Source organism: Panthera onca, chromosome B4 (genome assembly GCF_046562875.1).
Source record: "Panthera onca isolate mPanOnc1 chromosome B4, mPanOnc1 haplotype 2, whole genome shotgun sequence".
Classification (NCBI taxonomy): Eukaryota; Metazoa; Chordata; class Mammalia; order Carnivora; family Felidae; genus Panthera; species Panthera onca.
This window is the reverse complement of record NC_138345.1, coordinates 134321290-134603420: the sequence shown is the minus strand read 5'-3', so window position 1 is coordinate 134603420 and position 282131 is coordinate 134321290. Positions and strand designations below refer to the sequence as shown.

At 49.2% G+C, this 282131-nt stretch overlaps 9 protein-coding genes, 2 long non-coding RNA genes, 1 other non-coding gene and 1 pseudogene across 30 annotated transcripts; 5 read left to right on the top strand and 8 right to left on the bottom strand.

Annotated features, from left to right (window-relative positions):
- Positions 1 to 2802: 2802 nt before the first annotated feature.
- On the bottom strand, positions 2803 to 33325 carry WBP2NL (WBP2 N-terminal like). Of its 6 annotated transcripts, XM_078449391.2 has the most exons (9): positions 33185 to 33325; positions 23211 to 23319; positions 22825 to 22966; positions 22539 to 22631; positions 17662 to 17772; positions 14838 to 15343; positions 10551 to 10702; positions 4018 to 4088; positions 2803 to 3063 (listed from the first exon to the last, which is right to left on the bottom strand). In XM_078449391.2, exons 1-6 carry the CDS (start codon positions 33244 to 33246, stop codon positions 14904 to 14906), a joined length of 957 nt encoding a protein of 318 aa, XP_078305517.1. In that variant the 5' UTR covers positions 33247 to 33325; the 3' UTR covers positions 2803 to 3063; positions 4018 to 4088; positions 10551 to 10702; positions 14838 to 14903. The 6 variants fall into 6 exon arrangements, with proteins under 6 accessions (XP_078305517.1, XP_060512187.2, XP_078305518.1 ...); XM_060656204.3 differs by lacking the exon at positions 10551 to 10702; XM_078449392.2 differs by lacking the exon at positions 10551 to 10702 and having other exon boundaries at positions 2803 to 3018.
- A 99-nt stretch (positions 33326 to 33424) lies between these two features.
- Positions 33425 to 34141, top strand: LOC132693651 (uncharacterized). Its single transcript, XR_009616914.2, has 2 exons — positions 33425 to 33897; positions 33981 to 34141. It is a non-coding gene; the product is annotated as an uncharacterized LOC132693651 (long non-coding RNA).
- A 1971-nt stretch (positions 34142 to 36112) lies between these two features.
- Positions 36113 to 63241, bottom strand: SEPTIN3 (septin 3). 5 transcript variants are annotated; one of them, XM_060656200.3, is made up of 13 exons: positions 63093 to 63241; positions 58516 to 59848; positions 51669 to 51860; positions 47710 to 47838; positions 47191 to 47272; positions 45965 to 46102; positions 44475 to 44592; positions 43523 to 43618; positions 41821 to 41920; positions 40042 to 40093; positions 39657 to 39750; positions 37899 to 37944; positions 36113 to 37234 (listed from the first exon to the last, which is right to left on the bottom strand). In XM_060656200.3, exons 2-13 carry the CDS (start codon positions 59816 to 59818, stop codon positions 37161 to 37163), a joined length of 2424 nt encoding a protein of 807 aa, XP_060512183.3. In that variant the 5' UTR covers positions 59819 to 59848; positions 63093 to 63241; the 3' UTR covers positions 36113 to 37160. The 5 variants fall into 5 exon arrangements, with proteins under 5 accessions (XP_060512183.3, XP_060512184.3, XP_060512185.3 ...); XM_060656201.3 differs by having other exon boundaries at positions 41821 to 41917; XM_060656202.3 differs by lacking the exon at positions 37899 to 37944.
- An 8827-nt stretch (positions 63242 to 72068) lies between these two features.
- Positions 72069 to 72175, bottom strand: LOC132660426 (U6 spliceosomal RNA). Its single transcript, XR_009601777.1, has one exon. It is a non-coding gene; the product is annotated as a U6 spliceosomal RNA (small nuclear RNA).
- Positions 72176 to 73155: 980 nt separating this feature from the next.
- On the bottom strand, positions 73156 to 77210 carry SMIM45 (small integral membrane protein 45). Its single transcript, XM_060656206.3, has 2 exons — positions 76866 to 77210; positions 73156 to 74382 (listed from the first exon to the last, which is right to left on the bottom strand). The coding sequence occupies exon 2, from the start codon at positions 74366 to 74368 to the stop codon at positions 74162 to 74164; it is 207 nt and encodes a 68-aa protein (XP_060512189.1). The 5' UTR covers positions 74369 to 74382; positions 76866 to 77210; the 3' UTR covers positions 73156 to 74161.
- Positions 77211 to 82993: 5783 nt separating this feature from the next.
- On the top strand, positions 82994 to 94317 carry CENPM (centromere protein M). Of its 4 annotated transcripts, none has more exons than XM_078449394.2 (6): positions 82994 to 83092; positions 84428 to 84507; positions 85797 to 85889; positions 88022 to 88101; positions 89298 to 89389; positions 93489 to 94317. In XM_078449394.2, exons 2-6 carry the CDS (start codon positions 84473 to 84475, stop codon positions 93627 to 93629), a joined length of 441 nt encoding a protein of 146 aa, XP_078305520.1. In that variant the 5' UTR covers positions 82994 to 83092; positions 84428 to 84472; the 3' UTR covers positions 93630 to 94317. The 4 variants fall into 4 exon arrangements, 2 of the variants coding, with proteins under 2 accessions (XP_078305520.1, XP_060512193.1); XR_009616916.3 differs by lacking the exons at positions 82994 to 83092; positions 93489 to 94317 and adding exons at positions 83674 to 83879; positions 88368 to 88569 and having other exon boundaries at positions 89298 to 89380; XR_009616917.3 differs by lacking the exons at positions 82994 to 83092; positions 93489 to 94317 and adding exons at positions 83679 to 83879; positions 88404 to 88569 and having other exon boundaries at positions 89298 to 89380.
- A 6956-nt stretch (positions 94318 to 101273) lies between these two features.
- On the top strand, positions 101274 to 106286 carry TNFRSF13C (TNF receptor superfamily member 13C). Of its 3 annotated transcripts, none has more exons than XM_060656208.3 (4): positions 101274 to 102175; positions 102280 to 102706; positions 103057 to 103302; positions 103708 to 106286. In XM_060656208.3, exons 2-4 carry the CDS (start codon positions 102391 to 102393, stop codon positions 103887 to 103889), a joined length of 744 nt encoding a protein of 247 aa, XP_060512191.1. In that variant the 5' UTR covers positions 101274 to 102175; positions 102280 to 102390; the 3' UTR covers positions 103890 to 106286. The 3 variants fall into 3 exon arrangements, with proteins under 3 accessions (XP_060512191.1, XP_060512192.1, XP_060512190.1); XM_060656209.3 differs by having other exon boundaries at positions 101275 to 102175; positions 103060 to 103302; XM_060656207.3 differs by having other exon boundaries at positions 101275 to 102175; positions 102976 to 103302.
- A 5399-nt stretch (positions 106287 to 111685) lies between these two features.
- On the top strand, positions 111686 to 118648 carry SHISA8 (shisa family member 8). Of its 2 annotated transcripts, none has more exons than XM_060656212.3 (4): positions 111686 to 113673; positions 116290 to 116495; positions 117381 to 117527; positions 117943 to 118648. In XM_060656212.3, exons 1-4 carry the CDS (start codon positions 113153 to 113155, stop codon positions 118335 to 118337), a joined length of 1269 nt encoding a protein of 422 aa, XP_060512195.1. In that variant the 5' UTR covers positions 111686 to 113152; the 3' UTR covers positions 118338 to 118648. The 2 variants fall into 2 exon arrangements, with proteins under 2 accessions (XP_060512195.1, XP_060512196.1); XM_060656213.3 differs by having other exon boundaries at positions 111697 to 113673; positions 116290 to 116420.
- Positions 118649 to 120879: 2231 nt separating this feature from the next.
- SREBF2 (sterol regulatory element binding transcription factor 2) lies at positions 120880 to 178881 on the bottom strand. Of its 2 annotated transcripts, none has more exons than XM_060656211.2 (19): positions 178604 to 178881; positions 154181 to 154618; positions 152974 to 153155; positions 152152 to 152298; positions 150549 to 150770; positions 149134 to 149248; positions 148766 to 148947; positions 147066 to 147258; positions 146292 to 146473; positions 143390 to 143666; positions 141579 to 141748; positions 133467 to 133635; positions 132057 to 132174; positions 131106 to 131215; positions 129814 to 129946; positions 127197 to 127365; positions 124630 to 124815; positions 123037 to 123148; positions 120880 to 122630 (listed from the first exon to the last, which is right to left on the bottom strand). In XM_060656211.2, the coding sequence occupies exons 1-19, from the start codon at positions 178689 to 178691 to the stop codon at positions 122410 to 122412; spliced, it is 3414 nt and encodes a 1137-aa protein (XP_060512194.1). In that variant the 5' UTR covers positions 178692 to 178881; the 3' UTR covers positions 120880 to 122409. The 2 variants fall into 2 exon arrangements, with proteins under 2 accessions (XP_060512194.1, XP_078305521.1); XM_078449395.2 differs by lacking the exon at positions 178604 to 178881 and adding an exon at positions 177884 to 178132.
- A 1171-nt stretch (positions 178882 to 180052) lies between these two features.
- CCDC134 (coiled-coil domain containing 134) lies at positions 180053 to 198464 on the bottom strand. Of its 2 annotated transcripts, none has more exons than XM_060656214.3 (7): positions 198304 to 198464; positions 196352 to 196470; positions 195359 to 195480; positions 195088 to 195172; positions 192650 to 192831; positions 192285 to 192356; positions 180053 to 184080 (listed from the first exon to the last, which is right to left on the bottom strand). In XM_060656214.3, the coding sequence occupies exons 2-7, from the start codon at positions 196452 to 196454 to the stop codon at positions 183955 to 183957; spliced, it is 690 nt and encodes a 229-aa protein (XP_060512197.1). In that variant the 5' UTR covers positions 196455 to 196470; positions 198304 to 198464; the 3' UTR covers positions 180053 to 183954. The 2 variants fall into 2 exon arrangements, with proteins under 2 accessions (XP_060512197.1, XP_060512198.1); XM_060656215.3 differs by lacking the exon at positions 198304 to 198464 and adding an exon at positions 197980 to 198287.
- Positions 198465 to 198971: 507 nt separating this feature from the next.
- LOC132693660 (uncharacterized) lies at positions 198972 to 201481 on the top strand. The gene is made up of 3 exons (XR_009616918.3): positions 198972 to 199820; positions 199967 to 200211; positions 201372 to 201481. It is a non-coding gene; the product is annotated as an uncharacterized LOC132693660 (long non-coding RNA).
- Positions 199864 to 278886, bottom strand: MEI1 (meiotic double-stranded break formation protein 1). 2 transcript variants are annotated; one of them, XM_060656217.3, is made up of 31 exons: positions 278692 to 278886; positions 275542 to 275665; positions 274735 to 274785; positions 272821 to 272894; positions 271134 to 271239; positions 270396 to 270599; positions 268153 to 268283; positions 262295 to 262409; positions 261127 to 261243; positions 259829 to 259928; positions 259585 to 259719; positions 253329 to 253443; positions 252191 to 252282; positions 251215 to 251356; positions 249204 to 249315; positions 245270 to 245330; positions 244215 to 244312; positions 241217 to 241385; positions 235433 to 235580; positions 226543 to 226818; positions 220852 to 221017; positions 219629 to 219733; positions 217765 to 217875; positions 217282 to 217442; positions 214461 to 214542; positions 214098 to 214273; positions 203189 to 203270; positions 202616 to 202722; positions 201182 to 201313; positions 200883 to 200992; positions 199864 to 200053 (listed from the first exon to the last, which is right to left on the bottom strand). In XM_060656217.3, exons 1-31 carry the CDS (start codon positions 278860 to 278862, stop codon positions 200008 to 200010), a joined length of 3819 nt encoding a protein of 1272 aa, XP_060512200.2. In that variant the 5' UTR covers positions 278863 to 278886; the 3' UTR covers positions 199864 to 200007. The 2 variants fall into 2 exon arrangements, with proteins under 2 accessions (XP_060512200.2, XP_060512201.2); XM_060656218.3 differs by lacking the exon at positions 226543 to 226818.
- Positions 229887 to 232024, bottom strand: LOC132660406 (chromobox protein homolog 3 pseudogene; annotated as a pseudogene).
- Positions 278887 to 282131: the final 3245 nt, after the last annotated feature.

Genomic DNA, 282131 nt, shown 5'->3' with positions numbered 1-282131 from the left:
TTCAAAAATTCTTTTGTTTCTATCTTTTTTCTTCTTCTAGTAGTCCCATTACATGTATGCTACCCATTTTGTTTTTTTTAATATCAAATATAATTTATTGTCAAATTGGTTTCCATACAACACTCAGTGCTCATCCCAACAGGTGCCGTCCTCAATGCCCACCACCCCCTTCCCCCTCTCCCACACCCTCCATCAAGCCTCAGTTTGTTGTCAGTATTTAAGAGTCTCTTATGGTTTGCCTCCCTCTCTCTCTGTAACTTTTTTTCCCCCTTTCCCATCCCCCATGGTCTTCTGTTAAGCTTCTCAGGATCCACATATGAGTGAAAACATATGGTATCTGTCTTTCTCTGCCTAACTTATTTCACTTAGCATAATACCCTCCAGTTCCATCCACGTTGATGCAAATGGCCAGATTTCATTCTTTCTCATTGCCAAGTAGCATTCCACTGTATATATAAACCACATCTTCTTTATCCATTTGTCAGTTGATGGATATTCAGGCTCTTTCCATAATTTGGCTATTGTTGAAAGTGCTGCCATAAACATTGGGGTACAAGTGCCCCTATGCATCAGCACTCCTGTATCCCTTGTATGCTACCCATTTTGTAATTGTCCCACAGTTCTTGGATATTTTGTTACATATTTTTCATTCCTTTTTCTCTTTGCATTTCAGTTTTGGAAGTTACTGGTGATATATGTTCAAACTCACTGATTATTTCTTTGGCATGTCCAGTTTACTGATGATCCCATCAAAGGTAATGTTTCATTTCTGTTAAAATGTTTTTGATTTTTAACATTTCCTTTGATTGTTTCTTGAAGTTTCTATCTCTTAGTTTACACTTTCATCTATTCTTAAATGTGGCCCACTTCTTCCATTAGAGCCCTTAGCATATTAATCAGTTGTTCTAAATTCACAGTCTGATAATTCCAACATCTTTACCATTTATGAATCTGGTTCTGATGCTTGTTTTGTCCAAGCTGTGTTTTCTTGTCTTTTGGTATGACTTATAGTTTTATGCTCAAAGCCAAACATGATACACTATGTAAAAGGAATGGAAGACAATAGGCCTTAAGTGTGAGGCTTTATGTTTGATATGGTTAGGAGCTAGACTGTGTTTGCTGTTTGCTTTGGCTGTAGGTATTAAAGGTAAATTTCCTCTAGTGTTCTTGTTTTTATCTCCCCTGTTATCTTTGTATTTATTTCCCTAGAGACTTTCAAAATATGGCCTGAGATATGCAGTTCTTTCATTTGTAGTCCCCTGTTATGATGCAGGGGCCCTACTGATGTGGTAGTAAGGTATTGGGGGAAGGGAAGCATTCTATAGTCCTATGATCAGGTGTCAGTCTTTTTTGTTTTTTAATGTTTATTTTTGAGAGAGAGAGAGACAGAGCATGAGTGGGGAAGGGACAGAGGGAGAGAGACACAGAATCCAAAGCAGGCTCCAGGCTCTGCGCTGTCAGCTTAACTGAGGTGCCACCCTGGGTGCTACCTAAGCGTCCCTAAATTTCAGTCTTTTAAGGAACCCATGGGCTTTGACCACAAGTGCTCCCCAGTTGCTGGTTTTCCCCGCCCCCTTAGTCAAGGCAGAAAGGTTAAAGGACTGGACTTAGGTATTTCCTTTCCCTGGGTCAGTTAGGCTCTGGTTAATTAGTTTCTCTTGAGGGCAGTCCATGTTAAGAAAAACATAATGCTTTGGGTTGCTTTTGATATAGCTAATTTTCTATTCTCCCTGCTGGCAGCACACAAGGATTTTTCTTCACTCTTTACTGTAAGGGACCTGGAGGGCTCCTGGAGGTAAAACTCACAAAAATTTCAGGCTCCTCCTAAAACTAGGCCCTCCTGAAAATTTTAACTCTCAAGTTTGTCTACACAGAGCCTCCAGCAATTCATCAATTACTGTTAAGTCTTCCCACCCAGGTACTGGCTCCATCACTGGGGTTCCTTACCTGAGCTTTTGTTTTGGTAAGTTGTGACTATTTGTGTCCACCTGTCTCTCCAATTTTGCAGGTGGCCCTCTGCCCTAGGACTTCCATTTTCTGATGGAACTAAGAAGATGTGTGGTTTGTTCAGCTTTTTTTGTTGTTGTGAAGGGTCTAATGCCAGCCATAGGTTCAAGGGAGAACCTAAGCTTGAGTAGAAATATTTCTAAAATAGTTCTCAAACTGAGATACATCAAGGCCCACACAGGGGAAAGTAAGACCATCAGAACAAGCTTAGAGATCCAGACAACCTCCCCAGGAGGACCACGCAGAGGGTAGAGTACTTATCTGCTGCTGTCCTGTATTTTAGGGGTGGGTGGGGTCCAGGACAGGGTGGACACTGGCAAAGCATAATAAAACCATCTATCGCTGGAGCAGTCTTAGTGCGCCTCAAGATCAGGACGTGTCAGATTCCTCTGAACACGGGGCTGCATAAAGCAACCTCAATAAGCATGTGGCCTGGACTGATCCTTAGAAAGCCCGGAACCCAAAATTGGGCAGCACGACGAACAAGGGGTCAGCCCACAGCTCTTACATCATTCTATCCCTGTCCCCTTTCCATGGAGAGTCAGAGAGCAGGCTCCCCAGCTTAGGCAAGTACTCCATCAAGGGGATTCAGAGATATCTTCACTAAGACGATCTATCTGTCTTGGAACCAGACAATGTACTGCTGAAGCAGGACAAGCGCAGAGCCCAGCCAGGAAGCTGAGAAGTCTAGGTATGTCCAAGCTGCCTACTGGGGTGGTACCAAGGCCCCAGCGCCAGGCAGTGCATAACTCAGATGCCCTCAGAAACAGAGAGACCAAGGGCGTGCCACAGGTATTGCGACAGCAAGCAGACTTTAATCGGGGGTGTAAAGCCAGGGTGACCCCAGCCTCTTCGGTTACACTAGCTTCTCCTTTCTCCTCAGGACATAGGCAGGAAGGACGCCTGTTTTCTACCGAAAACCTAGAAATCAGTCTCCATCCCCAAGCTGTATGACGTGGGCGGATTCGGATCTCTCTCACTCTGGTTGGCTGTTTTCAAGCATTTTCCTTCCTTGAGAACAGGAGTCTTCTCAGGTTCATCTATGTCTTGAGCCACCTTGGAATTAAGCTGCCTTTTCACTCTTCCACAGAGATCAGAATGGCCAGCTCCCTCACCCCTTTTACCCTTCAAATCTTCACTCGGACATTACCTACTTGACAAGGCTCTGCTACAGTCTTCTCCCTCTGCCAACCCCCCGGCATTCCCAATCTCCTGCACTTTGTTCTGTATGTTTTCGTAACTCTTATCAAGTTCTCTGTTTTTGCTCTTTCTGCAGTTTGTGTATGATATGCCTAGTTACATCACATAACCTATATATTGACTGTATCTTAATATCACTAGAATGTGATCTCCATAAGAGCAGGGACTTTTGTGTGGTCACTGATATCCCAAGTGCACAGAAATAGGACACAAACGGCATTCAGTAAATGAGTGTATGTCGATGAGGAGCGAAACCTAGGCTTATCTCCTGCCCCGTCACTTCTTAGCCCGCTGTGTGCCTTAGGCAGTTTGTTTCCCTCTCTGTCCCAGTTTCTCAATCTATGAGATTGGGGTCCGTGCACTCACCTTGCTGGATTATGCCCGTGAAATGCCTGACAGGGTGCTTGGCATGAGCATATGGTTAACAAATGGGCTGGCCCATTGATGTAATTACTGCCCCTCTCAAACTCTTCACTTTCCGTGTTATAAGGACCCTTTGCTCAGAGGCATCACTAAGGCAGCTGATGTGATGAGGGGTTTGTGATGAGGGCACAAGGCCAAGAAAAACTCAAAGGTCCCAGGATTCCCTCTTTCCTGTACCAGCTTAGCTGACTTGAGGGCAGCTAGCCTCAGGCCCTCCAACCCCCACCCCCAGTTACATGGCAGCAAAGGATCTGGAACCAATCTTCTGGTCCTGTGAGAAATCTGAGCCCTCTTTGACCTACTATACCATATCTGACACAGTTGATTTTCTAAGCCCTCTGACCACCAGGGATCAAGCCCACAACAAGAATGGGACTCAGCGCTCACCAGGACCCCACAGATGTGCAGACAGGATCAGGCCACCACATGCACAGGAAACGCTTCCGACTGCCTGGCACCTGTGGGATGAAAAGAGGATGCTAGGGAGTGGGTTCCTCCGTCAGAGGTTAGGGTCGCAGGCTCTGGAATCAGCCTGAGTTCATGGCCTGCCTCCACCACTCAGTAATTGTGGATTCTGTGGTTTCCTAAGGTCTCCAAGCTTTAGTATGCTTAGCTGTAAAATGAAGGCATTAAAAGTGCCCACTTGACTGGATTGCTATGGAGACTAAGTGAGATATGTTCATAAAGTACCTTAGCACATTGCCTAGCACCCAGCTTTAGTAATGGTGTTTATTCACTTTCAAAGGCCTTTAAACACCAGGTGAGTTCTATGGAACCCCCTTGCCAGTGGTGGCTTTGGCCAGTAGGAACCATGTAAACCATGGCTGTGAGCTAGGTAGAGGTGAAACATAATCATGCCTTCAGGACTGTTCAACTCAACCAGCCAGAGAAGGGGCAGCTTCCTCTAAAATCTGAAATGCGAATCCTCTCTAACAGCCTGCCAAACGAAACTTATTCTGCAAATTATAATCTTCAACTTGTGGCCAGAACTTGGTGGAGTATATATGTGTTATAAGTGTATATCATAAATCAAGAAACACAATGTATTCACATCTTTATTCCCCAACAAATGTTTACTAGACACATGCTCTGTGCAGTGCTTTCTGCTAGGTGTCCTGCAATGGGATACAGTCTCTGTTCTCAAGGAGCTCACAGGCCATGGGGGAGACGGGCACACAAACAATCTCAATAGGTTTGGCACAGTTTTTCACCAGAAACAATACAAGCTCAGTAGAAGGGCAATTACTCTGGAAGGGGAGATGAGAAAAAGCTTCTCAAAAGAAAGAACTTCTGGGCTATTTTGAAAGATGACTAAAACACAGTGGGGAGGAAGGCATAGAGGCAGAGGCCATGCCCAGTTCAGTGTCTGTATTTTGTTCTGCTCAGCTGGATCACATAGCTGGAGAGGTCACTGGAAGGGCCAGACCACGCAGGTCCTTAAATACTAAGGAGCATAATGTGATCCATGTATACAGTAAACCAGGACTTTGGACTTAATCCTGAAGGTTGCAAGGAACCACTGCACAATTTATAAGCAAGGTAGAACCTAGCATATTAATTTATCCTTCACGTTTAAAATGAGAAACACACAGTACACAGGCATGTAGCACAAAATCGAAAGATCCAAAAGGGTTTAGAGTGGGAAAAATTCATCCTCTCTCTCAATCCTTTCCCCCAGCCATGCAGCTCCCTCGCCCTGAGACAACTCCTGCTAACGGGGTCCTGTGGAGACGAGGCTCCATCACTCTGGCGCGTGCGGAAGATGGTGGCAAAGTAAACATGCTGTTTTGTGGCTTTTTTTTTTTCCATTTATTATCTTTTGGAGCTTAATCCCTATTAATACATTTCCAGTTACCACATTTTTTTAAATTGCCCAGTGAGAGATATTTAGATTGTTTTAGGTTAGCATTTCAGAAGGTGCCCGCCCTCGGGCCGGGACCTAGAGAAGGGAAGAGAATCGTAGGTGGCACAGCCCTCTGCCCTCCCCGTCTTCCTCCTTGGAGGCAGGCACAAGACTGGAGGCGGTCAGCTGTCCTGACCATCCTGGCCAACACACTAGGGATATCAGGGTTGGCAGACTAGAAGGTATAAGGAGCTGAGCCTCGAATGATGTGGTTGAGTTGCAGCACCTATCTGGGTCTGCCCGCCTCCTGAAATATTGTTATGTCAGGAAAATTAGCTCCTATTTATTTAAAACAGTGTAGTTGCTTTACCTGTAGCTGACTGCACTCCGAATTGAGAGAGGAGTTTCCTTCCCTCTTCCCTTTCCTTTTTTAATCCTGCTTTTCAGAGATTCCACATAGAGGGGAATCCAATGAGGAAGGCCAGGGACCTAGTTTTATAACTGTATTAATCATATCTTTTATTTTCCATATTCTGATACTAGGACATCTGGGGACTTGCAACCCCTAAAGGGACTGGCCCTTTCAGGGTTAGCCAATTTCTTTCTTCTTTTTTAAAAATTTTTAATTAAAAAAATGTTTTTAATGTTTATTTACTTTTGAGAGAGAGAGAGAGAGAGCAGAGGAGGGGCAGAGAGAGAGAGAGACTCAGAATCTGAAGCAGGCTCCGGGCTGTCAGCACGGAGCCCGACATGGGGTTTGAACTCCCAAACCTTGAGATCACGACCTGAGCTGAAGTCGACGCTTAACCGACTGAGACACCCAGGCACCCCTGGGTTAGCCAACTTCTAAAGATGGTAAGCAACCTGCCAGTGAATGTGTCTTTCAAAAGGAGACCAACCATTCTGGGGCCATTCCCCCAACCACCTCTCTCTCTCTCTCTTTTTTTTTTTTTTTTTTTTTGATATATGGATTGCTCCTTTATTTGTTTGATTCAAGTTTTTATTTAAATTCTAGTTAGTCAACATATAGTGTTATATTGGTTTCAAAAGTAGAATTTAGTGATTCATCACTTACATAGAACACCCAGTGCTCATCATAATAAGTGCCCTCCTTAATGCCCATCACCCATCTAGCCCATCCCCCACCGACCTCCCTCCGTCAACCCTCCATTTCTTCTCTATAGTAAGAGTCTCTTATGGCTTACTTTCTTCTCTTTTTTTCTTCCTTCCCATATGTTCATCTGTTTTGTTTCTTAAATTCCACGTGAATGAAATCATATGGTATTTGTCTTCCTCTGACTTATTTCACTTAGCATAATACATTCCTGCTCCAACCACCTCTTTTATCAGGCTCCACCTGCTCTAATCACCCTCAAGCCAGGTACTAAACAACCAGGGACAGCCTCTATGCCCCCAAGCCCACTGACATTATTCAAACTATGCAATCCTAAACCTGCTTACCCTGCCTCACCTGTTCCTTCCCATGGAGACCACAATAAAGGCTGTGACAGTTTCCCCCTTGTCCCTGGTGCTTCCCTGTGTGGCCCTCATGGCGTGGCACGCCCTTGCCTTCAGATCTATAAGTATAACAAACTACCTTTTCGATGGCAGCTGTCTCCTGATTGGTTGGCCTTACCATACCTGAACAGTAATAAAACCTATATTAAAACCAGGAACTCTTTTCCCTGGATCCTCCAGAAGAGTGGCAGAGTGAGGCAATTACTAACAACGAGTTCCTTTCTTGCCCTAAAGCTCTAAACAGTAAGTTCTTAGAAAACAGGGACTATATTTGAAACAACTCTGTCTCCTCTCTACAGCACTGGAAGTAATGCCTCACATCAAATAATGACCCAATAATGGTCCTCGGAGAACTCACAGTTCCGGGCAAAGACAGACATATAAACCAGCAATGAAAATTACTCTGTAAATGCTCTCTAATGGAGTCGCGCACAAAATAGAGTGGGACAAAGGAAGAAATAACATCTGAATTTGGTTGGGAAATGCAGGAAGGTTTCAAAGAGCATCTGGGTTGGGACTCAGCAGATGACTAGGACTCGGCCAGGAGGCCAAAAGGAGAACAGTATTGCAGTAGGGAGAGGGGTAAATAGAAAGCATTCCAGACACAGACATGGTGAAAGAGGAGAGCAAGATGCATTCTGGTAACTTGTCTCCAAGATGACCGTTACCTCTTTCTGAGATGGAGGATAAAACTGTCCTTGTTTTTTGTCACAACTCAAAAATCTAGCTCCAGGGGCCTCAGCTATGGCACTCAAAGATTTGTCATATGAGTACTTAGAACCTAAATGGAATTTAAGAACTATGTTCAATATTAGTAATTATTTATTAATACCCAGTCCAATTAATACTGTCTTAAGTTTAATAAAAAAAAGCCGATTACTAAATATTACACAAGTTTTTAACTATTAACTATTAAATACATATCGAGACTAATCAAACTGCTGGTCAAATCTCTCCCTTAGACAGAATCCCTTCTTCTGGAGTCATCTGGGGACCTTCAAAAACAAGTTTATTCTCTAAGAGTCCATGGTTGAGTGTGCTACACCAACTCCCCTCTCCTAAAGGTGCTCCAGGTAAAGGTTGGGATGGTTGCCACATGTTTTACTTTCTACTAGATGACTAGGTAACCTGTACAGTGTGAATTTGAATTGGGTGTTTACATTCTATACATAGTCACACATACATAGTTTCAAGCAAGCAACCCGGCAGTGGGCAAGAAAAATCAAGTCAACACGAAGGCAAAGGCTCTCTAGTATCCTCTGTGGAAACCCAGATCCTGAGATTGGGATTAGGATGGTTGCTCAAGAAGTAGAGGGGATGGAGGCAGGAGAATCTGAGAGGTTGGGGAAGGAACTGGCAGTCCTCTCAAGGAGTAGGCATTGGGGTCCTGCTCCCCAGTGCTCAGGGGTGTGGAGTTGGATCTCTGACAGCCAGCTTCCAGGCCCCACCTAAGATTCTGGGGGCATAAGGAAGCAACCCAGCTATCAGACTTGATGTGACTGCCTGGACTGGGCGGTAGCTGTTTCAGAAGTAATCTGATGCCTAGAAGGGCCTTCTTGGCATCTTGATGCCACATAAGATCTGGATAACTTTGCATAATCTTGGGAGTTTGGGGGAGCCCACCAGCAAGGCAGATGGTGGGGGGGGGGCGGTCTGGATAACAGAATTAAAAGAAAACAACGACACGCAGTATTTCCTGCATATATTAATCTATAGGTTGAAAAATCCCACCAACTACACATTTTCCCCTTGATTCCTCAGGACAGTCAAGCCCGAAGTTTCTGCAGGCTGGCAAGCGTCCACCTATCTAGGAAAAAGAGTATTTGGGTGCTTGTTTTGTGGGTCCACTATCAGTCCAGAGATAAAAGGTCTTCTTCCTTTCCTTTCCTATTCCTAATAGGAAATGAGGAGGCAAAGTACAGAAAGCAAGAGCAGATTCTGTATTGCAGCTGGGGAAGAGACAGGAAGAAGATGAATCCACCGGCTCAGGGATGAATCAGGAAGGAAGCATCCAAAATGTCAATGGGGACCCGAATGACCCAGCATTAGTGCTTTCAGCACATAACAGGCTTAGCTGAACTCTCGCTGGATTTGTCCTAAGCAGAGCAAAACCGGATCCCTGTGAGTACACAGGACCCAAAGCTCTCCTTATAGGATGCGCTTGTTATAGAAGGAGTCTGACTCTCTGCATCAGGCAGTGGGAGCTAAGAGTAGGTGTGCCATACAGCCCCCAGCGGGTCCAACCTGGGGCTCTGCTTGGTCCCACCTCTATACAGTTACCACCTTTGGTTGTATTCCAGCAGCCTGGTGAAACAGGTGAACAAGTTCCCTTTGCAGGGGAGTCCACTTTCAGGAGACTTGGACCTGCTTACCCTTCTAGGTTGTTGGACCTCATTTCAAATCTACCTGGTACATGTATGGCTAGAATGAAGAGCAGAAGAGAAAGTCTACTTGCTACCCTTTTAGAATTCCAATCCCAGAATATGCCTGTTAGACGTCAGTTATTTAGAGAACTATTCCAGCATAAAAGAGGCCTCACTCCTTGCCCCTATTCCCAACTCACCATCACATTCCAGCACAAACCGAAAAGCTGAATGAGGGGAACTTTATTCCTGCTCTGGTTTGGAGAATCTCTCCCTCTTCCTCTCCTTGTCACTTCTGCCCATGTAGAGAGGTTTAGAAGTGAGAAAAGAAGAAACTCTTAGAAGAAAAAAAATCCTCATCACTTCCCTCAAAAATTTTTAAGAGAAAGAGATCTGGGGCCTGTGACCCATGTTTAAGATCCATATGGTCTGAGGCACCTGGGTGGCTCAGTTGGTTGAGCATCTGACTCTTGACTTCTGCTCAGGTCACGATCTCACATTCGTGGGATTGAGCCCCACGTCTGGCTCTGCACTGACAGTGAAGAACCCGCTTGGGATTCTCTCTCTCTCCCGCTCTCTCTCTTTCTGCCCCTCCCTCGCGGTCTCTTTCTAAACAAACAAACAAACAAACAAACATTAAAAAAAGATCCATATGGTCTGAATTCTCTGTTTGGAATCTTTAGAAAAGGGTTATACCTATGTTTTCTCTTTTTACTTCTTCCCTGCATGGTTACCTGGACATACCAGCAGTCCCTGTACCACTGACACTCCAGTGTCCCAGACCCATGACTCTGTGCCGGTAATTTCTAATAGGAATCCGTAGCTACTTTCTATATTATCATGTGCCTTCTTCAAGAAGATCTCCTGTTCTCTACACTGGACATGAAGCTCTTTTTCTCGGAAGGGGAAGAAGAATGGTCCTTGACTCGTCTCATTTGGGAAGAGTTTTAAGGGCAGCATACCCCAGATACTTAACAGTTCATTTTAATTCTAATATCCACTCATTCCACAAAGTGTTTCCCGAAGTTTGTTCCACTAAATAATAGTTTTTCCAAAATGTTTAGTGAATAAAATAGACTAAGGTCAAATAATTTTGAAAAAATATGTGTATTTTGAAAATGTCTCCCTCTTAGAGATTTATGTTCACTAGTATATTCAAGGTGCTGAGAAGTCATGAGGTAAAGAAATCTGTTTACCTGGCTTTTTCAAATATATTTGACTCAATAACCACCTTTTCCACATAAGACCCATTAACATCCACCAACTTCCTTAGGAAAAGCTGTCCTTGACAACCTAGGAGCATCTGGTTTCCTAATTGTTACAATGAGGATCAATCAATAACTCTAACCTGTTTCAAGGAAATAATCCAAAATTAAAAAAAAAAAAAAGCTCTATATAAGAGAAGTTAATCACAATGTTGTTTGTAATAGCAAAAACCTGGAAACAACTAAAATATTTTAAAATAGGGATTGAGAAAATATGTAATGGTGCAGCCATGTAGCCACTAACAATATTTATGAATAATTCTTTTTTTTTTAATTGTTTTTAAACGTTTATTTATTTTTGAGACAGAGAGAGACAGAGCATGAACAGGGGAGGGGCAGAGAGAGAGGGAGACACAGAATCAGAAGCAGGCTCCAGGCTCTGAGCCATCAGCCCAGAGCCCAACGCGGGGCTCGAACTCACGGACCACGAGATCGTGACCTGAGCTGAAGTCGGACGCCCAACCGACTGAACCACCCAGGTGCCCCTTTATGAATAATTCTTAAAAACCTATGAAACTCATCTAACTATACATTAAGTATATTCAATTTTTAATATATCAATTATACCTCAAAGCTGTGGGGTTTTTTAATTCTTTTTTTAATGTTTAATTATTTTTGAGAGAGGAAGAGAGACAAAGCATGAGTACGGAAGGGACAAAGAGACAGGGAGACACAGAATCCCAAACAGGCTCCAGGCTCTGAGCTGTCAGCACAGAGCCCGATGGGGGCTCGAACATATGAACCGCGAGATCATGACCTGAGCTGAAGTCAGACGCTTAACTGACTGAGCCACCCAGGCCACCCTACTTCAAAGCTGTTTTAAAAAAAAGCTGGGGCGCCTGGGTGGTTCAGTCAGTTAAGCGTCTGACTTCAGCTCAGGTCATGATCTCGCGGTTCATATGTTCGAGACCCCATCGGGCTCTGTGCTGACAGCTCAGAGCCTGGAGCCTGTTTGGGATTCTGTGTCTCCCTGTCTCTCTCTCTCTGCCCCTCCCCAAGTCATGCTCTGTTTCTCCTAAAAAATAAACATTAAAAATATTGTTTAATTTAATAAATAAATAAATAAATAAATAAATAAATAAAAGTTATGAAAATGTAAAGTGTCAGGTGAAACACTTGTATATACAACATATTCTCAACTACACACAAAATATTCATAGAAAAAATATATGATTTAAATGTCTTCTGGGTCTGGCAATATTATACACTAGAGCTTCTAAAACCTTTTGGTATATAGTATCTAAAAACACTTGATATAATATTTTTAAGGCCTCCTTTTAGGCGGCTTGATGAGCCTGTAAGAAAGCAAGGAAAGGCCAATGAAATTAGGAAGTTGGTCAAGGTAGCAGAATAGTGAGTTTTTAAGAGGCTGACAACCTCAGAATAGTCTAAAGTAGTCCAGAATGATAGTTCTTGGCAGGGAAGGCATTGACCCCCAGGGGGCAATTATGAAATAACTGGGGGCATTTTTGGTTATCACAATCAGAGGCCACTGTTGGTATCTGACAGGTGAGGGGTCAAGGATGCTAGACGTCCCGAAAAGTACAGGGCAGTTCCTCACAACAAAGAATCGTCCTACACTCCTTCATGATTTTCAAATGAATCTCTGGCCATCGATGTAGGTGAAACACATGCTTATAATCATTTGAGCCTAGAGCCTAACCCTGCATTACATGATTTTAATACATGCAGAACTTTTCAGGAATTCAACCACTGTGTAAATCAAGGGAAAACGAAACTTTGTTTTATTTGGAAATTTGTCAAGGATTGTTCATCATTTTGGAAAACGACATTGCCAATAGCATTGCCACTATGGTATTCAAGTCACCAATACAACATACATGGATCATTTCTAGTGTTTATGAATTTGGTGAATCTACATACAGGAGGTGAGCACTTGATTACTTTGTTATGTCTTCTAGTACAGTGGAATTTGAACATTTATATATTAAAATACTTAAAATTTTACTACAAACTAGTTTTATATTATTTCTTTATATCACATTTATGGCATAATTTATTGATTTTGGTTGAAATGGTATGGAATCATATGCAGTTGTCTACAAATTTCATTCTGATGATCTAAAGGAGACATTACAAATTATTTGTTATGGGAGGGGCATGTGGGTGGCTCAGTCCATTGAGCATCCAGCTCTTGGTTTCAGCTCAGGTCATGATCTCACAGTTCATGAGTTCAAGCCCCGTGTTGGACCCCACACGGACAGTGCAGAGCCTGCTTGGAATTCTCTCTCTCCCTCTCTCTCTCTCCCTCTCTCTGCCTTTCCTCTTCTCGCTCTCTCTCGCAAAATAAATAAATAAACTTAAAAAAAAACAAATTATTTGTTATGGGGGCAGTCTGATGGGATTGAAAATCACTGCAGTATATAATCCCTACAACTTGCTTTTCTTATTTTAACAATAAGACAGAATTTTTGCATATTTAGCTTTAAGGCACCATAGTTTATATAAATACTATTAATGACCACATAGCTTATTTCCAATTTTGTGATGTTAGAAACAATGAATGTAATTAAATCTTCCCACACACATCTTTGTGCACAGGTGCAAGCGTTTCTCAGGAATAGATATTGAGAAGTGAAGCTGCTAAATCAAGAGTAGATATCTTTTACCTTTTAAAAGGCACTGCCAGATCTCTTTCTAAAAATGCATTCAACTTACATTCGCACCAATATTGTATAAAATAACCTTTCCCCACATGTGTTCCTTCCTAACACTTAACTTTTTCTATCTTTTTAATATTTATAAATCTTTGGAGATAAAATTGTTTCTCATGTCAAGTTGCCTTTTCCTAATACTAGTGAAGTTGATTGAACATCTTTTGAAATGTTTCTGAGCCACTCTACTGCCTTGGTTAATTGGGATTTCATATCTTTTGTCCATTTTTAATTTTTGGTTGACTTTTAGGAGTTCTTCATATATTCTAATTATAAATTATTTGTTTAACATGTATGTCGGAGATTAACTTTCTCCTATTCTGTTTTCTATCTTTTAATTGTGGTCATACAGATGTTAAAAATTTTGATATAGTCAAACTTATCACCGTTTTCCTTTATTGCATTATTGGGTTTGATTTTCTTTTTTTGGGGGGGGGGGTTGATTTTCTCAAAGAAGGCTTTTCCTAATCTAGATATCATTTTCTTTTTGTTTTAATTTTTTTTTACATTTATTTATTTTTTGAGAGACATAGAAAGACAGAGCACAAGTTGGGGAGGGGCAGAGAGAGAAGGAGACACAGAATCCGAAGCAGGCTCCAGGCTCCGAGCTGTCAGCACAGAGCCTGATGCGGGGCTCGAACTCAACAAACCGTGAGATCATGACCTGAGCCGAAGTCAGATGCCCAAAAATTGAGCCACCCAGGCACCCCTAGATATCATTTTCAATGGACACATAATATTCCATTATATGGATGTACCATGATTTATGAGATTCTCTCTCACTATTGGAAATTTAGTGATGGGCTGGTCCATCCCTTCACTAATATAAACAATGCTGTGAAAAACAACTGAGTATTCTACTTGATATTTCTTTTTAAACATTTTTTTAAGTTTATTTATTTATTTTGAGAGAGAGTTTGAGCAGGGAAGGGGCAGAGAGAGAGGAAGAGAGAGAAAATCCCAAGCAGGCTCTGTGTTGCCAGCAAAGATCCCAATGAGGGGCTTGAACTCATGAACCATGAGATTATGACCTGAGCCAAAACCAAGAGTCCAACTGCTTAACCAACTGAGCCACCCAGGTGCCCCTCAACTTGATATTTTTAACATATTTTCAGGCTTAGCAAACAGCGCAATAAATAATTTCTAGAGGGGGAGGGGAGAAAGGCAGGAAGCCTTTTCCACCCTACATTCAAGGTTTGTTTAAAAATGCAGCCCATCAGGTATCTGAGTGGCTCAGTAGGTTGAGCCTCTGACTTCAGCTCAGGTCATGATCTCACAGCTTCTGAGTTCAAGTCCCCATCTGGCTCTGGATCCTCTGTCTCCCTCTCTCTCTGCCCCTCCCCAGCTCATGTGCATGCTCTCTCTCAATAAATAAACTTTAAAAAAAAAATTACAATGCAGCCCAATGTCAACCAAATTATTGGGGAATTAGCTCTAATCCTACTTCTTCTTTGGCCCATCTAATCAAGAGTTGACTCAGCCTCCCCCTAAGACTGCCCTTCCACAGGGCAACACTACGTCAGACACACCTTTAATCACATACCTGAGTCTACCTTCCTATTCTGACTTTGGTTTTCGGGTGCCACTTTGCTTGGCGAGTCTTCAAGGTTTAATTCCTGGAAGATGGTGAATGGCTCTGAGAAGATGAGGCAGGGGGAAGAGAAGCCTCATACCCAGGAGGTTGGATTGCCACAGATTTGCCAGTCCCAGCTCTAATTCCAGCAGGTGAAACTTCATATCCTGGAGGTGGGGCTTGATTTCCAGCCCCTGGGTTTTCACTTCCAGTCGGTAAGGTTTCGTTTCCGGCTGGGAGGGCTCCGTATCCCACAGGCAGGGCTCTGTATGCTCCTGGTGGGGCTCCAGATCCCACAGGTGGGGGTCCGTATCCTGCTGGTGGGGGTCCGTATCCCCATGGCAGGTGTCCATATTCCACCTGTGGGGGTCCATATCCAGCCTGTGGGGGTCCATATCCTGCCTGTGGGGGTCCATATCCTGCCTGTGGGGGTCCATATCCTGCCTGTGGGGATCCATAGACAACAAATGGGTATGCTGAGAAGGAAAAAAAATCAGTTACTCATTTTTTAGAGTGGACAAGGAATGGGTAAGAAGGAGAAAGACAAAAAAACTATGCTGAAGCAAACTGACACAGGATGAGAACTCAGGCAGAGTAATGCTAAAGCCAGATCCTTCACCAGGTGAAGGCTTTATCATTTCCTGTTGTGGAGGGATTCAAATTAACATGAAAATATCCCTACAGTTATATCTCTACATTACTTATACTTGTGCTCAGATACATATTTTACTTAATAAATTTTATTTGATTATGAAGAAAGTAATACATGCTCAATGAGGAATATGTATTTGGAAAATAGAGAAAAGATGAAATTTAAAAATTACCTATAATTCCACTATCAAAGACAAAAACTTAGTATTTTGGTATATTTCTTTGTAGGATCTGTTAATATTTTTTATACAATCACAATCATAACAACCATACAACTTTTTATCTGGCTCTTTTTACTTGGCATTATAAAAAAGTCTTTACATTATTAACACTTCATAAATTAAAAGCTGAACAACATTTTATCACATGGATAGGTGCTACGTAATTCCCCTGTTCTAGAAGAGTGCGTTGTTTCCAACTTTCTGATTCATATTACAATAATCATGGGTTGTATTTATTTCCTTGGCTACAGTCCCAAAGTGGTTTAATGAGTCAATGAATGGACAACTGTAGAGTTATTTTGCTGTAATCCATTTTTATGTTTGAGCTAATTAGAAAAAACTTTAAAAAAACTGTCTTAAAGATGCTCAAAGACTAAAGGAGAATGTGAAGAAAGTCAAGAAAATGATGTATGCACCAAACAGAAATATCAGTAGATGTGGAAAACTTAACAAGAAACCAAAGCAAAATTCTGGAGCTGAATAGTATGATAGCTGAAAAGAATTCACTAGAGGGGTTCAAATTCAGATTTGAGTAGGCAGATGAATGAATCTGTTAACGTGAAAATAGAACAACAGAAACAGCAGAGATTGAGAAACAGCCAGAAAAAATATTGAAGAAGAGTGAACAGAGCTGAAGGACCTGTGGGATGCCATCAAGCAGACCAACATACACGCTGTGGAAGTCCCAGAAGGAGGAGAGAGAGAAAGGGAGAGAGTAAATATCTAAAGAAATGATGACTGTGCACTTCCCAAACTGGATGAAAAACATGAATATAAACATCCAGGAAGCTCAATGAGCTTCAAGTCAGATGAACTCATACAGATCCAACCGAGATGCATTCTAATTAAACTTCCAAAAACCAAAGATAAAGAGAGAATCGTGAAATCAGCAAGAGAAAAGTGAATCACCCAGATACAAAGGATCCTCAATAAGACAATTAGCAGGTTGCTCATCAGAAACTTTGGAGGCCAGAAATAAACTGTCAAACAAGAGTCCTCTATTTGCCCAAACTCCTTCAAGAGTAAGGGAGAATGAAGATGTTTCCAGATAAACAAAAGCTGAAGGAGTTCATTACCACCAGACTGGCCCTGCAAGAAGTGCCTCAGGGAGTCCTGCAGGGTGACCTGGAAGCACACCAGACAGAAATTTGAAGCCATATGAAGAAATGAAGATCTCAGTAAAGGTAAATCGCTGGACAATTATAAAAGCTAATATTACTGTTAACAATGGCTTATAATTCCATTTTTCGTTTTCTACATAATGCAAGAGACTAATGCATTTAAAAGAATTATTAGATTATGTTTTTAGGCTTACGACATATAAACACGTCATTCTGTGACATCAGTTAGTATACAAAACACAAAGCCAACAGACATGCATGTCATGCTCCAAGGAGAACCCAAGGAAGGGCCGCATTTGGGGGCCCGTCGGCAGCCTGTTAGGAAACCCTTTGTGGCCCACCAGTAGACTGTGGACCACATTTGAGAATCACTGTGGACAGGCACAGCTGTTAGAGGGTACAGAGCATAAAGCCGGAGTCCTCAGTGAGGTTGAAGGGCATGGCATAAGCATGATGGCTATACGTGTGTGAAGCTGGAAAGAGGAAGTGGGCAAGAGCACACATTTTCTGCTCAGGCTATATGCAGGAAGGGACTGCTCCCACTAATGGAAGTTGCCCAGCTATACTCTGTATGTGTACGTTACGGTTAAAAGTAAGCCTGAAACTGAAGCCCAGTCACTTGCTGACATGCCACTGGGTTTCAATCTAGAAACAAAGTCACGGACTTCCCCATTTTCCAATTTCCTAAACCTCTGCTGTTTCTCCTACAGCAGAGTTGGAAGCAAACTAGCAGTGAAAGGATCTTTGAGCCCCTGGCATACTTTTCCACCTCCCAACAAGAACTTCCCTGCCATACCTTACCTGGACAAGGCATCTGTTGAGTGCACATCATGTTCCCCTGCCCAGTAACTACAAGCAGTCCTGGAGGGCTGAACCAGTAACTTGCACTTCCAAGTGGAACTCCTCTGGCAGCTGAGAAGACAAGTTTGGCAAAATAGAGACTCTAATTTGTTCAATGCAGATGTACAGCAGCCACCAACCAATTAATAGGGTATTAACCATCATCTTACACAAGTGTCCAACAATGCTCCCAGGATATAAGATAAAACACATACACCTCCCTTGTCCTGAACTGTATGCTTTTTGAGGGCAGAGACTGTGTCTTATTTGCCTGTGCTTATTCAGGGCCTAGGATAGCACCTACCATAATAAATATTCAGAAAAAATTTCCAACTGAGGCTTCGATCAAGTTGGCAAGATACATCTATTAAAAACCAATGTAATGGCAACGTGATACAGAAGAAAGCACTTCTGTTTGTCTCCCTCTGCATCTCTCTCATAAAGATCCTTGCGATGGCATCTGGGGCGCACCTGGATAATCCAGGGTAATAGCCTCAAGCCCCTTAAATGAATTACATCTGCAAAGATTCTTTTTACAAACAAGGGAACATTCACAGATTCTGAGGACTAGGCAAGGATATATCTTTGGGAGCTATTATCAGTCTACTACACTAATTTCTGGCATCTAGCATCTGACCACAAGTAATAACACTGCTTCCAGGCCTGGCCCATGCAAGCTTTCCAGGTGAAACATTTGTTCTATTTCCCTCTCTGCTGGCTAGCCAGAGAGGCTGTGGAAGCCATGTGTTAAAAATGGCATAGACCCTATTACCCTGAGTCCCTGAAGGGTTATGTAGAACACAGCCCCCTTTTATCCCTGCTGATTGACCTTTATATAAGCAGTAATATCTATTGTCTTAAGCTATTGATAATTTGGGGTTTATCTGTTTCAATAACTAGCATTATCTTAACTAATTCATTCTAAATCTAAAGTTATCTAAATCTAAATCTAAACTTATCTAAATCTAAATCTAAACTTATCTAAATCTAAATCTAAAGTTATCCTCCTTTTCAATATCCTATTAGTATCCTTCCCAGAAATATTATTTTACTAACTTATATGTTTGCGTATTTCTTTTTTTTTTTTAATGTTTATTTATTTTTGAGAGAGAGAGACAGAATGCGAGGGGGTAGGGAAGAAAAAGGGGCAGAAAAAGATGGAGACACAGAATCCGAAGCAGGTTCCAGGCTCTGGGCTGTCAGCACAACTAACAAGCCATGAGATCATGACCTGAGCCGAAGTCCGGTGCTTAACCAGCTGAGCCACCCAGGCACCCCTTTTGTGTATTTCTTATATGACTCTCACTAGACTGTAAATTTAACAAAGGCGGGGGACTATGTATCTCTTGTTCACTATTGTGTTCTCAATCATCTCAATCATACCATAGTGTTTGGTATACAATAAGGGTCAAAGAGTCAAACCATAAAGTATGATGGGTAGTTAACTCCAAAGGCCTCATGGAAGCCCATCTCACAATCCCTGACTCTTCCTGGGAAAGCAGGGGTAGGTTCCCACACCTAAACCATGATATAATCAGACCCAGAGTAGGTTCAGACATTTGGTCAAGTTCACCTAAGTTGCCTAAACCCTTTCCAAGAGGCTATGTAACTGCTAGGACTCTGTACCTAGCTTTGCAAGCCAAGAAGCATATCTTAATAAGAGCACTAAGAAGTTTCCCTCAAGTTGCCCGATCCTTAGCCCATAATCCTAAAAATAAGCTCTCTCTACTGTGAGGCGAAAAATAAGGGCAAATTCAGGACCCAGTATGCAATTATTCTGAGTTTTCCAGACATCTGTAGCAAAGAAGAACTGGACTTCCAAGTATCCCCTGCCTCTGGGTTCCACATGGCCATACTCTGTGAGCCAGGACACCTTGTTATCCAATGTCAGGCTTTAGATGCTGTCTGCCTTCTGGACAGTGAAGAGCTGTTGGCTGGGTTCAGTATGTGAACTCCTTGGTCTTCATATCTTGCACTGTATCATTAAAGGTAATATTAAACATTTTCTTACTCCTCAATTTCCTGTATATGGCTTCTCCACCACCTGTCTTTAGCATTTCTGTCTTGCTAAGACCACCACGAACTCAAATTTCCACATGCAATGCACACTTTTCAGTCTTCATTTTATCAAACATCTCTGCAGCAGCTGACAGATGACCACTCAGTAATGCTTGAAATTTCTCTTTCTTGACTTCTGGGGTAATAAACTCGATTCTCCTCCTACCTCAGTCAGCCCCACGCTACCCATCCCTTCGATGTTGAGGACCTTGGAATACCATCCTTTATTCACTGAATAAGCCTTTCACTCACATGGCTCCAGAGACGACCTGTGTGCTGAGGATCTCCAAATGAGTCTCTAGACACAGTTCATCTTTGTGGTTCTGAGCTGCCGGTCCACTGGCCTCTAGCATTCCAGTGTACCTCACTTCAATATGATCCAGCGGTTAAGGGTATAGGATCAAAAGAGCACAGCATCACTTACATACTATACTTATACAGTATTTCTGCCAAAATGCAGGACCTGCATCTAAGCATGAAGAAACAGATAAACCCAAATCTACAAAACAATAAGCCTGTATTCTTTTAAAAATGTTAATGTTGGGGCGCCTGGGTAGCTCAGCAGGTTAAGGGTCTAACTGTGGCTCAGGTCGTGATCTCATGGTTCATGAGTCTGAGCCCTGCGTCAGGCTCTGCGCTGACAGTGTGACAGTGCAGAGCCTGCTTAGGATTCTCTCTCTCCCTCTCTCTGCCCCTCCCCTACTCACTCTCACTGTCTCTCTCTCACAATAAATAAATAAGTTTTTAAATAAATAAAACTGTCAATGCCAAGAAAGACAAAGAAAGGCTGAGTCCAGACTAAAAGAGACTAAAGAAACAGGACAATTAAATTCAGTGTGTGATCTGGGATTAGATCCTGGATTGGAAAAATAAACAGTGCGCCATAAGAATTAGGAAGAGTGATAGGTTAATCATTTGAATTTGAATATAAGCCAAATATTAAATAATAACATTGTTTCAGTGTTAAATTTTCTGAATTTGATAAGTAGACTTAGGGTAGATAAAAGAATACCCTTGCTCTTAGCAGATACACACTTGAATACTTAGGAATGAATGAAATGAACTTTGTAACTTACTCCCAAATAGTTCAGTAAAAACAAAAACAAACGAAGAGTAAGATAAAGCAAATGTGGGAAAATGTTAATGATGGGTGAATCTAGATGAAGGGTCCATGAGAGTCCACTGTAAATTCTTGCAACTTTTCTAAATACGATTTTTTTTTTGAAATAAAAAGTGTAAAAAGAGAGTGAGAGTATGTTTAGGGTCCAGATTCTAGCTCTATCAGTTTCTACCTGTATAGCCTTGGGAAACTATAGAACCATCACTGACTCAGTTTCCCCAGTTATCAACTGGGGACAATGATTGTACCTACAGCCTAAGTTTTTGTGAGGATTAAAAAAATTGACACATGTAAAGGGCTTGGAACGCTGCCCACTGTATGGTAAGCATTCAATAAATGTTAGTATTATTAGATCTAAAATTGAACCCGTTTCCTCTCCAACTTAGATGGTCTCTTATATTCTTAACTGTGGTTTATAGTATCATGATCCAGTCAGTCTTCTGAGCTGGAAAATTCATTCCACCCTCTGGTGTGTCCCCAGCACTTTGCCCATGCCTCTAGTTTGGAATAAATATTTGCATGTGTGTGTCTCTTCTAGATTGTGTTCATCTCAACTAGATTGGAGTTGGGGTGGAGGCAAGGGAGAAAGAGAAAGCATTCCGGATAGAGCAAATTCCAGGGCACCTGGCTGGCTCAGTCAGTAGAGCACGTGACTCTCGATCTTAGGATCATGAGTTCGAGCCCCATGTTGGGTGTAGAGTTTACTTAAAAAATAAAATTAAACAAACACATTAATAAATAAAGTTATCCAGGTAGAGCGAATAGCATGAAGGCTCGGAGATGAGAGAACAGGGCACAAAGAAGTCCAGCTGGACTGGAGTACAAAAGCTGAGACAGTAGGGGCATGAAATGAGACCAGATTGAATAAAAATGTACCACAAAAAAGATTATTTGTATTCAAAGTCTGAAAGAGTTCTCTGGTACATCTGTTAGATCAGTGCTGTAGGGCTGGATAGTACCTCTTCCCTCTTCTCATGGAAGACGGGGATTAAACCCAACAGAAGCAAAGGCAAAGCCAGAGAGGAAAAAAGACGAAAGGCGTGACAAAGGAAGAAGAACTCAGGCAACTGGGGATTCCTGATCTGAAAATGAGAGTACGCAATGATGTATGAGACCAACATTTAAAAGGATAAAAGAGGGGCGCCTGGGTGGCTCAGTCGGTTAAGCGTCTGACTCTTGGTTTCAGCTCAGGTCGTGATCTCACAGCTTTGTCGGTTCGAGCCCCACATCAAGCTCTGCACAGACAGAGTGGAGCCTGCTTGGGATTTTCCCTCTTTCCCTCTCTCTCTGCCCCTCCCCTTCTCACGCTGTCTCTATCTCTCTCAAAATAAATCAATAAGCTTTAAGAAGTACATTAAAAAAAACATTTAAAAACGGACAAAAGATTATCAGGTATAATTAGTGGTTCAAGTGTCTGAGTATAAACTTCTGCTAGCCTGCAAACTCCTTTAAGACAACGAGGGACTGAATAATCTTGTTCCTGGCACGTAGTATGGTACTTGTGCCATAATAGGAAGGCTCAGAAAATGCCTGCTGCATACGTGTGCAACTACCAGCTGCCTGACGTAGAGACCAAAGTCGTGGCTGGGTAGCGGTCCTACTTCAATTCCGCAGGCCTCCAAACCCCAAAGTGTTTAGTGTCTTTATTAGCATTGCTCACCGGCAGAGGCAGCTTTCACCATCAGCTGGGCAAATTCGATGGCACCTCCTTTTCTGAAGGCTAATTTAAAAGTAGCCTGTCCTTCCCAGCCGCCTGGGGGAAGAAACGGCACACGCTAAGATGCTGGCACCACTGGTCGGAGAAGGACAGCCCCAGACAGAGAGACAAGCACTACCCGACAGAGCAGTGCAGCTTTCTTTGAATTCCAGCATGAGCCAAGTCTGAATCTTAAACCTTCTGGAAGCTTTTGAGGGAAAAAAATACACTTCTGAGGGGGAACACTCACCATCCGGAGCTGCCTGAATAGTCCCTTTAATGTAGTTGGCAGCAAAGACCGGTTGTTCAACGGTGCAGTTACTCATCAGATCAAATGGCATCATGAAAGAAAACATGGGATCACTGACTAAGTGTGAAGTCACGAAGATCACCTAGGAGAGGAAAGAAACTTCGGAGAAGGCATGCAGCTTGTCCACGGACTGAGACATATTAGACCAACCCTAAGGTCGAGGCTGTCTGACATTCCGGCCTGACTGAGAAACATCACCCGTGTTCTTCCATATTCTCCAACATGGAAAATCATAAAATGCCAACTTTGAAAGTCAACGTTAAATCTCTCTCCATTTGAAGGAAAACAAATGTAGCGGTAATAGGTCAAGGTAGAAGTAGAATTACCCGGTATGAAGTGAGAAACAGTGTCCCCCTCTTTGTCCCACTGAAGAGACTGGATCTCTCTGGTTGCTGTGGGAAGGAGAGGTCCACATCCTGAGACTGCATCAAGACACTGCAGAAAAGAAAGGGCAGACACCACACGATGTAGAAGTTATACGAAACGACGCACATAAAGTTCTTAGCACAATTCCAAGCCCAGAGTAAGCACTCAATGTCAGCTGCTGCCGCTACTATCACTATCGTATTGAAATAGAAAGGAATTTAAATCTTATTCTCTGACTTTTCACACTTACTCCTCTCCCTCTTTACCACTGGATTCTTTTTTTCTTATCAAGCCTACCTTCTTCTTAATGTTTATTAAGAATAACAAATGGGGGGGGGCGCCTGGGTGGCTCAGTCGGTTGGGTGTCCGACTTCAGCTCAGGTCACGATCTCACAGTTCGTGAGTTCGAGCCCCGCGTCGGGCTCTGTGCTGACAGCTCAGAGCCTGGAGCCTGCTTCACATTCTGTGTCTCCCTCTCTCTCTGCCCCTTCCCTGCTCATGCTGTATCTCTCTCTGTCTCAAAAATAAATAAACATTAAAAAAAAATTAAAAAAAGAAAAAAAAAGAATAACAAATAAGAGTGTCTGGGTGGCTCAGTCGGTTAAGCATCCGACTTCAGCTCATGTCATTATCTCACTGCTTGTGAGTTCAAGCCCTGCGTCAGGCTCTGTGCTGACAGCTCAGAGCCTGAAGCCTGCTTCCGGTTCTGTGTCTCCGTCTCTCTGCCCCTCCCTTGCTTGAGCTCTGTCTCTCTCTCTCTCTCTCTCTCAAAAATAAATAAACGTTAAAAATTTTTTAAGGAATAATAATAAGAAATGTATTAAAAATAATAAATAATAATAATAATTCTTATTCTTCATATGCAGGAAGTATAAAGCACTGTGCTAATGGAAATGTTTCTTTGACTCTCATAGAAATGGCAAGACACACAGAGTACTCCAGATTCCTCTGACATGTTATTCCCTCTGCCTTTTGTGTTCTCCCCTCACTCTTAACCTGAGAAACTTGGACTCATCCTATTCCCACTCATAGAATCCTATTGGGTTTCTTTTCTTTCTTAGTAATTATTATAATATATATATATATATATATATATATATATATATATATATATATGTTTATGTGTTCAATGTCTTAACTAATGATCCTGCCTTTGCACTGTGGCCCTAGCAAACAGTGGGTGCTATTAAATATTTATTGAAAGAATGAATGAGTGAAAACATGAATAAACATAATAATGCAAGCAGTAATATCACATACATCATGTTAATGGCACAAAAATGTCATAGCAATTTAGTGGAAGGAGGGATTAGCTTTGGTTGAAATGACTAAGAATGACTTTATAGAAAGGTTGAAGTTGATTCTTTCTAAGTTTATTTATTTTGAGAGAGAGAGAGAGAGAGAGAGAGAGAGAGCGCGCGCATGCATGCACAAGTTGGGGAGGGACAGAAAGAGAGAGGGAGAGAGAATCCCAAGCAGGCTCCACTCTCAGCACAGAGCCCAATAGCCCCACATTAACCAATAGAACACGTTAGATTAACCATGAGATCATGACCTGAGCAGAAATCAAGAGTCAGATGCTTAACCAACTGACCCACTGAGGCACCCCTGATTCTTAAGAGAAGAGTAGTGTTTCAGTAGGCAGAGGTGAGGGTAGGGGATGATCCAGATGGGGCGCAAACAGCATGAATGGAGGTGCAAGAGCAGCATTAATGAAGGTATGTGGTGGAAAGCAAATTGCACACTTGGGAGCAGCCCACCTGTGTGGATTCATCAAAGCAGCATGGAGGTGAAGGTGGGAAGAATAGTGAGATATAGCTCGAAATCTATGCTGGAACTAGAGCCTGGAGATATCACTTAATAGGCAAGGAGAATCAATCAAGGAGGTGGTGGTTTATTAGAGGTTAAGAAATCCTAAGGGGCACCTGACTAGTTCAGTCAGTAGAGCAGGCAGCTCTTGATCTCAGGGTCATGAGTTCGAGCCCCACATTGGGTGTGGAGATTACTTAAAAAAAAAAAAAAGAGGGGCACCTGGGTGACTCAGTCAGTTGAGTGCCCAACTTCAGATCAGGTCATGATCTCACGGTTTGTGGGTTCGAGCCCTGCATTGGACTCTGTGCTGACAGCTCAGAGCCTGGGCCTGCTTGGGATTCTGTGTCTTCCTCTCTCTGCCCCTTTCCCACTCACGCTCTGTATCTCTCTCTCTCAAAAATAAATAAACATTAAAAATTAAAAAAAAAAAAGAATCCCTAAAATAGTCTTGATGTAAGGTAGTAAGAATTGGAACTAGGGTGGTGGTATGCTGATAAAAAGGGCTTTTTAAGACAATGAAAATATGATGTCAGCAAAAATAGGGAACTCCAAAAGTCAGTCCAGAAGTTTGGAATCTAATCAAAACCTTATAACAACTAAGGGAATGTTTAGTCAAGAAAAAAATAGCTGAGTCTGATAACAGAGCTTTGTGACACTTACTCCAGTACCATCTTCCAATCCCCAGCTTGGCAATAGCCTTAAAAACAACCCACATTCCTGGTGTAAGTACTGAACACCAAAGGGAGCAGAACAGACCTTATTCTCAAAGAACTCTTGTTTTAAAACTTGTCTGGTGGCTTCCTGAAGGGCAGGCTCCAATGGTGTGTGCCTAATTCAGAACTCTCCCAGGACTGAGGTGACTACTCAGGGTCCATTTGTCAAAAACATTTCAAGGTAAATGTATTAGTTGCTGCTGTCTGGGGCAAAGGATGAATTTAGTGCAAACAAACTGAAAAGTTAGGGAGGAAAGAAAGGCTAGAGAATGAGATACTTTGGGGAATAAAGGCTTTGAATAGCTCTGACGTATTCATGGGAAACTAGAAAGTCACATGCATGCCTTCCGAGGCCTGGGTTCATGCTCAGATGAGAACTGAGAAGGTCCAAAACTTTTACCTCTGGATGACAATGAGGCTCTGTTCAAGTAGGAAGTGAAAGCTAAGACAGAGTTGTAAACTGCCTGGCTGAGTGATAAAGACATGCTCCAAACACACAGGCAGAGCCCATCTACAAAGGCTGGAATTATTTATTTATTTTTTTTTTGTTTCCAGATATATAAGAAAGTTGTCAAATCACTAGTTGGCCACTAAGTTAATATAAAAGAGACTTCAGTGGCTGCACGTGACAAAGACTATAAGCTTTAAAAATTTTATAATTTAGAAAAGTCACTAAACAAACAAAAAATAAGTGCAGCAAGCAGCAACAATGTACCCTGAGGAAGAGAGAAAGCCTGATTTCCAGAGTTGCCATATTATAATCTTCTAAATGTCTAGTTTACAAAATTTTTTAACATTTTATTTTATTTTTTGAGAGACAGAGAGAGAGCATGAGCAGGGGAGGGGCAGAGAGAGAGGGAGACACAAAATCAGAAGCAGGCTCCAGGCTCTGAGCTGTCAGCACAGAGCCCGATGTGGGGCTCAAACCCATGAACATGAGATTGTGACCTGAGCCAAAGTTGGACACTCAACCGACTAAGCCACCCAGGCACCCCAAAATGTCTGCTTTTCCACAACAACAACATCATGAGGCATGCAACAAGAAAGTATGGCCCATATGTTCTTCTGTAAACAGAAAATGAAATTAATAGAAAACTGCCCTTGAGGAAGCCCGCACATTGGATTAACTACACAAAGACTTTATTCTTTTTTTTTTAAAGGAAACCTACCCCCAGTGTGGAACTCAAACTCATGACTCCAAGATCAAGAGTTGCATGCTCTACCTACTGAGCCAGCCAAGGGCCCCATTAGACAAAGATTTTAAATAAACTCTTTTAAACATGTTTAAAGAGTTAAAAGAAACCATGTCTAAATAACCAAAGGAAATAATGAGAGCAATGTCTCAAAAAGTAGAATATCAATAAAGAGATAGAAATTAGAAAACTGAACCAAATAGAAATTCTGAAGTTGGAAACTACAGTAAGTAAAACAAAAAATTCAGTAGTGGTGGGTTTAATGGCAGATTTCAGCAGGCAGAAGAAAGGATCAGTGAATCTGAAGATAGGTCCATTGAGAATACACTACCTAAGTAACAGAAAGAAAAAAGAATGAAGCAAAATGAACAGTCTTAACAGACCTGTGGAACAAAATCAAGCATACAACCATATGCATAATGAGACTGCAAAAAGTAGAGGAGAGAATAAAAGGGGGCATAAAGAAAATTTGAACAAATAATGGCCATAATCTCCCCCAGTTTAATGAGAGACATGAATCTACACATCTAAGCTCGACAAACTCCAAGTAGGATTAACTCAAAGAGATCCACACCAAGACACATAATCAAACTGCTGAAAGCCAAATACAGAGACTCTTGAAAGCAGCAAGAGAAAATAATCATCATGCACAAGGAATCCTTAATAAGACAAATAGCTGACTTCTCATCAAAAACTATGGAGGCAGGAGTAGTAGGATGACATATGCAAAGTGCTTAAAGGAAAAAAATCTGTCAACCAAGAATTCTATATCTGGCAAAACCATCCTTCAAAAATTAAAGAGAAATTAAAACATTACCAAGTAAACATAAACCGAGAGTTCATCACTAGTAGGTCTGAACTATAAGAAATGCGAAAGAAAGTCCTTCAGCCTGAAATAATAAGACACTAGGCAGTAAATCAAACCCATACAAAGAAACAAAGAACATTGGTAAAGATAACTACATAGGTAAACATAAAAGTCTGTATTGATGTATTTTTTGGCTTGGAACTCTTCATTTCTTCCTATATGAATTAAAAGGCAATTGCAAAAACAGTAATTATAAATCTATGGTGATGCATACACAATGTATAAAGATGTAATTTGGGACAATAACAGTATAAGAGGACAGAGTTATATAGGAACAAAATTTGTTCATACAATTAAAACAAAATTGTATTAATTTGACCTAGATTGTTATAAATTAAGATGTTAAATGTAATCTTCAGGGCAACCACAAAGAAAATAACTAAAATACATACAGTAAAAGAAATGAGGAGGGAATCAAGATAGTATGTTAGGAAATATCTATTAAACACAAAGGGAGGCATTAATGGAGGAATTGAGATATAGAAGATAAAGAGCAAAAGAGCAGAAGTTAAGTCCTTCCTTATCAATAATCACATTAAGTGTAAATGAATTAAACTCTCCAATTAAAAATCAGAGATCGGCAAAATATATATTTTTGAAAACATGATGCCACTATATACTGTCTACAAAAGACTTACTTGAGATCCAAAGACACAAACAGGTTTAAAGTGAAAGGATGTAAAAAAGATACTCCATCAAACAGTAGCCAAAAGAGAGCTTCAGGGGTTATACTAATTTCAGAAAAAATAGACTTTAAAACAAAAATTACTATAAAACAATATATCATGATAAAAGGACCAATCATCAAAAACATATTACAAATATAAACATGAATGCATCTAATAAAAGTCAACTAGACCTAACATATAAGGACACTTCACCCACAAAGTACAATACACACTCTTCTCAAATACACATGGCACAGTCTATAAGACAGACCACATATTAGGCAACAAAACAAGTCCTACTAAATTTATGAAGATTGCAGTCATACAGTATCTTTTCTGATCAAAATGGAATGAAATTAGAAATAATAACAGACAAATTAACAAAAATGTGAAAATTAAACAAAATGCTCTTAAATAACTAATGGGTCAACAAAGAAATCACACGTGAAATTTGAAAACAGAATTGAATCACTAGAAATTAGAAATTTTGAGATGAATAAAAATGAAAATACATATACCAAACTTTTGAGATATAACAAAAGTAGTGCTTAAGAGGAAAATTTATGCTTTTAACTGCAAATTTTAAAAAAGAGAGATCTCTGGGCACCTGAGTGGCTCAGTCGGTTAAGCGTCTGACTTCGGCTCAGGTCATGATCTCAGGGTCCATGAGTTTGAGCCCCACGTAGGGCTCTGTGCTGTGCTGCCATCACAGAGCCTGAATCCTGCTTCAGATTCTATGTATCCCTCTCTCTCTACCCCTCCCCTGCTCGTGCTCTGTCTCTCTCTGTCTCTCAAGAAATGGAAAAATGTCAAAAAGAGAGAGAGAAAGATCTCAGGGCACCCAGGTGACTTAGTTGGTTAAGCACCTGATTCTTGATCTCAGCTCAGGTCTTGATTTTAGGGTCATGAGTTCAAGCCCCAAACTGGGCTCTGCATTGGACATGAAGCTTACTTTAAAGAGAGAAAGAGAGAGAGAGAGAGAGAGAGATCTCAAATCAACAATCTAATTTTCCACACAAGGGAACCAGAAAAAACAAGACCAAACTAAACCCAAAGCTAGCAGAAGGAAATAAATAATAAAGATTACAGAGAGAGAGGGAGAGAGAGAATCCCAAGCAAGCTCTGCACTGTCAGAACAGAGCCTGATGCAGGGCTTGAATTCATGAACTGTGAGATCATGATCTGAGCCAAAACCAAGAGTCAGATGCTCAACCAACTGAGCCACCCAGGGGCCCCACCCCTAGAATTTTTAATATTTTTTAAAGTACTTATTTTTTTTGAGAGAGAGAGAGAAAGCAGGAGTGGAGAAGGGCAGAGGAGGAAAGAGGGGGAGAGAGAGAGAGAGAGAGAGAGAGAGAGAGAGAGAGAGAGAGAGAGAGAATCTTAAGCAGGCTCCGTACTCAACATGGCGCCCAACAAGGGGCTCAATCATACAACCCTGGGATCATGACCTAACCCAAAATCAAGAGTCAGATGCTCAACTGACTGAGCCACCCAGGTTCCCCTTAAAATACATTTTAATCTTTTAAAAAAAGTCTATGTCCTCTGATGCCACAATTGCACTTTAAGGAACATATCCCGAGAAACATTTTGACAGGTAGGCAGAGATTAGTTTTCAAAAATGTTCATGAAGCAATGTTTATGGCAATGACAAATTACTACACCCTGAACATCCCGAATAGAGGCTTGAGCAAAGATTCATGCATATTGGAATACCAGTCATTGAAAATAATGATGTAGATATTGATACTGGAGAGTATTCCCAATATATTGGTAAATGAGGAAAACAAATTACAAAGCAGTCTTGAGTGTGGGGGAGTTGCATATATTTCCATGGAGGAAAGTGCAGAAAGACACATACCAAAATGTAAAAAGCACTAGATGTTGGAGTCTGGGGCGATTTAAATTTTTTTCCAATTTTTCTACAATAAACACATATGGTGCTATCTGTACAAGTTTTAGAATATTGGTTAAAAAAAGAAAACTCAACGTCTTCCCTATTTACCAGTAGAGTCCTATCTGTACAATTATGAATTCTCAGCTGGGATTTAAAAATCTCCACAGAACACAGCCAGTGTGATGAGTTTCTCAAATGTGTATTATGAATAGGCAAGAGAAGTCAAAAAACAACCAATCTTCTCCTTCTCAACCTATTTCTTTAAAGTAGTTTCTATCAACACCAAAAGAACCCCAAATAATCCACTTAAAAATGGGCAGGGGAACTGAGTAGACATTTCAACAAAGAAGACCTACAGATGGCCAACAGACCATGAAAAGATGCTCAACATCACTCATCATCAGGGAAATGCAAATCAAAACCGCAACAAGGTATCACCTTACACCTGTCAGAATGGCTAAAATCAAAAAGACGAGAAATATTGGAGAGGATGTGGAGAAAAAAGAACCCCCGTGCACTGTCGGCGGGAATATAAATTGGTACAGCTACTATGGAAAACAGTATGGAAGTTCCTCAAAAAATTAAAACGAGAAAAAAATTAAAAAGAGAAATACCGTGTGATCCAATGACTCCTCTACTGGGCATTTACTTAAAGGAAATGAAAACGCTGATTTGAAAAGATACATGCATCCCTATGTTTATTGCAGCATTATGTACAATAGTCAAGATATGGAAGCAACCTAAGTGTTCACTGGCACTTAGATAAGGCAGATGTGGTATGTACACACACACACACACACACACACACACACACACACACACAAACATACACACACCAGAATATTATGCAGCCATAAAAAAGGATGGGATCTTGCCATTTGCAACAACATGGATGGACCTCGATATTACACTAAATGGAATAAATCAAACTGAGAAAGACAGATACATAATTTCACTCACACGTGGAATCTAAAAAAAGAAAAACAAATGAATAAACCAACAAAAAGCAGATTCAGACCTATAAATACAGAGAACAAATGAGGGTTGTCAGTGGGACGGGGGGTGGGTAAAATCGGGGAAGGGGAGTGGCAGATACAGCCTTCCAGTTATGGAATGAATAAGTCACAGGAATAAAAGGCACAGCATAGGGAACAGTCGGTGACATTGTCACAATAGCACTGTGTGGTGACACTTCTGGTGAGCATAGCATAACTTACAGAGAGATCTAGTCACTATGTTGCACACCTGAAACTAACGTCAATGGTGTGTCAACTACACTCAAATTTTAAAAGTAATAATAAAATAGAAATAGAGGAATACAGCATTTCTACACAGGAAGCGGGCGCCCCCACAGGGTGGGGCATCTCTGAAGAAGAGAAAGCCCAGAAGCCCCTTTTCCTTTCTGCGGGACCGCTGGAGTTGAGCAGTTCAAACCCCCGTCAAAGGTCTTCCACATGCAGGGACCACACGATTGTAAGCAAATTCCTTCTCTTTCTTTCAGTTTCCCCACCTGTGAAATAAGGGGATCCTCACTGTAGACAGAGCAGTTGGAAGTATAAAGCTCTTAAACAGTGGAGACGATTACGTGCTCAAGAGCACAGAACGGACCCCATAAAGATCATTCGAAGGACCATACAGGATCAGCGTTTGTGTTGTAATTTTTTAGAAACAAGCTTCACGCCCCGCCTCCAACGCACGCAGGGAAACAGACAAACCCGTGGCTGAGGGAGAGGACGCCGACACCCCAGATCGGAAGTGGCCCCAGGGCACCCAGGCGGGTGTGCAGGGGACCGGCGGTCAGGGCGGTGGCCGACGCTCTCCTACTACGCAACTACGCACAGCGGCAGAGCACAGGTCCTTCGGGAGCCGGGGAAGACGCACGGCCTCCGCCGCCCGTGGGAACCCGGCAAGGACACTTTCCCGGGGGAGGAAGCAGAGGAAAAAGATCCATCCGGACATCGGCTTTCGGGGCTGTCTTGGTGGATCTTCCCGACAAAGGCGCTGTCTCGCCGCCACACGCGAGCGAAGGAAAACGGGGACAAGTGGGGGCGGAGGCAGCAGCTGGGGGGGGGACCGCGCCGGAGTCTGGAGAGCCGGGCGGGAGGAACCGACGAGAGGGGCCGCGTGGAGCGGAGGCCTGAGGCGGGAAGGCGAGCGAGCGGCGGGCCCCGCAGGCCCCGCGCACGGCCACGGGCGCGGCCCGGCGAGCGTCCTTCTCCCTAGACGGCTCTTCTTTCCGTCCCGATCTTTATTTACAGGGAAGTAAGAGCCATCATCTCCCCGTCGGGGCGAAAAGAAAGGGGGCTTCGGCGAGCGCCCCCCACCCCTCCCGATGGCGCGGGATCCTTCAGAGGGATCCACACCGCCGCCCCTTCCGCGTCCGCGCCCCCGGGAGTAGGGGCGGGGCGCACCCAAGGCCCCCCTGTCGCCGTCACCCCACGGAGGTTTGTGCTCCCAACGGCGCCCCCCCCGGAGGAACGGTGCGACACCCCACCACTGCCAGTGCCCTCCCGCCTTTCTTCTGGGAAGACGCGCGCCTCGCACGGCGCACCCGCCCTTTACCTCAGCGAGGCCACGGGCTCCCGCCTCTGCCCACTCTGTGCGCCGGGAAGCCCGCGGGGTCTCGAGCGCCCCAGTGGAGGGGGCGGGGCTCAGCCGGCCGAGGCCGGAAAAGGCGGGAAAGGCCCTGATTGGCTAAGAGTTTCCAAGCCGCCAGTCCCACCGGTCGTCGGTCTATCCCCGGCTCTGACAGCACCCCTCCCCACCGGCTTCCCCTCGGGCACCTGTCGCTGGAAGGAATGAAAGCCCCGCGGCGGTTCTCGGTATGGCTCTGATTCACCGCCATCTTGCCCCAGGCGCCCTTCTGTCGCCCCTCAGATGGAAAGGGGCGGGGCCTGTGCCGAGCCGGGGGGCGGGGCTTTGAAGGGGAGGTGCGCCAAACCGGGGGGCGGGGCTTTGAAGGTGAGGACGGAGATTATGGCGCAAAGACAAGGGTGGGGGGGGTTGAGTGGGCGAAGGGGCTGGTCACGTGAGGGGCGGTGGTCAGAGAACCAGGTGTGGTGCCGCCTGGGACTCCAGCTGGTGAGGGGGGGGAATTGACCCCGCCCCAGGGTTAGGGGGTGTTGAGTGGTAGGTGAGTGGGTTCCCGGATCCACACCTACCCTCTTGGCCACAGCATGGTAGCTGGTTGCTGGGCTGCCCTCGGGAATGGATTGAATGGGTCAGGAATCAGAAGCAGGATTTTCCTGCGTGCCCCGCTGGCCTGGGTCAGAAGGCTAATGCATTTTGGAGAAAGGATCCAGAAAGATTTCTCGCTTCTCCTAAAGGCAAGCAGAACAACTTTTCCCCACCAGAGAAAGCCTGGAATCTGAGCTGGTTTCTTGTGAGGTTAGCATCCAGGAAAGGGTGAATGAACTGCGTCCGGGGGAGTCTGAGCCGGTTCCAAGACAGAGAGAACCTTTGGCATCCATCATACCAGCCCTGCCTTCTCCAAAGGGTGAGAGTGAGGATCCGGTGGGATACAGCATACTGGAATTGCTTTGAAGACTAACATGTTGTACATCTTCTTGTTTCTTTTAGACTTCACAAAATAGCACCAAAGGGCTTCAAGCAAAGGGATGGTAACGTCTGGATTACCGTATTTCATCAAGTTTAAGATGCTGTCAGTTATAAGATGAACCATTTTTAAATGTACCACGGAGGGGAAAAAAGTTGCCAAATAAAGAGGTCATCAGTTATAAGCTGATTTTTTAAAAGTAATCTCTACACCCAACACGGGGCTTGAACTCATGCCCTGGGGATTGAAAGTTGCATGCTCTACTGCCTGAGCCAGCCAGGTGCCCTAAGCTGATTTTTATTTATTTATTTTTTATTTATTTAAAAGTTTTTTTAAATGTTTATTTATTTTTGAGAGAGAGAGAGAGAGAGACAGAGCTCGAGAGGGGAAGGGCCAGAGAGAGAGGGAGACACAGAATCTGAAGCAGCCTCCAAGCTGTCAGCACAGAGCCTGATGCGAGGCTCAAACTCACAAACCGTGAGATCGTGACCTGAGCCCTGAGCTGAAGTCGGATGCTCAACTGACTGAGCCACCCAGGCACCCCTTAAAAGTTTTTTTTTTAAGGTTTATTCATCTTTCAGAGACAGAAACAGAGTGTGAGTGGGGGAGGGGCAAAGAGAGAGAGGGAGGACAGAATCTGAAGCAGGCTACAGGCTCTGTGCTGATACAGACCCTGACGCCGGGCTCAAACTCGAGAACTACCAGATCATGACCTGAGCTGAATGAAGTCAGCTGCTCAACTGACTGAGCCACCCAGGTGCACCCCCATGATTTTTTTTTTTTTTTAAACCTAAGACTGTTGGAACAAATTAAAAGCAATAGGAATGGTGTGAAGCTATAGAAAGACCACTGAGATAGAGCCCCCGTCTTGCACTGGTAACTAAGTGTGCAACTTTGGGCATCAACCATGCTCTCTGGGCTTCTGTTTCCATATCTGTATGAAAGAACGGGACTAAAAGAACTGTTTTCCCTTAGCTGTGATATTTTAAGTTTGCAAAACTACTCTGTCGTTCAAATCTTCCCACCTCTCCATCTTGATGTGGCAATTGCCCTCTGGTTCTGGTCCTCATCATTTTACCTGAATGACTCCCCCCCCACCACCGCGCCCCACCGTTCTTCTATACCTTGCATTCACCCTACAGAATACCGAGGCTCCAAACAAAATTGTGTATGGTCATCACCTTCAAATGCAGAAAAATAGTGTGTAGTGTTACTTGCTGGCTGCAGAAGAGACCAGGAACCTCAGAGAGGAAGTTTGGTTTAAGTTTGGAAAACACAAGAGAGAAGCTAGTGCTTAAAATTTAAATTCTTTAAAAAAAAATTTGTTTAATGTTTGTTTTTGAGAGAGAGAGAGACAGAGCGTGAGCGGGGGAGGGGCAGAGAGAGAGGGAAACACAGAATCCAGAGCAGGCTCCAGGCTCCGAGCTGTCGGCACAGAGCTCGACGCAGGGCTTGAACTCACAAACCGTGAATCATGACCTGAGCTGAAGCCGGACGCTTAACCAACTGAGCCACCCAGGTGCCCCTTAAATTCTTACTCTTAAAGCATTCACTGTAAAGCAGGCAGGTCTCTAGGCAAGATGGGTCCACTCCTTCCATAGAGTTGGGTTTCTTGACTTCTGGAGAAAGGAGGGAAAAGCTAGGAAATTCATTAAGTGAAAATAAACCCTGTTTACATTGAAGGAGACAGATCACACAGAGCACAGCATCCCTCAAGGTCTAGCATACTAGCTCCATCACCCATGTTGGATACAAAACCCCAGGGAGGGGCGCCTGGGCGGCTCAGTTGGTTGAGCATCCAACTGTTGGTTTCGGCTCAGGTCATGATCTTGCAGTTTGTGGGATTGAGCCCCACATTGGGCTCCACACGCATGGTGCCGAGCCTGCTTGGGATTCTCTCTCTCTCCCCCTCTCTCAGCCCATCCCCTGCTCTCTCTCAAAAGAAATAAACATTAAACATACACATGGAATAATGACCGAAGTCCATCCTCAAGCCAAATGAAGAAAAACTGGACTCACAAAATGTTTTCCATCTATAATTTCTGTGGCTACTTCTTACCAAGATGGTCCCTATCTCACCCTCCGCCCATGGGTGAGATGATGTAATGGCTAATTTGGCCAAGGAGTGAGCACAAATGAGACACAGGCCAGGCAGTTATTGTTCAAACAGCAATGTTTAGTTGTACAACACATAAAGTCTAGCAACATTTACACAACCAGTTTGAGTGTCTGTTGGCTTGCTTTCAATTGGGAAATTTAACCATAATGTCACCAAAAGGTTGGCTGGGACTGGTAACATTTAAGAAATGGGTCGTTCTTGCATCCCCTAGGCTTGGGCCTCTTGCTCCGTCAGGACTTAGTTGTAGATGAATGGCCCACAAGTCACCAGCCTTTGAGAAAGTAGTGTCCAGGTGGAGATGGTCGGGGTGGGTGGGTGGGGGAGGGGATCCCATAAAGACACAGTATGTGGGGCAGTGGCAGCCAACATTCGCAAACATTCATGCATCTGATGGGGGGCTCTGCCCTCCAGTGGGCATTTTCCACTAGCCTACAGTGACCGACTGTGGCCAGGCTAATTCATTCCTCACATTAACAGGGTGGAGGCGGGGATAGGAGTAGTCGGGGTAGGTGGGAAGGGATCCCTCTTATTGCTAAGTGGACAGAAGGGTGGGTTTTTTTTTCTCCCTAGAGTTCCCGTTCTATTGGGTTCTGGAATTTTCTGTTAAGTTCTTTTTTTTTGTTTTTTTGTTTTGTTTTGTTTTGTTTTAAGTTTGAGGATAAGGAAGGCAATTCCAGAAATGTCTCTTCAGGAAAACCACTCTTCCTAAGTGGCTGCATTATGGGGGCAGGTGTGTGTGTGTGTGTGTGTGTGTGTGTGTGTGTGTGTGAGACTGCATCCTGGGCCAGCCACAAGTGGTGATTTTTTTAAGTGACCCTAGCCCTTGCTCCCCCCACATCTGTAGTGACCCATCATTATAAATAAGCTTTAGGCAATGAAGGAGACACCCTTGTCCCACACTGGGGCTCACACAGCTGACATCAACAAACCTGACAAGCAGAAAAGTTGCTTTCTTGACCCTTGAAGGAAGCCAAGAGGAGCTCATGCAGATGAACGGGCAGGGAGCAATGCCATTTCTCTTGGAGATGGTTACAAGTAGCTGGTATGGATTTGCAAGGGCAGAAGGAGCTCCTGATGAGTTCTTTCACCCTACGGATGGGCTGGGACCGGCTGACACGGACGATGGAGGAGGGCAGTGCTGGCGAGAGCTCCGTTCCACTGGGAGGAGAGGGGGTGGTTTGGATAAATGGAGGAAGCCACTGTCCTAAGGAGGCAGCTTGGCCCCTCCAACCTGCTGAGAGCTGAGGGGGGGCTGTGGTGGTGGGCTGGGCAAGCACGGCACTAAAAAGGCCACAGCCCCGCAGCAATAACAGCTGGGAGGGATGGAGGGAGAAGCAGCACTTGGAATGGCCTTCATTCAGCAGTGGGGCAGGGGGTGGCTGGCACGGGTGGAAGGACAGTGCCCAGGAGGCCTTCTCCCTGCAGGGGGGTTGAGAACGGTTGAGGGTGTGGAGACCAGCAGCTGGCAGCAGACACATAAAACGGCTTCTCCGGGGAGGCTGAGATCATGGCTTAGGGGTGGCCAAGCACCATTCCGTACTCAACCTCTCCAACGCCCACCACCCCCGCCAGACCTCCCCCTGCTAGTCCTAGGTGGCCAGTCCCACGTCTGCATTCACGACTGCCTGCTGTATACACCAGGGATCCCTCTTCCATTGACATGGAACCACCTCTGGGCTTTAACCCTGCTGCTGTTCTAGGCTGACAGGTGCTTACCCTGGAAGAATTTTGTGGGTGGGGGAGGACATGTATGGGATTGGTAAAGAGCCTCCAGGAAAGATTGAGACCATAGGTTTTCGGTCACTGGTTTGGGGTCACCCACCTCTTTCTCCTGGTCCACCAAATCTTGGTCTGTGTTTTCCTAGCACCTGAGTGACAAGAGACTATAAATGCTGGGATTTGTAGTGGACCAGTAAAACACCTAGGGCTGGACCAGGAGATGGAACAGGAGGTTGTATGAGGTTATTGTAAACTGTAGCAGTTGGTGTTTTCCCTTACCTAAGGCTACATTGTTTCCCCAGCCCCAAGTTTCAGCCACCTTCCAAACTAAAGGAGAAAGAGTAATTTGTGAACTAAACAGGGGAGATATATGCATTGATAAATACAGGGCTGAGGGCAAGGCAAGAAAAGGCTAACTGTATGTGGGTATGGTTAGGAATGTCTACAGGGGTCAGGAAGGGGAATCAGGGAAAAGCAGAGAAAGACAGACAGACCGACAGACATGCACAGTGCAAGAGAACGGAAAAGAAGTCAAAAGGGAGTCAAGCATATATGGGAAGTGAGTAGCAGAGAAGCCAGCGTTAAGGAGGAAGAATCCTGATGGGGAAAACGGAGGTGCCGTTTAAAATTGGTCTCTGAAGCCAAACCACTGAGAAAGGCAAAGATCGTGTATCGCTCTTAAAACCTGTTGAGGCTCAAGTCTTCTAGAACTTAACGCCTAAGGAAAGACTGTCTCACTTGACCAGCACATGTGCTTTTGAGCCAGATACTGGGAACTACGTAACTCGTTGTTTCCTCCTTTGCCTGGGCCAACACGCAGTCATTGTGCGCGCCAGAAACTTTCTTTCCCACTCCTCCCTGTGGATCTGATTTCTCTCGTAATTTCGGTTTGTACTGTCACGTGCCTTGGCTGTGATTTTATTTTAAGGTGGCCTAAAGTCATTTTTGAAAGTAGACTGGGCATAAATCCTAAATATAGAAATGTAGCTAAAGTGGATTAGACTCAAAGCAATTGAAAGAAGTCAGAGAGGGGCAGGATGAAAGAATGAGGGCAGGGGGAGAAAGGGAGAAAATGGGAGGAGAGGTGAGTGAGGCGAGGCACGTGTGCAAAGCAGCAGTCTGCAACCACGACAGACAGTGACAGGTGGTGGGGTTTGGACAGTGAAGGCAACACAGACTCAAGGGTAGAGCTCTCTTCTCCACCTCTGGGCACTAAATTTTTCTGCAGGAACCCCGCTCCGGTCTACCCTGCTCTCCCTTGACCTTCCCTCCCCTAGGCAGTCCTAGCCTCACCCTAGACTGCCACCCCCCACCCCCCACCCCCGCCAGGTCCAGCTCCGAAGCTGTCCTCAGAGAGTCTCTGCAGTTCCAGTTTGTGGGCGGGTTCAGAGATAAGAAAGAGTTACCTGTGGCTCACCTGCTCCCCATCATTTTTAAATGAAACCTCCCCTAGACCTCTTGAGTGAGGCACACGGCTTTGTTCTGGGACACAAGGAAAGGAGACAGATAATGGACAGCCATGGAGGAACCAAACTTACAAGGGACTTTCCAGGGAGGGCAGTGAAAATACCTCACCCCTGCACATGTATACACACGCGTGCACACACACACACACTCTCTCTCTCTCTCTCTCTCTCTCTCTCTCTCTCTCACACACACACACACACACACACACACACACACACACACACTGTAGACAAACTCCACAAACACCAGACAGGCCTGGGGGACAGAGTAGAAAGGAAGAAGGTGGGTGGTGGTGGTACCGGGATGTGTGTGTGGAGAAGTGGGTATGTGTGATGATATAGAGAAAGGGTCGTCATGGGTTACTGTCGTGGCTTTCCTCTGTGTCCACGCTCACCGGAGGGAGGCCTCCGTTGTCATTAAGCCGCTTGGCCCTGTAGGTCTCATAGTGGATGTTGTGTGTCACTTCCTTGAGGTCCTGGAGGTGGGTCCTGAAGGACAAAGGGTGAGAAGAGAGAGGGATGTGATGAAGGGTGGGAAGAGGAAGAGACTGACCCACATCCGAGGTTAACATGTCACTTCCATGGCCTGGCCCCAGTGACTGGGACCCATGCCAGAGAGCTAATGATACTTCTTCAGCCCCTTTGCTTCATGATGGGAGCTGGAATGGGGGCAGAGAGCTCTGTCAGAGAATCCCGGAGATGGAGGAAGTAGATCTGAACCGATGGCCTCCTGACCCCAAATAAATAAACCTGCCATCCAAGGGAAGGGGTGCATCTCACCTGATGACGAAGTCTCGAAGCAGGGCAAACTCACAGTGGTTGAGGTTTTCCACTGTGAACAAAACAAAACATGTGGTCACTTCACTAATGTAGCAACACCCAGCAGATGAACTTCTGTTCAGATCATGTTGGCATTTAGGAGGGAGCCACAGGACACATAATGTATTGTAAGCCTTCCAGAGGTTTGCTCATCCTGGCACTTCCGTGCATGGGATTTTATTCATTGAACAAATATTTATTTATTTATTTTTAAGTAGGCTTCATGCCCAGCATGGAGCCCAACGTGGGGCCTGAACTCATGACCCTGAGATCAAGACGCAAGCTGAGACCCAGAGTCAGACGCTTAACCCACTGAGCCACCCAGGTGCCCCTGAACAAATATTTATTGAGCAGCTACAATAATACGATACTATTCTAGACTCTGTGAAATAACAGCTAATAGGGACAATTTTATTTCCCACTTTACAGGAAAGGAAACTAACACACAGAGGGTCTAAAAATCTGCCCAAGACCTAAGACACAATTCCTATCCTTAAGGAGCTTATAACCTGATTGGAAGACAGTAACACACACAGCAAATAACTATCGACCCATCTTAAAAAGGTGATGCACTACATGATGAATCTAATTCAATACAGATTGAGTACCTACTACCTGCAAATCACTTGCCAAGGACTATGGGGGCAGAAGGGAATTAAGACATGAACCCTCTAGTCCCACAATCTAATGGACAAGACAGACATTCTCATGAAAAGATTCCAATTCAAAAAAAAAAAAAATAAATAAAATAAAATAAAATAAATAAATAAATAAATAAATAAATAAATAAAAGATTCCAATTCAAGGGGCGCCTGGGTGGCTCAGTCGGTCGAGCATCCGACTTCGGCTCAGGTCATGATCTCATGGTCTGTGAGTTCGAGCCCCGCGTCGGGCTCTGTGCCGACGGCTCGCAGCCTGGAGCCTGCTTCCAATTCTGTGTCTCCCTCTCTCTCTGCCCCTCCCCCGCTCATGCTCTGTCTCTCTCTCTCTGTCAAAGATAAATAAACGTTTAAAAAAAAAAGATTCCAATTCAAGGCAGTGAGAAAATGATATTTAAAAAAAAAAAAAATCCCAACACAGGGCCATAGGCAAATGAGAGACAATGTGGTACAATGAGATGAACTTGGTTTGGAAAATGGAATAAATTCAGTTGTGGAATTGAAATCTGGGTCTGAAGTCCCAGTTTCACCCCTAACAAGTCATGTGATCTTGGCCAAGACCCTTAACCTGTCTGAGACTCAAGGCCCTCAGAAGCTCATGTTCTGAGAACAGTCACATCACCCTGCTCCCTGCAGAAGGTTATCACATTGAAAGAGATCGCTAATGCAATTCTTTGAAAACTTTCAGAATCGCTATTGACCTTCTAGAGGCCCCGTCCATTCATAACAAAATGAAAATGGCCACATCTGAACCACCCTTCAGCAGTCTGTCGGCTCATGTCCCCTTTCATGTGAAAACCTTTCTCTGGCTTTTTCAGTGCTCATTAACCTCTCTATGCTCTCGACTCCTTTGACACACGAGTCAAAGTCAGCGTCTCCCAGTCAGGTGCTAACTTGGCCTTTAATCACTTCCTGCCTCTGAGATTCATCTTCTCAATTAGACAGTAAGCTCCTTACGGCAGGGTCTGGCTGGCATTCAGTTTACATCTTACGTGCCAGGACAGCGCCCTGAACTATAGATGCTTAATAAATAAGCGTAATTGACCAGCAACCAGTTTTTCAAGAAGATGCATTGGATTACCTTCAATGATCCCCCAGGGAGTTTTTCTGCCGAGGACCCGCTTGCCATTCACTTGGTACTCCTTGTCGCTGCCCACCACAGCGAAAGGCATGCTCTCCTGCTGACAAACCACACACATGTGCACGTCAACCTCCTGTGTCGTCTGGGCCTCCAAGGACGGCATAGAGTCTTGGGCCTCTACCCTGGAACTGCACATTTCTGATGCTCATCCAGCGATCCCACTGATGGCAAGGGGCAAGGGCAAGGCTCTTGTCTCCTGAAAAGGAGTCTGAAGTCCTGGGTCCAACCCCTGATTGCACCCCTACCTGGCTGGTTCACCTCGGTAAGTTGGCCTTCCTTCACCAGGAGAACGCTTTGTACTTTTTATTGCTTTAATGCGTTTGGTTTGGCTTGGAACAACTCTGCGAGCTAAGAGAGGATAGAAAGACCTCTCTGAAGTGATACCTACCCATCTGACAACCACGTAACTGATGCTTCACGCTACCTCGCGTGAAACCTACTGGCAGAAGCCCACGTCCGCTGACCTCTCAGAGCTCCAAGGCCACTGTCTGATGTTTGTGGGCCCCTCCGCTCCCCCAGATGGGCTGAATGTTCACCAAGACAGCCGTTTGTTCCCAAATCTGTTTGCCTGATGTGTCCTTGTTACTGGACAAATGAACTATTATGGAAGCTGAGGACGTATGACCGTGGAGAGTTGTTTCTCTGAAACGTGAGTTTCACAAAGACCTGATAAAGGTGAGCTGTGCTTGTCCTAAGATTGAACTTATTCTCAAAGAAGCAGCCTTGTCTCAATATGGAAAGAATGCTTAATGAATGGGACGTATACGTTTTATTTTCACTTAATCATTTAGTGAAATATTTCCTTAAAAACACTGAGGATTTGTAGGCATCGTTTTTTAAATGATTTCTTCACTTTGATGGGCTTTTCCAATTAACCTGTACGTGTCTCAGCTATATCAGGTAAGGGGCTTCTGGTAGATTATTCACCCTTAACCCAGGAGGAGACACAAGACCATAGCAAGTAAATGATCTGTCTTAGGTCACAGTGGTTAGTAGAAAAGCCCAGACGAGAACTCATGATTATGATGTAAAGTCCCAGAATTGTAGAAGTTTGACATTGAAAGGGACCACGGACATCACATGAAGCCTTAGCATCCCCAGGAGACACCCCAGGGACTGCTGAGAAGACAGTGCTCTGTGCCTGTGTCGCTGAGCCAGAGCAGCTCTGTTTTCATGTTTCATATACAGAAGGTCTGTCTGATGTTTCATTTTTTAAAACGGTTCCTCTAGGGGAAAGAAAGCCTCTAAGCCACTCACTTAGCCTGGGCCCTGCACTTTATGGAGGGGACACTGAGGCAGAGCTCTGACTAGAGCATAGACACCTTGGACCCCAGCCTGATGCTCTTCCTGTCCATGCCCTTCCATCAACCACACCCTGGTTTTGCCAGGCCCTCCGGGGAAAGAACTTTTTGGGTGGCCTGGGATGGACACGAACTTTGGCTTTCTGGGAGCAAAGTTCACAGTCCCGGCAAGGGCCCCAGTCCTCATCCTGTCCCATGTCACTTCTGGTCTGGGTCAGGAGAGGTGGGGCAGAGAGTATGAAAGGGGAAAAGCAGGTGGAAAGACAGGAGGGGTACACGGTCCACATCCCACTGGTAACAAGGGGGGCATTTGTGTGATGAACAGAGCCCGAGGCACCCACCCGGATTTTGTCATTCTCCGTCTTGTCCTCCAAATCCTCATCAAATTCCTTCTGTGGGTAGAACTCGATGCCATTTACTTCAAGCTCCTTTCGAACCTAGGGGCAAGGAAGAGAAGCAAGGTAGCCAAGTGTCAGGATAATGCGGGGAGGGGGTGGGGTACGCTCACACAGGTGTGAGTGTGTGTGTGTGTGTGTGTGCACGTGTGTGCTGAAGTCAGAGGGATGAATCAGCCTTTGCTAATCCAGTCATCTTCGAACTCCAAGGCCCTGAGCAGCAGGAAGATCCTAATAAACATGAGCCCCAGTCATACAGCCACTACAGCCCAGCCTGAGCTGAGGAACAGTCTGGGGGTGCAGCTTGCTCATCGCAGGGTCCATAAGATTAGGATTTAGACAAGCTGAGTACAGATTCCACATATTCCTGTTTGCAGGGAAGAGAAGTGGGGCTCCCACCCCAAGCCTATAGGTCTGCCCTCTCCCCAAGCTCGACTTATGTCTCACCTCCTCCAGGAAGCCACCCAGGACTTCTTCAGTGGTCTACCTGATTGTAATTTTTTTGAAGGGAGCAATGTCTTTATACTTCACCCACATGCCCCTACCTCCAACCCCATGCATCCAGCACAGGGAGGAGCTTACAGAAGACACTAATAAACACTAGCGGGAAGTTAATTAGTTTAGCCCTTCAAGCAAGCTAACATCGAGGAGTGGTCTCTCACGTGTATGGTGGTTTATGTATTCAGCGGTCTCTGCCAGTAAGTTTGGTGGCTGGGAAGAAGGCAGCCTGAGGCTGCAAACTTCTCTGTGTCCACAGACACTGTCAGCCCAGCTTCTTTAATGGCTAAACAGGAGCTGGGTGGGAAGGGGGGGTTGTATAATAATCAAGGAGAGGACATGGTTTGGACCAGAGGAGGGGGAAGGGTGGGGACAGGAAAAGGAGGAGGGGCCTTCTCACCCTTTGCTTGAATTCAGACTTCTCCTCCAGGGTCATGGTGTCAGCCTTAGCAATGACAGGGATGATGTTCACAACTTTGCTGAGGTGTTTCATGAACTCCAGATCGAGAGGTCGTAAGCTGGGGCCCAGAGAAGGTGGGGTGTCAGAGCCACCTTGCCCTCCCCCACTCAGCCACTGCCACCACTCCGGGGCCACCCTCGGGACAGAGGGACTGGGCCGGGAAAACTGGCTGAGGCCAAGGGGCTGCTCCCTCTCCTGACAGCCTGCGGAACAGACTCCAAGTCTCTGCCCCCACTTGGACCACCATCTCCCTTTCTCTTCCAGTCCTGCCCTACTCACACTGCTCCTTCAGAACAGCTTGCCTGCCGTGGGGATCTTTTTCTTCTGGGAACAGCTGTGGACTGTCGTCTCTGCCTATGTGTCCTTGGGTCACGGTTACTTGTTTATCTTATTCTGCTAATGGGACAGCACTTTTTTGTTGTTGTTGTTAAGTAATCTCCATGCCCAGTGTGGGGCTGGAAGTCACAGCCCTGAGATCAAGAGTCACGTGTTCCGCCTGGGGCTCCAGGCGCCCCCAGGACCGCACTTTTTCATGGGCCTTCTCCCAGCCCGCACTTAGTCCTGCAGGGGCCCAGCTGGGGACCTTGGCTCTCCTCATTCTGAGGGCCCAGCTCCCCCGAGGCTCTGGGGCCCCAGTCTGGCTCTAGTTCACAGTCTTGGGGACTTACTAAGTCAGGCTGTCTGCTGGCTTGCTCTGACCTTGGGTCCACATTCCAGGGAAGGAGAAAGCAAACCTTTTTATTGAGTCCCTGGGCCCCACCCTCAAACACCTGCTGACTACCTGGTTCCCCCAAACCTGGGGGTCTGCCTTGCCTGTGTCGTCCTCCCAAGAACTGAACTCTGGCCCAGCAGACGGGCTCAGTACTAAGCTATGGAAGGAATGCCTGCGTGCCCACTTGGATCTCTCTATCCCAGGTCCACACTCCTTTATCGTGCTGTCCCATCTGCGACTCACAACTGGACTTCCCAGCATGCTCTGCTCGTTGCCAGCCTTCATCTCTAGACATGCTGGGCTGGCCACCCACCAAATGCCTACAGCGGGGTCCCACACCCACCCCAAACACCCACCCCAATTCAACAACCCTGCCTGCTCCCATCTTACTCGTCTGCTGCCCATCCCCCACCCCCAGCCTTGGGCAAAGCAGAGATCTACTGAATAAGCGAGGAGCCCTCTGTGTTCACATGTCGACCCCTCTCTGCTGGCACAGTTGTGCTAGAACACCAGTGGGCAGCATGGGGGGCTGGTGTTGGTCAGCTTTACTCTCCTGGTAAGAAAGTCAGCCTTCTTGGGGGGAAGTCTAGGGGATCACAGGGCCATGACTACACTGGGGCTCATCCGGGGCCCCAGCTCAATTCAGGGATTAGTTATCCACTGGAGAATGATGCAAACCAGAGCTAGGTGTGGCCATGGGCATGGGACTGGTACATACGAGTGTCCTGTGGGGGAGATAAAGTAGAGGCAGCAGTGGACACGAGTGTCAGGGATGCGTTTCTTCCTGGCGATGTTGACCTCCTCCTTCAGGAACTTCTCATACTGTTCATTGATGTACTTCTCGATGGGCTCCCAGCTGGGGGGTGGGAAGAAAGCAGACGGATGTCCCAGAGAGACAGGACTTGGGGGCTCACCTTAGACATGGTCAGGCAGCAGGGCCCTCACATCCCTCTCGTTTCTACCTCCCCTGGGGGGGGCCTGGGGTGGGTTGCCCACCCTCCCTCAGGCTCCCACGGACGGCTTTCCTCATCAGCAAGGCTAGAACCCCCATGGAGACCCGGTCCTCTGACTGGGCCAGAGGATCCTGCAGAACCCCGTCCCACTCTTTCAGAAAGCAACACACACTCTCCCCACCTCCATTCCTTATTAGCTGGGAGGCTCTGAGGAAGTCTCTACCTTCCCTGAGGCTGTTTGCTCACAAGTAAAATGGGAGGACCCACGGCTGCCTAGAGGCACGCACAAGAACAGAGGTTTGGACCTTAACATAGCAATGGCATACAGAAAATATTCAACGTGGCAACAACTCATTACCCTGACTGCTGCCAATGTTACGATCACCTTTCTCCTTCAAGGAGCATTCAAAACACCAGGAAAGAGGACAATGGGTCACTTTTCCAAGAAGGTTCCAAGCTGTGCTGTCCAGTGGCCCTGCCTATCCATGGCAGAACCCAGCTCCCTCACAGAGGAACAATGGTCTCCATCCCTATCTGGGAGCAAACTTCTGCCTGGAACTTCCCATCTACATTCTGCACAGCCCTCCTTGGCTGCATACGCACTGCAGCTTTGCTCGGTGAAGTCCCAGAAGCTCTCTCCTCATAGACATGGCCCACCCTCCTCTCTTCTTCAGGGCTAAGACATTGCCCACAGGCCAAGCTCTGCCACAGCCTTCAGGTCAACCTACCACCGCTCCCCTTGTTCTGTCCACCCTGCCCTTCGGCCACCTGTAGGTAACCCCATAGCCCAAATTCCTTCTGCACAGGCCTCCCACCAGAGCCTCTTCCCTCGCCTCTTTATAAAGCCCCTCTGCGGTCCGTTAGTAAGCCTTCCCACTTAACCCCTCGGCATGAAGGGTACAGATGGCTCTCGATGGGAATGAATCTGAACCGTGTTCAGCGTCTTCCTTGCAGAGTCTTTAGGGCAGAAATCTCACAGGCAGACATATACCAGTTTTCGTTGTTGATCTGGTCTCCGAAGCCCGGGGTATCGATGACCGTCAGCTTCATTTTGACCCCGCCTTCCTCTATCACTGGGGGGGGGGGGGGGGGGGGGGTGAACAGAGAAGACACCAGGGAGGTCACTCTTCCAGCTGATGCCGGGTACCCTGCTTCCTACCGGTCAGGGAGACCCAGGCTCCTTCCTTCCTTCCTCAGGACCAATTACTGGAAAAGTCGAGTTCTGGGTCTTCCCACCTCCATAGCTCTATTCACGCTGTTCCCTGCACCTGCCGGGCCCTCCCTGCTTCTTTCTGCTTGTCTAAATCCCACCCTCGTTTTATCATCCAGCTCGAGCTCCACCTCTTTCCTTTTTAATCCCCCCCCTCCCTTTTCTAGCCAAGGAGTTGGCTTCACAGACTTCAGACCTCTGTTCTCTTCTGTCTTGAGATTGCCTTTCATTTGCCCGTCTCTCCCTCTCTGGCAGAGACCCTTCTGAACAGCGGCCACAGGGGTCCTGCCCGGTCCTCACCGTGCCCAATAGCTTTGATCTCCACAGTCTTGGGGATCTTCTCCTCCCGGTTCCAGCTGGAGGCCTTGCGGCTCACCTGGGATTTGAAGAGCGTGTTGACCAGCGTTGACTTGCCCAGTCCGCTCTGACCTGCCACAAGACAGGAGGAGGGTGACACGGTGGGGAAGACCCGTGTCCACCTCCTGAGCAGGCCATCTCTCCCATGAGCCTACAGAATTCTAGAGCCTTGATCCAGGCCATGCCCCCAGTTCATCATTCACTGGGGGCAAAGGACTGAGTGGGAGAGAAGGCAGGTGGGAACAGTTCCCTGGTACTGGAGGGGGACTTGGGACATCAGTTGAATTCCACATTCTTTCCTCCTTTCCAGAGTTCCAGGACCACTGGGAAGGGGGAAACCCGCTGTATTTGTCTAGTGTAGTGACATTCTGTTTTGTTTCTGCTCCACTCACGTTTTTAGTCTTTAATAATCTAAATGTCACGGCGGAACTCCTTGGCCCTCTGATACTGCCTCAGTGCATACGTAACATCTGCTAGCAAAATTTGCCTTTGAATCCCACAGCCCTGTGAATCCCATGGCAGAGCTCTCTTTATCCCCAGCTGAAGTGCTCCTAGAGAGATTAGCCCCCACCTAATAAAATATGTGCAAGGTAGGGCACCTGGGTGGCTCAGTCGGTTGAGCGTCCGACTTCAGCTCAGGTCACGATCTCGCGGTTCATGAGTTTGAGCCCTGATCGGGCTCCGTGCTGACAGCTCAGAGCCTGGAGCTTGCTTTAGATTCTGTGTCCCCTCTCTCTGCCCCTCCTCCCAGGCTCGCTCACTCTCTCTCTTTCTCTCTCTCTCTCTCTCTCAAAAATAAATAAACATTAAAAAAATTTTTTTTAAGTCACATGCTCTACTGACTGAGCCAATCAGGCACCCCATTTTGACCTGTTTTACACACATCGTGCAACAGCAGATTTCATTCCAAGGAGGAGTTTTGCAACTAAAGGGTACTTGAAAACCACTGGCCCAAGCCGTGCTCCTCAAACTTTTTTTCTTTTAATTTTTTTTACATTTTTTTTTTTTTTTTTGAGAGACATAGAGAGACAGAGCACAAGTTGGGAAGGGGCAGAGAGAGAAGGAGACACACAGAACCTGAAGCAGGCTCCAGGCTCCAACTTGTCAGCACAGAGCCCGACGCGGGGCTTGAACCCACAAACCATGAGATCATGACCTGAGCCAAAGTCAGACGCCCAACTGACTGAGCCACCCAGGTGCCCCCGTGCTCCTCAAACTTTTACACACACAAGGATCACACAAGCAGGCCCTGCAAACTGCTGAATGGTGTCAGCATCGCCTGGACGCTTGAAATGCAGGGTCCCGGGCCCCGCCCCAGCCCTATGATTCAAAATCTGCACTTAGGCAGGACTTCCAGATGAATCATGTGCACAGTAAAGTCAGAAGTGCCGGCCTGGGGGCCCCCGGGTGGCTCAGTCGGTTATGTGTCTGACTCTTGATTTCGGCTCAGGTCATGATCTCACGGTTTGTGGGTTCGAGACCCGCGTCGGCCCTGTACTGACAGTGCGGAACCTGTTTGGGGATCTTCTCTCTCCCTCTCTCTCTGCCCCTCGCCTGCTCGCACTCAGGTACATGCTCTCTCCCTCAAAAAAATAAATTTTTTTAAAAAATTTTGAAAAGAAGTGCTGATCTAGGGCATCCCTGTGGTATATGCGGAAAAGGACCAGGCTGGGGGGGGAAGAGCCTAAAGCTCCAGACCCAACTGTGTTCCTTCCCTGAACACCTTGGACTGGCCGCGTTTGCTCCCCTGGTTTCTTTACCGACAACGCGGTGGCAAGCGGGGGAGCTGATGAGACCAGAGATAGCAAAGAAGCTGCATTTCTCATTCTAGCTGCTCAATCGGCAGTAGCCACCAAGACCCATATGTTAAAAAGACTACCCGTCAGCTCAGTCCTGAACGTGAGCCATGGCTGATCGGCAGCGTCTCTCCCCACGGCGCGGATGAAGAAGCAGCCCATGTAGCCTGTACGTCTCTCTCATTCCTGGTCTGGTTGTTTTCTGAGGTCTCTTGCTCACTAAGTACTCTTGAGTGCCAAGTGCTGTGCCAGAATTGGAGGTGGAGAGGTGAACAAGACATCATCCTTACCCTCAAGAAGCCATTTAGCATGAGGAAGACCAAAACATAGTAAGCAGGAGGTTACGGTATGTCACAATAATTGCTATGAAAGAGATAGCCCCGGGGCATTATAGCAGCAAACTGGAGGGAATGTAATCCAGTTTTTCTGCAATCGAGGACTTCTAGGTACAAGCAACAACGAAGCTGAAACCTGCAGAGTAACTTTGAAAGACCCAGGAGAAGCTGGAAGGGAGTTCTAAACAGAGGGAAAGGCATAGTCAAAGGCTCAGAGGCAGGGAAGAGCACAGCAGAGTCCAGGAAAACTTTCCTCACAAGCGAGGAGGAGAACGCCAGGCTGGAGGTGGTAACAGATGAGTGGAAAGGTAGCACCCAGACCAGGCTAGGAGTTTAAGTCCTTAAATCTACTGAAGGGTTTTAAGTAGGCTGGGTGACCTGAGGAGTTCTGCAGGTTGGAAAAATTATTCAGTCACTGATGGATAATGGAGTGAAGCAAAAGGAAGACAGAGGACCAGGAGGGTCACTGCCCCTCAAAGTGTGGCCTGGGGGCCGAGGTCCATGAACCATTTGCTACTCATTCTAGAGATAAGAAATTTGCACCAGAAAGTAAATTGACCTTAACACGAAGCACACTGTTTAGTTCAGTTGATGGGGCATTTTTCCATTTTTTTTTAACATTTATTTTTGGGAGACAGAAAGAGACAGAGCACAAGCAGGGGAGGGGCAGAGAGAGAGGGAGACCCAGAATCCGAAGCAGGCTCCAGGCTCCCAGCTGTCAGCACAGAGCCCGATGCGGGCCTCGAACCCACGAACAGCGAGATCATGACCTGAGCCAAAGTCAGACACTTAACCAACTGAGCCACCCAGGCGCCCTTCAGTTGATGTTTTTTATAGCAAGACTTGTCAGATGATTTAAACTCCAGCCAGCCCCTTATCTCTGAGCAGCACTGAGTCCAGTGGCTGTGGCAATCCAGGTGGGAGACCTAGTTCAACAAAGAGTGGTCACAGTGGAGATGGAAAGAAGTCGACAGACCTAAGGGAGATTCACAAGGCAAAACTGACAGGTCTTGATGACCGATTGGACTGGGGGAGAAAGGAGAAAGAAAGATGATGCCCAGGTCCCTGTTTCAGCAACTGAGTGAATGTCCTACTGATATCAGGCAAGGGTCCCTTCCTGCTCTTACATTCTGTGACCCAGCGACACTACTCAGTGACCAATCAATGTCCTGGAAATTCTCTTTAAACCTTAAAGTACTACAAAAGAGCAGAAACAAGACCACCCTCGGGGTGCCTGGGTGGCTTAGTCAATTGAGTGTCTGACTTTGGCTCAGGTCGTGATCTCGTGGTTCGTGAGTTCCAGCCCTGCATGGAGCTCGCTGCTGTCAGCGTAGAGGCTGCTTCGGATCCTCTGTCTCCCTCTCTCTCTGGCTCTCCCCAGCTCATGCCTGCTCTCTCTCACTCTCACTCTCAAAAATAAATAAACACTAAAAAAAAGAGTAAGATCACCCTCTATCTGACACCAGCGGGAAAGGACACTGACGATTTCCCCACGCCACACACCTGAAAACAGGCTGAGCGTGCCTAAGAGGCTGCCTGTGTCCATCCACCCATGACGGGGCCAGGCTGACAATCCCCCCAAAGTTTCCACCCCTGGATCAACTAGTCTTGAGAAGAGGCTTAAGCTTTCGTGATCAGCATCGTGAAATCTTTCCTCCCGGAAAAAGCTCATCCTAAGGAAGCCAGGGCTGAGGCCAATCCTAGGGAAAGAAACAGGATCCTCAGCGCTGCCCGCCACCGTGGCCTCCAGCGACCCCATTGCCTTTCATACCGACCACCATGATGTTGAAGTCGAAACCAGTCTTCATGGTCTTCTTGCGCATCTGCTCGATGATGGTGTCGATGCCAATGTAGCCCAGCAGGTTTGAGTTGATGCTAACGGGTTTCATGGGCACTGCCGGCTTAGGCCTGGGCTCCGGCACCAGCTCTGACATGGCTGCGTCCGTCCTGGCCTCCGGGAGCCCTGCAGAGCCAAGGTGGGAGAAGTGGGCTGGAGGCAAACAGAAGTCGCACAGAAGCTACGGTATTGTTCTGTTGATACAGAATTACAAAGAGTTGGGACTGGAAGGGACCTCAGGTGTCACCCAGTGTGGGCACCTCATTTCACAGAGAGAGCGAGGTCCAGGGGGAAAGGCCTTCCCTAAGACACAGAGCAAGTCAGATGCGAGACTGGGATCAGTGCCCAACCTCTCCAGCCGCTGGGGCACTGTCTTGTGCACTCGCTGCTCCAAAGCATGTCTGTGTGTCCAGTCCTAGGCTTCTCCACCTTGGTCCTGTTGACATTTGGGGCTGGATAATTATTGCGGGGGGCTGTCCCGTGCACTGTAGGGTGTTTGGTGGCATCCCTGACGTCAGGTGTGACAACCAAAAATATCCCTAGACAGTGCCAAACGTCTCCCGGGGGTAGCATAACCCTAGTGGCGAACCACCAGTCTAGAAGATATTTGGGGTTATTCTGACCTGACTCATGCCTCCTCAGATAAAGTGCTAAGACCTTTGAGGATACTGAACCTAACATCTATTAACTGTCCCTGACCTCAGTGGCTCTGTCTTTTAGAAGCAAATAGGGTTACCCCCTCACACCGCAGGAGTACCACCCCTGCCCCCAGCTTCCGTGTCCCCTCTGTTCCATGAGCACCACCGCAAAGTAGGGGTGTCTGTGCCCTGAGGGGTCCCAGACATCATCCTAGCCATAGTTTTAAATCTGTGGAAGGAATAAGTCTCCCCTTTCAACCAGTGGGAAGAGGATGAGACGCAGCCAGATTGGAGCAGTCACTTGCCTAAGATGACGTAGTGTGTTCATGGGATGGTGGGTAGCAAAGAAAGAGGAGGCTGAGGACACAGCCCTTCTCTAGGAGGGAAAGGCCAACATCCCTCCGGGTCTGGCAGATCACAGGTATGTTCACACACAAGAGAAATCTGTGTGTTTCCTTGCAGGACCAATGTCTACCAGGGTAGGCTTCAGTATCGAGCAACTCCATTTTCCCATCCATAAAATGGGTACGTGTGGTACAGCGGAACGAGCCTGGCCCTGCTACTTGCCAGACGTGTGGACTTGGGCAAATCATCCCCTCCCACACCCCCACTGCCCCCGTGAGCCTGCTTCCCCATCTGGAAACTGGACAGGATCATGATTAAGGCTGTGGTGAGCATCGCATGAACCATGATGCCTAGAAGCCCCCAGCACAGTGCCTCACACTCACTCCCAGACCCTCTTGCCCCCTGCCCCTTTCAAGTTCACCAGCTTGTCAGCAGGGCAAAATGAAGTGGGGCGTGTGAAAGCAATGCTAATTACACAGCATAGTTATTGGACTCCACGCTCCCTTAAGGACCTCTTCCAGCTTTGCCCTTCTGGAATCCTGTGGTTCCTGCAGATTTCTCAGGCTCACAGGGAGAACCGACGGAGCAGCAGATGGGCAAGAGGGGGGTGGGGGGACAGGAGTGCCTCCCTCCCCCACCCCCAGACTCAGCCAGGAGTCTGTTCTCGTACCCCCACCACCTGGCCCTTCCACCAGCCCTGGCAAGACTCTCCCTCCCAATGGGAAACTGTTCTTTCCTCGTCACTCCCGGGCGCAGCCAAATCTGACAAAGCCTGGGGACCTCCCCAGGGCCTGGCGTGGCTCCCTCCTACCTCCTGGGAAGCTGTTGCCAGCCAGGCGGCTCCAGGCAGCAGCAAGATTGGTTCAGCCCTGCAGCAGCTGACTCTCACAGCCTGGCCTGCTCCTCCACTCGCTGCACGTGGCTCCCAGGCCCCCATTCCGCACACCTGCACTGGAGGCCATGCCCCACTTTCCCTGCCCAGCTGCTCCCACGGCTGGCCCAGGCCCCTTCCCTCATGCCTCTACAGCTAAGCCCATTCGGTCTCACAACCTATGTTCTGAGACAGATCCATCCGGGGGCGGCTGGGGGTGCGGGTGGGTCTGTTCTACCAACTTGGAAAGTGAGTCTTGTATTTCTTCAAGGGGGATTTTGTTAGTATCCTTGTAAAGTGTGTGCCCTTAACTATGGCCTGCTCTGCTCTGGCCCGTCCATGGCAGCATTCGAAAAGAGCATTCCCAAAAGACAGACCCTGGTGCCAAGAAGGGGCCGCCTACCAGATTCCCGGGCAACTTCTAGGACCACCAAGCACCTACTAGCCCCCGTGGGCACACCGTATAGAGCACCTGATGGCATGTTACCTCTCTCAACCACATGCCAATCACATGCCAGCCACATGCTAACAACAACGCATCTTCCACGAGTACCGCAAACGTGTGGCGGGTCACTATGCCACGACCTTTGCTGGACGACCCTTCCCCACCCCAGCCTGTGGCCGACTCCTACTCTGTCTTCACCATTGTGCTCAAGGGCTACCTCTGGGACAACCTCTGCTTTCCTCCCTGAAATGGGCGCCCCTGTTCAGTGCTTCCTTGTCCCCCCTGAATACCCTGTATTCATCACGTTCATTCTTTCCCTCCATCCCTTCCAGGACATTTCATATGCTGCCAAATGGGAGCCTACTCCAGCCAACCCGAGACTTAATACCAAAGAGAATTTTGGACCCCAAACAAGGACCTTGCCCCTGAGGGTCCATCGTCTGCTGAGGGTGCCCGACAGCTCCCAGGAACAGGACAAACACTGCTCTGGAGTTGAATTCTATAGCTCCATCCTCTGCGTGGACAGCTCCCTTGGTCCCACCATGCCAACCCCAGATGGGCAGCTGGCCCAGGCTTGACTCCCACCTGGATGACCCCTGTGAGCTCAGTTGTCTCCTCAGGAAAATGGGCATAGTACCTACCTTGCTGGGTTGCTGTGAGCGTTATAAAAAGCATGGACATAAATTACCTGGCACTGAACGTAGGTTAGTTCCCACCCTTCTTCAGGGAAGAGGCCATGTCCCACTGATCTCTGTGCCTCATTGAAACTAGCATAACACAGGCACTCAGCAATGAATGAATGAATGAATGCCTCACAGGGAGACACCTGTCATTTCAGAACCATCACCTTTCTTCTCCCTCACATGCTGTTCCCTTCGAAGAGCAGCTGACCCCCCAGCCAGCAAATGGCTCCTGTGTCGGCCACAGTCAAAGGGGTAGACTCTGTTAAGAGAGACCCTCTCCCTCCCCTGCAACAAGGATGGGGGGAGGGGTTCCCCAAAAGTGGGAAGAGCTCAGGATGAAGGTGACAGGACATAGTTCAAGTGCCATCCTGCCTAGATGGTCCCTGGGTTCCTCCTAAGCTCCCAGCTCTCCGGGGGTTTCTGGAGAGGAAGAGGAGCTGTCAGCACCCCCCACCCTCCGACCCCCCTCCAGGAGCCACCTGCCCCATCGATGCTCTGGGAGAGGCATTGTCCACCTGACTCAGCTTTGAGTCCCCCACAGAAACAGCACCCCCCTCCCCAATGCCAAGCAAGGACCCTGGTGCTTTCTTTTACAGACAAACAAATGGCTTTGTCTTTGTCTGGCCCGGGGACCCCACCCCTCTGTTGGGAAGGTGGCAGCAGGGGGAGGGGATCTTTCCAGAACAGCACCTGCCTGGGGGGCGACGGGGTTGAAGGGTCTCTCCCTCCCTTCCTGAACTGGAATCTTCCCCTGTTCCCAGCCCTAGCAGCCTTCAAGACCCCACCCGCACTGGCAGAGGCAATTCCAGACCGCCCCAGCTCCAGCCCCGCTCCCAGAAAACGAATCACAGAAGATATCTTAGTCCTTTCCCATTCACAGTTGCAAAGGGCCCTGGGACACCCCCTTCCCCCATTCCCAGGCCTCTGGAGGCCAATGAGTTCCCTTGGAGACCACCAGCTGTCTCAGTGCCTCTGCCTGTCTCAGTGTGCGCCTGTGTGTGGGGGAAGGGTCTCTGTGTCAGAGTACAGGTCTCCCATCTGGCTGTAGGTGGCCCTGATAACCTGTGCGTGGTGTGCGTGTCTTGGTGTGCTCTAGCGTGGGGCTTTCTGTGTGCGTCTGGGTCCCCGCTTGTGTGTCCGTGGATCTCTGCATCTCCCCGCGATCCCGTGTGTGCATTTCCTCGGGCACGTATATCTCGGGGTGTGTGCCACCGTGTGTGCGTGTGTCCGTGCATATGTCACCGTGCGTGGGCTCCTCGGCGCATCAACCCTCCCTCTGGCAGCACCTCCAGCCGGGCTTTCCGGGGCCGCAGCCTCCTCCCAGCGGGCGCCGGTGGCCCGGCCGGCCGCCCTACCTTTGGACATGAATCCTCCTTTGTCTCTGTTCCTCCCGGGAGATGCTCAGGGCGCGGGGCTGCAAGGCTGAGCGGGGCGCGGGCTCCTCCTGGGCAGAGCGGCCCCCGCAGCCGGGCCTCGCCCCTCCGCGCTCTCCGCCCACCCGCCCGGCCCGCGGCCCGGCCGCGCCGTCCCTGCGCCCCGCGCCGCCGCGCCCGCCCCGGACCTCGCTTCGGCTCGCTCGGCGCCGCGCTGCCCCTGCCCGCGCACACGGATGCCGCCGCCGCCGCCGCCGCCGCTGCCACCCGCACCACGTGACCCGCGCGCCTGTCGGCTCCGCCGAGGGCCCCTCCCCCTCCCACTGCGCCCGCGCCCGCACCCGCGCTCCCCCAGCCCGCACGCGGGAGCGGGTACCGGGTTCCGGCTGCGGGCGACGGGAGGGGGAGAGGGTGGCGCGCGGGTCGCTATGCCTGCAACTCGGGATGCCTGGCCGGGGGACGTGCCCGCATCCCAGTCCCGAGCCCCGCCCGCCCCGCCCCATCCCGCTCCCGGCCTCTTACCCTCCGGGCTGGGGCGGGGCGGGGGGCGCCGGGGACCGGTGGCTGCGGCGAGCGGGCGATGCGCGCGCGAGTCACGCGGTCAGTGGGGATGCTGCGCGGGCTCAGCGCGCTTCTGCCCAGGCGCGGGCGCCTGCGGAGCCCTGAGTCAGGGGCCCGGGTTCCAGGCCCGGCTTGGGGATGGTGAGCCCTGTGACCTTGAACTGGGCAGGAACTTTCCTGAGCCTCCATTTATCCATCAGGAAAAAAAAAAGGTCATGCATTCAGTCACCATTAATGGACAGTGCAGTGCCAGGCCCTGGGGGCCACAGGGACGAAGATGACCATTCTAGTTCCAGCGGGGGAGACAGGAAAGCTGGACTGTCCTAATGGAGAGGGCAGGGGGTACGCATAGGGTACTCCGGTGGGCATCCCGGGGAGAGAGGGATTTTGGAAGAGCTCATGGGGAAGCTGGGGGCCAAGACAGGAAGGCAAATAAATGCTGGTGGGAGGGAAGGGAAGGGCACTCTGTGGATAGGAGCAGCAGACGTGAGCAGACCCAGAGCGGTAAGCAGCATGGTGCCATGGACACCGCCGCTCCTGATGCAGCCAAAGCAGAGAACATTCCAGGTGGAAATATAGAGCTAGAGGCTGGAGAAGTCCGAAGTCTTGGAAGCCAGGCTAAGGAGCTGGACTTTTGAGGGAAGCCAATGAAAGTGCTGCCATCGAATATGTGAGTCCCTATGGCAGTTGCATGGAGGACTGAGAGCCCTGGGGGAGGTGGGGGAGCAGGAGGGAGCTGTGGCATCACAGGGGCAGAGGGTTGGAGCGGAGGGGGTAGACAGCCAAGTACCGAGGAGGTAGATCAACAAACTTGGAAATAGACTGGTTGGGTGAAGGAGAGCAAAAGATAATGAAGAGGAAGAAACCCAGGCTTCTAGGGTGCCGGTGCTTGTAGCTGAGAGAGTGGTATCAGGGAGCAGGGTCCGTTCAGGAAGAAATGGGCCGTCAGGGTTGAGGGGCCCCACTGGAAGACCAGGGCCTGGGAGAGCTGCCCCAGACTGAATGTATGGGGCAAGATGAGGAGGGTCTGGCTTCCCAGAGACCCAGTTAAGGCACTGACGGATGGGATGCTTTCCAAGCTCCAGAATCTGAGCCTGTGCAATGTTGGGAATGTTGGGATGGCCCAAAGAAGAATTCCAAGATCTGGGTTCCCACTAGCTTATTGCCACCAACCAGCTGCATGACTTTGGGCGTGTCACATCCTCTCTGAGACCAAATGATCGTCTAGCCCTTGTGTTGGCCTACTTAAAGCTCTGTGCAGGACTTGCATACGTACAAGTCTCCAGCTTACCTTTTGGACTAAAGGGCTAGGGGTAAGGGATCAAGGAAGAGCATGCCGGGTGAGGCACCTTTCGAGCAACAGATAGCTTCTTGGAAGGCTGAATGTGCATGAGTTAGAAGGTCTCAGGTGAGGTCACTGCTCACATTGAGAGGAGCACTGTAGTGATGGCTTTTGGACAAATCACCACTTCCTGACGTGCTGGTCTGTATTTTCCTGCAGGTGGTTTGCTTTTAAAGCTGGACTCACCTACAGATCACCTGACTCCTCCAGCTCTTCAGGGAACAAAGAAACAACCATGGAAGATACCAAAGGAAGGACCCCGCGTAATTCCTCCTCCACAAGTTACCCCTGTACACTTTTCCTTCTGGTGACTTCGCTCTACCTCACCTCTGATTGGCAGGTTGGGACCCAGCTCAGAGTGCATCCCCTGTGTTCTGCCCGTCAATCTCATTCCCCTTGCCCCCAGCACATTCGTCTCTGACCTTAGTTCCACCTCCTTTTCCTGACGTGTCCACCTCTTGGCCAATAGATCCTGACCCCCTACGGCAGCCCACCGCATCCCCAGCCAAGCTCTTTGCATTACCTTTGGTTTCTCTGGCTAGGTCCAGCATGATGGGCTCTGTGGTCCCATCGGTCACAGCATCCGCAGTAGCACGGTCCGGGGCTGGGTCTGTGCTTCTGCTTGGTATCAGTGGGTAGGTGGCTGATGTGGTCAGGTTAATGACTCTGTCCAGTGTGGTCTCCCCCGTGGCTGTGCCCAGCTTGCTTGTGTCCAAAGCAAAAGAATCTGTAGTTATGTCTAGCTTGGCTGTGTTCGCTCTAGCCAGAGCCATGGCTGTGTCTGTCCTGGTGGTGCCCAGCTTGACTGCACCTGGTACCACCAAATCCATGGCTGCACCCCCTGTGGTTGTATCTGACTTGGCTGTGCCTGCTGTAGCTATGGCTTTGCCCAGCTTCTCTGGGTCTGGGGTTACCAAATCCATGACCGTGCCCGACTCGGTTGTGCCTTCTGTAGCAAAGTCCGCGGCTGTGCCCAGCTTGGTATCCAGAGCAGGGAACTCTGTGCCTGTATCCACTGTGGATGTGCTTGGTGCGGCCAGATTGATAGTCAAACTAGGCTTGTTGGTGACCATTGTAGTGACATGTCTGACTATGCCTGGCCTGGTTGTGTCCAGAGGAGCCAAATCCATGGCTGTCGCAGGACCCATGGTGGAGGTGGCCCTTTGGAGATGCAGCTGGGGTCTCGGGATACCCCTGGACCGGGGCTTGCCTCTTCCTGGAGAAGTTCTGGTAGTCACGTGGGCAGCCACTGGGAGAGGGTGTTTCTGACCCACTGGGCCTGGCCCTGCAGGGCCTGGTGATTTCTGGGCTAACCGGGATTGAAATGGCAGGGCCAGGTAGGAACTCACCAGGGGCTTCTCCACTATGGGCATCCTGCTGGGCTTGGCCAATCCTGGGTTCCCTGGGCCCTCAGAGTGGACTCTGCCCCCTGGCACTAGGGAGACAGATCGTGAGGCTGGGGTGGGCAGCCTCCCTCCTCCATGGGTGGCAGCCTCCCTGCCCGGGGCGGGCAGCTCTTCCCAGTGAGAAGGCAGGGGGCCCAAGGGCCATGCCTGGCTGTTCTGACGGAGTGTTAAGGAGGTGGAGCTGAGTTTCCGGGGCTTGGTCTCCGGTGAGGACACACTCCAGCCTCCGGCTCCCGGGCCCGGTCGGCTGGAAGCCTGTGGGATGTGGCTCTGAGGGAAGGCGTCCAGATGGATCGTTTTCCTGAGGACGGGGATGAGGGGTGACACCCCTCCAGGGAGCTTTGAGGAGCGGGCAGGGCGCCCCAGCAGGTGGCTGCGGGAGAGGGAGTCTCCAGGGCTGGGGGCTCCGTGCTGCTGCATCTCAAAGCTGCGATCCTTGCAGGTCTTCCCCTGAGGCAACCAACAGAGAGAGGAGGCCAAGCAGGGGTGAGGTGCTCAGCTTGCATTTCTTGGATTCCTAGTTAATAAAGAGCATGAAAACTTCTTTGCTAAGTAGCAGGCTAAGTTTTAGTTGCTGGCGTTTGCCAGGGTCTTAGGAAACAAGACGCTATTTTATAATGTAAAATATTTAAGTTAGGTGAAATGTTATAGAGTAATTGTTCGTTAAAACACGATTACCATTTTAATATTATCTAGCCACTAAGGTATGAAATAGTTTCAAAAATTGTTCGGTTTGTAATTGAAAAAAAATGGGCAAATATATATGTATATATATAAAGCGTAACTCTAAATAGAATTTTTAAACAATGAGAAAACAGAAATATATTACAAGAAGTACATTTACAAGAAAACTTGTGGGGTGCCTGGGTGGCTCAGTCGGTTAAGTGTCCGACTTCGGCTCAGGGCATGATCTCACGGTTCGTGAGTTCGAGCGCTGCGTCAGGCTCTGTGCTCACAGCTCAGAATCTGGAGCCTGTTTCAGATTCTGTGTCTCCCTCTCTCTCTGCCCCTCCCCTGCTCACACTCTTGTCTCTCTCTCAAAAGCAAACATTAAAAGAAAGAAAGAGGGGCGCCTGGGTGGCGCAGTCGGTTAAGCGTCCGACTTCAGCCAGGTCACGATCTCGCGGTCCGTGAGTTCGAGCCCCGCGTCAGGCTCTGGGCTGATGGCTCGGAGCCTGGAGCCTGTTTCCGATTCTGTGTCTCCCTCTCTCTCTGCCCCTCCCCCGTTCATGCTCTGTCTCTCTCTGTCCCAAAAATAAATAAAAAACGTTGAAAAAAAAAAATTTAAAAAAAAAAAAAATAAAATAAAAGAAAGAAAGAAAACTTGTAATATATCAAGCTATAAAAATTATGGGATCCTCAGTGGCTTGGGTTTTATACTAATTATCAAAAATACAGATATCTAAAGGTTAAAAAAAAAAAAAGCACTACCAGTCTTGGGGCCTTGGTCTGAAGGGGCCTTGTTCAGGGACCCTGCAGGAGGGCAGTGGTTATTGGGAGCCTGTCTACCTGTCTTTTTCAGGAGGGGCCAGAGTGCTCTGGGTTCCCACCCCTGGCAACCAAAATAGGAGTCCAGGCATCCAGGTAGGAGGCCGAGGGATGACCCATTTGGCTTGGAAACGGAGTCTGCCTCTGGGGCTTCCGCCCAGAACCAGGAAAAAGCCCCTGGCTACTGGAGCCAGAATTTGCTGGAGCTGCAGAGGAGCCTGGTGAAGGTGAGGCTGGGGAGGTGAAGAGGCAAGTGCTCGCGGGAGGAGGCTTGTCCAGTAAACAGGCCACAGTCCCTGGCCCGGGGAGAAACCTACCATCCCCAGCGGTGCCAGGCAGTGAAGCAGGCAGGACTAAGCTGGAGGTGAGCTTTGGACCAAGCATTAGCTCAGTGTTGGGCCTCAGAGGAGGAAGGTTGGACCAAGGGGTTGTTCACACCAAAGACCCAAAGGTGAGGGTGTGGCATCTTCCTGAAAATCCACTGTGGGAGTCCTAGGCTGTAGGGGGTGGGACGGTGGTGCAGGGAATAGAAACCACGGGTGCAGTGAAGACCAAGCCAGGCCACAAGGATGCTCAGCCCTGGAAGATGACCTCGTCAGATCTGCTGGTGGGAACAGTCACTCCCATGCAGTATGACAGAGGGATCAGAGGGGAACAGAAGTGGAGGCCAGGAGAATGGCAGGGACACTGTTGAAACTCCACGTCTGGGGGTGGGGCTGGAGAAGGCTGCCCAGCCCAGGGATGGAAGTGACAAACCACCTGGAGGTGGGGAGAGGTGGAGGTCAAGGACCGTGGCAGGTAGTCTGTGTGGACGAGCCATTCCCCAAGGTGGGCTCCAAGGCCCCCAGATGGCCAGCCTGTACACACCCTGGGCTCCATCCAACTTACCTGTTGTAACAAAGTTGTTTCTATTGCTTTCTTTTTTTTATGTTTTATTTCTTTTTGAGAGCAAGAGAGACAGAGCACGAGCGGGGGCAGGGGCAGAGAGAGAGGGAGACACAGAATCTGAAACAGGCTCCGGGCTCTGAGCGGCCAGCACAGAGCCCAATGCGGGGTTTGAACTCACAGCCCTCCAGATCATGACCTGAGCCGAAGTCAAACGCTTAACCGCTTAACCGACTGAGCCACCCAGGCTCCCCTCTCTTGCTTTCAACACAGCAGGCGGGGCAGGCCGGTGCTGGCAGGAGGAGTTCTCAGGAGCGCGCACTGACCCTAACGCCAGGTCCCTAAAGTCTGCAGCAAGGGATCTTCTCATCCCTCACAGTGACACTCCAGCCCCTCTCCAGCCACATATTTGTACCCAAGACTGTGTCAGCCTCCGTCACTCCCCACTGAGCACGTCCCTCAGGCCTGCTCTCCTTCCCTTGTTCACAACCACACATACCTGGACACACGCACGTATACCCTGCACTTCACCCCAAACGTCTACCCTCAGTGTGCACGCCCACACAGAGACAGCAGGCCTGGGGATCGGATTTCTGAGGTCCATTTAGTCCAGTGTCACCAGATCCCCACCCCTCGCTGAGTCTACACTCCTGTCATCTATCCCTTGGTCCTATGCCACCCACTCCCCCAAACACGCACACATAAATACCCACCTACCTTGATCAGAGGACAAGAAAAGTCCAGTGCTCCTCAGTCTGGGAAGCTGAGGCTGGTACAAGCCTCTCACCTCCCCTGTGCCCAGACTCTGGCCAGTGTGACCAGCTCAGGGGCCTCTTCCCTCTGGCCCCCTCATGGGCCTCCACTCAGCGCCCAGGCCATAGTCCCCAGGCCTAGGGCCCAGCTCTCTCCTGACCTGTCCCACCAGCTACGTCCCAGCGGAGCTGGCTCTGGGGCAGGGAGGGGCTGGTTTCTCAGCAGTGGGCGTCAGTGAATGGCTGCTCTGAGCCTCTGGAATCCTGAAGGGCCATGGGAGGCTCCTAATGGCCAGGCTGGGCTGCCCTGGACTCAAGGCCACCTGCAGGGGGGTGGGAGGGGGTGGGGGGGGGGTGGGGGGATGGCGCCCCGCTGCCTGGCCTCCCCAAACCAATAGTAATGAGGATGATGGTGCTAATAATGCTGCCATTTACTGAACACTTACTATACTCCAAACACTGTGCCAGGGCTGGGCAGGAGCTCACAGTCTGCTTAGGAAGATGGGGACGTAGACAGGTCCTTACGGTAACACCGCAGAGATGGTGGGTGACATCTTTCCAGCACTCACCCTGAGCCAGGAAGTAGGCTAAGCATTCTCCTGGCATCTCCTGTAATCTCCGCCTCGTCACCTGCTTTTTGCTGATGAGCGCACCACAGCCCACACAATGCTGTGAGGTCAGGTCGATTTCCCTGTGTATTGCTCTCCGTAGTGAGTGAGCTTCTGGAGCCGTGCTGGCCAATAGAACATTCTGTGACAATGGAAATGTTCTATATCTGCGCTGTCCATTGTGACAGCCACTAGCCACTGGTGGCTATTGAGCACTTAAATTGTGGCCACAGTGACCGAGGAACTGAATTGTTTATTTTATTTCATTTTAATTTGTGTTGTCGTGTTGGACAGTTCTGAGGAGCCTGAATTCTCTTTTCTCTGGGTCCTAGGGCCTGGCAAGAGTCAGCCTCCTACGTGTCTGTAGAATGAGTGAATGAGTGAATGAATGAATGAGTGAATGAATGAGTGAGTGAATGAATGAATGAGTGAATGAATGAATGAATGAGTGAATGAATGAATGAGTGAATGAATGAATGAGTGAATGGTGAATATGTGGACCTGTGATCTTCCCCTGTTCATCCGTTCTCTCGCTTTCGGCCCTTCTTTTCACACTTGGTTGTTCTCTGGTTACCAGGGCAACACCTGCTGGAGTCCAGTGGATGGGGGAGGGAAGCTGTCTGGAGTTCCTGCCCCGTCCCTTCTTGCTTTGAGGCCTGGGGACCAGCCGAACTTGAGGAAGAACGGAGGTGTTTGGGGAGGGGACAGCGCAGTTCTGCATGGACCGATTGGGCAGGGGGGAGACTTTACTGGTCACCCCCAGTGGATTGCATTATCTCTGAGATGAAGAAACCCTGAGAAGAAGTCAGGAGTCCTGGATTCTCTCCCCACTTTGGCAAATGAGTCATTATACAGCTGCCATCAGGTCACTTGCCTTTCTGGGCCTCAGTTGCCTTTGTAAATAGGTCCCAGGTGCCTGCACGTGATCTCTTCTAGCTTAAATATCTAGAATTCCTCCCTCCGGCTACCTGCCAGGCTGTTAGGGCCTTGAGAGCCAGAAGCGAATCTGGTTCATGTCTGTATTCCCCCCCTGCCCATCGGCCCTGTTCTGTCCTCCAGGGTTGAGGGGGCCAGGAGGACACTGCCTGCCCAGTAATGACAAGCTGCCCTCTAGTGGCCCAATGAGGCAATGACCTCACATCTGTACTGCTGTTCTTTCCCACCAAAGGAAAGATCCACAAACCTGGCAGTAACCTCAGAGGACAGACTTTCACCCAAGCAAAAAAACAAAAACAAAAACAAAAAACCATTGTGGTGGCCTCCCAGACAAGCGGCACAGGCTTTAGAGTATCCAACTCGGGTTTGCTATAGCTGTGTGATTTTGAACAGGTCACAAGCTCTCTGAGCTCTTCATCTGTAGAAATGGGGATTATTATCAGTCAGCATGGGTTAAATTATACTGCAATAACAAGCAATTCCAAAATCCCAATGGCTTATAAAAACAAAGATTTACTTCTCGTTCATTTCTCACGTCCACACTGGTTTGCATCCATGGAGGCTCTGCTCTGAGTCATCTTGACTTTGGGACCCAGGCTGATGGGGCAGCCCTGTGCTGGAGCCTTTCTCCTCATTGTGGGAGAGGGGAGAAGGGAGTGGAGAGCTGTGCACTTGCTATGAAATGCTTTGGCCTGAGGGCGCCTGGCTGGCTCAGTCTGGAGAGTGTGCCGCTCTTGATCTCGGGGTTGTGAGTTCAAAATCCACGTTAGTTGTAGAGAGAACTTAAATAAATTTAAAAAGAAAGAGAGAGAGAGAGAGAGAGAGAGAGAGAAAAGGGAAAGATAGAAAAAGGAAGAAAGAAAGAAAAAGGAAGGAAGGGAGGAAGAGAAATGCTTTGGCCTGGACTCACATCTGATCACAACTCACTGGCGAGAATTAGTCGCATGGCCCCACCCACCACAAGGAGGTAGAGAGGTTAACCCTACTATACATGAGAGTTGAAGAGCCAGAAATATTTGATGAACGGGACTGATGACCCACTTGCATGGTTGTGGGAATACAGTGAGAAGTGCAATGAAATCAATCCACGTTAGCCATTGAAACTGTTACCTTGTAATTCTGTTTTCCTTTTGTATTTACCCTTATGATTTCCTGTGACGTCCACATCAATTCCGCCTGCTTACAGCTGCAGGGAAATGGACTTGCGGAGATTCACACAATGAACCAGTGGCTGGACGGAAGGAAGGAAGGGAGGAAGAGAAATGGAAGGAAGAGAAATGGAATGGAAGAAATGGAAGGAAGGAACCAGTGGCTGGAAGGAAGGGGGGAAGAGCCCCTCCTACTATATGGGGAGGAAGAAATGGGGCTTTGCCCACCTAACGTTCTCTGTGAGTGTGTTGACTGACAGTGTGATGATCTTTTGAGGAAGCCTGAAGCCTCTGCCCTCCTCCCAAAGCTGGTCTCTGGCCTTTCCAAGCCCTTCCCGCCCCGCCAGAGTGGAGAGCCGAGGGCGTGGAACAATGAGAAGCCTGTCCCACCCTCCAGGACCGGAGTCTGAACATTGCAACCATTCCTACGCAGGGACCCTGCACATTCCCGCCTCTTGTCCTCCTGTTCTGGGCCTGGCCCAGACACACCCACCATATCCTGACAGCTCCCAGATGGTGGGAAAGGAAAGCTCTCAGGACTCTGCAAAATCCCCCCAAACATTTAAAAACCTGCACAACAGTTGTTTTTTTTCCCCCCCCCTGGCCCCCAGGAAGGCTCTGAGCCATTCTAAAATCTTAGCATCTAAGCAGATGGGTAGCCCCTGGCAGGACTTCCAGAGACCAGCCCATTCATTCAAAAAGCATGCTTTCATGGAGGCCCTGCCCAGTGCCAGGCAGGGTGTGGTCTGAGATGAAGAGGCACCATTGCTGCTCTCTACAGACGTACGAACAAAATCACACTACGAGATTAGGGCTGTAATGGGGAAAGCTACTCGTGGGGTCAGGGAAGTCTTCCTGGAGGAGGCAAGCAATTGGAGAGTCATCAGGTTCTCTCCTCGGATCTAAACCTTACTTGAAAAACCACCTTCTGCTCATTCAGTCTCCCCTCCCACCACTTACTGACTTACTCACTGACATTCTGTGCTTCAAACACATGATACCACTCACAGGTGTTTTTTGTTTTGTTTTGTTTTTCATGTTTATTCATTTTTGAGAGACAGAACATGCACGAGCAGAGGGAGGGGCAGAGAGAGAGAGAGAGAGAGAGAGAGAATTCCAAGCAGGCTCCACGATGTCAATGTAGAGCCTGATGCGGGGTTCGATCCCACGAACCTAAGCTGAAATCAAGAGTTGGACGCTTAACCGACTGAGCCACCTAGGCACCCCACCACTCACAGTTTCTAGCGAGGACGGGGTTCTTTCAAGCCGTTATGGGTTTGCACTTGCTGACTCCTTTTCCCCTTAGGGAAAACTCTTATTCAGCCTTCAAAACCCAGCTGAGTGGTTATATCCTCCAGGAAGCTTTCCTTGACAAACCCCATCCACGAGAGTAGGCATGTCTTCAGTTGTCTTCAGTTTCTCGTACATACTTCTCTTGCTGCAATCACACTTTTGTAATTCGTTTACACATCTGTCCTCCCCTCCAGTTTGTGAGCTCCTTTAATACAGAGACTTCTTCTTCTTTGTCATTGTATTCTTGGTGCCAGGCCTAGTGCTGGGGTAGAGCAGGTATGTGACATGCCTCTGTAGGGCCTTAACATTTGCCACAACCAGTGGGGCAGGCGAAGCAGGGATAAGGAAATAACTGGCAGGTTCTTTTTCTTTTTTTTTTTTTTAATTTTTTTAACATTTATTTATTTTTGAGACAGAGAGAGAGAGCATGAACAGGGGAGGGTCAGAGAAAGAGGGAGACACAGAATCTGAAACAGGCTCCGGGCTCCGAGCTGTCAGCACAGAGCCCGACGCGGGGCTCGAACCCACGGACCGCGAGATCATGACCTGAGCCGAAGTCGGACGCTTAACCGACTGAGCCACCCAGGCGCCCCGCAGGTTATTTTTCCATGGAGAACCTGCCATGAGCTGAGCACAATGCCAGGCACTGGCAGCGGACATTTATCTGGGCTTTAATCACCTGTGGTTCTCAGTGCCTGGCACACAGAAATGCTCGGTGAATTCACGTGTGTGTCCGAGAGCCAAGGAAGCTTGCCCAAGGACGTGCAATGTAAGTGAGCAGTTTTATAGGATTTAGTATTGTCAGGTCCTGACCTCAAGGTGTTCCCAGTGCAGTCCTCTAGCATGCCCTGGCAGATGAAAAATCTGTCTTCGCGCACTGGCCTCTTTCTGTAGGCTCTGCTATCTGGGTCAACCCTCCCCCTTGTAAAAAATGCTGAGAATGGGGGCGCCTGGGTGGCTCAGTCGGTTAAGCGGTCGACTTCGGCTCGGGTCATGATCTCGTGGTTTGTGAGTTCGAGCCCCGCGTCGGGCTCTGTGCTGACAGCTCAGAGCCTGGAGCCTGTTTCGGATTCTGTGTCTCCCTCTCTCTCTGACCCTCCCCCGTTCATGTTCTGTCTCTCTCTGTCTCAAAAATAAATAAACATTTTTTAAAAAGGCTGAGAATGCAGTTTGTTGTGTCAACAACCCATATGAGACATTTCTTTTTAGTATCTAGAACCAGAAATTTGTCTTTCATGAAGATTCAGTCTCTCCCTTCTGTCACATAAAAAGAATAAAATGACCTCTTTGTGTTTCTTCTTTCCCTCTGGCTGCCAGGAAGCTCAGAGATAAGTAATAGTATGACAGCAGGGGTCAGAGTTGGAATGCTTCCTTCTCACCCCCATGTATGTGTGGCTTCTTTAACAGAAATCTTCTTGTGTTCTTTATGAGAAGAGCAGGTGTAAACAAACATTTATGTAAGAAGCCCTGGGAACCGGGAAAGGGCCCAGGTTTAAGAGCAGAAGACCCTCTCTGAGCCTCGGCCTTCTCCTCGGCAGCCCTTGTACAGAGGCAGACGTCCTATGAGAAGGATTGGCCACTGCCCAAACCTCACGTGGGGTCACAGTCAACGTCCTCCCTGCCGAGGTTATGAGTTTATAACCTTGAACACATTCACTCTTCTGACCCAGTGTGGCCAGAAGTTTTATTATTTATTTTTTTAAGTCTTTTTTTTTTCAAGTTCATTTATTTATTTTGAGAGAGACAGAGACAGTGCAAGTGGGCTGGGCGGGCAGAGAGAGAGGGAGACAGAGAATCCCAAGCAGGCTCCGTGCTGCCAGCGCAGAGCCCAACGCAGGGCTCAAACCCACGAAAACACGAGATCATGACCTGAGCCGAAACCAAGAATCGGATGCTTAACTAACTGAGCCACGCAGGTGCCCCCGAAGTTTTATTTTTGAAGAGGAGTCAGAAAAAGAGATTTTTCACGTGAAATCTCCTGACATAAATGTTGCCAATTGATTTTCTTCCTTTTTTTTTTTTTTTCTCCAAAACACTGTGTTGGGTAACACAACAATCTGGCTGTAGGCCGGGTCTAGCCTGAGGTCCTCCCAGGCCCAGCCAGTCCAGCCCAATCCACGTCCAACAGAGCCTTTTTGGTGTGTTTGGACTGGGGGTCAGGGGACAATTTACATGATTTCTGCTGAACTCTCCCCTCTGCCAACACCCAAGAGAACTGCCTTGTCCTGAGATGACCCCAGCCTGGGGCCATGTTGGTCCAGGTGGGCCCTGACCCAAGCTGGGCCATACACAGGACACTGCCCCAGCCTTGGATGACTGGTTTAAAATAGGCGTCTGACCTAGAATGAGCCAGTGAATCCCTCCCGTGAGATACTTGGGCTTGAGGCCAGAGAGAGGGACAGATAACTGACACCGATGGCTGGAGCAGGTAGGATATCAAACTTGGACAGCAGGTGGCCATGATCAGGGGGTCAGGTGGTGACTCGTGAAATAGGTGTGCAGAAGCAAGAATAAAAAATGGTGTGAGAAATAGGGCACCTGGGTGGCTCAGTTGGTTAAGCGTCCGACTCCTGATTTCACCTCAGGTCATGATCTCACGGTTCATAAGTTCGAGCCGGCATTGGGCTCTGTGTGGACAGTGCAGAGCCTGGTTGGGATTCTCTCTCTCTCCCTCTCTCTGCCCCTCCCCTGCTCATGCTCTCTCTGTTTCTCTCAAAATAAATAAATAAAGTTAAAAAAATTTTTTTTTAATTTTTTTTTTAACGTTTATTTATTTTTGAGACAGAGAGAGACAGAGCATGAACAGGGGAGGGGCAGAGAGAGGGGGAGACACAGAAATGGAAGCAGGCTCCAGGCTCTGAGCCATCAGCCCAGAGCCCGACGCGGGGCTCGAACTCACAGACCGCGAGATCGTGACCTGAGCTGAAGTCGGACTCCCAACCGACTGAGCCACCCAGGCGCCCCCCCAAAAATTTTTTTCTTAATGGTGTGAATCTGAGTGCCTAGTTCTCGTTGTCCTGACGTCTGCTACTTTCCTGTCCTGCAGGGTCTGAACACCCCAGTGTCTTCATGGAAACTTCCCCTTCTTACCCAAGCCAGTGGAGTTGGGATCTATGATGTTTCTTGCACTCATGCACAGGGCATGTGCTTGGGCCCTTTCTGGTCCTGCCTCTGACCAGGGCTGGGAGACAGTTTTCTGATAAATAAGTAGCACTGAGCTTCTAGCCCTGGTGCCCCGGCTCTCAGCCCCAGGCCTCACACCTCTGCTCACTTAGCTCGTGAAATCCAGAGCCTCGGAAGATAAGAAGTTTACCCCCTCAGGGAAGGGAGCCCAGATACATTGGGGCTGGCCCAGCCAGAGAAACTGAGGCAGATAGGGACCGGCTACCCGGTGGGTGGTGCTGGTCCCCCCTCCATTCTTGTGTGGGGTGATCTTTAAGGCCCTGGAAGGGCTCCACCCTCCAGTGGGTCCCCAGAGAGCCCACTCACCCGCCCACCTACTTGTGCCGCACCCTGCCCGCCCTGACAGCCAGACTCAGAGCCCCCACTCATACGCTCACCAGACTCTGGGCTTTCCTGTCTACCCTTCCCCTCCCTCATGCTGCAAACCCAGGTGGTGGAACCCTCTGGATGGCCTGGGTGGGTTCTTTCTCTCTGTACTTATCTCCTCCTCTGTAAAACGTTCTCAGTCCCACTATTTTTCACCTGGCACCCGTTCCCTCTTTTAGGCAACTGCCACTGCCTACCCCTGCCCCCCTCCTCGGACCATGTGATCAGCAGGCTAACTGCCCCTGGCTGCAGTGGTGGGCACCAGAGCTGCCTGGCAATCGGGGCATCCCACGCCCTCAACTCATGTGCCCTGGGGGCCAATGCGAGTTCATCCCCTGAGATTTCACCGCAACAAGATGCATGCCCTCCCCTGAAATCAGGGCGCCAAAGGCTGTGGGAGCCGGGGACTCCCAGGGGAGCCTTACCACCCAGTGGAGAATGCCCGCACAAAGGAAACCAGGACTGAGGGAGACAAAGAGACAGACGGAGAGATGGCATGTCCTGGCGACGTCCTTGAGCCCTAGGGTTCCTGCCAAGTACGAGTCTGGAACCGAACCCTTTTATTTCAGCTGTTTTCACTTTGGTGTCTTGTGCCTGCACAAGGGCTGGGTGGCAGTGAGGGGCAGCCACGTGGTCGGGGAGGGGGTGGGAAAATCTCCCAAGCTGCAGAATGCCCTGCCGGAGGGGCAGGCACAGCAGGGCCAGGCTCGGGTGAAGCCAGAGACGCACCGAGGGCACAGGATTGAAGGGGGCACCTGGGTGTGAGCCCGAGGCGCCTCTCTGGCCTCACCCCAGCCCGGCTCTGCAAGATGGTGTATACAAGACCCGGTTTGCCCCCTGAAGGAAGAGCAGCTCCAGCCCTCGAGGCAACTTTTGCCTTCCTTCGTTCCTTAGATGGGGCCTGTGCAAGAGTGAGCCCTGGTCTGGGGTCAGGATTTCTGGTCCAAATCTCAGCCCACTGCCCTGTGGCCTCAGCAAATCCTTATGACAATAAAATGGTAGTGGTGACCGTGTGTTCTCCCCCTTTCAAGGAGGCAGACGTTTGGGTTTTTGTTTGTTTTGTTTTGAGAGAAAGAGAGAGAGAGAAAGAGCGCGCGCACACGCACACACACACACACACACACACACACACACACACATGAGCAGGGTACAGGCAGAGGGGGAGGGAAAGAGATCTCCAGCAGGCTCCACACCCAGTGCAGAGCCTGATGAGGGGCTTGATCTCAAGACTTAGAGATCATGACGTGAGCTTAAATCAAGAGTTGTGGGACGCTTAACCGACTGAGCCACCCAGGCACCCCAAGGAGGTGGACTTTTTTTTTTAATTTACATCCAAGTTAGTTAGCATATAGTGCAACAATTATTTCAGTAGATTCCTTAATGTCCCTTACCCATTCAGCCCATCCCCCCTCCCACACCTCCTCCAGTAACCCTCTGTTTGTTCTCCATATTTAAGAGTCTCTGGGGCGCCTGGGTGGCTCAGTCGGTTAAGCGTCCGACTTCAGCTCAGGTCACGATCTCGCGGTCCGCGGGTTCGAGCCCCGCGTCAGGCTCTGGGCTGATGGTTCAGAGCCTGGAGCTTGCTCCCGGTTCTGTGTCTCCCTCTCTCTCTGCCCCTGCCCCGTTCATGCTCTGTCTCTCTCTGTCTCAAAAATAAATAAACGTTAAAAAAAAAAAAGAGTCTCTGATGTTTTGTCCCCCTCCCAGTTTTTATATTATTTTTGCTTCCCTTCCCTTATGTTCATCTGTTTTGTATCTTAAAGTCCTCATATGAGTGAAGTCATATGATCTTTGTCTTTCTCTGACTAATTTCGCTTAGCATAATACCCTCCAGTTCCATCCACGTAGTTGCAAATGGAAAGATTTCATTCCTTTTGATTGCCCGGTAATACTCCATTGTATCTATGTACCACATCCTCTTCATCCAATCATCCATCGATGGACATTTGGGCTCTTTCTCTACTTTGGCCATTGTTGATCATGCTGCTATAAACATTGAGGTGCATGTGCCAAAAATAAGGAACACTTTATGAATTTGTGTGTCATCCTTGCACAGGGGCCATGCTAATACTCTCTGTATCGTTCTAATTTTAGTATATGCACTGCCAAAACAAGCACAGGAGGCGGACCTTTTAAATGAACATACAGCCCCCCGGCTAAAGAATATACTTCCTAGCCTCCCTTCCAGCTAGAAGTAACCATATGACTAAGTATTGAGCAGTAGGATGTAAGGGGATGGGAGGGGGACGGCCATCATGGAGTGTCCTCCAAGGAAGGAAGGGGTCACACTTCCCTCCACCTTGCTGCTGGGGGTGCAAGCGAGCCCTCTGGATTTTGCCAACCAAGGCATCATGCCAGGCACGGGGAATAGCCACAGAGAAGCACAGATCCCTGGACATGTGTGGAACCAGCCATCAGACCAGCTCCAGAAAACTTCCCATGAAAGGTGCTGTGAGAAAGAACATTCTATTTGGTTTAAGGCCCCGTTGTTTTCGCGTCTCTGTGCCTGAATTCATATCCTAACTGGTACTCTGCTTCGTGTACTCCAGCTACTGGTTTGGTTGTCCCAAGTAGGGGGAGGGGGTGAGAGCTACTGGTTTCTAGTGGGTGGAAACCAGAGATGCTCATTATCCCACAACACGCAGGGCAGTCTCCCACCACAAAGAATGATCTGGGCTAGGGGCACTTGGGTGCCTCAGTCAGTTAAGCATCTGACTTCGGCTCAGGTCATGATCTCAGGGTTCTTGGGTTAGAGCCTCGAGTTGGGTTCTGCTCTGACAGCTCAGAGCCTGGAGCCTGCTTCGGATTCTGTGTCTCCCTCTCTCTCTGCCCCTCCCCCACTCACACTCTGTCTCTCTCTCTCTCTCACTGAAAATAAATAAAAATAAAAAAAATTTTAATGAAAAAAAAAGAATGATCTGGGCTAAAATGTCAATAGTGCTGCTGCTGAGAAATTACTTTACCTACCCTCTCTGAAATAAGTGTCCCCATCCCTACAAAGGGTTTTATGGCAATATTATGGTTTTTTTTCTTTTATGAAGATCCAGTGAGATGACAGACATGACCCTACCTTCAGGAAAGGAGACAGTCCTGCAGAAATAGTCATGAAGTCTTTATTATTGCAAGAAACTAAGAGGGAAGCCCCAGAGGAGGAGAGTGAGACAGGCTGCTACTCGACATCCCAAATGAGGCAACAGTGTTCCACAAAGGAGGAGGGCTCCCTGGTGGGGTTGGCTGGGCAGGGAGATGGTGCTGGGGGCTGCAGTACAGGGCAGGGGCCTTGGGGAAGGAGAGAGTAGGGAAACCTGGCACAGGGAGGGAGGTGAGAACCGCTGTGGGCAGCCTATCACAGGCTCGCCCCGTCCCCGCCACCTCCCGCCCTGCTTGGGTCCCCCGCTCTCCCTCTTACACATACATACCTGCCTGTCCCCCTCCCCACTCCCCCCTCCCAGACTCTCTCTCTCATCTCTCTGTCTCTCTCTCTTTCACACACACACACCCCTCCGTCCTCTGTGGTCTCACCCCTCTGCATACCCCGTCACACACGCTCACCGCTCACCGTTGCCAAGTCTGAGTCCAGAGGGGTGGGGCTGAACTGGAAGGAGCAGACACCCCTCCAAATAGGGCCTTTCCCTTGGGTCAGCTTTGAAGCCTGCCATGTGAGGCTGCAGGGAGGTTGCCTCCTCGGGTGGAGTGGGCCATTGAGTGTCACCGGGGATTCAGTGGGGAAGTGGGAATCTAGACACTTAGGACAGGCAGGGGCAGCGGCGCCTGACTCCAGGTGAGGGGCGAGAGTGCTGGGCAGCACAAAGGCACTGGAGGCCAGCGGGGGATAAACCCAGAGCTGGGGAGGGCAGGTGTGGAGAGAACTGGCTTGAGGTGGAAAGCAAGCCCTGGGCCAGCAGCAGTGACACCTCAAGATACCCAGGTGCCCCTATCTCACCAGGTGCAGCCAATGTCCACCCGGGGCACCCAGAAGCTTCTGCTGGGAGGGCCCAGCTCCAGAGGGGTGGCCCGGAGGAGCAGACGTTGTCCTCTCTCTGCCTCAGGGTCTCCAGGCTGGGCGAGGCGGGGGAGGGCGCCCGGTGCCCGGCGCCGGTCAGCTCAGACCTCTGGGCCTCCGAAGGCCAAGTTGTCGCGGACCATCAGGGTCTTGCGGAGGTCACGGTCCACCAGGGGGCGCTGCATGCGCCACTTGTGCGCCTCCTGCAGGCCAGGCTCGAAGTAGTAGATGCAGGCGCCGAAGCCCACCAGGATGAGCACGGAGATGACCAGGTACACGGGCACGAACCAGTCCAGGAAGTGCGGCATCGCGGCGGCCTCAGCTGCCGAGACACGGGCGGTGAGTGGTGGCGGAGGCGCCCCTTGGCCCACCTGCCAGCCCGGAGGGAGGCTCGCAGGCCTCGCACAGCCAGGAGGTGTGAGCATCACCTTACAGATGGGACGGCTGAGGCCCAGGAGAGTGGAGGGCAGTGGCTCAGCAGCCTGCCCCCTGCCCCCGCCAAGAACAGAGCTGCACCCATCACAGGGTGGGGTGGGGGGACCAGCTGGCTCCTACCCACCCTTTCAGAAGCGTATATATGACTGAAGGCCAGGCCTGGTTCAATCCCCTCTCAGGCATATGTGTCCTCAGGCAAGTTGCCTAACCTCTCTGGGCCTCAGCATCATTGTCCCCTGTGGAAGGGGACACTAACAGAGCACTCAGTAAAGGACGACATGGGCTATGCCTCCTCCTTGCCACCCCTCCCGGCCCTGACTGTGCGGTCTCAGAGGCTGCTGCTTGCCAAGCCCTCACAGATGAGTGGGTCCCCAGCCACCCGCACATCCTGGCAGGGTGTGGTTTGGTGAACAAACACCCAATCCCCAGGGGATCTCGTTGATATCAACAGGGTCTGCACAGGCTGTCGAATTCAGGCCCATGCCCAAAATCATAATTATAAGACTGTGGACAACAAGCACCGGCCCCAAATCCTTGGGCCTTGGGTTTCCACATCTGGAAAGTGGGAATGAAAATAGCACCCACCTAGACCGTATGGCTGTTGTGACAGTTCAGTGGGTTAATTTATGTAAAATACTCAGATTTAGCGCCTGGCACATAATACGTGCTACCTCGTTGTTTGTTCTTGCTCTCTGAGCCTCAGTTTCCCTAACTGTAAAATGGGGATAAGAAATAGGATCCATTTCTTAGGGTCGCCGCGAATGTTCGACAAGATAACGCCTAAAGAGCTTTTAGCACCAGGCTGCATCAGAACCAGCACTCATGTAACATTACCTATTATTTCCAGTGAACCAGTGGCAGGAAAGCAGGAACATGAAGGGCAACAGGTGCAAGGTGCCTCATAAATGTTACATACACACAGACCCCTTAGAATGACCCAGAGATACCCACATCTGTGCTCTGCCAGCCTCCCCAACCTCATCTCCTGGCCTACCTGGCATCATCTCGAACTGCTTGCCAGCCACCCATGCGCACCTGCGTATCATACAGTCTCTATCTTTCATATGCTTTCATTTTCCCTGGAATCTCCTTTGTACTGTGTTCAGGTGACAAACTTCTATTCGTACTTCAAAAGCCAGATCACAGACCATCTCTTCCAGAGATGGGATAAAGCAGGACCCATTAACTTACCCTCAAACCCTTCCTAAGGTATATAAAAGGAGTAGGGTGAGAAGCCCCACCTCTGCCTGCCCAGGCAGGGAGAACATTCTTAGAATGTGTTCACAAACCTTATACGGGGCCTGTGGGGTAGGTGTTAATGGCTACATTTTACAGATGAAGAAACTGAGGCCCACACGGGTTCACTAACTTGCCCTGGGTTGCCCAATTGGAAGGGAGCTAAGAGCTGGGCCCTAAACCCCCTGAGATGGCCTGAGGTTTGAGTCCTGTGGGGTGGGTAAAGACCCCTGAGCAGAATGAAATGAGCAGAGGTCCCCCGTGGCTTCTGAGGGAGGGAAGAGAGGGGACAGATGGAGCGACCTCCAGGACAGGCTAAAGACAAGCCCTAGCTCCTCAGACCTCTGTCTCCAAACTCCAGCTCCTCTTGTCCCATTACTTCCAGGTGGGTCTTCAAGGCGGGCTGTGACCCCGGGGTGGGGGCGGGGGGGAGAGACGCTGCTTCCCAGGGGTAGCCATCCTGGGGCCCACCCCTGGCCCCCCGGGTCCCCGTTGGCTATTCCGAAGCACAATGTCTCAAGGTGCCCTAGTCATGCCCTCCTAACCATCTGCCTTTCTGGAAAGCCAAAGAGTTCAGAATCGCTTGGCGTTGCCTGTGGAGGGGAAGTTGGGAAAGGGGGCTCCCAAGCAGGAAGGCTGCTCCAAACTAACCTGACTGAGGCCAAAAGATTCGTGTCCCACCCTTGGCTGCAGGCAGGACCCCAGTCCCCTTGCAGCTTAAACATGAGAATGAGGAACTTGGGCAGAGTTGTAGCAATTTTGGCTGCAATGGTGTGAATCTGTGAAGCCCAGCTTAGGGCCCCCCAACCTCTCTAGCCCTGTGATAAAAACCATTCTGGGGCAGACTGAGGACCCCTAGACCTTCTCCTAGTTGAGACAAATCACTCACTGGCTTTCTGTGTGACCTTGGGCTACTCCTCACCCTCTCTGGGCTTCAGGGTTTCCCATGCACAGTGACAAGATGGGAGGGGGGGTTTCCAGATGATCTATAAGGAATTTTCCAGCCCCCACTCTAGCCAAAGTCCCATCCAGGACAGGGTGAGGGTCGTAGAGCCCCTCTTTCTGCCCCCCCCCAAGGCATTGGCACTACTCGGTGCCCCTTTCCCCCCACCCCCTGCTTGTCCGCAGACCCACCTCACGACCTGCAGATGCCTGTTCCAGGGGCTCTGTGCTGAGCGCACCGCCTCGGCCTGAGCAGCTCAATGTCGGCCTGTGGACTCAGTCGTAGCTGCTGTCCCCAGAGACACTGCCATCTGCAGCGGCCCTGGGTGCTGGAGGCAGAGAAAGGGCGAGGCCACTGCCTCCCGTGGGAGACAATGCTTCTCAGGCCCAGGACTCTGACGGGGCTGGGAGGGGGCAGTCCTGGGCTGGCAAGGCACACTGGTAGGTCTCCCTGCCCACCAGGAGACACTTCCCTCTGCCCCCGACCCTCAGGATGGCAGGAGGCGGGACGTGTCTCAGCCAATCAGCAGCCTGGCAGAGCGAGGGCTTTATCCTCCGTTGCCCTGGCAACCAGCCTTCTCTTCTGGATCCCTTGCACTGTGCACGTGGTACAGAAATGACAGGGCAGGGTTGGGAGAATTCGGGGAGGAATGGGAACCACCCGGAAGGCTGTTGAGTCCCGTGGTTGCTGAGCCGGGAGAGGAGGGAACCCCAGCTGAGATAAATGGAAGGGTTTGGAGGCTTGCCGTTTGTGGGTAGGGAGAGACGAGGGTCCCTGGCAAGCGGGTGGGGACACAGAAGTAATGACGAGTAGAGCCAACAAGGGCCATATGTCATAGAGGAGAGAATCAATTCTGAGACAGGGACTCCGGACACATTGGTCCAATGTGGACACTGCTTCGGTGCTTTATTCATATTAATTCATTTATCCATCTTCCACGGTCACACGGCAAGAAAGTCACAATGCCACAGTCAGAGCCTAGCCTGGCCTTCAGGCCCCCACACAGGTTCTGCCTCACCCAGCCCCCCGGATACCCTGGGCTGGGATAGAGCCTCAGATGGCTGTGACTCCCAGGCACTGAGGACCCCCACACATCACTTCATTCTGCTCTCAGTGGTGCTGAGAGCCCATGTGGGGACGAGGCAGCCTCAGCTCGGAGACGTGATGCTGCTTACCGTCTCCTTCATCTAGGTCATTCAGCTTCTCAGTGACAAAGCTGGGGAGTGGGGGTGGGGTAAGGGGTCCATCCCCCAAGCCTGGGCCCTCCCTCCTGTGCTATGGACAGAGTGTCAGCAAAGTGTCAGGGGCCCAGTATGCATCCCATAAACAGCAGTGGTTATTGTCTCAGGAGGACAGAGTGGCCCCAGAGGCCAGAGGCTTCAAGGAACCCCCTCCCCAGAGAGTCCGTTCCCAGAAACCTGAGGACAGGCAGGTGGGGAAGGCTGTGGGGGAGATGCCTTCAGGACCCTGGGTCCCCCACCCCACAGACACCCTGCCAGCTCTGGGCCCATCTGGACCCCTGCAAGGGTCGTAGGTCCTCTCCAGCATATATAGGGCAAAGGGAATGAGTTTGAGTTCACAGAGGGATTTGTATTAAGACAAATTACATGGAGTAAAATACAACTCTTTTTTTTTTAATTTCTTAAGTTTATGTATTAATTTTGAGAGAGAGAGTGCATGCGTGCATACGTGCACAATGTGAGCAGGGAAGGGGCAGAGAGAGAGGGAGAGTCCCAAGCAGGCTCCTCGTTCACCCCAGAGCCCAGTTCAGGGCTCCTCAATATGTAATGTTACATGAGTGCTGGTTCCGATGCAGCCTGGTGCTAAACGCTCTTTAGGCGTTATCTTGTTGAACATTCGCAGCGACCCTAAGAAATGGATCCTATTTCTTGTCCCCATTTTACAGTCAGGGAAACTGAGGCTCAGAGAGCAAGAACAAACGACGAGGTAGCACGTATTATGTGCCAGGCGCTAAATCTGAGTACCCACCATGGTGGGTCCATGTAAATGGACTCAAATACAATACGCACTCTTTTGTGTCTGGGCCTGTCCCTCAGCACAACGCTTTTGCTGCTCACCGATGCTGTTCCATTTATCAGTATACCACAACTTGTTGATCTGTTGACCACTGAAGGACATTTGGGTTGTTTCCAGTATGGGACTATTGTGAGCAAAGCCTCCAAAGCGCTTTTCAACAGTTTGGAGTAGGAGAACAGATCGGAGTTGGGCGAGGGAAGACAAAGGGGCACAGAGAAACCAGCCACAGGATTCTTTATTTACACAAAAATCTATGGGAAGCTTGGGGTGCCTGGGTGGCTCAGTTGGTTAAGCGTCCCACTTTGGCTCAGGTCATGATCTCATGGTTCGTGGGCTCAAGCCCAGCATCAGGCTGCTTTGGATCCCCTGTCCCCCTCTCTCTGTCCCTGTCCCACTTGAGAGTGCATGCGCTCTCTCTCTCTCTCTCTCAAAAATGAACGAGCATTAAAGATATTTTTTCAGAACTAGGGGAAGCTCAATATGCAATAGAGACAAAGCCTGAGCTGCTTCTGTGAAATGACAGGGTGGGCTTTCTGGATTCTACCCACTCAGCTTCTCCTTGTCCCCTCCAGCATCCCTGAGGTATCTCCGCAGAGTTCCACAGAAGCTGATTTCAGAGACAGTATCCCAGAGAGCGTCTGACGGCCCTGCCAGCTCTGGGTGTTCTGGGGGTTGGGGGGGGGGGGGGAGGAATCCCAAGCAGGCTCCACACTGAGCACTGGGATCGTGACCTGAGCCAAAATCAAGATTCAGATGCTCAACTGACTGAGCCACCCACGCACCCCTGGGTGTTCTTGATACAAGAGTTTCCATCCAGGCCTCGGTCTGCTCTTCCTGCCAATCCCCACCCTTCATCACGGTGCGATTCTACTCACGACTATTGTGTATGGCACTGCCCGTGTGACAAGCACCAACTCATCTTAGCACCACAGCCAATAATCACCTCCCCCAGCGAAGTGTAGCCATGGCTCCCCAGGGACCCTTCACGCCTCTGGGCTCCTCCGCTCCCTGGGGCGGCCCTCACCAACCGTGCTGCTTTGGTTGTTGCTATCTGTCCTTCTACCACGGAAGCAGGGGTGACACCTCTGGTGCCTGGGTCGCTAGTGCCCAGCACCAGCATTGGCCTGAGGCAGGCACACAGCACGTGTTGATTGAATGGGTCTCAGCTCAGCCCCTCCTAGAAAGTGCTGACCGGGGCCAGAATCTCTGTGATACTCTAAGGACCTCAGTCACCTCTGAGACCTCATTCTCCCCAGTTTCTCCTCATTCCATCCACTTCAGCCACTGGCCTCGTTGCTGCTCCTCAGAAGTGACAGGGGTGCTCCCCGCCCCCCACCCCCCAGGCTCTCAGCACCTGCTTCTCTTTCTGCCCAGAGCCTCTTCTTCAACGTACTGAACTGGCTCCTCTCTCACTAAATTCAGGCATCTGCTTAAATGTCACCTTCTCTCTTTTTTTTAATTAATTTATTTTTTCAGAGAGAGAGAGAGAGAGAGAGAGAGAGAGGGAGCAGGGGAGGGGCAGAGAGAGAAGGAGAGAGAATCCCAAGCAGGCTCCACACTGTCGGTGCAGAGCCCGATGATGTGGGGCTCGAACTCACGAACTGTGAGATCATGACCTGAGCCGAAATCAAGAGTTGGACGCTTAACCGACTGAGCCACCCAGGGGTCCCTCAAACACCACCTTCTTGGGGCCCCCCGAGTGGCTCAGTCGGTTAAGCATTCAACTCTTGGTTTCGGTTCAGGTCATGATCTCACGGTTCGTGCCTTAAAGCCCCACATTGGGCTCTGCGCTGGTGGCACGGAGCCTGCTTAGGATCCTCTCTCTCCCTCTTTCTCTGTCCCTCCTCTGCCTGTCCTCTCTCTCTCTCTCAACATAAATAAATAAATTTTAAAACAAATTTAATAAAACGACAAAGAAAACACATCACCTTCTTCCAGAGGCCTCCCCTGACCTAACATAGCTTCTTCTTGTCGTGTTTCCGTAGTGTAGTGGTTATCACGTTCGCCTCACATAGCTTCTTCTTGTCTGCCCTGTCCTCCAGCCCACCTTACTTTATGTTCAGAGCACTCATTACTCTCAGACTTTTGGCGAGTCTCTTCCACACCCTCTGCCGGGGGAATCAAAGCCCATCTGTGCTGGGCCAGGGACTCCATGAAGTCATTTATTTCCAGCTCTTTCTAAGCAAAATATAGTTTAGTCCGCAGTGAGGATTTAGGTTAGATGGGAATATGCCTCTGTTGTTCTAGGTATCACAGCAGTGAGCACACTGTGTGATCAGGGTCTGACTCCCCCACCCCAGAGTTGATAATGTCTGATTCATCTGTATTCTCAGGGTGGCGCATTGGGTCTGCCCTAGGAAATGATGAAAGGCTCAATGGATGTAAATCAATCCATTCATTCAACAAATAATTACTGAGCGACTACCATGTACCAGGCACTTTTTAAAGGGCTGGACATGCAAAATGACAAAGTCTCTGCTCTCATGTGTCTTATGCTCTAGCTGGAGAGACAGACAGTGAGCAAGTAATTATATAGCTGTTGGGAGAAGCAATCTGCCATGGGCCCTGGAGCATCCCTGCGGGTTCTTGCTGGGTATGGCAAGGCCCTGAAAGCTCTTTGCCCGGGATTGTCTCAGGGTTGTGTTTGCAGCAACCTTGGAGAATGAGGTGACATCTCCCCCAATCCCCGACAAAGAACAGGCCTGCCTACCACTCACTATAAAAGCAGTGAATCTCTAATCCCCGTGTTCCTCCTCTGGGCTGCCATCCACCAAGCGTATGGGCCTCCATGATGGGTCCTTTGCAGGGCTCGGGGGACATGGGGCACTGGCGCACACAAACATAAAGCCCTAGCTACTGGTTTTACCATGAGTAATGGGAAACATAAGAGACAAATCTTACCCAGGAGTTTCATGTCTTCTGCCAGCATCCATGAAACAGTAATGGACTATTACTAAACAATAATAAACGGTGACAGTTTATTAGTTTGTAAATATTGTAAAATCACACAGGCTGTACAGTTCTTAACTGTATGTGAAGTGGAGATTAGTGCTATTGAGAAAATAGAGCAGAAAAAAGGAAGAGAGGGAATATGGGGGAGACTTGCTATTTTTTTAAAGATAATGGGTTTTTTTTTTTTCAGGGCGCCTGGGTGGCTCAGTCGGTTGAGCGTCTGACTGTTGATTTCAGCTCAGGTCATGATCCCAGGGTTGTGGGATCGAGCCCCACATTGGGCTCTGTGTTGCGCATGGAGCCTGCTTAGGATTCTCTCTCTTTTTCTCTGTCCCTCTCCCCTGCTCGAACACACTTTCTCTCTCTCTCTCTCTCTCTCTCGCTCCCTCTCTCTCGCTCCCTCTCTCTCAAATAAAAATGAAATAAAGATAATGGGGTTTTTTTGTAATTATTATTTTTTTATGTACACCCCTGAACTCACAACCCCAAGATCAACAGGGGCATGCTCTACCAACTGAGCCAACCAGGCTCCCCAAGACTTGCTATTTTTTTTTTTAATATTTATTTATTTCTGGGGCACCTGGGTGGCTCAGTCGGTTGGGCGTTCAACTTCGGCTCAGGTCATGATCTCGTGGTCCGTGAGTTCGAGCCCCGCATTGGGCTCTGGGCTGACAGCTCAGAGCCTGGAGCCTGCTTCGGATTCTGTGTCCCCCTCTCTCTCTGACCCTCCCCTGCTCATGCTCTGTCTCTCTCTGTCTCAAAAATAAATAAATGTTAAAAAATTTTTTTAAAATAAACATTTATTTATTTTTGAGAGAGAGAGAAAGGCAGAGCAAGAGCAGGGGGGGGGCAGAGAGAGAAGGAGACACAGAATCCAAAGCAGGCTCCAGGCTCCAAGCTGTCAGCAAAGAGCCTGACGTGGGGCTCGAACTCACAAACCATGAGATTATGACCTGAGCCAAAGTCGGATGCTTAACCGACCACCCAGGCACCCCACTGAGACTTGCTATTTTACATAGGGTTGTTAAGAATGGCCTCTCTGCTAAAGTAGCCTTGGAGCAGAAACATGGAGGAAGTGAGGAGACGAGCCAAGCGACTATGGGGGAGAAGAACTTTTCAGCCACAGGGAGCCTCAGGGACAAGGCAGGAGGTGGGAGGATACTTGGAATAATTTGAAGAACAGCCTAGTGGCCCATGTGGCTAGAGGAGTGTAAGAGGGAGAAGAGCAGAAGATGGGTCAGGGAGATTGTCAGGGACCAGAACACATAGAGCTTCACAGTCCATGTAAGCCGTTCGGGAACTATTGGTGGGTTTTGATCAGGTTCTGTTTTATAGGGATGACTCAGATTGCTGTGTGGAGAAGAACCGGTAGCCCTGGGGACCAGAGTGGAAGCAGGGAGCCAGTGAGAAGGTTGTTACAATAGTCCAGGTGAGAGATGACAGTGGCTTGTCCTAGTGGTGGTAGTGGAGGCGGTGAGAAGTGGTCAGCTTCTGGATGCATTTTAAGACTAGAACTCGCAGGCTGGCTTATGGGTTGGATGTGGGGGATGAGGAAGAGGAGCCAAGAATGACCTCAAGGTTTTGTTCTGAGCAGCTGCATGGATGAAGTCAAATGAGATGGGGAAGAAGAAATGAGAGGGGCAGGTTGGGAAGGAATCAAGAGTATGATGAAATGGGGTGCCTGGGTGGCTCAGTCCATTAAGCCTCGGACTCTTGATTTCAGCTCGGGTCATGATCTCATGGGACATGAGATTGAGCCCCGAGTCAGAGCCTGCTTGGATTTCTCTCTCTCTCTCTCTCTCTCTCTGGCCCTCCCCCGTCGTGCGCCCCCTCTCAAAATAAAGAACCATGAAAAAAAAAAAAAAGAGCATGATGAATGAGCCTTAGTGAACAAAAATGAACAAATGAATCACTGAACACCTTCTTTTTCTGAGGCAAGGCCTGTCCCATTGACAGCACTTTAAGAGCCTGGGGGCCGCAGCTGGAACGCCCCCATCAAAAAAGGGGGTGTGGATTCCTTTAAGAGAGTTACGCCCTACCACGCGAAGCCCCGCCCAACTATGGTCACGCGACCCTCTGTCTTGCACTTAAGGGCGGGCCTCCGGCATTTTGAAAGATCCGCGCGCACTTCCAGAGCTGCGTTTCACCCGCCGACTGGGATGTCGGTGTTGCGGCCGCTGGACAAGCAGCCTGGCCTGAACACGGCCACCATCTTGGTAGGCGTCAGCTGCTCCGCTTCCCCTCACCGCCTTTCCTCTTTGGCGGGGCCTCCACCGTCTGTCTGGTCCTCTGGGCTCTCTGAGGTTCTGATGCGCGCTTTTCGGGCTGGGGTGTGGTGGGCGGGAGGGCCGCATTCTGAACCAATCGGAGTAGCCGCCCTCTGAGTCTGAAGGACGCCCCCACCAATAGGTGCGCGGAGGGCTCTTTTCCGGTTTCTGATTGGTGGGGCGGCTGGGCGGGCTGGGACCCGGGAAGCTTGTGTTCGGCGCCGGACAGGTAATGGTTTTCCCAGCGTCTCTTGGGTCCGGCCGTCCGAGGCAGAGTCTGGGGCAGTTAAGAAGCGCTGTGCAGACACTACCGGAGCGGGTGCATTCTGGGCCCTCAACTGGGGCCTGGCGGAGCCCTCTCTCGCCAAACGGCGTCCTGCGCGTGGGAGCGGGAATCCTGGGAGTCGAGCGGTCTTGGGTCTGTGGCCTGATCCCCAGGCCCTCCAGCGGGACTGCTGTGCCCAGGCATCAGTAGGCCGCCTTCTCTCCCTGGACAGCTGGTGGGCACGGAAGATGCTCTTTTGCAGCAGCTGGCCGATTCGATGCTCAAGGAGGACTGCGCCTCGGAGCTGAGGGTGTAAGTAGCTGGGGCGGGGGGGGGGGCGGTTTCCCATCGCTCTGCCGTGGCTGAACTGCAGCCTGCTCTTGTAGGCGGGCAGAGGAGCTGCCAGAGAGGCGGGCGCAGGTAGGGCCAGCCCCTCAAGGCGTGATCTGCCTCCAGCTAAGATACCCTCCATCACTCTCTCACACATGTGTTCTGTGTTCCTCTAGCACTTGTCATCATAAGAAATTTCCTTGTTCGCCTGTTTATTTGTTTCCAGCCTGCCACCCCCGTGGACCCCAGGGTCAGCTCCTTGAGGTCAGGGGCTTTGATTTTTGTTCACTAGTGAATCCCCAGTGCTTTGAGCAGTACTTGGCACAGAGTAGTGTTCAGTTACCCCCCTAATTTGGAGAAAAGATGACTAAGCAATTAGGTTTTGTTTTTCTTTTTCTAACTGATGGAGAGTAGAAATAGCTGCTGGTGGGAAGCAAGGGACTGAATGCGTGTGGGTGTCATTGCCCTTCATAGATAAGCTCCAAGGGTCCGTATGGAAGGAGCATGACCCCACTCTAAAGGGTGCTCCTCCGTGGGAACTTGAAACACCCCTTACTAGGAGAATAAACCCCGTTACAGCACTTTAAAGAATCTCCAATGAGGGAACAAGTTCAGGCGAGAGTGATGAAGGTGACTTACGCAAGGTCACATAGCTGGTAATTGGCAGACCTGAGATTTGAGCCGACTTCCATTGCCCTCCAAGGGGCTTCAGTCTTAACCCCTAGTCTTCACAATCTAACGCCCCTCTTCTGGGTCTCATCTCCCTCCCAGCACACAGTGTAGCTGGCTCGCCCCATGCTATCTATAGCCCCAAATCCCTCTTGCCAAGGCAGTTCCCAACTTTGAGGCAGAAGGAGTCAGACAGAAGTCATCTAGAAAGGACCGGCTCTGCCCTGCCCCTATGCTTGCCTGAGGAGTCTTGCCCACAAAAGCATCAGGGGCATAGGGGAGGAGCCCTTGACACCTTCTTACCCTAGGAAGGTCAGTATGTGAATGGTCACTGTGATGTGGGTACATATATCTTTAGTCTTGCAGTTTTTTTTAAACGTTTGTTTATTTTTGAGAGACAGAGAGAAAGCACGAGTGGGGGAGGATCAGAGAGAGAGGGAGACACAGAACCTGAGGCAGGCTCCGGGCTCTGAGCTGTCAGCACAGAGCCCGACACGGGGCTCAAACTCATAGACTGTGAGATCATGACCTGAGACCAAGTCGGACGCTTAACTGACTGAGCCACCCAGGTGCCCCTAGTCTTGCAATTTCTTGTTTTTCAGCCACCTGGCAAGGTCCCTCCCTCTGCCCTCCAGTGTGGATCGGCCCCGAATTGACTTGATCGTGTTTGTGGTCAACCTTCATAGCAAATACAGGTGAGATCCAGAGAATGGGTACCTTCAGGACTCTGGTAGACCTGGGATGGTGACCTCACCTATGCCAGGAAGCAGAAGACACAGGGAGAGGCTGCCTGGGGTTACCCCAGAGGATGAGGATGGGGAGCCAGTGGCAAGTGTATGATATTTTAAAGACACTGATAGGGGCACCTGGGTGGCTCAATCAGTTAAGCATCTGACTCTTGGTTTCAGCTCAGATCATGATCTCATGGTTTGTGAGTTCAAGCCCTGCATCGGCCTCTGTGCTGACATCATGGCGCCTGCTTGAGATTCTCTCTCCCTCCCTCTCTGTCTCTCTCAAAAATAAATTAAAAAAATAAACATTAAAAAAAAAAAAAAGACTGGTAAACCCCAACAGTGCCATCAGTCATTGAGCTAATGTTTTCTGTAGCCTTCTCTGTATCCCTGATGGCAGGCACAGACAGGAATGAAACAGACCCCTGTCCCCAAGGTGTTCCCAGCCCCCTGGGGGAGGAAGCTGGACTCTTGAACACAGAGCTGTAGTAGCTAGCATAGGTACTATAAAAGAAGGATGCATTGGGCTATGAGAGCCCCAACAAGGCCTGTGACTCTCAGGACATAGGGCAGGGTAGACTTTCTGCTGGAGATGACCAGGTTGAGGTACCGAGGTAAAACTGGGAGTGAGCAGAAGGTTCCAGGTGAAGGGTTAATGTAAAAGGTAAGAGGAGCATAATGTGTGCACGGGACTATAAGGCTGGTCCAGGGTCAGGGGCCCAATGTAGCAGCCAGGGAGGCATGAGCGGGTGGTGATACTTGGGGCCCAGCCTGGCCCTCCCCGTGGTGCTGGCAACCTGGGGACAAGACTGCAGCCAACCTGGGGAGCGCAGGAGAAGGTTCGCTCTCTCCCTCTGGGGGCGATGGCTGACTGAGGGGAGGCAGGACGCAGCATCCAGCACAGAAACCAAGGCACACGCCTAGTCGTGTGGTGTGTGTTAAGTGAAGGCTGTAGTGGAAACACCTGGAACCAGGGACAGATCGATACCAGCTGCAGCCAGCAGCAGGATCAAGTCCAGACCCGCTGCCTAGCCAGCTGGAACAGACGAGCAGTGACTTGGGCCCACGGTGGGGCAGAGAAAGGGCCGAGATCTGCCATGATTGCCAGGGGTCCTGACTCAGCAGATCTGTTCTTTGGGTGGGACGCATCACTTCACCAAAACTGACTGGGTGTTTGGGGAGATCCTGCTCTATAGTCAGACTTAGGGGCCGAGAGCCATCCTTTACTGTTTGCCTTAGGCCTTGCTTGTTCAGGCTGAAACCTTGGCCTGGGTCACCTGACTAAGATGGCTTTTTGACCAGGAGATGACAGATTTCTTTATCATTCCTTGGACACCAGTGAATGAAACCCTTGGCCCAGAAGGTTAAAGGGCCCTTTTCCTGGAGGAAAAGAGTGTTTTCACATACTTGATGGAACTGTAAATATCTAACCTTATTAGAGAGCAATATGGCAATACCTAGGTACATTTATTTATATATTTATTTGCCTACCTATTTATTAAGTTTATTTATTTTGAGAGAGAGCATGAGCAGGGGAGGGAGAGAGAGAGAATCCCAAGCAGGCTCCACACTGTCAGCACAGAGTCCAATGTGAAGCTCGAACCCATAAACCACGAGATCATGACCTGAGCTGAAACCAAGAGTCGGACACTCGACTGACTGAGGCACCTGGCGCCCACCTAGGTACATTTTAAAAAGACACAGAGCTGTGACGCAGCCATTCTACATCTAACATCGGTCCCACAGAAACATTTGTCTGCATGTGTGAGAATATATATAAAGGAAAAATTCATACGCAAGAGGAATTCCACCCCAAACTGTCAGCAGCGGTTACCTCGGGGATGTTAAGATAGAAGGGTGGTGCCGGAGAGGAGACTTCCTTTTTACAGAACACCTCCATATTCACTATCGGCTTGTTGTACGGGCTTGAGTCATTTTGTAACTAAAAATACTCCAACAAAATGAAAGATGAAGTATTCCTCTAGGGGTGTTTCCTCTTACCCTCGTCTCCTTCTTTGGCCTCTCTGGGTTGAGGAACGCAGCCCTCCACCTTCTCTGTGGTAAGGTTTGGCCTGTGGTTCGTTTTCTCGCGCCAGCCTCCGGAACGTGGAGGAATCCCTGCGCCATGTGGACGCCACCTTCTTTCTGGGGAAGGCAGCCTTCCTTGCCACCGGCGGTAAGTGCATCCTCCCCCACCCCCCACCGCGGGCGCTGTGTGGCCGGCACTGCGGTGGGGGACTTCTTACTGAGGCCACCCAAGGGACCAAAGAACGTGAGCTTTGGAATCTGACCTGTTGGCGGTGTCTCGGAAAGTGAATCTGAGCAGATCGTTCTGCTGAGATAATTGCTAAGAGTTGCCTGGTGGTTCCCTGTGGCTTTCAGAGGAAAAGCCACGGTCGGTCCTGTAAAGGCACAAGTTTGGCCTTCCACCTTCCTGTCTAGTCTCGTCTCCTGTTCCTGTCCCCTTCTTTGGTTCAGCTTCTCCTTCTCTGAGCAAGGCCTGCCGTTCCTGAGAGACTTTGTAACACTAACGGCGGAAATAGCAATAACTGACCTTTATTGAGCGCTCACTGCGCACCAGACACTGTTCTAAAAGTGCTTCGTTTCTGGATCACTTAATTTCCACTACAAACAACGCTCTGAGGTACATATTGTTAGCTTGGTTTTAGAGCTGAGGAAACTGGAGCCTTGAGGTGAACCAGCTTGTCCAAGGCCCACAACTAAAAAGTGGTAGTGCCAATAGTCATCCCTATATGGTCCTATTCCAGAGCCCATGCCCTTCGTGATTCTATCATAGAGCTTCTCCTGGATGCTTTTTTCTTCTTTGTCTAGCTAACCCCTATTTCCTGTCCCCTCGGAGACACCTCCCTGACCAGCCCTGCAGTCTGGGCCCCGAGGTGTCCATCCCAGGCATGCTTCTGTCGTATAGACTCCCCACCCTTCCACCTACACCGATGGCGTGTCTGAGCTGCCCTCCTCCACCCAGCTGACCTGCAGAGTCCTTGGGGGGAGGGCCTGGCACAGATAATGCTCAATGAGCATTGATGGATAAATGAATGCTGGATCATTTCTATATATTAATTCACCGAATCTCTATAGTAACTCAGTGGAGTGGGGGCTGTTACCATCCTCCTCTTCTAGATGAGGAAACTCACGTTTTTACAGAGCACTCTCTCCAAGCCCTTTCAGCTTTATTTTCTAATTTAATGATCTTGGCTGCCCCAAAAAGAAGGTTGAACAGGACTGTCCCCTCACTGACTAGTAAGCAGCTGAGGCCCAGAGAGAGGTAGTGAATGACTTCGCCCAGTGCTTCCTGGATGACTGCCACGAAGGTAGGGGTGACAGCCTGTAGCACTCACGGCTTCTTTGCAGCTGGGCGAGAGAGTCACTGCAGTGTCCACCGAAACACGGTCGTGAAGCTGGCCCACACCTACCGAAGTCCTCTGTTCTTCTGTGACCTGGAGGTAAGGACAGTAATCGAGGGGGTGCAGGGAAAGGGCAGTCAGCACAGTAGTTGTGTCGAGAATGCTCTTGGAGAGTCAAGTGCCCGAGTGAGGAGGTCCTGATGTGGAGACACAAGATCCTAATTTGGATCTTGGCTTCTCTGCTCACTGGCTGGACCTTGGGTAGGTCTGTCACCCTAAGCGTTGGGGCGCACAGATTAAAGTAGGGCGACAATATGCATTCAGCCTGAGTGCCTCTTTCATGCCGAGTGCAGTCACTTGTTGCCTTCTCTTCTTTTGCTTCGTTTTCTCTCATAACTAAGTTTTATGTGTGTCATGTGGGTCTTTGTTAATATCTCACTCTCCCGCTGGGCTGTAAGGGCTGTGAGGCCAGGCGTCTTGTCTGTTTCATTAACCAGTGCCCCCTCATGCCCGTCCACAGTCAGAATGCCCCTGTTCCCCTTACTCCCCTGGACCCCAGACCTTGTCTAGTCCCAGCCTGGGGCAGGGCATCCAGCAGGCAGCAGGGAAGACGGGTGGGTGGGTGAGTAGAGGGTTGGAGGGACCCATAGGGTGTCCGTTCTGTCCCAACTCACTTCTGTTGGTGTTTCTCATAGGGTGAGTCTAATTATAAGCGTCTCAGAGCAGATTTCTATTTTGCTGATATACTTCGCTCTCCAGCCTCACTTTCTGGAACATGAATCCTGACGTTTTGCTAAAAGTACTCAGCAGCTGTCCCCCTCTGGGAGGCTTGCTGAGGGCTCCCGGGACCTGGGCCACCCCACCCACGTCGCAGGCCTGCTTGGTTTTAGAGTGTGTTTATTGGTTTTGAAGTTCATTTCTGCTGTCTTCTTGGTCTTGCACCTATCCCCAAAGGTAAAGTGATATAATGCAGAGAGAACTGAGTCAGCACACTGTCCCTTACCACCACCCAGACCAGGGATTCTTATTCATGGGTCTGTGGACCCCTCTGGCCTGAGGGTAGAATTCAGGGGATCGGTGAACTTGTATGAGAGAAAAAAAAAAATACTTTTTTTCCCATTAAACTAAGTGAAATTTGGCGGTACGAATACAGGCAAGAGATGTCAGTCTTAGCAGTATTTGCCTGGGGCTGTTACCAGCAGAAAGGGCAGATATTTCCATCTCATAAGAGGATGGGGCAGATCTCCTTGTTCAATGCATCCATGAAGATGCACATACCCCTTGGTCACAAATTCGTTTTTCATGCTTGACGACTATTTTAGTCAGCACTCTGACCTCACAGGACGCTGAGGCCTAGGGCACACGCGAAGTGCCCGCCCTTCCAGACTTTCCCCACAACGTACCCCAGAAACCCAAGACTTCGAGAGGAGAGGCAACTCGCTCAGTCATACAGCTAGTAAGTTAAGCGGTAGAGCCAACAGGATTTGCACGCTGCTGTCTCTTTTCCTTCTTAGGCTGCTAACTGTGGCTTTGAACAGTCACTTCCCCCACGCAGCCTTCGTCTTCCTATCTCTAAAGGGGAATCATCATCTTTGCCCCACAGCTCAGGTACTTTAAACCTTAGGCGGTTCTGGCTGAGAGGCCCCCCAGCCTGGCGCCATGTGGTGTAGTTCTCTTTGTGGTCAGTAGGTGGCAGGCCGTACCAGGTATGGTACGCTCTCAAGGAAAAGGCCTGCGTCCGCCCGTCTAGTTCCAGCCGTAGCAGCTGGCCTGCTGGCAACGCGAACCTGGCATTCCCTCACATGAAGCACCCGGTGGTTGGACAGCCCTCACTCCTCGTACCTGTGCTGTCCTTTTTATTTATTTATTTGTATTTAGTTAATTTTTTTGAGAGAGAGAAGGGGTGGGTACAAGTGAGTGAGGGGTAGAGAGAGAGGGAGGGAGAGAGAAAGAATCCCACGAGGGGCAGAGGGGCAGAGAGAGAGAAACGGGGCTCACCCGAAGTAGTGCTTGAGCTCACCCGCGGGGAGTGGGAGAGGTTCAAACTCATGAACCGTGAGATCATGACCTGAGCCCAAATCCGATGCTTAACTGACTGAGCCACCCAGGCACCCCCTGTGTTGTCCTTTTTGGGGCGCAGTCCTCCACATATCTGAGTTCGAGCTTCGCCATGTTTTAAGGTCTTGGCACGGTAGGAATTATCAGCCCCCTTTTACACGTGAAGAAACACATTCACGGAGCTGTGGGATTGGCCCAGTGAATTCATCTCCTAGCTCTGCTCTCCTAGCTCTGCCAGTGGGGCCCCGCGCTGCTCCCTGAGCACACGAATGAGTCAGGCATGGAGCCTGCCCTCCCAGAACCCGGTGAGGCAGAGACTTCTACCCCCGGCGGCTAGACCCAGCAGTCATGGTGTAGGCGTGAAGGAAGTGCAGAGACCTGGTGGCCTGGCATGGGAAGAAGCCGTTCCTTCCTGTAGGTGACAGGAGCCATCTGATGTAGTCAGGCTTGGGTTTGGGGGCCGCACCTCTGGAGTGTCGTGTGCGGATTGGAGGAGGCTTGGCCGGAGCTGAGGCTTGGGGTCGAGGCTGCTGCAGGAGGCCAGCCGGGGAGCCTGAGTGAGAGCGGCAGCAGCAGCTGGGAGGCCTCTTTCTGAGACCAAGGCCACGGAAGTCAGAGTAAGGATTTAGTCAACAGATATTTTTAGGTACTTACAGTGTGCCAAGCACTGTTCTGGGCCCGAGGGATGCATAGAGCAAAACAGTAAAAAAGGGGGAAAAAAAAAATCTCAGCTCTGTCGTAGCAGAGGAAACATGTAAAGAAGTAAAATGCGTGGGGCACCTGGGTGGCTCAGTCATTTAAGCATCCGACTCTTGGTTTCGGCTCAGGGCATGATCTCACGGTTCGTGAGTTTGAGCCCCACATCGGACTCTGCACTGAGCACGGAGACTGTTTGGGATTTTCTCTCTCCCTCTCTCTCTGCTCCTCCCCCAGTCATGCTGTCTCTGTCTCTCTCAAATAAATAAACTTTAAAAAAAGGACCAAAAAAAAAAAAGTAAAACGCGTTAGAAAATGAGGACATGACGGTCAAGAGGTGGTAAAGCAGTAAGGTTTAGTGTCAGTGGCCGGGGGTGACTGTTAAAGAGATCTGTGAAGGCGGTAGGGAGGCAAGCCGGGGAGACTCCTGGTGGAGGAGCACGTGGGGCCAGAGGAGTGTGGAGACTTGCCTGGTGGGTCCAGGGTCCCCCAGGGAGGGCTCCCTGGAGATGCGTCAGAGTGACAGTGGGGCCAGAGCCGGGGGGCCTCATGGGTCTTAGTAAAGGCAGTGGCTTTCACTCTGAGTAAAACTGGAGCCACAGGGAGGGGTGTGGGGGCAGGGAGGGGTGTGGCCTGACATGGGTTTTACTTATTTTTATTTTCCACTTACGTGATGTGGGTTTAAATGGATCCCTCAGATGTGGCACAGAGGAGGGGGCAGCCTGTGAGGCCAGAGGAGAGGCCAGGGGAGTGTGGGGTCCCGGGGGCAGGTAGAAAAGCATCCCAGGGACGGGGCGTGGCTGTGGCAGGGTCTGCTGAGAGGGCACTCAGGGAGAAGGACAGCTGCCTCTGGATTTGGAAAGAGGAGTCGCAAGTGACAAAGGCGGAAGCAAGAGCAGGAGGGCCGAGGGTGCCCAGTCCCTAGTTTGGGCGACTGGTTGGACGCTCATGTCCCCTTCCCCGGTCAAAGCAGGAGCAGAGGGAGGACGAGCTGGTCCTGCGGCGCCAGCCCCGTTTGGCGGGGGAGGGCGGCTCAGCATCGTTCTTCCTTCACCAGGCACTGATTCCCTGGTGCCAGGCCCTGGAACAGAGTCACCCGCCCTACGTGACCCCACCCCACAGCGCCTCTGGGCCCCTGCCTTCAAAAGCAGGGACTCTTTGTTGATGGCACCTCCCTGTCCCCCTGAGGGCCACTGCCTGTCGGCCCCCCTTTTCCATCCCTCAGCTCCCAGGTAAGGAGCCTTCGGGGCCTCTGCCTCCCGGGCACTGCCTGGAACTAGCCCGGATCCAGATCCCTGTTCTGCGGCCACTAGACGGTTTACCCAACTTCGCCAACCTTGCCTGCTAAGCCCCATATCTCGGCTTCCAGCCCCTTCTGGCAGGCCATGCGGCAGGACCGGTTGCCCCCGACCCGCCTCCCCCATCCTCTCTTCTCCCCCGGCAGATGGAAGGCTTTCGGGCCACCATGGCACAGCGCCTGGTACGCATGCTGCAGATCTGCGCTGGCCACGTGCCCGGTGTCTCAGCCCTGAACCTGCTGTCCCTGCTGAGGAGCTCTGAGACCCTGGCCCCAGAGGACCTGTAAGGGCTGCTGGCCCCCGAGCCGCCGCTCCTCCCGCCTGGTGACTGGTAGACTTCCGCTGTCGCTGAAGACCGGGTCGCGGCTTGGCGGGCCCTGGCTCAGCGGTCAGATGCCCGCACGACCCAACTCGTCCCAACTCGTCCGCGCTCCAGCGGGGAGCCCAGCTGGCGGGCCTGCAGCTCCTTCCCTCCCGCAGAGCCCGTGTCTTCACCCACCTGCCCGGATACATCGCCACTTCAGGCTCCATTTGAACAAAGCGTCCACGGCTCAAAACGATTCAGAAAACCGCTGGCCTCCTCCATCACCTTGATTTTGCAGATGAGGACACGGACTCGGAACAGTGAGGAGGGCCGGGCAGAGGGGGCATTGCACTCTGTGACCCAATCCGACCCACATCCTGGCCTTGCCGTTCTTCAGGAACCTGGTGTTGCCGTTTGGAGCCTGTTTCCCCGGGTGCGGAGTGGAGGTCGTCCTGCTGACCTTGTTGTGAGGACTGAGTGAAGTGACCGAGGGGACAAGGCTGTGGTTGTATTTCTCCCTCCACTTGTTGTGTGCTCTAGGTATTTCATAATCCGTTGTATCAAGGTGCCAGCCAAGTGCTCAGGGAACAGTAACCATTGTTTGAAATCACACAGAACTGGGTTCAAAAGCTGGTGCAAAGCCAGGAATTAAACCGTTTGTGAACTCCTAAGTTGTGGAGAATTATGGGCTGGCTCCCCGCTCGGCAGTGAGAGGTTGTGCCTTGACCGTGGCTCCTCTTCTCCTTTGGGTCTAGTTAGAATTTGCCAAAGTGCCAGGGTCGGAATCCAGAAATGCTGTCAGCCAGGTCAGGGCTCCTGCCGCTCCTCGGTGGCCAGCTGGGCACACAGGAGTTTGGGGGCAAACAGGGGTTGGTGGACGAGACCTCAGGAGGAGAGCCAGGTCTGGGCTCCCTTGGACCGTGCCGGCTCCCCCCACCCCTACCCTGCTTGTCTGTGCTGGGGCCTCCTCGTGCCCCAGCCTGGCACCCCGGGCAGGGCCGGCACTGCCACAGCCCCAGCCCGTGCTCTTTGTGAGATTGGGCCGACTTGAAACTCATGGCGGGCGTCTTGAGGACAGGGCCTGCCCTTCTTTCCATGGGCTTCTGCCAGAGCTTGACCCAGCACCGCACCCCTAGTGCTCAGTAGGGTTTGGCGGCCAAACACCGGGCCGATTTGAGGCCACCCCGTGGGCCCCCCTGAGAACGTCAGCTGCGCAGATTCGGGTCAGGGTCCCCAGTGTCCCCAACACAGCAGGGCACCACACGCTCCAGTCTCCTCGCGCCGCTGCTCCTGTGACCCCCAGCAGATCTGTGAGGTGGACCATGTTTCCCTACTTCAGCTGACAAAGCACTGCTGTCACCAGAGGCGTGTCCTTGTCACACAGCCGTTCGGGCAGCCGACCTCCGGCCCCACCTTCTTTTTCCTTCCAGTTGTTTTCTTACGTGCCTAATGGTTGAACAAAGGTTTGGGCACTTCTGGGCAGGCCCGGACTGGCAACACAGAAGTGGACGCACAGGCCTCATGCCCGAGACAGCAGCTATCGGGAAGGGCAGGCTCTTAGGGAGCCACTCGCTTGGGGCGGGGTCCGCACCTCAGGACAGGACTGCGAGGTGCCAAGGTGGCCATTAGCACAGGGGCAGACCTGCTGGAGGAGGGGGCGGGGAGCAGGGCAGGCGCGCTGCCCGTGCCAGGACAGTCACGGCTTCAAGCACGGGGCTCACAACACGCCCGCGGCCTGCTCGAGGGGCTCCTCAGCGTCGGGGAAGGCAGGCCAGCTTCTGTGCTGAGGTGGACGCATCCAGGGTTGAAGGAAGAGGCCAAGGTGAGAGGTAAAAGTGGTTGTTGATCTCAGAGGAGATGGGCAGGATCGGCAGAGGTCCAGGGAAAGCCAGCCTTCTTGGTAGCCTGGGCCATAAAGGGTGGGGTTTTGCAGGGCAGCGTGGGGAGCAGGTGGAGGGCGGGCAGGTCTTTGGGAGCTAATGGAGCATGGTATCCAAGCAGGGGAGGAAGGCAGTGTGGATACAGCCTGCCTGCCTCTGCTGAGCATGTCCCTTATCGGAGACAAGGGGAAGTCCTCCCATAACCCTTAGCCTCCCCCCAGCCAGCATGGGGCACGTTCTCTCTCTCTCTCTCTCTCTCTAGAGTCTCTGTGCCGTGTTTTCTTTGCCACCTGGTGCCATTTAACAAGAGAAGTGGCATCACACTCCAGCCAAGGACTTGAGAGCTTTCCAAGTGCCGGGGGAACACGATGCTGTCGACTGCTGTCAGCTCCAGCGGGCTTGGCAGGGGCCCGGGAACCAGAGGCTGCCTCTGCCCCACAGCAGAGCTGAGCAATCAGTTCCCAACCAGCAGTTAGTGGCCCTCCCAGGCCTGCTGCCCCCGACCAGGGAGTGTGGCTGCTCGGCCCTGTCTGGAGGCCAGGGATACGGCCTGGGAGGCAGTCCTATCAAGGGAAGTGATGGAAAACCAGTCTTGACGCCCCAGTGGTGCCTGGAATCACCACGGTGGAGGGAGACGGGAGAGGCTGCCCTTGGCTTCTTATGATCTCGTGACCTTGGGCAGGTCACTTACCCTCCCAGAGCCTCAGGTTCCTTATCTGTAGAATGAGATCAGGCTAATTAACACCTTTCTCCCCAGCCGGTGTCAGGACTGAGCATGAGAAACCGTTATTTTAAACACAAGACTTTAAGCAAACGTCAGCACTCTCAGGCTGGCCTTGGTCTCAAGGTGGGCATGTTGGAGGCAGTTACAGGGGGTGGGCTAGCGGTCTGAATGGGTGGGCGGCCTGAGGCTCCCGGAGGAGAGGCCTTCGTGCCGGACCTCGAGCTGCCGCGTCCATGCTGTCTGAGTACGCGGAGGGAAGAGGGGGGGTCGGGCCCCTGCTGTATGGATGAGGTATCTGAGGCTCTCAGAGGGGCGGGGCCTGTTCGGGGTCCCAGGTTCTTTGTTCCTGGAGCCCACCCCAGGGAGCTCGCACCCTCCGTAGGAGATGGCCCAGGCCTGCGTGTTCTGGCCCTGATCTGGTGGTGTTTCCCACCCCTGCCGAGGAGGGGGCTCTGCAACGTGGCACCTGAGCCTCCTTCACCCCACAGTGAGCAAAGGCAGGGGCGGCCCCGGGGCTGGGCTCAGACAGGGGACCCTGGTCACAGAGGGGAAGTGATGCAGTGGGAAAGGACCCAGCCTCCGAGTCTCACTGACTTGGGGTCTGTGGCCAACCTGCAGTGTGACCTGGGGCAGCTCACTTCCTGTCTTCCCGTCCCCACGGCCTCTTGAGGTTCTTGTAAGTCTCAGCCGCACCTGCCCCGTGTGTGCCCTCCACAGGCTGGTTGTGCGCAGGGGTGTGGGCGGCAAGGGGAGCCCTGGGGAGTTCTTGAGATAAAGGCCTGCCACAGCCTGCCCCTCCCCTCACGTACCTGGTGCTGGGCCAGGCCTACCTGACAGGCCCCCGGGCAGAAAGGCACCCTTTGCCCGAGGTACCTGCTGGCTTAACCTCCTTCCCTCAGCCTCCCCTGCTGAGGACCAGCTCTGGAAGGGAGACGGGGTGGGTTGTCCCAGTGCCCCTGACCTGGACGGAAGGCAGCCTTCCTTGGAGGCCGTGCTCTTACATCAGAAGAAATGCCAAAGGCATTTGGGGATCCCTGGGAGCTAACATTTGGCAGATGCCCGGTCTGGCGATATAACGGCCCTGCAGAGCCAGGCCCAGAGGGCTCCCAGAACCTGACCATCCTCTGCCGTGTTCAGCCACAGGCTCCTCAAGGGCTGGACCTGACCTCCTCCCACCTGCTGACCAGGAGAGGCCCCCACAGATGTGTGTGTGCCGTGGTAGCAGTGGTGAGAGCTCAGGACCGGGGGGCTGCCTGGCTCGCCCCTGATCCTTCTGACCCTGCTTTCCTCTTTGTAAAGTGATATTCACGATGCCACTTCCCCTACAGGGTTGAGGCAAGCACTGTGGATTCATGCAGGGCACAGGGCCAGGCAGGTGACTAGTCGGTACTGGCCACTGCCGTTTTCCTGGTTGCTGTGCCGTTCCCTGGGCCTCGTCTGCTCCTCCCTAGACATCCTGGGGGAGTCACTCTCCCCTCCATCCCTGTGTTCCAAGGTCTCAGCAAGCCTTCCCGGCCCCCCCCCCCCCCAGGCCCTCCCTGCCACCCTTCCCTCCTGAAACTGTCTCCCCAGCACTTCCCAGCCCCTTACCCACTGTACGGTTTCACCATTTAGGCTTTGTCCCGGTTGTCCCCCCAGAACGTAGAACAGTGCCTGGTACATAGTGAATCTCAGTAAATATTTGGTGAACGAATGGAGGTGTCTGCTCACGGAGTCGGCCTGTGCATCATTCATATGGGACCAAAAACCTGAAGGAGGTCCAGAGCCAGCGGCCCTTGTCCCCACCTGGTGCCTTGAATGAGGCCTGAGGGAAGGCAGCCGCTGGGGAGGCTCCCTGCTCTCTCACCTCCCCACCCCTGCCTTACAGCAGCCTTCCACCTTCCACCTGCTGACCCGGAGCCCAGGAGATGGGGACTCTACTCCCTGTGGCTGTGATGCTAATGAGCTGGGGTCTCCATTCTGACCTCACTTTGAGGGCCGTGTCCTCTATCTCCGGGCCATGCTGAGAACGGGCTGCCCTGGCCAGCAACCCCGAGGAGCGTTAGACTGCGCGTGTGTGTGTGCACGTGTGCATGTATGGAGGTGGGGATGAGGGCTGGAGGACAGGCAGCTTGGGCGTCTGAAAATCTGGGCAGGGATCTTGTAACTGCTTCCTGGAAGGGCGTAGCCGCCCTTTGCACAGCTTGGAGTCAGGGGGAGAAGGGCCGGGGACTCTCCAGCCCCACAAGGACTTTGTATCCATCCTCTGCCTCTCCCACCCCTTGTCCTAGTGTCCAGAGGCCCAAAGCCACATTCTTCCCGCTGTCCCCAGCGACAGGGACTTTCTGGCAGTGTCCTGTTTGTCAGAGCTAAACACACGAGAAAGGCAAAGGGAGTCTCTACCCCGGGGACCCTGGCCGCTCCTGCTCCTGTGACGAAATCGAAGGGGAGAGCCCACAGGGCCCAGGAGGGCAGGGAAGCCAACAGAACAGCTCACACTGCGGACCCCTGTATGAATCACAATACCCGCTCTTCTGCAGGAACTTACGTGAGAACTTAAAGGCGCAAGGCAGGATAGGAGGAAAAAGTCCACAGGCTCCCTCTGGGGACAGCAGGGAAAGGCCCCTTCTTACTCACGGATTTCTGTATTGTTTGAGGGTTTTTTCATGAGAACGTGTTCAGGTATTACAGAATTACAATGAAAGCAATTTTTACGTCAGGAGCACACGCATCCTGGGTCTCCGCGTACTTTCACAACTAGATCTAGGGGGCCGGGCGTCTCTGTCCCCCAGGGACTGCCCCAGCTTGACACTGAGCTGGCCCAACTGGCAGTTTCCTCATTTCCCCCACCCTGTCCCCGAGGCATGAAGGGCACCGGCCACGCTTCGCAGTCGGGTGGGCACAGACCCTGTCCAGACTCCCCGTTCGCACTGGGTCATCCCTTTGCCCTCGAGAGTCCCTGTTCCCCGTCTGGAAAACGGACATTATAATACTGCCTGTGTCAGAGCCATTGGGAGGGTGTTTCGGGGGGAATTTGAGGGACAAAGATCGTTGGAGACTCCTTTTTCCCTGACCCCAAATTAATTATTTTTTTAAACAATTCATCAGTGAACGAAAACGTGAGAACACTAAGAGACATTCGATTAGGTAGGCTTTTTTCAGCTACAAAGTCCCTTATTTTCTATTCAGTACGTATGAGGTGATGATATCAAATTATTTAAAGTAAAAACTATCAGGGCACCTGGCTGGCTCAGTCAGTGGAGCATGTGACTCTTGATCTCGGGGTTGTGAGTTCAAGCCCCACGTTGGGTGCAGAGATTATTAAATAAGTAAATAAAAAGAAATAAAAATCTTGGGGCACCTGGGTGGCTCAGTCGGCTAAGTGCCCAGCTCGGCCCTTGATTTCGGCTCAGATCATGATCTCATGGTTTGTGAGATTGTGCCCCATGTTGGGCTCTGCACTGACAGCACAGGAGCCTGCTTGGGACTCTCTCTCTGTCTCTCTCTCTCTCTGCCCCCTCCCTGCTTGTGCTCTGTCTCTTTCTCTCTCAAAATAAGTAAACATGAAAAAGATTTTAAATAAAAATCTTAAGTGAGTAAAAATGATCAAAAGAACAAAAATTTGCAAAAACCACATTGATTTGCGAAACTAACTCCTCTCTCGGACACCACGTCTCCGTCAAGAAGTGACATAGAAGACTTGAATAAAGAAATTCCTGATCTTGACTGAAGAGCTGTGTAAACCAAAATAAGGACTACGTTAGGATTTAACCTAATGTTTACCACATTGGTCTGTTGGGGAAATTTCTCTTAACTGCAGAGTCGAGATTCAAGGCCTCCCGCCCCCTCCCCTTTCAGGAGCCACGAGTGAAGAGGTTTGTCCAGGGCCAGGCACCTGCCCATGCCACTGACCTGGATCGCACATGCTTCTCGCTGTTACCCCTTTGTCCTGGGCACGTGCTCCGGGCACACAGGAGGCACCGAGGGAACGGTCGCTGTCCTTCTCTGGCTTGGGCCCCTGAAGACCACCTCCCGTGCTTTCTGCTGGAGCCGGTGCAGCCACAGTGAGACAGACAGAGGCCCACGCGGCCTGTGCAGAAGTGGCTCACGGAAGTGGCCCCAGGCCGGCCCCACCGGCCCACCCTCTCCTAGGGACGGGGTCCTCACGCCAGGTTCCCACAAGACTCCGTCCGCTCGGCCCGAAGGCGTGAGGTTTAAATGAGGCGTCCGGGTCCAATGTAAGGGCTCTGCGGTCCTGAGAGCGAAAGGTAGTAACGGCACCACTGTGATGAGGGTGGGGATTCCGCCCCCACCTCCCTGCCCCCGCTCCCCTCCAGGCCCCTGGCTCCCCCACCCCCTCAGCGCACACCCACACTCGCACCCACACCCACCATCCCGGACCCACTTCTCCTTTGCAGCTGCCCTGCCGCCTACACCTTCCTGCCATGGAGTTGCTGGCCCGTGGGCAGGGGACGGAGAGGCAGTGGGCCAGGGCTCCTGGGGGTCAGCCGACTCGGGTCCGTGAGTCCTCAGGGTCCCCTGAGCCAGAAACCTGGGGACCAGCCTTTCTCGCCTCACTCCACAGCATCACTCTTTGCTCCTAAACAACTTCTATAGTTTTACTGTTTTTAAAATTTGTTTAAAGTTTAATTTATTTTGAGAAGAGAGAGAGCACAGGGGAGGGGCAGAGAGAGAGGGAGAGAATCCCAAACAGGCTCCGTGGGGCTTAATCTCCTGAACCCGTGAGATCATGACCTGAGATCAAGAGTTGGATGCTCGACCGACTGAGCCAACCGGACTCCCAGCTCCTAACAGCTTCCAGATGGTTCCCCTCCCTGGTCCATAGTGTCCTGTCTCCAACTCTGCAGCAGCCAGAGAGAAGGCCCCTTCTAAAGCAGAGTTCAGAGAAGCTCTCCTTTCACTCCAGCACCTCCTGGGGCTCCTCACTGCCCAGGAGCCTGAGGTCTGAGGCCTGGCCCATCTGCCTCCCCCCCCCCCCCACCAGTCCTTCTGCAGCATCCCCTGGGGCAGTGGCCATGCTGTCCCCTCTCACCTCTCTCTGCCTTTGCCCTTGCCAGTCTCTGCCTGGAAGCTTTCCCTATACCCTTGCAGCTGCTAAAGATCTACTCCTGCCCCCAAGCCCTTGCCCTGTCCCCTGGACAGTAATTCCTGCCTCTGTGCCCCCCACCCCAGACCTGAGTGCTTAGGGGTCTGGTATGGCCCACCAAATCCGTGCTGAGGCTCTCTGCCAGCCCCTGCCCCCAGGGAAGGGGCAGCAGGTGTCAAGGAAGGCAGAGGGGGCCTGTGCGTATGTCTGACGCTCAATCTGAGAGAGCTGTGGATGACAGGTGGGGGAACCCAAACACTGGAGAATAGAGACAGACAGAGGGGACCTCCGTGAGACACAGAGGCGAGCAGGCCAGGATACACACAGCCCTGGGGAAAGGAGTTGGGATGGGCAGGCTGCCCATGGGGTCTTGGTCTGTCTGTTCATCTGTCGGTCTGAGTCTCTCTCCTGCCTAGGATCTGGAGACGGAGCTGTCTGTCCTCGAACCCTCGGCTACCCTCCCCCTATCCTGACTGTGCTCTCTACTCCAGCCAGAGGGTCCCCACTATCACGCAGATCTGACTATGACACTCTCTGCTTAAAGTCCTGCACGGTTGGTTCCCCAGTGCCCTCAGCCAAAGCTCCCTTAGCCCTCAGTTGAGGGCCCAGCCTTCTAACCCAGCACTCCCTGGGCCCGTCCACTGTTATGCTCCCCTAGACCCCCCTCCATCTGGCGAACGCCTCCTCCTCATCACCTCCTCTACAAAGCCTCCTCCCTCTCTCTCCATGTCTGCTGCTGCTGCTGCTGCTGCTGCGAGGCGCTGTCTTTCCCTAACATTCGAAGAACTGAACCCGCTCTGCCCTGGAAGAGCAGGAAGTTCCCCCAGAAGAGGAGGCAGGTGAGGTGGGGGGGACATGGGGGTTGGGGATTGTCTGGGGCTGTGGGCTGGCCTTGGGGAGAAGGACAGGGGAGGCCACCCAGAGGTCTGTGTCCTGACTACAGGGGCCCATCCTTTGCCGTCTGAGAGAAGGCCCCCATCTGAGCCCAGCGCGGTCCCAGCGCCCAGCAGAGGGCGGCCCGCCCAGCATCTGGGGGTGATGGTTGAGTGGTTGAATGGAGGAACCACAGGTAGAAGAGAAGGTGTGGGGTGCAGGGCCTCGGGGCCCTGGCGGAGAGTGGTCCCACCCCAGCAGGCGGGAGGGCGGGGCACAGTGGGTGGGCCCCTCCCGGTTTCCTCCTCTGGCTGCTGAAGCCAGACTCAGTCCCGGCTGTGTGCGAGGCAGCATGGGCAGCCAGAGGAGAGGTGCCAGGAGCCTGCGGGGCAGGGAGGGGGCGGCCCCCACCAAGTGTGTGGCGGACAAGTGCTTTGACCCTCTGGTCCGAAAGTGCGTGGACTGCAGGCTCCTCCGGACGCCAGAACCCAGACCGGGTAAGAGTCGACCCGCTCTGCCAGCTGGTCAGCGGGGCAGCCCTGGGGAGGGGGAGGAGGTTCCTGCTACCGCTGCCCCACCGCTGCCAGAGCCCCAGGCACGGCCCCCATCTGCCCCAGGATGGGTGGGGAGGGGGCGACTGGGTCGATGGGGGGCCGTAAGCAGGGACCTGGATGGGGACCAGCGGTCACCACGTGGCCCTCACCGCCCCCTCTCTTTCCCTTCCCCTGTCCACCCCGCCCGGCCCTCCCTCCCCTCCCCGGCCCAGCCTCGCCTCCTCCCGACCCTCCCCCTCCCCGGCCGTCCCTGCCCCCTGCCCCCTGCTCTCTCTCCCCGTCCGCTCCGCCAGCAGCCGGGCCTGGCAGCCTGGCGCCGGGGACCGCGCTGCAGCCGCAGGAGTCGGTGGGCGCGGGGGCCGCCGCCGAGACCGAGGCCGAGGCCGCGCTGCCTCTGCCCGCGCTGCTCTTCGGCGCCCCCGCGCTGCTGGGGCTGGCGCTGGCCCTGGTCCTGGTGGGCCTGCTGAGCTGGAGGTGGCGGCGGCGGCGGCGCCTGCGCGCGGCGGCTCCCCCGGGGGACCCGGACCCGCACCCGCACGGTGAGTTCTGCGGGAGTGGGGGCAGTGGGAGGGAGACTGGACCCCGGGGCAATGTGGAAAGGGGGAGGGGGGGGTGCGCGGGGCACCAGGGCGGGCTCTGAGGACCTCAGGCTGAGTCGGAGTGAGGGACACAGCTGTGGCCTCCCAGAGCCCTCTGAGCAAGAGACACAGGGCTCCCACACTTCTCCCTTCCCCCTGCGCTCCCCGTTTTGCCAGCGCCCTCTGCGCTTCCTGTCCTGAGGGCCCATCACGTGCCACCCCTCCCCACCCCTGCAGGGGGGAGTTCATGACTTATCTCTCCATTGGAGCTTCCAGAACAGGAGCGGAGGCGGGGGGAGGGGGGGGGGGAAGGCTGTGATGCAACCCTGACCTTGCATTCCCTGCCCACCCCCCCCCCCACACCAGAGCCCCTGGACGATGTCATCATCCATCCCCCAAAACCCCTTGATGCCACAGCTCCCGTCTGGCCTCCACCCAGAGAAGACCCAGCCAACACCCCACCTGCCCACAGCGTCCCTGTGCCAGCCACAGAGCTGGGATCCACTGAGCTGGTGACCACCAAGACTGCTGGCCCTGAGCAACAGTAGCGACGGAGGGGGCAGGAAGCGACCCCTGTCCTCCCTGTGAGCTGTCAGCCAGGGGCCTGGAGGTTGGATTCGGCTCTTGACTGCAGTGCCCACCTGCCCCTTTTCTGGGAACCTGGCTGCTCCCCAGCTAACCCTGCAGAACCACAGACTACAGACCGCAGAGTTCAGACGGCAGCGCGTTGTATGGCATGTTAGCGTGTGGCTTAAAACCAGACCATCGCTGGCCGCCGTCGAAGGTGGTGGCTGAGCTCCTGTGCCTTTGTGTGGCTGGGGCACTCTGTGTAGGAGGTTTTTCTTTAAGTGCAGGGAAGCCACCGTAAGCCAGAATGAATCTAGGAACATGACTGAGTAGGAGGATGCTTAATTTGTAGCTGGGTGTTGTATTTCTTTAATACTTGCTCTCGGAGCTGTCCTGCTTTAAAGCTGATGCAAATGGCAGTAATGAGTAACCAACTGAGGGGTTTGCTTCAGGGTTTAATAGAAGGTGATTTTGACAAAGAGCCTGGATTGCGCTGATTCTCGGGTATCTGTACCCCAGGGTCAACCCTGCGCTTGGCCCAGTCTTCTAGGACCTAAGATGCCTTTTTCACCCTCATAGCAGCTTCCAGAGCCCCCAGCTTGCACCGTGAGAGGAGGTATACAGCCCCTCTGGGGCTAGACTGCAAACTCATGATGAAGGCACACGGCCGAAAATCTCCCCAGAGACCCCACCTGGGGTCCCAGCTGCCTTCAAGGCACACTCAGCTGTGCCTAGGGAAAGGCCCAGAACCTGCAAGAGGTTCCTTTGTTCAGAAGCCAGAGCGGGGCTGTGGCCTTGAACCAGCGGACCTGATGCCCCTTGAGCTCCCCTCTGTCTGTGGTCCACCCTCCTCAAGCTAGGCCCTAAGTGCTGGGGTCACTTGGCCATTCTATGCCAGCCCCTGGGATCACCCGTTGTCCTAGGGGAATTGCTCCTCCGACAGCAGTGCCCCCTGCTCTGCGGCCCGAGGCTGAGACCATCTCCTCTAGTTGCGGACCATGCTACACTTGGTCAGGTGCTGCCTCTCCTACTGGCCCTCTAACACAGGGTTAGAAACTCCTGACCGGATTGGACAGTCCTTGGGACTTGTCACAGCTTAGCGCCCTCGCAAGAAGCGTGGACTAGGAGTCAGAAGACGGAGTTTTGGGTACCATTGTGTCTCACTGGAGAGCCTTGGCCATGCTCTGTTGCAGGCATCAGATGCTTTCCGCCCACCTCTCCCTGACCTTCCCGGCAGACCTTCACCCTTCCCGCCCACCCCCCTTCTCAGCCCAGAAGATGGTCTGGAGCCTCCAGGACCCTGACCCTCACACTGAAGTCTTCCTAGCCACTCCCTCCCTGAATGCATCCCAAGTGCCCCTATCCGCAGGCTGCCAGGTGGCTGGGGTAAGGTCAGGTGGCTGGCGGGAGGCAGGAGGGTGGGAAGCAGGCCCAGACATCCAGTCCCCTTCAGCTCGGGATCGGGGAGTCTGAGCTGTTCCTCCTGGCCACTCCTACCTCCCACTCACCTTTTCCACCGCAGTGGGGGACCGGGCCCTGGAGGTAAAACACGTGCGTAAAACCCCTCTGGGGTCCAGACATGCAAACCTCTGGCACCGCTGTGTCCCAGTCAAACCCCAGCTTCCCCTCTGGTCTCGGTTTCCGTTTCTGAAAAATGGGGGGTTGGATGCAAAGTGCTCCTCTGGGCTTATGGCCCTTAGAGGAGAAGAACCGGAAAGAACCTTAAAGAATCCTTACCCCCACCTCCCTCCATTTTATAGATGAAGAAATTGAGGCCCAGAAGAAGCAAGTTTCCTGGGAGAAGAACCGGGAGCAGAGGCGGGGGGAGAGGTGGGCAAAGAGGGGGCCAGTCTCCCCCAGGCCCCAGTCGCCCAGGGGCTTCCAGTCCCTGGCTCTCTGTCCGGGCAGTGCTTTCTAAGGAGTCTTCATGAAGTTACTGCATTTGACCTTAATGACAGCACCTGGAGGAGGGCATGGGTCTTTGTTTGCTTTAAAAAAGGTTTTTGTGTTTTGTTTTTTTCATTAGAAAAAAAAAGGGACGCCTGGGTGGCTCAGTCGGTTAAGTGTCTGACTCTTGGTTTCTGCTCAGGTCACAATCTCACAGTTCATGGGTTCAAGCCCCACACCGGGCTCCATGGTGTCAGCGTGCTTGGGAATTCTCACCCTCTCTCTCTGGCCCTCCCCCAGTCACTCTCTCTGTCTCTCTCTCAAAATAAATAAATAAACCTAAACACAAAATCGAGACCTGATTTGTTGACATTTTGGAAAGTTCGACAGTGATCCAGGGTGGAGTCTATGGAGAAATGACCCATAACTGGTGGGTTCTCTATGTGGTTGTAATTACATAAACTCATATCTTGGCGGCCATATTTGGTGAGTTTTCTCTTGTCTTTAAATACTTTGCAAACAAGATTTTCAATATTTGTAGAGTTTTCCGCTTGAGCCTTTGGTTGCTTTTGGTTTTTGCTGTTGTAGCTGTGAGGCAGGAGTACCTCCTCGACATAAATCTTTGCCCGAGTTTTTTTAGGGCCCCTGTTGGTTGAATTGATCTGCTGAAAATCTGATTTCCTGAAAATCTAAATTCTGTTCAAGTCCATGAACAGGGATTAGATGTCCCATTTTGCAGATGGGAAGAACGAGGCCCGGGAGATGAAGGGATCTGGCCCAAGCTGCACTAAGCAGTGGTGGAGCTGGGCCGTACCCAGGCTCCTGTCCGTGTCCAGAAGGTCATTGGCCCAGGTGCCCTCCTTGGGAGTGCTGACTCCAGGGATTGATTCCAGGCTTTACGTCTTGTTTACATCACTGCTCAAAGATTTCTTTCCCAACTGGTCTCTTTTGGCTGTAAGAGGCACCCAAGATAGACTTTGGAAAAACTGCTTGTTGGGTGGGAAGCAGCTGCCCCTCCCCCAAGCCTGTGTTTCTGGCCAGTTTTTCCTGAAGGAGGGTCTGGTTTCCCCGGGGTCCCCAGGGCCCAGGCAGGTGGAGGCGGGGCTGGCTCAAGTCTCAGTTCCTCCTGGGGCTTCCTGCAGGCACTTTTCACTTCCTGCCCAGCAGCCCTGGGCTCTGGGCTCCTGGTGGGGGTGGGGAGGCCCAGCTGGGGAGGCCAGGGAGGAAGGACTTGACCCCTTACCTCCCGCTGTCTCAGCAAGGATGGCCCCACACAGCCCTTGCCTTTAGAAGCTGGTGGCATCTCTCTGAGCCCGTCTCATCTTCTAAATGGAGCCCAAGGGCCAACCAGCTGTCCGAGATTAAAGAGGTCATGTGGCAAGTCGGGTCCTCATCCTGGAGTGCCTCCATCCCATCCTTCCCTGGGACGCAGACACTTCCTGCCCGGAGCCCCCAACCCTCAGAAATTCTCCTGGAAAGCTAGTTTCCCAGAGCTGGTCTGAGGCTCTAGTCTCGGCAGTTACCACTCCCACCGCTCATCCATTTACTGTCCCACTGATCACACCAGATCCAAACACACCCGCTCTGTGCCAGGGCCATTCTGGGCAATACCTGGAGGGTGGCCTCAGGCCCCACCAATAGGTCCTAGTGCAGTGGGAGAGATGGAGTGAGACACAGGGACAAAGCTGGCAATCCCTGCCAGACCCAGGGAATGCCCCAAACAGGGAGGTCATTAATCCAGCATCTAGAGCATGCTTTGGACCGTGGGAGGTATGCCCTGAGTCTTGCCCAATTTTCCTACCGGAATGGAGCAGAGAATGGGCATTCCTGGCCCAAGGGACTGTGGAAAAAGGTACAGAGGAGAGGGCACAGAAGGGGTCAAGAAGCAGGCCACAGGGGCAGGGGGAGCTAGAGGGTTGGGCACCATGGCCTCTGAGTGCCAGGTGAGGCTCAGAATCTTCTTGGCACATAAGGGCACCCATCCTCAGGGAACCCAGGTGCTTCTCCAGCCACACCATTTAGCGTCTCACCATTCCCTGTCCCGTTCCCTCTGAGAGCCTCCGGGACCCTTCTGGCACTCCTCTGGCACTCCTCTGGCACAGGGTGGGAGCTCACTCCCATTTGCTCTTTTGTGGGTGGCTCAGGCCACATTCTTCCTCACTCAGGGCTGAAATCTGACCTCTCTCCAAGCTGTGCCCTCTCCCCAGCTGCCTGGTCCTGACCTGGCGCTGAGGGTGAGGGCCGGGTAGGAACGACTGCCCAGGGTCACGCGAAGAAAGGGTCAGGGAGGAGCCAGGAAGACACATGCCCACGTTCCCAGCCCAAGCTCTTTCCCGGGGCTCTGCAGGGGGGAAGCTGCCCTGGGGACGCCCCAGGGGTCCCGGGGCCCAGAGGGCCTCTGAACATCTCCTCCTTCCCTTGAGCTGCAGAGAGTCTGGGATCTAGGAAGATGGCAGCGACTCCAGGGCAGGTGAAAGTCTCTCTCCGCGACTCCTGCGGTCAGCCCAGCAGGTGGCACCTCGACCGCCGGCCGCCTGGCTCGGGGAGCTGGGCTGCGGGACGGAGAGGGTGGGACCAGGACGAGAGGCGCGGCTGAGGGCGGGGTCGGGGAGGGAGGAGGGGCTGACGGACCCCGAGTCTCAAGGGAGTAGGGAAGGGGCGGGGCCGGGGCAAGTAGCAGGAGGGGGCTCCGGGCCGAGGGGCGAGGAGAAAGGGCGGGACCTGGTGAACGGCGGGACCGAGACCCACAGCGCCCTCTCCAAGCCCCGCACCTCCACGCTCACGCGGGGCTCCCGTCCTCACGTGTGTCCCGTGCCAGGAGAGGCCTTGGATGCAGGGCATGGCCCCGACTTTGGGGCGAAGTGTCTATGTCGAGGAGCGCAAAACGCCTCCCCCACCCCGGGCTAGGAACCGACTTCAGAATCCTGTCCAGGACGGGCAGGCCGGCGGGACAGGGCGGGCCTGTTCCAGGTGGGTGGACGCGCTGTGTGGCCTCCGCTGAGCCCTGTCCTTAGTGGCCAGCTCCAGATTTGCATGTTCACTGGGGCCTTTGGAGGGTCCTGAAGGGGGAGAGTAATGCGGGTAATTCAGGTAATTCCAGCTGTGATGTCCTGAGCGTGACTCCGAGGCAGGGGAGGGGAGGGTCAGGGAGAAGGTGCGGCGGGACCGGAGGCTACACCCCAGCTCCCGGCACCACTTCCATCGTCCCCCCACTCATGCCGCTCCCTGGCGACCTCAGCCTGGGTGCCCCCTCCCTCCCACAGGCAGCTGGAGCCTGAGTCACGAGCTGCCTCTCGGGGAGACAAAGGAGCCAGGAGCCCTCCCCTCCCGACCCCCTCCCGGCACTGGCATAGGCATCTGTGTTAGCAGCAAGTCCTCAGTTCTCTAGAATCTGCTTTTTGGGTAACCCTCCTTCGTGGAAGAAATGAAAACAAAACGGGCTTGGGAATGTGGCCTTTGAGGCTCGTGGATGGCACCCAGAGTGGCAATCGTCATCTCAGCATGGCGGCAGTGGGAGCCGCCACCCGACTGCATGGACCCGGTGTTTCTCCATCTGGGGCCCATTTGGCTTCTCCCTGCAGCCCTGCTGAAGAGGTGCTAGCAGCCCATCTTGCAGATGAGAAAACTGAGGCCTAGAAAGGTTGAATGGCCATATTAGAGCAGGAATTCCAACCCACATTACCCCAAAATGAAGGATAAATAGGCGCTGTCTGTGTGAGGGGCTGGAAAGGCATTCCAGGAAGAGAGAACAGCGTGTGGAAGGCCGGGGGGATCCTGTAAGAGTCAGGGCACACTGAGTGTGTTATCAGGGTGTAGGAGCACTTCCCTGGGCTCTGGGCTGGGGTCCTCCAGCTGCTCTCTCTTTTTATACTAAACTGGCCAGACAGTAGGTTTGGGCCTCACAGCGAAGGTTCCAAGCCAGACCCTGGCCCTTCCTGGCTGTGTGCCAGTCACAGCAAATCATTTCCCCTCTCTGGGTCTTGGGTTTGTCTCTAGGAGATTCCAATTCCCTGGCCCACCACTGGGCAGACTGGTCACTGACCCACAATCTAAAATGGAGACACCGAGGGCCATCCCAGGCTTTCCCTAATGTCCGTGACCTCTCAAGACCTTGAGCCTTGCACAGCCAGAGCCGGGCACCAGGCAAGGGCTCAGCAGCGTAGGAAGAACATGTGTGCACAGGGGCATCCACACTAACACACGTGTGTACTCACATGCCCATGGTGGAAGGAAGGCCCTGGTAATCATGCTCGCACCAGACATGCACTCTGGCTCACATGCGCGAGCACATTTAGACACCCTCACACTCAAGCTGCCAGAACTCAGAGCTGGGGGCGGGGCGGGTGCCCTTCAGGCACAGAGACACACGGCTCCTCTGCCCGCCCCGTGGGGCTCGCTGCAGATGCCAGGGGTTATTTTAAGCCTGGATCAATGGGCGATTTTTGGTGACACAGGCTTGGTGGGGGGGCAGGCAGAGGAAACAAGAGGCAGGTGCCCTGGTGCTGTGCTGTGGAGAGAGACCCCAGCGTCCAGGGAGGACCGCCTGGGCAAAGGGGTCAGTCTTCAGCTGAGCTGCTCCATTTCTAGATCCCCTCGCCCAGCAAGCGGGCACCTGAGAGGCAGTGCCATGCAAATGAATGGCCAGATCCCAGGACTCAACCGGTCAGCTGTGGTCTGTCTCTGCATTTGTCTTCTTCTCCTGTTCCCCCTCCCCGCCCCCAAGGCTGTATGTTCATATGAAGAGGGCATTAAGTGCCTGACATGGGTCCAGTAGATGTAGGCACCTATGGTTGCTGGCTGACCACTGAACCAGACTTGGATAGAGAAGAAGCCATGGGTGTGGGGAGGAGCTGGAGGTTGGACATCAGTCCTGGGGTGGGGGTGGGGGAAATGGAATCCAGAATCCAGCTCCTTCACTGGACAAATGGAGATGGCAATCAACGTGGGGTGGAAGGTCAGTGGAGCACCTGATGATGCAGGACAGTGGGGTAAGAGAGGGGCCCAGGGAGGGGACATAACTCAGGGAAGAGCATTAGGAGTTCAGGGCCAAGTGGGGTCATCCTACCTGGGAAGAGGCCACAGTGCCAGGCGGGCAGAGACAAACCTCTTTAAACCTAGTGCCCAGCAACAGGGCGGGGAAGGGGGAAGAAGCAGTCACCCCAAAGCCCCAGTGACCCAGAGGGCAGCTTAGCAGTGGGGGGGGGGGGGTGGGGGGTGGCGCTGATACAAATCTGACAGTTTGTGCATTTCTAGGACTACCACTCCCAGAGGAAGCGGGGAAGTCTGCACCAGAAAATATAGCGACAAGTTCTAAGCTGAATAACAAACGGAAAGTTTGACAGCAGAAAGTAAACTAAAGACCAGTCACTGAAAGAGAGTATGTAAAATGGGGCATATTGTAGTGCCCCTGGTGATGGGATTAAGGCAATTTCATTTCATTCCTTTGCTTATCTATTTTGTCTCTAAAACTGTAACATAGTCTTCTAAGGGGGTAGGGTCTTCCCACCCGGATCAGAAGAGTGTGTGTTGTGGCTGAAGGGGGAGGGAGCAGGCTGTCTTTGGACAGGGCGCAAGGAATGCCCCTGAGCGGACAGCATCTCAGCCACTAATACCTGAAATTAGCCTGTCAGCCCCTCATCTCCGCAACACAAGGACTTGATCCTCCTTTAAATGTAAATCCTTCTCCCTCTTCCTCCCTCCACTTCCTCCACTTTTATAAGCTGATCCCAGTCGCTGAGTTAAGACATGATGCAAAGGGGAGCAGGAGAGCCCTAGGAGCCCGAATTCTTCATTTTACAAAAACTAAAGACTGAAGTCACTTCATTCATTCATTCAGCAGACACGGTGCTGTGTGGGAACACCGGGGAGAACTGGACGCCCAGCCCTCGGTCTCCTGACGATCTCGTCCGGACAGTGAGAGGCACCATATTGACCCTTGCCTCCTGGAACAGGCGCATTATGAATCCGCACCCCCCCCCCCACTTCCGGAAAAGTTTTGATGTTAAGATGAGAAACTGAGGCAGAGAGAAGCAAGGCGCCACCGCTCGGTCACATTTTCCAGTTAAACCCAACTTGGAAAACGCCAAGGGACGGCTCCGTGATAGGTCCAAGCTCCGGACCTCCTTCCACCCGCTTCCCCCGCGCAGGCCAGAGGACCGGAGCGGCCTTCGGGGGGCGGGGCGGAGGGCCGGCCGATGGCCCCGCCCCCTGACCCGGTCCCGCCCCCTCTTCTGGGTCCAAGTCCAGCCCAATCTTCTCTCCCTCACACCTAGGGTAGCGAAGAGCTCCTGGGAGAACGCAGACGAGGCCATGCCCATCGCCATAGAAGCGGGGACACCCCAGGACCCCAACCCAGGGTCTAAGAGGTTCTGGGGCCAGGGGGCGCGCCCCGGGGTTAAGGCGGTGCCCCAGGCGGCACGTAGGCGGCACTTGTCCTTCTGCAGCGGCTCCGCTCGGGATTTTCTTCCCATTTGAGAGGCGGGAACATCGAGGCGCAGAGAGGGCCAAGGGCCTGCCACATGTCACCCTCCGGTCTCGGTCAGAACTGACAGCAAGAATGGGAAGGAGGAAGAGCGGCGGGGGCGGCAACGACCCTCCGGGGGCCTCTCTGTCCCCTAAGTCCCCGCACCTGTGAAACAGAGGCGCGTTCACGCGGGCCTGTGTCCGAAGTAACAGTCCCGAGAGTCATAAACTGAAGGGTCTGGGGCTCCTAGTTCCGAGGAATGTTTCGGGGACGCCTTCGGGGAGGGTCCCCGGCGGGGCGCCCGGGCTGTGCGGGGCCCCGCCGCGCCCCCTCCCTCCCCTGGCGGCGGCCGCGCTCCTCCCCCGGCTCTGCCTCCCGCCCGCCCGCCCTCCTTCCCTCGCTCCCTCGCTCCCTCCCTCCCCCGCCCGCCCGCCCGAGCCCGCGCGGAGCCCCAGCCGCAGCCAGAGCGCGGGCAGCGCGGAGCGGGCGGCGGGGAGGCAGCGGAGTCGGGCGGCCCGCCGCCCCCGCCGGGCCCGGGCCACGCACACCCGCCAGGCGCGGGGGAGGCCGGGGGCCGCGCGCGGGCGAGGGAGGACTCGCTGCCCGGCCCGGGGGGCGGCCCGGGGCGAGGACTGCCGGCTCGGGTCCGAAGTGAGTGTCGGCGGAGGACGCGCCCACTGGAGGTGCGGCCCGGCGAGCTCCCGGCCCAGCCCGCCCGGCTCCGGGGTCCGAGGAGGAAGGTGACGGCCGGGGAGGCGCCCGGCGGAGCCAGCGCCCGGGCGGCGGGGCCAGCGCGGCCCCTGAGGGCGCGGAGGAGCTGGCCCGGAGGCCCGGCGGGAGGGAGCCGCGGCGCGCCGCCATGGGCCGGGCGCTGTAGCCGAAGGCGCGGGCCCGATGGAGCGGGCCGGGGCGCGGGGGCTGCGCGGCGGCGGCCGGCCGGGGCTCCGGCTCGCGCTCGGGCTGGCGCTGCTGCTGGCGCGGCCGCCGTCGGGCCGCGCGGGCGCCCCCGAGGCGCAGGAGCCCGCGGCGCCCGGCACGGCGGCCCCGGCCGGGGGCGACCGCTGCCGGGGCTACTACGACGTGATGGGCCAGTGGGACCCGCCCTTCAACTGCAGCTCGGGCGCCTACAGCTTCTGCTGCGGCACGTGCGGCTACCGCTTCTGCTGCCACGACGGACCCCGGCGCCTGGACCAGAGCCGCTGCTCCAACTACGACACGCCGGCCTGGGTGCAGACGGGCCGGCCACCCGCGCGTGCCCGCGACGCCGCCGCGCCCCGGGACCCGGGCCGCGAGCGCAGCCACACGGCCGTCTACGCGGTGTGCGGCGTCGCCGCGCTGCTCGTGCTGGCCGGCATCGGGGCGCGCCTGGGCCTGGAGAGGGCGCACAGCCCGCGCGCGCGGCGCACCGTCACCAGGTGAGCGCGCGCCAGCCGGGGCCCGGGGCCCCGCCCGCCCCTCCTGGACCGTCCTTCCCGAAGGGTGGGCGCCCCCTCGCCAGCCTTCATCCTTCCCGCCCGTCTGTAAATTCTGGTCCTCTCAGCGGCACCCTCCTCCTGGTTTTTACTTCCGCTCTCAGTCGCCAGGTCTGTTATTCTCCCCCCATCCGCCGCCCCCTACCCTCCCCCCCCCCCCCCCCCCCACTTCGTGGAGGGAGACAGCTGATACCGTCTCCCCTTGACCTTCCGGAGGGAGCTGGGTGCGGAGCCGCCCTCTCCCGCGGCTCCCTCCTCCTCTGGACTGGTCGCCCCGGACAGAGGGCACACAAAAACCGCACCCAAGAAAGGGGGTCTGGGGCCTGAGTCCCACTAGTACCGGGTGGGGGCCATAGCATAGGTCCCCAGAGTAGGAAAGGGAAGGATGGGGCATTTTCTGTAGCTCTCTTGGGTCTCCCTCCTCTTGCTTCTTTCTCCACTTTTTTGCCTCTCCTTCCACTTCCCTCCCATCCCCACCCCCATCCCCACCCCCATAGCTGTGACTCAGGCCTGACCTTCTTTCCCTGGGGAGAAGGCCTCTCCAATCTGCGCTACTCAGTAACCACCCCCCCCCCCCCCCCCCCCCAGGCAAGCGTCAGGGTCTCTCCCTGTGTAGAAAGAGGCCTGAAACGTGGGGGACACAGATTTGTTGCCGCTGAGGCCAGGACGGGTGCTGGCTGAGTCTGAGCTTTGTGTGAAGCGGGGGTCTATAGGACCCGGGTTCCCTTTCTCAGCTAGAATGGGGACTCTGGGATTCTGTGTCCTCACCCTGAAACTCTCACCGACACCCACACACTCACACACTCACATCCCCCCAGCCACCCCCATGTCTTGGGGCCTGTGCCCGCCTCACCTACCCAGATCTGGGCTCCTTTTGGATACGCGACAGGCTGGTATTTAGAGGTGACAATAGAAGCCCCCCGGCCTGGGTGCTTCCCACCTCATAGACTTGAGGGGCAGGGGATGAGGGCTTCCTAGGCACTCCGCAGCACCTCTGTCTCCCAGACCACCTAGCCCACCCCCTACTAGACAGCTGTAGGGCAGAGCTGGGGGGTGCTGGCCTCAGCTACTGTGCTGCCTCCGGCGATGTGGAGGCTCTCATCCTGGCTTCTGGATGCTACGGGGGCAGGCCCTGAGTTTGGAGTCCCTCATGCAGGGCCAGGAGGAGAAGACAGGGCATGTCCTTGATTACAACGGGGCAGCAGGAGCTGAGGGCCGTGGTGGTGTAGAGCGGTGGCTTGGGCAGTCTAGCTGATGTGTCCACCTAGAACCCACTTCATCCACAGGGGACAGTGAAGCAGGTCTGGTGATGCTTTAGGAAGAGCTGGCCCACTCCCGATGTGCTGTGTGGCCTAGGCCAGTCCCTTCCTCTGTCTGGGCTTCAGCTCCCATATGCCCTCTTTTTTCTCCTCTGGGGAGACCTGAAGGCCAACTTGAGCTCATGTGTGGGCATGTGCTGAACCCCCGCCCTCTCCCCAAGTCTCACCCTTAATTCTGCCGTGTTGAGGTCGACGGTCAGTGCCCCTCCAGCTCAGAGGGCTTAGAAGGGAGTTGGAGTCTGTCCCTAGAGAAAGGCCCAGAAGCATGAAAATTACTCAGGTGTTTGGGAGAGCTGGCAGGTGCGGGCTTGCACAGAGATGAGGCCACACGGGTGGGCAGCTGAGGAGTGGGCAGGACAGGAGGCTTTCAGCCAAACAGTACCTACCCTAGGTGTCGCACCTCTCGTGTGCTTCTTCACGCACGAATCAGCCATCTGAGTCCTCAGCACCTCGGTCTCCCCCACCCCGCCCCACCGAGGTGGGAAGGTCAGAGTGAGCCAGAAGAAAATCGTGGATTCTGGGCACCAAAGGCAGCTGGCCTGAAGGCTGTGTCTGGCTGTCTGCAGGGAAGGCTCAGTCAGACGCTGTCACAGCTGGGTGGGGCTGGGTGTCCTGGTACCAGGCAGGTGGCTGCCCAAGGTCACATAGTCTTTGGCGCTAGGCTTCCACCCTGGGCTCTCCTGGTCTGTTCTCCCCTCCGTGCCTGTGTGACAGCTTTGTCCCGGGGACTCGGCAGAAGCCCCTGCTGCAGGAAGGGAATTAGGTTAAGCAGATCAGGAAGGCTTCCTGGAAGAGGAGGGATTCCGGTGGGGTTTGAAGAATAAGTAGGAGTTTTGCAGAACGAGATGGAGGAAAAGATTGTTGGCCCAGGGAGCAGTGCAAGCAAAGTCCAGGAGCCTGATGCACTTGCAGAGCTTTCGTTGGGAGAGGAGGCTCCACTCGGAGTGTCTTGGAGAATGGACTCTGGGAGCGGGGGAGTCTTTGGAAAACAAGGTAGCCCTGGTGACATGTGACCCCATTAGAGTTTCCTCACCTGCTCTGGAAGTGGCTATGTGTTGGGGCCACAGGTCATGCCTGACAGTGGAGACTAGATGTGTGAGAACAATCACAGGGAAGAAGGGGGGCCAGATGGGTTGAAAGGGTGACAGTGGTGGGAGGGCTGGCCTTGGGTAGGCCAAGGCCTGGCCAGTGGGGAAGCAGGAGGTTGGGGGGACTGCCTCTCATCACTCTTCCCCCACAGGACACTGACAGAACTTCTGAAGCAGCCGGACCCCCAGGAGCCGCTGCCTCCACCTCTGGGCCCACCTCTGGGTAGCTGTGTCCAGGTGCAGATGGGGGATGGCCTCCCCAGGGGCTCCCCCAAGAACACAGGTGTGCAAGCTGGTGGGCCAGCATATGTCGATCCACAGCACAGGCCTGGGAGCAGAGGAAGGGGTGTGTTGAGGGGTAAGAGGCTCTTAGCTCTTTCACAATTGGAACGAGCTGCCTGCCTCTGCAGGCGTGTGAGTCGGGGCTGGGCAAGCCGGTCAGCTCCCCTTGGTGGAGGGAGACCCTCTGAGGTGTCCAGCAGCTTCCGGTCAAGGGGACTCTGTGAGGAAGCTTCCAGATTCAGGGATCTGGAATCAGGCTGTGGTTCTAGGCCTTGGCTCAGTGCCCCGGGGTCAGCTTCGCACCAGCCTGTGGACGCCTGTGGGCCTTTTCCTCCAGGCTGGAGCTTCCCTCTTGGGCTCTAGCCGGTGAGGCGGCAATCCTGCTCCCCTCCCCTGTATGGGTTCTAATTTTCAGACGTTAACTCCATCTCCTGAGAAGCAGGTCCTGGGACCCGATGCCTGGCCCAAGCTGAACATGCTGAGGAGTCATCCATCAGGCTAGCACCCACTCAGGGCTGGCTGCTATTTTTTTTTTTTTAATTTTTAAATGTTTATTTATTTTTGAGAGAGACAGAGACAGACTGTGAGCAGGTCAGGGGCAGAGAGAGAGGGAGACACAGGATCCGAAGCAGGCTCCAGGCTCCCAGCCGTCAGCACAGAGCCCGATGCGGGGCTCGAACTCACGAGGTGTGAGATCATGACCTGAGCTGAAGTCGGAGGCTCAATCGACTGAGCCACCCAGGCGCCCCAGGGCTGGCTGCTATTAATCGCGTTATTCTGAGCCAGGCCCTTTTCCAGGCGTTGGCGATTCTGCCATCGGGTTATGTTTGGCTCTCAGTCCCGCCCAAGTAACCATCCCCCAAGTTCTCACTGGGGAGGGGGCCGCGAAGAGGCGGTCGTGCAGGTGGAGAATGTCCTCCTGTCAGCAGGCCGGGTCTCCTCTTCCCCCTCCCCGCTCCAGACAAGAAACGCCCCAACAACGTGCCCCTGGGGTCAGCGACACCAGGACCCCTGCGTGGCCCCAGGCTGCAGGACGGCGGCAGCATGACGCTGCAGAGGGACTACGCCAAGTACTCCACCCTCAAGGCAGCCGCGCTCAAGGCCGCAGGTGAGTGGCCGGGTCTGTGCGGGAGCGCCGGGCGCCCCGGGGTATCCAAGCTCCTAGATGACAAGGCTTGGGTCCTGGTTCGAGTTCCACAGTTGCCAGCCTTGCGGGTCAGCGCTCCAGCCAAATATTGTATCGGGCCTACGCAGCCAATCGGCTCCCGCGCCTCGGCCGTGTCGCGCACCCTCGCCGGGCCACCAGGCTGTACCCCACCGAGCCCGGGGCGTGAAAACCCGCGTCTCCCAAGGCGGGTCCCGGGCCTGTCCCGCTCGCGAGGCCTGACTTTCCCTGTCCCACCCAAGAGAGGGCTAGGCCCCGCCCCTGAGGCGTGGCTTCTCCCTGCCCCGCCCCGGGGCCGCTGGGACCCCGCCCCCCGGCCCTGACCTCGCCCCCTGGCTCGTCCCCACTATCCCCGCAGAAGCCACCCCGCCGGACTTCTACCAGCGGTTCCCCGCGACCGAACCTGCCCCGCTGACCGTCCCGGCGCGGCCCCAGCGGCCCCGCGAGGACTTGCCGGCGCTGCTCGACGCCTGCCCCTGGGCCCCGCCGGGCTACGCGCCCCCCGCCGGCCTTGCTCCTTCGGGCCACTACAAGGCCTGGATCGCCGGCCGCCTGGCCCGGCCCGCCCCCCGCGGCCACCTGGCGGCTCAGGCCTCCCCCGCACCCCGGCGGCCCGGCCACGCGCCCCGGCGCCAGTTCAGCGTGGAGAAGCCGCCCGAGGCCTTCGGCCCGCAGCCCCCTGGACTTTACGGCAGTGCAGGCCGCGGGCCCCGGCACCTGAGCACCAACAGCAAAGCTGAGGTCACCGTGTGAAGACAGCCGCTGGTTCTCCCGAATCATCGCAATCTCCGGGGCGCCCTCATCTGCCTGGAGGCCGCCGTGGGCCGGTTCCCGGGGCCCATACCGTGGGGGAGGAGAGGCGCCGGCCGTGCCTGCCCTTATGCCTGCCCAAACTGGACTGGGGCCTTGGAGCCTGCAGGGCTAAGAAGGGGCCCGCTGGGTGAGGCCAGTGGTTCTGTCCTTGGGGCCTTAGGGCCAGGGTTCCTCGTGTCAATATAAAGCCTTTTCTGTGGCTCCCATCCCTGAGAATAAAGGAGCCCCAGCTTGGCTCTGAGAGGCACGGATGGTGGAAGCATTGGTCATTGACTGGACAGACGGCGGTACGGGCAGAGGGCACAGCGTGTGCAAGAGCAAAGGACTGCTCCTGAGAGCTGGCGGGCAAGTGTCCTGGGAGCCAGGGAGAGGTGGCTGGAGAGGGTAGTCAGGGCTGAATGCCAAGCTTAATGTCCATACCAGTGGGAGCCATGGGGGAGGGAGCACTTGGGCCCCAGCCACCTGGAGGCTCCAGAGCACAGGGGAGAGGGCTGTGGGGAGCCTGAGGCCCCCTGGAGGGTCCATGCCCCTTACTGGAGGTGAGCCCCTTCCGGCCACTCTACATCTTGAGTTGGTTAAACCTAGCTGATTCTCACTGACACGGTCTGGCCCTGAGCCGGCACCTGGCTTGCAGGCCACTTGGCCAGCTTGGTCCAGGGCCACCCCCCTAATGGGTGTGGGCAGTGGGCCAAGTGGACAGCTGGTGCTCAGGACGGGGGAGCCTCCTCCCAGTAGCTGCTGTAGGGGGGAAAGGGGATGGGGATGCTGGACGCGGAGCCTTGGCAGTGACCCCACCGGGGTGCTCACACAGGCTTGCATTGCCAGCTCCCCCTTCCTGCCAGGTGGGCTCTGGGTAGCTGGCTGTGGCTCAGGGCATTGCCAGCAGCCTGGGTGCATCGAGTTCCTTTGTGCCAGGGATGGTTGGGAGGTTGAGGTCTGGGTTATGTCCCTCACTGTGTGACCTCAACAAAAGCCACCCAGTTGGGCCTCTGTTTCCCTCCTGTGTGCCCTAGGCATGATATATATATATATATATATATATATATATATATATACTGTTTTAATAACAATGGCCACCATCTATTGCTGTTTCTTTTATTTAATCCTTGCAAAAGCCCTATGGGTGTGTGGCTTTACAGATGAGGAAATTGAGGTTTTGAGACCCAAGTAACTCGCCAAGGTCACCCAGCTGATTAGGACTCCTGTCCTCTGCCGCTGTGAACCTGATGAGCGGCAGGCAGGGCACTGTGGGGAAGAGGAAAGGTATGAACGTGTGTGCCGGCAGGGAGGGGCTCCGCTCCGGAGGTTCATGGTCTCAGATCTTCCTCCTGCCGCGCGGGGCCGCCCTGAGGCCCCCCAACCCCCAGCTCTTCACCTGTAACAGGGCCCGCCTCACTAGCTCTTCTGGCTTTTGAGGAAACCAAGGCTCAGAAGCCCCAGGACAGAACAGGGTCAAGAGTCTACGGTCCTGCCTGCAGTGAGGGCCCAGTGGCGTTAGGGGAGAGAGCCCTCACACCCTCAACTGGGGGTACGGTGCCCCGGGGCCTATCTGGCAGCTGTGTAGAGGGAGGTGGAAGGGGGGTGGGTGCTGAGTCATGGAGCCTGCCAAGACTCGAAGGATCAGGTTCCTGGGTCATCGGCCACTCACAGCCACCCACCCTGGCGACACAGGCCTTGACGGGGCTTTGTTGGGGGGAGGTGGGTGCAACCCCTTGCTCATTCGCAGTCCCCGGGACCCTAGATCTCCATCCCAGGGCTGCCCTTCGGAGAAGACTCCTCAGCCAGGCCAGGTCACTGACCTTGCTCTCCATGCTCCATGCTCATCCCCAGGTCACTCCGGACTCCTCCGCTTCCAGCCCACTGCTGCTCCTCGTGGTCTTGCCTCTCGCCAGCCTCATAAGGCACTTAACTGTACATGGAACTTGGTGTGTGTCATGTCACTGAAACTGGCCAACACGTCTATGGGCACTTAAAGGCAGGGACTGTCATCCCTGTGGGGCACACGTGGAAGAGGCGGCAGACAGAGGTGATGTCCTGCCCCAGGCGACCAGCTGGGTACAGGAGCTGGACCTGGATGTGGCTTGTGGGCAGTGAGCCCTCAGGGGGGATGGGGATACAGCCAGTAGCGGACAGATTTCTCTCTGAGGGGTGAACACGCACGGGCTTGGCACCCCAAATCTGAAACAGCCGCTGCTGTGAGTGGCCAGCTGTGTCCTGGATACAGTGGCCTCTGACCCAAGCGGCACCTCTGGCTGCCCTTTTATCCCCGACTCTGTTCCAGCCAGGAGCGCACGCCAGCAGCCGGCGTCGTAAGGAAGCGGGTGGATGGTCGAGGAAGGTCCTTCCAAATGAAACCTTCCGGGAGCCTCTCAGCAGAGAAGGAAGGGCTGTCCTCAGTCCCCGACCCACCAGAGGCCAAGCCTTGCAGCCACCTGGCTGAATCACCACGGCGGTCACACTACAGACCCCCACGCGCCTCATGCTGGGTGGTACCAATCTGTTTATTGAATAACCTACATCCAGGACACAGTGAACGATTCCGTATCAAGGAAGCCATAGGTGTATCCCCCTTTCAGCGAAAAACTACCCCCTCCCACCCCTAAACGATAATGAGAAAAGGCACGGTACATACACATGACACAAGGGCTGGCTCGCCTGGTGGGCAGGGGCCACGACTTACAGTGTGTGGGGGGAGGGGCAGCAGGGAAAGAACGTGGGCAAGGTCCAAGCTGAGCCACTCTAGCCTGTCCTCGGCATCGGGGGGAGCCCGCGCCCATTCTCTACCCCAACTGGCCTGAGGGGTGAGGGACACAGGCGGGAAGGGAGGGAAGGCAGCCCCTCTCAGCCTCCCGGAAGGTTCTGAGGTCTCAGGCAGTCCTCAGGTCCTGGGAGAAATGGCCTCAGGGGCTGGGCACCAAGCCCGGGGATCCGGAAAAGTGGGGCCACTTTTCCTCCAAGGACCCTCATCGAGGCAGGGGCCTTTATTCCTAGTGTTTACCCCGAAAAGGGGATTGTCACTGGGGAGAGACTGGGGGTTGGTCCCTGCCACCCTGGCTTATTTTCAGGTCAAGAATTCGGGATAAAAATAGACTGTGGAGGTACGAGTTGGGGTGGGAGGGAATTGAGAACCCACACTGAAGGCCCCCGGTCCCCAGTCCCAATGGGTGGCTTCATGTCTCCCAGCCCCCTGGGCCTACCCTGAGCTTGCGCTGGCATCCCAGGGGGCGGGGGAGTGGGAAGGAACAGGACAATTAAATAAGATACCATTTATTTTTTAAAAAATTAAAAAATAATGCCGACATTATTTCATCCAACCCCAGGCCTGCCCCCTGCCTCCCACTTGCCTCCCCAGAGCTGGGCCTCCCTCCTACCCTGGCTGTCCTGTGTAATGAAGAGAAAACAATGAACTGGCTTTGTCAGGCACAGGGGAGGGGACACAGACCCAAGGAGAGAAATAAAGATACCACAGCAACTCAGCCCTGCATCACGGCAAACCCAAGCACACGGATATAAAAACATCTGTATAAAAAGGGGGAAAGGGGCACGCTGGGCACAGTGCCAAGGGTGAGGCGCTTTAGTGCCCAGAGACCTATGTCCCCCACAGGGAAAGCCTGATAAAAAACAAGGAAGCAGGAAAGGGGGGGTGGTGTCTGGAGGAGAGAAAAGCTGGGGAGGGCTGAGGGCTGGAGGCAGGGACCAGGCAGCTTGGGAGCCCCCTGCCACTTTTAAGTCAGGAAACTCCCCAACTCCTGCCCTGCTCTTTCCTCTCTCAGACCCATGGGGCCCTGGACCACGTGCATCTGTCTACAGCAGCTTTTGGGGCTCTGCCCAGGGGCCTACCGGGCTGAGGTGCTCCACGAGCCCCAGCAGGCAACAGCTCAGAAGACAAGGCTCATCCCACAACTCCCAGAGGGAGCAGAGAGATCGAGAGACAGGGAGGAGGGAGAGAGACTGAGAGACAGAGGGAGGAGGGGGGCGGGAGGCAGGGGCTGAGGTGGGCAGAACCCAGGGGTCAGGAGGCGGCGATGGCAGTGCCGCCCCCCAACTTGACAATCATCTGCTGGCAGTCGTTGCATGAGCGCCGGTCGCCCGCCTTCTCCAGGGTGCGGGCTGCCTCGGCCAGCAGCACGGCCCGCTGGCCCGGGGAGGAGAGGAAGGACAGGGGAAGGTGGCGGCAGGCCAGCAGGATGGCGGTGGCCCGCTCTCGCTGGCCGGGCCAGGCGTCCACCTCTCCTGCAGGAACGATGAGGAGACGCGTGGAGGAGCCGCTCACCGAGCTGTTCCAAGGGCTCACCCTGGACTCGTTTATTTAAACTCAGAGCCAGCCAGTGAGGCAGTGCTGGGGCCGGGACGGCATCCCCAGCCCTCCCAGAATCCCCAGCCCTCCCATCCTCACTCCTGAGGCTGGATCCACAACCCAGCCAAACCCCAGCCCCACAGCGTGGTCATGGATCCTCCCCCGCAACTCAGAGAACCGGCCTCGGGCCACTGCTATTCTCGCGCCACCTCTGAGAACAGCGCAGGTGAGGACAGCCACCGGGGCTCTGCCAAGGGTAAGTGGCGGGCTGGGACCCTCCTCCCCTCCCCTGCTCAGGCAGGGTCCACACCAGGCCTGGAGCTGGGGTGCAGAAAGACTCACCGTGCTTGGTATTCTGGGCAGTCCGGCGGCGTAGACTGTGCTCCAGCAGCTGGTGCGTGCGGGTGGGGCTGGCTCCCGCCATCAGGCGCACAGTGGCTTCGTGCAGGAACACCTGGGGATGGTGCAGGGGGGACGCACCTGTCTGTACCCCAGTGGATACCTCTCTAGGAGGCATCTCGTCGGCCACCCAACAGTGGCCCTTCTCTCCGCACTACCCTGCCCCGCTCTCCCCTTGGAAGCAACTTCCGTCCTAACTCTGAGCTCCGAAAAAGCCAGACACCTGGAGGAACAGCAGGAATGGGGAGCACAGCACAGGCCAGCTGGAAACAGGCAAGGACGCTCTCCTCTACGGGAGACAAAGAGCCCAGAAGTGCCCCCGGGGGCTGGAAGAGAAGTGGCCTGGGTGCAGCCTCAGGCCTTGGGGGTGGCGTCCAGCTTGAAAACAGGCAGAGGTGAGGCTGGGAGGAGGGTGGCAAGAGGAGGGGAACAGCTAGCTGGACTGGCACCAGGGAGGCTCGTTCCTGTTTCCTTCAGTTTCTTCAGAAAGAAATAGAGGCCAGAACGTGTCCAGGGGAAGTGCGGCTCTTCTGTAAATATGAGTCACTGGGGAACGGGGTGGGGGTGGGGGGCAAGGCCTAGATCTCTAATTCCTTAAATCACAAGGCTCCTTTATACCCTTTCCTATCTCCATCTGTGGGGAGGGTCTCGAGTGCCACTGGGGAAGGCAGTGGGGCCAGGGGAGCCACTAAAGAGTTTCGGCAGCGGAGAGGCAGGTTGGAAACGGTGTCTCAAGAGGAGGCCTCTGATGCCAGCTGTGCCCTGAGCAGATCAGAGGGCCCTGAACCTTGGGGTACACTTCCTCTTTTCCCCAGTGGAGCAGGTTCAGTGGTGATTATGTATGTTTTGCCCGCTGTCTGTCCTGGTTCACTGTGAACAGTGGCCACAATGTGACCCTGGGAGGGACCAAGGAAAAGGCAGACTCACTGAGCCCTTCGCCCCTCACGGACACTAATGGCCTTCTCACTTGAAATTTTAGAAAATAATTCAGGCAAAAACATGTTGAGTATATAACTCTAATTAGCAATCACAATAAAACAAGCAAGGAAATTATTTGGGTCCAATCAGCCCAATTACACAACTGCCCTGGGAGACTTCTCAGATTCTGTGGCCATCGCCACGGGGATATTGTGTGCAGTCAGGCAGCAGAGCCAAAGCCCCCGGCGACTCAGAACAAGAATGAAATGAAGTGCTAGGGAGATTCCGTCGCTCTGACAACAGGAAATCAAGAGTGGAGCTCTCTCCATGCCCTTCCCACCCCTCCCAGGGCCAGGAGCCCTTCCCATCCCCGCATTTGACACGTGAGGTGCAGTCAGTGCGGGCCCCTGCCTGTGGGCCCTCGGCCTGCTTGCCACACTGCAGGGCTGGGCGCACAGTGGCTACTCAACTAACACAAGCAGAAGAAAGGGATACATGCAGCTACCCCCATGCTTGACACGGGGGTGACCGGCTGACCTCCGAGGGCCAACTCTGCAACCCCGTGCTGGTGCTTCTAGAACCCCACCTGCCCTCCCCTGCCGGCCGGCCGGGTCTCACCTTGCGGTATGCTGGGCGGAAGCTGTGCGCCAGCCTGCGGAGGCTGCCCAGGTCCCGCTGGAAGCCGGCCAGTTCAGCACCGGATGCGTGGTATGTCTCACCCAGCGCCTGGCTGGCTCCTGCCTGCTTTTGCCAGAGCGCTGTCCTCAGCGATAGTAGCAGGTCACAGGTCAGCAGCTGGACCACCTGGGGGATGAGCCACAGGGAGGAGACCGGTGACTGACCTATCGCGGGGATAGAGATCCCAGCGGTTATCAGGCCCTCCCAAGCCCAACCCTCGGCAGCTCCGGGAGGAAGTGGAGAGTCTCAGAGGGGCAGCCTGGAAAACGCTCCCCAGACAGCAAGAGAAGAGCTGAAGGGCAAACGGGCTCACAGCATCTAATCCTTTCTATGACCCCAGGTGGAAGATCTGTTTCTCCCATTCTGTGGGTGAAGAAGTGAGGCCCAGAGAGGGCAGGAGCTTGTGCAGGAGACATGCAGCAGGCACCGGAATAATACCTTCGTGGGCCTGACAGGAAGGCACAGGCTCCTCCCACCTCACAGGAGGTGGCCTCACGGCAGGCCCATGCCCCAACTGGGCTGCAGCCCTGCCCCGCAAGTAGGATCAAAGGACCCGAAGTGGCAGCATAGCCAGGAGATGGAGGAAGGGAAGGAGGAGGCTCACTTCTACAGAAGGCAGCCAAGGCTCGGCCCCAGTGGTCTCTGGGGTTGGGGAGACAGGAGTCCAAGAAGGCGAGACCACAGACCAGTTGAACACTTGGGTTTAGCCCACTGACCTAAATCAATTGCGGTTTGGCCACCAACTGGCACACAACTGACCCTCTCTCAGCCTCCGTTTCCTCATCCACAAAACGGCACCACAAGGCTACCGTGTTACAGGAGAGCACCGTGCGTGCCTACTACACCCTGCCTTTGGAAGCACTGTCAATGCCAGCCACCACCAGGCACGGATGCCGCACAGCGTGCGAGTGGGGGACTCACGTACTGTCCGCACGGCACCCATGAGGCTGGGCCACCTGCGCGGCTCCCATCAGTACCGGGGGCAGTGAGAGTGAGGACAAAGCAGACTTCCTTGTGAGAGGGGTCCCATGGGGCCCTACAGGTTCCGATGGACTCCCCCCGGGAGATTCCTCTTCGTGTCCCTTCACCAGGGCACTGGACCCACCCTGGACTCTGCCTCGTGCCTGCTCGTTGTCTTGTCCCTTTGCCACACTGTTTTCTGGCTGGTGATGGCCTCCCTCTTCAAACCAAGCCTGGCTTTTTTAAAACATTTGTCGTAATGTTTATTTTTTTGAGAGAGAGATAGACAGAGTCAAGCGGGGGAGGGGCAGAGAGAGGGAGACACAGAATCGGAAGCAGGCTCCAGACTCTGAGCTGTCAGCACAGAGACCTGAGGAGGGGTTCGAACTCAACGAACCGTGAGGTCATGACCCGAGCCGAAGTCGGGTGCTTAACCGACTGAGCCACTCAGGCGCCCCAAGCCTGGCATTTCTAAGAGGTGAGCGCTGGGGGAGCACCTTTGGGCGGCGGGAGCGGCCTGGGGCTGGATTCTGCCCTTTGACAGATGCCAAGCTCCACGGGGTCTCCTCCTTGGCCCATTGTCCCACACAGAACTGCTGCCCAGGAACCCCAGCCCCAAGAGTGCGAAGCCTCTCTCTCGTTTCCCAAAGTCAGCTGAAACTATGTGGCTCCTCCGTGGGCCTTTACTCTTGGGCCCCTCTGGCACAGTGCTTATTCTGTAGGGCTGGCATGCTTCCGGGCTCCCCCTAGTATCTGGGACTGATACTCACCACCTCTAGCCAGAAGTGCCAACCTAGCTACCTTGGACCAAACCCCAGTGGGGGGCTCAGAGTCTGACAGTCCGGGCCATAGCCCGTCCCTCCCTTCATGGAGGGAAACCCAACTCCTGCTGAGTGTGCAGACCGTGCTTCGCTTTTAGCTGTGCCCACCCTGCCCCTCCTCTCTCCCGGGGCGGCCATGCCTTGGGATCCAACAGTGACGGCAGCGCCCCCTACCAAGGCACGGTAGGAAGTCTCTCGAGGGCCAGGCAGGCCTCTGTGATGCACTGTGGAAACATTGCACGGGTACCACCAGAACATGCAATGCAACTACAATGCACCACAGCTGCCCGCTAGGAGGCGGGCACCTGGCCTCGGAGGTGCCCAGGCCGGTCAGTCGGCTCGGGGTGTGTGTGCGCGCGTCTCGGGGCCCCTTCTAAGGCTGGCCTGCAGTGGTCTGCGGGACTTGTGCAAGCTGCCCGGAGCAGATGCAGAGCCCTGACCGTCTCTGGTTCACCTGGGGCTGGCAGAGCTGAGGACCGGCAGGACCCGGGACTCGGGGAACCCAGCAAAGGCACAGGTGGAAACATGCTCGCCCTGAGGACTCCAAAGGGGCCTAACTGGGCCAAGAGGCTATGTCTGGGGAAAGGCACCGCTTGCCCGGTTTGTCTTTGGGACAGCCCCACAGGCCGGGCAAGCTCAAGGTGGGCAGGGGTGTTCCTACCCACCACAGCTGAGCACCTCCCCCTCAGATCCCCCTGGTAGGGGGCCAGATCAGCCCTCACTCACATGATTGAGGGTGAGGTCGCAGGTGGCCCCGCTAACATTGAGGCTGCTCCACAGGTGGCCACTGGCCCGCTCACAGTGGCAGAAGGAGCTTTGCTGCCCATCCGCCTTCCCGGAGAGTGAAGTGTGCATGGCTCTGCAGGTGTGGAAGACGGCCTTCACCAGGGGGCTCCTGGACAGTGAGAGGGAGGTGAGAGGCAAGAGGTCAGTGAGTGTCCCTCAGGCGGCATGAGGAAGAGCCTGAGCCGGTGACACATGGGTCTGTCCACTCACGTGCGGCCACAATGGCTCCAGATCTGAGATGCCGGGGCCCTGAATGAGGGCGGGCTCCCCACCCCTACAGCCTCCTTCATTCAGGGAGTATTGATAGAGCCCCAGGCCTGGCGATGCAGCAGTGGGCAACCCAAGTCCCTGCCTGCAGGTGCTTTCGAGTGCGAGAGTCAGATAATAAATGCACTGAACACTGAACATGTAATGCCAGGCAGAGCAAGCGCCATGAAGGGAAGCTGAGCAGAGGAAGAAGGTGGCATCTTATAAGGGATGGTGGTCAAGGATGTCCTTGCTGGAAAAGTAACATTTGGGCAGAGATCTGAAGGAATAGGGGAGTGAGTCGTGTGGCATTCTGGGAGGGTTCCAGACAGAGGTGCAACATGTGCAAAGGCCTGGAGTCTCTGATGCGTGGGAGAATATCCAGGGGCCAGAGGTTGGAGGGAAGAAACCGGGAGGGCAGCTGCAGGCCATTCACGGCTGAACAAGGCCCTTCTCAGCCCAGCCATGGCCCCCCCGTCCCGCATCCACCTCGGACTCTGCTCCGGGATGCAGGCATCGGCAGACCAGCTCTTTTTCCTTTCCCCCTTCTGTGCCTCTGCTGACGTGGGTGCACAGGAGTGTCCTGTCTCACCAACTTGTCTCCTGAGACTTATTCCACTTGCTGTGTTCCCGGGGCTGCCTTCTCCTGTCCTGCCCTCTATAAGCCTCCTCAGGCTACCCACTGGGTCAGGCCCTTTGTACTCACCTCTGCTCCCCTCAACACCAACCTGTGGTTATGGGCCTCCCTCCCTCTGGCCCAGAACCCCTCCCAGTGAAGAGTTGCACTGGCTGCTTCACAGAAGCCACCACTGGTCTGGCAAAGGCAATGGCACGAGCTGCCCACAGGAGAGAGCACCTCTGCAGGTCGGGCCACTATCCATCTGCTTATGGCCGCAACTTGCTCTCTTGTCTACTGCTGCCTCTCAGAGCCCAGAACACAGCTGGGCACCAAGGGGGCCCTCAGTTAAGTATCTACTAAATAAACAATGGAATCATGGAAGGGGGTGCAGGAGACCCAGGAACGGGGCATGTGGCCGAGAGTCAGGGATCAGACACCCAGCTCAACCACCAGGATTACCACTAAGGAGCCACCTAAAACAGTCATTCAAACAATTTGTGCCTCAGTTTCCTTATCTGTAAAGTGGCCATAATCCTACTTGCTGCCACCTGAGATGACATAAAGTATGGACTCCATTATTTGTGCCTGCTCTCTGAGGGGCCGTTCCCCCAGAAGCTGGGTATTAAGCTCTCCAGAGAAGAGTAGCTTCTTTTCATAGAGCAGATCGGGGAGAGACTGGGGAGGCTGGGGTGGGGGAGGGTTCGTTCCCACAGCATCATTATTCCCAAAGAGCAAAGGGTCCTTAGAGTGACTGAATTCAGGGGAAGGAATGTCAGCTGAGGGTCTTAGCTGATTCCAGGGCTCTGCTGCTCACAAATGAGGGGACTCTGGACAATCTACCTGCCATGTCCTCAGGCACACTGGCTGGGAGAGTGTAAGGTGGGTGCTCACTGGTCAGGGTACTCAAAACTGGGTTACTTAAATGAAATTGGGGTGTGTGACCTGCCTTAGGGAACCTGCCAAGACCTACTTTTCTCAGCTCTTTCCTGTTCTCCTGGTTGAGAGTCTGCGTGACGGGAAATGTTCCGGCCTTGGGTCTGAGGACAAGAACTTTCTGTCTTGGAGCATTGTACAATTTCTCTGGGGTTGCAGAAGATGTTAGGGGCACTCAGATCCAGTCAGAAACAGACAGGGGGTTGCACGTTACTATGGGCCAAATGCCCCAGAGGCAGGCGTTGGGTCCCCAAAGAGGAATGTCAAAAGCTCTCTGGTTATGCCTCGTGCTAAAGCCTTTTAGTGAAGGGCTGATTGGGGCGGAGGGGATGGGTGTTGACAGGAAGCTGAAAGGAAACGGGGTACAATGCTGGCACGCGAGAGACGGGCCCTCACAAGCCCTGTGCTGGCCGTGAGCCATCACCACGCGGCCTGGCTGCACCATGAGCTTCTGAAGATGCCGGGAGCCACACTGCTCTCCATCCCCATTAGCCTGTGGCTCCATGAGAATGGGGGACGAGGCCCCGGAAGTAGCGCTGGCAGCTGCTAGGACAACGCACGCAGATGGGCTTGCTTGCCATTGGTTTCTCCGTGCTGCCCTCTTCCTCCCTCTGGCTTCACCTCTCCATCTATTATGTAGTCCCCAAGCTGCGCAACCTTTCACCCGAATGGCCACTCTGCTGACGCACAGAAGTGAGCCTGGCACACCTGGGATTCCCCTGGAGAGAAGCCAGTGAGTGGCCAAGGAGGCTTACGCACTCTGTCACTTCCAGGGCCTTGGGGACACGCTCTGCTTCAGTAAAGTGAGCGCGCACAGCTGCGTCATCTCCCTGGAGCCAGCCGATGGCCATAGTGATGGCAGACGTCCACCACCGACAGATGACATCTGGACCTGGAACGGAACAGCACCAAATGTTACTCCAGCACCCACACACCTACGGAGCTCAGCCTGGCCGCCTGCACCTAGTTCCCATGTGCACGTGCCATCTGTACCTTCTGGCGATGGGCCAGGGGCCTTTGCGTGGCCCTCTCATAGAGATGCCGGTGGGAGCGCGAGCCAGCACGTCCTTTTGGAAAGTACTGGCAATCTGTATCAAGAGCCTTAAAGATGCCCACTCCTATTACTCTAGTAACTCTAGTAATCCCGTTTGGGGCAGTCTATCACCAAAAAAAATGGCCTAGAGAAAAAAAGTACAGCAAAGACGTTCACTGTCATGTAATTTTTAAGGTAAGTGCTGGAAACGTCATGAATCTCTAATGAAGTCACAAAGAGTGGAGTTTCTCAAGTGTTTCCAGTAAGAGGCTGTGGTTAGAATCTTCAGTGTTTTCTTCTCAGAGGCTCAGCTTTCTCAGCTGCAGAATTACGGTGCTAGTGATCTCGCGATGCCAGGGGTGGTGGGGCAGGAAGTAGAAGCGTAAGATAAAAGGCGGAAGAGCCTGTGCTTTTCTAAAGACAGGCTGCAGGGTCAGGGGTCACGATGGGGTGGCTGCTTTTCTGGAATCCTTCCCTCCCTGGCGAGAGTGGCCAGAAGAGAGCCTGAAGGCCCCCCTCTCCCAGCAGCCTCAGAAACAGCTGCTGTGCTATCATCCTGATGGCCATCTAGGGACAGAAGCAAAGAATGTCAGTCAGCGGGCTGCACTGGCTCACCCAATGGGCAGCCGCTGAGCAGTAAAGATACCCGGATGAAAAGTCTCTTCAGCAGAGACTGTCAGACCCAAAAGCAGCCTCAGGGCCACCGTGCATCAACAAGTGAGCTCCTGGTGTCCAGACCACTTGTTGCCCAGTCTGGGTGTTTGGGAAAGTTCCAAGGAAAGACATTCACTGCTCATCGTCCCACTTCTAGGAGAATCTTTATTTCTTGTCCCCAGAACGCCACCCAGCAGGGGGTAACTGTGCGTTGGAGCCACGTGGGGCCATAGATACACACCTCAGATCCAGAGAAGATTCTCAAGTGAACACTCACAACTGATCCGGACCCGCTGGGGCAAAAGGGCTGTGAAACTGAATTAAGCAACACGAGGCCTGAAGAGCCACCCTGCAAAGTGCTTACCAAGGGCTGACTTGAGCACGGAATTGCTGGAGAAGGGTGGTGTCACAATCCCCACAGAGTCCACAAAAGAATTAAGTAATTTCAGGTACTCCAGAGCATTAGAGAACTCACTAGAAAGAAAATAAACGGTTCCATGGTACATCAGAATGTACAGAAGGACCATGCTCATGCCTGGCTTCGGCGCTCCAGTTCCAAGACCCAATGGCTATATTGGCCTCTGCTCCCCCCGACCCCAATCACACCAGGCACACCCTAAGCCCTGTCCCCAACACCACTGACACCATTCACAGTCTCCACAGGCTTTCATTCTTCACACGTCTGGGCTGTTCCAGATGCTCCTCCCCTCAAGGTCTAGTTCAAATGTCATCTCCTCCCACAAGTTCGCTGATCTCACCGGCAGAGCTGCCCTCCCTTCCCTGCTAAGGTGCACTCCAGTCAGGACCTGGGCCTTGTAGGAGAGTGACTCTGGCACCTGTCCGCCCCTCAGCTCTTACTCTGAGGAAGAAAGACTGTGCTTAATAGCTCTGTTAAGAATAAGAAATTGCTTGGCACGCTGCACAAAGGTCTGAGTCCCCCAGATGTCTGCCTTCTGCTCAGCCCTCCACATTCCATTCCTATGCCCTCGACAGGCCACCCCCCCTCCCCACTGCCAAAAGCAAAGCAACCTGATCACATCTCTGATCTGCTCCGAGAACTGCCTCTGCTTGGTGAAGGGATGGGGGAAAGGAGAAAGAGGGGGGAAGTGGCACACCCGGTATGGGAGGAAAGGGCACAGAGGTCAGGTCAAGGGACTCTTGTGAGGCTGCCAGGTTTGAGAAATACCCTGGAATCATTCGATTTCCCTACAGACCCTACACTAGGGATTGTTTGCTTCCAGGAACGTGGGCCTCCAGTTGCCCCCAAGCTTCCTGGGCAGATGCCTGAGGCAGGGGCCCATTCTGGGGACATTACCAGCTCTCTTCTTCCTGTTCTCCCGCCTTCTTCTTGGCCTGAGGCTTCACCAACGACTCAACAGCTCGTTCCAGCAGGTTCTTGCAGAAGGCCTGGTGGACCTGGGCAATGGGGTCAGCTGAAGAAGAGGGGAGAGGCCTGAAAGGTTAGATGGTCTCATCATGAGCCCATCTTTGTCTTTGCAGAGAAAACAGAGGGTACTGAGAGGACCCTGAGAAACAGCTATCCGCTCTGAATGGGGATCGAACCCCCTTCTCAACCAAAGCCCACAACCACCTTGTTAGACAGTTGGAAGGCGGGGGGAGGCATGTGTGAGGGGTGCTGGGTCTCCTGGCACAGTATTCAGTACTTTCCTTCAAGGCTGGGGCTGCAAGCCTTATCAGAAAACAGAAAATGGGCAGGAGGACGGCCAGCTGAGAACAAAGTGGTGGCCGCTGCCCTGACATGACACAGAAGCCCTGCTCCTGTTTTCCAGACCTCCGCGGCCAGCGACGGTCTGGCTGCGCTGATGAAACAAGTGGCCTTGCAAAGCTCGCCACGGCTGTCACGGCCAAGTCGCCACTGGCGGGCCCAAAGTGGGGTGGCACCAGGCCCTCCCTCCCCTCACACGTGCAGACACGGGGGCCTCCATCCGACCAGGACAGGGAGGCAGGACACTTCTGAGCACGTTCTGGGCAGTCAGGCCTAGAAACAGAGTCTGCACGAGGCGAGAAAGCCAGTGAAGTCTGTGGTATAGGCCAAACAGACCGTGAGGATGGGGTTGAGACTTAAGATTGCTTTTACTTTTATCCTCCCTTTTTGGTGTCGTGCACCGAAACTTCTTATATCACACAACACAGTTGTTTTATAAAAAAGGATAGCAGAAGCTCCCACGCACGCCGTACCTGCAGAACACGCCGCACTCTCCCGAGGCCCCCACTTTCGAGAAAGGGGAAAGCACACAGAAAGCAGAAAGCCTACCGCTCGAGTCTGAGCACTGGGCGAGTCGCCTCCAATCACTGTCAAACACCAGGGACAGCAAGCCAGCCTCCCCTCTGATGCCTGGAGCCCTGTCCCTGCCACCACTCTAAGCACTTGCTGAGCGCCTGTCACCTATTGTTCTCTAACTGCTCCGACCATGTCTGCTTTCCAGCGGGACCAGGAGGCCGGGGCCAGTGAGCAGCAGCCCCACACATCTTTTCTCTCCAAAGCACCCAGAACAAGGGCAAGAACGGCGTGACTGATGTGAGGACCACGGGATCTGAATGTCGGAGAGAGGCGCTGCTCACCAGGCTTGGGACCTCCCTGAGCTTTGGGGAAAACAAGACTGAGACCACCTGTGTCCCCCATGCGTTTGGAGCACAGTCCCCCTGAAGTACTGGTGCCTCTCGCGGCTCTCCCAATACCCGGTGGCTGCAAAGGTGTTCTCACCTGGGTTCCTCTGGGCACAGTACAGACTCTCCTTGGCAGCCGACTTCACCGACCAGCTCCGCTCCATGAAAAACTTCTGGCCCAGGGGGTGGCAGAGCCAGCGCAGTGAGTCAGGGACAGCGCTGCGCTCGGGGCCACACAGGCTCTGGGCTCTGCTGAGGAAGTAGCTCTGTGGAAGGACACGGGCCAGGGGTAACACTGGGGTTGCGGAACGCTGGCTGTGGCCACCATGGGGCCATCAAAAAGCACCACCGCGGTGGAGGCAGGCTGGGGAAAGGAGGTCAACAGGAGGGCCGGGACGCTCACAGACCTGGAGGTAAATGCCACTACTGTAACTAGGGCAAGTGGCTCTGGTGGAGCCGTCTGGACTTGGTGACCAGGTCCAACCTCCAGCAGGAGGGTTGGACAGGGCTTCGGGGCTCCTGTGGGGCCCCCGCCGCACCCTGCCCTGCTGGGTCTGCCTAATCCTCCTGGAAGCTCCCTCTGGCCCTGCTGGCATTCGACCTGCAGAGGCGGGGAGGGGGTGCTTCATCGAGGAGGGGTCGTGGAGGCCTCCCGGCTGCACGCCCACCCTCAGCCCTGTGAGCACCTGTGTCCAAGCCAGGCGGCCCCTTGGATCCTGGGACTTTTCTTATTGGTCATTTTAATTACTTTTGTGATATTTTTAGACAAAAGCATGTTCTGCTCTAATTTTTCATCTCTTTTACCTTTGAGTATGAAGAGTATTTATAGTAAAGGCACACAGCAAGTGACTAGTAACTGTTAGTTACACTATCATCACACTGGAAAGCACGAGAGTGAAGGAGTAGCCCTGAGGCTTGTCCCAGGACCCATGCAGGCATGCATGCCTGTGGATGATGCCTCTTCCCCCAGAGTTGGCCTGTCAAGGGCTTTATCTGGCCCCCTAAAGAGACCTGCACCCCAGCCCTAGATGAGCCCTTGATGTGAACACCAGCTGGTGAGGAAGGATGAAGAAAGACTTTGAAAGCCGCTTTGCTGGGCAATTCGAAGCCAGTGCCCATCTCCCCAGCCCCTCCTCTGCTGCAGGGGAGCATCACTCTAGGTCCCCAGGAATCAGAGTTGCAGGCTGTCTACCCATGTTTTCAGAAGTTCTATCACTTATCGAGTGAGGATATTTTTATTCTAAAACCCATGATTTCCAACCCACAAAACCACTCAGTGCAGGCTAATCTGAATGAGGAGCTGAGCAGAGAAGGATAGGGGGGAGGGAGAAGCATAAGACCCAGAGCTCAGGGAACCTGGACGAGGGGCTGCTGGGACAGGCTCGCAGATGTAAACCTTCATACTTCCGCCCTTGCCTCCACAATGAGGGCAGCGCCTCCTTGTCCAGTTCAGTCTGATGGTTCTGACCTTTACTGGGCTCTAAGTAGCCATCAGCTAATATAACGGCTTCAGAAGACTTGAATGCCAGGGTCAGAAATAGCACCACCGAAGTGCCACTCAGGAACACAGACTGAAATGACAGACTCTCTTGGGGGGGCGGGGGGGAGTGGATCTGGCGATTGCTGTCTGAATCTGAGAGAGAATGACCTGGTCAAGCTGCTCTACAGATATACTTGAAGACTATCACAGCACTTAATTCACTGAAGTCTCTAGTCACGGAGCCAGCAGCACTACTGGCCTTTCCTCCTCTTTGCTGGCCGCCATATACGAGACAGGATACTGGAGAACACACGAAGAGGCACCCCTACGACCTTCTCCCGACTCTCAACAAAGCACTTGCTGAATCTGAGCTTGTAACTGCAGTGGAGGAGCCTGAATGGGACAGAGGCTGGGGGTGGGGTGGCGGCAGTCCCAGCGCCTCTTAAGTCAAAGAACCTTCTAACAGTTGCCTGCTAAGCAAGGGAGCACGAGAGCTGCTCCAGGGGAAACGGAAAACAACTGTTCCCTGAGAAGGGCCCAAACGTCAGCAAAAGAAGCAGAAACAAAGCTTGGTCAGGTTGCTCTGCAAGAGGAACCCAGAGAAGCCATTTAGAAAATCATTAAGTTAAAATACATTTTTAGGTTCGATTCTTTTTTGAAATTTTTTTTGAATGTTTATTTACTTTCGAGAGCGAGAGAGAGCACATGCGTGAGAACGGGGGCATGAGTGGGGGGAGGGGCAGAGAAAGAGGGAGACACAGAATCTGAAACAGGCTCCAGGCTCTGAGCTGTCAGCACGGAGCCCGAAGCGGGGCCCGAACTCACAAACTGAGATCATGACCTGAGCCGAAGTCGGATGCTTAACCGACTGAGCCACCCAGGTGTCCCTAAGCTTAATTCTTGAGAAAAACCTTAGTTGTAAGAAATTTCACTGTGTGTGTGTGTGTGTGTGTGTGTGTGTGTGTGTGTGTGTGTGTGTGTAAGCTGGAATTTGGTGATTTGAATTAATAAGAAATATAAATCCTGGGATACAGTCTCCACAGCGTAATTTCTAGAAGGAAAACTAAAAAAATAACTTCTGTTGCTCTTCAATTTTCTTGGCATTATCACCTTATGATAATTTCCCTAAATTTTACAGACACCAGAATCTCCCCAAGCTGCGGGTGTGAGCCCCCTCCCCTCTAAGTCATCTGCTAACTGCCAAACTGAGCAGCTGTGGCTGGAGACTCAGAACTGCTTAGATCCCAAGAGCCACCCTGTGCCACCCAGCCAGTCCCCGTTCCACAGTCCTCCCACACCGGGCTTCCCCTATGGTTCTCAAACTGTGTGCCAAGGCACCCTGAAAGCAACATCCTGAACTTGGGAGGGGCGCCACCGGATATTCTACAGGGGATATTTTCTGAGGTAAATACAGCCATGCTCAACACAAGTCAGACACCAGGTAAAGTAGTAAATGGGGGTAGTTGGAAGTCTCAGTGGGAGACTGCACGACCTTCCTTTGGATGATATCACACCTTTAAGAAGCTGGGTTTTTAGAGGCTGTTGTAATAAAAAGCAAGTGCTGCATGAAAATCACTGTGGAACAGGAGACGAAATTGGTGGTGTTACTCTGATTTCAAAGTTTGAGAAGGTATGTGGTACCCAACAGACACATGTACCCCACTAGTAAGTAACCATGGTTATCAAGAATAAAAATATTATTTCCTTGGGGCGCCTGGGTGGCTCAGTCGGTTGAGCGTCCGGCTTCGCCTCAGGTCATGATCTCGCGGTCTGTGGGTTGGAGCCCCGCGTCGGGCTCTGTGCTGACAGCTCGGAGCCTGAAGCCTGCTTTGGGTTCTGTGTCCCCCTCTCTCTCTGCCCTCCCCCACTCGTGATCTGTCTCTCTCTGTCTCAGAAATAAATAAAACATTAAAAAATATATTATTTCTTCTTTCAATTTTGTGTATATTTTTTAATGGCTACTAAATTGTTAAGAGATAAATATGTATCAAGATATCAAGATGTCTGTACCTAATGAATTAAATGGAACTGTTAGGTATTTCTGGGGCGCCTAGGTGGCTAAGTGTCAGACTCTTGATTTCCACTCAGGTCATGATCTCATGGTTCATGGGTTTGAGCCCCATGTCGGGCTCTGCACTGAGTGTAGAACCTGTTTGGGATTCTCTCTCCCTCTCTCTCTGCCCCTCCCCAACTTGTGCACGCTCTCTCAAAATAAAGAAACATTAAAAAAATTAAACAGAACCGTTAGGTATTTCCTTTAGCCCAGGGAACCATGAAAAAATTACTGAGACACAAAGGGTGCCATGAACTGAGAAAGATTGCAAACCTCTGGTCTAAATCATTTTCACAGAGGCCAGCCCTCCACCTGCCTTCAAAGTCTGACTCATTTGCTAGCTAAATATATTTGGCTGAATTCAAAGCTTCTTCTTCCTCTTTAGGAGAGTACTATCTGGGTCTCCTAATCTGTCCCCTCCCAAGAGAAGCAAACAGATGAAAGGGGCAGTTACCTTCCTAGGAATCAGTTCCTCTCCTCTGCCCACCTTACTGAAAATGCAAATTTGGCAATACATCAAGTGTTCCAAATATTTTTGGCCTTTGAGTGAGTGTCACCATCTCTAGAGATTTAACCTCAAGAGACACTTCTACAAGTGGGTGAGGAGAGTGTGTGACGACTCTCTCTGCAGCACCAGAACCGCAAATCCTGGAAACAACCCCAGGGCCCGACAGCAAACGTGCCGGGGTACCAAGTCCCCCGGCGGAATAAGGAGGCAACAAAGAAAGGGGCCCAAGACTTACCGCTTGGTTGAAAAAAGCAAGTGGTAAACTAGGGTTTCTGGTATGATCACACTAAGTAGATTATAATGCATATATATATTAGTACATGCAAGAAGAAAATTCTGAGGAAGTACACATCACATTGTTCACTGCTTGTCAGGCATACCAAATCTTTTTGAGGATGGGGCCTCATGGGCGGGGGGTGGTTTTAAGGGAAACACTTTCCCGATCCTCAGCTGCCACACATACACCTTCCTCAAATGGGCTGAGTCCCTCTGAAGGGTAGCTGCGTCTTGGCAATAAGGACAATCAAAACCCCAGAGGGACTTCTGGGATGACGGGATGATCCTAAAATTTATAGGGGGAGGTAACACTAGTCACTAAAGCTAGAGGGCTGATACATGCAGATATCAGGACATATTAGAAGACTCGACCATTAGGGGTGTGTGGTGTTGTGCAATGGAACAGATCAGAGCATCCGGAGGCAGACTCGTTATATACGGACACTTGATTTATGAAAAAAGTACCACTTGGTGCAGAGCAGAACGGACAGTCATTTTAATAAGAGTCTGGGGCAGGGAGACATTCAAGTGGAAAAAAAAAAAAGTAGCTCTTGCATGCCTACCTCCATCTCATACAAAAAATCAACTCCTGATAGATATGGACTTGGATGTGGAAAAAAAAAGTCCGGTGTCTCGCAGACAACAGAGGAAGGTGTCTTCACAAGTGAGACAGGGCAGAGATTCACTGAACAGGACACAAAGTGTATGTAACGGAAAAGACTAATCATCTGATTTGACAAATATTCAGAACTTGTGCTCATCAGTTGACAGCATTTAGAGAGAGACTAGGCAAGCCCCAGAGGGAGAGAGATCCATACAAAGCACACATCCAACAAAGGTTTGGAGCCAGAACAAAGAACTCCTTGAATCAATAAAAAGACCAGCATCCCAAATAAATAGGTAGGACTCTTCTGTGGTTTTCACAAAAGAGAAGATCCAAACGGCCAATGAAAAGGTGCTCGACATCACTAATCCCCTGGGAGTTACAAGTGAAAACTATCAGGCACCACCAGAAGGGCGAGAGATGACACTATCCTCTGTTCGGTGGGGATGTGGAGCTGGAACTTTCTTTCATACACTGCTGGCGGAGTGGCAACTGGTACGTCTGCTTTGGGAAACCGTTAGGCAGCGTCTACCAAAGCTGAACATCCACGTGACCGCTGACCTAGCAACACCAGCCCTAGAAATGCAATCTCACGCTCACCAAAAGATGAATGTTCACCGCGGCACTATTCCTAATAACCAAGGACAGGAAACAACTCAGCAGTCCATCTATAAGTCTAGTCATAGAATGGAATACTATAAAGCAAGGAGAATAGACCATCCATAACTATATGCAACAACACATATGAATCTCACACATGACACTGAGCAAAAGCACATACTGTAGGACTCCCCTCATGCAAAGTTCCGAGGCAAAACATGCGAAGTGATCAGGATGGTGATCACTCTGGCTGGAGAGCTTAGGGGTAGGGGTAGTTTGCTAACTGCAAGGGGGCCCAAGGGACACTTCTGCGGTCCTGGTCATGTTCTGTTCTTGATCTGTCTGCTGGTTTTATGAGTGCATTCACTCTGTGCAGTCACTGAACTGTGCACTTATGATTTACGTACTTTTCTACATGCATGTTATACTTTAACAAAAAGTTTATAAAGGGGCGCCTGGGTGGCTCAGTTGGTTAAGCATTCGACTCTTGATTTTGGCTCAGGCCGTGATCTCACAGTTTGTGAGATCAAGCCTCAAGCTGGGCTCTGTGTTGACAGTGCGGGGCCTGCTTGGGATGCCCTCCCTCTCTCTCTCTCTCTCTCTCTCTCTCTCTCTGCCCCTCCCCTGCTCATACACTCTCTCTCAAAAACAAATAAGTAAACTTTAATAAAAGTTTATAGAAATAGCAAATTAAGAGGCGGATTAAACTATGGTGACCGAATTCAGAATAATGGTTATCTTTGTAGGGGGCAGTGTGAGTGAAAGCCTGCAAAAACTTCTGGGCATGATGGGAAGTCCTACTTCTTCTTTTTTTTTTTTTTTTTTTTGAGAGAGAGAGAGAGAGAGAGAGATCACACAAGTATGAGCGGGGGAGGGGCACAGAGGGAGGGAGAGAGAGAATCCCAAGCAGGCTCCATGCTGTCAGTGTAGAGTCTGATGCAGGGCTCAATCTCAGAAGCTGTGAGATCATGACCTGAGCTGAAAACAAGAGTCAGCACTTAACTGACTGAGCCACCCAGGCACCCTCTTCTATTTTTTCAAAGATTTTATTTTTAAGTACTCTCTACACTCAGCATGGGGCTTAAACTCACAACCCTGAGATCAAGAGTCACATGTTCCACCAACTGAGCCAGTTGGGCGCCCCAGAAGTCCTACTTCTTGGCTCTGGGCAGTTATTACAAGCTGTAAATTAAAATGTGCACATTTTTCTGTATGTGCATTGTATTTTGATAAAATTAAGGTCTTCAAAACACCTTTGGGGGGGCACGAAGTTACAAGTGTGATAACATGCCTATGTTATCAGACATTAGGACAAACAAATGGAATAGGGAAACAGCCTGGCTGATGCCTCCTGCTCTTAGCCTAGATTGGCCTTGCCCGGAAATGCCACCTTGACTTCTCTGAAGACTGGGTTAAGAGCCCAGTGTGTTCTCTGGGCAGCCAAATAGGCCTTGCACTCACCTACTGTCCTTAAGGCCTGTTCCTTGTCTGAATTCCCTGCCAGACTGTGTGCTCCCTGAGGACAGGGCAAATGTCTTGCTCACTGCTGCATTTCCACTGCAGAGGATGCAGCGGACTGAGCAGGGACTCAGTAACGTTTGCTGAATGAACATGTTATCTAGGGTCACTGAGACAAGACTGAGACACAGAAAGCACACTGGGCTTTCCCATGCTGTCACCTAGACTGTGGTGACACACTTCAGGAAACATCAGTGTCACCACAGGGCACATTCCTATTCATCAGCTCATCAGTGTCATTACTGAGATATGCCAACAAACGGAGATGTGATCGTTCTGTTCTGAACACGGCTGATGTATTCGGCAGCCTACTCAAAGCGAGCACCGAATAAAACATGCCTGTTTCTGCTGGAGTAAGAAAGCCTGAGGTCAGCAGATGCTGTGAACTAGTTGATAACAAGGACTGTGAATTGGCCAACTGTGAATTCCCAAGGCTGGCCCCATGCCGGGCACAACGGAGGCGCCTGACAACAGCAGTTCCTGCCTTGGGTCTGACCTGAGTTCCTTGAAGACGTGCACGGTTTCCCATTTCTGGACTCACAGTGCTGTGATTAAGGTATGTAATCACTACCTTCCTTTGTGAATAAAAACACCAGGAGACACAACCAGAAAATTTCAAAAATCTTTATGACCACAACGGGGCGCCTGGGTGGCTCAGTCAGTTAAGCATCTGACTCTTGACTTTGGCTCAGGTCATGATCTCATGGTTTGTGGGTTTGAGCCCCATGTTAGGCCGTGCACTGACAGCGCACAGACTGCTTGGGATTCTCTCTCTCTACGCCACCCCCCTCTCGCGCCTTCTCTCTCAAAAATAAACTTAAAAAAATTTTTTTATGACCACTTGAAGAGCAGAAGTCATATATTTAACCCCTTGAATCCAGGTCACTCTGTATCACTGAGTCCGTCTTACTTCAGGTGCCAAAATGCCCCACTTATGCTTATAAGAGCCGTAAGGGTTTGGGGTTTTGTTTTGTTTTTCTTTTTTTTTTGGCAGGGGGGTCTGTTTTGTTCAGTGCCATAAATGTTTGTGAAATAGCCTAGTGGATGAATACCTACTCCTCTAGATAGTCAGCACCCAAAGGCAGACCCACACCCGTTTCTGCATCTTAGCTCCTGGCTGGGGAAGGGCGCCTAGTGCAAGTCTGCAGAGGGGACCTGCAGGGTACTCACCGCCAGGAAGCCCAGCTTGCCCCCACAGCGGGTCTTGAGCCCCATGGCAGCAGTCAGATGGATCTCAACCAACATGCTCGGCGGGACTTTTTCTTCTGCACACTCAGCCAGGTTCACGGCGCACAAAGCCATGTGCACATCCGAACAGGCAGATCCTGCAGGAAGCTTCCCTGTGGCAGGCAGACACAGACACTGATGTTAACACATTCCTCCAAACCAAGGTTTTCTCTAGTGCAGTCAGAGTGAGAGCGGAAGGACTGAAGACAGTACTTGGGCTCTGCCATCAGATGGTCCTGGATGGGATGCTAGGCTCTGTGACTCAGTAGCTCCTTTCTACCTCATAGGTTGTTGGGGACAAGAGAAAATGCATGTTAAGTACCCGGCACATGGCACATGGGACGTATAAATGGGAGCCACTGTGACTGCAGGCTGTCGTATGGGACTCGGAGATGTGCACTGCAACATTTTCCAAACAGTGCCAACAGCACAACCGTGTTATGCTAACACACCCTATGCCTCCAAATATCGAAAGAGGTGATTTTAAAAGAATCTACAGTATATAAGCACGCATCTTTTTGAGGGAGAAGTAACCTAAAACAGCCAGGACAGCCAGACACATCACGGGTTAGTAGGTGGAAGGCTAGGAAAAGCTTACTACACCTCCCATATGAGGGTCGCACAGCTCACATGGTGTGACCTTGAAGTCACGGGCCAAAGTGTCCTTGCACAGGCACGGGGGCTCATCAAGGCTGCGAGGCTTTCATGCTGTTTCTTGCTTTGGTCCGCACTACAGGGCTGGGAGGTGGCTAGGGCGAGCAGTCCCCTCGTTTTGCTAAGGGAGGCTCAGCTTCAGGGGTGGCCCCATGTCAAAGGTCCAGACGGTGGCCAAGCCAGGCCTCCTGACCTCATCAGCCCCACGTTCTTCCCACGGGGCCACTCTGCCTGCCCCGTCTTTTTATCAGCCCTTACACTTTGTTCTGCACAGGCATCGGGTGTTGGTCTCCCTCAAGAGGCACAATCTGGCTTTCTCTTTTCAGGGGAGGGAGGATGGAAGCAATGTGGGGACCATACTTTAGTCACCTGTCCTCTCAGTGCCTTGTATAAAGCCAGGTGCACAGAGCATTCAGCAAATGTGGAGGGAATGAGTGATGGGAACTATCCCAGCTGGTATAGTTCCAGCCCCCAGGTGGGGCTCCTCCCTGGGAATGTCCTTCTGCCTGGAAGGCACATCCCCTTCCACGCAGCTGGCGTCCTCTACGCATCCTGCCATGCAAAGCCAAGACTTTTCAGAAAGCTTCCTGAAACCCTCCTCAACAAGTACCCCCTCCCTCCCGCCTCCCGACCGAAGCCCCATCCTCTGCTACCACTACCACACTAAACTGTCATTCACTTGCTGACCAGCCTGCCTATCCTTAGAGCAGGAGTTTGTTGAAAGAAATAAATGACATTCCATTGAATCTAAGATGACATCAATTTTAAGTTTACTATTAATTTTAGGTACCACTAAGGAAAAAACAGTGCCAATTCACCCATTCCATATCTCTGTGATTCCATATCACTGTGTAAATAAGGGACGCAACCCAAGGGTAGAGATGTTAATGTGAAAAACTGTGCATCTTAAACTGATGAGCTGCAGTAACGAGCTATCTTTACAGCCATGAGTGTGGGTGGAAGGCCTGTCTAACCATTCGAGAAGAGTAGTGTAAAAAGGGCTTCAACTGGGACCAAAAACTGGCAAACCAAGCCAGGGTGGAGACGGCACGGGGCACCTTAAGGCCAGCCGGCAGTGGGAGCCGCACCCCCCGCCTCACCTGTGATGTGCAGCTGGTGCAGCCTGTGATAGGCCAGGGCTGCGTCCCGGGCGCTGGCCTTAGCTTCGTCCTCGAAGCCCGCTGCAGTGGCTGGGGTGGCCCGCCGGCGCTGGAAGACCTTCTTGAGCAGCCAACGCACCAGGCGCAACTTCTGCAGGCTGTAGCGAATCACATTCCAGGAGAGGCTGCAGGCCAGGTCCAGGCGGGAGGTGGGCAGCGCCCGGCCCAACACTGACAGGCAGGTCTGTAGATTGGCCGCGGCAGCCGCAAAATCCCCCTAGAAAGCAGCAAGAGGTATAATGTTCGCTGGCCTTGCTGTGGCCTTTTTATTTTGCTTTACCAAAAACTTTTACCCTCCCTTCACTCCCTAGATTATCAGAGTAAACAAATCACTAGGAACCTTATCCCCCAGAAAGAATGATTGCTGACATTTTCATATGTTTTCTCCTGGCTTTTTTTTACTAAATTGGGATTGTACTGTGGTCTATCTATGATCAAATACTATTCACAAATTCCCGTAGTAGTTTTATACGTAAGATGATAAAATGGATTTAGATGATCTTTTAGGCTTTTACGTTCTCAAAGTGTGGTTCCTGGAGACGAGTAGCGTCAGCCCCTGGGATCTTGTCAGAAATGCAAATTCTTAGTCCTCCAGCCCCACCCTCCCCCACCTATAGAAACCGCCTCTTTCTGAGAACCCGCGCTTTAGACAAACACATGGCAAAACTACTGTAACCAAGGATCTGGATGAACTACTCTTTGCCAGCCTGAGAGGTTCTAATGGAGAGTCTATGGCTCTGTATTGGAAGACCTCTTTCTGTCTGTTTCTCTCATCAATGGGAAACAGAACGAAGCCATCCTCTCCTTTCCCGTGTCCTGCGGTGAGTACGACACCCGTATCTCCTCCCTGCACCATTATGGGAAGTGGATCGGGACAAAGGGAGCACCCTCTCCCAGCTGATGCACAGCTTCTAACACACTCTGGTGTGTTAGAACACACCTGCCTCCTGGTCCCTTCTCACCCCCAGGGCCCGCTCACGGCACTTCAAGTAACACCGCTCACACAGAGGATCCCACAGCTCCAGGGCTCCCGACCCTGGAGTCAATGCCACATCATTTCCATTCCGCTTTACGGCTCAAATATTTCCCAAGTCAGTCTTTCCTTTCCATTCCAGGTTCTTGCCACCTCTCGACAGGTCTATTCCAGGAGCCGCGACCCTGCCTCTGTGTATTCGGTGCCCCCTCCTCCCAACCCCACACTTCACACAGCTGCCAGAATGACATTCATTAAACACAGACCTGAACCTGCCTTTAAGACACACATCTTGAAATGCTTTTTTTCTGGGAATAGTCCCGCTTCAGGGGATAGGCCCCCAACAACCACATCTACATTCCAGTACCCACAGCCCTCGGCATGGCTGACAGCTCCAGGCTGGTCAATCAGATTCTCTCTTGTGGGCACTGCAGCCCGCAGGAGGGGAGGGTGGCCTGTAGTGTACTGCAGCCAAGGACTGTTCTGCTTCTGGTGCCTCTGACATGTGACGTTTAACTCTTCCTTTGAAGAGTGTGTGCCCCAGAATCCTCCCCATAAATTTTCCTTTGTTGATTTCTATTTTTTCTATTTTCTATTTTTTTTTTTTTTTACTTAAAAAGAATTTTTTTCTTTTAATGTTTACTTATTTTGAGAGAGAAAGACAGAGTGGAAGTGGGGGAGGTGCAGAGAGAGAAAGGGAGACACAGAATCCAAAGCAGGCTCTAGGCTCTGAGCTGTCAGCACAGAGCCCAACATGGGGCTCGAACTCGTGAACCATGAGACCATGACCTGAGCTGAAGTCGGACGCTTAACTGACTGAGCCACCCAGGCGCCCCTGTTGATTTCTATTTTTTTTTTTTAATTTCTATTAAAAAAAAAAAAAAAAATTTTAACGTTTATTTATTTTTGAGACAGAGAGAGACAGAGCGTGAATAGGGGAGGGGCAGAGAGAAGAGAGACACAGAATCTGAAACAGGCTCCAGGCTCTGAGCTGTCAGCACAGAGCCTGACGCAGAGCTCGAACTCACGGACCGCGAGATCATGACCTGAGCCGAAGTTGGACGCTTAACCGACTGAGCCACCCAGGCGCCCCTATTTTTTCTTTTTAAATGTTTGTTTACTTCTGCGAGAGAGAGAGAAAGAAAAACAGCTCAAGTGGTGGAGGGGCAGAGAGAGAGGGAGACACAGAATCTGAAGCAGGCTCCAGGCAGTCAGCAGAGAGCCGGATGGGGGGCTTGAACCAACGAACTGTGAGATCATGACCTGAGCTGAAGTTTGATGCTTAACTGACCGAGCCACCCAGGCGCCCCTCTTTATTGATTTCAAAAGAAAACATTCAGCTAATTTTCCTGCTCAAAAACCTTCCTGGTTCTCCTTGGGGAAAAAATCCCCAAATCAGTTACTAGTCAAAGACCTCTCCAATTTGGGCCCTAGATACACTTCCAGCCTTAGCCCTCACCTGTCCCAGACATATCCTATAACTCCAGACATACTGACCCACCTGCTGGTCCCCAAATATCCCATCTATTCAAGACTTCTCCACCTGGAAGGTCCTCCCTCCCTGACCACTCTCTGCTCAGGTCCCAGATTCCCTCGGCCAGAATTTGTCTTTCCTGCCCCAACCCCCGCAGCACTTTCTTCTTTCTCTGTCACAGCACAGACTGCAGATCCACCCATGTCCACGGAATCACTGACACATAGGTGTCCTCTCACCTGCTGCCCTGTGACTGTCAGGGGCAGGGTCCCGTCCCGCTCTTGCCACCCCCAAGCACCTATGACAGGACTTTATACACTGGCTACTCAATGTAAGTCACTGAGTTATCAGCTGAGCCTGGGTGAGGAAGGGGAGGGGCGGACGGCAGGACTCACCCTGGCGAGGTCCAGGTCTGCCTGCTTTCGGTGCCTCCAGAAGGTGACTGAGGAGCGTGAATGTGGCCGGATCACTGGCTCCCCGTGGACCAGCAGCTTCACAAAGACGCTCAGGACAATCACACCATTCACCAGCCATAAGAGGATCGTTGGCATCATCCAGTCAAACCAGCCCCCGGAGCCTAAAGAGGAACATCTCAGCTGAGCCAGGAGGAAAGGCCTCCCAGAGCAGCCGTAGGGGACCGCAGGGCACCTCGTGACCCCCAGCATTTGACAAGTAAGAGCCTTCTACCTCACTTTCAGAAGAAGTGTGGATGACAAGACTGCTTCATTTAGTAACAATGTCTAAATGCTTTAGGTAGGGATCGCTATCAGCAAATCTGGGACAGTTCTGTAGCCTAAACAGGAACCCTGTAGCCCTTGTCATTATGGAGCTGGGTGCCACAAAAGTCTGTGTTAGTCAAGGTGGGGTCGGACCACTGGTTTCATGACTCAGGCAAAAATATCACATCTTCCTTCAAATAGGTATACCCCCATTTCCCTTATCCCTGCCCCCATGACAACAGCAGTGTGGGTTCCTGATTTGTTCTGTTCTTACTGAACTTGGGCTTGCCCTGCTACTTCCAAAATGTGACTTATGCCAGTCCCTACCAGGCCTGCGACAAAAGCTCTTCGGGACCCCGTGAATGAGCAGAGCATTTTGCACACGCAGGGCCCATCTCCTGCCACGGCAGCCCACCCATGCTTTGGTGGCACGAAGGGCCCTCTACCTACCTGACTCAAGGGACAGTATGCTGCGGCCGGAGCCAGAGTACGGGTGCTGGTCAGAGCTGGGGGCCCCTCTCCACCGCAGCAGGGCAGTCAGGGGGTTAAAGGAGAGGCACAGGAAGGTGAGGACACACAGCAGAATTCGAGAGCGGTCCACCATGCCCAGGGCTACAGGAGGAGAGTCCGGCTCATCTTTGACCTTCAAGACAGGGGAGAGAGATTGGAATGAACATCACATGGGTTTTTGCAGCATTTTACTAACATTTATATATGTACTGGAATCAGACTGGGAGATTTAAATTTAAGACCACCAAATCAGACAGGAATAGAGCCAGGAGGCAACTAAGAAGTCCACAGCTCTCCCACTGCTTCTCAAACCCTGGCACGCTCGCCCTCTTGCCACCCGAGACAAGGACATGTTCTGAAGACCAAAGGTAGAGGAGTCCTACTTATAAAACAGAGTTCTGTCACAGAAGAGAACATTATGCATGATTTTGTTTCTGTAGAATTCCACAACAGACAAACTCATCGGACATGGCAGAAAGCAGATCAGTAGCTGTCTGAGGCTGGAGGGGGTTGTGTGAACTACCTGCCATGGTATATGAACGGGCTTTGTGGGTGATGGAAATATCTTGATTACAGTGATAGTTACATAAGCGTCTATACTTGTTAAAACTCAACAAACTGCATGCAGGTGTGTTTTACTGTGTGTAAATTAAACATCAGCACAGTTGATTAAAGGTGTCCAACTTCAGTATGGATCTGCTTGCGGGAGTCTGCCTATTGTAAAAGCATCATGTTGCTTTTCTTCCCTCCCCATTTCACGGAGGGACAACTGGAGGCAGAGGCCTGCCTGCCCGGGGAGCCTTCCTCTAAGGGAGGAAGCCTAGAGCCAGAACTCCCTGGATCCCAGAGTGCACATACTACACCACTCCTTTTCGATATTTGAAAGCCATCTGAAAATGTCCTCTGAGGACAGACACCTAGCTAATTCAGCGTATCTACCATATGGTCTTTTGTTATCAAACAGAATCACATTTATGAAATATTTCAAAACTAGAGCTCCGTCAGTAAAATCAAGTACGTGTTACTACAACAGTTTGATCAAAAACTTAGGCTACAAGGGAAGCTTGCGCTTTCGAAGTCAGAAATTGCCAATGGTCTCCGCAGGTTCCCCAGGCTAGATCATTAGGCTCGAGCCTCTTTTGGCTAATTCCATTAAACAATTGCCAGGGGCTTTCTTTGACAATTAAAGGCCCTGGGTTGGAATGTTTTTTGTTAGATTGCAAATTGTAATCATTTCCAGAAGAGGACCCAGAGGCAGCCTTGCCCTAAACCAACTGAACAACCTCAAAAAGTGGTCTTGCCAGGCCCATTATGGGCGAAGGATGTAATGAGGTGCCTCCGGCAACTCCTCGTGCTGGCGTGACAGCTGCTGTGTGTTCCCGTTCTAAATGTGGCCCTTAATCCTCTCAGATGGGCTCTTTCAGCAAGGACCAGTTAAGACCAGACGACATTGAACCAGTTAAGCAGATTCTGTGGGGGTGGGGGAGACAGGAGGACCTGACTAATTTCATTGAATTCCTAGTCTTCTCCAGCCCCGGTCCTCTCAACACCTGGCCTGGCCCCTGCTGGCAGCTTCTTCCACAATTAACTCAGGAGAGATGGGGAAGATCCCAGGATCAGGGGATTTCAGAAGCTCATACCTTTGCATCATCCAACAGAGGGCTTCCTGGCTCAGAGTCGATGGAATAGGGGGAGAAGCCAGCCTGCGACCCTGAGTCAGAGGCCGGAGGGGACATCAGAAGGACATTCTGATTAAAGTCATCGATCTTCAGCTCCACATCATTGTCCACCAGGCTGCCTAGGTCGATGCCCTTCAGGAGCTCTGCAAAGAAAACCACATCTGGCAAATGGTCTGTTTCTACAGAGCCCCGCCTGGGCCAGGGCTGGGCTGGGTGAGGGGCACCTGGTCCTTGCTCTTGCTTCACCTCTGAAGGCACCCTGTACACATCAGTGGGTCCTCCCCAGTGCTCAGCACAGGACTTCTACAACCGGAAGTGAGCTTACTCACTGTTTTTCTGATTTGCCAGCTTCAGCACCATGTTCTCCTGGCGCAGTTTATGATTAACCTGCTGCAGGTATTTGATGTAGTCAATGGCCTTCCTCAGGACGCCAGACTTGTGCATCTGGGAAGGAAGATGGGTGAAAACACAGTGGCATCGCTGCAGGCTGCAGAGCGAGAGGGGAGAGACCCAGAGCTCATGGGGTGAAGGCGTGGCTCCAGGTTCAGATGCTGCCTCACTCACTGGTTAGCTGTGCAACCCAGGACAAGTTACCCAACATCTGTGAACCTCATTTTCCTCGTCCTTAAAATGAGGATAATGATAATATATGAATCACAGGCTTGTAGTGAGGGTAAAATGAGATAATACATGTAAAGAGAGTAGCCCCTGGTCTGATGCATAGTGACACTCGATAAATAGAAATTAGCTAGTACTCCCACTTCTTATAATAATCTTGGAACCAAAACAAAACTTTATTTTTTTAATTTTTTAAAATGTTTATTTTTGGGAGAGAGAGCGACAGAGACAGAAAGTACGAGTAGGGGAGGGGCAGAGAGAGGAGGAGTCACAGAACCTGAAGCAGGCTCTAGGCTCTGAGCTGTCAGCATAGAGCCTGACGAGGGGCCGGAACTCATGAACCGTGAGACGACGACCTGCCGAAGTCGGATGCTTAACCGACTGAGCCACCCAGGCGCCGGGAACCAAAAGACATTAAAGAAAACAAACGACCAAAGACCAGAGCATTGCTGGATAGCTACCTTAAGTAAAGTTATATTAGTACATTTCAGATCTATAGGCTACAAGGAATATAAAATTTTCTTTCAAAACAGAGATGAGGAAGCAAAAAATTAAATAACAAAAAAAATAATTTAAAAAATAGAGATGAAGATAAACAGATAACAGGTTAAAAAAAAAAAAAAAACAACACAAAACACCTACACGACAGAAGACACATTCATTGAAACACCAGAAATAATGAAAAATCTATTTCCTCTATTTGCTGTTAAAGACCCAATCTCCATTTCGTCTCCTCCCTCAAAGGTACGGTATTGCCAACCACCCCTGAACACAATTAAACATATGGTGGCAACGCCACCGGCCGACTCCACGGTACACACATCCTGCATCTGCCTGCTGGTGAGCAGGGGGCAGTCCTCTGCCTGGGCTACAGGGACCCATGATCACTGCAAAGCAGTCTCAAAGGTCTAGGCAGGTCACTGCCTTTCCAATCCCCAACAGTTCCCTTATGTTGGTTAATATTTTATAATCTTGAAAAAACCCCAAGATGCTTTAATTAATAAGAAAGCACCTCTAAACCATCCCTACGTTCACTCACTGGATCTGGGTCTTCCAAAATTCCCACAGTAAAGGCCAGTGGAGGGCAAATGGTGGGACATGAAATACCATTTTGCTTGGCACCTACCTTGGCATCCGTCCCCATGACCAGGTCTTTCAACTCGATGATTTTGTCATTGATAGAGGAGCGATACCGCTTCTCAATGATGTTGTGAGTCGTCCGCCTTTCTCCTTCTTTGGGGGGCTCCAACTGCTTGACTCCCCCCGGTACCTGCTTAATGGGCACTTTCTCTTGCCCCATCATCACAGGCATTGTGGTCAAAATGGTCCCATTGCTGCCCACCAGAGTCTAGAACAAGCACAGACACGGGGCAGAGTTACCCCGTGGTCAGTCTGAGTCAAGCAACTTCACAGCACAAACCTGCTGGCCTTGGCCATGTGGCATTGCCTGGTCTGACCCCTCTCCTCAATTAAGTCAGGCCCCAGGAAGCTGCAGGAGCCCTGGTACCTTACTTACTAAGCCCCTTTCAGAACCACTGTCAACAAACCACACCACAATAGGATTAACATGGATAAATAGGTTTCAACCTTTGATCTAGGGGTACCCGAAACAAGTCATATGATTTCTGCCTTGCGGGCAAACCATTAACCACCTCTGAGCTCGCATATAAGGAAAACTTACTCTTGGTGTGGGATACATCTTTTCCTTTCCTATGACAGTGCAGTCACTTGCTTCATTTCCTAACATAATTTGGCCATCAAAATGCACAAGGGCAGAACTGACAGAGCCATCCTATTAGATAAGCAGGCCAACTGTAGAGGCCTTCCTCCTTCCCCCTCAGCTCTGCTTTCCTCTGTTTCTATTTTTACTAATTTTAGTTTTATCTTCTTCACTAAACGACCTCAATATCCAAACGGCCAATGAACAAATAAGAAGCCACTCAACTTCACCACTCATTAAGAAATAATTCACACGTAATAAAAAACACACATTTTAAGCGTGTGACGGAGTTTTAATGTTTGGATACGACGTGTAACTAAGATAATCCAGACCAAGACACAGACCATTTCTATCCCCTTAGAAAGTTCTCGTGCCTCTTTTCAGTTTCGCCTGTCCCTTCTCCCTCTTGCAGTCACTGCTCTGACCTCTATCGCCACAGCTTAGTTTTCCCTCTTCTTGAATTTCATGTAAATGGAATCATCAGCATGAATTCTTTTGTGACAGGCATCTTTTTGCTCAACACACTGTTTCTGAGGTTCGGCAGCTGTATGTATCAATAGCTCTTTCTGGACGTGTGGGCTGTTTCCAGTTCTTGGCTTCTATGAATAAAACTTACTTCCAAATTCTGATCACCTTTGACTCTATTGGACTCTCCTGCCGCAAGATGCTGAAAACAGCTGTGGCCCTACAACCCAAGGATGGGTGCCTTCCATGTCCCTCACCTTGGAGCCCCTCCCTGCCTGGTGGGCCTGGGGTCCTTCAGAAGCCAAACCGCCATCAGCAGGACCTAAGAGTCCTCCATACTGATGGCCCTGTATAGAGGTGCTGCCCAGGAACCGGGAGTTAAAAAAGACTAAAAGGGGGTATATTTGCAATGTGACACATTCCATGGAGCTTCTGCACCTGCCCACCCTGTGTAGAGGCTTTGTTAACATCTCTGAGGCCTAATGCCTCCAAGAAAGGAGGAAGAGAGGGGAGAAGGGAGGACAGGGAGGAAGGCAACTCTTACTGGTACTTGAAGGGCAGCTGTCTGGATGGGGGTGGTGAGGGCGGTGAGGGCTGGGTTCTGGACTGCGGCCATGACAGGGCTGCCATCTGTCTTTAGTGTGGTCAAAACAAGGGAATCTGTCTTGATGATCTGAGGCTGTACCAGGACCTGGATGGAGAATGAAGAAAAGGAAAAGGAAGGCAGTATTATTTTTCTATTTTGCCTTACTTTCTTACTACACAGAGACTCCCTCCGGGAAAGAATGAAAAAATAACATGTTCCTAAAACTGAGAACACAACTTGATTACTGGGTTGAGACGGAGAAAGAGTATAGCTAAAGAGGGTCCTGGGTTTTAAGGGTGAAAGGCTTCGAAGACGGCAGTGCCAGCACCTGGCAGGGGCAGAGTGGGGGGTGGTGGAGGGGAGGGAGGTCCGATTTTGGACAAGCTCAGGAAAGCCAGGAACATGGCTGAGAAGCAGAAAGGAAGAGCCTGGATTTTTTTTTTTCCAAAGATTAATTAATGACCTTGGTAATAAGAAAATATGGTCCACTATGATACATGACTCAGAAATACCTTAGCACACCTCTTTCCAGTTTTACACCCATCGGATGCTTAAATATCACAATCCACCTGCATTTACGGAGGCTGTGAGGGCCAGTCTACACCTACAGATGAGACCTTAGCCAGGTCTCCATTCTGAGCTCACTGGTGCCTCACAGGGCCCAGGCACCCCAAATGCTGCTCCCTTACACTCCGCTGATCCTTCTGAGTATGTGGACCACACCTTCAACCAAAGACCAGCCCCAACCGGTGCCTCCCTGGGTCCTCACCAGCCACCTACCGGGACCTGCTGCACCTGGGGGGCAGCAACTGTCTGTACCGTGGCCGGGGCGAGGGTCTGCAGCGTGCCATTGGCCGTCTGCGTCAGCACCCGCTGGGCCTGCACCGTCTGCACCTGCTGCTGGATGGTGACTGGCTGCACCTGGGAGGATGTCACTAGGCTTTGGACTTGAGGCTGAAGGACTTGGGAGAAGAGGAGGGAAAAGTCACATGGACGAGAAATGCACTCTGTTGTCACTGTAGCTGCAGTAATAACCGAGGACAGGGTGCCTCAGAACGCTCCCGACTCCCCACCTGCTGCTGAAGAAGATGTGCACGACCATTTACAAGCTAATCTAGGTAACAAGAACATTCCATGAGAGCTGCATCAATTTCTGAGAGAACCAGAACAGATTATTTTATTGCTCTGGGTGCTAGGGTGGAGGTGAGGGGAGCTAATCAGCAAATGACTGCACCCAGCAAGGGAGTTCATAGATACAGAGAACCAACAACTCCACGGGGCTTCACTTCCTCTCATGAAAAGAATGGAAAATGCACTTGGGGATGACGGTCTCAGCTCTTTGCTTTGCTGCCTCCCCACAGCCCCTAAACCCCCCGAAGCACATAGAAGAACTGTCAGAGCCTTTGAAATTCAGAGTAATACCAATCCCGCCCAGGGCTCCCCAAAGGGTCGGAGGGAAATCTGATGCAAAGGCACTGGGCAAAGCACAGCAGAGAAAGCCACTCACTCAGCCCCCCCGCCCACGGAAGGCCTAGTATGAGGCCTGCTGCACGGAGACCTAACACCTGCTATGAGTCATATATTCTCTGTAGTACGTGCTCAGGAGATGTTTGCTGAATGAATGGTTCTCAATCTATAGGTGCCAAGGGCTGGCTGGTGCTTGGGTCAGTTTCTAGACTCATTGTATTCCAGCCTGTAGCCCTAGTTAGCAGCACAGCCCTGTGTCTACTATGCTTGTCAGATTCTTCGACCAAGTATCCTTGAAGCAGGCACAATAGATATTAAGGTATCTGAAGAGGCAGAATGTGAACGGTTCCTGTACCCACTGTCCTCACTGCCCATTACCAAAAACCCCTTCAGACAGGGCCCAAACCGATGGATTCTGTCATCCCCAAACAGGACAGAACGATTTGCCTCAGAAGGTCTGCAAACTGGCACATGAACTTTTGAACCAACCCGTCACTATGGGATCTGACTTCTGAATCACCTTGAAAGCTGGTAGCTGCATTCTGGTATATCAGAGGCTGCTGGATGATCCTTGTCTGGGGAGCCGTGCTGAATGTCGGGGTGATCATCACCGTCTGCTGCTGCAGCTGAGCTGGAGGCTGGGGCTGGGGCTGGGGGCGGGGCTGAAGAACGGGAGTTGCCCTGGGTGGGGTGGGAACTGCAGTGGGGGGAACTTTGACCTGCAGGGCTGGAGCCTGGGGGGAAGCGGCCGAGGGAGAGAAGGAAGGTAGAGGGACCTGGCTGAAGGACCGCTGCAGAGAGGGGTCCACGGCTCCGCCCCCGCCATTGCCACTGCCGCTGCCACCACTGCTGCCGCCGCTGCCGCCACCCCCGCCGCCACTGGGGAAGGAGCCACACAGCTGCTCGGAGAACAAGTCAGGGAACTCTCCAACTTGATTGCTGACAAACTGCAGCATCTCTGTGAATAAATAAAAAGGGGTCATTCTATCGCCATCCAAAACATCTTAGCAACTTTCAAATCTGCTTAAGAAATGGAGGCCTGCAAATCAAAAGGTGTTCCCATGACCCTCGCAGAAATGGGTCGGGGAAACCCCCCCCTCCCTCTTGGGAGGTGAACCACCTGGGCTAAGATGGCAAACCACTGGGGCAACAGGGCAGGACTTCATCTCTCGGATGTTCTCTCTCCCCACCCTACCTCCAGGCCCTTTCTACCAACTTTCCTGATCAGTCAGGCCAAACAGGAGCTATCTCTGTGCTGGGGGAGTATTGCTTTTGGAAGTTATTGCTGGTCTCATCGTACAGTTAGGGACACTGGGGCAGGAAGTGGGTAGTGGCTGTCTTAAGGCTTTGGAGCACCTCCAGTCTCTGGCACTGCTCTCCGCGGCAGAGCAGGAACGCGGGAGTCAGGCTCTCACCCCAGGCTGCCCTCCCTCCTCACCACAGGTTAAGCTCTGGGCCTTCTCTCCAAGAAAGGTGCATCCCTGGGCACTGCTGGTACCCTCAGAAACACCCAGGGATGCTGAAGTCATGGATCGTTAGGAGTGGAGTGGGTGGAAAGATCATATATGAAGTCCACAACAGTGAAATAACTTGGCCAAGGTCCCACGGCTCATCAGGGCCCAGCGAGGATTAGAACCAGTTCTCTGCCTCCCAGCTTCCTGTTCTTCCACTGCACCACGGTGCACGCATTGCCAGGTCAGGGCAGAGCAACCCCAGCCTTGGACTCTATGCTCTAGGGGGCCCACCCCGATACTCCCCTGGTTGTGTCCCTTCTCTCTGGGCAAGGAGTCTGTGAGACCAAGGGGATGTCCACCTGGAAGCCATGGCCCCTGTCTAGATCATGCTCTAAGTACCTGGGACCCCTAAATTCCCAGCCCAAAGGGCCTCAAGCCTGCCTCCAGGGCCTCTTACCCTAATTCGTCCTCCTCAAAACTTGCCCAAACCCAAGTTAATCCACAACTAACAAGTCATATCACGACTCCTTCCTCCCTTTAGGGCTGGTCCCCATTAGAAGTCTGGGGCCTCGGCTTTGTCCCAGGTATTTTCAGACGTACAGTTCTTTCCACTGTCTTCACTTCCTCCCCCTTCCAGTACGTCCCTAAGTGGCTACTGCTTGCTCCTGAACTGTACACCCTCCTCTCTAAACATTCAAGGCCGCACGATGCTCTTAGTCACCAAAATTCCCCAAACCAAGCACAAACCAAAAAAAGCCACTACTTCTTTTCACTCCCCCAAACTGTCCACCAGCGAGTCCCTCCCAGGTCTTTAACAGTGTGTGTGTACACGCTCTATATGGAGGTAGCGGGTCTGGGCTACGAAGAGTCTTATGTTAGGCAAGCAGAAAGCTACTGGGGTTTCCAGGGTGACCACACAGGACTGAAGCTCAGCAGTTCGACCTGCTGGCAAAACAGCATCTCGTAAGATTAAATGACTACGTAGTGGTATTATTTACCAACACCTCGACACCCTGCCGCGTCCCCTCTACACTCAGCCTGCTGTACGTGGGAGGGAGAAATGGGCACATTGCCACGTTGTAACTGGTACCAACCAATTCCAATTCCTCGTCCAGGAATTAAACTAAGAAATGTCCTGAAACTCAGCACAAAATTTAAACAAAACACAATTTAGTGCTGACACATTCCAAGGACAACACAAGATTTCTAAAAAAATTTTAAGAAAATGCTTAAGAGAAACCTAGTATAATCTGCTGAGCTTCCCAGAGTTCCCATAAAAATCCCAACTCTGGGGAATCAACACAGAGGCCTGGTTTGTGAGCCAAAAGAACATCACATCCGTAGAAAGCTAAGGTGGACACAAGGCAAGAGAGGCCAGAGGTCTGGTAGGTGGGCACGGGCTTTGGTACTAGGTGGGTCTCAGGAGGCCACCTAGTGTGTGAAGGGTAAGTGACCCTTCTACATCCTGGCTTCCTCACCACAAAAGGCTGCCTTAAGAATACTCACTCGGGGGGCGCCTGGGTGGCTCAGTCGGTTCAGCGCCCCACTTCAGCTCAGGTCATGATCTCATGGTTCGTGAGTTTGAGCCCTGCGTTGTACTCTGTGCTGACAGCTCAGAGGCTGGAGCCTGCTTCAGATTCTGTGTCTCCCCCCCTCTCTCTGCCCCTCCCCCGCTTGCTCACACGCACTCTCTCTCTCAAAAATAAATAAACATTAAAAAAATTAAAAAAGAAAAAGAATACTCATTCCGTTTCTTTGTTGTAAGGATTAACAAAGATAATTTGTGCAAAGTGCTTGGCAAGGGGCAGACCCTTACAAAGGTCCCTATTAGTGGCAATTCCAGAGCACCTACTGCCTGGGCACTTGGCTCCCCGATCCCATCTGGTTGAGTGCTCTCCAAAGCCTTTCCTGGAGAAAGGCAGGGGCTGACACAGTGAAGTAACCTGCAAAGGTCACGAAGCTTGTTCACAAAGCAGGTTGAGAGTGTGTAGGCAGATGGGATGCAACTGCTTAAATTAAAAGAATAAATTCTTTTCAACCCCCACACGACAAGCTCCGGTGGTGTTATCTGCAGCCAGGCAGACAGGCACTGGGTTGAGTGGCGCAGAGGGGCCCATTAAGACCAAGCGTTTGAAGGAAGAAGTAACGGGAAGAGGCTCTTTGAGCCCCTGCTCCAGCAGGGCACACCAGGCCTCCCCGGAACCCCATCTGGTCTGCAGTGACAGAGACGGGGAGGCCCTGCCAACCGGAACGAGGCCTGGAGAACCAGGGTGCAGGAGGCCCACCCCGGGTGCGGTTTTGCGCTAAAGCTCCAGGCCGTACCCTGTGGGAGCGTCGTAATGCCTCGTGTTCCCCACTCCGATCACTGGAGTGCTGCAATCACACAGGCTCTCATTTCCGCCGAGAGCCATGAAACCCAGAAAAGGGAAGCCTGGAGAAGGCACAGGTTTTATGGGGCTTTGAAAAATGAAGTTCCAGGGGCGCCTGGGTGGCTCAGTCGGTTAAGCGTCCGACTTCAGCTCAGGTCACGATCTCGCGGTCCGTGAGTTCGAGCCCCACGTTGGGCTCTGGGCTGATGGCTCAGGGCCTGGAGCCTGCTTCCGATGCTGTGTCTCCCTCTCTCTCTGTCCCTCCCCCATTCATGCTCTGTCTCTGTCTCAAAAATAAATAAACGTTAAAAAAAAAAAAAAGAATAACTGAATGTTTAAAAAAAAAAAAAGAAAGAAAAATGAAGTTCCAGAACCTGCATGGTGAGTGGAGGGCCAGTCCACTTGGGTCTCCTTGGAGCTCCAGGCCTGCAAACTGTAGTTTACCTGGTACCGATGCTCCTGGTGGTTACCCTCTCCAACTAAGCCACAGTCCTGGTTTTTTCTTTTGTTTTTTGTTTGTTTTTAGTTTATTTTTTGAGAGAGAGAGAGAGAGAGAGAGAGAGAGCAGGGGAGGGGCAGAGAGAGAGGGGGACAGAGGATCCGAAGCAGGCTCTACACTGACAGCAGAGAGCCCAATGTGGGGCTCAAACTCATGAACCTTGAGATCATGACCTGAGCTGAAGTCGGACACTTAACTGACTGAGCCACCCAGGTAACCCCCATGTTTTTTACAGTTTATTTATTTATTTTTGAGAGCGAGAGAGAACGCACCAGCAGGGAAGAGGCAGAGAGAGAGAGGGAGAGGGAATCCCAAACAGGCCCTGCGCTGCCAGCACAGAGCCCAAGGTGGGGGTTGAATTCATGAACTGTGAGATCAGGACCTGAGCCGAAGCCAGAAGTCAGGCGCCTGACTGAGCCACCCAGGTGCCCCCATACTCCTGTTTTTTAGGTGCTTCTTAAAGGGATAAGTTTGCTTAATAAAGTAACCTGGGCCCCAAGAAACTACACCTGGGTTTTGGTCCCTTTAAAAGCAGGTAACCAAAATCAGAGGCGGCAGCTATCACCTGTGCATTGCAACAACTCTGGAGCCTCATCCAAAGACACCCCAAGTTCACACGCACTTAATGGAGCTTGCAACCTGGAGGTAACATAAAGCACTCTGTCCAGCCCAGCTAGCAGGATCTACCTGGGAGTGAGGTGACCTGAAATCTGGGCAGATTAACTTTGGTCAGGAATAAAGAATTTAAAGCCCCAAATGAGGTAACATGGCCTCCAAACTGCAGTCAGCCAACAATCCTTCAGTGGCCATTTGCTACTTAGCCCAGTTAGGTGCTGAGAGCACGATTTTACAAAGTAGGTCATTTATTCTTATATTTTGTATTTATTACCCACCTTGTGTTAGATAATGTTTGAAAGTAACTGTCTTTTTTAAAATTGTAAAAGTGGGGCACCTGGGTGGTGCAGTCGGTTAGTGTAGGACCCTTGATCCAGTCTCAAGTTATGATTTCAAGCTCGTGAGTTCAAGCCCCACATTGGGCTTTGTGCTGATGACGCGGAGCCTGCTTGGGATTCTCTCTCTCTTTCTCCCTGCCCCTCCTCCGTTTGTGCATGTGCACACTCTCTCAAAATAAATAAACGTAAAAAAATTAAAAATAGAATAAAATTGTAAAAGTAACATTCACCATAGAAAATTCCAGAAAATAATTAAATGATAAAGTCACCCAGCAATTCCACCTCCCTGAGACATCCAGTCAATGTTTCCATGTGTCCTTTCTACACGAGCATGCATGTGTGTGTGAGCAGTTTTACAAAAATGGGGTCACACTGAAGATGCATTTTGTACCCTCCTCCCTTAATAAAATATGAAAAGTATTCCGTGTCAGCCATGATGGATAGAACGTGATGGTTTGGGAGAGCCCCACAGCACTGTACTGCGTCGTATCATATTGTATCAACCCATTAGAATTTAACCACTTAGGGATGACAAATGGCTATTTTCTTTAAAAACATTTTTTTAAAAATTTTTATTTATTTTTGAGAGAGAGAGACAGAGAGTGAATAGGAGAAGGGCAGAGAGAAAGGGAAACACAGAATCGTAAGCAGGCTCCAGGCTCTGAGCCATCAGCCCAGAGCCCAACGTGGGGCTTGAACTCACGAACCGCGAGATCGTGACCTGAGCTGAAGTCGGACACTTAACCAACTGAGCCACCCAGGCGCCCCTTAGTGCAATGATTTTTAATGAAGGTATATGTTGCATTATGGCAGAACTGACTGTATATAAATGCTAATATTGTGTAATGAAATGACATGGTTTTTGTGTTACACTTAAAAAGTCCCTCATCCCAAAGATTGTAAGGATATTCACCTAAACTTTCTTCATGTGTTGTTCATTTAATCTTTCACACTGGATCTGGCCAACAGGCATAAGAACACAGAAATAAGTATGGTGTATGATGTTTGCAGGCTGATGGGAATCAGATGGACCACAACCAGTGAGCGAGAGGGAGGTAATCACAAAAGTTAATTCACAACAAGTGCGCTTAAGAAACAAGTATCCTGCTTTCAAGCTGAAGATCTTATCTTCCCTCCTAGGATCAAAAAAAAAAAAAAAATCAGGGGCGCCTGGGTGGCTTAGTCAGTTAAGCGTCCGACTTCGGCTCAGGTCATGATCTCACGGTTCGTGAGTTCGAGCCCCGCGTCAGGCTCTGTGCTGGTAGCTCAGAGCCTGGAGCCTGCTTCAGATTCTGTGTCTCCCTCTCTCTCTGGCCCTCCCCCATTCATGCTCTGTCTCTCTCTGTCTCAAAAATAAATAAACATTAAAAAAAAAAAAATCAAACCAGTATCACACCTGAGGGTCAATAGATAACTTTTCCTTCCTCCATTTTGCTATCTGTGATCACCACTGCGTTCTCGGGACCTGAAATGTTAGTTACCCCCATTCAGGTCACCCAGGAGAGCAGTTCAAGAACTGGGCTGTTGACTAAACCCATCAACGCAGAAACCCTGAAATGCAAGAATATAAGGAACATAGGGACACTTATCACAGGCAACCGGGTGCCTAAAATCACTTCAAACACCAGGGGGCACATTTGCTAAAACACTCAGAGCACAGGGACAGCATCATGCACTTCAAGGGGATTCTGGGTCACCTTCCTGGGGGACAGGGAGTCTGGAGGAGGGCTGAATGACACAGGATGGCAAACTAGTGACTCAGGCATCCTATATTTTAAGCGAGGGATGAGTAAACTCTTTTTACTGGCAAAGAAACCACAAAAGAAAATTGGGCAGGGAGGTGGGGGTTCTCAAATGCCTGTGTTTCATAACACAGAAATGTGTCACTGCATATATCAAATATTACATAATAAAATAAAACATCTGAAAATTAAGAGAAAAAGAAAGCACAAAGGGAAGCCAAAGTCATTCTCAAATGGTCTTCTGGTCTCCTCTCCCTATATCTCTCTCTTCCTATCTGCCCAGCTGGATGTTAGGGGCAGCCTCAAAAAGTCCCAGCTGGCCAGTCCTGAACTCTCTGGTCCAACACAGCAGGAGACCTGAGCCAGCTCTCAGTTTCAACCAGGAGAGTGATCTTCAGCACCCCCTTCAACTGTTCTTTCTTCTTCTTCTTCCCTCTGCCCTAAGTTTACTATGAACTCCCGGCAAGCCTCTTTTCATGGTATCACAGTTACCTCTTTGCTTCACTTCCATACTCTGCCTTGATTTCAACCACAGCCTCCTACCCAGTGACAAGTGTCTTCTGTGAGTATCTTGTTGGTCCAACAGTCTTTCAAATCAAATCAAATCTCTTAAACACAAGTTTCAAAACTTCCTGCCAATTGCTCCCTCCTACTCCTAGGAATTTCACTTCCCACTCACCTTTGCTCATCATCCACCTGGGGGAAAAATACCCCCTCCTTTTATCCGTACATGCCTTTGTGAGGGGAGGGGAGTTGGGGAGGAGATCTTTCCTGAATGTGACTGCCATAGCACACCTTTTCTGCTCCTTACCACCCTCTTCCTTTCTGAATTCCACAATTCCATTTCAAAACCACTTAAATGACTTTCAACAAGGACTCTTCTCTACCTCAGACCCAGCCATCTTTGAGTTCTTGAACCCAATTATGATTTAAGAAAAATTATCCAAAACTTGAAAACAAAGCAGTGTGTGTGTATGGAGATATATATATACATACATACATATATATATATATATATATGTATGTATATATACACACATATCATACTGTGTCCCTTTAAAGTCATAGTACAGGTAATAGTACTTACCGTGCCTACTAAAGGTCATCCGATGCTCTGTGGAAACAAACTCGTTTTTTTTTATTTAATATTTATTTATTTCTGAGACAGAGAGAGACAGAGCATGAGGGGGAGGGGCAGAGAGAGAGGGAGACACAGAATCAGAAGCAGGGTCCAGGCTCTGAGCCGTCAACACAGAGCCCGATGCGGGGCTCGAACTCTCAAACCGTGAGATCATGACCTGAGCCGAAGTCAGTCGCTCAACCGACTGAGCCACCCAGGCACCCCAAAACAAACTTGTTTTGACCTGCTATTTATCACAGATTAGGTAAAGTTAGATGTTCACTTGTAGAAAATTGTTAGATTGCGAATGATTTCTCTCTGGTAAAAAAGATAAACTTTGTTTGTATTGCCCTGTAGGACGTTAACCAGTTCTGCATCTAAACTTGCAATCTTATTCCTGCATCCTTTTTTGTAAAAACTATGTAAATATCAGTTTCTTACATTCTCTTTTGATCCAGCTTTGTCATCCTGATGGTTTTCTCATTAATAATGTTAACAAATCTCTGATATGTGCTGATATGTTAGCGAAGAGTAGGTTTTTAATATTCAAAAAATTTTATCTTGCCACATTACATACAGGAACGTATATTTTTTAATGCTTTTCTTATAGATTATGCTTCACAAGCACGTGGACAAAATCTTCCACTCCCCTAAACTCCTCCAAGTACTAACCATTCTGGCAGTTAAAAACACTGGCATCAATTCACTGAAATGCTCCCCAAAGCAACTTTCATGCGATCTGTAAAAATGGCATTTACGCTTTCCGAACCCAAACTGGAAGGGACATGTCACCTCACAATGGGACAAGATATTTCTGAAATTCGGGTTATCCTGGGAAATCTGGACAAATCTGCTATTTCTGCAAAGCTTCTACTTTTGGTGAAGTGGGTATGTAAATGTGAAGGGATTAAAACGCGTGGAGCACCCACTGCGTGCTGGCCTCGAGAGATGATACAAAATTCACCATCACAGCAAGGAGGACACAGGGAAGGTGCAGGTGGAACGGCCTCTTGTGGGAACTGGACCGAAGGCTGCTGGGCACACAAAGGGAATTCTAGGCCCAGGGAATTTCAGAAACCAAGGCTTGGAGGCACAGAGCTGGCACAGTGGGCTGCTGAAGAGAATGGACAACTGCCAGGGCACCGGGCTGGGCAGGAGTCAGGATCAAATCATGACAGGTTATTCTATAGCTCACGGTGATGAACTTGGTCCTTCTCTTTATTAAAGAAGGAACGGTGAGTCATCCAACAATGTTCTGGGAAGAGAAATCCCTCTGGCTCAGCGGCTGCTCATGCTGGTTTGTACAAGGGGGCTGCTGGCTTCCCCAGAACCCCCTAACGTTGTGAACGCATTAAGTATCATTCTGAGCACAAACTCAGGGCTGAATTCCGACTTGAGAGGATATCCGCATAGCTGAAACAGAAACTTGGATAACTTCATCAACTGATGAAGAGAATCTTCTGAAAACTGATTAAAGAAAAGGTCTGCTTATATATGAGGTTCTAAAAGATGGTCCACATTGGGAAACAGGCCACCTCCTGGAGACTGTGTGAAGGAAGCGTGGCAAAGAATCATATTAAGGGAGAAAAGCAGAATATCAAAAAAAAGCTAAACCAAGAACTAACCGGAAGGCCAAACCGAAAAGGGATTCCCAAGTAGAAGTTCAAAGAGTACTGGCTGAAGAAGACCTGGCTATCTGTTAGCAAAACCGAACCATGAATCTGTGAATGTAACTGCTGTGCTGCCTTTGGAAAAAAATCTCCCTGAGGCTAATTTTCTTGTAAGTATGGGAATAATCCAAACTCTGATATATACACATTTTACATTTATTTGCCTGTCCATATATACTCCTGTCCATACATCTAGAACATAAAAATGTATTTGATTCTTTCAGTGTTGTTTTTAAAATTTTTAAACAATAATAATTTTTTTTTGAGAGAGAGAGAACGAGTGAACAAGGGGCAGAGGGAGGACAGGGTGAGGGGAGAGACACGGGGGGGTGGGGTGGAGAGAGAGAGAGAGAGAGAGAGAGAGAGAGAGAGAGAGAATTCCAAGCAGTCTCCTCACCCAGCACAGAGCCCAACATTGGGCTTGATCCCACAACCATGAGATCATGACCTGAACCAAAATCAAGAGTTGGACGCTTAACCAACTGAGCCAACCAGACACCTGTTTTTGTTGTTATTGTTGTTACTGTTTTTTTTTTAACACAACAAACACTAAAGGGTGTCATCTCCAGGTTAGATTCTAGTTTAACCCCTGAAAAAAAGTCAGTGGTCATGCTATTGATGTTTAAAAGCAAAAATAACTCTGAAACAAAACTAATAAACTTATTTTCTAACTGGAAATCACATTTACATTTTATTTAAAATTACAGGGGCGCCTGGGTGGCTCAGTCGGTTAAGCGGCCGACTTCGGCTCAGGTCATGATCTCGCGGTCCGTGAGTCTGAGCCCCGCGTCGGGCTCTTTGCTGACAGCTCAGAGCCTGGAGCCTGTTTCAGATTCTGTGTCTCTCTCTCTCTGACCCTCCCCCGTTCATGCTCTGTCTCTCTCTGTCTCAAAAATAAATAAACGTTAAAAAAAAAAAATTAAAAAAACAAATTACAGAGGTGGTTATGACTAAAATCAAATTCATTTCATATTGATTCTGTGTGGACAACACAGTAACAGCTATCACACTGATACTTAGTACTTTATATAAACCCTGAGACCAGTATTATTAATAAGTGTGGAAAATAAGGTTCAAATAAATTAAATAACTTGTCCAAGCCCCCCCCCCCCAAACTACAAAGTGGCTGAACCAAGATTTGAACTGAGATTGTATTTACGTCTGAACTTCTCCTCTATGCTATTTTCCTCTACAAAACAAACATTTCTTAGATTTTACAGTTATGCTCATCACCACTTGGGAGAAAGATGCAGAGAGACCTGGAGTGACAATAAAGTAAGGAGAATTTGGGGGAAGGGGTGTCGAGGGGGGTGCTTATGTAATCCATCTCATTACTTCCAATATTAAGTTCAAAGCTAATGGAAGGTTAATCTCAGGGTAAGCATGCATGTAACTGACTCACCGAGGGAACAGGGGAGAGATATTTTTGCCTGGCTATTTGTTTGTGAGCACACCTTCCTACCCAAATGATTAAATTATTCTCCAAATGAGACTTTCCGCCTCGACAAGATGCTCTTTCTAGAACAGTCTTTTTAAATCAGTAAAGACACATCCTTTAAGACACGCATTCAAGAAACATTAACTGAGTTTGCTATGCGCCAGACACAAAACTAAACGCTTCAAAAGAGGCACATGTTCTGATGGCGAAACCCTGGGCAAACATCTGCCAGGGCCAGGCACCAAGTGTTAAGATAAAGAGGTGCACAATGCAAGAAGAACCTGTATAGATAGCATGTTGCTTAAAAAGCCTTTGTTGTTGTTGATTTTTACTGCTATTTACCTGTTTGTGTGTGAGTATATATTTATACACAAAGTTTAAATATGTTTTTTGTTTTTGTTTTTTACTGGAAGAGAACCTCATTAGCACTGTCTCCCAGTTGTTTTTGCTTTTAACACCTGGCTGGCACTTTCACACATACTGTGGTATATATCTTCAAATTACCCTGTGAAGTGGTGGTTTCAAGTCCTATTTTAAAAAAGAGTCCATACGTGTAAAGTACTTAGAACAGTGCCTGACACATAAGTTCTTGAAAAGTGATGGTGGTGGTTACACAGGAAGAAACAAGTCCAAGTCCAAAAAGGGGGTGATTTTGCACACAGTCTTAGGCAGGTGGGCAAGCGAGCGGCAGTGAGGTAGGAACCTCGTCCTCTTCCTCTTCCAAAGACTGTGCTCTTTTCACAAGCACCCTGCACCAGAAGTTGCCCCAACAACCACACCTTGGGGCTTCCTCTCCGGAAGTCCTTCATCGTGGATGCCCCGCCTCACGGCCCAGGCCTCACAATGCTGCAGTCAGTAAGCCAGCCAGCCGCACCACCCATGCAAAAGCCCCACCCTGGGTCCCAGCCGGGCGAACCTAGGCCTCCCAATCCTTAGGCAAGTTAGAGGCATCAGATTGTTGGCACCCCACATTTGAAAGGCTGTCCCTCTTTTTCCATTTAGGACTTTGCAATGTCTGCTCTTAGAAAGAGGTCAGGACTAGACTCTGAGAATAAGAAAAATCTTGAGGCAATCAGTAGTAGCAATAATAAAAATAGTACAGTAATTGTTAACATTTACTAAGCTCTTACTGTGCGTCAGCAATTGCGTTAAGCGCTTTGCATAGTTTCCTCATTTCATCTCACGACACTTTGAGGCGGATACCATTATCGTTTCCACTGCACTGACAACGAAAATGAGACACAGAGAGGTTAAGGAACTTGTCCTACGTCACCCAGTCGGCAGGTAGTGGAGCTGTAATTTGAGGTCAAGTCTCAGGCACCACACTGTACAGATGCTTTGGCTCCATTATTGAATGGATGTCACCAAACAGACCCTGGCATCAGGCAGATGCTCGTTGGGTGCCTCACTCATGAATGAGAGCCCACATCCCCCACCTGGGAAGGGCAGGAGCGTCATCTCAGGTCTTCCTGTATTTCCTGTCTTCACCTGCTCCCACCCTGCACCGCTGCTCTTTCACTCTCCTGGAACAAGAGACTGAAAGGTGAGCAAGATGTGGACAGCAAGACTCCCAGGAACCAATCCTGCATTGTCCTGTTCTAGAAGACAAGGGCATCGCGCTTCATGGTGCCAGATAACCAACCGAGTGTCAACAAAGTCAGGTGCAAGCTGAACCACCCTCCCGACTCTCCTGGGGGCACAGTCTCCACAGCAGGGGATCTCAACCTTGTTTGGTTCTAAAACCAGTCAGGCAAAGGTGAAAGACCCCAACAACCCGCCATCCCATCCTTCCACTCACTACCCTCCCTGAGACTAAGGACAAAACAAATACTCACAAAGCAGATGACTAAGTTGTGCTATGAACACCCACCCAGCACCCACAGACACCGTGTGCTATGTTGCTGGGGGCTGGAGGATGCTGAGCACCTAGCATGGGTCCCAGCCCAGGGCAAGGATTCCAAAGGGGTGTGGTTCCCTCCCCACCTTCCCATCTCAAAGGGAAAACCCAACCAACTCTCCTCCCCTGTGACAAGGGTAAGAACAGACAAGTGCCTCACAAAGAGAGGGCCGTCAGCGGGGGCGCCTGGCTGGCTCAGTTGGTGGAGCATCTGACTCTTGGTCTCGGGATCATGAGTTCAGGTCCCACGTTGGGCATGGAGCCTACTTAAAGAATAAAAAAGACTTAAAAAGAAAAAAGAAAGGAAAGGCTGTCTGAGGGTAGAGGAAGGACTGATCCACACTGGCAGGCAGTGGATGAAGAGTTTTAGGAGTTAAGAGAGAAGGAAGGTCATGACAGGCAGAGGGAACAGGCTGAGAAAAACCACCACACCACCAGGAAATGCCCTGCGAGCTGCTGAAGGGCAGAGAACGTGCAACAGAGTAGAGGAGTGGAGCGGCTTACAGTCATGTTCTAAAAGGCCTTAATGGCACCATAAGGCATTGGATCTTATTTTGGAGGCAAGGAGAGGCACAGAAAATGCAGTGGACACTGGCCACTTTCGTTGTTTGTCCATCATTCAACTCAACCCTCCCATCAGCACCCTGCTCTTCCTTTCGGAGAACCCCTGTGAGTGGTCCCGGTGGCAGGTGAGGCTTCCCACCAGGCAGCCCTGATTCATGCACACCCGCACCAGGAGCATGACTCTTGCTGGAGTGACCCAGGACAGCAGCAGCGGTGGGGTCCTAACCCTGTTGCCCCTGGGCTATCCTTAGCTCCTAAGGCTATCCTAAGGCTATCCTTAGCTCCGGAGCCTCCCTTGGTTCGGGCCCATTTTCCAAGTCGGGCTCTGCAGCTTTCCGGTCAGTCCGCGCACCACTGTCCTTCCAATAAACTCCTTTTCTGTTCAGGCTAGCCAGACGCAGTTTCTGCGACTCACCACCCAGCCTCCAGACTGATACAGAGCACACTGAAGCACAAGAGGGAGGGACCGGGTCAAAAGCATGTTTGAGAAAGATAACAAACACAGTTATCAAGATTGTAGTCTGTAAATCACCCACACACCCAAATGCCTTTCCAAAGGGCTGTTCCCTCGGCCTAGAATATGACTCCTCTCTCCTGCCCCTTTATCTAGCCTGAAGACCTCAGCTTATATGGTACCTCCACAAGAAAATTCCTCTGATCCACCTTTCCACTAGTTAGGTGTCCCTCCTGGGTGCCATCCCAGACTTCCCACACTCAGATCTCAGGAGGTGCACCCTGGTGGGTTCTTAGACACGTTACAGTTTGGGAACCTTGATCCCACGGTGAATCACACGTTCCCAGAACGTGCCAAATTACTCCCAAGTCTGGTCCAACTCTGTCAAAAAGAACATCATGACACTTTTCCCTTGTAAAGTTCTGTTCATTCTTCCCTCACATCTCAGCTCAAATGTCAAAGTCCCTGTGAAGATACTGCCAATTCCCTTCCTTAGTGCTCAAAACACTACTTGGAGTTTGCTTCTCTGTTATGGCCTCTGTTGCATTTCACTTTGTATTGTCTGGTTGTTTAGATGTCAGCTCCCTGAAAGTCGGGACTGTTTCACTCACCTCCAGTACCCCAAGAGTCTAATGCTGTGCTGGGCATATAATAGATACTCACTCATGCTGAACTGGTTTGAACACGTTTTAAAAACCGTATTAAATTTTTTCAAAATAACTTCTGACCAGAAGGGGTTCCTAGACAGCCTTCCTGAGTCAGGACACACCCCACCTCATTCCCATGGGGCAGAAAAGTATCTGGGATCCCATGTTAGAAGGCCCAAAGTCAACTCCCGACTCCATCAGCATGGGGAATCCTGGGCAAATTATTTTATCGGTCTCAATGTCTCATCTGCAAAATGGGAAGAAAAAGGAAGCATCTACCTCACAGCACTGTTAGAGAGACAAATGTATCAGATGGCCTTTTGTGAAGTATAAGGCTTCACCATCAATTTCACACTTAGCAAGAAGCATGGTTTCCCTTTTGCTGTGGGACAGAGAGGACCTGAACTGAGCAGACGCCAGCTTAGGCAGCTCTGCATCTGGTTCAGCAGTCGGGATTTCATCACTGGTCCAAACCAGACTCTGAACCCAACAGACCAGTTTCACAGGCCAGATGCAGCAGCCAGATTATAAGGGACATTTAGACACGTATTCATTAGCAATTCCAAAGGCCTAAGGAATTCAGAAAGCTCTGCTTTTCCAGTTTCCAAACCAGTCAATGGTTTAGGATTAGTTTCTAAACAGAGGTTCCCCAGGGAGCCTTTTACCTGGAGGCCCAGGCTCTGGGATCTAGCTACTCTTTAAAAAATTCCATCAAGTCAACCAAGTTTAACCTTTGAATACTGTGGTCCAGACGTGCAACACTTTACCCTGCACTCTGTGACTGGTCCTTTGTGTCCCGCCCACCACACCTCCAAAAGCCCTTACGAAAGGAAAAAATACCGTATTCTAAAAAAAGGCCCTTTGGTCCTAAAAGTCAATTTGCAAAGTGAACTTCCTTATTCATTCTCAGATAGAGTCAAAGGAGAATGTCAGTTCCTGCCTCCTTCCCTTTATGTGCTTTGGCTCCCTTAATTCTTGGAGCACCTGTGACATAGATGTCCCCAGTCCCCACCATACAGCAGAAACGAAGGCTCCGAGAAGTGCTGCAGGACACAGGGAAGGTCACTTGAAGCGCTAGCACAGAGCAGACCCCTCTTGGTAAACACATGTCACCAAGTGTGTACCTGAGCAGAGGATCCCGGGTCTCTCTGGCCTTAGCCCACCACACACCATCTTGTGTTTGCAACTTGGAAGCCACATCAGACAGAGATGTGGCTGGCACAAGACACAAGGAAAGTACATGGGGTTTGGAGTTAGACCCATCTGGACTGAAGTCACCTTTCTGCCACTTACGAGTTGTGTGATCTGGGCCTCGGTTTCTCATCTGTACATTCCACAGAATCAGGAGACAGGATTAAAAGCAACAACATTTTGGGGTGCTTGGGTGGCTCGGTCGGTTGGGTGTCCGACTTCGGCTCAGGTCATGATCGCACACTTCGTGAGTTCAAGCCCCACATGGGACTCTGTGCTGACAGCTCAGAGCCTGGAGCCTGCTTCAGATTCTGTGTGTGTGTCTCTCTCTCTGCCCCTCCCCTGCTCACGCTCTGTGTCTCTCTCTCAAAAATAAACATAAAAAAATTTTTTTAAGGCAACAATGTTTTAGAAGACAACACAGGTAAAGGGCCATACACACTGTGTGAGGGCAGGGTCCTCGCTTACCCTGCCAGCACGGTATCCAAAGCCCAGCTCAACACAGGCCCTAGGTAAAGGTCCGAACTGCAGGTCTGACTAGACGCTGCTGGGCCCACAGCTGGTGCTGCAGACACAGTGATTTCAAAACCTGGTGACGGATGGAAAAATAGAGGCGACTGCAGGGACAGTCAATAACTAATAAAGAAAAAGATGAATCACATTCTCCTAGGGAACACCAATGACTTAAGGTTCAAAGGAAGGTATTATGAAGACAACTATTCTTAACAAAGGGTACTTCCTAAAATGCCTGCCGATTTGGGTGAAAAGTAGCCGTAAGAGAATTACGGTGAAAGGAAGCAACTTCCAGAACACCACTTATAGTGATGGAAAGCCCCCAAAATTTTTTCAGAGAGGACGCGCTGAAATTTCGGGGGCGGCAAGGGCTGCCGCCAAGAAACTACATAAAAGAGAGCGCAGGCAGAGAAGAAAGTCCCAATGGAACCACCTAAAACAAGAAACCAGTTTTCAAGTCCCCCAAAGCAGAGAGCCAAAAATAAGGAACTGCTGTACATTAAGGGGCAATTTGAAAAGTAGAGAGAGCAAGCAAACGAGATGGAAGAAGCAGAGGTGTCAGCCAGTCTGAACCACGAGTGTACCAGGCAAGCGAAGGGAACATCTGAGGCAGAGGAAGGGATCGTTCAGAAAGCTGGTCGCTACTCACTGTCCAGTGGTCCTGAATACAGAAAAGTGAGGCACTGGGAGGCCAGGACGGAGGGGTCTGTATATTATGGGGGGAGGGAGAAGGGATGGCGTGAGCTCTAAGCTGGCACCCGTGTGGCAAAGTCAGGCGGAATAAAGGGACCAGAGTCTAGACTCCGCCGGGAAGCTGACGGGCACAGGCGCTCTCCTACACACCGTGGCGGGCATATACTGGCACATCTTCTGTGGACAGCAGTTTCACGGGGTCTCTCAAAACCACAAACGTGTGGAGCCAGAACAGAATGTTAGTTCCTGCCCCTTCCTTTTATATGTTCCCCATCATTTGACTCTTGTGGCATCTGTGATGGAGATCATCACCAGCCCCACTCCGACCCAGCAATCCCGCTTCTGGTCCTTTATCCCGCGCTTACACCCACACGTGTGTGAAAATGACGAGTGTACAAAGCTAGTCACCACAGCATTGTCTTTAATAGTAGGACTGGAAGCACCCTGAAACGTCCATCAGAAAAGGACTGGATGAATGAAAGCACAGCAGTACATCTGTGCAATGGAAAACCATGCAGCCCTGAAGACTGGAAAGATCTCTGATATACGTAGTTAAGTGAAAAAAAAAAAAGAAAAACAACAAAGGCAAGGTGCAGAACAGAGCTTGTAGCATGCTCCCTGTGTAGGGATAAAAAGGGGAGCAAATATTAAAAGCCATGCTTATCTGCTTATATTTGCATTAAGGAAGTTTTGAAGAAGGTAAAGAAACTTAAGAATGAATTACTTGCGAGGAGGCGGGGCTGGTGGGTGCTAAGCAAATGGGAGCAGGGCAGGGACACGACTCTTCACAGTCCTTTCTCACATTTTTTAATTTTGCCACACGAATGTATTGCCTTTTCAAAAAAATAAAGATATTTTCCAAGTGGTTAAGTCCCAATCACCACAGTAATCACAGTAATTTACAGCAACTGGAGAGTTTCAAACATCAGAAGGGCTACGGCTGGCAGGGTGAAGGAGCCGTCACCCCTTGCGTCGCGGAGCTCTCTTTGGGAAATACACACCAATGAACTGACTCCAGAGTGACTTGCTCGTCGTGTTCAGGACAATGGTATTTATTGTCCTGCAGGGGCATGGATACGCAAGGGCCTGCCAGTGCAGGGGGGTGGGGGGTGAAGGGTGGGGGGCTAGGCGGGATCATCCGTCTATTAAAGCTCAACTGTTTCAACATCTAGCAACCTGTCAGTGAAAATGTTGTAACAATTCGTGCACGTGTTAATCAAGCTCAGACAGCATCCAGGAGATACAGACAGACGATTTGATCATCAGAACGCGCTTTTTTGAATAAAGTTTTTTAAGAACTTTTTCAACTATGAAATGGAGGACAGAAGAGATCCAGTGGAGACAAATACAAAAATATATTTTTAAAAAATGCCAATACATGAGCTGAGTAGGAGAACAACAGAAAAGACTGTTCAGTGAACATTAGGCCGAAGGGTGTGAGTGAGAGTGTTTGTCAAGGGCAAAGCCAAACACACCCGGGAGGGAGGAGAAACCCAAGGAGACTGGTTCAGTGGCTCGAGCGAGCGACCCCGGAAAACTTTATATCCCAGGAAATGGAACTGGATGAGAGCAGATCAGGAGCTAAAACCGGGTAGAAAATAAATAAGCTGTGAGCAACAGCTGTACTTTCAACCCAGACATTAACCACAGTGATGTATACTCAAGTGTCAAAACAAAGTTTGTCTTGAAAAAGCTATACACAGGGGTAGAAAAGTAGATCTGTGCTTTACCTCACTGAGCAGTTTCCCCAAGTATGACTCACCGGAGAAACGTGTTTGGTTTCCACACCTCTCCTCACCTCCCAGTGGGGTGTTGGCCACACCCTCCCAACACTCACCCCTGGCTCACCCGGTTGGCCACACCAAACTCCCCACCAGACGCGGACACCCTGGCCGGGGGCTCACACAACACCTCTGCAAGAGTACCCCTTCACTGCCGGCTGGCGTCGGGGTCTCTTTCAAAGATGGAGCTGACCGCAGGGAGAAGACAGCCGAGGACAAGGCAGTGCCACCCAAAGGCTCCAGGACGGGAAGGAAGTTCCGCAGGCTGGGGCACCGCGTGGGCTACCAGCAGGAGGACTGCGTGAATGCGGGTATCTGACACAGTGAGCCCCACCCCCACCCCCACCCGAGCCCACGAAGTAGAGACAGCGACCGACAGTTCAGTCACATCAGTGTGTATTGCCATGGAATTCAGAACACCCAGGATAAAGACCCTACAAACTTCCAGAGGAGAAAACAGCTGGCACATGAAGGTTCGGGAATCAATTGGTATCAGATCTCAATGAGCAGAAGCTAGAAGACGATTGGGCGATGTCTTGAAACTTTTTCTTTTTTCATTTCTTTTAATGTTTTTATTTTTGAGAGAGAGAGAGAGGGAGAGAGAGACTGACCAAGTGCGAGCTGGGGAGGGGCAGAGAGAGACGGAGACAGAATCTGAAGCAGCCTCCAGGCTCTGAGCTGACAGCAGAGAGCCAGAGGAGAGGCTCACACTCGTGAACCGAGCTGAAGACAGACGCTTAACTGACGAGTCACCTAGGAGCCCCATCAAACTTCTGATATAAAATTAGGTCCAACCTAAGATTCCAAACTCATCCCAACTACCAAATTGACATGAGGTCAGAACAAAGATATTGTAAGACAGACAAGGCCCCCCGCCCCCACCCTAAATTTACTTCTAATGTACTCTTTCTGAAGAAGCTGCTGGAGGATGTGCTCCATCAAAATGAGGGAGTGAGAAAATACCACCTAGGGAACAGTGGCTTCAATTATCACTCCCCAGGGTGATGACTAAGGTAATCCCAGGATAAGTGCGGGACAGCGGAGCTAGACAAACATCAGATGGGGCAAAAAAGAGGGAGCGACAAGGGGGTAAAAGGAGCTAACTTCATATTGAGAGTTGCTGTCACAAGAACTAGGGCAGAATTCATTGAGAGAACACAGAAAGTTAAGCAAGTGAATAACCGGTACTATTACAGGGTCTAGGAAAAATACAAACAGCAACAAAAAACGTAGAGGATCGGGGCGCCAGGGTGGCTCAGTCGGTTAAGTGTCCGACTTTGGCTCAGGTCATGGTCTCCCCGTTCATGGGTTCAAGCCCCGCGCCGGGCTCTGTGCTGACAGCTCAGAGCCTGGAGCCTGCTTCTGATCCTGTATCTCCCTCTCTCTCTGTCCCTCCCCTGCTCACGCTCTGTCTCTCTCTGTCTCTCAAAGGTGAATAAATGTTAAAAACAAAAAAAAAATTTTTTTAAATAAAAAAAAAGGTAGGGGCTCTACACACGAGAAACAAAAGGCTATGTCCAGACAGACTCCTGCACACAAATGTTCACAGCAGCTTCATTTATAACAGTTCAAAAGGAGAAACAGCCTAAATGTTGGTCAACTGATGAATGGACAAATGAAACATGATGTATCCACACAAGGGAACACTCTGCTGCAACACTGATGAACCTTAAAGCCATGCTAAGGGAAGGAGGCCACATATTCCATTTCTGTGAGGTGTTCAGAACAGACCGATCCACAAGGACAAAAAGTAAAATGGCTCACTGAAAAGTTTCTTGACCCTTCTCCAAAGAAAACAGCTGCCTCTACTTGCCATCATCCACTCACTCCCGACCTCTTTTTGGCTCATCTAGACTTGGACCCCTTCAGCTGACCTCTCTGTCAAAGGCCGACCTCCCAACTGCCAAATCCCATGACTCCTTTCATGGCCTCGTCATCCCTGCTGTCCTCTGCAGCATGATCCCTGGCATCCACTAACCACTCCTTGAAAAGTTCACCTTCCTTCAGTTTTCTATCACACTTTCCTCACCTGACCTGACTTCCCAGTTCTATCTTCTCTCACCTCTAGCCTCAACTCCACAGTGACTACTCTTCAGTCTCCATCCCCAGCTTTGACCTCTTCCTGGGTAACTGGCCCTGATTTCCTAGTGGATGACCTCCGCCCACCAGCACCTCAACCACTGCACATTTAAGACAAATGTTTATCATCTCCCCAAGCCAGCTCTTCCTGCTGCCTTCTGAACTGTCTCAATGCCGGAGGATCGAAGCCCTGATGGGATCGTAGAATTCCACCTCTACTCTGCCTTCAGGGCAAGGTCTTCACTGAGGCCCCAGCCTGTTATGTCCACCATCTTGCACAATGGCCACTTCCTATCCAAACCCCATCACCCCCTTAGTATTATCACCTCACGCCCGAATAGCTGCAATTCCCTCCTAAACTGGGCTCCCTGACTCCAATCCTCCTTGCCCATCACCACAGTTGAATTCTCTTAAAACCTGTGATTGATGCGTTATTTCCCTAGTTCAAAATCCTCAGCAGGTCCCTCTCCACATTCCACAAAACATGTGCATCAGGTATGAAGACCCCCCAGTTTGGCTCCAACACACCTTTCAGACCTTATCTTCTACCGTTGCCTTATACACACCGCGTGGTCCAAGAACTCACTAGTAATCCTCGATCTCTAAAGCAGCCATGTGATGGTCATGATTCTGCCACCCACCCTTTTGGGGCTTACGGGAAGGACACCTCTGTCATTGTGCCTTTCCTGATCCCGGTGGAAAAATCTCTCCCCTCTCTGCCTTTGCAGAAGACCTGGTTTATTACAACACGTGAGGCGCTTTCTCATGACGCGGCTATCCACCATAAAAGAAAGTGCCCTAGATACTCTATCATCAGAGGACCGGAGGCCTGGGACAGCAGATCATCCTGCGGTGGAACGGGGGCCCTGGAGACCAACTGACACATCATGCTTTGTTGGGCCTACAGTATGTTTCTTTAAAAAAAACAACCAACCACTTGGAGCCACCATTTAAAAATGTGGACATTTCACATAAAAATCCTGACTTGGGTACCTCCTGAAAAAGAGATGGCAGATCCCTTTGCCAAGAGGCCTCCCTCACCTGAATTAGTCTGCCCTAGTCATTCTGTATAACATGAACCCGTGTTATTTTCTTCACGTGTCCTGCCAGAGCTATTCATTTAAGTGATTTGTTCTTCTTGTGTTTCTTCCCTCAAGAATTTAAGTTCACTGAGAGGGAAGAGAACGTGAATGTCTTGTTCAAAGCTATCCTCAACACTCTGTCCATCGTAGGGGTACTTAGGAGCCACTCAAGACATGTGCTGAATAAATGAATGGATGTGGCCTCCATGGACTCACATGTTTGAAGGGCACTCATAGATTACAGCACAGATGAGGTTGCCCAGGGAAGGACCTTGCCCAACTGGTCTTCCAGGAGGCAGACATGAAATCCCCAGGCTGCAAGCTATGCAAACTGCACACCACCCCCCAACACACACATAAAGTATATTTATTCATTCTCATGGTCTCTTCTTCCTTACCTGACTGGCTCTGGAAACAACGGGGCAGGTTACCCCTGATCTAACCCAACCCCAAAGGCTGTGTCTAGTACAACTTAGAATCCTGCCCAGCCCAAGGTCACTAGATTCATTCAGGTAGTCCACAAATACTTACTCTAAGTGCTAGAAATACAGCATGAAGGAAACAGAAGGACCTGGCACTCATGGAGCTGAACTTCTGGAGGGGGAACGGATGCATAAGAATTCAGGAATATTTGTAACTGCAGACCACTGGCCTTCAGCCTGCCCAACCCTTCTTGTGCTCCAAAACCCGGTCAAAGTCCACCTCCTTGGAGTGGTCTTCCTGATATGCCAGCCTTGACCGGCTCCCTCAATGTTGACTTTCACTTATTGCTCTGCGCAACTGTAAGCTATTCTATACTGAGCATTACGGTTTTACTGTTATTCCTCTTAGGCTCCATGAGGCCATAAAATCTTCTTTCCTATCTTTCATGTTCCCTACAGCTCAGAAACCACAGCTGGCACTTGAATACTTGTTGACCAACTGAAGGCAGGGAGTCACTTTTTCCCAAATCTGGTATGGGGACCCGTGAAGCCACTGAACCACTGCACTAAGTTTCCAGAATGTACATTTTACTCAGAAATCTACGGGGAAAAGGTTAATACTTGACCATTAGATAAGTGAACACATTACAAACTAAGAGAAACAGGAACTGGTTATGGAATGAGAAGGCAAAATGCACATGAATGTCTTCTGGTGAGCTTGCTGGTAGGCAGCCTTAGGCATACTTCTTACTGGCTGGGTAACCTTGGGTAAGTTAATGAACCACCTTGAGCCTCTGTTTCAGGATCTATGAAAGGGGATGAGAATAGTAAAACAGATGTCTCTACCTGATGAAACTGTTGTTAAGGATTGAGAACATTCATGTGTATGAGTGCTTAACACAGTGTCTGGCACATACATGCTCAAAACATGTTAGCTGTGCTTCTTAAGTTCAAGAACCTCTCTCCTCCGTTTGTTAACACATCTCCGTATTTAGGAGCACTTCGGGGGAAAATCTGTGGGAAGACTTGGGGCTTCAATTAAGGGTCTTAGCTCACTGCCAGGATGACCAGAAACAGAAGGCAAGGACAAGCCAAGGAGTTAAATGTTACAGAAGCAAAATGGGAAACATTCTTTTCAATTAACTGCTGTCACTTATCTCTTCCCCTAGAAGAGAATTCTCTGCGCCTCAGTTTCTTCATCTGTACAACAGGGATGTAGCTGTCGTTTCTGCGGGCAAGACTGTAGTGAAATCCTGGACATGACAGGACTTTATAAAACTCATGAGCACAATGCACTTGAGTTACTGCTTAAGACCATGGGTTCTGGACAATTTAAGGCTAGTGACCTTGTACAAGTAAACATCTGGCCTCTGTCTACCATGGGATTGTAGGGAGGCATAAGTGAAATAATATAAAGAATTTGGGGACTATCAGAAGAGCCCAACTACTGAGAGTTATTATTATGGTTATTAACCTATTCATTGGACTCCTCACTCCCAAGTGTCAGATGAAAGCCTGCTATAGTGACACTGGCTCAGGAACTGGGCTCTATAACCAGCTGGTAGACCTTGGGCAAGTAACTGACCTTCTCCAAACTTTGGGTTTCCATGGTCACAAAATGAGAGCATTGCAAGAGAGAATCCCTGGGCTCCTACCAGCTCTTCCACTCCGCTGTTAAGGTCGCCGGAACAAAGGCTACCCGCTCCCCAGCCTGTCCCCGAAGGGCCACAACTCAAAATTCTTGCTGCTCAATTCCCTCTGCAGCGCGACAGCAGGAGCGCCCGAGTCTCCATCCCGGAGAGAAGCGTCCATACTCTGCCGCCACCGCTCGCTTTCATCAGCAACTTGCTTCCGCAGGAGCTCCCTGCCCAAAGTTTCCCAGAGCGCCAAGTGACCCGGCCGCCAAGTCACCCCCCGGAGGGCCAGAGAGGAGAGCGCGGAGCCTGGGGACCCTATTTCGGTAATCCCAAAGCCGCCCCCGCGGCCGGGCGGGGAGTGACAGGTGCGACGCGGAGCTGCGGGCAACGGGAGAGCGGGACCTGGCGCGGCGCGTGTAGGCGCGCGAGGGAGGCGGCGGCCGCGCGCTCTCCTCGGGCTGCTCCCGCAGGGCGCTCGCGAGGCCCCCAGCTCCGCGCCCCCGGCCCCACGACCCCCGCTCCGCTTCCGGACACGCGGCACCGCAGAACCGAGCGGCCGGGCGGGGACCCAAACCCGCAGCACTCCGAAGGGTTGGGTTCCGCCGGGCCGACCGCGCGTGCCGATGCTTCCCGCGCGAGCCAGGGCTGCGGGGGGTGGGCGCACGCGCACCCGCGCGCTGCCGTAACCCCTTCCTCCCCGCGCGCCCCCGCACTCCCACCCACCCACCTACCACTCACCGTCGATGTCCCCCAGGGTCAGCTCGTCGCCCAGCTCTGTGAGCGTCTCCATGGTCTCCAGACCTCCCAGCTCGCCACTCTCGTCCATCGCCCGGCTCGGCGCGGAGGCCCCCCTACCGTCCCGCTCAGGGAGACGCGGGGGCGGTGCCGCCGCCACCGCCCATGACACCCAACAGCCCCCTCTCGGTACCGCCTCACCGGCCGGTGCCAGCCGCCGCCATGTTTGCGCCGCGCGGGAGGGGCGGGGCGGGATTCCCCCGCCCCAACCCGCGCCCTCTGCGGCCCCGCCTCCAGGCCGCGCGCCCCCTTGTTTGTTGTCAATGGGACCAGGCTCGTCGTGGCCAATCAGCGCGCGAAGCGGCGCGTGGGGTGATGGCGCGTCATCGATCAGCAGCTCAGATTTGCATAGCGAGGCCCCGCCCCGCGAGGGCTCGTAGCAAATGCGAAGTGAAGGCTCCGGGTCCTCAGCCCAACCTTACTCCCCTTGTTTAAAGGCGCCGCTCCATTTTCAGGTGGATCTGCCTCTGCAAGCTAGTCCATCCACCGGCTGGGGGTGGAAGGGTTAACACCCTCCGCCCCCGCTTGCGGGTCGCCCCCGGAGCGCGCAATGAGCACATTACGTCATCTTCCCAGCTGCTCCCCCGCCCAGCCTGCCTAGGAGAGCGGGTAGAATCAAACCTGGCCCCCAGCACTGGGGCCCGGAGGAGTCTCGATCATTCAAGTCGCGTTCCTAGCAAGCCCCTTGCAAAGGCGGAAATGGAGGTTCGCCGTGGGCCGTGAACTGTCCCAAGTGCAGAGTGCATTTTACAACCTCTGTGCCTTTGCACCTGCCGCGACCAAGCGCTTTACTCCGACGGTCTCACCCTGGGTCCCTCCGAACCTCCTGCAGACTTTTAAAGCAATGCTAGAGCCCGAGACCCACCACAGGCCTCCTAAGGTGTGACCCAGGCTTGAGCGTTTTGGCCGTGAAGCAGGGATTCTGACGTGCAGCCCGCCCACAAGTTCCCACTGCCCCACCTTGCAGCTGGTCTCCATGTAAACAAATGTGCAGACCAGTAGGAATTTATCCTATGGAATAAAAGTTATGAGTGCTCAAAGTGCGCAAATATATAAGTTCAGAGACGTAACTGGGGCAAATATTGGGAAGCCCAATAAAGGACTGGATGAATAAATTACATCCACACAATGGAATGAAATATCATTAAAGGTCATGTGCATAAATGCCTATTGACAAATGCTCTGACAATATATTGTTAAAAAGGAAAAGTATGTTAACAGAGCTGTCGCTTTTGAGGTAAAGAGGAGAGCACGTAGTAGCCTGTGTGGAGGCAGACACATGGATCCACTAGGCAATGTGACCTTGGCCTAACTGCTCTAAGCCTCCCATTTTGTCATCTCTAAAATGCAGGGAAAAGTGTCCTCTCAGTTTTGAAGATTAGAGATCATGTGCACATTCACTTGACAACATTTATTGAACATTTCTGACAGGCAAAAAAAGGCAGTTCCTGCCCTCTCAGAGCTTCCAGTCTAGTGAAGAGAACAGACATTAAACAAAAATAGAAAGCAGGTAAGGTACAGGTAATCAATGGAGAGTAAAGGGGGTGATGAAACTAACAAAGGACCTAACTTAGGTTGTCAGTTAAAGGACTCTGACATTTAAGATGAAACCTAAAATTTTGAGGAATCATGTCTAGTGTAGCCAGGGGAACAGATGATATAGACAAAGGCCCTGAGGCAGGAGGAGTTGCCAGCAGCCAGCCCTTGGCATAAGGCCTGGCATATAGTATGTGCCCGTACAAAGCAGCTACTGCAATTGAAAAAATAGGGATCTATGTGCTCACATGAAGGGCAAAAGGCTGGAAGGCCCAACAGCTGAGTTGTCAGTCATGATTATGGGAGTGGTTGGACTTAGGGTGAATTTTATTTTCTTCTTGGTGTTTCAGTATTGTTTAAATTACTTCTTATAATGAACATGTATAACATAAGAAAAAAGTGACTTATTTTGGGGGGAAAAAAGGACAAGAATGTTTCTTCATTGTTTACATGCAGAAGAGTTTATACGCAGACTACACCTACCAGTGTCACCCTGAAACAGAAAACTAAACCCTGATGCCCTGCCCTGGACCAGGCATGGAGTTGGGCAGTGCCACCTTGGACTGCACCTCTCACAGGGCTCCCCCCACTGAGGGGTGACTGTCTCCGGACTACCATACCTCAGTTTGGTCCAGTGGTCTCCCAACCCAAAGCCCGAGTATCGCCCTGCAGAGGGCAACCTAAGCAGCAGGTCGGGCACAGTACCTCCCACTCTGCGCTGTCCCCACAACTCCCTACTGGATCTGCCTAGAAGCGGTGGGGCCTAACAAAGTGGCCTGAGGGAGCACAAATGAAGGCTCAGGAGAAACTGCAGAAAAAATGTGGCTGCACTGCACCCAGCGAAACACTGGCATTGTCCCTATGGCCCTGGATCCCACCTAATTGAACATCTCTCCCCGTGGGCACCTTGCCCTGGCTGGGAGAACAGAGACTGGCTCTCAAGAGTGGACCAGTCTTAGACAAGTCACTCCTCAGGACCTGGGTTCTTCATCTGGAAAGGGAGGGACTAGACAACCATATATGCAGAGATCTACCACAGACTGGGCAACTACTACAGGTCATAGGAGAGAATGTTGCACATGCTTTTTCACTGAGTGCCTTTGATGCCTCCCCTTTTAGGCCTCTGCTCGCAGTGCCTTGTCACCTTCTCCCTCCTCCCCCAATCTTTCAGGATTTGTCACTTCCTCCAGCATTACGCAAGAACATGTACCCCACGGTTTGACACAAAGATCAGGCTGGCTTGGGGATGGGAAATTACAAGTTTGGTTTTGGATAAGCTGAAACCTAAGGACTGAGGATTATCAGTGGCAAGAGGGAAGGTGTCATCAGCTTTGGGGTCTCAGAGGATAAAGGTGCCAAGCAGAAAAGAGCAGAGAGGAGAGACGAAGCTAAAACTCTTCATTTAAGGGGTGGGGAAGGAAAGAGGAATCAGGAAGAGACAAAGCAGATTGAGACTAAGGGCAGAGAACCAGGACAACATAGCAGCCCAGAAGCCTGGAAGGATCATCTCAAGGAGCTTCCAACAGCATCTCTCTGAGGGCAGTGACTGGGGACAGCAGAGGAAGATGTAGGGCTTGGATAAGGAGGGACAAGTGCTGTGGACCAAGGAGATTTTGTCCCCGGGGGTCATGTGGTAATGTCTGGAGACTGCTACTAGCATCTGGTAGGCAGAGGCTAAGAATGCTGCTAAATCTCCTACACACACAGGTCAGCCATCCTCATATACACAACAAAGAACTATCTGGCCTTAAATGTAAATAGTGCCACTGCTGAGAAATCCTGCCTCAGAGGACACAGGGGAGCTAGCTCCCAGACTCTCCAGGGGTGCCTGAGATTGAACTAGGAAGCTCAGCAGACAGGAACAACATCCTAGACCATGCTGAAAACACCAGTGAAGACATCACTGTTGCCACCACTGGGCACCCTTGGTGTTGGTCTGGCCACTAGAACCCCCCACCCCCGACCCCCTACCTCTGGTCCCAGTGGCCACTACCTTCACCGGCAGAACTCCCACACAGGCTGGTGCATCTGGTTGATGGCACTTTGCTCCTGGGACTGAATCCTAGCTGTAAGGAAGCTGGACAAACACATGCCCTTGGGCCTCGAGGTGAGAGGGCTCTGTCTGCAGTAAGACTTGAGGGGGAATCCCAGGAACAAGTAACGACAATCAGCAACGGCATCAAAGGGAAGGAGAGGGGGAGAGCAGAGTGGTTCTGCCTGTTTCTTTGAAGGTGTCAGATGGGAAAACCTGGGCCCCTCTGAGGATGAAGAGGAAGGAATCGACCAAGATGAAGAGGCGAAAGGTGTAGAAGGAAGAGCCTAGGAGGATGGGGGGTGCCAGATGGGACAGAGGTGAAGATAGGGAAGACTGGGTCCTTCTCTTCGGCTGTGTAAACAGGGATGCTCAGCAAACCTATGGGATGGTGAAGAACCATGAGAGAAGGGCATCTGTCACTGAGAAACCAGGCTCCAGCCTCAGAGAAGCAGTTTAGGGCTGGGGAGGGTTCAGACATTATCAAATTTGCCAGTGAAGCTACAGGACAGGGACAGGCTGGGCCAGGATCACTCGGCAAGTCTGAGGGGCTGAGACAAGACTCAGGTCTCTCTTGGGCTCTGTCAGTGGTGGGGGACTAGGGGGTTCTGGGATGGTCATGTGTCCCTCCTCTTTTAAGGGGCAGACCTGGCTTGGCCAGGTCAAAGAGACTAAAGTAGAATTCCCACCAGAGCTTTTCCCTCTTCTGCCTGGGAGGGGCATTATTACAGGGTAGCTGCCCATTCAGGGCCTAATTCCCCTGTAGCTTCCCTGCTCTACAGCCACTGGTCTCTACTATGGGGAGCTCAGTCTCACCAATCCAGCTTGCAGCAGCTCTGCCTTTACAAAGCACAGCCTCCTGTAGAGCTACAGCCTGTCTCCCAACAGCCCCTACCCACAGGCCAAGGATCTCCTAGAGTTGCCTGGAGGACAAGTTGACTCTACCCTGCACCTGCTCATGGACCATCCCAGATGTCAGAGGACAGAGATCATGTTGCTCTAAGGTCTTTGGCTAAACACCCTCCCGGGACACTTCTTCATGAAGGATGGTGCTGAGAAGGGGAAGAGAAGGCCTAAGCCAAGCCCCTGCTTCGCTGCCCTGCTAGGGCCTGGGGCTCCTCCTGATGAGGTGGGAACATCCTCTAAGGTAGTTTCTACATCTGTGGGGACCTCTGGTACCCCCCCCCCCCCCACCTCCAGGCCCCTACCCTGTGAAAGGGCTCACAGCTCCCAGGGGCCCAAATCAGCCTCGGTTAGCCCAGAGGGCTTGCTGGCTTCTCCTGTGTCTCTGCAGGGGGCTGGGACCTGTGCTGAGCAGCTCAGTGCCACAGTGGGGCCATCAGTAGGCATGGCACTTCCACAAGTGGCTCAGAGCCTGATTCTGCTGCCTCCTCATGAAGGGTGGCAGCTGGCTGGTCAGCGGTCCTAACTCAAAGGGAGGGTCCAGTCCAGGATCCTTCCAGCCTCCCCTAGCATCTCAACATGGTTTGATCTGCAGCATGGCATCCTCTGAAGGCCTCCTTGGCACCCACTCCAGGAAGGCCCCAGGAAGGAAATCCAGCCCTCTGTGGCCCAGTCACTTCAGTTAGGGCGCAAAGCCAGCTTCAGGGGGCTGAGCAAAGGCCACCTCCCCTTTCACAGAGCTGGCTCTCACCACCAGTAGATGCCTCTGTCTCTTCCTCCGGACTGGTCTCCTCCTGGCCCCTTGAGCCCTGGGCCACTCCTGCTATAACTCAGACTGGGATCTCGAGATCCGGGGGCCTTTTCGCATCTCTTTCCGCTTCTCCTCTTTCTTCCTGCGTTTCTCCTCCTCCCTCAGGGCCTTCTGGAAAGGGTCAGTGCTGGAAATGAACTGAGAGAAAAACAGAACAGTCTGGTTTAGTCTGTGGGGAGCAAAGAGTTTGTCTGAGGCTAGGCTGCTGTGGGCTTGCAGCAGCAGGAAGATCGCCTAGACACAGGCCCTGCCCTCAAGGAGCCCGCAGACTCTTTCGAGATAGTTCAATGAGCTTGGGGAAAACTGCTTAGAGGGTCTTGAAAAACAACCAGGAGCTCACCAAGCAGACAGGATGAGGGAAGAAAAGGACATTCCAGGAAGAGGGACAGGTGCTAAGGTGTGAACCTGCATGGGGCATTTGAGAAACCATAAGCAGACTTCTCTCAGGGTGAGGGGACTGAGTGCCCAAGACAACCGCAGACCCCCCCAGGGCCCTGGCTGCTATACCCCTGAGGAGGAGAGGGCAACCAGTGAGAGCAAGAGACCGCAGGCATCCTGCTGCTTGTGAAGAAGCTGCAGAGAAGCCCAGGCAAAGGAGTGCATGGGAAGCAGAGGGCCAGAGGTCAAACTGGCAGACCCTGAAAAAGAGGTGGAGGAGATCGTGGTGCCCAGGCTCACGGCTTCCACGGTGCGGGGATGGTGGTGCTTGATGAGGTGACAAGAACCCAGAACGAGCCAGGGTGGAGGAGGAGGACTTCAGTGGACGCATTTCTCGACTGCGATTCCCAGGGCCTTTGCTCTTCTCCCTCTGCCCTCTCCAGACTGGCTCATCTAAACTCATGGCTTCTGTTAGGTATGTATGTCAGTTTCCCCTCATACCTGCATCTCCACGTCTAAATGCCACTAGGATGTCCCAAATGTGCCCCAAGCTTGGCATGGCTCCATCTTCGCAAAAACCCAGTCCTCTTGCTACGTCCCCGTCCTCGTCCTCGTGAAGAGTGAGGCCCCGGCCCCCACCCCTCTCCCTCCTTGGCCAAGGCCTGGCTCGTTTTAACTCCTAAGTGTCTCTCAAACTCATCTCCTCCTCTCCGTCTCCCCTATGGCTACCCTCATCACCACCCCTGCCTCTCTCCCAATGACTCGGAGCCTCCCAGTGCTCTCCACGCCCACTGTGGTGCCTCTCAAGACCTTCTCCTCACTGCAGTGAGTTCTTTCCAAAATGCAAATCTGACCATGTCACACTCCTGCTTAAACCCTTCTATGACTGCATTATTCTCAGGATAAAATTCCACATGCTCCATGTGCAGGCCCGCTCTGCCCACCTCTGTGTTCCTCCCTCACACTCCCTGTTTTGGGCTCTCAGGTTCCCTGTTCCCTTCCACCCCCAGGCCTCTGCATGTGCTGTGAAGGCCCAGAATGCTCTTTCCAGCCCCTGCCACCTTTGCCACATTAGCTCCTGCTCAGCGGTCGCCATCCTGGGGGACCTGCCCTGAATCCCGCCTGGCTCCTCCATTTCCTTCTCAGGGCTTCTCCCTCATGATCACACGCTTCGTGCCTGTCGCCCCCACCGGAAAACATTCTCCGTGAGGACAGGAGGATCCCGTGTTGTTCACGAGTCCCTAGCACAAGACCTGCCTGGCTTATAGAGGGCACTCGGTATGTATTTTTTAAATGAACAAGTGAATCATGTTAGCATATGAAATACCATAATAGTACCCCAAACTCATGTTAACTATGCTGTGAAATATGCCTGCTTTATTTGTTCTTAGGACAAATGGGTGATCAAGGCAGACATTAAAAACAAACTAGAAGCTCTACCTTGTGCAGAAATCTACTTGCCATGTTAGGCTGAACTATGAGAGTCTGGAAGGTGGGGTGAAATCAGAGAAGTGTGGCCCAGGGAGGGTAGATGATATACTTAAGTCACACAGCAAGTGGGAGGCACAACTGGGACGAGCCCCCAGGCCTCCCACCTCCCCGACCAGTGTTCCCCCTACCGCACTCTGCCTCCTGTTGCTAGGAGTTAATTCTCATCCTCTTGGGAGGGATGAGGAGCTGACCTCCCAGGTCACAGAGGACCCCATACCCTCTGGCTCTGGCTGGGGTACAGCAAGTCAGAAGATCTGGGCCTTCCAACCCCAGCTGGCTTAGCCTCACCAGGAGGGCCCACACCTAGCTGGGTCAGAAGAGAAACACTGACTCTCCCTTTCTCAGACCCCTTCCCCACTAGGCCTAACTAATGCCTACTTTAAATTCCTGATGCTAACCTCCAGCGGGCCCTCCATGCTGCCTGGCAATCCAGGATGTCTTCCTGGTCTGCTCCCTCAGCCGCTCTCCTAGGCACACCTTCTCTAGCCCCCCGACCCTCCTCCCCTCCCCCACAGACCATGACCTGGCTATTTCAAGAACAGAAGAAAATTCCACAAGCCCCCACCTCCACTCCCACCAACCCAGCCGCCTCTGTGGCAACCTGTTCTTCCAGACAAGATGGACTCTTCCCCCAGGCGCCAGATCTTCTCCCCTGCCTTCCTTCCTCAGGATGGGGCTCCAGCAACTCTTCTGCCCCTGCACCATCAATTCTTCCTCCCTAATGGGCTGTCCCCATCAACATGCCAACATGCCTAGTCTCTCCCATCTGACTAAAATTTCCCCTGGAATCCACACCCCCTCCAGCTATGTTCCCATTGGTCTGTTCCTTTTGGAAAGAAAGCTCTTTGAAGGTAGTCTGCTTTTGCTGCGTCTACTTCCTTGCCTCTCATTCTCAAAATCCAACCTTTGTCCCCACTGCTCCACTCAAACAGCTTATATTATGATCTCTGATGGCCAGTGTCCATCTTGCTAAACCCACTGGCCAGTTCTCAGGCCTCACACTACTTGGCCTTCCAGCAGATTCTATGAGCCGCTCACTCCCTTTGCTGCACTTTTCTCATAGGGTCTCAGAAATTATCCTCTCTGGGTTTCTACTCTCACACTGTCATTCTGGGGCTTCTTTGCTAGTTCCTCCCGATCCTCCCTCCTCTACCAGTAGGCACGTCCCCGGATGCAGCCCTCTATCTGCCCTGACACTCTACCTGCCCCGGGGTGGTGGAACATGACCTGTGCCACGGCTCTCCACACCTTCCTTCATAGGCATGACTCACATTGGCAGTCCCAGCTTCAACCTGAAATCTAGAGTCCTATTTCCAATCGCCTCCTTGACATCTTCATTCAGATGCTCACCAGGTCCAGAAACAAAGTCTTGATTCCCCTATCCAGGCCTCAAACTTGTCCCACCACAGTGTGCCCATTTTACAAAATGGCAGCCCCATTCTTGCATGTATGCAGGCCAAAAGTCTTCTAGTCCTTCTTACTACATCCCTCTCATGTCACATCTGCTTCCTTAGCTAATCTTATTGGCTCTACCTTCTAAACAACCAGAATCTCACCATCCTCAAAGTTGTCACCCTGATTTTGGTTTAAGCCACTATTAACTCCCAAATGGACCAGCACAGCCGCCTCCTCATCAGTGTCTTTGTTCCCACCCTGGCCCCCTAGACTACTCTCCACAACAGAGGATCAACAGCCAGGTTGATCCTCTACAGGGGGAAGTCAGAGCCTATCACCCTGTTCTCCACGTGTCTCAGAGTAAATGTCAAAGGCCTGGAGAAGACCCCCAAGGGTCTTGTGATCTGGCCTACTCTGACCTTTTCTTCTCACATTTCCCCTTCCCCCTCCAAATATGCTTCCAACTCAAGGCCTGTGCACTGCAGCTCCTTCAGCATGGAATGTTCTTCCTCTAGATACAAGACTCACTCTCTCACCTTGTTCAGGTCTTTTCAGTAAGACCTTCTGCATCTAAGTCACACGAAATAGCAGTTGTACTCCCACTTCATCCCTGATTCCTTAAGCACATTCCCCTGCTTTTTTCTCCATAGCCTTGTCACCACCTCCCATTATTATATGCTTTTTATTGACTGTATCTTCCAACTAGAATGGCACTCCCAGGAGAGCAGGGCTACTCTGCTTCTCTAGCAGCTGGGATTCAGTAGATGCTCACCAAATGATAAATAAATGCATGTGCTATGCCTCCGAGGCTCTGTGCAAGCCAGTGCCTTGGCCTAGAGGGTCTTCTCCAGGCCAGTCCACCCAGCAGCTCTTACTCATCCCAGAGCCTCCACCACCTACCTGCTGAAGCAGGGTCAGGTCCCCTCTTAGGGTTCCACAGCTCAACACACTTCCCTCCTCCACTGGTGCAGTGATCATGCTAGATTGGGACTGTTTCCCTGCCACCTTCCCCAACAGACTGTGAGCAGGGAGAGGGCCAGCTCCCTCTGGACAGGGGCAGTGGCCAGCATACAGCCTGACACCAGTTGACTCTAGTTATGGGTACATAAGAAGTACTTATGTACAGAACACTCACTAGCACAGAGAGTGCATGAAGGGAGCTGAGCAAGCCTGGGCTGCTGGTGGGACAGGTCCATGCTGGATGCTAAAAAGCGAGTAAAATCTTGAGACCATCCCTAGCCAATGAGAAGTAAGGAAAGCATGTTGCTGGTATGGTTACTTCCAAGCAGAGTACATTGTGACAAAGCCAAACTCAATCTATCCTAGCACCCATTCTCTCTGGTCTATGCTCTCTCTCACCCTCCTCCCATGTCAGAGGCCTTCGTGACCTGCAGGGCCAGGAGAGCCAGCCTCACAGCAATAAAGCATGTGGGTGCCCCTCCCGGGGAAAGGCAATTTGCCATGGCCTTGAGAGTCCTTCTGTATTCTTGCTGGGTATGCCCTGACTATTCTTACACTGGCCATTTATCAGGGTTGTGATTATAGCAAGCAACCTCGAGGGATGTTACGTGACGAGGTGACAGCAACCCTAGTCGGGAAACCCTTACCTCCCATTCTGCTGCCTGAAGCAAAGCCACTGGTTCAAAGGGGCTCTTGATTCAGAGGTTCCCCTAAATACTCAGGCCTGGCTCACTGATCGTTCACCTAAATTAAGAGCTAATGGTACTGTGCAAAAGAGTTAGCATAGCTGGCCCGACTGCTATCCTTTGAAAGGCCTGTTTCTAGGGCTGTATCTTGGCTGGTGTCTGGGAACTTGGATTTTGGGACGACTCCCACCAAGTGATAAGAGTGACTCACTGAGCCTAAACTGTGCAAACAATAGAGTTTATGCTGAACCCCTTGCTTTCGTCCTGGGACTCTGGAATTATGGAATGCACTGGGCAGAGGGAGCTTAAGTGACCAGCTCCCAATACAAACTCTAGGCACTGAGTCTTTAACGGGCCTCCTCTCAGGACAACTTTTCACATGTCACATCTTGTTGCTGTGGAAATTAAGTATGTCCTGGGTGCTTCCATTGGGAGAGGATTCTTGGAGGTTTGTGCCTGGTTTCCCTCAAACTTTACCCCAAGAGCCTTTTCCCTTTCCTGATTTCGCTTTGCATTCTTTTGCTATAATCAACTACAGCCATGAGCACAACTGTACACTGATTCCCGTGATTCTTCCTAGCGAATCATCAAATCCAGGGGTGCTTTTGGGAATCCTAGACACTGTTGTGCATTGGCGGTGACAGCCATCCAGCCCCAGTGATAATGCCATCAAGGCCAGTCAGACAATGGTCTGAATTAAAAGCCACCACCCTTGCCTAGATAATATTCCTAACACCGTGCATGTCTTATTTCTAGTGACCGTTGTCAGCGTCCTAGCTGTCCATATCAGAAGACTGGCAGATCAAAGGCAGCCATTCCTCTTTGGAGCCATGAAGTATGGAAACAAACTATGGTTGACAACTGAACAGTCCGGGTCACTTGTTTAGATGCCCATCTTAAGGCCCATTCTCTGATGACACCAACCAGAATCAAAACGCTGATCAAGCCTATAGTGCCCAGTTAACTGGTTTCACCATCTAAATACATCATTGTACTAGATGTGGCATTGTACTTGCCACCATGGACGGGCATGAAGCAGAGGACTCTGTATTTCTGGCTTGACTGCCTAGAGTCCCTGGTTGAAATGGTATGACGTGAAATCATTAGGATAATGACCATTTGGCCAAGTATGCTCCCTGCCAAGTCCCCCTACAGTGGCCCAAGATGGAAGGTATGATGGGTCTCTGAAAATGACAAATGCCCTTGTCCCATTCACATCTGACCCTTCTGGATGAAAGAAAGCTCCAGGTGAGAGTAGAGGAGGACTGGAGGAAAAGTGGAATTCTATCTAGGTCCTGGGATGTGCCACACCGATTTTGTAGCAATAATCTTAGCATCTGGGGAGGGAACAACTAATCCTCTTGGTCTCTTCGATCTAGCACCGCCACTTGGCAAACAATCCTAGGATCTGTCCAAGCCAAGTGGCAGTTGCAGCTGATAATGTGATTGGCTGTTGGGTGTGTCATCTCAGCCCTGTGAAAGGAAAACTCACAGGGATGTGGTTAGTAGTAAACTACTCTGCTGTGCCTGATGCCATCAAAAGCAGCTCCCTAAGTGACCCTGTGCAGGCACAAAGGCCAATACAACCTGTTTTAATCTGACAGATACAAATCCATCTGCTGCTCCTGATGCCTGAGTGGCCTTGGGTTATGCCACATAGGGCAAATGAGGCTGCAGTCCCATAGTGACACTGCTCTCAGGGCTCAGAGAAACAATATAACAGTGGCTCAAACCATGTCGTGACAGATGGGAGACAGTGGGCCATGAAATGTGTCTTCACTGGGGATGAGGGCTGCTCTGGGTCCATCTATTGCTCCCTGTAATTGTTGACAATGACATCAAAGATCAATAGGTCAGTCTAAACTCTTGTGTGGGTGGTCATGGGTAACAGATTGGCCTTAGACTATTCTGACTGTCTAATATAAACCCTGCTGGTGGGGCGCCTGGGTGGCTCGGTCAGTTAAGCGTCCGACTTCGGCTCAGGTCATGATCTCGCGGTTCGTGAGTTTGAGCCCCGCATCGGACTCTGTGCTGACAGCTCAAGCCTGGAACCTGCTTCGGATTCTGTCTCTCCCTCTCTCTCTGCCCCTCCCCTGCTCACGCTCTCTCTCTCTCCCTCTCTCTCAAAAATAAACATTCAACAACAACAACAACAACAACAACAACAACAAAAGCCTACTGGCCCACCCAGGACTTGGCTGAGTCTGCAAGCTGGGGGGCTGAGATCAACACTGCAGGTTGGCCTCATCCTGCTGCTTAGAGTCCTGTTGATGGTAGCCAGAATCAAATGGCAATATGAGACATTTGGTCTAGGACACATTTGGTCCTGGCCTCTACTGATCAATCAGACTGAATAGCACATTCACGTGGAAATTTAAGTTAAGCCAAAACACACAGGGTTGACAGGTAAACTGTGGGGGAGGCAATCAACCACGGCCCTGAGCATCCTGCACGTTCTCACTGGGTACAACAAGAAAGCAAAGCCCTGACCTCTCTGTATCTGGGTATTATTTGTCAGGACTGCTTGCAGAGAACCACCTGGAAGGGTGACAGGATGACCGCCCCTCAAAAAGCAGGTTTGCCGCTATTTACTACAAAGGCTGTGAATATCCCAAACTCGCTATTCCTCACCTTCATGCAAAGCCACTGCATGTGCAGCATCTGCCTGGGCCCCTCTGTATCACTGTGGATGACTTGAACATGGGGAACCCACACGGCCAGGCCAACAGGCCCGATATTGCTTTTGCTATAATGAACTCTGATGCCTCTGACCTGTCAGTATCCATGAAACAGTAGGCTAAAATCCTAGACCCCTCACGGACCCCTCACGGACTAAAATCCTAGACCCCTCACGGACCCTGACACCCCTCCCTACACCAGAGGAGAGCCTATGATTTGACAAGTCCAGTCCTCCAGGCTTTCCTGCCCCTGATGCACTGCCCTGCCACCTGATTCCCTCCTCCCTTCTACTCTGCATGTCCCCATCTGTGGTCCTACCCTGTAGCCTTCAGCCCTCAGAGCCCACCTCAGTCCCCTAGGTTGAAAGCATATGCAGGAACGTGAGACAGAAGCCTGGCTGAGTGCTCAAAGGCTCAAGGGTAGAGAAGCACGGCCTGACCTTGCCTAGCAGCCACCTGATGTGAGATGCCTACTATACATCAGGATGGGTGTGTTCATAGGCTCTGACTATCCCCCACAGCCGGGGTCCATACCCCATGATAAGACAGGGAGCCTGAGGCTAAGACAGGGGCAGTGGCTTGCCCAAAGGCACCAATGAGCAAATAAAGGTATGTGGATCCAGACTCAAGCCATGTCTGGTTCCAAGTCAAAGGCTTTCATGCTCCACCCCAGGTATCCCATCCCCAGTATGACCTGGCTTCCCATGACCCCGCAGAGGCAGAGCAAACATGGCCATAGGCCCCAGCAGCTTACCTCTGGGCGGTCTGCTTTAAATGGGTTCTGGAAGTCAGAGTCTTTTTCGCTGATCCCCAGCTCCTGGGCCATCTGCGGATGAGGAGAAGTTAGTCATCCTCTGCCTCTCCTGACTCCTTACCCGCGGCTACTCCCTCCACAGTGGGACTCAGGCCCAAGGCTTAGGCAGACGTGAAACAGGTGATGACCCCTAGGGACCCAGGTCAGCACAGAACCCCTTGAGACTGCATCTCAAGGTACCCTGAGGCTTATCACAGAAACCACAACCAAGGGCTGACATTCAGGCCTAACTGAAGGCAGATGCAAGGTTCGTGGTGCACCACCAGGCAGAGGGCTCCTGAACCTCCTCTGCCCCCAGTCCTTACCAGGCTAAGGATGGGCGAGTGGGGTCCTTGGTCAAAGACGCCCGACTGGTTGCAGAAGCTGATGCCCCAGCGGATGAGAAGATTCCAATTGGAATTGTGGTCAAAGTAGTGGTGCACAATCCTCGGGAAGCGCAGCACCACGTCACCGAAGAAGGCTGTGTTCTCCACTACTTGGGAGAAAGCTGGCAAGAGGATCCTGATGAGTGGCCAAGACAGATGCCCTTCTCCTGCCCACCTGGCCAGCCCCAGACACCCTTCAGAGAATGGAAGCCCACTAAGCCTACTAGTCAGAGAAGGGAACTGTGCCCACTATCCATAGGGGCTGACCACATGTGTAGTGTATGCTAAGGGCTTTATGACCCCCAGAACACTGAATCCTCAAAACCACCTTTAGAAGGAGATGTGGCTGCTGTTCCCATTTTACAGATGGGAAACAGAGGCTCGGGTGGCTATATCTCATAGCTTAGAAAACTCATTTGTTTTAAGGACCAGAGAGGTGGGTACCATTTCGCACATGAAGACATGTATCGCATGAGGCTTGGCTGGGTCAGACCTCCCCAACTTGGCCTCCAAACATCCAGAGCCAGGCCCCAGTGTTAACACAGAGCTGCAGTGTATGTGAGGAGTCAGGTTTGTTAGGATGACCAGGGAACACATTAGGGTTTGTTTTGGTTTTCTTAATATCTTCCAATTTTATTTTAAATATCTTTTTGTTTGTTTGTTTGTTTGTTTGTTTGTTTTAGAAAGAGAGAGCATGTGCAAGCAGGGGAGAGGGGCAGAGAAGGGAGAGGGGATGGGGAGAGAGGGAGTGAGAGGGAGAGAGAGAGAAGGGGAGAGAGAAGGGGAGAAAGAAGGGGAGACAGGGAGAAAGGGGGAGAGAGGAGAGAGATAAGGGGAGAGAGAAGGGGAGAAAGAAGGGGAGACAGGGAGAGAGGGGGAGAGAGAAGTGGAGAGAAGAGGAGAGAGGGAGAAGGGGGGGAGGGGGGGAGGGAGAGAAGGGGGAGAGGGAGGGAGGAAGGGAGGAGGGGTGTGAGAGAGAGAGAGAGAGAGAGAGAGAGAGAGAGAGAGAGAATCTTAAGCAGGCTCCATGCTCAGTGCAGAGCCTGACATGGAGCTCAATCCCACAACCCTGGGATCGTGACCAAAATCAAGAGCCGGATGCTCAACTGACTGAGCCCCCCCCGCCAATTTTATTTTAAATGCTTCTGAGGTTCTTATATTAAAATAACTTTAGACTTCCATCATGCATCATAAAACTCCTACACTCGGCTTCCTCTAATGTTATCATCTTACATAAGCATTGTACAATTATCTAAATAAGGAAATTAACGTTGATACTAATCAACAGACCTTATCTGAGTTTCACTAACTTTCTCACTAATATCCTTCCTCTGGTCAACAGATCAGTTCAGACTAACTTAGTGTGTCCACCATGGCGGCAGGTCCCCCCAACCTAGACTATCATGAAAAATAACTATATACCCAGCCCTGCCAGAAGTCCCTGTTTGAGCCACCCCTGCAGATAAGACCCAGGCAGGCCTCACCAGCACTGGCCAGCCCACACAGAGAAAAGCAGACTCCTCCAAAGACATGCCAAGTTGGGTCTAAGACTAGTGGAGCAGGGACCTCTGGACCTCAGAACAATCTTGAACCTCAAAGAACTCGGGAGTTAGCTTGGTTTACAGGTTTGCAAGAGCAAAACACTTGTCCTCTTTTACCTGGAAAATGAAGGCAACAGTGCCTTCCTCAGAGTTATAGTGGAGATTTGAGATGATATTTATAAAGTGCCCACCATTTGATATATAAGTTCTATTTCCATCCTCTCTCAGACAGTATAATCTAATGTTTTATCGTTAGAATATAATCAGTTAACAGGGGGTGGGAAGGCAATTACCACTGGAGAAAAAGTCTTAGAAAAGGGGATGAAGGGACACAGAAACATTCCGTTCTCTCTTATTTATCTGTTTTCCCCACCTTGTCTCAAAAAGGATTTAAGGGGACTGAGGCTTTAAAACAGTAGAAAAGAGCGCTGTTAACTGCCCCCACTGGCAAGTCCCTTCAATAGGTCTGTTCTGTGTTTCTCCTATAAATGGGAACAACGCTTGCCTTCTCTACCAGAATGGTCAGGGTGATAGAAAAGGCAAGGGCCCCTGAGGTGGGGCTGTGGGCAGAGGCTCCCCGCCCCGTTTCCCCTGCCCCAAGCACGGTACAGTACAAAGGACTATATCCATGTCAGGGGCCCAGAAACTGGCTCTGGAGCCTGGAAATGCCCAGAGAAATATGAATGAAGTGTCCATACACCCATGGGGACCACTTGGAAGGTTTCATAAGAGGATACTTCCAGAGGGAAAAAGAGTGAGGAGAAAAGGAGGAAAGGAGCAGCGAGAGAAGATCAAGGTGGTGGGAAGGAGGAAAGAGCAAGACTGGGAAGATCATACCATCCTTCAGTTTCTCGTCCTGGGGGAAGGGCCCATCTGGGAGCACATCGGCAGCAATGAGCACTGTCCGCGAGTCCTCCAGCACCTGAGGGAACCCACCCAGGCTGAGTGGCTCTGCAGAGCCCTTCACAGACGGCCCTATTTATTTAAAATCTATCTCAAATCTGTGTAGTTCCCCCTCGTTAAATAGCAGCCCCTCAGGGAACTCCTACCCATCTATCAGTGCCCAGACCAAAGACCTGGTGGTGAGCTGTCCCATGCCCACACGCACCTTAAAGAGCCCCTTGAGCATTACGTCAAGGATCTTATACTGCTGGTGGACATCATTCAGCTGTGCCAGGTTTTTCAGTGCCAAGAGCTGCTCCCGCCGCTTCACCTCAAACATCTTCTTATCTGGGTGGCATTAAGTCAAGGGGCCGGCCTGGACAATCCAGTGGTCCCAATCCAGAGGGCCCATTCCCGAACAGCAAGTATCTGCAAGGGCCATAGATGCCCATGGCTGAGACGCTCCCCCTGCCCCCACTCCCAAAGAAGAAACAAACTGAGAAGCAGAGGCATCCTGAAAGGTATCATTTGTCCATTTCACTGAGGAGTCTACATCCAACGCCCTGAACACAACCCTCAGGACCTAGCTCCTAACCTCCCCTCCTCATGATCTTCCCATCATCCACTGCAACCATTCACTATTCCCAGAACCTCCACTCCTCTGCTCCCGCTGTACACTTTGCCTGGGATGCCCCCCCCCCACTCTTCTCCATGAATTTCTATTCTTTCATGACCCAGTTCAAAAGCCACAGCGCAGTATTTCTCCCTGCCCCTCTTCCCCCACCATGTTTCATTAAAGGGCTAACCACAAAGTATAGTGAGAGGCCTGTGAATTCCTCAAAACCAGGGATGACTGGTCCTGATTCTTCTTGTGTCCCCAAGGTCTGGCCCAGAGTAGGTAGCCCCTGTATGCCAGGGCCTCCACCCTGGGTCTCCACCCAGGGTCTCACCCACAAGATGCAAAGCACATGTACAATCCTCAGAGCCCTCATGGCTCTGAGAAGTATGTTTTGCCTTCTCCATTTAACATGTGGAAAAACTGAGGACCAGAAGAAAATTGACTTGATCAAGGCTTGATTAGAGCACCTCACCTTTTCTCCCCTATTCCCATAGGCTGAGTCTGCTCCATCTCTGGAATCCAAGGGGGTGTGGGTACAGACTTTATTTACAGACCCCTCAGAAACAGCTCATTAACCCCACCTCCAACCCCAAAGGATACAGATCTCTAGGCTTGGGTCCAAGGAGGTCCTCAGGGTGCCTGTAACTCCTGTCCCAGACAATAGCATGACAAAGACGAAGGCCAGGAACCGAAGAAGGTCCATATCCAAGATCCTAGAGCTAGGAAAGTAACCCAGAGAGAGGAGGTGAGATCCAGAGCTTGGTTATATAAAATAAAGAGTGCAGGTGAACAGCAACTTCCCAACTTGATATAGCCTCCAAATACCAAGAACCCAGCTTTGGGAGGCCCCGGAGCCCCATCCCCAGCCCAGGGCCTGGGACCAACCAGACACACAATAAACACTGTGGGATGGTAGGAGGTAGGAGAAAAGATAATATTGGCAATAAAGGAATGCTTAGAGCACAGGGGTTGGTGTCTAGAGCTCTGGGCTGGAGCCCTGGCTCTGCCTCTGTCTGTGGGCCCTGGGGCAAATAGCTTAGCCTCTGGAACGTCAGCTTTCTCACCTGTAAAAGAGATAAGGAAGTCACCTCCTTGCTCTAGGGAAAAAGGACTGGGTAAGGCATCACGCCTGGGGAAAGTGGGGGCTGGCCAGTATCATTCCATTTCAGCACCCCTCATCCTGGACCCCAAGAAGGTTATCTGGTTAAGGAAGTCCAGGCAGTCAGGGGGGATGTGAAACTTCGAGTTTCCCCTCCTTCTCTGACTTCTGTCGTTAGAACAAAAGAAGTCGGGGGGGGGGGGGGGGGGCGGGGTGCTGGGGAACCTGGTTGGCTCAGTCAGTGGAGCATGCGACCCTTGATCTCAAGGTTTACGTTTGACCCCCACGTTGGGAGTAGAGATTACTTAAAAATAAAACCTAAAAAAAAAAAAAAGAAAAGAAGAAGGGATGCAGGCAGGAATGGAGGCAGCACAATCTTGGATAAGCAGGCTGCCATTCATTCACTTGGAACCACAGGCACCACAAGTAACACCTATTTCTATTCAGGCACCATTCCTTAATTATTTTTTGAGTACGACGTTCAAGGCACTGTGTTAGACCTGGGAATACAGCAGTGCCTACCTACGGCAGACAAAAATTACTGCATTTCATGGTACTTATGTCCCTAGTAGGGGAAACAGAAAATCGATAAACTTGTAAAACAAGCACAGAAGGATGAGGGAGTTGGTGGGGTGCAATATTAAACACAGTGGTCAGAGGAGGCCTCACACTGATGACAGTTGATCAGTTTTACCAATGTGGAAACCAAGGCACAGAAAAGCCAGATGACTGCCCAAAGTCACTCAGCTATTCCCAGGCTAAACCAAGAGTCTAAATGAGCATAGGCTACCTCAAAGATGCCACTGGTTTATCAGGACGCCTGCTCCAGGGGACAGATGCTCAGTTATTGAGCTGGCAGAGGTCATTCAGAGAACCGCCCCCACCCTACGAAGACCGGACACCTGAAGCCTAAAGAATGGGAAGGAGTAGTCCAACTTCACCCAGAACCTGCCTTCCAACGCCACGCTCTAGACTCAAGGGAACCAGACCCGGACTAGGGCAGAACTTTGGGGCCAGGGTATCAGACAGCCGGTAATGACTGAAGCCGGAGAGAAGTGGGAAAGGAAAACCGAAAAAGCAGAATGCGTGGGGGCGGATCCTGCTTTTTTCCACTGTTATTCCCACTTACCCAGCCTCTCAATTCTCCTCCTCGCACCGTGCATTCCCAGACCTCTTCCAGGTTGGGTATGCGACTCTGAACACATTCTGCAAGGATGGCGTGGCGGTGGCGGGCTCTGAGACGGCTACGCGGGCTCGCGGACCCGGCTTGCTGCCCCGAGCCTTGTGGGGCTCCCGGAGGAGAGAACGAGTCCTTCCAACGAGACGCATTCGGGGCCGCGAATCTCACCCTCTACCCCCAGCAACCGGTTTGGGGGTCCTTGGTCCCCACCTACCCCACGCCCTGCCCTCGCCACCTGGAGCCTGCCTGCGCGGGACCCCTGTCCCCACCTACCAGGCCGGGAGGTGCGGGAAGGGAAGTGCGGATAGGACGTCAGCGTGCAGCCCGGCTCCAGGGTCCTCGGGGTGAACACCGAAGACGCGAAACCCCACACTTGGCGCTAGCAGCCGCTCAAGGATCCCCGCGCGCCGCCCCGCCCACCGCGCCGCTTCCGGCCAATGAGCGCGGGCCGCGACAACCGCTCCGTTGACTTCACTTCCGGCCCCGCCCCGCCGGGCTCCCGCGCGGGTCCTCAGCGCGGTTAGCTGGAGTCCGGTCCCGCCAAGCTTGTCCCGGGGCGCGATCGTTCGGCGTTCTGTCACGGTCAGATTGGAGGAAGTTAAGTCTGTGTGGGGTCTGTGCCTGACTTACAGGGCGCGTCAGCGGACTGAGGCCCTGACCCCTGCCGTCTGCGTGACCTTCCAGGCGCCCTGACCGAAACTTTTCATAAGCTGACAGTGGTTTTTTTTTTTTTTTTTTTAACGTTTATTTATTTTTGAGACAGAGACAGAGCATGAGCGGGGGAGGTCACAGAGAGAGGGAGACACAGAATCCGAAACAGGCTCCAGGCTCTGAGCTGTCAGCACAGAGCCCGATGCGGGCTCGAACCCACAGACCGTGAGATCATGACCTGAGCCGAAGTCGGACGCTTAACCAACCAAGCCACCCAGGCGCCCCTGACAGTGTTTTTTAAATCATAGTTGGCAGGATCAGTTTGGTGGGTCACGGACTAACAGTGTTTTTTGTTTGGTTTGGTTTGGTTTTTTTAAGCCTGTAGGGGCACCTGGCTGGCTCAGTAGGGGAGGAGCATGGGACTTTTGATACCAGGGTTGTGAGTTCAAGCCCCTCTTTGGGTGTGGAGATTACTAAAATAAATAAACTTTATTAAAAAAAAAAAAAAAAAGAAGAAGAAGAAGAAACCTACAGTGTCTGCAGTTCATTAGGGCAGAGTTCATACCAGTTTTGTGCAGGGTCCACACAGCCAAACCCAAGGGGTAAGGGTGGGCTGTCCACTTACGGGCACCCGGATTGGGGACGGCAGGCAAGAGGCACGGTGGGCTGAGCTGGGAACAGGAAGCAGGCACAACGGTGGAGAGCAGACATTAAAAGAACCGCACACGTGGGGATAAAGATACAAGCTCTGGGAAGGGCCCACAGAAAGAAACAAGGGACCTCCTTTAGCCAGGGACGGGCTGAGCTGGAACAGTTCCCCCGAGCTAGCAAGGCAGAGAAGGATTTCACCTGCTCAGCGTCCTGGCCTCAAAATTGTACCTCTCTCCAGCTCCATGTGAGGTGAGGCTGCCTCTTGGAGCACTTGGATCACACCGGTACCAAACATGGACTTTCTCTGCACTTCTGGCCCCGTGGATGGCCTGCGAGTGGCATTTTCTGGGTACAACTGAGGCATCCAGCTGGTGCTCCTTACATGTTAGCAGAACACATCCCACTCACTGTCCCTGAGGAAGCCATCCATTCCTTACCGAAGCAATCCACTATCCTACTGGCAGAGTTATCAGCTCCAGGGAGCCAAGGTAAATTGAGAGTGAAGTGTTTTTTGGAGAGCCCACAGAGACATGTGAGTGTATCATTTTATTTCCTGATTCCACTTCAACAATAGAGTGAACGGCTACAATTGTCCATTTCTCCAACAATTCTGCCCTGACTTTTTCTTCTCCAGGTCACAGTTCTCTCCGTTTCTGGGCCTTCGAGTCATGAGGATCAGTCTCTGATGTGGGACAGGGATACAGCCACCCCTCCCAGGCAACTGGCAGCAAAACATGAGAGGAGAACAGCAGAAAGGTGGAGCCAACCGTGGGAGAACCACACTTCTAGAGCCCAAAAAGGGCAAAAACAGTCACACAAGAACAGAAGAGCTCTTAAGAATAGTGGGCTGGATTCTAAAACTGGGACCCAAACACCTGGGTAGGTAGTTGCTATTCAACAGGGAACATTCCATGCACAAGGGAAAGAGGAGAAAAGAGGAGAGAGAAAAAGGAGGAGAAAGAAGAAAGCCAAGGAGGTAGCCAGTGGGGGTGGGGAGGAAGTACCACCAAACAACACACAGACTGAAGTGTCTCTGGAGCACCACAACCACCCCCAAAGGGCCTCTAGTTACTGCCCACAGCCCCAGGCTTTCTCGGGGACATGTCAGTCACACAACACCCCCCATGTTGGGCTGAGGGAAGCACCCGTATCTGGGTTTGGGCAACTTTCTCCAAAGCTTTTGGGGAAGGACTAGCTCCTTCCTGAGTTTGGTGATACGGCTTTGGAGATAAACAGGGGTCAAATCCTGATGCTATTACTGTGTGATCCTGGGCATGTCATGTAACCTCTCTGGTCTAAGTTATAGCTATATTAACATCCCTGGCTTCTGTGGGGACTAGACACAATACATGTAACGTGCCTGGCCCTTGGTGGGAACTTAGAACAGAGTACGTCATTGTCGTTGCTATCACTATTAATTATTCTCACTGACCCACATGCTTTAAAGTACAGGGCTGTAGACAGTGCACCCCTCTGAAGCATGATGCCACAGCCTCCCATAGCCTGGATGACCTTGCCCAGGCCAAGCTCCCAGATGCAGGAAAGGATACAGCATGTCCAGGGGCGGCTCGGCTGAGGAGGTGCTGGGGGAGAGGCCCTCCAAGGAGACGTGCAAGGTCTGGGCCGTGCTCTCATCAGCCAGGAGGCCCATGCTCTGGACCTGGGGCAAGAAGAGGGCAGGGGAGACAGGCCTTCTCAGTGCCTACTCCATCAGATCCTCTCTACCCTCCACCCTCTGTACTCCTGACCTCCCTCTAGCTGCTGTGGCCAGAGGGCTCATCCTCCACAAAGAAGATGGCGTGGAGGGTCGAGCCTTACAGAGGCTCCGTGGCATCCCCTTCCAACCCACCTGCAGGAAGAAGCCACGCAGAGCCTGGAGTGTGGTATTCGACAGGGTAGAGAGGTCAGCCAAAGCTGCGCCTTGCAGAACATGACCCACCTCCTCACGAGAAAGGACACTGCTGCTCTGGAACCGCACAAACTAGGCCAGGGAGAGAAGCCGCAAACACACAGTGATTTGGTATCTCCTTCATTCACAGACATTTCCCGTGTCCCTGCTGTGATTGGCACTGGGCTGGGGGCACAGATCTGAAGCCCACAGAACCCTGCCTTCAGGAGCTCAGAGTTGGTGGGTCCAGGAGAAGTGGAATAAATGAGGCAGAGTATGAAACCCTGAGAGGGTTGGTCCTGCTGACCTCTTCAGTACCCTTCCCCTCACCCCTTGGCCTTGTACCTCATGCTCATGGTCAAAATGGACTATGGTGGTTACCCAAACACACTGCCAGGTGCTCGTACCCCTGCTATTTTCACTTCACTACTTGGAATACTTTTCCTCCTCTTTGCCTAATAATCCTTCAAGCCTCAGCTAAAATGTTACCTTCCTGCTGAATGTTCTTTCATTTTATTAAAGAAATACAGGCATTAATTGAGTGCTTACTACACTCTTACTCACCTCTCCCTCCCAGCTCTGGCAGAAATAATTACAGTGGACCCTTACACCACACGAGAGTGAAATGCATGGGTCCACTTATACACAGATTATTTTCGATAAATACTGTACTGTACTTATGATTTTCTTAATAGCATTTTCTTTTTCTAGTTTATTGTAAGAATACGGTATTCAGTACATATAACATACAAAATATGTGTTTACTGACTGTTTATGTTATCAGTAAGGCTTCCAGTCAACAGTGGGCTATTAGTAGCTAGTTTTGGGGGAGTCAAAAGTTATATTCGGATTTCCAACTGCTCAGGGACCAACATAACCCCCACATTATTCAAGGGTCAACTGTACTCTTCTCTGTGTTCCCACACCAACCACTGATTTATTGATTGATCTGCTTTACTATCATTCACAGGCTCACTGCTTTGTTGTTTATTCAGTGGGCACTTACCACAAGCTAGGTTCTTAGCATATCTTCTACTCTGCCACTAATAACGTCATATTTTAACTATTAGTTTCCTGTCTATCTCCTTCTCAAGACTGAGAGACCCTTAAAGGGCAGAGCATTTGGCTCAGTAACACCTTTGGTCCCTAGCATAGGATCTGGGTGCGGCAGGTAGGCCCCAGCCAATGATTCATGATTCGTATGCAAATAAATTAGGAGTATCTGGGTCTTTTGGGGTGAGAAGATGTGGGTGTTTAGAGGAATTCTCTGAGCAGGCCTCTTGTAGGGTGAAGACCCACCCAGCCCCTCTACCTTCTACCCCTCTACCTGGTCTCCTCAGGACCACCCAGCTCATCACATTCTTCAGACCACAAGACCATCCATTAAGTACTTACCAGGGTCATGAGCCTCAAGATCTCAGGTCTGAGGAAGGAACTCTCTCCAGCATCCAGGAGGGTAAACAGCAAAAACCGATTCCAGGGCTGGGAGACCACATGGAATGCTACAGGAAACACCAGTCACTCTAGGCTGTTACTGCTACTTTTCCATAGACCATGGAGCATTGCTGAAGAGGACTTTCTCTGATTGGCTCAAACAGGGGTTGCCCAGCTAGAGGCAGGGCATTGGACAAACTGACCTGAACGCAGGAAGTTTCTTTCTTCCCTGGGCTTCTATCCACCTATGCTACCTGGCCCAGGGAAACCACATATCCCACTATTGTGGGAAGCAGGCATAGGAAGGGCTCTGCCATTTAAGAGCTTTTGACCTTGGTTGGGCAGGTTCCTTGATCTCTCTGAACTACAATGTCCTCATCTGTATAATGGGCATGGCAATGCCCTTGTAGTATTATGAAAAGAATTAAACAAAATGAGTGTGAGTCAAAGAACAGAGGTTGGAAGTCTGGGACAGGAGGGTGGCAGGGGCTGGCTGCCCCTATGAGAACATCAGAAAATAGGGAGGGTTTCTACCGATGTCTGGGCTCCGGGCATGCAGGTAATCAAGCAAGGCTTCCAGGCAGGCAACACAGGCATAGGACAACAGAGGGTCCTTCTGCAAACAAACAAACAAAACCCCACAGAAGTTAATGTCAGGTTTTGCTACCAATGAGTTTTGGTGTCAATCAAGAAAAAAACATCTGGTTTTCAGAATAATTTGGATTTCAGAATTTCAGATATGGGATTGTAGCCCTGTAGATAATCAAGGAATGTTCGTTGGTTTCATGTCTAACACACACACAGAGCAGAGCACAGTGCTTATACTGATGATTCACCTATGTTCTACCTACATTCAAGAGGCTGTTTCAGAAAAGGAGATAAGCCCTGGGCCCCATTAAGAGATTCATAGATTACAGACTCTGTAAGAACCTCACAGTTTATCTACGCCAGTAAGTTTCAACCTTTTTTTAAAGCAGAACTTTTCATCAAACAAAATTTTATGCTCTAATAAGCATGCCAAAAGATCTCATTGTCATCAGTCATTAGGGAAATGCAAATGAAAACTACCACTACACACCCACCAACAGCTAAAATTAAAAAGACTGACGATACCATGTGGGTTAGAATGTAGAGCAACTAGAACTCTCATATAGTTCTGGTGGGAAAGTAAACGATGCAACCATTTGGAAAACAATTTGATGGTTTCTTATAAAGTAAATATGTACTTACCATATGTGCTAGGCGGAATTTTAAGATGGTCCCATGACCTTTGCTCCCAGATGTTATTCCTGTGATTATGTTACATTATAGGGCAAAATGAGATTGTTGGGGCCTTGAAAAACCATTTTCTCTGGCTGGTGGCAGAAGAACCAGAGAGCCTGGAGACGTGAGAAGGACTCAGCACGCATTGCTGCTTTGAAGATAGAGGGGCCCAGTGAGAAAGAATGTGGGCAAAGAGCTAGAAGAGGCCCCTGCAGAAGAAGTGGATTCTTCCCAGATTCCCGAGGTAAGCACCCAGTCTGGCCAACACCTTGATTTCAGCCTTGTGAGACTCTAAGCAAAGAACTTGCTCAAACCCACTCAGACTTCTGATATAGAAAACTGTGAGGTGATAAACGGTGTGGTGTTAAGCCATTAAGTTTGTGATAACTTGTTATACACATTAGAGAACAAATACCTCATTTGACCCAGCAATTCCACTCCTATATAAGAGAAATAAAACCATATGTCCACACAAAGACTTGTACTTCCATATGAAGAACAACTGTATGCATAACAGTCAAAAATCTGGAAGTCCCAAATCAATAGGTTAATAGGTAAATAGCTGTGGTATGGCCATATAATGGATGACTACTCACCAGTAAAAAGAAATGAAGTACTGACACACACACCAATATGAATGAAGTTCAAAAGCATTAAGCTAAGTGACAGAAGCTAGACACACAAGACCACATATTGTATGATTTCACTTCTAGGAATTCTAGAAATGGCAAAACTATAGTGACAGAAAGCTGATCAGTATGTACTGAGGGACAGGGATGAGAAGAGATTAACTACCAAGGGGCACCAGAGAACTTTCTAGGGTGGTGGAAATGTTCTATATCATGACTGTGGTAGTGTTTATGAAACTATATTTTTGTCAAAACTCATTTAATTGTACACTTAAAATCAATGAATTTTATTGCATGTAAGTTATAAAAAATGATTTTTTTAAATGTAAAAACAAACAAAGCTATGCTGTTTTCATACTGTTCTTTCAAAGGCAGCAATGTGATGGTTAAGAACATAGGACAGACTTGGGTTTGCATCTTTGCTTAGTCACTTACCATCTATGTGACCCTGGCTAAAGTCACTTACTCTTGCTGAATGGGAATTTTAAAATTACCTGAGTTGCTGAGAGGGTTGAAGGAGAAATGGATACAGAGTGCTCAGCCAATGCTTGCCACAGAGTACACACTCAATAAAGGGTGAGAACATCCTCATGAAATGCATAACAGGAGAAATACGCCCTCCCTTTAAACACCCCTGGGTTTTCTACACAGAACTCCTAAGTCCTGTAAGGAACACAGCTTGAAGTGTTTGAGCTATCCACTTACCTCATTTTACAGCTGAGAAAATGAGGCCCAGAGAGAAAATACTTGACCTGAGGACACCTGCATATATCAGTAGGTGGCAGATCTAGAACCAAACCCTGGGCCTTGTGCCCTTTCTCCTTCTCCAACCGAAACTTAACTCTTAACCAGTGGGCACTTCCAGCCTCTTCCCAGGCACACACATGAGCCAGCATGCCTTGGTTTCCCCACCTGGCAAAGAGCTATGGCCCCAGTGCCACTCTCTGACTCTGTCTCCATATTACCTTAGAAACCCAGCAAGCACCACCTGGATGAGGAGCTGGGACCACTGGGCATTAGGAATGCCAGGTACCACCACTCTGGTAACAATGACCCCTGTTCACAAGATGCACTTCTCGGGACACTGAAAGAACATGGATTTTGTAAACAAAAGGACTTAGGTTTAAAATTTTTTTTTTTAACGTTTATTTATTTTTGAGACAGAGAGAGACAGAGCATGAACGGGGGAGGGTCAGAGACAGACAGACACAGAATCCGAAACAGGCTCCAGGCTCTGAGCGGTCAGCACAGAGCCCGACGCGGGGCTCGAACTCACGGACGGCGAGATCATGACCTGAGCCGAAATCGGCCGCTTAACCGAGCCACCCAGGAGCCCCGAAAAGGACTTAAGTTTAAATCCTGACCTAAAAGTGTGTGAACTTAGGCAGGTTACTTAACATCTCTGGGATTCTGTTTCCTTGTCTATAAAACAGAGATGATAATTTCTACCTTACAGAGGAGTTGTGATGAATAAATAACATATGTCAGGGCACTTGGGTGGCTCAGTCAGTTAAGTGTCTGACTTCAGCTCATGTTGTGATATCATGGTTCTGAGTTCAAGCCCCACATTGGGCTCTGTGGTGACAGCTCAGAGCCTGGAGCCTGCTTCAGATTCTGTGTCTCCCTCTCTCTCTCTGCCCCTCCCCTGCTCACGCTCTCTCTCTCTCTCTCTCTCTCTCTCTCTCTCTCTGCCTCAAAAATAAATAAACATAAAAAATTTTTAAATAAATAAATAATGTAGGTCAAGTGTTTGTGTGGAGTAGGCACTTGATAAATGTCTTCTCTCCTTCCTCCCCACCTCCTACTCTCCTAGAACCCTAACCTGACATATACCTCTGCTCTTGTAGGAACGATACCTGAGGTCAAAGCCTCACATCTTGTAAAACTAACCAGCTCACTGATTTCCAATCTGGTAACAACATTCTACTCCAACCCTAATCACAAAGCCAAGCCTAAGCACAAGGATAATTGTTTCTTCCCTGCTCAGACACAGCCTTACCTCTCCCCAACTCTCCCCAGGGTTGTAGCAATTGGACTGGAATCCAGGAGTTCTTGCTGGGTTTCTGCTTGGAGATCCCCAGCCACAAGACACTCTTATTCCTCCCAAGGTGGCCTGCTCTATTGTTAGTCCTGGCCACAAGAAAGGGCCCCCTCCTGTCTTCCTGCAGCTCCACCTGCTGGCCAAGGTCTCCATCTCCAAAGAAACCCAAAACAAACGTACTGTACGTATTCTCTGGAGACAGAGATTTATAGTCCTGTGGCTCCTCTGAGAACTAAAAAGGGAAGTTTGCCCTGGCTTCTCCCTACTCCAATGCCATGCAAGTCCTCCAGTACACAGCCCTCCCCCCCACTGCTATTAACCTGCTCTCTTTGCCCCACGTGACCCAGCATGGTGAACCCTGAACACCGCCTCCATCCTCACTACAACCAACGCTTTTCTGGGCTGTGCTCCATTCCTGGGGGAATGGAGGCTATTCTCATAGGCCCAAATTGCTTAATGCTGAAAGACTCCTTACATTTTGCAGATAGAGAAATCAAGGATCAGTAAGAGGAATTGACTTGCTAAACTCCTTCAGAGTTAGGAGCGGGGCAGGGACTATGATGCAGATCTCTATGATTCTGGCCAGTGCACCTTCCACAGCACTGCACTGAGCTACCTCGGCTCAGACAGCTGAAGACTGCACACTCTGCCCAGCACTCAATCGTTGGTGCTGATGTTGCATGGCTGCTTTGGACCAGAGACGTCAGAGGACTAGCACCCAGTGCCCTAGCTTAGGTCTTACTGTCATTTTTTCCCTCTTGATACTGCTTTTTTTTTTTTTTAAATAACAGCTTTAATGAGATATAATTCATAAACCACAAAATTAATCTTTTTAAAGGTACAGATCAGGGTACCAAGGTGGCTCAGTCTGTTAAGCATCCAACTTTGGATCATGATTTTGCGGTTTGTGGGTTCAAGACCCATGTCAGGCTCTGTGCTGACAGCTCAGAGCCTGCAGCCTGCTTTGGATTCTGTGTCTCCCTCTTTCTCTGCCCCTCCTCTGCTTGCTCACAAACTGTGAGATCAGGACCTGAGCAAGGACCAAGAGTCACACACTTAACTGAGCCAGTTAAGTCCCTAGATCAGTAGTTTCTAGTATATTCACAGAGTTGTACAGCTATTTAATTCCAGAATATTTTCATCATCCCAAAAAGAAACCCCATACTCATTAATAGTTGCTCCCCATTCCCTGACCCCCAACCCCGGTCCTAGGCAACCACTAATCTACTTTCTGTCTCTATGGATTTGCCTATTCTGGACATTTCATCCAAATGAAATCATGTAATATGTGGTCTTTTACATCTGGCTTCTTTCACTGAGCATGTTTTCAAGGTTCACCTGGATTGTAGCATGTGAGTGCTTCATTACTTTTATGGCCATATAGTATTCAATTGCACGTGTATACAATTTGTTGATCCATTTATCAGCTGGTGAACGCTGGGGTTGTTTGTACTTGGAACTATTATGAATAGTACTGCTATGAACATGTGCGTTTAAGTTTTTGTGTAGACACACACTTTCAATCTCCTTGGGCATATACCTGGGAATAGCACTGTTGGGCATACAGAAATTTTATGTTTAGCTTTTTGAAGTACTTCCAGGCTGTTTTCCAAAGTAGCTGCACCATTTTGCATTCCCACCCCCAATTATGTATGAGGACTCCACTTACTCCACATTCTTGCCAACATTTGATATAATCTGTCGTTTTCATTTTAGCTATCTCAGTGGGTGTGACATGGGCCTCGGTGTCATTTACTTGGGTAACTGTAACAATCTCTTGCTCAACAGTCCACTTGCCTTCAGGCTTTCTCCTCCCACCCCTCTTTCCTACTGTGGTTGCCAGTGACCTTTCAAAAACTCAGTCTGATAGAAGCCCTTCATGGCTCCCCACAGCACCTCTTGGCCTGGCACGTAAGGTACTGACTAGTCTGGCCCCCGCCCAGCTCCTCAGGGTCATCTTCTACTTCTTGCCACCCCTCAACCTCTCCCTCCTCCATGCACTTCCATATTATGCACTTTTTTTTTAAAGCTTTTCTTTTTTTTTTTTTAATTTTTTTTAATGTTTATTTATTTTTGAGACAGAGAGAGACACAGCATGAACAGGGGAGGGTCTGAGAGAGAGGGAGACACAGAATCTGAAACAGGCTCCGGGCTCCGAGCCGTCAGCACAGAGCCCGATGCGGGGCTCGAACCCACGGACCGCGAGATCATGACCTGGGCCGAAGTCGGACACTCAACTGACTGAGCCACCCAGGCGCCCCCATATTATGCACTTTTGCTCATGCTGTCCTCCCTGCCTGGAATGCCCTTCCCTCTACCTCTGCCTAGACACTGTTCAAGGCTGAATTCAAATGTCACCTTTTCTGTGAGGCCTTCTCTGACTGCAACCCCCACAAGCAGCAAAAGTTTTTGCCTAAAAGAAATTCATAGTTTTACAAGAGGACAGAAATTCAGACCACTGACCATATAATAAAATATGATAAATACAATCCTCATTACAGGACTGAATAAACCACTCTGGGAGCTCAGGAGAGAGAGAGAGACCTCCTCTATTCTTGGATTGCTGTGGGATTAATATTTGCTGAATGTATGAATAATTGAACAAATAAAGAACCATTTTTAAATGACAAAACTATGGAAGGTCTGAAGAAGGCTTAGCTCCAGCCCTGAGGGAAGGACACAGAAACAAAATGATTCTTCCATATACTTCCTTGGATTAAGGGCAGTGACAGAAAGGTCACTATGGCTGAAGGCAGGAGGCCAGGGAATTTCTCAGGAGTGTGTCAGTGAGAGAAAGGAGAAAGGGGCTCCTTGGTCCTGTTCATCAGGCAGTAACAGGGACAGTGACTGTGAGGCTGAGCGGCTCCTCACCACACTTTCCTACAACAATCACAGGCCCAGTAGCCTCTCATGAAGAATTCATGAGTTATTCCAGTTGGTTCCCCTTCCCAGGGACTGCTGAGGACAGTCCAAAACTTCCAGAGAGACAAATACTATATTATTGTACTTAAATGAGCTACCTAGAAGAATCAAATAGTTGAATAGAGACAGAAAGTAGAATGGTGACTGTCAAGGGCTGGGGAGAGGGGACAATGGAGAATTACTGTTTATTGTGGACAGAGTTTTAGTTCGACAAGATAGATGAAAAAGTTTTGCATATGGAAGGTGGTAGTGTTTGTACAACAATGTAAATGTACTCACTGCCACAGAATTGCAACTTAAAAATGATTAATTTTGTGATGTTAATTTTACCATGATTTAAAAAACAAAACAAAACCAAAAAAAAAAAAACCACCAGAGCCACAGGAGAGTGTCACAGCCCTGGGCCCTGGGCAGGGAAAGTGAATGGTGATGGTGCTAAAGGAAGTCACTGATCCCTTAGTGGTTAAGCCACTAGTTTAAGGAAGGTTTCCATCACTCAAGGCCTGGTTCAAATGTAACCTCTTCTGTAGAGATTTTCTTGATTCAAATAATAGGTCATTTTGGCATTAATTGTAATTGTGCTTCCTACAATCTGAGTACTTAATGTCATATTCATTTCTGTGTCCTCATTCATTCATTCATTCAACAAACACTGGATGCCAATTTAGTGCCAGGTTTCATGCTGGATATAGAGTATAAGGGAATAATTTTTTCCCTATGTTCTGAATGTTAAAATAGGAACTTCAGCCCTTTCAGAAACATTGAAGAGAAAGCATTTGCCCTTCCTCCCACATTTAACTGGCTCCTCCTCACCCAAGGACAGATTAATCTAATAGGTAAGATACTAGCTTAACATGTACTATGCCATCAAGACAGGATCAAGGTATTAAAGGTCATGCTCTCATGAACTTAAACTCTTAAGGTCTTGGCCAGCTGGCTAAGTGTCCACAATGCAAACATAATTTCCCTGCATATAGGCTCCTGGTCTGGCCTGGGGGAAAGGCGGTGGTTTAAAAGCTCTTTTTGAATAGATATGATAAAGCAAGTATAGTAAAATGTTAATAAAATCTAGGTGGTGTGTGTATGAATGTTCACTGTAAAATTCTTTAATCTCTGCTGTATATGAAAAAGTAGAGACAAAAAAAAAAAAAAAAAATAAGCCCAGTATGACCTGAAGTCCCAGCTACACTCTACTACAGTGTTTACCAGAAACAAAGCTGATGTTTTGGTTCTCATCTGATTCCTGATTTCTCATCTGGTTTTGAACCCACAAGGGGAACAAGACACAAAGATTAGTCAGACACAGTTCCTACCTTTGAGGAGCTCACAGTCTCGGGAAGACTGATAGGAAAATGGGAAGTTACAACAGAGACAGCTAAAGGTACAGAGCCTTGTGCAGAGATGTGCTGGCAGGACAAATCTCGGCAACCACAGAGCCAGCAACTTCTATCTCCTGACATTTCTCAACTTTCCCCATACTGTGCCCAGGCTCAGTGGGGATCAGTCCTTGAACATGATCTCCCACAATCAACAGCCGTATCATACATGTGCAGTCATCATCTGGACACCAAGTAGTGTCTACTCAAATGAAGGCCCGCATCCCACCCCAGGAAGTCTCTGCAACTCCCCTCACTCATTTGCTGGCTCCCTCCCCAACCTCCCTCCTCTTGTCTTATGAATGACTTCCCCTCAGATCAGACCATAAGGATCTCTCTTAGACAAGCTCCGAAGGGCAAGAAGAGAGAATCCAAGTCTAACAAAAACAGCATAAACATCCAGGGCTTCCGTAACTCTACAGTGACCAGCTCATATTTGAAAATAATACACAATAGGGGTGCCTGGGTGGCTCAGTCGGTTAAGTGCCCGACTTCGGTTCAGGTTATGATCTTGCAGTTCGTGAGTTTGAGCCCTGCATTGGGCTCTGTGCTGACAGCTCAGAGCCTGAAGCCTGCTTCGGATTCTGTTTCCCCCTCTTTCTGCCCCTCCCTGGCTCACGCTCTGTCTCTCTCTCTCAAAAATAAATAAACATTAAAACAAATTTTTTTTAAAGAAAATAAAATAATACACAATAAGCCTCTTAAAAGAAAGTTCTGGGGAATCAAGGGTTGGAAACAGGCTACAAGGCCAGGAACAGGGAATGAGTCCATATCAGAGAACAAAATGGTGCTGCCATCAAGATCAATCCTGTTTCTGATGCCCCCCTGCCCGTAGGGATGTAGGACAAATCACTTGGTCTTTTCAGCTCAGCTCAAGCATCCCTACCAGGAAACCTTCTCTGACAGCCAGCTTTGCACTAACCCTATACTAGGCTATCAGTTACACCCTGTACCCCACAATGCAGTGTGTCCCTTTAGCCCAGAACTGACCACATTGTGTTATCACTTCTTGTCTACACAGCAGTTCCCCACCAAATGTTAACTCCTCAAAGGCAGGCATCTAACATACCTCCATGCCCCACCACCCTTCACAGTATGTGATGGCTAGATAAACAATGATCTCCATGGCACAAAAACAGACACTCAGATCAATGGAACAGAATAAAGAACCCAGAAATGGACCCACAAATGTATGGCCAACTAATCTTTGTCAAAGCAGCAAAGAATAATAGCCAATGGAATAAAGACAGTCTCTTCAGCAAGTGGTGTTGGGAAAACTGGACAGCGACATGCAGAAGAATGAACCTGGACCACCTTTTTACACCATACACAAAAATAAACTCAAAATGGATGAAAGACCTAAATGTAAGACAGGAAGCCATCAAAATCCTCAAGGAGAAGGCAGGCAAAAACCTCTTTGATCTTGGCCGCAGCAACTTCTAACTCAACAAGTCTCCAGAGGCAAGGGAAACAAAAGCAAAAATGAACTACTGGGACCTCATCAAAATAAAAAGATTCTGCACAGCGAAGGAAACAATCAACAAAACTAAAAGGCAACTGATGGGATGGGAGAAGATATTTGCAAATGATATATCAGATAAAGGGTTAGTATCTGAAATCTATAAAGAATTTATCAAACTCAACACTCAAAAAACAAATAATCCAGTGAAGAAATGGGCAAAAGACATGAATAGACACTTCTCCAAAGAAGACATCCAGATGGCCAACTGGCACATGAAAAAATGCTCCACATCACTCATCATCAGGGAAATACAAATCAAAACCACCGTGAGATACCACCTTACACCTGTCAGAATGGCTAACATGAACAACTTGGGCAACAACAGATGTTGGCGAGGATGCGGAGAAAGAGGATTTCTTTTGCATTGCTGGTGGGAATGCAAGCTGGTGCAGTCACTCTGGAAACCAGTACGGAGGTTCCTCAAAAACCTAAAAATAGACCTACCCTACGACCCAGCAATTGCACTACTAGGCATTTATCCACGGGATACAGGGGTGCTGTTTCGAAGGGACACACGCACCCCAATGTTTATAGCAGCACTATCAACAATAGCCAAAGTATGGAAAGAGCCCAAATGTCCATCAATGGATGAATGGATAAAGAAGATGTGTCTATACACACACGCACACACACACACTGGAGTATCACTCGGCTATCAAAAAGAATGAAATCTTGCCATTTGCAACTACGTGGATGGAACTAGAGGGTATTATGCTAAGCGAAATTAGAGAAAGACAAATATCATACGACTTCACTCATGAGTACTTCAAGACACAGAACTGATAAACATAAAGGAAGGGAAACAAAAATAATATAAAAACAGGAAGGGGGACAAAACATAAGAGACTCTTTAATATGGAGAACAGAGGGTTACTGGAGGGATTGTGGGAGGGGGGATGGGCTCAATGGGTAAGGGGCATTAAGGAATCTACTCCTGAAATCATTGTTGCACTATATGCTAACTAATTTCGATGTAAATTAAAATACATACAGTAATAATAATGCAATACAATACAATACAATACAATACAATAATCTCCAAAAGTCCTCTAAGCTGTGAAACATAAAGCCCTCTGGGGTACACATCTACTGTTTTGGCTTACACAAAATTCGCTCCTCCTTTTTCTGCAAACAGTTTTCTTTTGTGGAACTATCCCTCTTTCATATTCTGTCTACAAGGGTAATAGAGAGCTGACCGCATGGCCCCAGACTCCGGGAGAGGGCACTGACTCAAGCCACATCAGCCAGAGCATCCCATGGCCCAGCCACAGTGATTGGCACATTACCCAAGACAGACTAATGAGACTCAGTTCTGAGGACTGCTGGGAAACAGAAAGTCTCTTGCTGCTGGAAGGATATAAGCCAGGTGCTGCTGTTGGTCATTCTACCATCCCATGAGAATAAAGCTAATAGAGAAAAATGCAGAACCAAGACATGGAGACAGAGCTCTGATGACACTATCTGGGCCTCTGGGATCCAACTGTGCCTGAAGCCAGTAATGACCCCTGACCTTCTCAGTTATGAGCCATTTTGTGTTTCATTTCTGTCACTATAACTTTAAAAGTCCCAATCAATCCACCCTCTAATCCTAGAGGAAATACCAGGTCCTTGACAGGCAGCCACTCCTCCCTACTGTTGTTCTGGGAGAAGCAGACTCCACTGCCAGGGTCCCACTGGGCAAGGGCCTTACCTGCACCAAGAGGTTCTGCAGTCCGATGACCAGGGACAACACTTGTGATGTTCCCAGCGGAGCGAGGGCAGTGTCCTCAGGGGCCAGTGGTGGCTGGGCCCCTGAGGGCACCAGGGCCACAAGGGCAGAGGAGAAGCTTTGTTGCAGGGCTGTCCGCAAGAAGCATAAGATGGCAGCTGAAAGCAAGAAACTCCTTCCAGTCAGTTCCCGCCTCTTTCCCTACCTTCCACCTAGCTCTGTCACAGTGGGGAGACAGTGTAGATAATAATGGGGTGACCATCAGCTAGTCTGGGAGGGGTGGTCCCATCTCACAGTCTAAGGGAAAAGCTCATCTTCTCCTACTCGAGGATCCTGGGGCCATACCTGAGAGCAGTGCAGCCTTTTTCTTCGGAAAGCTGAGGACCTTCAATACTTGGTCCAGTTCCACGGACAGTGTCTGGTGAACCTGGCAGGGTAGGGGGTGAAGGGGTGACTCCCACATTCTGGCAGCTTGAGCAGATGATAACCTGTCCCAATATCTCTTCTATGCACCCACACATACCCACTGCATCAAGAGGGACAAAGGAGGCCACACAGTCTTGTGAGCCCACCAGTCCTAGATTCAGGAGTGTAAGGAGGTGAATTAAGCCTGTACACAGAGAACACTTCTTCCCCCAAATCTCCTCCATCGTCAAGGAACTCCTCCAGAAGGAAGCCTGCCCGGCCTCATCTGTGATTCAGTCTCCATCTCAGCCCACCATCCAACTAACTTAGATCTAGAGTCAGACAGCCCAGAATCAAAATCCTGGCTCTGCTACTAGCTAGCCTGTGGCCAAAGGGAAGTCACTGCACCTCTCCCCGCCTGCCTCACTTTCTTCATGTATGAAATGGGAATATGCCACTTGCTTTCACTCCCTCCAGAACTATTGTGAAGAATGGCTGAGGATCAGCATTGGTGAAGGTGCTCTTTAAAATTAAAGCAACGTCCAAACTGACGGGTTAGCTGGAATGGTAGGTTCAAAGCTGAGTCTGGCTCTGCTCTCCTCACCCATCACACATGCTGCTTCGAGGCAGGAATTACTTCTCTATTTGGATGCATCACAGTTTGACACAAAGCAGTTCCTCAAAAATACTTGTTAGCTGGTGGATCAGCAGGTTCTGGGCAGAAGAACCAACTTGTACAAAGGTATTGAAATAACATACCAATGTAAAGTGTAATAGAGGAAACTGTGTGGGAGTTATTTGGGAACTCTGTGCTATCTACTTTTCAGTACACCTAAAACTCTCTTAGAAATAAAGGCTATTAACAATGAATCAATCAATCAGAAACAAACTATCAATGGTATGAAGATGTGAAAAAGCAGAGCTGATCTGCAGAAGAGCCAACAGTTGGTCAAAGGACAGAGAAGGAGGGTGGAATGGCAGTAAGTTAGGCTGCCGAGGGGCCAGGTGAGCAAGGTCTCAGTGGCCATGTGGAGAACAGAAAGGCTGCTGGAGGAGTGTGGGCTCTGGAGGGCAGACAGACTGGCTGCAGGGACAGAAGATATGGAGGAGGGGACAGGCCAGGGGCCAGGAGACTGAAGAGGCCACATTAGTGGTAAGGACAAACCATCAGGCCTGAGCTAAGGCAGTGGGAAGGACTTAGAGAGGAGGTGGTTAGTAGGTAATTGGCTGGGTGTGAGCTGAGGACCAGGGCAGAGCCAGGCACACGGTGTAGGCTACCACCCAGGGAAGTGACTGCAGGGGTAAGGGTGGGCCCAAGAAAGGGAGAAAAGGTTCCTGTCCTAACTCAACGCCATGGACAACAACCAGAAGACCAGTTATAGAATAGATCTATCAGAGCTTGCTGCTACCTTAGAGGCCAAACTAAAAATGGCTTCAGGGGCTCCTGGGTGGCTCAGTCAGTTAAGCATCTGACTCCTGATTTCAGCCCAGATCATGATCTCATGGTTCATGAGTTCAAGCCCTGTATGGTGCTCCATGCTGACAGTGCAGAACCTGCTTGGAATTCAGTCTCCCTCTCTCTCTGTCCCTCCCCGTTTGCTTTCTCTCTCTCTCTCTCAAAATAAATAAACATTAAAAAATTTAAAAAAAAAAATAAAATAAAAATGGCTTCATAAATGAGTGTGTGCCTGGCACTAGACTGGCACAGGGCTAGGCACAGTGAGAAGATACATCAAGGCTAGAAGATGTTTCTACCCATAAGGAGCAGCCAGGCTTAGAGAGGAGACACCAGAATGTGGAGCAGCCCTCAAAGGAGCCCATTCAGGGCACTATGATGACAAGGTCCTATATAGGGGGGGCAGGTAGGGACTGAGAGGAAGGGAGGTGATCTGTTGGTGTGTCCACTGCTCCCCTGTTCCCAGCATTACCTTCTCCAAAAATCACAACAGCTTATACATGTCTGGCATTTCACAGCTTACCATCCAGTACTACAAGGCCACAGGCTGGCTTCTGCCTTCCTGTCCGATCTGACAGTCACTCTCTACATTCTAATCACACAGTCACTCACCAGTCTCCAAACATGTACACTATGTCCTAAATTTGTGCGGCTTCCCGTCTTTGCTCATACTGCTCTCTTTACCTTGAATGCCTTTCCCCGCTATCTTTGCCTGGTACAGTTGTACTTACTTTTCAAGGCTTTGCTTAAAGAGTACAATATAAGTTTCCGAAGTGTGGGGTACATGCTGTATTTACGTCCTATTCCTCTGTGCCTAGAACACAGCCTGGCAGGTAGGTGATCCATGTGTGATAAATTAATGTAAACCAACCTGACAACCCTGGTTTTTTCCCCATTTTGCAGGCAAGGAAACTGAAGCTCAGAGATTTAAATTTTTTTTTTTTAACCTTTTATTTATTTTTGAGACAGAGACAGAGCATGAACGGGGGAGGGGCAGAGAGAGAGGGAGACACAGAATCGGAAGCAGGCTCCAGGCTCTGAGCCATCAGCCCAGAGCCCGACGCGGGGCTCGAACCCACGGACCGCGAGATGGTGACCTGAGCTGAAGTCGGCCGCCCAACCGACTGAGCCACCCAGGCGCCCCTGAAGCTCAGAGATTTAAATACCTTGCCAAGGCTACTCAGTTAAATACCTTAGCAAGGTCACTCAGCTAATAAGCCACAGGGCTGAGACCAGAACTCAGGAATTTTGTCACTCCTCTGTGTGCCACCCCATGCCCCAAAGCCACAGGGCTTAGAGACTAACCTGCAGACTGCCATCGTGCTGCTGAGCAGAGAAGGAGGCGGCGAGCAGCCAGGCGGAGCAAAGGAGTGCAGTCCTGGGAGAGTCCACCTCTGTCCAGGTGAGAGCCAGAATCTTCTCCAGAAGTTCTATCAGAGCCGTGCTGCTAAGGAGCACTGCGGCAGCTATAGACAGTTTGGCAGGGTGAGAGCCACATGAGTTACACAGGAGACCCTGCTCAGCACCAGCATCATGGTTAGCACATGATGGGGACCTCATGCACACACGGTGAATGAACAAAAGACTCAGCTTGAGGTTCTAAGGGTTTCAACTTCATTCCAGAACCACAGGATATCAGAACCAGAAAGGATCTTATGGCTATCTGGTCCAGACATCTCCCCCTATATATTTCCATAAGAGAAAAAAAAAAAAAAACTAAGGGCAGCAATGGCCACAGACACTGCCCAGCACCCTTCCTCTTCGCTATCTCAGCCTGGGCCCCGGTACCTCTTTTCTGACTGCTTGGTGTGGTCTGATGAAGGCTCCAATACAGGAAGTTGAAGGAGGGCTGCAGGATATCCACATCAGCGGGGCTGCACTTCCCACACAGCTTGCTCACTGCAAGAGAGTCCCCAGGAACCCCATCACCTAAGCACTCCATGGCTTTAATGTGCACCAGCACTCACAATTATCACAGATAATGCCCTTCCTCTGGCTAATTTCAGATGTCAGTCTGTCAGTCTTAGGGACCAAGCACAAACTAAGTGTCCCTGGTAATAACAGCCAATGAAAAGAAACACAGTACCAAACCTGAAGGCATGTTCACACTCTCCATCTGAAAAAAAAATTCAGGCAAGCAGCCCATAGCTGCATGTTAGAACAGACTGCACAAGTTTAGGTGATCAAAAGGCATCCCATAACAGCATTCATGCCAGCAAAGACTCCATGATGAGAGTCTGCAGAGGTCATCTAGGCCAGCTTGCCACCCCTAGCAGGAAGAAGATCCAGCCTCTGAAATCTTCCAGCAATGGGGCATTCACCACTCTCCCAGAGGACTCCACCACCATCAACATGCAATTCCCTGAACCTGCCATATTCTCTCTTTCACCCTCTCTTTCGCCCTCATCTGGCTAACTCCTTAACACCTATTCAGCAATCAAGATTCAGCTCAAAGTTCACTTCCTCCATGAAGCCCTCTGTAACTTAAACCAAGATGAGATGCCTCTTCATGATCCCCAGCCCTCATCAGAACAGTTACTACACTGTAGAATAGACATCTATAGAACATTATCCCTTTCCTCCTAGGATTCACCACTCTGCTCCCCTGCCCCTATTGCCTCAATATGAAACCTACCTAGGTCTCCATTCGCTGTTTTGGCAGCCACATCACACAGCCACACAGACTTCTAATTGGCTTATGGTCAATCAGACAAGCAACCCCCTTCCTCAAGTCTGTCCTCTACCTGCAATGCTCTCAAATTAAAGTACTCAAGGATTATATATAAATGTATATTACATTTCACATGTATGTTTCAGATTGTTACTCTCCGCCCCCCCCCCCCCCCCGAGGCCCTTTGACAGCTGGTTTGATTTTGTCATATGCAGTTTTCCCTCCCAGCTGAGTGTTACCCTTGATCTGACAGATAGGCTGGGGTGACCAGCGTCAGACCAGGCCTAGAGGCCCTTTTTAAGTCTATCAGGCCTGGGATCCAGGCAGGGAAAGAACCAACCCCCTCTGTGGCCAGAGTGCCTGACAGTCCATAGTACTGAAGAAATGCCATTTTTTCCCTAGTAATTTCAATCTTTCTGCAAGAAACCTTTCTAAGGATGGTGCTTATGAAGTGGCAACTGCATTAATGAACAATGAAAAGTCCTAATGAAGTTTGGGTATGGGTGGAAGAGGCCTAGAGGACTGTGAACTGAATCATCAGATCCTGAGTCAGTTGTGGAGTGGGGTGGAGAACTGAGCTTGTGCCAGGAAAAGTGAATCTCCACAGAGAGTCTCCACTGGAGGCCTACTGTGTGCCAAGTATTGCATGGCATTCTACATGTAGCAATCCCTTATCTCAACCCTGCATCAGCCAAGTACTACTGTTTTACCTGTGAGGAACCTAAAGCTAGGTGACTGCCTAAGGTGGCATAGCTAGTGGCTGAGAACAAACCCAGGCGTTCCCAACTCCAGGGCTGTGCCTGTCACACAGTGTTGTGGTTTTGTTTTTGTTTCATTTTCTAAACCCTCCCAGAGTGTAACTAAAAAAGATCTAAAGATCCCCTAGCAGGAAACCCACGGGAACAGAGTGACCCACTAGCTTCTTTCAAACAGGTGAATGACGGAATGAAGGAGGAGGCCCAGCCCTGGGCCCTCAGGCACCTTGGTGAAGGAGCTTCATGGCCATGCTGTCCAGCTCTTGCTCTGATTTGTTCTTCAGCTGCACCAAAGAAAGGAGGCTCAGTAGCAACGGTAGGTTCCCCGAGTCTGTGAGGAAGAAGGAAGAGGGCTGGTCAGGATACTCAGATCACCCCAAGGTCAGAGAGACATCCCCTACTATAAATGTTTGTTGGGATTCACCCCTACTTCCTGCCTTCTTTGGGCAAAGGGGCAACTGACATACTGAGTGCCAACTCTGTGTCGGGTACCAGAAATTCAATATTTCACTTGGTTCCCCTTGTGAAATAGGGATAGTTATTTCTATTTTGGCCCAGAGAGGCTGAGTAACTTCTCTAAGCTTCCACAGTCAGTTAGTGGCAGGGTCAGAACTTGAACCCAAACCTGAGTTTAGTGCCCACGTTTTTTCAGCTATGTTTCCATGAAATCTCATGGCTCTTAAGCATTATCTTCAGTTAGATGTGGCTTATCCTTCCCTGAAGAGGAAGGACTCAGTTCTTCCACATGCCCTTAAATCTACCTCCAAACTTCCATCCTCAGTCAGCACTGGACCTAGTGAACCACAGCTCTCCTCCCACTTCCTCTTACTTGCTTGGAAATTTCATTTAAAAATTCAACTTTTTAAAAATAGGAAAAGACAAACCAATCTCAACTTTTTAGTGTCTTCATAGCATACCAAACATCAAACTTCCTGGACTCCAAGGAGTCCTAATCCAGATTTGGAAACTATCCTTCTGGATTTCACTGGCAGCTTCTAACACATTTCAGATCCACCCCGTTCCCAGCCCCTGCTGGCTCCCACTGCCTCCCTGGCCTCCCCTATATTTCCCACTTTCTTCTTCCCAACTGGGGACTACCATTCTTGTGACAAACAGCTCTGAGCACATGACAAACTCACAGGGTGAGGACATGCATGCATACATCATAAAAACCCACCTATGCTAAACACACAGCAACATTAAACATAAACACTCTCACACCATACACACACACACACACACACACACACACACACACCAAATATGTTGAGCGCTCACTCTCTGATGAGAGGAAGGAGATAAAGTTTAGCTTGATTCCACACTGGCCTGACTTCTCTTTTTCAGAGAAAATTATGATTCTGTCTCCTGGAGCAGACCTCATCAGGGCAGAGATGCCCACCCCTAACCGAGCTTCAGGTCAAAAAATGCCCCCCACAGCTGCAGACTGACCTCCTGAGGGAGAGGCCCCATGTTCCACCAGTAGATGCTGTAGGATCAGCAGGAAGTGGCCTCGGATGAGACCACCCACTTGGACATCCTCATTCCTCCTCAAAAAGGTCCTTAGGACAATCAGTACTTTGCGGGCTGTGTCCACTGGGCTGGAATAGATGAGATCCTAGGCAGGAGAGAAGGAATCCAGAGCTCAGAGGACATCACAGTTGGGGACAGGCAGACAGTTGAGAAGACAGGGGCTGAGGAAGGACCCAGGATGGTAGTGTCACAAAACCTAGGGAAGGAAGCATTTACTTACTTGGCACCTATTATGTACCAATCTGTTGAATAGGTCCATCCTAAATAGGAAGAAACAGAGACTCGGAGAAATTACTGGATGTGCCAAAGGTCACATAAGCCAGTAAATGGCATAGCTAAGATTTAATCTCCTACCTCCAAGCCCAAAGCTCTTTCTACTTTCCAGGAACCCTGTCTCTGACACATGTAAGTTTTAGGGTCAAGAAGAGGTTACTTCAGTACAGAGGATGTGAAGGGAGGAAAAGAGAGTAGGGGATGGAGATGTCACAGGGCAGGGAAAGGATGGGTTAGGACAGATTCGGGGTAGAGGAAGGGAAGCGAGGACCAGGTCAGGCCCCTTCTCTGCCATGGCATCTGGCTATATTTCTGTCACAAGCTATAAAGGCCTTGGGTTCAGAAGGTGGGAAAGGACGTTGCTTTTTATTTGTTTTCAGAGTTATTTTAATGAGTATATGATAAAGACAAAGCCAGTCAGAAGCCACACCAGAGACTACTCTACTGATAGCTCCTGGCACCTACCAGCTCAAACAAGCCAATTCCTTTGGACAGGCTAACATGCTGGGTGCTATGAATCCAGGGTCACACACAGACTCCCTTTCTCGGGAGGACAGCTTGACACACAGAGAGACATGGCTACAGGGCACCCAGCCAGACAACTCCAGATGTGCTGATCACTGGGTGGCACATGGGCATCTAGGCTTGGCTCTTCACAAACTTCCACAGCTGCCAGAGAAACAACTATAAATCAACAATTGCTCAAATAGGGATTGATAATGTCAGGTGCTGTGATGTGTTAAAACTGTAGCTGTATGTTTATTTATATATTATCTGTATCTTCATAATAACTCTTCCAAGTAGGTGTTAACCTAATTTTTCAAATGAGGTAACAGGCATATTACATAGTTTGCCTATTAAGACAGCAGTGGCTCTATAAAGTCTACTATACTCTGAGTTAATGAAGAACAGGGATGAGGTTGGCTTCATCTTTGTCACCTTGTAGGGACTCAGAAAACATCTCTGGAAGGAGAGGATCACAGCATAGGAGGGCAAGAAGGAATCTCAATTCATTTATATCAACCCATTTTTACAGGGCATGAGGCTAAAGCCCAGAGTGGGTGTGATTTGCCCAGGGTCACAGGGCCCAAGGCCAAACCTGATCCTGGTCCTGGTCCTGGTCCTCCCCCAGCACGTGGCTGCCTAATAGACAGTTGGTCCCTCAGAACCCTGAGTTAAAATGTTAAAGTCCAAAAGGAAGAGGGCTACTCAGTCCCCAATGGCTGTGGAGAATGCCAGGGGAAGGGGTGCGCCCCACTATGGGGGTCAGTGGGAAGGCTCTGGGTGGAACAGGGCCCACTCTGCAGTCTCTCCTCCCAGAGATGTCCAGATTTTTCTGGAGCTGGATCAACCAGGGTGATGTGGCCAAGGAGGGAACAAACAGAGCTTCTGTGATATCACTGTTTTTCACATTTAAACAACCTACATGAAAGACCACCCATTGATAAGAGTGGCAATTAGCAGCTTTGTTTTCAGCTGCTAATTACCCATATCAAAACCAGAAATTGGTACCAACAACATATTTTTAGACTCTTTTTCCCTCCTGTGGCTAGAAGCTGGGAAGAAATGGTAAGAATTGTATATATAAACAGATAGCAAAGTTGTTCCTTGCTATTCTTTTTCACCACTGATGTTTCTAGGATCCAATTTAGTGAAAAACTCATTAACTTTAGGTTCCATAGTCATGACCCTTACTAGTTATATGACCTTGAGCAATTCAATAAGCTGCTCTAGATTAACATTCTCTCTCTGATTCAGAGTAAGTCAATGATCAGGGAATCATAGGCTACTGTGTACAGGATAGCAAGAGTGCCTTTACATATTCTTTCCACATATTATTCCTATATATCCACGTTATCTCCATTAAAAAAATTTTTTATTATGTTTATATATTTATTTTTTGAGAGAGAGAGAGAGAGAGAGAGAGAGAGAGCGCGCAAGTTGGGGAGGGGCAGAGAGAGAGGGAGAGAAATCCCAAACAGGCTCCATGCTGTCAGCACAGAGCCCAATGCGGGGCTCATACTCAAGAACTGTGAGATCATCCCCTGAGCTGAAACCAAGCCGGACATTTAACCAACTGAGCTCCCCAGGTGCCCCCACATGTTATCTCCATTTTACATATGAGGAAACTGAAGCTCAGAAAAGCTTTCACCTTCCTGGATCTGTATGTATCATCCAGCCCTAAGGATAGATCTTTCCTGTTGAGCTCTAGGCCTGGTGAAGCACAAGGCTCCTCTCTGCCCAGGAAGGAGGGGTGGTGAGGGTGGTTCACATTCAAGGACAACAACTAGGCACAACAACAAAGGATGGGGCACCTGCTCCAGCTTGTCTGAGACAGCGTCTCTCTAAGGATTTGGTCTCTTGAGATTCGTTTTCTTTTAAGCTTGCTTCCTTTAAGTACTTATGTTTCTTGAAGCTAGTGGGCTAGGATAGTCTTCAACTAGGGAGAGTCTTCACCCTAGAAAGACTCACACTGAGAAAAAACTTGGGTGAGGAAGATAATGAGCTCCATTTTAGACAGAAATGTCAAATAGATGCTTAACTTTATGGGTCTGGAGCTCAGGAGAGAGTCACAGATGGAGGCAGAGATTTGAGTCATCAGCATATAGTAGGAGGCCATGTGAATTATTGACACAGCCCAGGAAGATGACACTGAGTAAAAAGGAAGCTGAGGACAAAGCCATGAGGAACATCAATTTTCAAAGACTAGCCAGAGAGAAAGCAACAAAAGAGACTGGGAGAAGCACCAAGAGAGGTAGGAGAAAAATTAAGAGAGCTAGTATTTCCAAAACCAAGCGTGTGTCGATAAAAAGGAAGTGGACAACCATCAAATAATAACAGGTCATGTAAGAGGAGAACCAAAAAGTCCACTGTAATTAGCCACAAGAATATTGTTGACGATCCTGGTAAGAGTGGTTTCAAGTAGCAATGGGGGCAGAAGTCAGAAGACGGAGGAATAAGGGAGAGTGACAATTTTGCAAGCAGAAAACTACTTCTAGGAGTTGGCCGTAAAAGGAAAAACATGAATATGGAAAGGGTTGGGAGGGCAGGGACCAGTGAGAACAACCAGGAGTAAGTCTAGAGGGGCTTAGAATCCCCTACCACTCCCACAGCCCATTGTCCTGACCTGAGATTTTTTCTAGCCTCGCCATTCTTTGATTCTCTCCTTCCAATGATGCTTTGGAAGTCCCTGTAAGGTGAGAGAATGAAACAAGCATCTGTGGTTTCCTCAAGGGCAAGGACCAACTGTATCGGAATTATCTTTGTATCCCCAGTGCCTTCACCAGCACATGACTGCCTAATAAGTACCAATGTATGTATGATAAAAATGTATGATAAAAGAAATGTGTTTAAATGTATGATAAAAGAAAAAGTGAACAACTAAACTCAAGACCTCTGAAATTCTGCTCCTCCCTATCCTTCTCCAGCCTCAACTCCTGTGACATACCGTCCATACCGAAACCACACCAGACCACTCACCACTGGCCCTGAATTACAGTAAGCACGTCCGTGCTGCTGGGCTGGCCTGGCAGGATCGTCCCTCAGCACTCTCTCTTGTCAAATCCTTTGCAGATCAGCATTTATGACACTTTTCTGCCCTCCCTACAACCCAAGCACTCTGCCTGACCTTTACTGCCATAGCGTTAGAACAGGTATTAGTGGTCTGTTGTGTCTGATTCTCTCCCTGGCCTGTGCAGCAGGCACTAGGTCCAGTTCTTCCCTGTATCCCCACTGCTTAGATAAACAGCTCCCCCTTTAGTTGGAACACTGGATCAGGGTTGTTTTCTCTTTTGTTCTGAGAGTTTGCTCAGTTTACTCGAAGAACATCAGATAGGGAGTCAAAATCCAGGTTTCAATCTCAACTTTTGTGAACTATGGCAAATCTCTCTAAATCTTTTTTTCATTTATTTAAAAAGAAAAAAATAAGATACCATAAATATCTTTCTCAGAAGAGTTGCTTTTTTGAGAGAGAGAGAGAGAGAGAGAGAGAGAGACTGACTTAGATCTGTCCAGACCCTTAATTCAATGGGTCAGCAAATATTTATAAATACCTAGTCTATGTGAGAAACCGACCCTGAATGCTTCATCTCACAAAGAAAACCCAGTATCTTAGCTCTGTCCATTACTACTTTCCCTAGAACGCCTCTTGCTTTCCTCCCCTATGAACTGATGCTTTATTTTTAACCCATTCTTTCTCCTTTCTTCTTCCTCCAAGGAAAAATTTCAGCCAAAGCATGAATGCAGCCCCTATCAAGCCAACACATGTGATCTCACAAGATGACAGATCTGAGGGATGGAAGGTGAAGGTGTAACTCCGAGTGGGGAGTGTGTGCATGCGTGCGTGTGTGAATACGGACAGATGTACGTATCTAAGTGAGGTGTACAACATGAAGGTGCTATTTCCGCCACAGTCACCTCAATAAAGTCAATCCAATAAAAAACATTCCAATGAATCATGTTTGTTGATGATTACAAACATCAAAGGAATCCCCACTCTTCCTAGTGGGCTGTGTCAGTCTTCCTGGACTAGGAAAAGGTAAGTAGGTGAGCTGAAATTGAAGGCAGTGGTTTTAAACGAAGTGTCTCCTATGCTGCCGTGCTATAGTCAGTTTTGGACCTGCCACTAGAAATCACTCACTAAGTACAAAGTGGTGCAAATGATTTTCTTTTTGAAATAAATAATAAATTACAGCAGTTACCTCTATAATAATGTCACTCCCATTAATTTATTTTCCAATGTGCTTTCTTGAGCGAAAGAAGAAAAGAGGGAGCTAAAGCTAGTGTATTAGAAACTGCAGAAGACAGACAGCCGACTTATGTGATATACCTGATAGGAATTATAGGGATGTCTTAATTCATGAAAAAGCACTAGAGTTTCTCACAATTCTGGGTTTGCCTGAGGGAGTGTGTTGCACATGTAACATTATCCTGTGAATTATGGCAAAAAAGAGGCCATGTCCCTCTATAATCAAACATCTCCATCTACATGCCTCAAGGGTCTCCTTTGACATTAAGTCCTTGTTAGCACAATCTGCTTGAGAGAAGACAGAGAGGTGAGAGGGAATGGTGACTGAAGTCAGCATTTCATAGATCTGTCCCCTGAAGAGTAAAGAGGGACATGTCTCTCAATGAGCAAACCTTGATCAGACTTAGAAGGGGTACGGATTTAAAGAAATCAGGCACCTGCCAGCAAAAGAATCTCCCACTCCCATGGAAACACCCATAAATCCAGAGACAGGCAGAAGCATGCAGCTGCCTCCTGACTTCAGTAAACCAACTGCCAGAAAGAAAGGGCCCACCATCTCTGAAAGCAGAAATGAGCAAATGGTCACGTACTAGCAAAATGAGCAGGATGCTGGGGCTACTTCTGAGCATGTAGAACAGGGCTGCTAAGCTGGCAGGAAGTGGGGACTGCCCAGCAGAGGAGACATCATCCAGCTCCTCATAGCTGCTCTCTTCCCAGGAGAACCAAAGTTCCAGGACACGGTGCCCAAATCTACTCATCAGCTCTGGATACAACAGGAAAAACCTGAGCAGGAGGGGATGGTGGATATAAACCAGGTTCAGGTCCGGGATGCCCTCTAAAAATTTTCTGATGGCACTGACCACAGCCTGGAGACAAAGAAAGAAAGAATGAAAGAAAGGGACTAAATAAATCTTGCAGAGGACTCAATACAGCCCAACAAACACAGCCAAGACATCACTGGGAAAAATGTACTTGGCATCTCAGTACTCCAGTACATCTTCACTGGCTCATCCCAGGGCTCTCCGGCGAGAAGGAAGCCCACAGTGCTTACTTTGTAACAGTGGTTCTCAACTGAGAGTGATTTTGTTTTCCAGGACAGTTTTGGAAATGTCTACAGACATTTTTTTTATTTTCTTGACTTAGGGAGTGCTACTGGCATCTAGTGGGAGAGAGCAAGTATGCCGCTAAATATCCTACAATGTACAGGACAACCTCCCACAGAAAAGAATTACGGTATGCAAAGTGTTAACAGTACTGTGGCTGAGAAACCCAGCTCTAAAATGATACCATGGTGTGCTGTAATTATCAGCAGACGTGTCTACCTCCCACACGAAACTTGAGCTGCTTGGGGAAACAGACTGATGCAGATTAATCTGTGCACCTGTCTGTCATAGGACCTGGCACCGAGGGGCCAAGGGGCATGTGTGTTGAATCATTTATTAACCCTCAAAAACCTCTCTTCCCATTGCACACATAACGAAATTCAATCCTTAATATGTTATTCTAAGAGTTTTATAGATTATAGTGTGGGCTGTTTCATTTAGCTCTTTGATCTATTTTGAATTAATGTTTGTGTATACTACGAGATAAGGGTCCAACTTCACTCTTCTGCATGTGGATATGCAGTTGTCCTAGTACTATTTGTTAAAAAGACTGTTCTTTCTCCCTTTGAGTTGTCTTGGCATCCTTATCAAAAATATATGGGTTTATTTTTGGACTGTCAATTCTATTTCATTGATTACATGCCTATCCTTATGTCAGAAACACAGTCTTGATTACTCTAGTTTTCTATTTTTTCTTTTTTCAAAGCAGGTTCAGTGCAGGGCTTGAACTCACAACCCGGGGATCAAGACTTGAGCTGAGATCAAGAGTCGGATGCTTAACTGACTGAGCCACACAGGCGCCCCTCTAGCTTTTTCTTTAAAGGAATATAAAACCATTTATTGACCACCGTTTACCAGTATTTACAATAAAGTAAACAATATGCAATTGGATAACATTCTCATTACTACAAAGTTATTGCTTTTCCTGGCTTCTGCTGATCCAGTAACCCAAATATTGAGAAGACTGAGCCTACATGTAGGGAATGAGTTAGGAGAAAGAAAAAACATGCAGGTCAAGAATTTAGATCACAGAAGTTTGTTCACCCATTTATTTCAGCAGGTCCTAAATTGCCAACATCTCTAACCACCTGATTATGATCAAGTTTCCATGAACAAAGTCTTAGACATTCCATGAATCATGACCTTTTTTGTCAATACAGCACAGGATTTCAACTTCTTGAAAAGTAATGGCTCACTAGGAGGCATTTTTTTTTAATTTTGCAAAATGTTTATTTATTTTTGAGAGAGAGAGAGAGAGAGAGAGAGAGAGAGAGAGCATGAGTGGGAGAGGGTTAGAGAGAGAGGGAGACACAGAATCTGAAGCAGGCTCCAGACTCCACACTGTCAGCACAGAGTCCAACATGAGGCTCGAACCCACAAACCGCGAGATCATGACCTGGGCTGAAGTCAGATGTTTAACCAACTGAGCCATCCAGGTGCCCCTAGAAGGAGCCTTTAAATGTCCATTTAACCAAGTTTTGCTTAACTAATTAAAACACACCAGGACTTGTCTAGTTTTCTCATTTGGGTGGGGAGGTTGTTGGTAGTGATAAAATTTTCCTTTTCTTTCCTTCCTTTACTTTGCAAATAAACTTGCATTTATATAACTATAGATATGGCTACTTTTTTATTTTGCTTTATTTATTTAAGTAATCTCTACATCCCATGTGGGGTTCAAACTCACAACCCTGATATCATGTGTTCTTCCACTGAGCCAGCCAGGCACCCCAGATATGGCTGCTTTTAAACTGTCCAATTTAAATTGTTTACATTATATTTAAACGGTCCAATTAATTACAAAATTTGAAAGGTTAAGGTTTTAGGGAAATTTTCAATTTTTTAAAAAATATATTTATTTTTGAAAGGGAAAGAGAGACAGAGTACAAGCAGGGGAGGGGCAGAGAGAGAGAGGGAGACACAGAATCTGAAGCAGGCTCCAGGCTCCAAGCTGTCAGCACAATTGGGGCTTGAACTCAAGAACCATGAAATCATGACCTGAGCCAAAGTCTGACTCCCAACCTACTGAGCCACCCAGGCACTCCAGGAAAAATTTCAACTTAACTTTAAGTGACTTATTTCTTTCACTGAAAATGATGACATCTCAGAAACATAGTTATGAAATGCTATTTTTGTTTTGGTAAATGTTAAAAAAAAAAAAGAATGAATGAAAGAAAGAGAAAAAAACCATTTACGTATGTGTTTTTATGTATACACACAAAAAACCCCAACCAAAAAAAAACAAAAAAAAAACAACCTCTGAATTGTCCCTAGTCATATGAGAGTTAAACACAAATTCTAATTGAGTAACCACCATGAAGATTTCCCCCAACATTTAGAAAAAGTATTATTTCTTCAAAAATTTTTAAAGTTTATTTGTTTTTGAGAGAGAGAGAGAGAATGTGAGTGAGGAAGGGGCAGAGAGAGAGGGAGACACAGAATCCAAAGCAGGCTCCAGGTTCTGAGCTGTCAGCACAGAGCCCAACATGGGGCTTGAACCCGTAAGCCATGATATCATGACCTGAGATGAAGCTGGACGTTTAACCGACTGAGCCACCCAGAAACCCCTAGAAAAAGTATTCTTGAATGCAGGGGAATAATATACCATGGTCTCAAATATACTTTTCTGCTAAAGGAAGTAACCACAGAAAGCTTTTATTTGTTCAAAGTAACCAGTACTATACATGCAAAGAACCCCAACAACTCCCCCAATACTACTTCAAAACAAACACACCAAACTGGATTTTCATTAGAATGTTATTTCTTCACACTAATAAATCTAAGAACCAAGGCCTAGATTCTATATACATATATACAAAAAGCAACATAAACAATTACTGAGCTTCAGCTTCTGGACAAGAATTCTGGGTTACTCTCTCTTCATAAAAAGCAATCACAATTTGAGAACATTTCACATTTGCCTGTTTTGCCAGCACCAAGTCTGCCTATCTTTCCATTCCCCAAGAAACATGAATTCTCCACTGCTGTCTGTGGCACCAATTCTTCGTTCAGGATCAAGACCTCCTGGCAAAGCCTCTTGGTCTATTCGCAGCATCTCTCTTCTTCTCCGAGTTGCTACCATCACATCCACTGTCAGATACAGATTTTCTTTTTGTATCATCTTTTTCTTTACCAGCCTTTTGAGAACCAAGAACCGCTTCAATTAACTCTGGAGAGTCTAAATTTTCTTCAGGTTCCCAAGTATCGTCAACATCTGTGAACCCCTTCCACCTCAGGAAACGCTCCACCTTCCCATTCACTACATGTTGCTCCTGTACTCTTTCCACAATAAATTCTTCAGGCTCTGCCTCTTCTCCTTTTTTACTCTTTCCATTCTGTTTCTTTACCTTTTTTTTTTTCAATGTAGGCCATTTTCTATTGCAGACTTGAAGAGTTGTTATTCATCGCCTCCAAGCTGCACCCAGTCCCGGGTCTACAGCGTCTCCTTTGATTGCTCTAGTTTTGTCAGAAGTTTGAAATCCAGAAGTGTGAACCCTCCACCTTTAGTCTTTTTCAAGATTTTTTTGGTTATTTTGGGTCCCTTGAATTTCCATATGAATTTTAGGGTCAGCTTGTCCATTTCACCAAGAAGGAAGGGAGGGAGAGAGGGAAGCAGAGGCAACTGGGATTTTGATTGGGATTGTATTGAAACTACAGATCAACTTGGGGAGTACTGTCATTTGAACACTATTAAGTCTTCTTATTTCCCCAGTTTTATTGAGATATAGCTGCCACATAACATTGTGTACGTTTACGGTATACGACATAATGATTAAATACGTGTATATATTGTGAAATGATCACCATAATAAGTTTGGCTAACTTCCGTCACCTCACATAGTTATAAAATCTTTTTCACTGGGATTAGAATTTTTAAGCTCTACTCTTCTTTTTTTTTTTTTTGTTTTAAGTTTATTTATTTTTGAGACAGAGAGAGACAGAGCATGAGCGGGGGAGGGGCAGAGAGAGAGGGAGACACAGAATTGGAAGCAGGCTCCAGGCTCTGAGCCATCAGCCCAGAGCCCGACACGGGGCTCAAACTCACGGACCGCGAGATCGTGACCTGAGCCGAAGTCGGACGCTCAACCGACTGAGCCACCCAGGCGCCCCTAAGCTCTACTCTTCTAGCAACTTCCAAATATACAAAACAGAACTGTCAGCTGTAGTCAGTATGTTGTACATTACATCCCAGAAGTTTTTTATCTTCTATTTGTTAAGTCTTCTGATTCATGAACATGGGATGTCTTTTTTTTTTTTTTTTAATGTTTATTTATTTATTTTGAGAGAGAGAGATAGAGAACTACTGGGACAGGGGCAGAGAAAGAGGGAGACAGAATCCCAAGTCGACTCCGTGTTGTGAGCACAGAGCCCAGAGTGGGGCTCGAACTCACAAACCATGAGATCAGAACCTGAGCTGAAATCAAGAGTCAGACGCTCAACCAACTGAGCCACCCAGGTGCCCCACGGGATATCTTTCTAATTACTTAGGTCTTCTTTAATTTCTTTCAATGAGGCTTTATAACGTTCAGTGATCAGAAGTGTACTTCTTTTGCTAAATGTATTCCAATGTATTTTATTTATTGATGCTATTGTAAATGGAATTGTTTTCTTAATTTCGTTTTTTAGCATGTCATTAAAGACTTGAGTCTACCTTTCCAGCTTCTCTCCACTCTCTCTTAAATGACTTAGTGAAGGCATGCTAAACTAGACTTTCTTCCTTGAAGGGACAGCCTGGGAAACTTCCCATTTCTGTATCTTAATTCTCTCAATAAAGCCTCTCCTGATGCCATAATCCAATACAATCTCTTTCTCTGTGTGTTTTTATAGCTCTTGACCAGTCCTCCAGCTCCAGGAGAGCACTTGTTGCTGTTAGTGCCTACCTGGAGAGGATCTTTTTGTCTCTCCTGACAAACTGGTGCTCCCTGAGGGAGGGATATGTTTGATTCACTCCAATCCTGACAGGAGCCCCCATGGCACCTGACACATATCAAGTGGTCAAGCCACATTGGGGAGTTATTATTTAATGAGTATGGAGTTTCAGCTTTACAAAATGAAAGAGTTCTGGACATGATTGATGGTAGTAGTTGTACAACAATGCCAGTGTACTTAATGCCACTGAACTGTACACTAAAAATTGTTGAGATGATAGATTTTGTTTGTGTATTTTACCACAATAAAAAGCCCTAATACATAAAAATAGAAGAACAGAATTGAGTTTAAAAACCAAGCTGTGATTATATGTTGCCATTTAGATATTTATATAAAATTTTTAAACATGCAAAACAATGTCATACATCATTTATGGGTTCACACCTAAGAGGCAAAACCTGGAGTTCCATGAGCTACTAAGTTTCCACACCACCACTGGTAGATGTGAAGAGAGACCCCCCCCCCCCCACCCCCGCAACAAATCTAATATTACTACCAGTATTAATCTTGAAGCCATCAGGGCTATTCCCATCGTGTCCTTTTCTCCTGTTTACATTAGTCACCTCAGGAAGCCCAGAATTTCCAGATCATCTTATATGGCTCAAAACATTCCCTTTTCTGTTCCCATCTCTCACTCTTTCCCAGCTCCCAAAACCTTTCCACAGTGTCCTCTAGAACTCACAGTTATCAGCAAATTCCTTGTCCTGTGCCTCTTCCTTGAATATTCCCGTCACCTTGTTGTTTTGATCCTCATCCAAAAACCTGCCTTGCCTACAATCTTTCAAGTTGAAGCTATTTTTGTTCCCATCTCCCTAGTTCCAAAATCATGGCCTCTAAATTCTCTTTCTGCCTTCTAATCTCCTCCACTTGCCTCAGCCATTCATCCCCATGGTCATGCCCCTAGGCCTTGTCATTACCAAGAACTGTACGCTCCTCAATAATCCCAATTCAAGCATCCCACTTTACCACCACCACCCCTGTCTTTCCAGCTCACTTCCTCTTCAATGTAGCAATTCTTTGAACCCCATCAGAAACAAAATCTTAGGAAACATCCTTTTATCCTCTCTTATTCTTACACCTCACACTGATCCATCGATCAAGAAATTCTATTGGCTCCTGTTTCAAAATATTCAGAAGCTGCTGCTTCTCCTCTACTATCTCTTGTCTACATTATTGCTGTAACCTCCTAACTAGTTTCTGCACTCCTACCTTGTACCCTTTTGGTCTATTGTCCAGAGTCACCCCTTTTAATTCAGCCATGAACCAAACCATGGGACTATATGAGATCACCAAAGAAACAAATTTAGAGAGAAAAGCAAAGCTATCAAAGACTGAGCCCTGGGGCACTACAACACTTAGAAATCAGGGAGATAAGAGAAAATCAGCAAAAGACACTGAGACAGAACTGCCAGAGAGGTAGGAGGAAAATCAGGAGTACACAGCATTCTAGATGCCAAGTAAAGACAATGGTTCAAAGAAAGGATGCTGTTGATAGGTCAAGTAAGGCGATGACTAAATACTGACTACTGGCTTTAGTCATGTATCTGTTACTGGTGACTTTGATAAGTGCATTATCAGAGATGTGCTAAGGGTGAAAACCTAACTGGGGTAGGTTCAAAAGCATATGGGAGAGCAGGGAGTGTATACAAGCCTAAAGCATCTTGTCATAGTAGAAAACCCAAATGCTGTCACAGACTACTAAGGTTATCAAAAGGACTCAGGAGCTACCCTGAATAGGCTCCCACTGACCAAAGACAGGACAATTTGAGCTTCAAAAGATAAATAACTCCAGTGGATTGAACACATCAAATATTTTTAAATCCATGAGGTCATAATGACACTAAAAAAAATCTCTTTGGTCACCTTTGAGGAATACTAGGTAACCAATTCCTCTTTTTAAGCTGTAATTAAAAGGAAAGAATCAAACCTTCTACCTATGCTTCCTATACAATCTCCCATTCAGAGTAAATGAGTAGTTGATGAGGGAAGCCTGGGTGGCTCAGTTAAGCATCCAATTCCTGATTTTGACTCAGGTCATGATCTCATGGTTCATGGGATTGAGCCCCTCATTGGACTCTGTGCTCACAGTGCAGACCCTGCCTGGGATTCTGTCTCCATCTCTCTTTGCCCCTCCCCCACTCGTACCCTCTCCCTCTCTCTCAAAATAAATACACATTTTAAATAAATAAATAAATAAATAAAGGTTGAATGACAGAATTAGGATATTGTTATTTCACAATCTCTAATGAATTAATTGTAGGCAATGATCACCAATGGCTTCAAATATCACAATAAAAGAGACAATGGGATATTGTATCTCTAGATCTACTTACTTGAAAAGTCATGCACTTCCACTACAACTTTCTGCTTCTATCCAAATTAAACCAGGTCTTCTTACATCATGTTCATCCCAAAGGTAATCAAAAAGAAGCAAAATTATGGAGCACCTGGCTGGCTCGGTCAGAGGAACACGTGGCTCTTGATCTTGGGGTCATGAGTTCGAGCCCCATGTTGGATATAGAGACTAGTTAAATTAAAAAAAAAAAAAACTTCAAAAAAGAGGCAAAATTACTTGTCAGTGAAGAAAGGGTATCCTTAGGTTGAGGCTGAAGTGTCCATATCTAACGAGTAAAAGCAATCTTTAATGAAAGAGGGGAGAGATTTAGCAATCGATTAGACATAGTCCTTGATCCACAAGAATTTATAAAGAATCTGGAAACAGGGGGCACCCGGGTGGCTTAGTCAGTTAAGCATCCAACCTTGGCTCAGGTCATGATCTCGTGGTTCATGGGCTCAAGCCCCATGTCGGGCTCTGTGCTGATGGCTCAGAGCCTGAAGACTGCTTCAGATTCTGTGTCTTCCTCTCTCTCCGCCCCTCCCCTGCTCACCCTCTGTCTCTTTCTCTTTCAAAAATTTAAAAAATTTAAAAAAAAAGAATCTGAAAAGAAAAAACTTGCATACACACAACCACCATCAAAGTGATCCAAGGTCAGCCTGATTAACAATGATCGGGTCCCAGAAAACCACTTTGTTTAATAAACTGTTAACAGAAGGATATACCTCACATCTCTCTCTTGTCCCGCTCAAACCAGAGGTGGTACTAATAAAAGAGCCTTGGGAGTCTAAATTGGAATCCTGGCATCCCCATCAATTAATTGTGTGACTTAGAGAAAGTTACTTTAACCTAAGTCTTGGTGTTCTTACCCGTAAAAAATGGAAATAATAATCTTTGCCTCTCAGGACTGTTGAGAGAATTAGCTAAATTATATAGGCTCTGAACGTGTCAACCCCCTACCCTGTTCCATTCCACCAAGACTCCCCCCCTCCCTCCCTCTTTCTCTCTCTCTCTTCCACCTACTTTCTCTATATATATATCATCATGGTCTCAAGGAGCCATGATGTAAAGAGGTGCAGCAGGAGGAGGAAGAGTCCCAGGCATTTTGGTCCATACCTCATCTAATGCATCGTCTTTGTCCTGGCAGATTGCAAGCAGATAGATGGAGGCTCTGATGACCGTCAGCGGAGGGCGCTCATCCTGGTCCTGCAGAGACAGGAGGAAGCTTTGCACGGCCACAAATAATTCTGCCTCTGAGACAAACCTGTCAACCAAGGAGAGTCTGAGTGAAAAAATAAATAAATGGCTGTCCTGCCTTGACACGTCCTGTCTTGCCATATTCTCCCTCTGCCTTCTGTCCTTCTGCTCTAGCATGTCCACAGCCTCAGGACACCTTGCACAAAGAGCATGCTGTGTATACTTACAAAGCATTGTCATATACGCACAGCACATGGTTCTATGCTCTGTACAAGGCTCTGTCTAGGGGCCAAAGACTTCTCACTCACACCTAGGAGGCAAAGCATCTGCCAGTACTGTTAGGCAGCATCTGCCAGGACTAGTACTGTTAAAGAGAAGGATGCTACTACTGGGGTTTAGGAGTCCCTGTTTTGGCAACCAGTCCACTGTTCTTTATCATTGAACATTTGTGTGTTCAATGGGATACTTTCTGGGGAAGGAGACATCTATGTTTGTACATGCAAGGGAGATGGAGATGAGGAGACTGACTTTTTTTTTTTGTAAAATATAAAAGGCATAGGGGAGCCTGGGTGGCTCAGTCAGTTAAGCATCTGACTCTTGATTTCAGCTTAGGTCACGATCTCATGGTTCATAAGATCAAGCCCCACGTTGGGCTCTCTGCTGACACAGAGGCTCTGTGAATCCCAAGCAGAGCTTGTTTGGGATTTTCTCTCTCTCTGCCCCTCCTGCTCTCCCTTGCATGGGAGCACATGCTCTCTCTCTCTCTAAATAAATGAATAAATGTTAAAAAGAAAAAGCTATAAAAAATGGGCGAAGGACTTCTTGAACAGACATTTCTCCAAAGAAGATATATAAATGGTCATTAAGTAGATGGAAGGATGCTCAACATCACTAATCATTAGGGAAACGCAAATCAAAACTGTGAGGTAAAATCAGAACCCTTGTGCACTGTTGATGGGAATGTAAAATAGTGTAGCCACTATGAAAAAGAGAATGGCATTTCCTCAAAAAATTAAAAACAGAACTACCAGATGATCCAACAATCTAGATATATACACAAAAGAATTGAAAACAGGGTCTCAAAGAGATATTTGTACACCCATGTTCACAGCAGCATTATTCACAATAGCCAAAAGGTGGAAGCAATCCAAGTATCCACTGACGGGACAAATCCATAAGCAAAATGTGGTATATACATACAATGAAGCATTATTCAGCATAAAAAAGGAAAGAAATTTTGACATGCTATAGGATGGATGAATCTTAAGGACATTGTGTTAAGTGAAATAAGCCTGTCACAAAAAAGACATACTACATGATTCCACTTATATGAAGTACTTAGAGTAGTCTAAATCATTGGGACAGAAAGTAGAATAGTGGTTTCCAGGGACTGGGGAAAGGGAAATGGAGAGTTATTGTTCAATAGGTATAGAATTTTGCTTCTGCAAGATGAAAACAGTTCTGGAAATGAATGGTGGTGATGGTAGTACAACAACATTAATGTACTTAATACCCATGAACAGAACACTAACAATGGTTAAGATGCAAATTTTATGTTTGTGTATTTTACTACAATTAAAAAAAATGGAAAAATTACCAATGTACCAAGGTTGGTGTCTTGGTTTGATAAATTTATCATAGTTATGTTAACATTAGGAGAAAATTAGTGAAAAACTCTCTGTATTCTTTGTAACTTTCCTATAAATCTATAATTATTCCAAAATAGAATTTTTATTTAAAAAATAAAAGGGGCACCTGGGTGGCTCAGTCAGTTAAGCATCCAACTTTTGGTTTCAGCTCAGGTCATGATCTCCCAGTTTCCTGAGTTCAAGCCCTATATCAGGCTCTGTGCTGACAGCGTGGAGCCTGCTTGGGATTCTCTCTCTCCCTCTCTCTCTGCCCCCGCCCCCCCGTCTGTCTGTCTGTCTGTCTCTCTCTCTCTCTCTCTCTCTCTCAAAAAATGAACAGAAAAAATTTTTAATTAAAAATGAAAATAAAATGGATAATAGCCATAATATAAATACTATACAGCTACCAAAAGTATGAGGTAAATCTACTAATACATGTACTAACATGAAAAGAGGTCCAAGATATATCGTTAGGTTAAAAGGCAAGTGGAAGACCTTATATAACATCCCATTCTGTATATTGAAAAAAAATCAGCATATGTTTGTTTCAGTAAATGGTGTTGGGAAAACTGAACAGTGACATGCAAAAAAATAAAAGCGGACCACTATTTTATACCACACACAAAAATTGACTCAACATGGATTAAAGACATGAATGTTAACAGCTGAAACCATAAAACTTCTAGAAGAAAACACAGGCAGTAATTTACTTGACATCGGTCTTGGTGAGGACATTTTTAGATCTTATACCAAAAGTAAAATTAAACAAATGGGACTATTTCAAACTAAAAAGCTTCTGTACAGCAAAGGAAGCCATCAACAAAATGAAAAGGCAGCCCACTGAATGGGAAAAAATCTTTGCAAATCATATATATATCTGATAAAAAAATGAATATGCAAAATAAAGAACTCACACAATTCAATAGCAAAAAAAAAATCCAATTAAAAATGGGCATAGGATCTGAAGAGACATTTTCCAAAGAACGCATACAGATGGTCAACAGGTACATGAAAAAATGTTCAACATCACTGATTAGCAAGGAAATGTAAATCAAAACCACAATGAGGTACATTCTCACACCTGTTAAATGGCTATTATCAAAAAGACAAGAAAAAACAAGTGCTGGCAAGGATGTTGAGAAAAGGGAACATTTGTGCACTGTTGGTAGGAATGTAAATTGCCACAGCCACTATGGAAAAGAGAATGGAATTTCCTCAAAAAATTAAAAATGGATCCAGCAGTTCCACTTCTGGGTATTTATGCAAACTCAAAAGATATCTGTACCGCTCCCATGTTCACTGCAGCATTATTTACTACAGTCAACACATGGATAAAACCTAAGTGGGGCGCCTGGGTGGCTCAGTTGGTTAAGTGCCCAACTCTCGATTTTGGCTCAAGTTATGATCTCATGGTTTGTGGGTTCAAGCCCCACATCAGGCTCTGTGCTGACAGCTTGGGATTCTCTCTCTCTCTTTCTCCTTCTCTCTGCCCCTCCTCTGCACTTGCTCTCTCTCTCAAAATAAATAAATAAACATACAAAAAAGAAAATGTGGTATGTATATACACACAATGGAATACTGTTCAGCCATAAAAAAAGAAAGGAATCTTGCAAACAAAATGGATTGACCCTGAAGGCACTAGGCTAAGTGAAATAAGTCAAATAGAGAAAGAAAAATACTGTATGATTTTACTTACATGTGGAATCTTAAAAAAAACAAAAACAAAAAACCAAACTCATAGAACAGATTGGTGGTTGCCAGAAGTGAGGGGTTGAGAGTGGGCAAAATGGGAAAAGGGGGGCAAAGGGTACAAACTTCCTGTTACAAAATAAATACACCTTGGGGATATAATGTACAGAATGGTGACTACAGTTGTTAATACTACACTGAACATTTAAAAGTTGCTAAGGGGTGCCTGGGTGGCTCAGTCGGTTGAGCATCCAACTTCAGCTCAGGTCATGATCTTGCGGTCTGTGAGTTCGAGCCCCATGTCAGGCTCTGTGCTGACAGCTCAGAGCCTGGAGCCTGCTTCGGATTCTGCGTCTCCCTCTCTCTCTGCCCCTCCCCCACTCATGCTCGCTCACTCTCTCTCTCTCTCTGTCAAAAATAAATAAACATTAAAAATAAATAAATAGGGGCGCCTGGGTGGCTCGGTCGGTTAAGCGTCCGACTTCGGCTCAGGTCATGATCTCACGGTCCGTGGGTTCGAGCCCCGCATCAGGCTCTGTGCCAACAGCTCAGAGCCTGGAGCCTGTTTCAGATTCTGTGTCTCCCTCTCTCTGATCCTCCCCTGTTCATGCTCTGTCTCTCTCTGTCTCAAAAATAAATAAACGTTAAAAAAAAATTTTTTTTTTAAATAAATAAATAAATAAAAGTTGCTAAGAGAACAAATCTTAAAAGTTCTCAATGTAAGAAAAAAAATTACAACTACATGTGGTGATGGATATTAACTAAACTTAATGTGATGATCATTTTGCAATATATATAAATATCCAATCATTACATTCTATATTTGAAATTAATATATTATAGGGGTGCCTGGGTGGCTCAGTCGGTTAAGCGGCCGACTTCGGCTCAGGTCATGATCTCGCAGTCTGTGAGTTCGAGCCCTGCGTCGGGCTCTGTGCTGACAGCTCAGAGCCTGGAGCCTGTTTCAGATTCTGTGTCTCCCTCTCTCTGACCCTCCCCTGTTCATGCTCTGTCTCTCTCTGTCTCAAAAATAAATAAACGTTAAAAAAAAATTTGAAATTAATATACTACATGTCAATTATATCTCAATTTTTAAAAATCACAAGGGGCCAAGTGATTTTCAGTGAGGGTGTCAAGACAATTCATTACAGGAAAAAACAGTGCGTTTTTTTTTAAATTTTTTTTTAATGTTTATTTCTGAGACAGAGCATGAGTGGGGGAGGGGCTGAGAGAGAAGGAGACACAGAATCCGAAGCAGGCTCCCGGCTCTGAGCTGTCAGCACAGAGCCTGATGCGGGGCTCAAACTCACAAACCGCGAGATCATGACCTGAGCCAAAGTCAGTCGCTCAACCGACTGAGCCACCCAGGCACCCATAAAACAGTGTTTTTAATACATGATGCTAGAACATCTGCATAAGCCACATGAAAAATAATGAAGTACTGACACATGCTATAAATATTATGCTAACTGGATGAATCTCAAAAACATTATGCTAAGTGGAAGAAGCCAGGCACAAAAGGTCATCTATTGAATGATCCATCAATAGGAAATGTTCAGAACAGATAAATCCATAGAGACAGAACACAGATTGTTGGTGCCAGGAGCTGAGCAGAAGGAACGGGGAATGAATGCTTAATGGGTACGAGATTTTACTTTGGAGTGATGGAAATGCTTTTGGAACTAGAGAGAGGTGGTGGTTGCACAATACTGTGAATATACTAAATGCCATCAAACTGTTCACTTTAAAATGGTTAGTTTTAGGGGTGCCGGGCTGGCTCAATCAGTTGAGTGTCTGACTTCAGCTCAGGTCATGATCTCACGGTTTATGGGTTCGGGCCCCACGTCAGGCTCTGTGCTGACAGCTCAGAGCCTGGAGCCTGCTTTGGATTCTGTGTCTTCCCTCTCTCTGCCCCTCCCCCACTCACGCTCTGTCTCTCAAAAATAAACAAATGTTAAAAAAATTATTTTAATGGTTAATTTTATGTTATGTAAATTTAACCTCAATAAAATTATTTTGTACACTTAATTATTTTTTACACTAGTCTCCTTTGATTTTAAATTTTTAATAAATTGTGTAAGTAATTCTTAAAACCAAAGCAAACCACTAAAATTTTTTTCTGTGAGCAAACAATACTTTTAAGGATACTAAAAAGTTCTCATTCGCATTTTAGGCCTCTGCTCTCAGCACTGTGACTACCCTCCTGCCTTAACCCCTCTCCAGTGTATGAGCCCCTCAGGAATATAACCCGTTTCTCACTTATCTGTGTCCCCAATACCCAGGGCCAGGCTTGGAGTGGATGCCTCTGTGAATATTTATGGAACTGAATCGGACTGCAGATGTGGGTTCCAGGACACACTGCCAGCCCCCAGCATCGAACACTGACCTGTCCTCATGGATGTAGGCCAGGTAGAAGAGGAGCAGGATGCAGTACTGTCTCTGGCGAGCAATTCCCTCCACATACTGGCGATCTGACAGGAAGGCAAGGCTTTCAGGGCTCCTGCTGCGTATCTCGGGCAGCCCATGCTGCAGGAACGCAGACACTGCAGAGAGTTCTGGGCAGGGAACATGCGGGAGGACACCACACAGAGAACACAGGAAAGCAGGTAGTGAGCACATGAGTACCTACTACATGAAGAGGGTACGGGGCACAGAGTAGCAGGGTACACGCAGGATGAAAGGAAATCAGTTTCCTCTTCCTTTCTGTAGCTTTCAGCCTGCCAGCAGAAACTAAAGGTAACATGTGTAAAGAATGAATACATTCCTTCATTCATTGACAAATTTCAGAGTGGCTCCTCTAGGCCAAGGTGTGACACACAGGCTGTGTTTCCAGGAGCTGGTAGCTGGGAAAAGACAGACAAGGAGACGGACAATTATAGGAGACATGATCAAGTACCATGTTCAAGTATGGAGGAGTGTATAACTCATACCACCTGGGGTGGGGAGGGCAGGCTTGAAAAGGAGGGAACTGTGGAAGGTGAGCAGAAAACAGGCAGAAAAGTGAGAGCAGAGAATCCTGGGCACGGAAGAAAGGTGTTCAGAGGCCCAGAGGCACAAGAGGACATGTTTTAGGTGCAGCAATGAGTTTAGTCTGACTGACTCAGCAGTGAATAGATGTGGAGTGTCAGGAGTTGCAGAACTGTGGGACATAATTAGTAGCTAGAGTGTGAAAAACCTTGAATGCTGAGTAAAGAATCTGAATTTTATCCTGAGGACAGATTCTTATGAAATCTGTTTCATAAAAGAAAGAGTATTTTAGGGGCGCCTGAGTGGTTCAGTCGGTTAAGCGTCCGACTTGGGCTCAGGTCACGATCTCATGTTCCGTGAGTTTGAACCCCATGTCGGGCTCTGTGCTGACAGCTCGGAGCCTGGAGCCTGTTTCAGATTCTGTGTCTCCCTCTCTCTCTGTCCCTCCCCTGCTCACGCTCTGTCTCTCTCGCTCTTAAAAAAAATAAACATTTAAAAAAAAAAAAAAAGAAAGAGTATTTTAATACCAAAAGAGTATGAGAGGAAAAGACATCAGTGCTCTAGATGTCTTTTAGACTTTTTAAAAACTTTATAGAAAATTCCCTATATTATCCTTATTTTCCACATTTCACCACAGATCAGAGGAAACTTCATCCCTGTCTGACAGTGCCCCACAGACTGATGTTTGGGGACTATGGCTGAAGGCCAGGGTGTTAGGATGATAAGACTTGGGTTTTCAGATAGATCCTTCCAGCAGCGGGTGGAGATTCTTTGGAAGATGAAAGAATGAAAGCAGGGTGCCATGCTGGAAGTCAAGTTAAGTCTGTCCTGCCGGTGCAGTGGACTTAGGACCAAGTGGAAGGTGAGAATCGAGAATGCCCCACAGCAGTCTGGCAGCACAGACAGGGCAGGTCTCCTAATTCTAAATTTTGTGACTTTTCCACTAAGCTATGATCGTTATCATAAAAATGAAACTAATATCCCATGCATCCACATGCCCTTTCTCCTGATACATGGAAGAAAGAAGGACTCTGCATGTACGTGCTCTTCCCAGCACTCTGAGACTTGACAAGGCCTCAGGGTCTAGGGAGGCAGATACGTGGGGCTCCTCCTTTCCCCAAAAGAGAGGGAGCTGTCAGCAGCAGTGGGGCCAGAGCTGGTGAGCACAAGAGGCTGCTGTACAGCGTCTGCCAGCGTGGTCCTAGGCTACCACCATGGCAGAAGTAGTTGTGCTAGTCTCTCTGCAGGCCAGACCACACCTGGGCAGGCATAGAGCAGGGTACCAGGCAGAGAGGAGAGGCTGGCATAGAATTAGGAGCCAAGCCATGTGGGAAGGAATGAAAATACTCGCCTCGGCTTCTGTCTTTCTCAGCACAGCGCTGGAGAAAAAACAAAGGAGGAAGAGAGGTTTAGGAAGTGGGGGGAGATGACACATCTTTGTAAATGTAAAAAGAAGAAACATGGCCAGTACCAAGTCTTACCCACAAAGAAGGTGTCGTATTTGTTGAATAAATGAATAGAACAATGATTAAATTGTTTTATGTTATACCAAAAGAGGTTTAGGACAGAGGAACTCCTTAGGGCAGAGAACATAATCATAATTATCATTGTATCCACAGCAGCACTCAGGCCTCCCCTGGCATGTAGGGAAGCTCTATGTATATTCAACCAGGGTAGGTGGGGGGGGGGGGGGGGCGGTGACTTCAGCTCTCAGCCCCCATCTGCTGTTCCCCCGCCTCGATTCTGCATGTGCCTCCTTCATTGCATTCAGACCTCTGCTAACATGCACCTCCTCACAGAAGCCTTCCCTGACCACCTATCTTCTCCCTTCACCACCCTCTATCCCTCTGCCCAGTTTTATTTTTTCATAGCACCTACTCATTTATGACATTGCATATATGTGTTTATTGTCTCTCTCTCTCTCTCTCACTCCATGAGGACGGGACATTGGAGCTGTGTCACCATAACCTGAAATAGAGTCTGACACACAGTAGATGTTCAAGAAATATTTCTTGAACGAAGAAACAAACAAACAAAAAAATGGAACAGACCATTCAAGGTATTTTGAGCAGAAGTCTCGGAATGTAACAAGCAGGGAGGGAAAGGTCTGGTGTGAGGGATGTTAAGAGGAGAAGGCCAGAGTGAGGACCTGGGCTTGATAAGCTTTGGGGTCCTTCTCAACCCTTAGAGTCTAAGGGTCCAGGAATCTTGGATTCTATTGTTTCCTGATTCGATTATCTTATCTCCCTAGGTGTCAGCCTATAGTCTCATCATTCCGTGACTTCACGGTTCCTCTGGGCAGCTTCTAGCAAAGAGATAATTATGATTCTGACTCACTACCCAGCCTATCAACAAAGGCATCCAGACCGTAAAAGACCACCATGAGCCTGATAAGTGGTCAAGCTGCAGCATCTTACCTTCTTGGGAAGGTGGCTCTGTCTTCTCTGGAGCTGACAGGAGGTTGAGGCTCATGTCGTAGAGGAAACTGGAACATACCTGATTTAGATCTGAGTGACTTAGAGGGTGGAAAGGAAAAGAGAACAAGAGAGAAGACATTGCTACTTTGGCTGGGACAGCATTATCCCTGCCATATACTGGGACACCACTGCCTTGTGCCAGAGCCCAGTGAAACTCTAACCACGGCCCGGGAGGAAGAGTTCTGGAGGTGGCTGTGAATAATAAATATGGAACCCGCTGCTACAGCTGTAACTTAGGCACACAGGCATTCGCTAAAATTTTACTGAAAAAATAAATCAGGGAGGGCTACCGAACCCCAGTTTAACAAAACATAAAACAAAAAAAGTGCTCCTAGTTCAGGAAAGGCCTTGAGAGTCCTGGAAAAAAAAAAAAAAAAAAGGAAGCTGTTGAACCCAAGATGGGTAGTCAAGGTATTCCTTCCTGAAGGCTGGGTGTTCCACTCAGAGATATGCAAGGAGAGCTAGATACTATATTGTGGTCATCTTGCAGGCTGTAGGCAATAACAAATGGAGTCTGTCAAGTAAATGCAGAGACAGCTGGCAAATCATAAATGGGAAGGAACAGAAGATTACTCTAGAAACTTAACAAGACAGAGACTGAAGTAGCCACCTCTTGACTTTGAACCTCTCTACATTTCCTCTGGAAATGGTGGGCTGGCAGCAACCAGCACGTGGCTCTGTCTTTGTGGGCACTGCTTTCACTACCCTCTGAGGGCTTCTGTCTCCCCATTTGTAAAATGAGGAGTTAGACAAATGATCTCCAAGAGCCCTTCCAGTTTTGATGTAACAGGTGCCTGTCCAAGTATCACATGGAATGAGTGTCTTACCAGAACCAGATGAAATAAAAGCTACAGGAGCATGTCCAGCTCACACCACCAGGTGCTGAGCAATTCCGACATGGTGTCAATCCTCCCCATGGTCCTATGACTAAACCACGCCAGTCAGAAATTTCCACTTGTCCCGACAAGGACACCGGCGCCTGAAACCATACATACCTTTGGCTGCTGCAGAACCTGGCCTTCAGTTCCAGGGTTAATCGTATGAAAGATGAGGAAGCTTCAGAAGTAGGAAGAAAGCAGAAAGCAATTTAAACCAGACTCGTTACAGAAATTCTCAAAGTTGAGTGGTTCCAAAGAGTACTAATTTTGGAGTCATGCAGACTTAGGTTCAAAATTTGCTCCGACAATACTACTAGGGTCATCCTGGAACACGTATTTAACTTCTCTGCGACTCGGTTTCAATATCTATACCTCACAGGTTGTTGTGAAGCTGAGTAAGATAAGTGTACATAGACTATCTAACAAATGCCTAGCACTGCACTGTGGAGTAGGTGTTGAATAAATGTTCATCTTCCATTATAATCTGGGACGTTTGACAATGACCTAGGAAAGACATATCTGCTTGTTCTATCCCTTCTTCCAACGTTGTAGATATAACCCAGTTTCAGACTCAGGAAGAACAAAGGGTAGTCACTGCTTTATCCCCATCTCTGAATGCCTGTGGGGAAGGACTGGTTCTCACGCCTGAGGTCAGGTAACAGGTTCTGTGTTAGTTGATGACCCTGGCCCAGGCCCCTGCACTACCTGCCTCCTCCCAGTCTCCCCACATCCTGCGCCAAGCTTCCCTGTCAAATCTGACTTCTGTCCTGCCCATCCTGCGCCCCTATAAAAGCAGGAGTCTAGACAAGAACATCAAGAGGTCCCACTGCACCAGCTTCAGACTTGGGGACAATCTGTGTTCTATCCTGGGGCTAAAGCATATGGCAGGAAATTCATCCCTCAGAGTTTCACAGCAACTTTCTGGGACACACTTCAACTCATGACTCCCCCCAGGGAGGGGACACACAGGGTTCCTGCTGGAAGGGGCTCTTGGCCCAGTATCTCAGGGACCCAGAGTTTCTCCACCCCCTATTCAGGGCCTCTGCCCCCTCTTGGCTGGCACTGCCTGCTTCCTTCTTTTCTCTTGCAGGTTGGGCCCCAGTCCTGTTCTATCTGCATAGATCTCCCTGTACACAACCATTCTCCACACCCCCTCCTCTCTGCCACTGCCCCCCAGAGATCTACACTTCTGAAGTTGCACCCATCCAACATCCCAAGACTGGATCTTCTTGGCTCTTGAAGTATGGCAGACAGAAAGAGTGGATGGAAGGAAGAAAAGAAGTATAGGTCAGTTGTCATAACTAAGAGGTAGAATCATTCAGGAGACATACATATATATATATATATATATATATATATATATATATATATATATATATTATAATCTCATTTAATTCTGTTATCACCATGTCTAGCTAAAGACGCTGGAAACAAAAAATTAATTTGTCCAATGTCAATAAGTAAGTAAAGGAGGGGGTAAGAATCTCAACCCACAAGAGCTAATGACAAAGGTCCTGCTTTTTCCCCCTCTTCCACACAGCCTCTCACTCTCTCCTAGAAGCTCCCACTTCCACTTTCTATGAGAAATAGCTTCAGCTTCCTAAGGGTTTCCTGTCTTCTGTTCTTTGCCTGGACAGAACAAAGATCCCTCTGAGCTGTGACAAGGGACCTCCCCAGGATGACCTAGACTATTAATCAGAAACTCCCTCAATATCCCAAATCAAATTGTGAGGCAATTGCAAAAGGCATGCCCCTCATCACCCCAGCTCTGGATCCAGCCCCCTTCTTCTTTCCAAGGACCTTGCTCTACTGAGGAGCAGGAGGTCTCTATTGCTCCTTTCTATCAGCTACTAATCAGAATAAGTGTTTCTAGTGTTGGAGGGTAAAAAAACCCTCTAATTTCATGTTCCCTTCCAATTATACCCCCATTTCTCACCTCCTCTCATACCAAACTTACCCAAAGAGCTGTCTATCCTGTCTGTATTGCCTCACCTTGCACTCACTCTTCAGTTTACTACAGTCTGGCATCCACCCCAACTATGTCACAGAAACTGCTCTGGCCAAGGTCACCAACAGCCTCCATGATGCCAAATCCAATGAACATATTTCAGTCCTCATCTTCCTTGACCTCTGGGATGCATTTGACACATCAACCACTCCCAAATCTACAAAACTCTCTTGCTTGGCTTTTCTAATGTCATACGCTTCTGGTTTTCTCCCTACTTCTCCAACTGTCCCTTACCAGTGTCCTTTAGTGTTTCCTCCTTCTCGTGGCCATTAAAATGTTGCCCTTGATTCTGTCCTGGTTCCCTCTAATCATCTCATTTTACACACTCCCTTGAAGGATTTCAGCTGCTTCCCACTAGACAGTTGGCCCCACAAGGACAGGGTTCTATTTTGTTCACTGCTGCATCCTCAGCCCCAGGACGGCGCCTTTCATGAAGTAAGTGCCCAATCAGTACTTGTTGAGTTAATGAAAGGCTAGATACTGAAGACTTGCATATCTGTATCTAAAGACCAGATCTTTCCCCTGACTTCAGACACAGTCAATCACCTACCTAACCTCTCTGCTGGTACGTCTCACAGGCATCTCACGCTCATCCTGACCCAAACCGATCACATCCTCTACTGCCTTTCCAAATCAGATCCTCCTATGGTGAGCCTTCTCTTGATAAAAATCACCACCATCCACCTAGATGGCAGCCAAAACCCAAGGCATTACCCTGAGCTGTTCCCTCTCTCTCCTGCCCCACATCCAACTGCTGCACCCACTCCCAACACTTCGTTTAGTTCCTATCACAACCTGAGTTAATGCAAGAGGTTAAACTATTGTCTGTAGTCTTGCCTCCCTCTCACTCATGGTCCACACTGATCCAAAAAGGATCTTTCTAAAACAGAAAGCTGAGACTATAACTCGCCTTCTTTTAGACTCAAAACTCCTAGGATAAAGTCCAGATCCCTCACATGGCCAACAAAGCCCTGCATGACTGAGTCCTGGCTACTCCTTTGTGGTAGATTTTCCACTGCCTACTATGTGATAGGAATAAAAGAAGACATTAAATGGCAATGATAAGAGGCAAGCATACCATCGAGATGCAGAAAGAAATCAGGCTCCAGAGCCAGATTCTCTGAATTTGAATCCTGGGCACACTACTTCCAGTGTGACCCTGGGCAAGTTATTCAACCTCTCTGAGCTTCAGTATGCTTCTCCATAGAATGAAGATTATCCTAGTACCTACTCCCTAGGGTTTTTATGAGAACTAAATGAATTAATACATGTAAGGCACTTAAAACAGTATCTGACAATAATAAGAGTGTCATAAGTATTAGTTATCATTAGTTATTACTATATTTCTCTCTCCTCCCTTTTCTGTTTTTGGCTATTTTCCCCTTCCCATTTTCACCATCACTCCTACTTTCTAAGGAAAATAAAGGAGACTCTGACTCTGACTCCTAGGCTTATTCTACATGTTGAAGTATTTATAGTGTGACAACAGGACAAGTGAGAAAGGAAGGTTTACACTTGAGGAGGCAAAATGGCTAGTCAGAGAAGAAAATAAATAGATGCAAGAAGGCCTGGAGAAGGCCAAGGGAGTCAATAGCCACTGGGGTTCAGTTTCCGGAAGGCACTTCAGCGCACAGACAGCAGCTTTCACAGAGTGCCACCACTCCCCCAGAAGGCATGTGGAAGTACGTGGGGACGTTTTCCAGGTGTCACAATAACGGGGGGTACTTCTGACATTTAGTACTCAGGAGTCAGAGATGCTGAACATCCTGTGAGGTCTGAGGGAATGTGAAGGATGAGGGCAATGCGGAAAGATGCACGTTGTGGACTCTGAACTGGAACCTCCTTGATATTCTGAGAGAAATATCAATAAATTTGAAAACTTAATTTTTAGTACCTTTGATTGTTGAATGGTATTCCCTCTCACTGAACACTGGAAAGAGTGCAGATATTGATTCTGAGTGATTATGTAAACCTCCTGCCCACAGGTTATGCTCTCTTTGAGCATAAGCACCTGCCTCCCTCCCAACTTCCATACTTGCCTACCGAGCTTCTTGGAGAATTTTTCCTTCATGTGGGGAACGATGACAAAGAGACTGTGTAGAATCGAGAGGAAAACTTCCATCAAGTTTGGTTGGGTGGCCTGCTCTGAGTGCCTCTGCAAAGAACGAAGAGGGAGAACACAGCCCACCAGGACTGAGCCTCTGAAGAAGAAAGCATCAGCAAAACTGGCATCAAATCAAGCAACAACAGACCAACCCCTTTCACTTGAAGGGCACAAGAAAAGCTAGGGAACCTGAAGTCACAAGCTTGCATCCAAGAGTTATATCCACCACTTAATAAGTTGTGTAAGACATATTACCTTTCTGGGCCTCTGTACCAAAAAGAATAAAACATGGCCTACCTCCTGGAAACAAATGAGATCTGATGTGTAAAAAGTACTTTTTAAACTATAATGCACAATAACACTCAAGTTCCTATGACTATAGCCATTTAGTAATAATCATATACTTTACAAACTGTCTTCACATTTATTTTTCATGTGATCTTTGAACAGTCAGTCATGAGGCAGCCTGATGTAGCAGACAGAGCTCTGGATTAAGAGTAGAGAAACCTGGATTCAAGACCAAGCTCTACACAAAGTTGCTGTGTGCCCGTGGGTCAGCCACCCCCTCCCCTCTTGGTGTCTCATTTCCCTACCTGTAAAAGCTTGGATATCAGAGACATGATTCTTATAGATATCTTTCCTTTTATTTTTTTTCTTAAGTAGGCTTCATGCCCAGCATGGAGTCCAACACAGGGCTTGAATTTATGACCATGAGATCAGGACCTAGGCTGAAATCAAGAGTCAGACACCTAACTGACAGAGCCACTCAGGCGCCTCATTTCCTTTGGTTTTTAAACCAAAAAAAAATTTTAATTAGAAAGGTAATAATGCTCATTAAAGAAATGTGTAAAATATGGAAAAGTAGAAAGCAAGAATAATACAATTCTATCCTCTAGTTCTAGATCTGACTCTTAACGCTTCCTAAGTCTAGGAAGAAGGCAGAGCAGATGAGGAAACCAATGTGAAGTGCCCAAGTGTTACTGCTCCTGAGTACCAATCAGAGCATGCATGCAGCCCATGGCTTCTGACAGTTACCCACCTGGCAGGCATGCTGGCTCAAAGGCTTCTTCAAAGAGGTTCTCTGTCCCCAGAACCAGAGGATGCCTCCCTGCTGCCACCTACTGTTCCTAGTAGGTATTTGGAGGTGCCCTGACTAAAAGGGACCTCTCACAGGTTCACAGGATGACCAAACCTCAAAGAGGAGAGGACTCCTCCAAAGTCATCAGAGCAGTCAGCAGCTCCGGACCCAGATCTCCCTACCACCACTATCTCAAGTCAGCTCAAAACGAAGCTCTTTAGGACCAGGTGTCTCTTCAGAATGGCCAAATCTCATTTTACAGAATACATATGGGTTCTTTAGTGAGGCCTAAATCAGACATTCACCACTGCTCTTTACTAATCATAAGAATGCATGGGTTCAGATCTCAGCACTGTTGTGCACTTGCTTTGCAACTGTTGTAACAAGACAACCTCATCTTTCACTTGGGGATATTATAGCACCCATCTCACACAGTCATTGGGATGATCAAATTAGGTAATGAATACGAAGCATTTATCACTCCATAAACACTACCTATTTATTTTATTGTTACTGCTTTCTACTTTTACTTAAGAGGCATCTGTTGGTTTACAATGAAACACTACATCTTGGGTTTTTGGTGGGGGGCGGTTAAGATTTTTAAAAAATTTTTAAGTAATCACTACACCCAATGGGGGGCTCAAACCCATAACCCCAAGACCAAGAATCACACTCTCCACTAAATGAGACAGCCAGGTGCCCCACGCTTCGTTTTCTTTTTTTTTAAGAAAAGGAAAACTGGCTGAGGAACAGCACTACTGAGACCCTCCGAAGGTCTGGTTGAGTACTCGCTGCCTTATGTCTCTCGGCTTGGCTCAACCTCACATTCTCCTCTACAAACTTCATGCTATGTGTGCCCCAGGGGAACCCACCATCACCATGGGGATACAAAGGGAGTCACAGGCACTGAGAAGAAATTCTGAGAAGGCCTCCAAAGTGTCTTCCTTCTCGGCTCCAGGAGCTGTGAATGGATTCTCGTGGGCTGAAGGCTCGCTCTGGAATTCCATAGCCAACCTAAGAAATCAATGTGTGAGCATATCCATACTACCTATACAACATAAAGGTTAGAAGCATCCTCTCAGAGGGAAGCCTGAGCTCAGGGTCCAGGGAAAGTATCCCCATCAGCAGATCTGGAGAAAATGTAAGAGGACTCAATGAGGGAGGACCTGGTCCTTGGATGCCTCTCCAGTTTTGTGCTCCCCACCCCCTCTCTCATAATACATGATTCTTCTACCTTATCACATGTACTTCCCTGAACATACCATGCTACTTGCTGTTTTATATCTCTTTCCCTTTATATATGCTGCTCTACCAGGAATGCCTTCCCCACATTGTGACAAGCTAATGAATTCCACATATATATATATATATATATGCAAAACTGCCTCTTCCCCAAGACACCGTGAGGTCCTTGTGGGCAAAGGGCAATCTGATTTATCTTTCTACTCCCACTGTCTAGCCACAGGCCTGACATAGAGTAGATATGACAAATTTTGTTAATATGAACTAAATTAGTCCAACCGGCATTCAGCAAACACCTATAGGGCTTCGTCATTTGGGAAGAAGAACAAAGCCAAATGAGACACGTACAAGGAGACTCATTGTATAGTAACAAAAACTTCACCAGGAGGGAATCTTTAGAAGTCTCCTACTCCTGCTCCTCTTCCTCAAATCACCTCTACACACCCCTCCACATACACACATCTCCAACCTCTGCCCCAGCCAAAGTCCTCACTATGCAGCAAAGCATCAGAAATCAAGTGATGCTTCTAGAATTTCATCCTTCATCTGACTCTTTTCCACTCCCACCCTCTATAATACTGCCTCAGACCACAGAGGGTCCCTCACCTGCAGGCATTTCTAAATCCCTCCAGAGTGCTCAGGAGGAACTTTCCCCTTCGCAGAATGGCCTTGTTCGAATCTCTACTGGAGGCATGGCCCTGAGGTGAGAAGGAGAGGTGGGCACTGTTAGTCAAGTATCTACTCTGTGTCTCAATCTGTGCTTAGAGGACTATAGACCTCTTCCTCTCACACTGGAGTCTGGCATTCCCACACACCTAACACTTTCCAGGGCATCTTGATTATATCCTCACAAATCTAGTCACCTAATAGCTCTTTTAAAAATGGTAGAAGAGGGAACATTAACCATCTGTCCCCCTGTGAACCACAGGACTGGCTCTTGTTCTATTTTATGTATACATATATATACACACACACACACACACATTCTATTATATATATATATATATATTATATTATATATATATTTATATACGTATTTTATATATATATAATAGAATATATATATGTATATATATATATATGTATATATATATATATATATACATATATATATATATACACACACACATAAGCTGTCACAGGCTGTTGGACATTAGTCTAACTGGCTATAATACCCATATCAGTTGCTCCAACACACATGAAACTCCCACCCCATCACGTATGCAAAGCTTAGTTTTCAAAGTTAATTTTGAAAGACATAACCAGCATTCACATTAACTGTATCCCTTCTGCTATGTTCAGTCCATGAACCATTAAAAGCCAATAATTGCAATACATTGCATACCAGTCAGATTCTTTCTAAGATTCTAGTGAATCCACCCTTAAATAATTTTGAGAGCACGTTTACCATAACTGCTTGGATGATATAAAAGACAAAGTGGTATAGTGTAGTAGGTTTGGGTACAAATACCCTGGGATTTACTATCCAAATTCAGGTACTTGCTAATTTTGGGCCTTAGAGAAAAATTATTTAATCCTGTGGCTTCAGTTTCCAAATCTTTAAAAACGAGGATAGCAGTTATTAAGCTTTAAAGCTCTGCAGTGAGGGAAAAAAAAATCTCATTATAGATATGTGTGCATGAGAAAAAGCTACAAAGAGTCAAAAAAAGGTAAGGCAATTATCTTCTTAAAACACATTATAGCATGATCTTCAGAAGGAACAAGCTGCATGCAGTGTACTGACCAGGGGCCTCCTGTTCAGTGGAGTCTGGGAAAAATCTGCACACCGGTTCAGCATGGCTTCAAGCAAGGCCCGCAGTTCCCTATACTGCACAGGGAGAGCACTCTGGTGGTCCTTCCTGCAGCCAGAGAGACAAAGGCAGGCTTAGGGTAAGGTAAAGGTGGTCCAAGATACCCTCAGGTTCTCAGGCAAGGGGGAGGGGGGCAGTGTGATGGGTCCAGGATTTGACCTGATAAAAATACTTGTTCCAACACTTGTCTAGCTGCATGACTTTGTGCAGATTCCTCATCCTCCCTAACCCTCAGTTTTCTCATCTATTAAATGAGAGATCATAGTACTTTCCTCATAAAATTATTTTAAGGATCAAATTAGATAAAACACTTAGAATGATGCTTAATAGATAGTAAGCCCTTATAAATGGCAGCTATGACTATTATTGTTGTTATTAAGTAGACAGGGTTTCCTCACAGAGAAGAACCTCCTGGTGAAGAAGTACTATCTAGAACTGAAGGCGCATCAAGAGATGTATATGGCCACTGTCCTCAACTTAGTGATAAGCTCTCTTGGAGAAGAGAGATCAAATTTGCTCTGTTACCTTGATAAGGAAAACCACAATCAACAGGTAAATGTTATCAGGACTCAGACTTTATTTCAGAATAGGGAAGAACGTTCTAAGAGTCAAACTCTATAGAGGTAAAGGGGAAAATCTAGGAGGAGTGACTCCCCATTCTTAGAAACTATAAGCAAAAACTAGAAACTACTTTTGGAGATTCAATCATTGTGAGTATGGGATAAATACAGAAAGTAACACTTAGGGTCCATTTGAACCTTCATATTCCATAGATTCAGGAAGGCAAGAGTCATTGACTAGTCTAATTGTAAGCTCCAAGAGGCCAGAGTCCAGCTACCTAAACAGAGCTAGATGCATTATAAACTGATGATAAATTTTTAAAAAGATGTTAAATGAATGAATGACTACTTGACAGGGTATAAGGTAGCTGCATTTGATGCCTAGGGATGCTGTAACAAATTGCCACGAACTACATGGCTTAAAACAACAGAAACTTGTGCTCTCATAGTTCTGGGGACCAGAAGGCCGAAATCAAGGCGTCGGTTCCCTCTAAGGGCTCCAGGGAAGAATCCTGCCTTGCCCCCTCAGCTGCTGATGGTTGCCAGCAATCTTTGTCATCCTTTGGCTCACAGCCGAAGTTACATTTCTATGTCTTCTTCACATGGGTACCTTCCCTCTGTGTGTGACTGTTACTATATGTCCGAATCTCCCTCTCCTTATAAGGGCACCAGTCTTTGGATTTAGGAGCCCGTACTGTGTGACCTCATTTTAATTCAATCAAAGGCCCTATTCCCAAATAAGGTCACATTCAGAGGTTATGGGTGAGCATGAATTTTACAGGGGTGCTATTCAAACCAGCACGGTAACTCAGGAGAAACCTATGTTAACCTTCAGCCGTGGCCCTTTTTTGAACACTAACAGTTATCTGTTGGGCCTTTTTTTTTTTTTTTAATTTTTTTTTTTCAACGTTTTTTATTTATTTTTGGGACAGAGAGAGACAGAGCATGAACGGGGGAGGGGCAGAGAGAGAGGGAGACACAGAATCGGAAACAGGCTCCAGGCTCCGAGCCATCAGCCCAGAGCCTGACGCGGGGCTCGAACTCACGGACCGCGAGATGGTGACCTGGCTGAAGTCGGACGCTTAACCGACTGCGCCACCCAGGCGCCCCTATCTGTTGGGCCTTCTAACAGGCACTCAGTTCACTGCATACAGTTAAGGCTTGATTTCCCTTTTTTTCTTCACTTCTAGGAGCTCTAAGCTTCTACCCTACACTGATTGTCAATCCCTAGTTCCACCATCTTTAAATTCTTTTCAGCAATTCTCCCTCCTCATTCCTCCTTCCAGTTGTGCTTCCCAGAGACCCACTGAACCACACTCTCCCTCAGAGGGAACACCTCAGTAAACCTTCTAGGAAACTAACATGAAAAGTAAAATCATCTTAGGATTAATAACCGCCTCCTCCCTAGCACTCTCCACAGTTCTGACCTACTCAGCTTTCCCAGCTTCTTCACGCACTACTCCCTTCACACAACCTGCTAGCTAGACTAGCTACTGTACCCTAAGTAATCCCTATACTTCCCCACCCACATGGTCCTTCCACAAATCTAAATTTCTCTCATCATCCACCTCCTGCCTGAAAGGAGCTACCAGTCCCCTATAACACTAGCCTCCTGGGAGACCTCCAGTTCTGCATGAACACCTCTAATTGACACTGCTCTTATTCTGTACCTTTGTTACTCGATTGGTTTCTCATCTCACCCTCACTGAGATTCATGCCCCAGATTTAGAGATTCAAATCCAGGAAAGGACAAAGGGGGAAAAGAGACAGACTGAAGTCATTGTAATATAAATGTTATTTTTTGCTTCCATTTTTAGAACCAACCTAGAGTCAAATCACAAAGACTTCAATATAGTCACAAAGAGACTATAAATATTAACCTTTACCATGTAAAATTAAAGGTACAGCTGGCTGACATTGAGAAGTAGAAGGTAGAGAGGAGAGGAGAAAGGAAAAGTTGTATGCTAATATACTCGGCTAACCAAGTGGGGAGTCAAGACAAAGCTCTTCAAGTTGAGGGAACAAGAAATACAAGTTTTAAGTATACTATTTAAAGGTTTGAAAACATAAAATATTATGTTGGCAAAAATGCCAAGGAAATGTAGAGAAGACAAAATAACATGAACTAAATCTTGGTCTTTCTTACTGGTGATTCAATGAATAATGTCCTAAATTGACAAAGTAGCACCATTATAAGCATATTGTTTAGATGTAGGGAGATAATCACCAGAATTAAAACCAAAATGAATTAAAGTTAGTTTCCTTTAGGAAGTGGGGACAGGAGACTGTTCTTTTCCATTATATACCTGTATATTTTATTTTTTACTATTTGAATATATTACTTTGTTACAGTTTTAGAAGGGAAAACATGGAAACAGAATTTATTCAAGTTTCCTCCATTACTTTTTTTTCAAGATATCCAGCATCTTTCTAAGTTATAATTTCCATCCTGACCCTAAGATCTCTTAGTCTTACCATCTATTTTGACATCCTTCATTTATACACTATCTTCCAGAAATGAGGCTTATAGTAAAAGAACTGACATGGTCCCTGATCTTTTGGAGATTATTATTATAATGAGGAGAGACACAAAACAAAAGAATAAACAAGAACATCAAGTGTTTGATAGGCGCTATATAACAGCCTAATGGATTAGTTAGGGAAGGATGCTCTGAATGCGACCTGAATGATAATGGGAAGAAGCCACTCATGCAAAGATTTTAGGGAAGAACATTTTAGGCAAAAATAACAATTAGTAGAAAGGAAGTAGGAGAAAAATCTTGACTAAAAGTTTTAAAAAATTACATCCATGAAATAAATAGAATAAAATGCTATGTAAAGACATGCAGATGGGGTGTCTGGCTGGCTCAGTGGAGTATGCGATTCTTGATCTCAGGGTCATGAGTTCAAACCCCACATTGGGCATAGAGCTTACTTAAAAAAAAATTAAGGGGTACCTGGGTGGCTCAGTTGGTTAAGCATCTGATCTTGATTTCAGCTCAGATCATGACCTCATGGTTTGTGGGTCCAAACACCACATCAGGCTCTGTGCTGACAGCACAAAGTCTGCTTGGGATTCTCTCTCTCTTCCTCTCTCTCTGACCCTCCCCCACTCATGTGCTCTCTTTCTCTCAAAATAAATAAATAAACATTTTTAAAATTTAAAAAAATGCAGAGAATTGGAAAGAACTCTTCCAAATTAAATATGAAAGCAGAAATAAAACACACAAATGAAGGGCTGAAAGATAAAGTCAACTGGGGCACCTGGGTGGCTCAGTCAGTTGAGTGTCTGACTTCAGCTCAGGTCATGATCTCACAGCTCGTGAGTTCGAGCCCTGCATCAGGCTCTGGGCTGACAGCTTAGAGCCTGGAGCCTGCTTCAGATTCTGTGTGTGCATCTCTCTCTGCTCCTCCCCCACTCACGCTTTCTCTCACTTTTTCAAAAATAAACATTAAAAAAAATTTCAAGAAACATAAAGTCAATAAAATTTCCCAGAAACTAGTGCATAATGAAAAAAAAAAAAAAGAAAAGCTTTCAGAAAACAAAGAAAATTAAAGGACCCATCCAGAATGTCCAACATTGGAATGGCAGTTCCAGAAAGAGAGAACAGAGTAAATAACGTACTGGAAAGAAAAAATTCATGAAAATTTCCCTTGCACCAAAAACCATAAAATACCTAGGAATAAACCTAACCAAAGAGGTGAAAAATATATATACTAAAAACTATAGAAAGCTTATTAAAGAAATTGAAGATGACACACAAAAAAATGGAAAAACATTCCATGCTCATGGATTGGAAGAACAAATATTGTTAAAATGTCAACACTACCCAAAGCAATCTACATATTCAATGCAATCCCTATCAAAATAACACCAGCATTCTTCACAGAGCTAGAAAAAACAACCCTAAAACTTGTATGGAACCAGAAAAGACCCCGAATAGCCAAAGCAATCTTGAAAAAGAAAACCAAAGCAGGAGGCATCACAATTCCAGACTTCAAGTTATATTACAAAGCTGTAATCATCAAGACAGTATGGTACTGGCACAAAAACAGACACATAGATCAATGGAACAGAATAGAGAACCCAGAAATCGACCCACAAACATATGGCCAACTACTCTTTGACAAAGCAGGAAAGAATATCCAAGGAAAAAAGCCTCTTCAGCAAATGGTGCTGGGAAACTGGACAGCAACATGCAGAAGAATGAACCTGGAACCACTTTCTTACACCATACACAAAATAAACTCAAGATGTATGAAAGACCTAAATGTAAGACAGGAAGCCATCAAAATCCTAGAGGACAGAACAGGCAACAACCTCTGACCTCGGCCACAGCAACTTCTTACTTGACATGTCTCCGGAGGCAAGGGAAACAAAAGCAAAAGTGAACTATTGGGACCTCATCAAGATAAAAAGCTTCTGCACAGCAAAGGAAACAATAAGCAAAACTAAAAGGCAACCGATGGAATGGGAGAAGATATTTGCAAATGACATATAAGATAAAGAACTTATCAAACTCAACACCCAAAAAAAAAAAAAAAAAAAAAAAAAAAAACTAGTGAAATGGGCAAAAGAAATGAATGGATACTTTTCCAAAGAAGACATCCAGAAGGCTAACAGACACATGAAAAAATGGTCAACATCATCCATCATCAGGGAAATACAAATCAAAACTACAATGAGATACCAACTCACACCTGTCAGAATGGTTAAAATTAACAACTCAGGCAACAACAGATGTTGGCGAGAATGCGGGGAAAGGGGAACCCTTTTGCACTGCTTGTGGGAATGCAAACTGGTGCAGCCACACTGGAAAAAAGTATGGAGGTTCCTCAAAAAGTTAAAAATAGAACTATCCTACAACCCAGCAACTGCACTACTAGATAATTATTCAAAGGACACAAAAATGCTGATTCGAAGGGGCACATGCACCCCAATGTTTATAGCAGCACTATCAACAATAGCCAAAGTATGGAAAGAGCCCAAATGTCCATCAACTGATGAATGGATAAAAAAGATGTGGTATATATATTTAATGGAATATTACTCAGCGATGAAAAAAAAATGAAATCTTGCCATTTGCAACAACGTGGATGGAACTAGAGTGTATTATGCTAAGTGAAATAAGTCAGTCAGAAGAAGATAAATATCATACGATTTCACTCATATGTGGGATTTAAGATACATAATAGATGAATATATAGGAAGGGAAGTAAAAATAATATAAAAACAGAGAGGGAGACAAACCATAACAGACTCCTAAATACAGAGAACAAACTGAAGGTTGCTGGTAGGGTGTTAGGTGGGGGGAAGCGCTAAAGGGATCAGGGGCATTAAGGGGGACATTGGTTGGGAAGAGCACTGGGTGTTAAATGTAAGTGATGAATCACTAAAGTCTATTCCTGGAAAAAAAAAATATATATATATGTATATATATATATATATATATTTTATTGAAATAAATAAATAGGAAGGAAGGAAGGAAAGAAGGAAGGAAGGAAGGAAGGAAGGAAGATTGATTGATTCCCTGACCCAAAGGACAAGTACCTCCCAGAAGCTTCCCTGACTTGACCTGGCCTGCGGGACACGCAGAGGTAGAAAGTTCAGCCCACCTGGGTCTCTCACCTCAGAAAGGCAGAAATGGCCTTCACTGCCTCAGCAGCCACTTCCAGCACAGGGCTATTTACTGCCTCTTGGAGGGCACGGCCAGCATCTCTACACATGGTTGAGCTTGTGAACAGTTTGATCTCCTCTGGCTGCCTAAGAAATGGTAAATGAGCAATGAGTAAGTGAATGCCTATCACTGACTCCACCTTCTTTCCTTCTCCAGTCTGGCTCCTACAGGTCAATTTCACATCACTTTGCTCACCGAGTGAGGATCTCAGCAAAAAGCAGCAGGCCCTCCTTATGTAGCTCTGTGTTGTTCATCCGCAGGCTTCCCTGTAGGCTCCTCACCACTGACTCAATCCCTATTTCAAAATGACATGGCAGAGGCCAAGGATCAGTAGTTGGTAGTTTCTTCAATGCCTGCCCAGGAGAAGTAAGAGGTTCTGGGTAGCATATTTTTGCTGGTGACCCCTCATGGAGAGGCCCTGACAAGGTTGAACTGATGGGATGGGACTGTGAGATCTTTGAGGGCAGGCCCTTATCTGATTCATCTCCGTCTCCCTGAAACCCAGCACAAGCCATAGCACAGGCCCTGGTACTCGAGGTATTCAGTGAACGTCTACTGACCAAGTTGTGCCTTTTCTACTAGACACACTCCTATTCTTTCTCAAAAGTCAAGTCAGAGCTGTGGGCCTCAGGCAGAGCTGTGGGCCTCCACTGAGCTCCCATATCCCCTGTATTTTCCTCTAGCAGAGCCCTAATCAGCTTGTTTATATCTCTTTCCCCTTCCAGAGGACAGGGACCACATTATATGTATCCCTAAATCTCTAGGTCCTAGCCTGGTGCCTGGAAAAGAACAGGAACACAGAATATAAAATGAATGACTGAATGTGCCCTGCCTAAAAATCCAGACAGGATATAAAAAGTCCCAGACAAGGGGCGCCTGGGTGGCTCAGTTGGTTAAGTGTCTAACTTCCGCTCAGGTCATAATTTCACATTTCACAGGTTCGAGTCCCAGGTCGGGCTCTGTGCTGACAGCTCAGAGCCTGGAGCCTGCTTCGGATTCTGTATCTCCCTCTCTCTCTGCCCCTCCCCAACTTGTTCTCTGTCTCTCTGTCTCTCAAAAATAAATACACATTAAAAAAAAAAAAAAAGTCCCTGACAAAGAAGGTATCACCAAGAAGGAAAAGGAAGGGACAGTTTCAAGAAAACTTGAAAGGCTGAATCAGCAAAACTTAGGGATTAATAACTAGATGGACAGAAAAGGACTGAATCCAAGGCTGAGTAAAGTTGTTCTTAAGGTACAATTGGAATTCATTCAGCAGCTAATAGGAGTGCCTTTTTCTCGCCAAACATAGATACTTCTGTCAATCCGTGAGGGGAACTGTCTGGATATCATTGCTTCCGTATGGAATCTGGTAATGAGTTTGGGCTAATAGAGATGACCAGACCCAGCCATCCCTCCAAGGTATAGGCTAGCCCCCCATCATTTTCACTACTACCCAACTTCAAAGTGCTGACCACCCTACCCAGAGCTCGTGGAGGACTCCCATCACTCACCATACACCGTGTGGCACTTGGAAAAGAAGAGGGGCTCTTCTGCCAGAAGTATCAAGCAGTTATAGCTGAACCAGACGAGCACTTCGCTGGAAGAGGAAAGGTGCTCAAAGAGGAACTCTGGCCGGAAGAGGGGAGAAAACAATGGATGACCGTTGCGTGATCACGATCCATTAACTAAAGCTAGGGCTATGGATTCGTTCAGCATCTCACACCTATTACTTCATCTCTTTACACACCCTCTCCATGAGACATGATCATGAATTCACAGATAACCCTGGAAAATAACCTCAGGGTTAGGATCTAACCTCATCTATTTAAAAGATGAGGTAACTGAGACCCAGAGAGAGGTACTGTTAGTGGTAGAGGTGGGACTGGAATTCAGGATGGGTAATAGCAGGATGCAGAGAAAAGTTGTTTTTTTTTTATTTTTATTTTTGGGACAGAGAGAGACAGAGCATGAACGGGGGAGGGGCAGAGAGAGAGGGAGACACAGAATCGGAAACAGGCTCCAGGCTCCGAGCCATCAGCCCAGAGCCTGACGCGGGGCTCGAACTCACGGACCGCGAGATCGTGACCTGGCTGAAGTCGGACGCTTAACCGACTGCGCCACCCAGGCGCCCCAGAGAAAAGTTTTTAAAGCCAGAGAGGCTTGATTTCATATCCCTTCTCTGTCAGTGACTAGCCTTATAAATTTACACCAGTCATTTCCCTTCTCTGATCCTCAATTTCCTTATCCATAAAACAGCAAAGATGAGAACCTGAATGTGGCAGCACTTACAGTGCACCTCAGGGCATATTTCCTGGTCATGACAAGCCCTCAAGAAACATTAGTTCCCTTTGCCTTCCTGTCCACAGGTCTTTCCACCACCTCACACTAGGTGCTTTTTCCTAGATGGTCAAATAAATGACAAAGATCAGTAACAAATTGCTCAAGGTCATCTAAGAGGTCCGTAGCAAGAGGATTCACTTTATGAGGCCTACTTCCTAGAGTCTGTCCTGTACAACTGAGCCTGCCACCAGCCCATCCCTCCAGAATGTATTATCAAAGAACCCCAATAGCACAGTTACCGCTGTGTGACTCAAGGGTCTCCAGTCAGTCAACACACAGAGGAAGGAATTAAAGCTCATGCCCCAGGGCCCTCAGAGGAGATTAGATGGAGCTCCCTACCTGGGATGTCGGCATGGATGAAGGCTGGGGCATGCTTCGCTGGAGAGTGGACCAGCACCGCAGTTATACAGTGGGCACTGGCCACCTGCAGAGTCTCATCTCTAGAGAGGAGAAGCTGGAGAAACAGGCAGCAAAAAGTGCTGCAGTCACACCACTGACAGGTAGAGGGTAGCAGCCTGAGTGCCACAGGGCAAGAGCCCAATTCCTCTCTGAATCCCTCCTGCACTAGATGGCATCAGGCACAAGGATGGTACTCAGGGAGAGCAATTCTAGATTATGGAAAGGAGTCTGCCTGAACAACAGTAGGTGAGAAACAGAACAAAAGAACACAATGGCACTCAAAGAACACTAAAACTGTCACCAGGAAGGGTTTGGGCCTTCATTAACAGAAGTACTTTCACAGCCCTCATCTGGTTTTGATGCTTGCAACAAGCCTGAAACATACCAGGGGAAAGTTCTACTATGAGCCTCACTCTACAGGGTGTGCTGAAAGGAACCAACATAGCAGGCCTGAGACTGTTATCCTTAGAAAGGCCTGTCTATAAGGTTGAACACTGACTGGGTTTGGGAAGTTGGATTTTAGGAGGGCTCCTACCACTCCCTGAACTGTTAATATTGACTCTCTGTGACTAAACTATTTGTACAAACAATGTAGTTTATGCTGAATACCTGCTTTTCCTCCTGGGAGTCTGTACAACTTTGGTTGTACTAGGCAGAGGATGCCTACATGATCAGTCTGCCCACAATAAAAATCTTGGGCATTGAGACTCTAATAAGCTTCTCTGCCAGGCAACAAATCACATGTGTTGCCACAGTTGATTGCTGAAGGAATAAAGTGCATCTTTGTCTGACTCCACTGAGAGAGGACTCTTAAAAGCTTGTGCCTGGTTGTCCCCCAGATTTCACCCCACACAGCTTTTCTCTTTGCCAATTTTGCTTTGTATTCTTTCACTGTAATAAATAAGAGGCATGAGTATGACTATTTACTGAATCCTGTGAGCCCTCCTAGTGAATCATTGAACCTGGGGGTGGTCTTGGAGACTCTCAACACACAGAGGAAGGAATTAAAGCTCATGGAGGTTAAGTCACTTATTCCAGGCCACATAGCTAGTAAGTGGAAAAGGTAAGGCAGAAACTTATGTCAGCCACATCCAAATTTAGGCATCCTCCTACAACAGAGATGCCTCCTCCATCAAATTTTAGATCAGATTATTCCACTACTCAAAACATTTCAATGAATTTCCAAACTCCTACTGGACACCATAGCTATCAGAAGTCCTATAGCACTTTCAGAAATCAAGGAAAGGGTTAATTGCAACTACATATTTCTTTTAAGTTTTATTTATTAAGTAGTCTCTATACGCCACCTGGGGCTCAAACTCAAGACCCCGAGATCAAGATCACATGCTCCTCTGACTAAGCCAGCCAGGTGCTCCCAGATTTTAAGTGTAGGAGAAACTGGAATTCTAGGGGAAAATGATGAGTAGAACATATATCATGAGCCACAAAGGAGGGTGTGCCTGGTTTTAGAGTTGCAAAGGAAAACGACCAAGTCACATTCATATCTGGTAGAGAGGCATCTGAGGACTGCAAGCTTAAACCCATCTCAGTTATGTCAGGCTTGAATATGGACACATGATCAGCCTTTCTATTAGTATGCAAAGGGGTTTCTATACAGCATTAATCTTTATCTTCTATTTTATATAGGAAATGACATGTATCTTAAAATGCTACTGATGTAAGGTAAACCATTATTTTATATACCACTGAGAGTAAAAGAGCTATTATTAAGCTATAACACAGCACTGATGGTAAAATGTCTCCCAATTTCAGAGCTGTTAAAATGTAAAAAAAAAAAAAAAAAAAACAAACAAAACAAAAAACTTATCTTAAAAAAAATGATATTCAGGAGCACCTGGGAGTTCCTAATGATATTAGGAGTTCAGTCAGTTAGGCGTCCAACTTCGGCTCAGGTCATGATCTCAAAGCTGACAGCTCAGAGCCTGGAGCCTGCTTCAGATTCTATGTGTGTGTGTGTGTGTCTCTCTCTGCCCCTTCCCCATTCATGCTCTCTCTCTCGCTCGCTCGCTCTCTCTCTCAAAGGTAAAAAACATTAAAAAATAAATAATTAAAAAAAAAAAAAGAAAAATGGTATTTAACTGCTAAGCAAAAACAACAATTCTTGGCTTAAAGTGCATGTTCCTTATTGTGTTGAGAAAGAAAACACTCCAAACCTATTTTTCATCATAAACAAAATTAATTATGAACATCTGTCTTTAAAAAGATCCTAATTATTTACCGTGACCCATCAGGACTAGCATGATTTTTCCTGTTTAATCTCTAGACTCATCTTAGGCTATCACTTCTTGGCCTTTTGGCTAAGATCAAGTGTAAATTCATCTTGGGCCACATCACATTCCACCCACCATCCATCCCATTGGCCTCCATCTGCTCCTAGAACACATCGGGCATCTCTCTTCCTCTAGCCTTTATTTGCTGTTCCCTCTGCCTGACATACTTTTCTGCCCACTCTTCATATCACTAGCTTACTTACTTACTTAATTTACTTATTTTCAGCCTCATTGAGGTATAATTGATCACTGGCTGACTTTAAATCTTCAAGCATCAGCTCAAGTGTCAACCCTTCAGAGAGGCCCTGCCTACCACTCAACCTGTAGCTGGCCTTCCTCACTACTATCTCATCTCCTCTTTGTTTCCTTTATAGCAAAACTAGAATACTTTGCTTGTTCATTTGCTTGTTTATTATCTGCCTTCCCCAGGAGACCATGTAAAGGCAAGGAACTTGTCTGTTTACATACCATGATATTCCCAGTGCCTAACACAGTAACTAACACCTCATATTAGTGCTCAGTATATATTTGACTAAATGAATGGATCAACATTGCAACAGAAGAGACACAAACATTGACAATATATTCCTAGGGATCTGAATTAAGGGGGAATAAGTTGATTACCAGCCAAAATCAGGAAGGAATAGCATTAGACTCTGACAAATATGCCAGAACAGAGATAAAAGGATATATGTTGATCTTATCTTTATTTAAAATTTTGGTATTTTGTTCACTATGAATTAACTTTTTTTTTTTTTTGCATTAACTTTGATTTTTAAAAAAATATTGCAGGGGCACCTGGGTGGCTCAGTCAGTTGAGTATCCGACTTCAGCTCAGATCATGATCTCATGGTTTGTGAGTTTGAGCCCCATATCAGGCTTGTTGCTCTCAGTGCAGAGCCCACTTTGGATCCTCTCTCTCCCTCTCTCTCTGCCCCTCCTCTGCTCATGCTCTCTCTCTCAAAAAAATAAATAAATATACATTAAAAAAATATATATATATATATACATATATATACACATACATACAGGGCACCTGGGTGGCTCAGTCAAGGTTAAACATCCAACTTCGGCTCAGGTCATGATCTCACAATTCGTGAGTTCTAGCCCCACTTTGGACTCTGTGCTGACAGCGAGGAGCCTGGAGCCTGCATTGAGTTCTGTGTCTCTCTCTGTGTCTGCCTCTCTCCCACTCAATGCTCTCTGTCTCTAATGAATAAACATTAAAAAAATTTTAATTATATATATTTAAAAAAATTTTTTTTAATGTTTATTTATTATTGAGACACAGAGAGAGACAGAGCATGAGCAGAGGAGGGGCAGAGAAAGAACAAGACACAGAATCCGAAGCAGGCTCCAGGCTCCAAGCTGTCAGCACAGAGCCTGATGCGGGGCTCAAACTCACAAACCGAGAGATCATGACCTGAGCCAAAGTCGGACACTCAACCGACTGAGCCACCCAGGCAACCCTATATATATATATATATATATATTTTTTTTTTTTTAATATATAAATATATACAAAATTGAGCCTGGGTGGCTCAGTCGGTTGAGCATCCAACTCCTGATTTCAGCTCAGGTCATGATCCCAGGGTCATGGGATTAAGCCACACATTGGGCTCTGCACTGAGCACAGAGCCTGCTTAAGATTTTCTCTTTTTCTGCCCCTCTCCCCTGCTCATGGGCTCACACTCTCTCAGATTTAAAATATACACACACACAAAAATAAAAAAATAAAATAAATAAATAATTAATTAATTAAAAAAATAAAAAAGAATAAAAAAGAATTAAAAAAATAAAATACACACACACACACACACATTGCATTAAAACACTATCCTGATTGCTGAGGTTTTTAGCACCCCCTTATTTTACATCTAAGGCAAATATCTCACTCATCTCACCCTAGTTCCAACCTTGCTGGCTGCTGTAGTAAAATAACACACTGATAATTCAAAGTTGCCAAGAGAAGAACAGTCTCCACATACGAGTGGAGGCCAGGGCCCCTAAGTCAAGATTCCTATCTCTCTCCCTAGGGAAGTGTTGTCTAATCTCTGTCCCTGCCACCATTATGCTGCCTTGGTGCACTGTGAGGACACAGACCTTGTGTCCTGCTGAGCCTGGGATCAAATGTTCTAACCAGATGTTACCATGGACTTCAGGATGGCAGCAAAAAAATGAACACAGAAAAGAACCCAATCTGAGATTTTCTGATTCAGAGACACAGAACTTGCTCTTCAGAGTTCACGGGCCTTGCATGGACCTTTCTAGAGGCATCCCAGGGAAATAAGGAGGAGCAGTTTACCCTGGCTTTTTAATACCCGCCTTTTCTATCCCCAACTGTCCATTTTCCACTTCTGACCAGGGCCCCTCCTCTTTCCTGCAGAAGGAGTCCTACAGTCTAGTCAATCGATGATATCCCCACTATCAGATGAGGGCAAGTAGCTCTGCCAAGCACTGTGCTGAGCACTACAGAGATACAGCCAGACTCAGGTCCTGCCCTAAAGAAGCTCCCAGTAGATCAACCACAATATAGTGAAGCCATGACACAGGGCACATTCTGCCTAAAGGAGCCAAGAAGACAAAGGAACCCTATAGGCTTTGAAGGATCAACAGACAAAGGAGAGGGGAAAGGCTTTAAAGGCAAAGGAGAAGTGCAGATGCACAGGCACAAAGACAGAATGTCCTAGCATATGCAGGGCCAGGGAGAAATTACATATGGCTGGAGCACTGGATTGTGGGGTGGAAGAGATAGGTTAATAAGGCTAAAGGGATAAGGAGGATCCAGAGAAAGAGGACTCTAGGTACCAAGCTAAGAAGCTTGAGTTTTATCACTAAAACACCTGAGATAGCTTACTTTCTGTTGCTGCATATATTCTCCATTATCAGCCAGCCGAGATGTTAAGGGGGAGGTGTGTATATAAATATTCACAACTGAAAACCTACAGTTGAACCTTGAACAACGTGGGTTTGAACTGCACGGGTCCACTTACATGCAGATTTTTTTCGATAAATACAGTACAGTACTCCAAATATTTTCTCCTCCTTAGGAATTTTTTTTCCAAAGGAGATAGAAGTTTATTAAATATACCACAAGGGAGAGCAAAGGAGAGGCTGTCTGCCACCTCCTTATGAATTTCTTAATAACATTTTCCTTTCTCTAGCTTATTTTATTTTAAGAATACAGAATATAATACATATAACATACAGAATATGTGTTAATCGACTGGTTATGTTATTGGTAAGGGTTCTGGTCAACAGACTATTAATAGTTAAATTTGGGGGGGAGTCAAAAGTTCTATGTGAATTTTCAACTGCAGGGGAAATCAGGGCCCCTAGCCCCCATGTTGTTCAAGGGTCAACTGTACTTTGAGTACTCTAACAGCATATTGTTTGAGCCAGTAAGAAAACACCTTAGAAATCTTAGATAGGAGTGATACAAGGCCCAGGAGCCATACCAGTTCCCTTGTTATTGAACCTAGAGACCAGAAATCACAAGACAAGCACCTTTTTGAGCACCAAAGGCAGTGAGGTCTTTCCTGGTGGCCCCTCAACACCCTCCGTACTTTCTGCCAGTGAAGATTCATTCATGATTACAGACACAAAGAGATCGTACTTCAGCAGCTGCCTCAGCCAACCTAGAAAACAAAAGGGTTGGGAGGTGAGGCGAGAGAAGTATAGGCACCAGAGTATGCCTAAGGTAGCCCCTCAGACATCCTCTAGAAATTTCATCATGTCACCACAGACATTCCTAAGTATTTTGTTATTTTTTTTTAATATATGAAATTTATTGTCAAATTGGTTTCCATACAACACCCAGTGCTCATCCCAAAAGGTGCCCTCCTCAATAAGTATTTTGTTATTTTTAATGCTATTATAAATGGGATTGTTTTAATTTATTTTTCAGATAATTCACTGTTAGTATATAGAAAAACAACTGATTTTATATCCTGCAACTTTACTAAATTCATTTGTTAGGTTTAACAGTTTTTTGGTGAAGTTTTTAGGGTTTTCTATATATAAGATGATAGCATTTGCAGAGACCATTTTACTTCTTCCTTCCTAATTTTAATGTCTTTTATTTCTTTTTCTTGCCTCATTGTTATGGCAAGGACCTCTAACATTATATTAAATAGAATCCCATGCTCTTGTATGCAACCTCTGGGACAACACTTATCACACTAATCTTTAATTGTCCACATCCTTCTTCCACACTAGACTATGAGCTCCCTCAGAATAGAGCTTGGGTTTGATCACCTTTATGACCCCAGAGCCTGACACAGGGCCTGGCCCAAAATGAACACTCACTATGTATGGCCAGACTGTTTATAACAGAGCTCTTGGCCCAAACTGTGAAAAGAAACTGTTGTCACCCATAGACAATGCTTTTCCCTGTAGCTCCTGCTTTGGAATAGGCCCTCACCCAGTTACCAATCATAGTACCTCTGTTCAAAATGTGAAAGCTCCTGGGGCACCTGGGTGGCTCAGTCAGTTAGGCATCTAACTCTTGATCTCAGCTCAGGTCTTGATCTCAGGTCGTGAGTTTAAGCCCCATGTTGGGCTCCATGCTGGGTGTGGAGCTTACTTTAAAAAAATGTGAGGGGCACCTAGGTGGCTCGGTTGGTTAAGCATCTGAATCTTGATTTCAGCTCAGGTCATAATTTCACAGTGTATAGGTTCGAGCCCCACATTGGGCTCTGTGCTGACAGCGCAGAGCCTATTTGGTATTCTCTCTCTCCCTCTCTCTCTCTGCCCCTGCCCTGACTGTTCTCTCAGTCTCTCTCTCTCTCAAAATAAATGAAATAAATTTTTTCAAAAATGTTAAATCTCTTTAGTCGGAAGCATTTCAAGGGTCTTGTGTACCTACATAAGGAAACAGCAGAAGAGGCTGAAAGGGTACACGGGGGCTCCTAAGGAGCCTCAAATAACAAGTAGGAAACCTGCACATCACCTGGAGGCCAGAGGGAGCCATAGATGATTTTTCAAATAGGAAACAGGAAACGCAAGCTATGCAGTGTGAAGATTAACTTGGCAGCAAAAACAGGATACACCAGAGCAGGCAGTAAAAACCAGAGGCAGAAAAATTGTTGTCCCACTTTCTTCTTCTCCTTGCAAAAGCAAGGTTCTTTTTTTATTTTTAATTTTTTAGAAGAGAGAGTACGCACAAGTTGGGGGAGGGGCAGAGAGAAATGGAGACAGAGAATCCCAAGCAGGCTCCATGTTGTCAGTGAAGAGTCACTGAAGACTCAGCACTCGTACCCATGAACCATGAGATCATGACCTTAGCTGAAATCAAGAGTCGAATGCTTAACATCCTGAGTCACCCAGGTGCCCCCAAAGGCAAGGGTCTTAGATAGGCATCTATCATAGTCTGTGCATCTTTTCTTTTTCAAGATTTTTTTTGAGAGAGAGAGAGAGAGAAAATGCGTGCGTGCACACGAGTGAGGGGTAAAGGGACAGAAGGAGAGAGAGAGAAAATCTTGAGCAGTCTCCATACTCAGCACAGAGCCCAATACAGGGCTCAATCCCACTGAGACCCTGAGATTATGACCTGAGCCAAAATCAAGAGCTGGGCCCTCAACCGACTGAGTCACCCAGGCACCCCCAGCCTGTCCGTCTTCTGTCCTAAACCCATGGCTTCTACCCTTTTCAAAGAGGCAAACTTCCCTACCACTAGAGAGCCAATATCTCAGGTCCTCAAGCAAAACATCAAAAGCATTCTCACTTTTCTCTCCAGTCCTATATCTTACCCAAACAGTTGATCTGTAGCTCCTTTGTCTGGGCGCCATCCAGGATGGAAAGGAAGAGAGGACACAGCTTCTCCCGGAAATGGCCTGAAAGCATCTCAGCAGCCACTGGTGAAGAGTACAGCTTCCCATAGAGGTAACAGACAGAAGCTCGCACCCCCTCATTGGGGTATACTAAACCCCTCAACAGATGTTCCATCAGATTACCTGTCCAGAAAACAACCAAGGGGCCAGGGAAACCTCACAATGTCAGCTGCTATATGAAACTCCAAACTATTGTGCCCCATAGGGTAGTAATAGTGGTAATCCTTTATAATCTCCCATAACAAACAACTTCTGGACCCTTAATCAAAAGAGAAAACCAAGGTTTAAAGAAGTGATTAACCCTGGAGTAAATCCTCTATGAGATATTTATTTGCATTTTATTGATAGAAAAAAGCACTCTGTATTCCAGAATTAATTCCTCCTTCCATCTAAAGGAAGGTCCATAAGTAGATACTTAATTTGTGTTAACATAATTAAGTAGATACTTAATTTGTGAAATAACTCAAGACCAGGGTCAAGAATTTTTTCAACTTGGCCAACATAGAGTACATTTTGCAGATGGGAAACTGAAAGCCTAGAATAGGAAAGTAACAATTTCCCAGGTGTGTATAGTGAGTGGACCACCCAGATGGTGATATAAAGTGTGATCAAAGCTGGTAAAAGGGTAGTAGCATCTCTTCCCCAGAGGTTACTCACTGTGCTCCATTACAAGCTTGTCTGCCAGGGGAGGGATAGCATCCACCAACTTGCCGAGAAGGGTCAGGGTAGCCAGGCTGTCTCGCATGGAGGGCGTGTTACACAGCTATAGAAAATGAACACGCTCCGCTGTATGAATTAGGATCAGGACAGATCTCCCAACAAAATTTATCTTGCCCTATTTACACAAAGCCTGTATTGTATGTGTCTCTCACCACAACCAGTAATCAGCTTCTTTAACTAAGTATCTATCTCCCCTATTGGACTGGGAAGACCTTGAGGAAAGGGACTGAGTCAGATTCCTCTCAGAGTACTCAGTACCTAGCTCAGTACATGACTGTTAAACTGGATTAACATTAGCATATTTTGTCTTCTATAGAGCCAGAAACTGGGAGAGTGAAAGTTGGGAACATCATAAAGACAGAATTCTGGCTTAGTGCAAAAAAAAAAAAAAAAAAAGTATTACTATTATTATCATTACCATGGCCATTACTGAGCCTTCTATTCATCAGACCCTATGCTTGATGGCTTACAAGTAGAGTCAACAGTATATATTTCACCATTTCTACTGACCAGCTATAGCACTTTAAGTAAGACTCTTAACTCCTCTGGTAGGAAATAATAATAGTATCAATTTCATAGGGTTGTTAGGAGGACTTAATGAGATACTGCACATAAACCACCTAACACAGTGCCCAGCATATAGAAAGTGCTCAAAAGGGTTAAGTGGAATCATCTTAATAAGTATTGACATATATGATGATAAATTCAATCTGATATATTAATCATATGCAGAGTAATTATAATGTATGACAGTTTAGTATAATCCATAATTAAATGTTCTTGGTGTTAAGATGAACATTTGTCTTCCTTTTTTTTTAATGTTTATTTATTCATTTATTTAGAGAGAGAGAGAGACAGACAGAGACAGAGAGCACTAGTAGGAAAGGGGCAGAGAGAGAGGGAGACAGATTCCCAAGCAGGCTCCACGCTGTCAGCACAGAGCCTGATGGGGGGCTCAACCTGAGATCATGACCTGAGCTGAAATCAAGATTCTCTTGATTAACTGAATCAAGTTAATCAAGTAACTTGATTAACTGACTGAGTCACCCAGGTGCCCCCATTTGTCTTCCTTTTGCAAAAAAATAAAATAAAAAGTGATTCTGATATTATTCCTAAGTCTTAAACACAATGCAAAAGCTCCTTATTGAATGGTATCTGTGACTATCTGTGAAGAAGGCAGGTTAAATATATCCACTCAGTGCTTGCCTTAGATGCTGACAAAAACAAATGACTTCAGTATTAAATATTGTATACAATTCAAACCAAAGAAAAACACTAAGCCAAGACATAGTAAATATATTTCCTTGCTAAGTTGGTCAAAGAAATCTGTATTGTACTTAGGGGGATATAGAGAATAGCCATGGGATGATTATGTCAGAAAGATGAGACTTCACCACACAGAGGGAGAGGAAAGGGGAAGGAGGGAAGATACAAACAGTATTGGGGCAGGATCAGAAGACCCAGGCAGGCCCTAGCTCTGGCTCTGCCACTGACTCAGTGACCTCAGACAGGTCCCTGTCCCTCTCTATATTTCAATCTCCCCACCGATCCAGAAAGGCGTGGGCCCAGCTCTGATATCTGAGGATTCTGAGGGGTACTCAAGAACCCACCGCTATTTACTGACCTCTTTGTGGCACTCATCCAGCAGGCAATGAACGGTCTGCTCTAACTTCAGCTGAGTTGTAAGCTGGATAAGGACTGAGCAGACACAGTAGTGTTACTAACCACAAGACAACCTCTGGCCCACACCTCACCTTTCATAGCCCTTCTACTCAAAGTCATTTGCTTGCGTTACCAGTATAGTCTTTTCTATCTCCCCAATTAAACTAAGTGTACATATCCAAATCAAAGGATTTCTGGCTTCTTCGTTGTTTTATATCAGTAGTTCACAATCTGGCTGCACATCAGAATCACCCAGGAAGTTAAAAAAAAAAAATACTAATGCCCAACTCCCACTCTAGATCAATTAAATCATAATCTCTAAAGAAAGAGCCTAAGCATCTGGATGTTTTTTAAGTTACCCATGTAAGTCTATTGTGAAGCTAAGGTTGAAAACTATTATTTTATATTATCTCTATTCCTGCCTCACCATTGCTCCTTCATATACTAGAAAATAGAATTATGGGTGAGTTCCTGTGCCAATAATTGCCTTAATTGCCTCTATTACCTCTCAACCCCAAACTCATCCTTGTATACAATCGTTTGTGATGCTTCTGCTGGTATGTTTGAGGAGCAGTGAAAAAGAGACTGGCTCTGCACGTCTGGGAAAAGCTACAAAACTATACTCAGCTGCTGCTGCAGGAAGACTCTGGCACTTCCAAGGTAAAGAAGCATTCTGGGATAACAGTCACAGAAACAGGAAGAAGGCAGGCAACAAAGAGGAAACAGCGAGGAAGGAGCAAGTCCTTCTTCCCTCTCTGGCTCTGCAGTCTCTATCTAGTGCCTACCACCTCAGTTAAGTTCTTGGGGTCTGACGAAGGTTTACAAGTTATGCTGGCACCAACCAGCAATGGACAGCCTTAGGATTATAGCCCCACTCAAGAGTGGCATAATGGTGACGGGAAATCTCCCCATTCCTGCCAGTGGTCAGAACTTCAAGTGGTACATTTGTTTTTCCACATTCTAGACCGATAGATGGTCAGAGGTATACACAAATCATGCTTACTTATGATCTGTCACAGCTGCTAAGCGTGTGGTTGGATGGTCATGGACCCAGCAGCAGCCAAGCAGCATCCTCTCCTCAGAGAAAACTTATGTTTTAATAATTCCAACCTCATTTTGTTTCCTCAGCCCTGAGGGTGGAAGCTGCTTTCTGAAATTCCTACGTCTGTGAAAACCCGGTGTTTTCTTTTGCCTTCAGTTAAATAGTCAATAATTCTTCATATTAAAGTTTTTTCCTGTTCAAATAACTTATGTGGTTTCTGTTGCCTGACTACACCCTCACTGATACAATTCTTACTCTTTCTGCAAGAGTCCTCCTATCCCAGTGCTCTTGTGTTCTTTCTCCTTGAGCCTTTTAAAGTTTATTTATTTTAGTAATCTCTACACCCAACACAGGGCTCAAACTCACCACCCCAAGATCAAGAGTCACATGCCCTTCTGGGCCAGCCAGGTGCCCCACTCCTTCAGTGCTTTATAGGTAAACAGACACACTTCCGCAGCCTTAACAATCACCTGTGTGCAGACAACTTCCAACTAACCAATGTGAAAGTAATGAAAACAGTTTGTGCTGCCTTTGTAACAGTACTTATCAGCTCTCATTATTTACTATCCAATCCCTCCTCCAGATTGTAAACTCTTAAAGGGCAGGAACCATGTCTTATCCATCTACGTATCCCCAATGTCTGATACAGTACTTGGCACAGACGAGGTGCCTGAGAAAAAAATGCAGAATCAATGATTGACAACTAATTGAGTTTTCTTGATCTGTCTCTAAAATGAAACATTTATTTCATCAAGGTCTCAAATAACCAGAGTTGCAATATACCCAGCTAATATACCCAGCTTCAAATGCCAGGTACACATAGTTTCACCTTACCTTCAATACAGAGGTCTATTACACTTCCATCTTCCACATTACATAACAGCCCTTGGAGTAGAGGGAGGAGAGAAGGGAATGGTTAGTAGTTAAAAGAGAAACTCACAAAGGCACATTGTAAATTCTAGACTAAAAGTAGCTTTAAGCAATGTCCCAGATAAATGCTATCCTCCACACCAAGTGTGGCCCAGCATAAAAACTGAGTGCTTTGGAATCTGTAACGGACCTCGGGTAAAATTCCTGTCCTGCCAGTTGTTTTGCTAGGACTTCCCTTAGCCTTGGGGATCATCCTTTCTCCCTTAAAGGACTGACTTGGCAGGTAAAAGCCTGAAAAGCCACTAGCAGAGAAAAAATATCCAATATGAGTTAGCTCCCCTCCTCCCTGAAAAGGGCTCTTTCCATAGGACATCATAACTATATTAAAAGAAGGGACCTTTTAATTCATCTCAAGCACAGGAGAGGGAAAGTATTTCAATCAGGGTCACACCCAGGTCAACAGACTCTAGTCTGGTTCTGATCCTCTTCAAAGACCAGAGTGGACTCTGAAAGATCACATGTTTCCCATATTCATATTCACACTTTTACTAAACTTTTGGCTGTAGTAAAGCTAGTTACCATACGATGCATCATGTGTTTTAGAAAAGGGACCATTTCTTCATCATTACGACAAAACAATTTGCTAATAAGTTACACTGTTACATCGTAAAAAGTCTAAATTATCTTTCCAAGACCATTTCTCCAAGACCCCAAAGTAAATATACATGCTATACATGCAAAATGCATACCAAATTTCCCTTTTAATCTCACCGAAAAGCATGCTTATGAAGTGGGTACAGATTCTCTGATCCTGAGCCACAAGCTGCATGACCAAGGAGGCATGTCTCAAGAGAGCATCTCGGAAACAGGAGAGCACATGCTTCTTGCGCACCAACTTGGGGCAGATGAAGAAAATATTCAATAGCAACCAAGTCTCAGCCATTCTGAACCCAAACAACTATAATTTCTAAATACAATTACAAGATGATACTGGAAGGTTCATCTAAACTATGGTAAGGTCATAATCCCTGAAAGTAGTAACATTTACACACAGGAATCTGTGTTTATACAGAGGATTATACATTAGCTAAGGTTCCTACTACCCTATATTTACAGAGCACTTTAGTGCTCTTTTGTCTAACAACAAATCACTCTTTTGTCTAACAACTTAGTGAAGCAAGTAAAAATTATTGTCACCATTTTACAGATGAGAAAATTGAGGCCCAAAGACATTCCCAAGGACTCAAATCTATCTCCAAACAGGTCTTGTCTAAGGTCAGCGTCCTTTCTACTTAACAGTTCAGGAGAGTGATGCTGGAGACCCTTCGTGAGCCTCAAAGAGGCTGGTAGAGAAATGCATCCTTCCATTCAACTCGGACATAAATCTTCACACTCAATTCATCTCCCTGTACAGGGAACTGGGTAGTAGCTGTGCAAAGTGCTCAAGACAGTAGCAAAAGTTAGGTTAAAAAGGGGAGCATACACCGAGGATAGAGCAGGAACTTGGGTACAACTGACTATATTACACTTTTTCAATTGATGAGAGATGAAGCTAAAAAAAAAGTGCATTCAATAAAAAGTGAAGTTGCATCTCTTATTGTCTCTAACCTGTTATTGCAAATCTCATGTTTTCCCTCAATTCCTCCTACATAATACATTAAGCTAGTAATCTAAATGAGTTACTCAAAAAATCTCAATGACTTTCTTTCACCTGTTGGATTAAGTCCAAGCTCTTCAGCCTGGATTCAAACTCTTGGAACTTATCTTAACCTGGCTTTTCAATCTCACCTCCCTCAATTTCCTTTCAAACACTCTGATTACCTCCCCAAACTCATCCTTGCTAATGTGATAAGCCCTGCTGGTATAAGCACCCTCCCCCCAACTTCTCCTCTGGTCCAAAGCTCACCCATCTTCTCAAGCCTAATTCAAATGCATCCTCTTCTCAAAACCTTTTCCCAATTTCCCTCCCTCTCCCAACAGCACTTGACCACAAATATGTCTGTCTACTAAATTCCCAGTTTTTAGCATTCTCATTTTCTCCCCTACTGTCGTATTTATCTCTGTATCTCTGACTCACTGTCCAAGAATGGCAGCCTCAGAACTTCTGGCCTCAATGATAGCTCAAATGTTATCAGCTAGCCCAGAGGTTCTCAGAGTGTAGCCTGGGAACCCCTGAGGGTACCCAAAACTTTGAAAGGGTTCAAAGATCAAAATTATTTTGATACTAAAATGCAATTTGTCTCTTTCACTCTTACTCTCTCACAAGTATACAGTGGAGTTTTTCAAAGATTACATGACAGGTAATATACAACCGATTAAATGCTAAAATACTTGAGAATGCAGCTGACTTCTATTAAGCTAGACATTAAAGAGACTTGTTTAATAGATGTAAATAAAAATGTAAAACAAAGCTATTCCTTTCATTATCTTTTTTTCTTTTAGAAAATATCATCATTTTTATTTAAATTACTTATGCCACAGAACTGCATGCTCAAAATGGTAGGCTTTATATCATGTATATTTTACAGCAATAAAACCAATTATGCTAATACGTAATGATTTACTACCATTTTTTAATTAATATTTAAGAATTGGTTTCTTTTTCTAACACAGTAAATATCAGTGGATATAACCCATATAAAAGCTTTTTGGGGTCCTCAACACTTTTTTAAAGTATAAAGACATTCTGAGGGGCGCCTGGGTGGCGCAGTCGGTTAAGCGTCCAACTTCAGCCAGGTCACGATCTCGCGGTCCGTGAGTTCGAGCCCCGCGTCAGGCTCTGGGCTGATGGCTCGGAGCCTGGAGCCTGTTTCTGATTCTGTGTCTCCCTCTCTCTCTGCCCCTCCCCCGTTCATGCTCTGTCTCTCTCTGTCCCAAAAATAAATAAAAAACGTTGAAAAAAAAAAAATTTAAAGACATTCTGAGATTTAAAATTTTGAGAACCATTGATCCAGCCCCTCCTCCCAAGGCATGAATTCCCCTCCCATGAATGTGAGATAAAAGTGATCTCCCAAACTTTTCTTGGATGGCTCCATGGACCAAAAACTCCCTACAAAGTTGCGTAGGCATTGAGAGAACTGGCAGCCCATTTTTCAGCCAGCTCTGCTATTAGAAAGGTTCCCCTCCGCCTGGGTGGCTCAGTCAGTTAAGCGTCAGACTTCAGCTCAGGTCACGATCTCACGGTCGGTGAGTTCGAGCCCCACGTCCGGCTCTGGGCTGATGGCTCAGAGCCTGGAGCCTGCTTCTGATTCTGTGTCTCCCTCTCTCTCTGCCCCTCCCCCGTTCATGCTCTGTCTCTCTCTGTCTCAAAAATAAATAAACGCTTAAAAAAATTAAAAAAAAAAAAAAAGAAAGAAAGGTTCCCCTTCACCCCACCCCGCGTGGCTGTAACTTCTTCCCGTCTCACTGCCATCACAGAGACCTAGGCAGCCCCCTCCTCCACACTGACGCCCTAAGAAATCTGAAGGGAATGAGGGGCCCCTACTACGGGTGTACCTGGCCCGTGGGTCGAGCCAAGGTTAAGATCCTGGAGGAATGGCGGGGGCAACAAGCGGCAGGGCAGCTGCTGAGACGCGAAGGGGAGGTGGGCCTGCGTGCCAGCGAGTCCTGGAGGGGAGGGGGCTCAGTGGGGACAGGGATAGGCCCAGCTGAGGCGCATGGCCAGGCGCAGGGGCTGGTGTGGAAAGGGGACAGTCCGCTCGGAGCAGGGCAGCCGGCGGGGTAAACTGAGGCTGAGGTAGTCTAGCAAAGAAGGCCGCTCTGGCCTGGCGAGGGCGCAGGCCTGGTTAGGGGGTAGGTTTAACGAAGCGGGTGGGCCCGGTTTAGTTCCAGGGAAGGTGCGTCAGGTTCAAGGGAGTTGGCCTGGCGAGGGGCGGCCCAGCTTGGTGAGGGAAATGCCGGGGGGGGGGGGCCAGTTCGCACCGATACGCAGGGCTCCGGCAGCAGCTCCAGCACGCACGCCACACAGAGCCGCGGGGGCACGGGCAGCAGCCAGCACGGGTCATGCCGGTAATGGGCCCTCTCGTAGAGCAGCGCGGTCTCCTCGTCCCTCCCGGGCCCCCGCGGGCCCGCCGCCGCCTCCCTCACAGCCATCTCTCGGCTGGGACTTCACCGCAGCAGCACGGGGTCCCGCGCAGCTTGTGCGCAAGCGCACTTGAAAGAGACCCCGCCCCCGGACGCCAGAGGGCGAAGTGGGGGCTAACGCAGCTGCGCAAGCCCAGGGCGACGCCAAGGCGCGATCTCCGTCGAGGGACGGGCGCTGAGGGCATGTGGGGGACACGAGGACGGTCGGTATCTGACAGAGACCAAAGCGACTTGCTCTTTGAGCCCGTAGGAATTCGTCTTGACCACACTGTGGATTGAAAAGCATTTATAGGGGCGCCTGGGTGGCGCAGTCGGTTAAGCGTCCGACTTCAGCCAGGTCACGATCTCGCGGTCCGTGAGTTCGAGCCCCGCGTCAGGCTCTGGGCTGATGGCTCGGAGCCTGGAGCCTGTTTCCGATTCTGTGTCTCCCTCTCTCTCTGCCCCTCCCCCGTTCATGCTCTGTCTCTCTCTGTCCCAAAAATAAAAAAATAAAAAAATAAAAAGTTGAAAAAAAAAAAAGAAAAGCATTTATAAAGAAGCTGTCATTAGCCTTGAGGAAGGAAAGGAAATCATCTCTTCCTACTAGTAAAAAATGAAATAGGAGAGAGGGGGAAACGCCTGGGGGTGGCTCATTCGGTTAAATGATAGACTTTGGTTCAGGTCATGATCTCGCGGCTGGTGAGTTCGAGCCCTGCTTCGGTCTCTGTGCTGACAGCTCAGAGCCTGGAGCCTGCTTGGGATCCTGTGTCTCCCTCCTTCTCTGCCCCACCCCTGCTGGTGCTCGCTCTCTCTCTCGCTTTCTCTCAAAAATAAATGAACTTAAAAAAAATTTAAATAGGGGCCCTTGACTGGCGCATGCGACTCTTGATATAAGGGTTGTGAGTTCGAGGCCCACCTTGGGTGTAGAGATTACTTAAAAATAAAATCTATTTTTTTAAAAATTAAATGATCTCAGGGGTCTAAAAGCTGTTAGTATTATTTTAAGTTTATGTGACCCTTTTCTCTCGAAGAGCCTAAGATGGTTCCTCTAAGCTATCCTTTCACAGGAGCGCCTGGGTGGCTCAGTCTGTTAAGCATCTGACTTGGTCTCAGGTCGTGATCTCGTGGTTCGTGGGTTCCAGCCCCGCATCTGGCTCTGTGCTGACAGCTCAGAGCCTAGAGCCTGCTTCAGATTCTGTGTCTTCCTCTCTCTCTCTCTCTGCTCCTCCCCCACTCGTGCTCTGTCTCTCTCTCTCTCTCTCTCAAAAATAAATAAACATTAAAAAAAATATATCCTCCCACAGACATCTGCACAGCACTTGAGACTTTGTGAGCGTGCAAAAAATACTGCAGAAGAAATTGTTTATCGTTATATTTACTAACAATAATAATCTATCAATCTACAAGGATTTATTTAGCACCAGAGTGTCCAGCAACTGGCTAATGGTGAAGGAGGTAAGTTCAGGAGGTGTTCTCTACATTCGGAAGCAGTGTGACTGAGTACAAAAAATTACTTCCATGTCAAAATAGTTTAGAAAATAGTGGCTTATTATTCGATGTAGTATTGTGAAGTAATGTTTGAGAAAAGTATGTGTTAACATGGAAAAGTTCTCATTAAAATACTGTGTACAAAAGATGCAGAATTATATATACGAGTAGGTAAAACAAATAAGCAAAAAACACTTATTCGACACATCTTAAATTATAACAGTAATACATATTCAGTGAAGACAAAGGAAAGATAATACTTTGGTATATTTTCTTTTTTTTTATTTTTTTTAACATTTATTTATTTTTGAGATAGAGAGAGACAGAGCATGAATGGGGGAGGGTCACAGAGAGAGGGAGACACAGGATCTGAAACAGGCTCCAGGCTCTGAGCTGTCAGCACAGAGCCCGACGCGGGGCTCGAACCCACGGACCGTGAGATCATGACCCGAGCCAAAGTCGGATGCTTAACCGACCGAGCCACCCAGGCGCCCCTGTTATATTTTCTTTTAGTCTATACATATTTACAACAGTAACATGCAAAAGGTTGTAAACTGCTTCTCCCAGAGAAAAATGTTACTCATCATCCATGTCATTAAATATAATCCTGTATATTTTTTAAATGTTGACAAAATAATGTATTGTTTTTGGCAAAGTTTTGAGCCAGAATCCATGCTAGAAGCTAGAGGATTCAAAAGTGAGCAAAGACCTTCTTGTCCTCAAGTTCAGTCAGGGAGACGGATGAGCAAATTATTACAACAGAGTATATACGTATCAATTATCTATTGCTGCATAACAACTTACCCCGTGTGATGGTTTGCAACGGTGACCTTCAAAAATATATCTCCATGTCTGCTATGGACTGAATTGTGTCCCCCCAATTCAAACGTTGAAGCCCTAACTCCTAATGTGACTATTTGGAGATAGGGCCTTTAAGAGGTAATTAAGGTTAAAAGAGGTCACGGGTTGGGGGCGGGGGCAGGGTTCTAATCCCATAGGATTGGTGACCTTACAAGAAGAGGGAGAGGGGAGTCTGGCTGGCTCAGTCAGTAGAGCATGAGACTCTTGATCTCGGGGTTGTGAGTTCAAGCCCCACATTGGGTGTAGAGATTACTTAAAAATAAAAAAATCTTACAAATAAAAAAAAGAAAGAGGGAGAGAGAAAGATCTCTCACCTCTCTTTCTATATACATGCACCAAGGAGAGGCCATGTAAAGCCATAGTGAGAAGGCAACTATCTACAAGCCAGGAAGAAAACTCTTACCAGAAACTAAATCAGCCAGAACCTCGGTCTTGGACTTTTGGCCTCCAGAACTGTGAGAAAATAAATTTCTGTTGTTCAAGCCTTCCAGTCTGTAATATTTTGTTATAGCAGCCAGAGCAGGTTTATAAAACATCCTAATCCCCAGAATTTGTAAATGTTACATTTTTTAGAAGAGGATCTTCGCAGTTGTGATGAAGTTAAGGATCTTGAGAGGAGATCATCCAGGAGTTTACAGTGGGCCCTAAACCCAATAATTAATTGTCTTGAGAAGAGACACACAGAGTAAAGGAAGAAGCAGCGATTGGAGTGACGGTGCCGACGGTGCCACAAGCCAACGAACACCTGCAACCACCAGAGGCTGGAAAGAACAAGGAACTGATTGCCCTCTAGAGCCGGAGGGCCTTCTGACATCTTGATTTCAGACTTTGGGCCTCCTGAAGTTGTTCTAAGCCATCAGGCTTGTGGTCATTTGTTATGGTAGCCACAGAAAACGAATATGCCCCAAAGAAACGTTATCTCATAGTCTCTGTGCATCAGGAATCCAGGC

Coding starts and splice junctions, on each gene's coding strand:
- WBP2NL (XM_078449391.2), bottom strand. CDS start 33,246: ATGGCGGTGAATCAGAGCCATACCGAGAACCGCCGCGGGGCTTTCATT. Junction 22,967..23,210: donor TGTTTCTCACTTCATACCGG/GTAATTCTACTT, acceptor TTCCTCTCCTAG/GTGATCTTCGTGACTTCACA. Junction 22,632..22,824: donor TATTCAGGCAGCTCCGGATG/GTGAGTGTTCCC, acceptor TTCTTCCCCCAG/GCGGCTGGGAAGGACAGGCT.
- SEPTIN3 (XM_060656200.3), bottom strand. CDS start 59,818: ATGCAGCAGCACGGAGCCCCCAGCCCTGGAGACTCCCTCTCCCGCAGC. Junction 46,103..47,190: donor CAGATCAACAACGAAAACTG/GTATATGTCTGC, acceptor CCCACCCCCCAG/CTGGGAGCCCATCGAGAAGT. Junction 39,751..40,041: donor CTTCGAGACTTCGTCATCAG/GTGAGATGCACC, acceptor TTTGTCCTTCAG/GACCCACCTCCAGGACCTCA.
- SMIM45 (XM_060656206.3), bottom strand. CDS start 74,368: ATGCCGCACTTCCTGGACTGGTTCGTGCCCGTGTACCTGGTCATCTCC.
- CENPM (XM_060656210.3), top strand. CDS start 83,823: ATGTCGGTGTTGCGGCCGCTGGACAAGCAGCCTGGCCTGAACACGGCC. Junction 85,890..88,021: donor AACCTTCATAGCAAATACAG/GTGAGATCCAGA, acceptor TTCTCGCGCCAG/CCTCCGGAACGTGGAGGAAT. Junction 89,390..93,488: donor TGTTCTTCTGTGACCTGGAG/GTAAGGACAGTA, acceptor CTCCCCCGGCAG/ATGGAAGGCTTTCGGGCCAC.
- TNFRSF13C (XM_060656207.3), top strand. CDS start 102,391: ATGGAGGAACCACAGGTAGAAGAGAAGGTGTGGGGTGCAGGGCCTCGG. Junction 102,707..102,975: donor GACGCCAGAACCCAGACCGG/GTAAGAGTCGAC, acceptor TCCCCGGCCCAG/CCTCGCCTCCTCCCGACCCT. Junction 103,303..103,707: donor CCCGGACCCGCACCCGCACG/GTGAGTTCTGCG, acceptor CCCCCACACCAG/AGCCCCTGGACGATGTCATC.
- SHISA8 (XM_060656212.3), top strand. CDS start 113,153: ATGGAGCGGGCCGGGGCGCGGGGGCTGCGCGGCGGCGGCCGGCCGGGG. Junction 113,674..116,289: donor GCGCGGCGCACCGTCACCAG/GTGAGCGCGCGC, acceptor CTTCCCCCACAG/GACACTGACAGAACTTCTGA. Junction 117,528..117,942: donor AGCCGCGCTCAAGGCCGCAG/GTGAGTGGCCGG, acceptor CTATCCCCGCAG/AAGCCACCCCGCCGGACTTC.
- SREBF2 (XM_060656211.2), bottom strand. CDS start 178,691: ATGGACGAGAGTGGCGAGCTGGGAGGTCTGGAGACCATGGAGACGCTC. Junction 150,771..152,151: donor CAGCTGCCCTTCAAGTACCA/GTAAGAGTTGCC, acceptor TGCTTGTTCTAG/ACTCTGGTGGGCAGCAATGG. Junction 131,216..132,056: donor GAACAGGAAGAAGAGAGCTG/GTAATGTCCCCA, acceptor TTTTCTTTCTAG/TGAGTTCTCTAATGCTCTGG.
- CCDC134 (XM_060656214.3), bottom strand. CDS start 196,454: ATGGACCTTCTTCGGTTCCTGGCCTTCGTCTTTGTCATGCTATTGTCT. Junction 192,832..195,087: donor GGACGAGAAACTGAAGGATG/GTATGATCTTCC, acceptor TCCTCTTGCCAG/CTTTCTCCCAAGTAGTGGAG. Junction 192,357..192,649: donor ACTCGCCCATCCTTAGCCTG/GTAAGGACTGGG, acceptor CCTCATCCGCAG/ATGGCCCAGGAGCTGGGGAT.
- MEI1 (XM_060656217.3), bottom strand. CDS start 278,862: ATGGCTGTGAGGGAGGCGGCGGCGGGCCCGCGGGGGCCCGGGAGGGAC. Junction 221,018..226,542: donor GCATCCTGCTCATTTTGCTA/GTACGTGACCAT, acceptor TCTCCTGCCTAG/GATCTCATCTATTCCAGCCC. Junction 202,723..203,188: donor TGCCCGGAGCCCAGACATCG/GTAGAAACCCTC, acceptor TGTTTCCTGTAG/CATTCCATGTGGTCTCCCAG.